The following is a 288,358-nucleotide window of genomic DNA, read 5'->3' on the forward strand; positions in this document are numbered from 1 at the left end:
CTTGGTATTGCAGTATTGCTATTTAATACAGACAAATTCCACAAATGTTAAGTACTCATCTTCAGTACATTTAATTGTCATTATTTGATAGAAAATAACATCAGCAAATGACTCTTAAACACAAAAAATAAATTCAAATGGACATTCAAAATGGATGTGATGATCCGTTTCATTTCATTACTTTTTATTATACCATTTAGACAGAGATATCAGAGATAAAAGGGAGAACGAGCGAAAGAGAGATAATTAATTATTTTAAAAGCAGTGTTTGACAATCAAAAGAAATGTTGCACCCTAAGGAGAAAGTTAAACTAGAAAATAATTTTGCAATTACAGTTGAATTACCAAACTAAATCATTAGACCATGGGTTTCAACATGTTTACTGGTAAAACATCTGTCACTTGCTTACCCATCATGCATGTTTTAATATTTCAAACCCATTTGACAATTGAAAATTTTAATTGAAAATGTATCAAAAACAAATATATAAACAGTACTTTTTTTAAAGACAGCTACATGTAAAAGCAATACAATGAAATGGTATTCTTCACTGACCCAACTTTTCATTGGGTCAGTGAAGAGAGAACATTTATATTGGCTAATAATGCAAACAGAGCCTACTTATGCCAGTGGGGGGTCAAATAAAAATGCAACGGTATCTTTGAGCAGTTAATAGGCAGTGTGTAGGTTGGCTCCTCCCTGTGTAGTTATCAACAAAACCAGTGACCCTCTTGGATTGGCTATATTCATTGCTGGAGTGTTCCCTTAATACAGCAAAAGCATAACAGCATCTGCTGTACTGTGACTATTTGGTTGATGTGTGGACATTAATTGGCATGATAAAACATGTTAAAAGCAAACATTTTAACAACCAAAATCCTCAAGTCAAAGACACAAAAATACATGAAAACATTCTCAGAAATACTAGAACACCACCTATGGCCTCAAGTAGAGGATAGAAACCAATATACACAGGCAGTTAGAAAAGCCAAGGCTAGCTTTTTCAAGCAGAAATTTGCTTCCTGCAACACAAACTCAAAAAAGTTCTGGGACACTGTAAAGTCCATGGACAATAAGAACACCTCCTCCCAGCTGCCCACTGCACTGAAGATAGGAAACACTGTCACCACCGATAAATCCACTATAATTGATCATTTCAATAAGCATTTTTCTACGGCTGGCCATGCTTTCCACCTGGCTACCCCTACCCCGGTCAACAGCACTGCACCCCCCACAGCAACTCGCCCAAGCCTTCCCCATTTCTTCTTCTCCCAAATCCAGTCAGCTGATGTTCTGAAAGAGCTGCAAAATCTGGACCCCTACAAATCAGCCGGGCAAGACAAGCTGGACCCTCTATTTCTAAAATGATCTGCCAAAATTGTTGCCACCCCTATTACTAGCCTGTTCAACCTCTCTTTCGTGTCGTCTGAGATTCCCAAAGATTGGAAAGCAGCTGCGGTCATCCCCCTCTTCAAAGGGGGGGACACTCTTGACCCAAACTGCTACAGACCTATATCTATCCTACCCTGCCTTTCTAAGGTCTTCGAATGCCAAGTCAACAAACAGATTACCGACCATTTCGAATCCCACCATACCTTCTCCGCTATGCAATCTGGTTTCCGTGGGTGCACGTCAGCCACGCTCAAGGTCCTAAACGATATCTTAACCGCCATTGATAAGAAATAATACTGTGCAGCCGTATTCATTGACCTGGCCAAGGCCTTCGACTCTGTCAATCACCACATCCTCATCGGCAGACTCGATAGCCTTGGTTTCTCAAATTATTGCCTCACCTGGTTCACCAACTACTTCTCTGATAGAGTTCTGTGTGTCAAATCGGAGGGTCTGTTGTCCGGGCCTCTGGCAGTCTCTATGGGGGTGCCACAGGGTTCAATTCTTGGACCGACTCTCTTCTCTGTATAAATCAATGATGTCGCTCTTGCTGCTGGTGAGTCTCTGATCCACCTCTACGCAGACGATACCATTCTGTATACTTCTGTCCCTTCTTTGGACACTGTGTTAACAACCCTCCAGGCGAGCTTCAATGCCATACAACTCTCCTTCCGTGGCCTCCAATTGCTCTTAAATACAAGTAAAACTAAATGCATGCTCTTCAACCGATCGCTGCCTGCACCTGCCCGCCTGTCCAACATCACTACTCTGGACGGCTCTGACTTAGAATATGTGGACATCTACAAATACCTAGGTGTCTGGTTAGACTGTAAACTCTCCATCCAAACTCACATCAAACATATCCAATCCAAAGTTAAATCTAGAATTGGCTTCCTATTTCGCAACAAAGCATCCTTCACTCATGCTGCCAAACATACCCTCGTAAAACTGACCATCCTACCAATCCTTGACTTCGGCGATGTCATTTACAAAATAGCCTACAATACCCTACTCAATAAATTGGATGCAGTCTATCACAGTGCATTCCGTTATTTCACCAAAGCCCCATATACTACCCACCACTGCAATCTGTACGCTCTCATTGGCTGGCCCTCGCTTCATACTCGTCGCCATACCCACTGGCTCCAGGTCATCTACAAGACCCTGTTAGGTAAAGTCCCCCCTTATCCCCCCGCTGGTCACCATAGCAGCACCCACCTGTAGCATGCTCTCCAGCAGGTATATCACTCTGGTCACCCCCAAAACCAATTCTTCCTTTGGCCGCCTCTCCTTCCAGTTCTCTGCTGCCAATGACTGGAACGAACTACAAAAATCTCTGAAACTGGAAACACTTATCTCCCTCACTAGCTTTAAGCACCAGCTGTCAGAGCAGCTCACAGATTACTGCACCTGTACATAGCCCATCTATAATTTAGCCCAAACAACTACCTCTTTCCCTTCTTGATTTATTTTGCTTCTTTGCACCCCATTATTTCTATCTCTACTTTGCACATTATTCCACTGCAAATCAACCATTCCAGTGTTTAACTTGCTATATTGTATTTACTTTGCCGCCATGGCCTTTTTTTGCCTTTACCTCCCTCACTTGCTCACATTGTATATATACTTATTTTTCTACTGTATTATTGACTGTATGTTTGTTTTCCTCCATGTGTAACTCTGTGTTGTTGCAGGTGTCGAACTGCTTTGCTTTATCTTGGCCAGGTCGCAATTGTAAATGAGAACTTGTTCTCAACTTGCCTACCTGGTTAAATAAAGGTGAAATAAAAATGTAAAAAATTAAACGTGTCTGCAGAGAATTGATAAGGTCCCTGGAACCCTGTGCATTACTGAACTTTGGGCTCTGGCTAAAGCCATTAGGATAATGGAGAGCCACAGTTCTAACAAAAAAAAATATTTTCCTTTTATGACTTATTCTGGGCCCTCACCTTCAGACTCTACATACATCATTGTTTTTCACGTCGAGCCATACCTGTAACTCGAGACCAATTCATAAATAAATAAATAAATAAGACCAACTACATCCCTCCCTTCTTTTCATCAGCAATGCTACCTACGTTCCCATTGACACCAGAACACCTGGTACATATTCCTTCCTACAGTATGTACTCAGATTCAGATTGCTGACACACCACCTCTGCTTGTGCAATCCGATTACTGAAAACCCACTGCAGCAAAGGTCCCTGTCATTCCACTGTAAAACCATTCATAGTAGTTTTACAGGCTCTAAAGCCTTGTTGAGTGTCAACCCCACATTCAGATCCCTGGCCTGCTCTGTTATTGATATTGCCAATAAGGCAGAGTCCATAACAGGGGACAGACATAACCATTACACTATCAATTATTCATGTCCATTCTCCACATAAAAGCACTCAAGAAAAACCTACACATATTCTTAAGCCATTTCAATACACCACAGAATACATCACGATGAACAATCATCTACTCCAAACCAATCCAGCAAAGCATGCACATGATTCAAAACTCAATATGTGAAGGAATTTCATCCAAATATGACACTTTTTACAACCACTAGATGTCACTGAAGACACTTTCCCGAGAGATTGGTTTGTCTATGTATCTATTATACGAATAGATTATAATCCATCTCAAAAAAAGTGGTTATTTTAATTTAGTGTCGTTGAACAATTCTACACTGAGAAACAAACTGATGGTGATGGCAATGACACTCGGATGGGTGTTGTTGTTGGGCACTAACATTCTCAAACCACACTCAAACACACATTTTAAGGCAAAGGGAATTGTCAAGGCATTTCCAACAGCAAAATTGCATAGCTAAGGCAGCATATAACCCCATACAGCAAATATTTACACATGTCATAATTATGTCTTGTTATATACACTATAACCACATCTTTATGCAAGTATACATATACATGTACAGTACCAGTCAAACGTTTGGACACAGCTACTCATTCCAAGGCTTTTCTTTTTTTCTTTAATCTACATTGTAGAATAATAGTGCTGACATCAAAACTATGAAACAACACATATGGAATCATGTAGTAACCAAAAAAGTTGTAAACATATATTTTATATTTGAGATTCTTCAAAGTAGCCACCCTTTGCCTTGATGAGAGCTTTGCACACTCTTGGCATTCTCTCAACCAGCTTCATGATGAATACTATTTCCACAAGTCTTGAAGGACTTCCCACATATGCTGAGCACTTGTTGGCTGCTTTTCCTTCACTCTGCAGTCCAACTCATCCCAAACCATCTCAATTGGATTGAGGTTGGGTGAATATGGAGGCCAGGTCATCTGATGCAGCACTCCATCACTCTCCTTGGTCAAATAGCCCTTACACAGCCTGGAGGTGTGTTTTGGGTCATTGTCCTGTTGAAAGACAAATTATAGTCCCACTAAACGCAAACCAGATGCGGATGGCGTATGGCTGCAGAATGCTGTGGTGACCATGCTGGTAAAGTGTGCCTTGAATTTGAAAATAAATAACCGACAGTGTCACCAGCAAAGCACCCCCACACCATCACACCTCCTCCTCCATGCTTCACGGTGGGAACCACACATGCGGAGATCATCCGTTCATCTACTCTGCGTTTCACAAAGACACGGCGGCCAAAAATCTCAAATTTGGACTCATCAGACCAAAGGACAGATTTCCACCGGTCTAATGTCCATTGCTCGTGTTTCTTGGCCCAAGCAACTCTCTTCTTATTATTGGTGTACTTTAGTAGTGGTTTCTTTGCAGCAATTCAACCATGAAGGCCTGATTCACACAGTCTCCTCTGAACAGTTGATGTTGAGATGTGCCTGTTACTTGAACTCTGAAGCATTTATTTGGGTTGCAATTTCTGACGCTGGTAACTCCTAATGAACTTATCCTGTGCAGCAGAGGTAACTCTGGGTTTTCCTTTCCTGTGGCGGTCCTCATGAGAGCCAGTTTCATCATAGCGCTTGATGGTTTTTGCGACTGCATTTGAAGAAACATTGAAAGTTCTTGACATTTCTGTATGGACTGACCTTCATGTCTTAAAAGAAAGGATGGACTGTCATTTCTCTTTGCTTATTTGAGCTGTTCTTGCCATAATATGGACTTGGTCTTTTACCAAATAGGGCTATCTTCTGTATACCACCCCTACCTTGTCACAACACAACTGATTGGCTCAAACGCATTAAGGAAATAAATTCCACAAATTAACTTTTAACAAGGCACACCTCTTAATTTAAATTAATTCCAGGTGACTACCTCATGAAGCTGGTTGAGAGAAGAGTGTGCAAAGCTGTCATCAAGGCAAAGGGTGACTACTTCAAAGAATTTGAAATATAAAATATATTTTGATTTGTTCAAAACTTTTTTGGTTACTACATGATTCCATATGTGTTATTTCATAGTTTTGATGTCTTCAACATTATTCTACAATGTAGAACACTACGACCACTAAAAAACTAAGAGAAACCCTGGAATGAGTAGGTGTGTCCAAACTTTTAACTGGCACTGTATATACACATGTACATATATAAACACATTCATCCCACTTAACTTACTCTTTTGTACACATATTTTAGTGTTGATTTTCAAGTTGAGATAACTCTTGATCATTGGAAGTATGTTTCAGTGACAATGACATATTATCTTACTCTTGCCCCAGACTGCAGTTAACACACAGAACATAATGTGAAAAATACTACTTTGTATATTTCCACAATAAAAGCTAAAAAAAAAAGAATCAGAAGACATCACTCAATCATGGCCATGTGGATTGGCAGTGAGAAAGTGACATCATACATGTATGACAATGAACAAGTCAGGATGCAGAGGGTTGGTGGGGGAAGGTGAGTAGAAGTGCACATATGGAATACAAAGTCCAAAGGACTGTTAGATGTGAACATTGTACAGTAAATTATTGTAGAGTATTGTATTGATATATAAGTCCAATACAGATTAGATGTGTAAAGATCCACAGAAGGTAACGAGCAGAGGGTGAGTGGCAGTATGGAGAATGAGAGAAAGTATTTGTTACAGCACGCTCTCCACACCAGTATTTTGACAATCAAAGCAGACAGAGATGCTGTGGCATACACTGTCCACTAGAGGGAGCCAGTCCAGTTGACTTGATGATGATGCTTGTGATTCACTGCTCCTGCCTGGGGTTCTTTCCTCCCCCTCAGCCCTGACACTTCTTCAGCGATGCGTATAGCATGGGGCTTTCAAGACAGTGCATGCTTTGTATTAGACACTTTATGATTGAACAAAGCATCCCCATATAATGCCAATAAATCCATTCAACTTAAACAATAGTATTCGATTCGGGATCGATCCTTTGGTAATAAATAATTAGGCTTAGAGTGCAAAGAATATAATTGGATACTGAAACCCTGACCGTTATAGGTAGGAAAGGGCATGACTGCATGACAAAATGAGGGAGTGTGCGACATGCTCTATAAAAAATAGTCTGTAGCCCAGTCTCCAGTCTATTTTAGACAGTAGTCAACAGACTCTTCTATATCAGCATCATCAGGATTAGTTAGTTGTGTGTTACATCCAGGCCTCAGTGTCCAAGCCGCTCTCTGACTCCACAGAGAAGGAGCGGTCCCTGTTGCCCATGGCAGGGGAGCGTGACTGGGGGTGGATCAGGTCGGCAAAGGCCTGGTGCATGGCCTTTCGTGAGGGTGAATGGTCGTTGGAATGGGAGCTCTGAGGGGACTGTGGCGGGGTAGGGGTCTGGAGAGGAGTATGGTTGCCCCTGGCCTGAAGGTCTCTGTAGCTGACTGGGGTGGGGATACGTGACGGGCTGTTCCCTGGCCGGTTGTCTGTACGGGGTCTGATCCTGGGCCTCAGCTTGAGCTTGTAGATGGAGGGCACCCTGTCAGCCTTTTTCCCTGCCCTCTTGGGCCGGAAGACTACACCCCCATCAACTGCATCCCCATTGGCCAGGGGAGGAGGTGGCGGAGAGTACTCTGAGCGTGATTCACTCAGGCTGAAGCACATGGAGGAGCTCTCACTGGAGGAGTCTTCCTGGAAGGAGCAGTCCTCCGAGGGGGGCAGGGGGATGGGCGAGGGACAAGACTCTGGGGGAGGGAGGTCATCGTTGGGGTCTCCACCCTCCAGGTCGTAGGGGAAGCTTGGTTGGTGATCCTCCAGAGGGACGTCTCCCTCAGGCCCTGAGCCCCAGCCCAGCTGACCCTGCTGGCTCTCCATCAGCACCTCTACTAAAGCACCACTGACATGCCCCCCTCCATTCATGCTCCTGCGGTGGAAAGGAAGTTGTGAGGGGGCATGGCTGAGAGATATGCCCAGCTCCGAGTCTCTCCGGCCGGGCAAGGAGGACAGGAGCTCCCCTTCGTCTATGGAACTGGAGATGGCAGGGAGCTTCCTGAGACCTCCACCTCGCCCGCCCCAGCGCTCTGGTTCTGCGTGCCCACCATTGGATAGTCCGCCAGGGCTATGGCCATGCAGTGGGGCCAGGGTATCCTCCAGGCCTCCAGAGGAACGTGGGTTAGTTCTTTTAGACTCCCGGAGGTCAGGCAGAACTCCTACCTTACCCCCCACGTTGAGTGAGGAGTTGGAGGAGTTGGAGGAGGAGTAGGCCGAGTCAGTGACGTTAGGGTCAGCAGAGGCAGGCGTGGGCAGTGTTTGGGGCCCAACCCCCTGCTGTGGGTGTGAAGAGGCAGGAAGCTGAAGGGCCCCCCCCCCTGTGGGTCTACTAGGCCCCCCTCTGCGCTGCCCTGTGTTAGCTAGGAACTCAGCCTCGAAGCTGCGGTACAGGTCCTGCTCTTTCTGGGGGTCCAGGTTGGGCAGGATCTGGAAGTTATAGCCTAGCCCCTCCTCCTCAGGTTCCTGTCGCTCAGAGCTGGCCCACCCCCTGTGGCCATGCCCATTGGAGCGAGGGCCGTGGGAGGTTCGAGGGGAGCGGGGTCCATGCCCATGGTGGTGAGGGGAGCGGGGGGAGGAGGAGTGAGGAGAGCGCCGGCCTGCCTGGGTGACTGTGGGCAGCAGCCTACTCCTCCCCACCGAGGGGGAGCGTGGAGCGGGGGGCCGGGGAGCCACTATAGTCTTCTTACTGAGGCTGCTGCTCTGAAGCCCTTTGATAGGTGAATTAGAGCAGGAGGACGATTGTCTCCTGGAGAAACCTCCATTGATTCTGGGGGAAGCGGGGGGCAGTTGTTTGGTCCTGAGCTCCTCTCGTCTGTCAGAGGATAGGGGTTGCGAGGCCCCGTGACGGGGAGAGGGTCCAGGGCTGGCATCGCTGGTCCGACTCCGGCTGGGCATCTTCCCCTGGCTGTGGGAGCGCAGGGCCTGGAGCCTGCGGGGACTTTCGGGCCCGAGAGAGCGGCCCCTCTCCCCATGGCTGCTCCTGAGCCCGTCAGAGGGGCCCTGTGGAGGGCTGGGTTTGAGGATGGAGGCGGGGGAAGGGCGATCCCGGGAGTGGCTGCGTGTGCGGGGCATTGGGGGGCACAGGGATGGACCCTGTCCGCCTTCTCCAGGCCTCTCGATTATATGCTTCCCCTCCTTCCTGTTAACCAACAGCACCACCTCCTCTCTGGAGCGGCGGGTGCCCCCCAGAGAAAAGCGGCCTCCCCCTGTCCCTCCTCCTCCTCCCTTAGAGGAGGCTGTAGAGGAGTCGCTGTCCCCTGATAGACGGCGGGTCACTGGCAACAATGACGAGTCCTTAGACCTGCAGAACACAGAGGAAGACAGACAAGGAGTTAATTATAGTTGCAGTATCTTTTATTTATTTCTGGCCTGAAATTGTATCATAGGAATAAAATAAATTTAACATTATATATATGTTTTTACATTCATACTAGTTTGAGAAAAACAACTTGCCCAGTGCCCATTCTCCAACCCAGCACACCATAGTGCCTATGCCTCACCCCACTCCTCTGGCCCACAAAGGTTTATAGTAAACACCATCCACCTCCAGTTCATGATGGGATCTGTGACCTCCAGTGATCATGAAGAACCTCCCTGCAGGCTTCTGCTGCTGCCTACCCTGACGGACACACGTAGGGCTGGGTGCTTCTCAGAACATTGGGCTGGATCAGGGATTACAGGGAAGATGAGAGCAAGTGGGGGCAGGATTATAGGCCCTGTGGATTTACTGACCCCACACACAGCCGCAGAGAGCGCTGCCTGCCCTTCTTTCCCAGAGCTCACCACAACACTCCACTGACACGCACCGGTGGGGCCCCTCGGGACAACGTACCATCCAAGACAGGATACAACTAATGACTTACAGCAATATAGAGCATAATCAGTAGAGCTCTGTATCAGTGGCCAAAACAACAACCTGATAGACATGTCTTTCAGAATCATGTGCTCTCTGGCAATATCCTGTAAGAAGAATTAGCTATATCCGCTTTCTTTGCTGACATTCTTTATGTAACCACTTCTATAATGCTCTGAGTAACCAGAACAAACAACCAAGAAAATATTATTGTACACTATATAAACAGGGCAAAATAAATGAGTGACAAGGTTGAAATGTTAATCAAATATTGCCTTTTAAAATAATGACGTAGGCAAACCAATATTGACTTAGGTTGACTGCATTCTGACGGCTTGGCATAAAGAAGCACATGGTGTTTTCCTTCACAGGTTAGCCCAACTGTGACCTACTTCCTAGGGGGAGCAGCAGAGCCTAGGGGTGCAACAGTTGTCAGTCAGATGAACTCTTATCTAGTCTGGTGCATTTGGAGGTGCCAACCTTGAAGGGGTTAACCTGTCCCGAGGCCTGTTGCCGTGACGCCGGGCCTGAGCCATCACTCACTCCGGATACTGAGCCACTCATTGGCCGGGAGCCAAAGTAAACGAGCCCACAGCTCTTAATTGTGTTGAACAATGGCAACTCTGACGTATGAGGGAGGTATGTGAGACCAACTTAACTGGACCTTATGTGGAGAGCTGAGGGAATGCATTCTCTTTACTATCCAGAAAATAGTTTTATAGCCAATGAAAACCAGTCCTCTGACTGTCATGCCACTTCAGTGAGAGACAGCAGAAAAAAGGAGAGACATGTGTTTCCTCTAGTATAGTCAACATGTAGACTAATTCAATCCATCAGCTCCGGGCCTTGGAGAGAGAACAGAAACATCACCAACAGCAACACTTGGATGTTGAATCCCATCCGAATTCAGACAGTCATTAGTGTAATTAACAGAACCAAAGGAGAGGAAGGAGGAGAGGGGGGAGAGGGGGGAGGGGAAGGGAGAGTGAGGGGGAGGGAAGGAGGACAGGGGAAGAGAGGGAGTGAGGCAACAGCAGCAATCAAGGTGTGTGTCCAGTCTAGCCACCAGGAGGCAGAGTGGAACGGCCGGGTCGGCAGGACAGTGTCAGGGCAAGGTCTCATTGGAATGTCACCTGAGATTAGGAAAGTCTCACTCTGCCTTGTATAATCTGTCACTTCCCAGTTGTGTGCGCTGTGCTGTGCGTGTGTGTTTTTGTGTTTGTGTTTTTGTGTGTGTGTGTTTGTGGTGAAAAGTGGATCCGTGCTGGTGATGCAGACAAAGACAAAGTGTCATTAGCACAACACACACACACACTCACTCACCTGACAGGGTTGAAGTGGCGGGGTTCTGAGCGTTCCCGCGGTGGTCGTGGTAACAGGGGGGTGCGTCCTGCGTTTGAGTCGAGCTCTGTAGGGAGGGAGGGGTGGTGGGAGCGGCCAGGCCGGGTGGAGGAGGAGGAGGTACATGATGGAGGCTCCAGGCCCTGGGTGCGTCTGTCAGGGGGCTTATATGGGGCAATGCCCTCGTTACGCCAGTGTGGGCCTGGGCTGGTGGAGCGGGAGGAGTGGGCACTGGAGGACTTGCTGTGGGCACCCTGCCCGCTGGCTTTGGCCTGGTGGTACCGGTGAGCTGCAGGGAATAAGCACAGGAAACCACAATATTAGTAGAGGCATGGGTTATATACCATGGAGAACCAGAACAACTGTGCAGTTGACTCTGGCATCAGACAGACAACAGTCAGTGTAGAAATAGAATAGATCCAGGGTTGATCCAAGGATCAACATAGCAGAGCACACATTGCAACAGCCCCTCACAACTGGTGGCAGTCACAGCGCATATGCATGTCCTATGACTGCAAGAGATGAAGCAACTGATGCAATCAGATGAATGATTTAAAGCATGAGCTTGACATTAGTGTAGGGCTGACATTAGTGTAGGGCTGACATTAGTGAAGGGCTGACATTAGTGTAGGGCTGACATTAGTGTAGGGCTGACATTAGTGTAGGGCTGACATTAGTGTAGGTCTGGCCTACAGCTCATAAAAACCTGGAGACCTGTAAAAACCCTTTCATATGAGTTCATGGGTTAGAAATGCAACACCAAGCATTAATTCAGCCCATGTCAGTTGTCCAGACACAAGGCCACTGACATCATTGGTCTGGCAGCAGTGTGGACTCATGGAGAGTGAAGAGCTATTCTACCCACAGCACAGAGTAACACCAGCCCCAGGCCTGGCTATCACACACAAGGTTAAACATTAACCGATAAGAATGGTTATGGCAGCCGTCATGTCATGTTTATGACAGCGTGATGAGGGCTTTATGAGTGAAGTGTAGTGTTGTCTGAAAGGCCATTGACATGATATTGAATGAGGTAGCACTGGCAATGCACTGTAGTAGCACTACGGTAACACTATGATAGCATTATGGTAGGACTATGATAACACTGTGATAGCACTGTGGCTGCATTGTGTAAGCACTGTTGTAGAACTATGGTAAAACTATTATAGCTGTCACGCCCTGACCATAGTTTACTTTGTATTTTCTATGTTTTGATTGGTCAGGGTGTGATCTGAGTGGGTATTCTATGTTTCATGTCTTGTTTGTCTATTTCTATGTTCAGCCTGATATGGTTCTCAGTCAGAGGCAGGTGTTCGTCATTGTCTCTGATTGGGAACCATATTTAGGTAGCCTGGGTTTCACTGTGTGTTTGTGGGTGATTGTTCCTGTCTATGTGTTTTTCACCAGATAGGCTGTTTTAGGTTTTCGTTACGTTCATCACGTTCTTTATTTTGTAGTGTTTGCATTGATTCGTGTTTTACGTTTGTTCATTAAAACATGGATCGCAATCTACACGCTGCATTTTGGTCCGACTCTCCTTCTCATCAAGAAAACCGTTACAATAGCATTATGGTAGCAATATGAGTACACTGTGGTAGCACTGTGATAGCATTGTGGAAGCACTTTTTTTAATTTCACCTTTATTTAACCAGGTAGGCCAGTTGAGAACAAGTTCTCATTTACAACTGCGACCTGGTCAAGATAAAGCAAAGCAGTGCGACACAAACTACAACACAGAGTTACACATGGAATAAACAAAACATAAAGTCAAAAACAAATTAGGTAAGATAAGGGAGGTAAGGCAATGAATAGACCATAGTGGCGAAATAATTACAATTTAGCAATTAAACACTGGAGTGATAGATGTGCAGAAGATTAATGTGCAAGTAGAGATACTGGGGTGCAAAGGAGTAAAAAAAAATATATATACAATAACAGTATGGGGATAAGGTAGTTGGATGGGCTATTTACAGATGGGCTATGTACAGATGGGCTATGTACAGGTGAAGTGATCTGTGAGCTGCTCTGACAGCTGGTGCTTAAAGTTAGTAAAAATATATATGAGTCTCCAGCCTCAGTGATTTTTGCAATTCGTTCCAGTCATTGGCAGCAAAGAACTGGAAGGAAAGGCGGCCAAAGTAGGAATTGGCTTTGGGGGTGACCAGTGAAATATACCTGCTGGAGCACGTGCTATGGGTGGGAGCTGCTATGGTGACCAGAGAGCTGAGATAAGGCGGGGCTTTACCTAGCAAAGACTTATAGATGACATGGAGCCAGTGGGTTAGGCGACGAATATGAAGCAAGGGCCAGCCAACAAGAGCGTACAGGTTGCAGTGGTGGGTAGTATATAGGGCTTTGGTGACAAAACGGATGGCACTGTGATAGACTGCATCCAATTTGCTGAGTAAAGTGTTGGAGGCTATTTTGTAAATGACATCGCCGAAGTCAAGGATCGATAGGATAGTCAGTTTTACGAGGGTATGTTTGGCAGCATGAGTGAAGGATGCTTTGTTGCAAAATAGGAAGCTGATTCTAGACTTAATTTTGGATTGGATATGTTTGTTGTGAGTCTGGAAGGAGAGTTTACAGTCTAACCAGACACCTAGGTATTTGTAGATGTCCACATATTCTAATTCAGAACTGTCCAGAGTAGTAATGCTGAACGGGTGGGTAGGTGCTGGCAGCAATCGGTTGAAGATCATGCAGTTAGTTTTACTTGCATTTAAGAGCAGTTGGAGGTCACGGAAGGAGAGTTGTATGGCATTGAATCTTGTCTGGAGGTTAGTTAACACAGTGTCCAAAGAAGGGCCAGAAGTATACAGCATGGTATCGTCTGCGTAGAGGTGGATCAGAGAATCACCAGCAGTAAGAGTGACATCATTGATGTATGCAGAGAAAAGAGTCGGCCCGAGAATTGAACCCTGTGGCACCCCCATAGAGACTGCCAGAGGTCCGGACAACAGGCCCTCCGATTTGACACACTGAACTCTGTCAGAGAAGTAGTTGGTGAACCAGGCGAGGCAGTCATTTGAGAACCCAAGGCTGTCGAGTCTGACGATAAGAATGTGGTGATTGACAGAGTCGAAAGCCTTGGCCAGGTCGATGAATAAAGCTGCACAGTATTGTCTCTTGTTGATGGCGGTTATGATATCGTTTAGGACCTTGAGCGTAGCTGAGGTGCACCCATGACCAGCTCGGAAACCAGATTGCATAGAGGAGAAGGTACGGTGGGATTCGAAATGGTCGGTGATCTGTTTGTTAACTTGGCTTTCGAAGACCTTCGAAAGACAGGGTAGGATAGATATAGGTCTGTAGCAGTATGGGTCTAGAGTGTCTCCCCCTTTGAAGGGGGATGACCGCAGCAGCTTTCCAATCTTTGGGGATCTCAAACGACACGAAAGAGAGGTTGAACAGGCTAGTAATAGGGGGTTGCAACAATTTCGGCAGATAATTTTAGAATGAGAGGGTCCAGATTTTGCAGCTCTTTCAGAACATCAGCTATCTGGATTTGGGTGAAGGGGAAATGGATGGCTGGGGTAAGTTGCTGTGGGGGGTGCAGGGCGGTTGACCAGGTTCGGGGTGGCCAGGTGGAAAGCATGGCCAGCCGTAGAAAAATGCTTATTGAAATTCTCGATTATTGTAGATTTATCGGTGGTGACAGTATTTCCTAGCCTCAGTGCAGTGGGCAGCTGGGATGAGGTGCTCTTATTCTCCATGGACTTTACAGTGTCCCAGAACTTTTGGGAGTTTGTGCTGCAGGATGCAAATTTCTGTTTGAAAAAGCTAGCCTTTGTTTTCCTAGCCGCCTGTGTATATTGGTTCCTAACTTCCCTGAAAAGTTGCATATCGTCAATATCCTTCCAGGATACCCGGGCTAGGTCGATTAGAAAGGCCTGCTCGCTGAAGTGCTTTAGGGAGCGTTTGACAGTGATGAGGGGTGGTCGTTTGACCGCAGACCCATTATGGACGCAAGCAATGAGGCAGTGATCGCTGAGATCCTGGTTGAAGACAGCAGAGGTGTATTTAGAGGGCAGGTTGGTTAGGATGATATCTATGAGGGTGCCTGTGTTTACGGATTTGGGGTTGTACCTGTGGTTGCACTAGTTTGTTTACAAGCTTTGGTTACTCGCTAGCTACCTTTTGAGTTTGGATCCCGTGATGCGGTTGGCATCAGTTGCTGGGACCGCTGCTACTTGGTTCCTGCCGACCAAGGGTCTGGTGAGCTGCTTAGCGTAGCAGCTAGCCTAGCTGCCACTGTTAGCTGCCTATCAAGCTAGCAGGATTTCCTTGAGGGCTTGAAAGCAGCCCGTGACACAGTTAGCCCTTGTGGCTGGGACCGCGGATTGTCCCTGGGTTGTGTCTGTCTAGATCCCTGCTGTTTGTTTCTGTTTCCATCTTCCCTGCGACCTGCCCTGTCTGGAACTGCAAGGAGTAACAGCGTAGCCTACATTGCTACCATGACAAAGACCAAGGCTGGTGGGAGTACCGTTGAAGACAATGGTGTCTCTCTATCACAGGTGAAGGATCATTTAAATGAACAAAAATAGTTCTACAAGCAGCTATTACAACAATACAATTGTCCAAATACTGGTGGAATCAACGAATAACAAAAACAGACAACCTGACCAGAGAGGTCCAGGACCTGAAGAACAGTTTGCAGTTCTCCCAGGGTCAGCTCGATAAGTTTAAACAGGAAAACGGCAAGATGACAGCAAACATAATGTTAACTTTCTCTGCTATGCGGATGACACACAGCTGTACATTTCAATGATACATGGTGAAGCCCCAAAATTGCCCTCACTAGAAGCATGTGTTTCAGACATAAGGAAATGGATGGCTGCAAACTTTCTACTTTTAAACTCTGACAATTAATCTTAATGGTTGTACAGTCGTCTCAAATAAAACTGTGAAGGACCTCGGCGTTACTCTGGACCCTGATCTCTCTTTTGAAGAACATATCAAGACTGTTTCAAGGACAGCTTTTTTCCATCTACGTAACATTGCAAAAATCAGAAACTTTCTGTCCAAAAATTATGCAGAAAAATTAATCCATGCTTTTGTCACTTCTAGATTAGACTACTGCAATGCTCTACTTTCCGGCTACCCGGATAAAGCACTAAATAAACTTCAGTTAGTGCTAAATACGGCTGCTAGAATCCTGACTAGAACCAAAACATTTTATCATATTACTCCAGTGCTAGCCTCCCTACACTGGCTTCCTGTCAAGGCAAGGGCTGATTTCAAGGTTTTACTGCTAACCTACAAAGCATTACATGGGCTTGCTCCTACCTATCTCTCTGATTTGGTCCTGCCGTACATACCTACACGTACACTATGGTCACAAGACGCAGGCCTCCTAATTGTCCCTAGAATTTCTAAGCAAACACCTGGAGGCAGGGCTTTCTCCTATAGAGCTCCATTTTTATGGAATGGTCTGCCTACCCATGTGAGAGACGCAAACTCGGTCGCAAACTCGGTCTCAACCTTAAAGTCTTTACTGAAGACTCAATTCCAAATTGTTTGTACATTCAACTTACAGCACTGACACACACACTTACCCCACCAAACAAGCCACCAGGGGTCTTTTCACAGTCACCAAATCCAGAACAAATTCAAGAATCAGTACAGTATTATATAAAGCCATTATTGTATGGAACTCCCTTCCATCTCATATTGCTCAAATGAACAGCAAACCTGGTTTCAAAAACAGCTAATGGGGATCCTAATAATATACCAATACCACTATGGTAGCAATGTGGTAACACTATGCTAGCACTGTTGTAACACTATGGTAGCACTGTTGTAACACTATGGTAGCACTGTTGTAACACAATGTAACACTATGGTAAGACTGTGGTAGTACTGTGGTAACACTGTGGTAGCACTGTTGTAACACTATGGTAGCACTGTTGTAACACTATGGTAGCACTGTTGTAACACTATGGTAGCACTGTTGTAACACAATGTAACACTATGGTAAGACTGTGGTAGTACTGTGGTAACACTGTGGTAGCACTGTTGTAACACTATGGTAGCACTGTTGTAACACTATGGTAGCACTGTTGTAACACTATGCTAGCACTGTTGTAACACTATGCTAGCACTGTTGTAACACAATGTAACACTATGGTAAGACTGTGGTAGTACTGTGGTAACACTGTGGTAGCACTGTTGTAACACTATGGTAGCACTGTTGTAACACTATGGTAGCACTGTTGTAACACTATGCTAGCACTGTTGTAACACTATGCTAGCACTGTTGTAACACAATGTAACACTATGGTAAGACTGTGGTAACACTGTGGTAGCACTGTTGTAACACTATGGTAGCACTGTTGTAACACTATGGTAGCACTGTTGTAACACTATGGTAGCACTGTTGTAACACAATGTAACACTATGGTAAGACTGTGGTAAGACTGTGGTAGTACTGTGGTAACACTGTGGTAACACCATGGTAAGATGATGGTAGCACTGTGGTAAGACTATGTGGTAAGACTGTGGTAGCACTGTGGTAAGACTATGGTAGCACTGTGGTAAGACTGTGGTAACTTTGTGTTAACACTATGGTACCACAGTGTGAGCTGTACAACTCCTGACCTGAGTTGTATCAGATAAGCGGTTCAAATGGATACAATTGTAAAACAATTGTGAACCGTGCAGACTGACCAGAATTAGATACAATACAGTACAATATAATACAATACAACTCAGTGACTATAAAGGGTAAAGGGCTGGTTGTTTTGGTAGAGGTGACCTCACCGAAGGCAGCACAGCGGCAGGGGTCATGCTTGTCCAGATAGTGTTCTAATGTGTCCCATCCCCCACCCACACGCACCATCACATGAGTACGAAGGACCTGAGGAGAGAGAGAGAGAAAGGAGACAAGGTTACAACCCTGACAAACATGGCATCAATTCACAAATTCACTCTCATAATGAAGACTAGCGGGAGACTATATACTATGAAGCTTAGCACACACGTACAAAACCAAACCCTGCGTACACACACAACCGCTCACGCACACACACTGTTTAAAAAAACTAAAGTGATGTTGAAACCCAGTGACACGGTGCGATACCACACAAACTGCAGATCAAGTCAATAGATATATAAATCCGACAAGTGGAGCAGAATGCTGAGTGCTTGGCCTGGAGTCCCTCCCCCTTCCCCAAAACTGACGTAACACTCCCATCAGATGCACCCCTGCCAGTGCCCATGCCTCCGCCTCCTCCCACATGACCCCCCAGCTGCCGCCATTATGAGCACTTTTCATCGCCATGCCAACACACAATTAAAAAGAGAGGGGAGAAGAATAAACACGCACACTGCTATGAAAGACACTCCTTTTCTCTCCCTCTCAGCTGGCGTAACCATGCTTTTAGAGAGGGGGGGGGGGTGAATTAGCATGGTAACAACTCATCCTGCCCCTCCAATCCTACAATTTCAGCTAGAAGAGAGGAGAGGGGGTTGAGCGAGAAGAGAGGGGGAAAGGAGAAGAGAGGAGAGGGGGTTGTTCATTGAGGCAAACAGACCCAGAGTATGAACCCCAGACAGAGTCTTTTTCTCTCTGTCGCTCTCTTTCCCCTGCAGGCAGATGCATTCCTCACAGCAGGGAGAGAGAGGCTGTATATTTAGCTTGATGTGAAAGTCCTGTGGATACAGGCAGCCTCACCAGTCTGCCTCCTCTCTGGGTTGTGTAGTCACTGCTGCCAGCCACATGTTTCATTCAGGGGCTGGGCCCGTGTCTCTGTGGCCAGGCCAGGCAGGACCATGAGGGTGCTCTGGGTGAGCTGGATATTGCGGGGAGCCATTCTGCACTAAATCACGTGGCCATGCAAGGCCTCCCACACTGACTCAGGACATCTACCACCTGTCCTTTGCTGCTCTTCAACATGCTCACCACACCGCCAACACAACACACTGCCTGTCTGCAAAACAGCTGTCCTCTGCCTTCCTTCTTCTTTTCTAGCTCTAGTCCTTTACTGCTGCCACTCTACTCCTGAAACTTTTGGTCTTGTTCCCAGCAGAGAGGCTATGCGATGGTAAACTGTTGGCCTATTGTCTATTGTCTGGTCCACTAGTGGAGTCCCACTATGACTGACCCAGCCTCTGTGCTGTGAGTACCATGATAAGGATTAGTTGATTCCCTGGAACCAGTGATGCTCCAGCCCTCTGCCTCAGCAGCCACTCCATCAGTGATGGGGTATCCCACACTCCACAACTCCACAGAGCCAACCCCTGTTTCTATGTCAACGACGAACAGAGACTCCTTGTAATCACGATGGGGGTGGAGTAAACCAATTCCCTCCCAAATCAGGCTTGAAGTTTTAAGCTCATGGCCAGCTGACACTGTACTACAACCCCAAGCACCCTTCCCTTGAACATGGGCGACCTCCCAGAGTCCCCCCTAGTCACTCTCCTCCATTTATTTATCCCCCTTTTTCCCCTCACTTCCTCCTTCTCTCCTACACCTCATCCTCTAGCCTGCACTCTTAGTCAGGCTTTGGCAGCTGAATGAGGCCTGTTGGCTTTGATGGTGGCAGCCAGCAGGCTAGCTTCCTCCCTGAAGATAAATATGGAAGCGTGTTGGCTGGGCTGCACTAGTGGCTGCTGGGGGATATGTATAATCACTGTCCTCCTCAGTGAGTGGAGGAGAATGCGGAGACAGTGCGGGGGGGGGGGGGGGGTAATCTGCCAGAGAAATGGCTCCTACATACAATCTCCAGACAGGCTTTACACTAAGATGTGTGACATGCTTTGAACACACTGCAACTACTACACTTGAGTTTAACACTTTACCTGCTTCAAAAGCCACTACATTTTAGTTTTAACACTTTATTTGCTTCCAACAAAGCCACGGCACTAAAGTTAATAATTCTACGTTATCTGCTTCCAAAACAGCCACTACACTATAACATACTACACAAGTAAGACCCTACTAAAACTGGCACTCCACTACATACAGTCAAACACACAGTCAGTCATCCAATCTTTAATAAACTTTTAACAGAAACATCTCACTGAAGTGTAAAAGCATACCACAGATCCGAACATACACACTGTGCTTTTAACGGACCTACATGACTAGCCATTTTAAACTCGGGGAAAGTTTGAGCTGCTCAAAAGAAGAGTGGAAATATTGAGGCAGACATCCTGGAAATGGATACGATTTGGACTGGCATCCGTTGAGTCCATTAATTGGGCGGAGGTACATGGGAAGTAAGAAACAGAATCGATCTATCTGGCACGGAGCCTTCCTGCAGGCAGAGGCCCGGAGGGCAAGATAAAGTTTCAGTGGCGACACCAGGCAGAGCCCAGACTGAGGCACACAGCCTAGCAGAAGCAAGCAGCAGAGCAGGACAGATAAGGGCCCATACAGGAAATGACCCAAAACTCTATTTGTGTCACGCTGGGCCAGCGTGTATGGGAGTTGGGAGGTCTGGGCCAGCCAGTAGGGAGGTACCAAGAGGCAGTGCAGTGGACTTGGAATAGGTCAGATCAGTTCAAATTATAAACAATATGCAGCCTGGACTGGGGAGAGTGAGATCACTGCACATACTGTAGTTCAGGGGACATTTATTATATCTACAGAATAGTTGGTTTGTTTGACCCTGTTCTGGTTTTCCTTGCAGCAACAAATTTAGCTAAATATACACACTGCATGCCTCCATTGTAACACTGTGTAAGCAGTCATCACAACAGCAGCATATGAACATTTGACAATCTAATTTCTCCTGGGCATAATATTTGCATTTATCCAAAATATTAACTGTAGCCTACTATTAAACTGCAATGCAATCTAAGTGATATTAGAGTAATCCAAAGTCACGTCCATGAGCTGTGAAAAAGACAAAATAACCTATCTATGGACTCCTGGACTGTGTAAAGGTGCAATGGTTAACCTGTTTGGTTAACCTGGTTACTAATGCATCCACAGGTTTAAGACATACTCACACATGCATGCATGCAGACACACACACTACACTCAAGGCTGATTGTTGACTATTCTTATGGTCTGGTTTAGTGGATGGGGTTGATGTTGATGGTCGGTTCATACCCGTATGAAGATCAGAGCGCTGGAGTCTCCCACTTTGTATTTCCCTTCAGACACCTTGGTCATGGGGAACTGGGCAGGGCAGGAGCAGCGGCCCAGGATCTCCCGCACCTACAGAGACATAACAGAACCCTGGTTACCACCCACAGCCTACGAAACATGACAATCGACATTCACAAATCTACAGAAAGGAACAACAGGCATAAACTGTTCATTCTCTGTTCAACCTACCGTCTTCTTCATTTCATTTCAACTCTTCCTATGACATCATGCTTACTCATATCCATGACAAAATCCCCTCTGGTCCTGAGTTCTCTGTGTGTGTATGTGTGTGTGTGTGTGTGTGTGTGTATGTGTGTGTGTGTGTATGTGTGTGTGTGTGTGTGTGTGTGTGTGTGTGTCAACAGCACAGTGATTATATTACATTAGGGTGAGACATGGCTAGCCCTAGCTGACTGTGTGTGTCTTAGCTTCAAGCAGAGCAGAGGTCCCTCTGAGTACCTGTGTAATGGAGGGCCCATCTCTCCCTGCCTCACCAAATATTGCCTCATCTGCCTGGAACGCTTAGTCCAGCTCATTGCTGCAGTGCAAAAAGTCATAAAAGGCACACAAATAAACATCACAGCACGCACACGCACAAACACACACACACTGCTGTGAAGACCTCCGGACTGCAGCAATAAGGTGAGGCCCTAACTAAAGCCAGAGGGATGACGTTCATCTGAGTCTGTGGTTCCAGATGCGTTTTGGGTTGAGAGAGAGACACTCTCCGGTCCTGTACTGTGCAGTTGGGGGTGCATATTTAGCACATTGGAGTCAGACAGAACTCTAGGGTGGGGCGAGAGAGGCCTGTGTTGTGTGGGCTCTCTCTCTCTCGCCTGGGATTGGCCAGCTTTGATGATATTCTTGGCAGCTCTCTCAGACAAAGGCGTGTGCCCACTTGTCGACCAAGAGAAAGAGAGAAACAACATCACAGAGGACAAAAATAGGCGAGCTGAGCAAGGACAAAGAAACAGGGACTCCTGTACTCCATATGTACTGTATATACAGCAGCAAATCAATTAAATCAAATGTTATTCATCACATGCTTCATAAACAACAGGTGTAGACTACTTACGGGCACAACAATGCAGAGAAAGCACATGTACAGTACAAACACAAACACAGTGAAACAAGGGAAAGGCTCTCAGTAGTCTCCCAAGGAATGAATCACATTAAGAACATAAATCAGATGAAGAGAGATTGAATTAGATCAAAATAGATGAAATGTGAGACTGTCAGGTATCGATTGAAGACAGTTACCATCCATGTACAGTATATATTTAGCTGGAGGTTGTATAAATGTTGCAGGCAATGTTCCCGCTAAACAGTGTTCCCTCTAAACTGTGTGCATGCTTGGGTGTGCAGTAGCCCAGAGACTGCTGCGCAGCTCCCCAGGATTGCCACACAGAGTGCAGAAGAAATATCAGCCCATGGAAAGAAGCAAGAGATTGAACTTCACTCAACTTTCTAGAGTTTTCCCTGTTAGTTAACACTATCAACTTTCTAGAGTTTTCCCTGTTAGTTAACACTATCAACGTTTCCCTTTACTGTGGCAATTGTGATCGAATCAACTCAATATTAGCCACTTTCAATGCAACATACCGAAACAAAAAAAACTACGGAAGAGATTTTGTTGTAGGCAGAACGTATGATATCTCTCCTGCTCCAGCCCTGTGGTCGTAGCTAGGCTCACCCAAAATCATTTTGTGGGTGCTGTACAGCTCCCACCAGACTGTTGTAGCTCTCTACCTTTACTGTGTATTGTGGTAGCTGTTCTTTACAGTCTCCGGTTACTATTATATTAGTTCATTTGATGAATCCGTAATTAGCATAATAAATATTTTATATTTATTTGTTTTATACATTTTCTTCACATTCTGAGCTGAGACAACAGCGCATCACCATGATGCTGGGCATGCATGGCTTCTCCTCTTGTGAAGCTGAACTACAAGTCATGGTCATGACCTGTGCCCCCACTGCCTAGGTGTTGGCCACCTGCGTGAGGCCCTTTCTGACCCCTGCATTAACTGCGCCATCCTGCCTGTGAAGGTGAGGGAAGCGCGGCTAGCCAGAGTTGAGGGCCTGGTTTTCAAATATAATTTACCAGTGTCAGACGTTGTTGCCAGGACCCACCCAGGTCCACTGAAAGAGGGAAAACCCACAAAGCTGATGGCGCCACCCTGGTAAAAACATAAGAGCTTCACTCGTGAAGGTCGATTCCTTATCCTCTGAGATAGAGCAGCTAAAAACGCTTTTGTGTTCCTTCAAGCCCTGAGTCGGGGCTCTCTAGCACTTCCTTCATACATGGGGGACGCAACAGAGGACTCAGATAGCCGTGATGATGACCTGCTACTCACTCAGGCAGCCAACTGGCACTTTAGTGACCAGGATGATGACACACCCAACATGAAGGAGGTGCCAACCAGTGTTGTGGACCCATTCAGTCTGAACACTGAAGATGGGTCAGAGGAGTAATTCCGTGGCTCTGATCACACAGAGTCAGAAGAAAGCTCTGCCTCACTACGTGCTTTCCTACGTGCGGCCTTTGCTAGGCTAGAGCTTGATGACCCTCAAGCCACAGCCCCTGCAGCTAACCCGTTCTTTAAGAAGGCCCCAGCAGCTAACCCGTTCTTTAAGAAGGCCCCAGCAGCTAACCCGTTCTTTAAGAAGGCCCCTGCAGCTAACCCGTTCTTTAAGAAGGCCCCAGCAGCTAACCCGTTCTTTAAGAAGGCCCCAGCAGCTAACCCGTTCTTTAAGAAGGCCCCAGCAGCTAACCCGTTCTTTAAGAAGGCCCCTGCAGCTAACCCGTTCTTTAAGAAGGCCCCTGCACCTAACCCGTTCTTTAAGAAGACCCCGGCAGCTAACCCGTTCTTTAAGAAGGCCCCAGCAGCTAACCCGTTCTTTAAGAAGGCCCCAGCAGCTAACCCGTTCTTTAAGAAGGCCCCAGCAGCTAACCCGTTCTTTAAGAAGGCCCCAGCAGCTAACCCGTTCTTTAAGAAGGCCCCAGCAGCTAACCCATTCTTTAAGAAGGCCCCTGCAGCTAACCCGTTCTTTAAGAAGTCCCCTGCAGCTAACCCGTTCTTTAAGAAGGCCCCAGCAGCTAACCCGTTCTTTAAGGCGGCCCCTGCTGCTAACCCGTTCTTTAAGGTGGCCCCGGCAGCTAGCCCGTTTTTTAAGGTGGCCCCTGCAGCTAACCCATTCTTTAAGAAGGCCCCTGCACCTAACCCATTCTTTAAGAAGGCCCCTGCACCTAACCCGTTCTTTAAGAAGGCCCCTGCACCTAACCCGTTCATACCTTTAAGAAGGCCCCGGCAGCTACACTGTTCATTGTACCGGCTTTTCTTACAGAGCTTCAGAGATGCTGGGCCGACCCGCAGGCTCTAGCCCACCATGGCAAGGACAATGGGACGATATCTGCCATGCGCGAAGCAAAACAATACGGGCTGAACAATATGCCTAAGGTAGATGAATTCATAGCAGAGCCGATGCTCTCCCCAGATGAATCCCTGAAGGATGATGCCCGCTGCCCCAGACCTCAGATGTGCTACTGTCATGGGCCTACGACACAGCAGCCGGCATAGGGAACTCTCTCTCAGTGCTCATGCTAGCACAGAACAGGATGCTCCAGCCGGACCACTCAGACCTGGACTTCTGCAACCTGACTGACTCATTACCAGAGAGCTAGGCAGACTGATGTCCACCCTTGTTGTGACTCGTCGAAAGGTCTGGCTCGCCAAACCCCAATGTCTGATGACTCCAGACGGACGCTGAGAAAGCTCCCAGTGGTCCCTGGGCTGCTCTTCGCCCACCTGGCTGAGCGGGCTCATCAAACGTAGAAAACAGCTGAGTCAGGCTACACCGCTGTGGAACCCAAAGCCCAGAAACCAGGCATCAAAGAGTCGTGGAAGAGGGAGGCCTAACACGCGTGAACCTCGCCGCTCTCACTCGGCCCTGCCCTACACACGCCCTTGGTCCTACCACCAGCCTAACACAGGTGCTCGCCAGCCCCAGACGGCAATGCAGCCACCCCCCAAATACCCAAAAGGCCGGGGCCGTGGTCATGGTCATGGTCAGTCCCCCCCCCCCCCCCCCCATTGGCCAGTTTACCCAGCAGCACCTGACCTACTGGGAATCCAACTCCTCAGACCCATGGGTGGTGATGACCCGCTCACAATGGTACAGACTGCAGTTCCGATGTCGGGCACAATCACGAGTAAAAGCATCAGAACAGCAAGATGGCTTTTACTCAACCTATTTCCTGGTTCAGAAGAAAGACGGATGCTTTTGTCCAGTTCTGGATTTAAAATGGTTCAATGTTTTCTTAAAAGTTTGCCCCTTTCACTTGTTGCAGACGGTTGACGTTCTCCAGACAGTAACCGCAGGGGAATGGTTCATGTACAGGATGCTTTCTTTCAGGAGTTTTCTACGGTTCGCCTTCCAGGGCCAGGCATACCAGTTTGCGGTATCTCACTGGATCCTTGCGTCTTCACAAGATGCGTCAGCGCAGCCCTGAGCTCCTTCCACCTACAGGGGATCAAGATCCTTCCTTACCTCGGTGACTGGCTCATCTGCACCCCCTCTTGCGAGTGTGCGGCCGAGAGCACAGTGCTGACACTGACCCATGTCACCGCAGTGGGTCTTCCCGTGAACAATGAAAAGAGCAACTACAAACCAACCAAAAAGTCACCTTTATTGGCATGGCTCTGAACTCCCGCACTATGAGGGCACATATAACACCTCTGCACGTTGACAGTATTCTTCTTCTGCAAAAATTCCAGTTGAATGAATTGGTGAAGGTACGAATGTTCCAACAACTGATGGGCGGCTCGCGGCGGCCTACACGGTGATACCATTAGGTCTGCAGTCTTTAAGGCCATTCCAAGTGTGGTTCAACGACCTCCGCTTGGACCCCAAGCAGGACAGAAACACCAAAATACAGGTGACAAGGGTGTGCTACTCTCCTCTGCGGCCGTGGAGGAAGACGGACGCCTTAGCCCACACATGGTCAGAGGGCTTACTGTATGCTTTCCCTCCGACCCCCCTGATCTTAGCAACGCTGCAAAGGGTCTCTCAGGCTCAGCACAAGCTGCTGCTTGTAGCCCCCAGATGGCCAGCGAGACCCTGGTTTCCAACCCTCCTCAGTCTTCTGGAGGGAGAGCCATGGCAGCTCCCTAACAGACAGGATCTGCTCTCACAGTTGTACGGTAGGATATGGCATCCCAGCCCAGACTAACTACAGCTATAGGTGTGGCCTCAGAAGGAGCGATCCTGCTATTATTGAGACGTTACAGAACGCCAGAGCCCCATCAACCAGGATAATGAATGCTGGTCGCTGGAAGCTGTTTACCGAATGGTGCTCTACCAGGGCAGAGGAACCGGTGTCCTGCTTTGTACCTGTTATACTGAGCATCCTTCAGAAACTATTGGACTCTGGTCGCTCTGCCTCTACCTTGAAGGTGTATGCCTCAGCCATATTGGCTAACCATTTATGCATCGTTGGAAAATCGTCAGGGGCCCACTACCTCATCTGCCAATTCTTACAAGGTGTCCGCCGGCTGCATTCCCCTAGGGCCGTCTGCGCGGCATCCTGCCACTAGTATTGGAGGCTTTGACAAAATCTCCTTTCGAGCATACAGAGGAGCCAGACATAAAATGGTTCTCTCTGAAAACGGCTTTCCTCTTAGCTACAAAACGTGTGAGTGAGCTCCACGTGCTCTCTATGAGCCCTGTCTGACTACAATTGAAGGCAGACAACCTAGACGAGACTTTATGGCCCAATCCAGCCTTTTTGCCTAAGATTTCATCACACCTTCACATCAATCAAGCCATCGAACTGGCGGCCTACTGTCCCCCTCCTTTCCAGAATACGGAGAAAGAGCGAGAAAATCTCCTGTGCCCAGTCCATGCCCTCAAACGCTATATGCAAAACTCGGAAGTTGGCACAGAAACAGCTGGTCTTCGGTGGGAAGTCAAAAGGCCTTGCATTGTCCAAGCAGAGGCTTTCACACTAGGTTGTGGATGTCATCACTCAGACCTACAAGGGTGTATGGCTCCCTGTCCCAGAAGGTGTGATATGTCACTCCACCAGAAGTGTTGCCACATCCTGGGCTACGCTGAGTGACGTCCCCCTGAACGAGATATGCGCAGCTGCTACCTGGTCATGGACCCGCACGTTCTCAAGATTTTACAAGTTCAACGTCGCATCCTGACACACCATGGGCTCTGCCATTTTTCCAGTGGCACTGTTGCATTAGTCAGAGGTTAGTAGTGCTATTCCTCGTGACCTTGTTGGTATGAGTCATCCATATTTTCAACCGTACTGACGGTCTGAAAGGTATGAAGTAGAATGGAAGTTACGACTGTAACTATGGTTCTACGAATACCTGGATGAGCGCCAGTACTTTCCTGTCACTCGGAGTTTTCTGGGCGATAAGATTCTCAGAGACAGTGGGTGGTCTAACGTACGATTTAATATGAACCGCAGGGGCACGTTCTCACACTCTGTCACATCACTGGCATGATTTTGTTGCTGTTATTACTCGACCTGCGCGGGGGCACAGGTATTCGGAACTTCAGACGCACTTGTTTTCAGATCAAAGCAACAGCTGCATGTAGCCACGTCTGCACATTTTGTTCATATCTTTTGCTAGTTAGTGAGTTATTAGCCTAGTTATAGATCATTTGTAGTTGGCAGTTGATTCCTACAAGAGCACAAAATGTTTACATTTCTAAATACCTTTGAAAAGCTAGTCTGTTAAAGAGCTTTTATTGTCTTAAAAAGGGGCAGTGATGTATTTTGAGACAGGCTTGAATAAGTTAACTAGCCAATAGGCAGAGGGTAGCATCATTTGTCTGATTCTTTGTAATAATGGTATAGGAATAATAATGCATTTTATTTTGTAAAGTCGTGTCTTGCATCAAACAAGACAAGGACATGTTCAGTCACTTTCAGTCTTGTGGATAAAGTGGATAAACAGTTATGTCAAGCCCTGCATGTTTTTTTCAAATGTCTCATGGAATGTAGGCCTACATTGAACACCACACATTAGTTGCTTCTGTAGGCTGAATGATAGAACAGCTATTTCCATGTTAAAATATTATGGGATGCATTTTCTCCATTGTTTTTGATGGTAGGCCACCCTGGCAGGCCTACATTATGATCAAATAGCCACAGTAGCCTACTTGGCCACTGTTAAAACTGTAACTGTTGACAGTAAACGCATGCTGGAAGTTACACAGAATTTTCACAATGTTCAAATTTGCGTTCAGCAGACCTGAAATTTGCTCTGTGCCAAAAAACATTAGAGGGAATATTGGTTGCAGGTTATAACTGGCCACCGGTGGGGCTGTGCTCAGTGCTGAAAGTGGTGAATGGCTCATTTTCCAGATTATGGTTTATTCAGGAGATTAGGGAGATTTTTTTTCTTCCTAAAAAATATATCTTTATTCCCCATACTAATTAAAGTGATGGTGGAATCAGTGCTAAGTCTACACATCTCACCTGCCTCCAAAGGAATACATGCTAAATCATTATCATTAGTCTACCACAGTCTTCCCGCTCTCTCTACTGTCGTCTCTTTCCTGTTTTCGTTCTCCCACTCTCCTTCTCCATTTGCCAGTCTATCAGTCCCTCTTCATCTCATTCTATCATTCGTCCTTAGTCTTTTCCCGGGTCTCTTTCTTTCTGAAAGTCATTTTTCACTAGGTAGACAAGCCCTCTTTGGAAAACCCCCATCCAGTGAGTTAATAGAAACATCAACCTGGTTACAGACACACACAGCCTTACAGTTTGTTTTCTTTTTTCTTTATTTTGTACAGCCTTAGTACAGCCTTTCAACTGTCTCTCCTTGCTGCCCCAGACAACACCTCCCATAACCCCTTTGGGCTTGTTTGCCTCCAGAGAAGGAGAAGAGGTTAGTGAGTTGAGAGTTGTACATATACAGAGAACATAACAACCTTGTTACAAAAAGATCATTCAAAGACACATGGTCTAAGACATTCCTCACTGTACTTGTTAACCCAATCAATGACACCATTGAGCTTTTTTGGTTAAATATTAGTTAACATAATTTAATATACATTTCTGTGACAGCTGTGTTTTAGCAAAATCAAAAACAAACCTTGTACAACACAACAAGCTCAAAGATTCACTAAAACACACACACTGTGCACACACATATGTGTGGGGCCACAAGGTCACACAGGAAGCATGTGGAAATGGAACTGGAGTGATGTGTGAGAGCTAGTGGATGAATTATGGAGATGAATTATGGAAAGAGAGAGAGAGAAAAAGGGAGAAAACCAATGCCCTACATCTGCAGCAAGAATCAGACAGCCCCACAGAACACCCCTATACTTTGAAGGAATTCTGTAATCATCTCAAGCTGGAGAATGTTCATGTATCTGGAGGAATGTTACGTAAACACCATCTGCTTTGTTCAGTCATGAACAACTAGAGAAAGTGTTGTGAAATGAATTAGTGTTCCCTGGTTTGCCTTCGAACAGGGAGTATTTGCAGGATATATTTCCCTCCTTTGATAATTGAGTCCACACACCATATCTGTGGTTTCTGATACTCCACCTCCAACAGAGATTGAGGTAATCAACTCTTTATTGCCTTCCTTCCTGTCCTACATAGGGACGGAGGAAAGCACAAGGTAGGCCATGGAGGAGATAAGGTGAGGGGTGAGGCTCGTCCAACCCCCGGAGACACACCATAGACATATGTCATTGGGAAACAGAGGAAATGGGAGTGGGGGTGAGAGAGTGATTTGTGTATGTCAAAGTTCACTCTTCAGGTAATATTTTCAACAGTTTGGAATGTAGCAGTTATTGGCATGTGAAAGGAAATTTGACAGTTAATGACTGTCTAGCTGAGTTTTAAAAGAGTAATTGATTGTTCCTTTAGCCACAAAGCTTTGCAGTAGTTTGGTACATTGTGATTGACCACAGACGTGCTAATCTGATTTTGCTTGTTTTTATGTTCAATAAAGGGATGACTGTGATGACTGTGTCCCAGCCTCAACAACAATCCAACTGAGTGATGTAACACCTTACACCAAAGGGGATTTTACGTTTCAGGCATTTTCAGGGTTTGATTTCTGGCCCAGAAAGATAAAATCCTTGTGGAAATGGGAGAGAGTGAATAGATTATCTACCATAATGAGCAGCTCTCTAATAAATGACATAAAAAAGAAGAACAGGAGGGACATTGAGTTAATCTGCTTCCTGCTGGGGGTCTCTAGAAATGACTGGACGCGTCCCAACCCAAACCATACAATCAGATGAGTAATGGAATCTTCTTCGAGTTGAATCTAGGCCACAGGGGGTTCTTGGCAGGGAGGAGCATATTTGGAATTTCAGGGAGGATTACTCTTTTAGCCTCTCACGTAACTCTGGACTAAAAACACTGGACACAGAAACCATATCTTCTTATGCAATCCCCTTTTCTCAAAAGACAAACAGTTTTGGGTACAATCAAGGTACATTTAATTGGCCTTCTCAGCCAGCCATTTTTCTCCAATTGAGCCTAATTTATGCTGGACAGGTTAAGAAAAAATGTGTTCATCTAAATAGAAAGGAATAACCAAATGTTTGTGTTTACGGTGACGAAAGTGTGCTGTTGAACCAATACCCTGAGGAAAGCAGCATTGTTGGAGTGATCATGTACACCAAAAGGCTTCTACCCTCAAGCCATAAGACTGCTGAACAATTCATAAAATCGCCACTGGACAATTGACATTGATCCCCCCCTCCCGTTTGTAAACTGCTGTTACTCGCTGTTTGTTTGTTACCTATGCATACTCACTTTGCCCCCACCTACATGTGCAGATTACCTCAACTAGCCTTTACCCCTGCACACTGACTCGGTACCGGTGCCCCCTGTATATAGCCTCGATATTGTTATTCTAATTGTGTTACTTTTTATTTTAGTCTAATTGGTAAATATTTTCTTCTTCTTGAACTGCACTGTTGGTTAAGGGCTTTTAAGTAAGCATTTCACGGTAAAGTACTTGTTGTACTCGGCGCATGTGACAAATAAAGTTTGATTTAATGTGGGTAGTTGTAAGAACACTATTCCCTACTGTATGCTACACCAACAGACTAGACCAGCTGAGGATGGTGAGAACAGGGACTAAAAATGTCAACTAAAACCAAGAACATTTAGTTTGGGACTATGGAAAGAATGGCGACGCTGTTACTTAGAAATGAAGTGTACAATTATAATTGGTTCTTGGTTGATGCTGCAACCTCTATAAAAGTGATCAATCACAACAATAAACAGCTCTGTATTTTAATAAGGTGAATTGTATTAGTAACGTTGCTTAAAGGGGACGGCCTACCTAGAATTTAAAGATAGGTTTCCCAAAAAAAACTACATGCCAGCCCTTCTGCTTAGAGCTGTGTGACAAAATAAAAAACAAGTGTCTGGGGGAGGGGTTGAAACCAGCCGTGATGACAACACTGCACTGCCTCCATCTTAACACATCACATTGCCATGCAGAGGACACAGTGACAGACCTAGTATTACTGTATGTAACTGGACTCTTTACAATTCAAACAGAAAAATGTTTATTCCTTGTGCAGAAATAGGAATGTGTATCTGACTTTAGGAGAAACTAACAATTTCAGAAACAGGGTTGGAGTAATTTCCAGTTCAAAATCAAATAAAGGAGGGATGCTTGAACTGGTTAGTTGTTCTGATCGCCATTGAGGAGCCAGACCACTCTAATCTCAGTCCATAGCTTACTATGGAACAGTGCTTTACTATTTTATCATCAGACTAGACTGCTGTCTGTTGTCAGCCAATGTTATACGAGTGACTGGCAATAGACAGTGATTCGTGATTCTGCCAGTCTACACCTGAGACTCCAGGCAAGGCTCAGCTGGGGGAGGTGCATCAAAACAAGACTACTCACCCAAACAAAAACACACATGAATGTTAAGCACATGCACAAGTACACAGTCTCAACTGTCAATGTAGCTAGACACTACAATATTGACATATAACCAACACCAATCTGTGAAGTCAGCCCTTTGGTCTGTGTCCTGTCACATGATGGAGAGCAGAAGAGACAGAGGTCTGTTCTGTATCAGAGTCAGCTGAACTAATAAATCACCATAAAATGATAAAACACTTCGGGCCCAGTCAGTCTGCACACTGATCTCATGTAGAATATTATCCCAAGAAGTGTGTGTGTGTGTGTGACGCTGCAAACAGAAACAGAGACATGCTCTCCCAGCAAAGCCCATGAGCCTGACACACTGCAAGCCATGATGACCTACTTTTCCTCTCTTTCTCACCCTCCCTCTATCTTTCCCTGTGTGTAAAATTCATTAGTCGGGTGTAGCAGAGTGTACAGTAAAGACACTCCAGGCATACTATCTGTTGTTGTGTTTCTCCTTGTTTTCTGAATGCATGAACTGTACCATAAGTGGTCATACAGCAGCCCCCTCCCCCCAGTGCCTGCTCCTCTTCCTGTGTCTACTCCCAGACCATCAGGGCCCATCAGACCATCTCAGTGTGAGATGACCGCCATAGATTACAGCGTTGGCATCACTGGCAGTCTCTTCCCTTCTCCTCTCTCCTGCCACCAACAAATCATACTTTCTTTGTTGCCTTATCGTCTCCAAGGGAAGAAGTTGGGGGATGGGGGCTGTGGGGGGTAGTTGTACGTTTATGAAATAAACCAGAGGCCGAGTATTTAAGCCTGAGGGTGAGGAGTAGACACAAACAATTTTGCGGAAACAACGAGAGAGAGAGAGAGAGAGAGAGAGAGAGAGAGAGAGACAGAGAGAGAGAGAGAGAGAGAGATGGAGGGAGAAAGAATCAAAAAGGCATCCTTTTTGAACGCAGGCAGAGCTCCCAGCGTCAGCCATTATTGTCCTTGAGTGCATGCTGTCCAGCAAAATGTATGTGTCGGTATGTGTGTGTAAAACCTGAATGTAGTAAGTGAATGTGCACCCCTAAGGTGTAAGGGCACTAAACTACTTCCATATATACTCTCATATTTTTCTTTACTGGTACTGGGCTACCTTCAGATGAGTCTTGTGGTTGTCCGAGAACAAAAAAAATTACATGTAGCCGACTATCGATGGTGGCTCATATTAGTGTGTACCCCAAACTGTTTGGATGCTGCAGACAGAAGTTGGCAGATCGGCTGTACCGACTTCAGTCTCATGATGCTTATGGGGGTCGAAGAGCAAAACACCATCATGTTGGTGATGTTTCCATAGAGGAGGTCATATTAGTTTGTAAGCTAAACCGTTGGGAAGCTACCAACGTTTTCATGAGAAGACCAATTTTCAGGATGTCTCATGGTCTGACAAACATCGATGTAGCTCTGCCACCTTCCACCGCAGATGCGGAAGGCTGACATCAGCGCATGTGGTGGATTGAGATGCAGCCCATGCAAAAAAACATATTTTTATATTCAGATTTTGACAGTCATGTTTTTATTATGCTAATTTGATTTAAGCAGAGACAGTTTTAATGGCTGTGTAAGTACATCAGTGGCCAAGTATGTTATGTATGTGTTATTGTATATGAGCCTGTATTAGAGTTCTATGTAGGCCACTAACTCCAGGGCCTGAGTGCTTTCCAAGCCCACAGCTGAGAGAACAACACACTGCAGGTAGGCCTGTGACAGTAATTGAATAACTGTGTCACTGACAGTTCTGAAAATAAAATAACTGTCAAAACCGTTTAAAATAGGCCTACATTCATTTTAGGATTTTTATTTAATTAACTTTCTTTTCATGTAGATTAAATGTACCTATTAGTGGGAGTGTTTACTAAATGATTATAAGACATTTTTAAGCTAACTTAAACTGTCTGTTGAGGTTAAACGTTCTACATCTCTTCTTCAAAGTGGCGGCCGCGTAGCCTAGTGGTTAGAGCATTGGACCGAAAGGTTGCAAGATCAAATCTCCGAGCTGACAAGGTACAAATCTGCCGTTCTGCCCCTGAACAAGGCAGTTAACCCACTGTTCCTAGGCCATCATTGAAAATAAGAATTTGTTCTTAACTGACTTGCCTTGTTAAATAAAGGTAAAATATTTTTTTTAAGTGTTCTTTGATGCAGGAGCAGCTAATCTGCTAGATATACAGGGGTGTAGAGCACTATAGGCTATGGCACTTCAGCAAAAAATTAATGAGTGAACTACCTATCCCGGATCCGGGAGAATTGTCATCAACTACACTAATTAGCATAGCGCAACGGTCAAAAAATATTACTAGAAAATATTCATATTCATGAAATCACAAGTGAAATATAGTGAAACACAGCTTAGCCTTTTGTTAATCACCCTGTCATCTCATCTTGAAATTATGCTTTACAGCCTAAGCAAGACAAGCGTTTGTGTAAGTTTATCAATAGCCTAGCATAGCATTATATCCAGCTAGCAGTAGGAAGCTTGGTCACGAAAATCAGAAAAGCAATCAAATTATTTGTTTACCTTTGATGAGCTTCGGTTGTTTTCACTCACGAGACTCCCAGTTAGACAGCAAATGTTCCTTTTGTTCCATAAAGATTATTTTTATACCCAAAATACCTCCATTTGTTGGTCACCTTATGTTGAGAAATCCACCGGAAATAGCGGTCACGACAAATCCAAATTATATCCATAATATCGACAGAAACATGGCAAACGTTTTTTATAATCAATCCTCAAGGTGTTTTTCAAATATCTATTTGATAATATATCAACCAGGACAATTGGCTTTTCAGTAGGAGCGAGAGGAAAAATGACTACCTCTGTCTTTTACGCAAGAATCACTCGTGAGAGCCCTTAGCTGGCCACTTACGCAATGTAGTCGTTTACGCTCATTCTTCAACATAAAGGCATGAAACTACATCAAAATGCTGTAGACACCTTAGGGAATACGTAGAAAAAGGAATCTGGTTGATATCCCTTTCATTGGCCAATAGGGGTGCAAAGGAACACAACGGTTTCAAAACATGAGTCACTTCCTGATTGGATTTTTCTTAGGCTTTCGCCTGCAATATCAGTTATGCTATACTCACAGACAATATTTTGACAGTTTTGGAAACTGTGTTTTCTATCCTAAGCTGTCAATTATATGCATATTCTAGCATCTGGTCCTGAGAAATAGGCGGTTTACTTTGGGAACGTTATTTTTCCAAAAATAAAAATTGTGCCCCTAGTTTCAAGAGGTGAACTTTCATTTATACAAATGTACATTTTCATTGTTTGCTAGTAAATAAATAAATAGGTATTTAAAAAAAGTTTGGACTATTCATTAATTATTCAACAGCAGTCGACAAGGTTGTTATGGCTCTGAGGCTAATGTTGTGTCAAATGGACAATGCCCCAATCCTCTCCAACCTGGCATGGTATAACTTGATACAGAATCTTTTCTTAATTTATAGACTAATCAACACTGATCAGGACCTGTCCTGGTCGATATGCCACCCTAGGCAAGACAGCAAAAAAAATGCCATCCTCCTATCCCTGCAAAGTAGAATGAATAGCCTACGCTATACTGTCAGCCCACAATGCAATTTTATGAATGCCCATGTGGTAGCCTACCTTTTGAATAACAGGCTATTTACCGTGAATACCTTCCATTTGGTTACATTCATTTCTGTTAATGCATGTATTAAAGTGGATATAGCCTCTACCATCCGTTCAATTGGCGAATGTGCAATCACTGGAGAATTAACTGGATGAGCTCTGTTCGAGACTATCCAATCAACGTGATCTGAAAAACTGTAACATCCTGTTTCTCAGTCGTTGCTTAAATATAACTCCGTTTTTACTATATATTCGGCAGGCAGGACAAAACCGCAGCGTCAGGGAAGCTCAGGGGAGGGGGTGTGTGTCTCTTTGTTAACAACAGTTGGTGCGTAATCGCTAATATTAAGCAAATCTTGAGGTTCTGCTCGCCTGAGTTAGAATACCTCATGATTCTATACTAATTTACCAAGAGCGTTCATCTATATTTTTCGTAGCTGTCTGTTTACCACCAGAAACCGATATTGGCAGTAAAACCGCACTCTCTCCTCCTCCTCACAGCTCTCTGTTTCTCAGAGTTGGCCTCGTTCCATCTCTCTGCCTCCATCTACCTCTGGTCTGGTGTCAGCCGGCTGTCCGTCAGCCCCACTCCCACCGGGGCCTAGCCTGGATCATGAAAAACAGCCCCAGACCATTCTTCCTTATCCACCAAACTTGACAGTTGGCACTATGCATTCGGGCAGGTAGCATTCTCCTGGCATTCGCCAAAACCTGATTAGTCCGTTGGACTGCCAGATGGTGAAGCCTGAATAATCACTCCAGAGAATGCTTTTCCACTGCTCAAGAGTTCATTGGTGGTGAGCTTTACACCACCCCAGCCGACGCTTGGCATTACGCATGGTGGTCTTAGGCTTGTGTATGGCTGCTTGGCAAAGGAAACTAATTTCATGAAGCTCCCGACAAACAGTTATTGTGCTGACGTTGCTTCCAGAGGCACTTTTGTATGTACAGCACCAGTCAAAAGTTTGGAGACACCTACTCATTCAAGGGTTTTTCTTTATTTTTTACTATTTTCTACATTGTAGAATAATAGTTAAGACATCAACATTATGAAATAACACACATGGAATCATGTAGTAACAAAAAAGTGTCAAACAAATCAAAATATATTTATATTTGAGATTCTTCAAAGTAGCCACTCTTTCCCTTGATGAAAACTTTGCAGTCTCTCAACCAGCTTCATGAGGTAGTCACATGGAATACTTTTCCAACAGTCTTGAAGGAGTTACCACACATGCTGAGCACTTGTTGGCTGCTTTTCCTTCACTCTGTTTTTCCAACTCATCCCAAACAGTCTCAATTGGGTTCCTCTCTAGGTTTCTTCCTAGTTTTTCCTAGCCACCGTGCTTCTACACCTGCATTGCTTGCTGTTTGGGGTTTTATTAGGCTGGGTTTCTGTACAGCACTTTGAAATATCAACTGATGTAAGAAGGGCTATATAAATAAATTTGATTTTGGTGTCCTTTAGTAGTGGTTTCTTTGCAGAAATTTGACCATGAAGGCCGGATTCACGCAGTCTCTTCTGAACAGTTGATGTTGAGATGTGTCATTTACTTGAACTCTGTGAGGTGCAATCTGAGGTGCAGTTAATTGCCGATTTCTAAGGCTAGTAACTCTAATTTGTATTTTTTATTTTATTTAACTAGGCAAGTCAGTTAAGAACAAATTCTTATTTACAATGACGGCCTACCTCCGGCCAAACCCGGGCCACGCTGGGCCAATTGTGCGCCGCCCTATGGGACTCCCAATCACGGCCAGATGTGACAGACAGGATTCGAACCAGGAACTGTAGTGACACCACTTGCAAGGAGATGCAGTGCCTTAGACCGCTGTGCCACTCAATGAACTTATCCTCTGCAGCAGAGGTAACTCTGGGTCTTCCTTTCCAGTGGCGGCCCTATGAGAGCCAGTTTCATCACAGCACTTGATGGTTTTTGCCACTGTACTTGGAGAAACTTTCAAAGTTCTTACAATTTTCCGGATTGACTGACCTTCATGTCTTAAAGTAATGATGGACTGTCGTTTCTCTTTGCTTATTTAAGCTGTTCTTGCCATTATATATATTATTATATATATTTTTTTTACCAAATAGGGCAATCTTCTGTATTCTACCCATACATTGTCACAACACAACTGACTGGCTCAAACGCATTAAGAAGGAAAGAAATTCCACAAGGCACACCTGTTAATTGAAATGCATTCCCGGTGACTACCTCATGAAGCTGGTTGAGAGAATGCCAAGGGTATGCAAAGCTGTCAGCAAGGCAAAGGGTGGCTACAAATATAAAACGTATTTTGATTTGTTTAACACTTTTTTGGTTACTACATGATTCCATGTGTTATTTCATAGTTGTGATGTCTTCACTATTATTCTACAATGTAAAAAAAAATAGTCTAAATAAAGAAAAACCTTGGAATGAGTAGGTGTGTCCAAACTTTTGACTGGTACTGTATAGTGCATTTTTATTTTGACCCATTAATGTTGTGTCAATACGAAAATGCGACAGATCCTCTCCAATTTGGCCTTTCTTCATATGTTGATTAGGTAATAACCTGAATGATAATTAAATGCCATGATAATAAGGAAGTGTAATGGCTCGTTTCAAATAGGTTTAATTAAGAAGCATATTCATGTAAACAAGTGTACAAACAGAATGCGCCACTCGGGAGGCCCAGTACTGATATTTTAACACTCCCAAAGCCTAGGACCAAGAGGCATGGAGAGGCAGCCATTTAGTTATTATGCCCCAAACCTCTGGAATAGCCTGCCAGAGAACCTGAGGGGGGCCTAAACTTTCTCTTAAAAAAAGAGATCTTCAAACATATTTGTAGCTTTGCATTTCCTTAGGGGGCTTTTTAGTCATTCAGTTGTCATTCTTTTTTAAAACCTTGTTTGTTGTGTAGTAAATATTTCAGCTTTTATTTTCATATTTTTTCCTGTAAAGCACATTGCGTTGCATTCCATGTCTGAAATGTGCTGTAAAAAATAAAGCTTGATTTGATGTGAGAAAGATGCAGAAATGATTTGGTTTAGCTAACGTTACCTAGCTATGTAGCCAGAAATACTTTTCGTTTTTTTTTTTTTTTACGTCCAATGTTTATGTTTCCCGTACGTCATCACGCGTTGCGTTCTGGGTGATTCTTGGACAAGGAGAGCGCTCCTTCAACGAATGAATGTAAGTCAATTGGGTGCTAGCCCAAAAACCCAACATCAGCATAAATGTTGTTAAGAAGTACAACATTACAAAACTTTTCAGAGTTGTGAGATAATTAACTTCTCAGTAATATCGTATAACTTTGGAATCGTGACATTATGTTCTTTAAAGGAAAATAGACAGGTTTATCAACTCATATTCCCGGAGTTTGAGAAGGGATTGCGTGATGATTAGCTTAGCAACCGCGTGACAACGCAACTGGTCAACAGTGCTGGGTGGGCGGTTATACGTTTCAACATTCATTGCCCAATGTGATTCCTAGCATCTCCTTTCTCTAACATCTCTGGTGTCGACTAGCTAGCTATATTATAATATGAATGATACTGCATGATAACGTTACTGTACTTTTATTCGTATGGGAGTGGTAAACGTTCATTATTGGTATTCTAACGTAAGCATGTTGTTAGCAGGAGTTAGCTGTATATTGTGCTGAGGTCTATAAAGCACTAAAGGTAATAGACACTAAAAAGTCTGCAGATCCAGACAACTTGGATCCCTACCTCCTACAGATAGCAGCTGGTATTCTTACTGAACCTGTGGTTCACATTTTCAACTTGAGTCTCTTGGCCAATTCCATACCCAGTATTTGGAAATCAGCTTATGTTCTCCCACTGCTAAAGGTTGGAGATCCCTCAGATGCTAATAACTATCGTCCCACTATCGTCCCCTGGCCAAAGTCTATGAATCCATAGGGAACTCACAGTTAGAAAACATCTTAACTGAAAAGAACATACTGGCTTTAGATTGGGACACAGCACCACAACTGCAGCTATGGCAGTGGAAAATTACATAAATGCACTTGATGAAAAGCAACATTGTGCTGCTCTTGTAACAGTATAACTTTGGACCGTCCCCTCGCCCATACCCGGGCGCGAACTAGGGACCTTCTGCACACATCAACAGTCACCCTCGAAGCATCGTTACCCATCGCTCCACAAAAGCCGCGGCCCTTGCAGAGCAAGGGGAACTACTACTTCAAGGTCTCAGAGCAAGTGACGTCACTGATTGAAACGCTATTTAGCGCCCACGCTAACTAAGCTAGCCGTTTCACATCCGTTACACTCACCCCCCTTTTGACCTTCCTCCTTTTTCCGCAGCAACCAGTAATCCGGGTCAACAGCATCAATGTAACAGTATAATTTTAGACCGTCCCCTCGCCCATACCCGGGCGCGAACTAGGGACCTTCTGCACACATCAACAGTCACCCTCGAAGCATCGTTACCCATCGCTCCACAAAAGCCACGGCCCTTGCAGAGCAAGGGGAACTACTACTTCAAGGTCTCAGAGCAAGTGACGTCACTGATTGAAACGCTATTTAGCGCCCACGCTAACTAAGCTAGCCGTTTCACATCCGTTACACTCTGTTAGTTGATTTATCAAAGGCAATTGATTCAGTTGACCATAAATTGTTGCTAACATTGGTCTCAGTGAAGGGGCAGTAAATATGTTTAGGAACTATCTTTCTGACAGAACCCAATGTGTATATACTGACAATCACAAGTCTAGCTTTCTTAAGATGAATAGAGGTGTGCCCCAGGGTTCCATTTTAGCTCCTTTGTTGTTCTCAATGTGTATTAATGATTTGGGAAATGGGATGCAACCAGTAAAGCTGCATCTATATGCAGATGATAGTCATATATTCATGTGCACCTTCTCTGGTTCAGGCTGTTGAAGAGCTCCAGACTGCTTTTCAGTCACTATAGGCCTCCCTTTGTGGTCTCAAACTGGTATTGAATGTACAAAAAACTAAATTCATGACCTTTACCAGAGCTAGCACTCAGCCAGAGAAGGTTAGCATTGTCATATCTAGCAGCTTATCCATTGAAGTGTCATCCTACAAATACCTAGATATATGGTTGGATGACAAGTCCTTTAAAGTTCATATGGATAATCTTGTGAGGAAGCCTAAATTGAAATTGGGATTTTATTTTTGTAATAAGGCTTGCTTCCCGCTTATGGCTAGAAAGAAGCTGGCTGTTCAGGACACTTTTCTCTCTGTAATTGAATATGGTGACTTGTTGTATATGCATGCAGCCTCCTACGGACTCTGTTTATCATGCATCCTTGCACTTTATTACAAATGTCAAGTCACTCACCCACCATTGTACCTTGTACCAAATTACCTCACTTTATATGCGTATAAAAGCTACATTGTATGTGTCCAAACACACTAAGACAGTTGTGTAGAAGGCACGAGAATGCCTCTTCCCCCTCAGGAGACTGAAAAGATCCTCAACAGCTGCACCATCGAGCGCATCCTGACTGGTAATGGCAACTGCTCAGCCTCCGACCGCAAGCCACTACAGAGGGTAGTGCGTATGGCCCAGAACATCACTGGGGCCAAGCTTCCTGCCATCCAGGACCTCTATACCAGGCAGTGTCAGAGGAAGGCCCTAAAAATTGTCAGACTCCAGTCACCCTAGTCATGGACTGCACAGCAAGCGGTACCGGAGCGCTAAGTCTAGGTCCAAAAAGCTTCTAAACAGCTTCTACCCCCAGCCATAAGATTTCTGAACAGCTAATCACAGGGCTTGGCTACCCAGACCCCTCTTTTACGCTGCTGCTACTCTATTTATAATCTATGCATAGTCACTAACTCTATATATTACCTAAATTAACCGGTGCCCCCGCACATTGACTGTACCGGTACCCCCTTGTATATAGACTTACTTATTATTTTAATGCTGCGGTTTAATTATTAGTTACTTTTATTTTCCTGTTGTATTCGGTGCATGTGACCAATACAATTTGATTTGATTCAATTCACCTACAAAGCCCTTTTGGTTAAACTCCCTCTTTACCTCTCTAGTCTGGTCTCCTTCACCACCAGCAGTTACCATACCCGGTCTGCTAGGTGATTGCTAGGAAATGTACAGTATTAGACAAGACTGCCTTCTCGTCTTGTGCACAAGAGGCATGGAATAGTCTACAATCCATGCCTCATCTAGATATATTAGTGCCACTGAATGCATTTAAAATATTGATGGGAGACTAACAGAGTGTAAATGCTTTTTTTTAGGCTGGATCATGTTGTATGTTTTGATTCTGTAATATATTGATTGTTGCTGCCTTCTTGACCAGGTCTCAATGGGCTTTTCCTGGTTAAATAAAAACATTTAAAATTGTCTGCTAATTTAATGTGTATGTACAAGACATACTGCACATACTGGTGAATTGTTGTGTTATTCAAGAGTGTAATATATTTTAGAAGAGAAGTTGCTTGGATTGATAAATAGTTTAATGTAATGGATGACAGTAAGAACATTCTGTTATCCACAATTTGACAGAATGGCATCATAGGAGAGATCAGAAAACTATCCCTGAGCCAGACTCCTGCTGGCACTTCAACAGTTTAGGCCTAAGTCAGTTAACCCATAGAGCAAAGCTGATCACCAGGTTAGTGAACTTCTGTCCTTAGCCGTCTGGTGGTTAATTAATAGAGCAAATTGAGTGTCATTGATTGATAATTGCTCATATGATAACCCTTTGAATCATTGTCATCAAGACAGACATTTTGCCAATAAAGTTAGTGTGAAGGAGGCTATCGGTTGTCATTAGTTACCACAGCGATAATTATGGCTAAACCCACCTATTTCTACAATATCTTAATCCGATTTTAAACCTAACCACACCTATATCCTTATGCCTAACCCTAACCTTGTTTTTCTAAAATTATCATTTTTGTTTTAATGAATTTTTACAATAGACATTTTTGATTTTGTGGCTGTGGTAACTAGTGACTAACTATCACTGATTTGCCAAAATACACTATTCAAACCCAGGGGCTTAGAGCTTTAAATGAAAATTCCCTTTATTCAAAGGAAAGACTTGCGAGAGGGCCAACCTCCTGACACGCCACAAGGCCAGCACAATGCAAGAAAACAGCCGTGGCTGCATGACTGACTGCTCTGCACACTGGAAACACGGCTGGTGACACAGCTGTGGACCAATGATAATATCACTAAGCCCTTCAACTTACTTTCTCTCCCTCCCCATCTAGCTCTCATGACGTTTCCAGTAATTACACAGAGACCAATCTCCTGGGAAGCATCTATATTGGAAATACAAGAGTATGGGAAGGCCGAGGCAAGTGCAATGCCGAGAATACCGGTGACTAAGGTTGTGGATGACCCATAATGCCTTGCGGGTTAGTGGATATTCAGTGGCTGGCTTTGTTGACTGTTGGATCAAAACCCCTCCAGTTGTACAAAAGTAGGATTTCAGTTAATTTACTGCTGGTCCATTTAGTCCAGATATGGGCCAGCATTGACTGGCCTGCCTCAATGCCACTATGATCCAGACAAGGTCAGTTCCAAAAGAGAAATCAAATACTGTATGAGCAGATCTATAGACCAAAAGGGATTTCAAAGAGCTGCATTAACTGGAACAGGATGCTTTAGCACATTTACAGGAACACAGTGCAGTATAGTAATGCTATATTCTTGTACTATGCAGGACTGTAACTAATAATGCTGCTTTGGTGTGTTCCCCTTTCTGTGCCATCCTGGTTTCTTACTGTGAGAGCCTCATGTTGCTGATGCAGGCAGTTTTCCTCCAGCATCCAGGCACTTTATTCAGGTAGACAGAAAGACTTTCAGGGTAGCTGAATCATAGCTGAGTTCACTCAGCGTGCACGGTGAGTCATACTGCCCCTTAGAAAAAGGACATGCACTTGACTTGCTGTGTCCCCTCACTATCCCTTAGTGGTGTGGGTGGGTGATGAGGTAAGACACCATGTCTCACCCCCTTGCCCTCACATTCTCATAGGAACATCAGCAGTCAACCAAGATTAAAGTTTCTAATAGTAATATCAGTGTATCCAGTTATGGTAGTGAGTGTATGTGGGCACTAGTACTAGGTCAGGGGTTGGGTGCATAGTACCTCTCTCTGTACGCCCTCAGAAGCAAGTGTTCATGATTGTGATCAAGCAATTAGTGCTTGGCCATGTGAGAAGGACTACAGAGGGCCAAGTGGGCATGAGTATTGACTGCTGACTGGCTCTCGCTCTCTCTGTCTACCTCCCCTTCCTATCTGTGGTGTGAAAGGATGGCATTGTCCTCACTCTGCTCATCTGCACCAAAATATGAATTCCTCTCCACTCGTAACCTAAGCACGCGTTCCAGCAGCTAACCCCTGTCTGCCTGCTAGTTTCTCTGTCTTTAACAATGCCTCTCTCATGCTCACACACACAGTGGGACTGGATGTTGAGGTGTATAAGACTGCTTTAAGACAGCCCAGGGGGAACACACTACACCCCATCTGCATGCAAATGGAAGCATCAAGTTATAAAGGGATAACAGACTGTGTATAACACTGATGTCAGAATGTGTCCAGCTACCATAATACTTACCATACAGCTGCACTGTTCCACATGAACAAATAAGAAGCACATGAACAAATAAGAAGGAGCAGTAGTTCCCCTGATTGCCAACCACCTCGTAGGGGCAGGGCTGAAGTGACATTTCCCTAGAGGAATCCTTAAAATGTCACCAGCTACCTACCTACACAGCCTTTTAGAGCCTGTGTGTGAGTGAATGTGTGGATTAGGAGGCAAACACACAGTAAGGCAGCATGCACTCTAAACACACACAGGAGAGCAGGGAGTTAACATATCAGGGAGATTCGTTTTTACGAAAGGGACCTCACTTCTGGCACAGTAATGTTTTTAACTCTGGGAGAGCATTCCTATAGGTCAGGACTGAATTCAACTGTTCCATGGGTTGCTTTTGCACCATGAAACAACATTGAATGTGTTTTTCTCTTGGACAAGGGCTGGGGATGTGTTGTTTTAGGAAATCTTATAAATTGTTATTTTTGTTCAATATGGGAGAATGTACACTACTCCAAAAAATAAAGGGAACACTAAAATAACACATCCTAGATCTGAATTAATGAAATATTCTTATTAAATACTTTTTTCTTTACATAGTTGAATGTGCTGACAACAAAAGCACACAAAAATGATCAATGGAAATCAAATTTATCAGCCCATGGAGGTCTGGATTTGGAGTCACACTCAAAATTAAAGTGGAAAACCACACTACAGGCTGATCCAACTTTGATGTAATGTCCTTAAAACAAGTCAAAATGAGGCTCAGAAGTGTGTGTGGCCTCCACGTGCCTGTATGACCTCCCTACAACGCCTGGGCATGCTCCTGATGAGGTGGCGGATGGTCTCCTGAGGGATCTCCTCCCAGACCTCGAGACATGGTGTCACAGATGTGCTCAATTGGATTCAGGTCTGGGGAACGGGCGGGCCAGTCCATAGCATCAATGCCTTCCTCTTGCAGGAACTGCTGACACACTCCAGCCACATGAGGTCTAGCATTGTCTTGCATTAGGAGGAACCCAGGGCCAACCGCACCAGCATATGTTCTCACAAGGGGTCTGAGGATCTCATCTCGGTACCTAATGGCAGTCAGGCTACCTCTGGCGAGCACATGGAGGGCTGTGCGGCCCCCCAAAGAAATGCCACCCCACACCATGACTGACCCACCGCCAAACCGGTCATGCTGGAGGATGTTGCAGGCAGCAGAACGTTCTCCACAGCGTCTCCAGACTGTCACATGTGCTCAGTGTGAACCTGCTTTCGCCAGTGGCAAATCTGCCAATCTTGGTGTTCTCTGGCAAATGCCAATCGTCCTGCACGGTGTTGGGCTGTAAGCACAACCTCCACCTGTGGACGTCGGGCCCTCATACCACCCTCATGGAGTCTGTTTCTGACCGTTTGAGCACACACATGCACATTTGTGGCCTGCTGGAGGTCATTTTGCAGGGCTCTGGCAGTGCTCCTCCTGCTCCTCCTTGCACAAAGGCGGACGTAGCGGTCCTGCTGCTGGGTTGTTGCCCTCCTACGGCCTCCTCCACGTCTCCTGATGTACTGGCCTGTCTCCTGGTAGCGCCTCCATGCTCTGGACACTACGCTGACAGACACAGCAAACCTTCTTGCCACAGCTCGCATTGTTGTGCCATCCTGGACGAGCTGCACTACCTGAGCCACTTGTGTGGGTTGTAGACTCCGTCTCATGCTACCACTAGAGTGAAAGCACCGCCAGCATTCAAAAGTGAACAAAGCATCAGCCAGGAAGCATAGGAACTGAGAAGTGGTCTGTGGTCACCACCTGCAGAACCACTCCTTTATTGGGGGTGTCTTGCTAATTGCCTATAATTTCCACCTGTTGTCTATTCCATTTGCACAACAGCATGTGCAATTTATTGTCAATCAGTGTTGCTTCCTAAGTGGACAGTTTGATTTCACAGAAGTGTGATTGACTTGGAGTTACATTGTGATGTTTAAGTGTTCCCTTTATTTTTTTGAGCAGTGTATTTAAGAACGGTCTGCATCCTACATTTGAAATTTTAGTCATTTAGCAGACACTTATCAAGAGTGACTTAAAGGATCAATTAGGGTTAAGTGCCTTGCTCAAGTGCACGTCAGATTGTTCCCCTAGTCAGCTCTGAGATTTGAACCAGCGACCTTTCGGTTACTGGCCCAATGCTCTTAACAGCTAGGCATACTAAACACTTATGGAGATGTAATAGGAGGGCATTCTGTCCAGTCATTTTTCCTTTCCTTTTCCCAAACTCAATTGTAGGTATATCAGTGAAACAATACACGTGAGAGGTGTTACTTACCAACTCATCTAAGTTTCTCATGTCACACAGCACCCTCTGTTTCTGTTGCCAATGTGCATAGGGGGCAGGCTCGGGTTCATCCACCACACTCTCTTTCCGAACGAAAGCCCTGCTTATTGGAAGCAGGCTTGGGCTGGGCTCCCCCAGGTTCTCCTGGTCCCGGATCTCCTCCTCGATCTCCTCCTCCAACTGGATCAGCATCGGGGCCAGCATGCCGAACTTGGCGCCACGCCTCGCCACCTCCAGCAGGCACAGCACAAAGTTCTTCTCGTTGCATTTCTCCACTATGTCGTTGGTCTCGAACATGAGAACATCCTTGATCCACAGTTCCTGACGACACCAGCCGATGAAATTGGACACGTTGTCCCGAGCCAAAAACGAGCCAGGAACCACGTTTCTTGACTGAAAGACCACATCCTTGGTTGGCATCCTCAATGACTGTGCAGCCTCTGGGTACTCCAGTTGAAAGTCCAGCGCTGCGCGATTCACGTTGTTGGCATGCCGACAGAGGGCACAGCCAGTCTCCAGCCCTTCCATAAAGGTGTCCGCCGTTATATCCAGGTCATACAGCGTGTTAAACCACTCGGCCAAGTCCTCTTTCATAGCATACAGGTATTCCTCGCTGGACTTGAATGGCCGGATGCTTTTGGAAGCAGCAGACTGGATGTTACTCTGATCAGCCATATTGTCGGAATATGTATCAATGCAGGCTATTTAATCATTCCAGATTGGATCATTCCATAAACACAGTCCAAAACCGTATGGAGCAGAGCAAATTAACCGCGTAGACGCACCCATGACAAACGCGCATATACGGCATCTCAATCGAGGTCCTTGAATGAATCCTTTGTATTGTTAAAGCATATTGACATCATGCTAGAAAACCGTGGCGCATGGATGCGTTTCCGGATGTCTGCGTGATAGCATCGCCTATAATGATAGCATCGCTATTTCTCACCGAACTCCAACTGCGGGAGAGAGAGAAACCGGTATGGTTAGCTACAGATGGATACACACCCAATGCATAAAGCTTCCCGGTGCCCTAGATCCTACCCCGGTGAATATACAATGCGTTGCGATAGTCATGTTGCTGGTTTGCCTGGATGGTCCAAATCACTTCTTCGCAGTCTCCCTCAATATAAAGACTCCACACTGACCAGTGGCAGGCTTCACAGTTCCCTTGCCGAGTAACATCGTCCCCCGCTCATTAATTGCTCGGCCCATATTGCACCGCCTCCTGCTATAAGCATGCTGACCGGCTCTAGCTTAGACAAGAGACAGGCAGAGCGATTCAGTGGCATATCCCATTATGAGGGATAAGCGCCGGTAGAAGGGGAAAAAAACTTAACCCTGTATCCACCGCTTGACAATAATATAGCATAGCCTAGGGTTTATACCACTGAAAAACGGTAGCCATTCTCTTTGAATGAAACACACCTATTGCGTAGGATATAGCCTTCAATTGCAGAGTTGACAATTGACAACCTGTCACACTGTACCATGCAGATGCCCATTAATACGTTGGATTTGGCACATGAGCTGTGGGCATTTAAGATCAAGTAGGTTGTTAGGCTACAAAGGCCTACATTATTACCTGCAGTAGCCTATAATAATGTAATATCAGGTCGTGAAGTCAGTGTACTGATAAAGGGGTGGAACTCATGTTTACATTAGGCTACAGCTATCATAAGAAGATAAAGAACATAAGTGTTCACATGGTGAGAAAAAACATGACATCGAGAATTAACGGACCACGGGTAAGCGACCACCGTCTTTAAATGCACATCATAAGCCGTCAAAGAAAATACCATCATTATACTATCTTGACAATATTTCAAATGACGCAATGACCTCACTGTGTGGTTAATGTACATGACCAAGATTTACTAAATTATACAACTTCATTCTCATGAAAAACATTTTCATTCTTTACATACCTTTGACCTGTCTACATTTTCTGTCAAGGACGACGTTTGTCGAAAGAAACAAATCGAAACCATCCCCCAGAACAAGAGCTGTAATATTGCCTACACTTTGAACGAGTTCAAAAGTGTAGAATTAATGACACCCTAGTCGTTTTAAAAAAGACACCCTCACCATCTGTCCTTACACTTGTTTATATCATTGCTAAAACACCAAATCACTTTCAACACCAGGACACGGGGCAAGAAAAAAAGAGAGGGAGGCGAGTCTATTTCCTCCGGCTTGAAAAGGCAGACAAAACCTGCCAAGGAAACATTAGCAGGTCATCAGGCAGCCTACGTCCGAAGACTGCATCAAATTCAGGCATGCCCATTTTACTACAGGACAAATTGGTCCAAATTAGTATCCAGATTATTCCAAATGAAGCAGAAATTAATATTACAATGTAACGACCAAGAAAAGTCTACAGTCTTCAAAGATTATCAACACACTAACTCCACTTTAGTTTTGCTGTGCCTTAGAGATCTTTGGCGGGAGGCGAAAGTAATTCTATTTAGGCAGATTGTGTTGGGCTAATTATTTTTAGCTGTGGTTCATTATGTAGAATTGAAAGCTGAATGTAAAACCGGGTGAGGAGGAGAAAACAGTATAAGGGAAGTCCTCTCTACCAGTGATGTAATTCGTCCCTCAGACGAGCATGTGCATTAAGCATTCTGGGGAAATCAGTGAGATATATATCTATTACACACACACACACACACACACACACACACACACACACACACACACACACACACACACACACACACACACAGACACCCATTCAAATGAGTGGATTTGGCTATTTTAAACACACCCGTTGCTGACAAGTGTATACAATCGAGCACACAGCCATGAAATCTCTATAGACAAACATTGTCAGTTGAATGGCCTTACTGAAGAGCTCATTGACTTTCAACGTGGCACAGTCATAGGATGTCACCTTTCCATCAAGTCAGGTCATCAAATTTCTGCCATGCTAGAGCTCCCCCTGTCAACTGTAAGTGGTTTTATTATGAAGTTGAAACCTCTAGGAGAAACAACAGCTCAGCCTCGAAGTGGTAGGCCACATAAGTTCACAGAACGGGGCCGCCGAGTGAGTAAAAATCGTCTGTCCTCGGTTGCAACACTCACTACCGAGTTCAAAACTGCCTCTGGAAGCAACATCAGCACAATAACTGTTCGTTGGGAGCTTCATGAAATGGGTTTCCATGGCCAAGCAGCCACACACAAGCCTAAGATCACCATGCGCAATGCCAAGCACTGACTGAAGTGGTGTAAAGCTCGTCGTCATTGGACTCCGGAGCAGTGGAAACTCATTCTCTGGAGTGATGAATCACGCTTCACCATCTCGGAGTCCGACGGAGTAATTTGTGTTTGGGAGATGCGAGAACACCACTACCTGCCCCAATGCATAGTGCCAACTGTAAAGTTTGGTGGAGGAGGAATAATGGTCTGGGGCTGTTTTTCATGGTTTGGTCTAGGCCCCTTAGTTCCAGTGAAGGGAAATCAACACTAGAGCATACAATGACATTATAGATAATTCTGTGCTTCCAACTTTGTGACAATAGTTTGACAATGCCCCTGTGCACAAAGCGAGATCCATACAGAAATGGTTTATCGAGATTGGTGTGGAAGAACTTGACTGGCCTGCACAGAGCCTTGACCTCAACCCCATTGAGCACTTTTGGGATGAATTGGAACGCCGACTGCGAACCAGGCCTAATCAACCAACATCCGTGCCCGACCTCGATTAATGCTTGTGGCTGAATGGAAGCAAGTTCCTGCAGCAATGTTCCAACATCTAGTGGCAAGCCTTCCCAGAAGAGTGGAGGCTGTTATAGCAGGAAGTAAACTCCATAATAATGCCCATAATTTTGGAATGAGATGTTTGTCGAGCAGGTATCCACATACACATCCATCAGACGAAGTGTCAGGGCAGGGGGAAAAAAGTTCCTTCCCAAGTTGCATCTCAATATAGAAGACATATAGTATTGGTCGCTCTGTGTCAATATGAAATAACCCTAGTAGTTACACTTTGATACCTAGCCTGTTTATATTCAAACTTCATTTTGGATTCCCACTGCTATTCCAGTTCACAGGCAGAGCCAGACAAGCACTGTCTGAAACAACAGCTGCACCATTCTTGTCTCTGCACATGCTGCTCTGCTGTTATGTGATGATTTGAATTTCAGTATGGAAAAAGGAGGGCCTTGTTTTGATTTGAAAAATACAGTTGTTTCTTTAAGAGAGAGAGGGTGGTGGAGGGAGAGAAAGAGAGACTGGTGGGATGACATCATTTTCAGGGCCGGGATGAATCAGCTTTTCTGTGACACAGACAACTCACACACCGTGCTCAGTTCCCCAGCATGAGCAACTGGCTCCCAGTCATCAGAGAGAACTCTCATCGGCTGTGACCGGACTTCACCCGCACACAAAACACTGGGCTTTGCTCTTTAACTGGAAATTAGACATTTGAGAAGTTAGGGCTGGAGCATTTAGAACGTTCATATTTCATTTGATAACCAGGACACCGTACAACAAAGTACAATGAATGCACCCTGTCTGTGATGTCAAAAGTGATTACAGGTATACAAACAGACTGGATTATAAAAGCAGACCCAACTGTTAAATTTAAACAAAGCTCAATTCATTCTCATTGGGAAGTGAAGAGTGATTATCAAAAGTGCTCTGAGAATGTCTGGACATATGCTGAACAGATGCATTAAGAAATGTGGTATAAGTCACAGCCAGGGGAGGCTGACATCTGGTTAATAACATCCATTTTCTCTTGATATGATTGAGAGGTTTCTCAAACAACGAAAATAACTTGCAAAGATGTCATCGCAATTCTGTAAAAAAGCCTGAAGGCAGCCGATGTCTATTCTCACCAGCAAATGTACAATTTAGTTCAGTCATTTTTGACCTAGTACCTCTTCATTCACTAGTCATTATACAGTTAATTCGGGAAGTAGTCAGACCTCGACTTTTACCACATTGTTAAAAATGAGGCTAATGTAACAATGTGTAAATAGTTTTTCCTCAATCTACACACAATACTCCATAATGACAAAGCAAAAATATTTAGAAATGTTTGGGAATGTATACATTTTTTACATTTTAATTTTAGATGTCATAAGTATTCAGACCCTTTACTCAGTACTTTGTTGAAACACCTTTGGCAGTGATTACAGCCTCAAGTCCTCTTGTATGAATTTACAAGCTGGGCGTACCTGTATTTGGGGAGTTTCTCCTATTCTTCTCTGCAAATCCTCTCAAGCGGTCAGGTTGGATGGGGAGCGTCGCTGCACTTCTATTTTCAGGTCTCTCCAGAGATGGTCGATCAGGTTCAAGTCCGGACTCAGGCTGGCCCACTCAAGGACATTGAGACTTGTCCCAAAGACACTCCTGCGTTGCCTCGGCTGTGTGCTTAGGGTCGTTGTCCAGTCTAAGGTCCTGAGCACTCAGGAGCAGGTTTTAATCAAAGATGTCTCTACTTTTTTCCATTCATCTTTCCCTCGATCCTGGCTAGTCTCCCAGTCCCTGCCTCTGAAAAACATCCCCACAGAATGATGCTGCCTTCACCGTAGGGATGGTGCCAGGTTTCCTCCAGATGGAACGCTTGGCATTCAGGCCAGAGTTCAATCTTGGTTTCATCAGACCAGAGAATCATGTTTCTCATGGTCTGAGTTCTTTAGGTGGCTTTTGGCAAACTCCAAGCAGGCTGTCATGTGCCTTTTACTGAGGAGTGGCTTGCATCTGGCCACTCTACCATAAAGGCCTGATTGATGGAGTGCTGCAGAGATGGGAGAACCTTCCAAAAGGACAATCATCTCCGCAGAAGAACTCTGGCGCTCTGTCATTGACCATCAGGTTCTTGGTCACCTCCCTGACCAAGGCACTTCTCCCCCGATTGCTCAGTTTGGCTGGGTTGCCAGCTCTTTTTGTGGTTCCAAACTTCTTCCATTTAAGAACGATGGAGGCCACTGTGTTCTTGGGGACCTTCAATGCTGCAGATATTTTTTGGTACCTTTCCCCAGACCTGTGCCTCAACACAATCCTGTCTGAGGTCTACGGACAATTCCTTGGACCTAACGGCTTGGTTTTTGCTCTGACAAGCTGCCAAAGGTGGGACCTTACACAGACAGGTGTGTGCTTTTTCAAATCATGTCCAATTTACCACAGATGGGACTCCAATCAAGTTTTAGAAACACCAAGGATAATCAATGGAAACAGGACAAACCTGATCCCAATTTCAAGTCCCATACCAACGGATCAGAGTACTTATCTAAATAAGGCTTTGTTTATTTGTAATACTTTAACATTTTCTACAAACCTTTTCGCTTTGTCATTATGGGGTATTGGTATTCTGTGTAGATATTTTTATTTATTTAATCCATTTTAGAATAAGGCTGTAATGTCATCAAAATATGGAGAAAGGGGTCCAAATACTTTCCGAATGCACTGTATATGATTACAAATGCAACATGAAGTGTCACAGACCAGTTATATATCCTCTGTGGCTTAGAGAAGTCCTCTGACAGCCACTATGTTCTTGGGAAAATGGATGCATCTATCATGCTGGTATTGTTGCAAAGCTGCAGACTACATAGTGCCTCCTTGTGGACAATTCATTAAGAGAAACCTGCTGAAGGAGCAGAGCTGTCAAATAGTGTATAATTCCTACCACTCTAGTAGAACAGTTGAAAATGTAAATGCAAACAGTCAACCAATCACGATGCCTCATAACAGCAATGGATCAGAACTTCTCTTAGCATCAAATAGGAGTGGAAATTTTATTTTCAAAATTGTTCATTACACAACTGTGGGAAGGAAAAGCAATTACAATTAAAAAAGAAACGTGTCATGTTTTACAATACACTGTCCAAAAAAATCAGTCTGTACATCTAAGAAATGCAAAAATAAACGTGCACAAGTCAAAATAACTGAACCAAGGGTAAACAAAAAACATTTAACTAGGAGTTGAATGAAACTGCAGAGTATTTCAAAAGCAGTTATATAACCATTTATAATATGGAATCATAAATTAAAATTTATTTTAAAAATCTAATCCTGCGTCAGATGGAACATTTTAATTGCTTTCTTTTAGTAGGGTCGGTCTCTGCGTTCCTGGCGATGGTCCCTATGAGAGGAAAAAACAATTTAGTGTCTAACAAACATGCATTAAGTAAGCAAATAATATTTGAGAATGATGACAGCAGCCCAAAATATCCCCTTACCTCATATCCATCTTGCCTGGGGGCCCGCCCATTCCTCCTCTCCCCATTCCTCTTCCTCTGTCCATCGGTGGTCCTCCCCTGCTACCCCCTCGGAATCCCCCTCGGTCCATTCCACCACGCCCTCTGAAGCCACCGCCACGGTCACCTCCCCATCCTCCACGGAAGCCGCCAGGACCACCGGGCCCTCCTGGTCCGCCACGGTCCATCCCTCTGCCCCCACGCATCCCCATGCCACCCCTGCCTCGCTCACCACCTGAACAAAACCACACAAGGCCCAGTTTAGCTTGCCACCACAGACTATTGTAGACATATTGTATGCTACACAGTGTAGATTGCTGTTGATATAATTTGGGCTGCTGGTAATGATAGTACCAGAAAATTCCAAACGTCCAAAGACAACTGAACTTCATATCATGGAGTACTTCACAGGGAGGGAACTATGACTACTAAACATAAGTGGCATTCCAAGTGAACACAGAACAAGTCCTCCAATGCCAAAGCGTTTCATTACAGTGAGCTGACTGCTGCACAGATGATTTCATGTTTCCCTAGAGTTGAAACGAATCAAGTACAACTGCTAAGCATGGACCCGAAGTCAAGGTGATAAACCGGTTTGATTTGTCTGTTTACATTTCAAGCATTAAGATATGAAATAGGAATCAGCCCGTGTTGCTCAAATAACACTTATAATGATTCCTGTCTAGTTATGAATCAGGCCCTGACAATAGTGCTGCTGTGCCGGTGAGAGCCGTACCTGAAGGGGGCCCAAAGCCCTCTGGTTTGGGAGCTTTGCACTGGTTACACTCCATCCTCCAGGAAAAGTTCTGGTTGCCACAGCCCCTGAGAAAGACAACCACTCAGTCAGTACACGTTATACACAAACTGTACATTTAAAAAAGGGGAAAGGGAAAATACATTTTTCTTGCGGTACTTACTGGCTGGGACACTCCCAGTCTCCAGCTCTCTGCTGTATGTTGCCACCCGGGCCCCCTGGCCCACCTCTGCCCATGCCACGTGGTCCTCCTCGTGGGACAAAACCTCCACGCTCCCCTCCACGGCCCATCATGCCTAACACCACACACCAGAGGTCATTTCAGTATTTCACTTAATGGTCATGGCAACGTGGGACAATACCTTTCTGTTCAAAACTGAAAATGTAAGTCCCACAAAAGAAAGTTGGACATTTACCTCCAGGTCCTCCACGGCCCATCATGTCACCCCTCATGGGCATGCCCCCTCTCATCCCACCCATCATGGGCTTACGGCGAGCCATGGACACCTTCAGCCTCTTTCCCTGGTACTCTTTCCCTGTGGAGATCATGAACAGAAGGAAACAGGAATAAATAGAAAATGGAGACAGGCTTGGGTTACTGGTCCTTTCTTGTATTCTACAGTACATTTATGCATTAATCTGGACAGTTCACGGGTAACATCAGAGAATAGGCTGATGTAGGTTTAACAGGGCCAGTGAGACTAACCATCGAAGTACTCCACAGCAGCTTTGGCACAGAGGGGCTCCTCGTAGGACAGAGTGGCGTCTCCCTTAGGCTTCCCTGAATCATTGTCTGTGTAGATGTTGATGGCAGGCTTGCCCAACCTCCGGTTCATCTGAACATTAACAGAGGAATGAATCACTCAAGTCAAACTACCACACCATTGACAACTATCTGCAGTTGTATTTCTTTTTTATAGCATTTCTAAAACTGTTCAATCCTCCAATTAAAATGAGAACAATACAGGAGATTAGCAGTGGCCATTTATAAAAGCATTCTTTGGGAAAGACTAAAGGAATGCCGTGTTTCCCCTATTTATTAATGCCCTGGCGGCAACAGTTGTGAAAGGGGGAGGGCACAACTTGAATCTGTCTGGAATTGGCAGCCGAGAGCAAAATGTGCCTTTTCTTAGACAATTTCCTGCAGTTCTATACATTTCTCCATGGAGCTGAGAATTCTGTAGTGTGAAAGATAATTTCCTACAATTCTATGCATTTTGCTTAAATATTATTAAACATCCAATGGGGACCCCAATCGGGGCCCCCGGGCATGTACCTTGCGTCAGTAATCGTAATTTACACTATTTTTCCATCCCAAATTATACTTTTTTTAAATAAAAAAAAAAAAGTGTGGTTTTAATTTATTAGGATCCATTTGCGACATCTTGTCTTACTGGGGTCTGAACACATAACGAAAAGACATTAGACAGAAGAATTTACATACACTACATGTTAATGTTTTTAAAATGTATGTGTACATACACACAACAAGTATGGGAGAGAGGCATTGTGCTGTGAGGTGTTCCTCTATCTGTTTTTTGAAACCAGGTTCTGTTCACTTGTGTTATATGATAGTAGGGAGTTGCATGCACTCATGGCTCTCTATAATACTATACGTTTCATTGAATTTGTTCTGGACCTGGGGACTGTGAAAAGACCCCTGGTGACATGTCTGGTGGGGTAAGTGTGTGTGTAAGTTGACTGTGAACAATTTTAAGTTTTAAAGAGACATTTTTGTGGCAACAATTTAGCAGTTGAGGTATACCGATGCTAGATGAATACAGGGGAACAAATGGAATGTATGAGACCTATTACAGGTTTAAATTGAAATGATTTAGTTTCAGAGCATATCCTCACCCTTATAGGTCCAGGGTGTTTGAAGAAAACAGCCATCTCCTCCAGAGTTGCGCTTTCCGTGAGTCCTGTGATGTAGATGGTGCTGTTCTCAGAGTCATCCTGCTCCTCAGGGCGCCCTGAACAGACAGAACTACTGTTTAAAACAAGCCTGAACACACTGCCACTATACTGTCCTTCATGTCAGATTCATAGCATACGCCATTAGGCAAAGCCACTTCAAGATGAACGCAACAAAGACTTTCAGGTGTATGCAATACTGCCAAATCAGTAAGATAAACACTGAAAGTTTGATGGTCAGTTGGTGTCTACTTACCCATGTCACGCTCTGCCCCGTTGTTCATGGGTCCTGTTGTCCACCAGGCAAGGTAGAGAAAAAGGCAAAGAAAAGTCAGTTTGTGCCACTCAAGTCCACTGCTGAAGAGAATTTGAAGTGACAACCCAGACACACTCCTCCAAAAACACAGGTGTCAGACATTTGGGAAAATTGAAAATGGTACTGTGGTAAACCATGTTCCCCTCTTAAGTGGAAGACTCAGTAACCAGTATATTAGGAGTCCACCCCATTCACAAAAATGGTTTGCTCCTACAAGACAGTGAGTCACGTGGCCGTAGCTTGCTATATAAAGCAAAGAGGAATTCAGATACTGCTCGGTTGAACGTTAGAAATGTGCAAAACGAGTGACCGTGGTATGATCATAGGTGTCAGGTGCACCGGTTCCGGTACCTCAGAAATGGCCGGCATATTGGGCTTTTCACGCACGAGTGTCTAGGGTTTACCGAAATTGGTATGACAACTAAACAAACATTGGCGGCAGTCACGTGAGCAAAAACAGCTCGTTGAGGTCGAAGGAGAATGGCAAGAATCATGCAAGCTGACAGGCATGCCACAAACAGGCAAATAACCCAGTACAACAGTGGTTTGCAGAACAGCATCTTGAAACACACAACTAGTGAGTCCTTGTCACGGCTGGGCTATAGCAGGAGACGACCACACATTGCCAGGTCTGACCAAACCCAGTTCCTGTTGAATCATGCTAATGGCAGTCAGGATTTTGTGTAAATCAACATGAGTCCATGGCCCCAGCCTGCCCGCCGTCAAGAGTACATGCTTGTGCCAGTTGTCGTGAATGTTTTCCTGGCACATTAGGTCCCTTGATACTGAGCAACGTTTCCCTGGCCCGAAGAATACAGGCATTTCTGGAGGCAAAGGGGCATACTAGATGGGCGTACCTAATAAACTGGCAACTGAGTGTATATTAATAATGATGTAAAATAAAACCTCAGACCCTTCCGTATAAAAATGTGAGCCATAAGAAAAGTTCTTATGCCACCACAGTCCCAAAAAAATACCAGGAGTTTGCTCCATGAAATTGTAAATGCAAAACCATTTTTCCAAACCCGACACATTTCTTAGCAGCAGGCATTTGTCATTAACTTGTCATTGTAAAATAAGTACCTTGCTTTTCAAGGTTACCTTAAGCAGTGAGTGATAAACCAAAATGAGTTAAAAGTACCCCTTTCCAAACAGATGTCTCAGACATTTTAAACTGGATCCCTCTCTATTTCCATCCATCCTAATAGCCACCTATATAGATATTTGGCTACCCAAAAAACGCTGCGCACACACACACACACACACACACACGTAATGTAAGGGCTTAGGTAAATGCTCAGAGCGTACATGCTCTAGTAGGTAAAGGTCTGGAGTGGACTAGCCAGTGTAATACTCGTTAACTTACCACCAGGCTTATTGAAGCCACCTCTGTCTCCGGCGACGCTATGGGGGAATAAATGGAGATATGAAGGCGATTTCCCTTTTATCAGCCACTTCCATGTCTGGAGCCTCGTGGCTCGTTTGGGGAGGTTGACGGACACAGTTCTGACTAGCTCATTTAACAACCCCCCCAACATGCCTATACAGTCTATGCAATCCAGTTAATTGGGAATTAAGGTATTAACAGCAACTACGTGGCATGACTCCTTTACTAAATGGCTTCTTAATGACAGCATTCAATAGCAGATACTGGATAGTTTGGAGGTAGCCATGGGGTGCTAAATCTGTTACGTTTGGGAAATATGGGACAGAATCCCAGGTATTTGTTACAGAGGAAAACGATTTCAGATGCATTTCATATGTAGACAAGTAAAGGCTAAATATCTAGCCTGGAGATAATACAATGCTTAGAAGATCACATATTTAACTGTAAATGTAAGTTGATTATGCATTATGTCCACTTTACAGTTGAAGCAACCAGCTAAAAAAACATTTCTTTATTTAAGTGGTCAAATGCAATGGATCTGAAATATTACAAACAGGTGATAGCCACCTTGGGGAGGAAAAAAATAAAATAAATCCATGTACATTTTTACAAAGATGATTTGAAGTTACACAATTCTAATACAGAATTTAATTTGACCAAGTTACAATGTTATGCTGTAAAAGTAATAAGTTACATTTGAATAGTATAATTTGAGTTTCCCAGCACGCTTTAGACAGCACCATCCTCATCTCTTGGATTTAAGGCAGAACCCAAATCTCTGTTGTTTAACCCCTTTGTTGTTTAAGATGCTGGCTCTTTAGTGAGTACAGGCACTTTATAGAATAAAGCTGGGTTTACATGGCTCTCACTGTGTTACCTGTAGCGTAAATGTGACAAAGCATGTTAAAAAAGGTGTTCATTTGATTAAACAAAACATTTGTAATCCAAAACACATTTCAAAAACACACATAAGGGGGTGGTTTTCCAGACAGATTAAGCCTAGTCCAAAGGCTAAAAAGCATTCTCAGCATTCTTTTCAGGAGACTAGACTGAATCTGAGTCTGGGAAACCGGACCCAAAACATTTTGAACAAAAAAACTATCCTGTATGAAAGTAAATGAATGAGTAACATATGGATGAGAAGCTACATTTCTAGACTACTTTAACCAATGTCAGCTGAGAGCTAGGGTTGTGAAAACAGGGCTAATTCAATAACATTATCTAATTGAGGTAAAAAAAAATGTGACATGTAATTAATCAAATATTGTGCTGTTGGCAGAGCAGTATTATTCACTTTGATTATCCTTTTAGGGCACACACACAGCCATGTACTGAATAACCTATTACTGTGATATAAGCCTAGGGCAAAACACAATTGAACACCATAGGAGTCTGGTGTGACCTAGTGAACATGTGATCCGTTTTTTCTTATTACAGGAATATTACCTTGAGCCGTCTGATACTCAATGGAATCAACATCGACTCAAACTCTCGAGGTCCTATCATAATGCCGTGAAAGCTTTAACTAAACATGAAAGGCTACAGGTGGCAAGTACAGTACCAACAACCTATAAGGGGGATAACTTTGGTTCTGCATGGATGTGCCCTGAAGAAATGTATTTTATCGGTTTTCCCAACAAACAAAAAACCTCAAATGTGCATTGACCTCAACTTGATATGCAAAAAATGTATTAGAATAAGTAATCAATGCATCTTGCTTATTAAACAAAAAGTTATTTTAAAAGACCTTCCTCACGGGTCATGAGCCAAAAATGGTCCCTTAAATGGCCAGAAATGTTGTCCAGAAATTACCTCATTGGACAGAAAGGGGCACACCTCCCACCATCAATGTGAAAAAATATTGTATTTTATTGCAAAGGTTTGCTAGCTTAAAGATAAGAACTTTGTGGTTTGAAGAAGCAAGACATATATTAATGTGAAATAATACCTTTATATAAACAATAGTCAACACAAGCCAAAACCTAAAATTATCAGTTAATTTAACTAAACTTCCATAGTGCATACTCTCAAATACTGTACCTTCTGGATCAGCTTTTTAAAAGGAAAACCAGAGGATGGAATAAATACCCATGAGAATGATACGTTCTTAAACCATCTTAAAATGTATTTAACATCAAAGCAATCATTTTAGAAGGTGAGGTGTGCCCACAGCAGTGACCCTGTGAAGCCTTGTGAATAGAGTTACCATAATCAATGCTATGGATGATATGCTGCGGTACAGCAACAAAGGATATCCGATTGAATAGTTTACGAGTCCAGCTCTCTGTTCACACGTCAGTCCCAACTCTTTGATTCATGAAAACATATTCCCTTCTTACCTTTGGCCACTATGGCAGGGTTGAGAGTTAGTACTCATTTATGGAGGGTCCCTTCATCTAACTTTCTGTATGCATTATATCTTTAATTTTACACAAAAGTGAACAGTTTGACTTCCCCCACTAATAAATTTGTTGTCCGTCATCAATTTATAGGGTTATATCTCGGGGGCCCACTTACGTTTTAGGGAAACTTCAGACTCAGCCCTGCTCTGCCTTGACGAAGCACTTGTAAGAGTGGATGGAGGGTAAGTTAAGCAATAAGGAGTCTCACTTACCCCATGCCTCCACGGCCCATGCCTCCACGGCCCCGGCCACCGTGCATCATGCCGCCCCTGTCATAGCCATCCCTGGGAGGCCCACGGCTCTCCCCTGACCCTGGGAACCCAGCAGGCTCAGAGCCAGAGTAGCCAGAGCTGCCTCTGCCCTCCTGCCCATAGTTATCTACAGAATAGCATAACAACAAGGTTAGGGGAAAAGGAGGGAAAAATCACATGACTTTGACAATATATAGCAGGTAGGCATGGGTGTTGAAATAGCAGGAGACTGATGCTCTTACTATAATGGCTTGACTGGTTGTAACCACTTTGAGGCCCGCTCTGTTGTCCATACTGGCTGGCTGCAGGCTGCCCATAGGAGCCCGAGGCCTGAGGGGGATAGCCCGCAGCAGGAGCCTGTTGCTGCGGTGGGGGCTGCTGCTGGTATCCACTCTGCTGCTGCCCATAGCCTCCCTGCTGGGCCTGGTACCCACTCTGCGGTGCGGCATATCCCCCTGGCTGAGAGTAGCTGCTCTGGCTGTAGCCAGCGGGCTGGCTGCTGGCACTGTAACTAAAGTGATTAGGGACAGGCAGGGATTGAACAGGTCAAAGAGCGCTACATAACTATCTCTCCCGGGTGGCGCAGTGGTCTAAGGCACTGCATCGCAGTGCTAGCTGTGCCACGAAAAATTCTGGGTTCGAGCTCAGGCTCTGTCGCAGCCGGCCGCAACCAGGAGGCCCATGGGGCGACGCACAATTGGCCTAGCGCCGCCCAGGTTAGGGAGGGTTTGGCCGGCAGGGATATCCTTGTCTCATCGCGCACTAGCGCCTCCTGTGGCGGGCCAGGCGCAGTGCACGCTGACCAGGTTGCCAGGTGTACGGTGTTTCCTCTGACACATTGGTGCGGCTGGCTTCCGGGTTGGATGTCCGTTGTGTCAAGAAGCAGTGCGGCTTGGTTGGGTTGTGTTTCAGAGGACGCGTGGCTCTTGACCTACGCCTCTCCCGAGTCTGTACTGGAGTTGCAGCGATGAGACAAGACTAACTACTACCAATTGGCTACCACGAAATTGGGGAGAAAAAAAAACACTACACAGTAGATGGTTCTTATAAGTTGCCAGCTGCAACTTGTCTTCTAATGTGAACAATCATTAACAAAATATTGTGTAACTAACTGCACAATGACACCCAGATGGATTTACTACAAAGCAGAATCAATTAGTTAAGCAACCAGAAATAACTACTGATTTTATGATGAATTAAAATAGCTAAACTTAGATGTTCTAATTGATTGAACAAACTAATAGACATGTCCATTTCAAACAACTTTATATAAAATAAAAAAGTTATGAATATTTTGGCAAGTTAGATGGCCAACTCCTTGATCCTGCTTTGTAATATTCCCTTAGGTCTTAATGTAACACTAGTTAGCCTACCTCTGAGGTGCAGTGGAGGCAGGCTGCTGACTGTAGCCAGCGTAGGCAGACTGGGCTGCATAGCCTGGCTGGGATGCATAGGTTGGCTGAGAGGCAGCGGGGGCAGCAGCAGCAGCGCTCTCATATCCACTGGCTCCATAGCCCGCGGCGGGCTGGGAGTAGGCATGGGCACTGGGCTGGGCAGCAGGGTACCCAGCTGTGGACAAAGAGGAGATGGTTTAACTAAAACGCTTTAGATGGATAATTCCAGGCACACACTGTTGGGATTTTAGACCAGAGGCTGAACTACCCAAATTAATGAAGCAATCTGTTGCTTATTTGGATCACTCTATACCCAGGACTTCAAAAACAACGAGGAGAACTGATGAAGAATATTATGGCACAGAATACCATTGTGTGATTAAGAGTATTAGAATAAGTGTTAGATAAATAATATTATGAAGGGACTATCGTCTTGTATCACTAACATGTCTGTTACAATTATGATTCAGGATGAGTACATACAATGTCAAAGAAATCTAGCATGTCCAGCGTTCATCCAGTCTACTAACAATACTATAGTCTACTACATATGATTCTAAATACAGTATATAATATATGGATCACTCCATCAAGGCATTCAAGACTTGAAATGGATGGAGATGCATGAAAGGGAATCTGTGCCAAACCTGTTTTACTCCCAGCTGGAACGTGATAGCAATAGAGGAGAAAATGTTCACATTACATGAGGTCTATAGTTAGAGTCATTTGATGGACAATTCTCACTCCCGCCCCCCCCAAAATACAGTTGACCAAACATTTTGGTCTCTCTGGAACTGACCTGATGCTGGTTGCCCATAGGAGGAACCATACTGCTGCTGTGTATAGCCACCAGCAGAGGGTGCTGCCTGAGGGTAACCGGTCTCAGCTGCAGCTGGTTGGGCATAGGACCCATATGCTTGCTGGCTATAACCCTGTTGAAATACAAAAGGCCATAAGCTATTAGTCTATAGAAGAATAAGTCTGCTTTCCCAAGGTACAAGTTTTCCTGTGCTTTAGTTCAAGCTGTATGCAAACATGTCATGAGATCTGGGCATAATGTGGGTCATTGACCATTATTCCAGTTTGAATCATTTCTAAATTACTTCTAATAAAACTCACCTGGGCAGATTGTCCATAGGCCTGTGAGGGCTGAGCAGCATAGGATCCATACCTGCAGGCACACAATAGCATTCAAACATACAGTACCCATCTCTGATGTTGGCGTCTTAGTAAATCATAATGAATTTACCTAATTACACAAAACACCCATCCCACTGCATTGATTTGAATAGTCTGGTAGCACAATACCCATGTAGAAAGACTTACCCCTGCTGGGCACTGGCCTGGTTGTAGGAACTGTAATCTTTAAAAGAAAATAACAAAATAAATGACTACCCTAGGCTTAACTTTCAGCAACAGTCCTAGTATCAAATTCAGTTTGGGACTCGTGAGATGGAACTGCTCGACAATAATACCGTGTAAACCTTTTGCATTGTCAACAACGGCACACAATAGAACGTATTTCAAGTTCAACAGACCTTGAAAATTGACTAAGCACAACTGCAATTCCCTCTAAGCAAGGTCCGACTAGAGGCCGTTTTCCGGCGTTGTGTAGTGGAGGACATCCCGCCTTTGCTTGCATAACTACCGTAGCTAACGTTAGCAAACGTTTTTTTTTTTTTAACTAGCCACACGTTTCAATTTGCAGACAAAGAAACGACGTGCGGCTAGATTAGCAAGGCCGCATGACCAACGGAATTGCACAGGCACGAATTAACAAAGCAGATAAACGTGTGTGGTCAATTTGCACCATCGCCCGGCATCGTGGCTAGTTAGGGCCTACTGCCCTAGATTCTAGCTAAGCTAGCTACAGTAGTAAACTGGTCAATTCACCAAACTGGTCAATTTGGCTGGCTAACTACTAACGTTAGCTAGCTTAATAGCTAGCTACCGACTACTGTACATATTTAAACGTTCGCATTAGATTTGAATGTTGGATAATAAAATTGATGTAACTATGCAGAATTACATATAACTTTATTTTGATATGCAACAATAAGTAATGTATTCGTGCAAAATCAGATAATAAAAGACCGTTAACGAAACCCACCAGGAGCTGACGCCATCTTCGTTTCTTCGTTTAGTCAGAGAATGGCGCATGCGCGTACAAGTAGACGAGCCTCTGGCAAAGATGTTCGGTAAGCGCTATCCTGGATACTAGGGATGTCCCTACCCTAAACCCTAACCTTAACTATAACCGTTACCTAGCCCTAACCTTAACCGTTACTTTAAAAACGCACTATGTAGTAACCGCTCCGGCATTTCCTGGTTGCTAAAATTCTATTAGTTCGCGCTCAACGTGATCAAGACAAAGGAGATGATCGTGGACTACATGAAAAGGGCTCCTGAGTGGCACAGCGGTCTAAGGCACTGCATCTCAGTGCAAGAGGGGTCAATGTCGTCCTTGATTCGAATTTAGGCTGCATCACATATGGCCGTGATTGGGTGTCGTATAGGGCGATGCACAATTGGCCCAGCGTCCTCCAGGTTTGGCCGGGGTAGGCCGTCATTGTAAATAAGAATATATTCTTAACTGACTTGCCTAGTTTAAATAAAGGTCAAATTTAAATTAAAACTTAAAAAGTTTGACTTTAAATAAGTAAAAGTTAAGTTAAGTAAAAAAAAAATGAAAATAAAAGTAACAAATAATTAAACAGTAGCAGTAAAATAACAATAGCGAGGCTATATAAAGGGGGTACAGGTACAGAGTCAATGTGCGGGGGCACCGGTTAGTCAAGGTAATTGAGGTAACATGTAGGTAAAGTTAAAGTGACTATGCACAGATATTAAACAGAGAGTAGCAGAAGCGTAAAAGAGGGGTCTGGGTAGCCCTTTGATTAGCTGTTCAGGAGTCTTATGGCTGGGGGTAGAAGCTGTAAGAAGCCTTTTGGACCTAGATTCTGGTACCAATTGCCGTGCGGTAGCAGAGGGAGCAGTCCATGACTAGGGTGACTGGAGTCTTTGGCAATTTTTAGGGCCTTCCTCTGAAACCCCCTGGTATAGAGGTCTTTGATGGCAGGAAGCTTGGCCCCAGTGATAACCTGGGCCGTATGCACTACCCTCTGTAGTACCTTGCGTTCGGAGGCCGAGCAGTTGCCATACTAGGCAGTGATGCAACCAGTCACAATGCTCCCAATGGCGCAGCTGTAGAACCTTTTGAGGATCTGAGGACCCATGCCAAATATTTTCAGTCTCCTGAGGGGGAATAGGCTTTGTTGTGCCCTCTTCACGACTGTCATAGTGTGTTTGGACAATGACAGTTTGATGGTGATGTGGACACCAAGGAACTTGAAGCTCTCAACCTGCTCCATTTCAGCCCCGTCGATGAGAATGGCCCTCTGCTTGGTCCTCCTTTTCCCGTAGTCCACAATTATCTCTTTTGTCTTGATCACGTTGAGCAAGGGGTTGTTGTCCTGGCACCACATGGCCAGGTCTTTGACCTCCTCCATATAGGCTGTCTCATCGTTGTTGGTGATCAGGCCTACCACTGTTGTATCATCGGCAAACTTGATGATGGTGTTGGAGTGGTGCCTGGCCGTGCAGTCATGAATGAACAGAGAGTACAGGAGGGGACTGAGCATGCACCCCTGAGGGGCCCCCGTGTTGAGGATCAGCGTGGTGGATGTGTTGTTACCTACCCTTACCACCTGAAGGTGGCCCGTCAGGAAGTCCAGGATCCTGTTGCAGAGGGATGTGTTTAGTCCCAGGGTCCTTAACTGAGTGATGAGCTTTGAGGGCACTATGGTGTTGAACGTTGAGCTGTAGTCAATGAATAGCATTCTCACATAGGTTTTCTTTTGTCCATGTGGGAAAGGGCAGTTTTGAGTGCAATAAAGAATGCATCAACTGTGGATCTGTTGGGGTGGTATGCAAATTGGAATGGGTCTAGGGTTTCTGGGATAATTGTGTTGATGTGAGCCATGACCAGCCTTTCAAAGCACTTCATGGCTACAGACGTGAGGGCTACGGGTCGGTAGTCATTTAGGCCGGTTACCTTTGTGTTCTTGGGCACAGGGACTGTGGTGGTCTGCTTGAAACACAATGGTATTACATACTGAGTCAGGGAGAGGTTTAAAATGTCAGTGAAGACACTTCCCAGTTGGTCAGCGCATGCTCGGAGTACACGTCCTGGTAATCCGTCTGGCCTTGCGGCCTTGTGAATGTTGACCTGTTTAAAGGTCTTACTCACATCGGCTACGGAGAGCGTGATCACACACTCATCTGGAACAGTTGATGCTCTCATGCATGTTTCAGTGTTACTTGCCTCGAAGCGAGCATATAAGTAATTTAGCTCGTCTGGTAGGCTCATGTCACTGGGCAGCTCGCAGCTGTGCATCCCTTTGTAGTCTGTAATAGTTTGCAAGCCTTGCCACATCCGAAGATCATCGGAGCTGGTGTAGTACAATTCAATCTTAGTCCTATTTTGATGCTTTGCCTGTTTGATGGTTCATCGGAGAGCATAGCGGGATTTCTTATAAGCTTCAGGGTTAGAGTCCCGCTCCTTGAAAGCGGCAGCTCTACCCTTTAGCTCGGTGAGGATGTTGCCTGTAATCCATGGCTCCTGACTAATGTGTACCCCCGCACATTGATTCGGGGCCCCCTGTATATAGCCTCGTTATTGTTATTTTATATTTACCTTTAAAAAATGTTTACTTCAGTTTATTTAGTAAATATTTTCTTAACTCTTGTTTTTCTTAAAACCTTATTGTTGGTTAAGGGCTTGTCAGTAAGCATTTCACAGTAAGGTCTACTACACCTGTTGTATTTGGCGCATGTGACCAATACAAATGTCAGTTTATGTGTGAAAATAAGCAAGTGTAGTGTAGAGAATCATTGTACCATCTAAATCACAGGAAGTTGGTGGCACCTTATTTTGGGAGGACGGGCTAGTGCAAATGGCTGGAGCGGAATCGGCAGAATGGTATCAAATACATCAAACACAAGGTTTGATGCCATTACATTCACTCTGTTCCAGACATTATGAAAAGCTATCCTCCCCTCAGCAGCCTCTATAAATCTAAACCAAAGTTAAATATATTTTCCATATTAAAAAAAATGTATTTTCAGTTGTTTGAAGCTGGTGTACAAAACAAAAAGTAAAAGACAATAAAACTACACTTTTCTGCATAATGCTGCGCTCAAAACAACTGATAAACTTAAATTATGTATTAAAACATTCTTTATGTATTTTGGTGGAACAATAAGAATCATCATGCATTATTATCATTATTAATATTATTATGATGATCATACTTGATTATAATTATATGATGTAGCCTATATGTAATTATATAGCTTTTAAATAAAACAAAATTAACTCAATCTTGGCCTATCAGCTCAACATTCTCAATAATACACTCTAATGGACATTTTGTAGAATGAAACCAGAAACACCTTACCCCTCAACAATTTCAATGACTGTTTTATTGTCACCAGAGTCAAATAAGGCAAAATCAACCCAAATCAAATCTAAATGTATTTGTCACATGCGCCGAATACAACAGGTAACCTTACTGTGAAATGTTTACTTACAAGCCCTTAACCTACAATGCAGTTTTAATGAAAATAAGAGTTAAGAAAATGTTTACTATATAAACTAGTAAAACTTTAAAATACAAAAAGTAACAAATTAAAATAACAATAATGACTCTATATACACGGGGTAACAGTACTTAGTCAATGTGCTTGGGTACAAGTTAGGAATATGGCTAGTTTTAATTGTTTATGTTGGTGAGGTAATATGTTGGTGAGTAAAATGCAGCTGTGCTAGCTTTTTCTATCTAGCAAGCTAGCTGATTGCAGATTTTAGGAATATGAAATTTAACATTTTATCCTATTTAGAAAATGGATTTCTGTTAAGAGAACATTTATTTAATAATTCCCCCAAATATTTTTGCTGCATTAAAATTGCCCAGGGGAGTGTTCCAGTTTGACAGTAACAGGCTGTCCCAGTTTGACAGTAACTTTAGGCTACACTCTCAAAATGTAAATATTCTAAAAAGGTGAGAGTAGTAAGAAAACCACGTACAGTCATTTTGATTTACAATTACATCCCATTACAAATATGTTTGTAATGATGCACTGAATATCCTTTGTTCGTTTTGTATAACCTTAACATTATTTACATCAGTACCCTATAGAGACACGTGTCTTTACACGGGATACCACGCCCACAGTGATGACGTCACATCTATTGTGAACCCTTTCCTTTTTGTATACTTCCTACAAATATTGTATACCAAACAAATGTCAGGAAGTGCACTTTAAAATTGTACATATGATAGATCCATGTAATTCTATGTTGTCCAAATATGTGGGTATTGATGATATCTGCATTATCTGTTAAAAAAGAAAGTGAGAATCTGAGTCACTTGTTCCGTGAATGTAAATTTGTGTCAGTATTTGGGGAAAACCTTGCAGAATACTTATTTACCATTATGAACACTACCCATGTTTTTTGACATGAAGGATATAATATGTTACTACTGCAATGATAACAAGACCATTGAAATTGTGAATTTTTAGAATTCTTGTTGCCAAATACTTTATATACAAACAAACATTTCAGAATTCTATACCAAAATTACACATATTTTTTATTTAATTTAATCATCTTGTTAAGACATTATTCCTCGTGAATAATAACAAGAATAACATCTTCCTGAATCATAATAATGAGATTTTTTCAGAGTGAATACAATTGCACGAGAAATGTTTATTTTTTGCTATTTTTTGCTATTTTTATAGCTTAATTTTTTTTTTTTTTGTATTTTCTTGTTAATACCTGTGTTTTGTTTTGTTTGACATGTTTGATGTAGCAATGTAAGTTGTTGATTTTTGTATTACGAAAAATTAAAATAATAATAATATCACATACTTCCTTACTGTCACGTTCTGACCTCTATTTCCGTTGTTTTGTATTTATTTAGTATGGTCAGGGCGTGAGTTGGGTGGGCAGTCTATGTTTGTTTTTCTATGTTTTGGGGCATTTCTATGTTTTCGGCCTAGTATGGTTCTCAATCAGAGGCAGGTGTCATTAGTTGTCTCTGATTGAAAATCATACTTAGGTAGCCTGGGTTGCACTGTTTGTTTGTGGGTGATTGTCTATGTTGATGGCTTGTTTCAGCACAGTCCATATGATTAGCTTCACGGTTGTTATTTTGTTTACTGGTTTTGTGTAGTTTTCAGTGTTCACTACTTTCTTTATTAAAGATTGACCATGGACACTTACCACGCCGCATATTGGTCCTCTGATCCTTTTCGCCTCTCCTCTTCAGATGAAGAGGAGGACGGCCGTGACACTTACTAACATACAGGCATTGATTGGTGGCTGTGTTATTGTACACATTCAAAGCTATTCATTACAAAGCTTAAGTATCCCTCTTAACCAATACTCACCCTACATTTAGTTTTATGTTATAAACTTTTTCAGCAAACGTAACGTTTTGTGAATTGTGGTGTGATTTTTAGTTTTAAAAAATGCACATAAAGGCTTCATAATTCATAAAGGGAATGTTAACTGACTGATATTATCTCATAGAACAAAACATATAAGATTTTATTTATTATATTTCACCTTTATTTAACCAGGTAGGCAAGTTGAGAACAAGTTCTCATTTACAATTGCGACCTGGCCAAGATAAAGCAAAGCAGTTGGACACATACAACAACACAGAGTTACACATGGAATTAACAAACATACAGTCAATAATACAGTAGAAAAATACGTCTATATACAATGTGAGCAAATGAGGTGAGATAAGAGGTAAAAAGAGAGGCAAAAAAAAGGCCATGGCGGCGAAGTAAATACAAAATATCAAGTAAAACACTGGAATGGTAGATTTGCAGTGGAAGAATGTGCAAAGTAGAGATATAAATATTGGGGTGCAAAGGAGCTAAATAAATAAATAAATACAGTAGGGGAGAGGTAGTGGTTTGGGCTAAATTATAGATGGGCTATGTACAGGTGCCATACTCTGTGAGCTGCTCTGACAGCTGGTGCTTAAAGCTAGTGTGGGAGATAAGTGTTTCCAATTTCAGAGATTTTTGTAGTTCGTTCCAGTCATTGGCAGCAGAGAACTGGAAGGAGAGGCGACCAAAGGAATAATTGGTTTTGGGGGTGACCAGAGAGATATACCTGCTGGAGCGCATGCTACAGGTAGGTGCTGCTATGGTGACCAGCGAGCTGAGATAAGGGGGGACTTTACCTAGCAGGGTCTTGTAGTTGACCTGGAGCCAGTGGGTTTGGCAACGAGTATGAAGCGAGGGCCAGCCAACGAGAGCGTACAGGTTGCAGTGGTGGGTAGTATATGGGGCTTTGGTGACAAAACGGATGGCACTGTGATAGACTACATCCAATTTATTGAGTACGGTATTGGAGGCTATTTTGTAAATGACATCGCCGAAGTCGAGGATCGGTAGGATGGTCAGTTTTACAAGGGTATGTTTGGCAGCATGAGTGAAGGATGCTTTGTTGCGAAATAGGAAGCCAATTATAGATTTAACTTTGGATTGGAGATGTTTGATGTGAGTCTGGAAGGAGAGTTTATAGTCTAACCAGACACCTAGGTATTTTTAGTTGTCCACATATTCTAAGTCAGAACCGTCCAGAGTAGTGATGTTGGACGGGCGGGCAGGTGCAGGCAGGGATCGGTTGAAGAGCGTGCATTTAGTTTTACTTGTATTTAAGAGCAGTTGGAGGCCACGGAAGGAGAGTTGTATGGCATTGAAGCTAATCTGGAGGGTTGTTAACAAGTGTCCAAAGAAGGGCCAGAAGTATACAGAATGGTGTCATCTGCGTAGAGGTGGATCAGAGACTCACCAGCAGCAAGATCATTGAACATCATTCACAGCAAGATCACAGCAACATCATTGATGTATACAGAGAAGAGAGTCGGTCCAGGAATTGAACCCTGTGGCACCCCCATAGAGACTGACAGAGGCCCTATCAGAGAAGTAGTTGGTGAACCAGGCGAGGCAATCATTTGAGAAACCAAGGCTATTGAGTCTGCCGATGAGGATATGGTGATTGACAGAGTCGAAAGCCTTGGCCAGGTCAATGAATACGGCTGCACAGTATTGTTTCTTATCGATGGCGGTTAAGATGTCGTTTAGGACCTTGAGCGTGGCTGAGGTGCACCCATGACCAGCTCTGAAACCAGATGGCATAGCGGAGAAGGTATGGTGGGATTCAGAATGGTCGGTAATCTGTTTGTTGACTTGGCTTTCGAAGACCTTAGAAAGGCAGGGTAGGATAGATATAGGTCTGTAGCAGTTTAGGTCAAGAGTGTCCCCCCCTTTGAAGAGGGGGATGACTGCAGCTGCTTTCCAATCTTTGGGAATCTCAGACGACACGAAAGAGAGGTTGAACAGGCTAGTAATAGGGGTTGCAACAATTTTGGCAGATAATTTTAGAAAGAAAGGGTCCAGATTGTCTAGCCCGGCTGATTTGTATGGTCCAGATTTTGCAGCTCTTTCAGAACATCAGCTGACTGGATTTGGGACAGGGAGAAATGGGGAAGGCTTGGGCGAGTGCAGTGCTGTTGACCGGGGTAGGGGTAGCCAGGTGGAAAGCATGGCCAGCCATAGAAAAATGCTTATTAAAATTCTAAATTATAGTGGATTTATCGGTGGTGACAGTGTTTCCTATCCTCAGTGCAGTGGGCAGCTGGGAGGAGGTGTTCTTATTGTCCATGGACTTTACAGTGTCCCAGAACTTTTTTGAGTTTGTGTTGCAGGAAGCAAATTTCTGCTTGAAAAAGCTAGCCTTGGCTTTTCTAACTGCCTGTGTATATTGGTTTCTATCCTCTACTTGAGGCCATAGGTGGTGTTCTACTATTTCTGAGAATGTTTTCATGTATTTTTGTGTCTTTGACTTGAGGATTTTGGTTGTTAAAATGTTTGCTTTTAACATGTTTTATCATGCCATCAAGCTTAGATTGTAGGATGGCTGGGGGGTGTTACAGTTTTTTTCGATTGCTAAATGACAGTGGACACAACTGGAGTCACGTGCAAAACTCTAACTACAGTCTGCACAGCAGCAGTTCATGTGGACCAAACTCTTGTTCGTTTTTCATTGCTTGAACACAGTTTTCAAAACTCTACACACTTATCCCATGACTTTAACCACAACCTGCACAACACTGTGGATTTACAGCACTTTGTTCAAATGCTAACACACTGCTGTCAAAACTGTGAACCACACATTCAAAACGAAATCGATTTCAGCCTTGTGCCTTTCAAACACTGCTGATTGCAATTTCAGCTGAAAGGCTAAGAAGGTGTCTTGTTTTAGACTTGTTAGTGAACACACACACATATTACAGTATATATAGGTAGAGCTCAGAAAGACTCATTTTGGAAATGGAACAAGGAAGATGGGTTCGTGGAGGGAGAAGGGTGGCAGGGAGAGGGCGGATGCGTGGAGGAAGACAAAGAAGACAAAGAGCTGTTATTTCAGATGAAATAAGGGCTACACTTATAGACCGTGTCGTGAACCATGGTCTCTCATTGAGAGGCAGGGTTGAGGGTGCAACCCAATCTGCAAAGATCCACAGTGGCATCTGTAATGAGAATTTCCATCATGCAAACAGGTGAGAGTTACATCCTTACAGTAAATGAAAACATTACAGGAATCTATTTTGTATTGCAATTATAGAATATTTACACAGATATATATTACAGTAAGTTTGACTGTAAAATGTATTTTTACAACAGGACCCAAAGGCTGCCCCCAACAGGGGGAAGAGGAAAAATATTTTCAGATGCGCAGGAAAATGCTATTGTTGACATGGTTGTTGTCAACAATGCAATAAAACTGCGGGAGATTCAAGATAGAGTGCTGGCTGATAATGATATATTTGAAAATGTTAATTCTGTCAGCACAACAACTATTGCTCGAGTCCTAAAGAAACACCAAGTTACAATGAAACAGTTATACACTGTACCGTTCGAGAGAAACAGTGAACGGGTAAAAGAGCAAAGATACCAATATGTCCAGGTAAGACGTCTGAGGTTACGTACACAGTTATACAAAATATTTACAGTAAAAAAAAACACTAGCATTTCTACAGTAAAACTGTGCACTTACTGTTTTTCAGAGAGTAATGGAGGTGGAAGCACTGGAAAGACCACATTCATTTGTATTTATCGATGAAGCTGGATTTAACCTTGCCAAAACACGGCGCAGAGGAAGGAATGTTATAGGTCAGAAGGTTCTTCCCCAGGTGCATGGCAAGAGAAAACATTAGATGTGATGTTGAAGAAAACCTGTGGCCTGATGCTAGAGAGAGGCAGGATTAGCCCCTCAATTATTTGTTTGAATTACAGTATGTACTTTTAGTTTCTACCTTTTTTTTCTCATTACTGTAATTCCGTAAATTACTACAGACTATTGAAGCAAACTGCTAATTTTCATTTACCTTAAAGAATTGTTATGTTCTAAAAAATTTAATAAATCATGTGAAAGAATGTCACTCTTTTCTTTGAAGAAAATATTACTTTGTATGAAGTCACTGAAATTGTTCAAACTGTAAAGATGAAAAGTTTGTATTTTCTGTATTGGTGTTTGATGCTAGTGTTTTTACTCTCAGTGTGTTCTGAGTGACAGTGTGTGTTATCTCAGTGAGGGTTGTGCATAGTGTTTGGCTGCACTGAGCGTGTTTTGAGCCATGTGTTAAGAGTTGTGTTGCTTGGAATGAGTTTTGCAGGTGATGTGAACTGTTTAGCTCAGGTGACTGTTGGTAGTGCTGTTGATGATTAACTTACAGGAGAGTGAGACCAAATCATGGATGCTGGACAGAGTGGATTTCAGTTGTAACAAAAAGGCAGTTTATTGAGTCAAAAGATATCTTGTCCTACAGTTTTAACGTGCACGGACCTGATTCATATAGCTCAAAATGGAGTTAGCTGAAAAAGGGGCCTAAACAAAGGTTACAACAGTTTTTATACATAGAATAATGTAGGTGATGTCTTGTCGTGGTGGTCTTCTGACTGGTCCCGAAGAGTTGGAGGCGGACCTGCTCTAGCCAGAGCAGGAGCCCCATTGGTGCGCAGCAGAGTTCTTCTGCTCTGGGCACCCGACCAGTAGAGGGGGGATGAAGTGTGTGTGTTTATGCAAGAAGGTATTTGTGTGTCCTGGGGTCGTAAGATAAGAGAACTGAGAGGGGCAGTTTATGGCTGGGGGTAGGGTACTTCCTGTTTGGACAGGGGTGCGTGCAATGACTTGAGTCAGGCGGCTTAATATATGTGCTTGATAAATGAGCTATGTATATGAATATGTGTATATATGACAGTGCAGACTGTAGTTAGAGTTTTGCACATGTGACTCCAGTTGTGCCCACTGTCAGGTTTAGCAATCGAAAAAAGCTGTAAGCATGTTCCAGTTTAGGTTGCCTAGCAGCACGAGCTCTGAAGGTGGATGGGGGGCAATCAGTTCACATATGGTGTCCAGAGCACAGCTGGGGGCAGAGGGTGGTCTATAGCAGGCGGCAACGGTGAGAGACTTGTTTTTAGAGAGGTGTGCAAGTTCAAATTGTTTGGGTACAGACCTGGATAGTAGGACAGAACTCTGCAGGCTATCTTTGCAGTAGATTGCAACACCGCTCCCTTTGGCCGTTATATCTTGTGTGAAAATGTTGTAGTTCAGAATTTTTGGTGGTCTTCCTAAAGGATTCAGACACGGCTAGAACATCCGGGATGGCAGAGTGTGCTAAAGCAGTGAATAAAACAAACTTAGGGAAGAGGCTTCTAATGTTAACATGCATGAAACCAAGGCTATTACGGTTAAATAAGTAATCAAAAGAGAGCGCCTGGGGAATAGGAGTGGAGCTAGGCACTGCATAGATATCCTATATTCAAGATATCCTAAACCTGTGTTAACCTCAGACCTTATTTTCGGCGTTTATGCCAAAACCCTACTTTGCAACCCAACCGATTATTTCCCAATTCATTTTCCCCATAGGAATGACTGAACGAATCGTTTCGTTTGGTTTTTTAGACCGACTAGAAGGGTTTCACTTGGTTTTCACTAGTTACCACAGTCACAAAGTAAAAATGGTCTATATCGAAAAAAATTAATGAAAACAAAAACTTTTTTTCCCTTAATTTAAGGTTAGGCATACGTTTAGCAGTGTGGTCAGGGCTAGGTTTGAAATCTGATTTTAATCAAATACATTGTAGAAATAAGGGGGTATGACTTTGTGGCTGTGGTAATCCACTGAGATATGGCGCAATCTGTGTCTCTGGCATACACCATATTTCAGTGGGTACCAACACATTTACAAAATCAGGGTGCAGAAACATTTCATGAATCAAATAATTACAGAAACACCCCACACATATTTTCCGTATGTAGTCAATTATAATAACTCGATTTAATAGGAGGTTTTACGTTAAGGTAGTCGTGAATGAACTCGTCCAAGAACGTAAACAGGAAGTGTTGATACATTGCAAAGTGGCACATTTTCTATCGGCTAAGGAAATACTTGAGTGTTCATGATTTATGAATTTTAACACGAAAAACTAAATACTGAATGTCATTGAAGTAACTTACACTTATTGTACATCTTTCGACCCTTGGACAAACACACTTGGACAAGTAGGAATCCTCTCGCTGCTATCATGCTCGCTTTCTGATACGTCGTGCAATCTTATTTTGAATATTGTCAGTCAGTTAATGAAGCGAATGTTGTCAGTTATAAAGCGAAGATGGCGTTGTCATATTTAGAAATATTCAAGTCAAATATGTGCTATTGTCTTTATTGGACATAAAACATATACGAACTTCGTGTGTCCTGAATATCGTTTGAATGGGGAAAGTGTTTGATTAGAAAGCTTACTACAGTGCTTCTACGACAAGCACTAGTAAGTCCGCTACAATGGTTGACCGTATTTGCTCAATATGGTTTTGGTTTGGCTCGAATCGTCCGGGATTCTTTCTTGGAACAACGTTTCTGTTAACTCTGATGGGGCTGATGTGGCTTGGTGGTATTCCAGCCAGTCTGAGTTTAGGCCCAGGTGGACAGTACCCAGGGTGCCGAGGTAGGTAATCTGCCAGACACACCTAGAGTAAAGCAGGTATGGAATTTGATTTGTTACCCCTGAATAGAAAATAGAAAGTAACCTTCCCTCTCTCACACACAGATCTGTCACTCTATGCCTTTAGTCATGAGGAGCTGCCCTCTCTTCTCTACAACGCAATTCTCCTGCTGTTGCTTGGACCATGCCAGGAGCGACGCTGGGGCACAGTGGCTTTTCTTGCCCTCTCACTCCTCTCCATAGCTCTCCTTCCTCCACTGTATGCCATCCTACTCTTCATCAGTGGGGATGAGGCTAGTCGTGTTTGTGGTTCCTCTGCCACTCAACTGGCTCTGTTTACAGCCCAGTGTCGTCAGGTGACCCAAAGGAAGCTGCTCAGATGTGTACCAGTTTGGTTCCTGCCCTGGCTTCTCTTACTCCTCAATTTGGTGTTGCTTCCAAGCACACCGGGCCTGCTCCACTTCTGTGCCATACTGATAGGACACAACTGTATCCTTCTCTGCCAAAAAATACAACGAATTATTGGAAAGTGTTTTTGTCCCCATTGTCTCTGCCATATCTTTTACATTCTGTGATTATGAACCTTAACTTTGTTTAAAGATCGCCCATCCTTTATTGGGGTTTTGCAGAAAATAGAGAATATAGGGATTTTCAACTTCCTCCCTGATTGGGCCTATGTTCCTTACTACTCCAGGCTAAGGCTTCCCACCTATAACACCTCACAGAGGTGAGAACAACTCATGAGTTACAGTAGCTTGTTGAAGCCTGATTTACTACTACCTATTCTGGGAATGGAGTTGGTGGCATGAGTGAGATGAGAGAATTTAATAGTCACATGTGCAGGGTTGTACAGTGAATGCAGGACAAAGTGAAATGAAACAATGAGACTTTGTTTATTACAGATCTGGGCCATTCCCTCAGGTATCTCCCTCTAACAGAACCCCCATGGAGGACTTTCCACCCGTGAACCCACAGCCTTGGTTAGCGTCTGTTCCTCATTGGCTGCTGGACGGGTCTGCAGCAGTGTCAGAGGCCCAGTTATTGGAGGAGCAGATGCTGAGGGCGGGGATATTGGCCTCCTTACAGGATGCTCCTGAGGAACCAGGGACCAAAGTTGAGGTGTCAAAGTCCTCAGTGTCCTTTCTGAGGTCAGTCAGGTTTATTCTGACATTTACTAGTATAGAAGAGCACATTTGTGGCAGCCTATACACTGTGTACAAAGTGTACAAAACATTAGGAACACATTTCTAATATTGAGCTGCACAACCTTTTGCCCACAGAACAGCTTCAATTTGTCAGGGCATGGACTCTACAAGGTGTTGAAAGCATTCCACAGGGATGTTGGCCCATGATGACTCCCATGCTTCACACAGTTGTGTCAAGTTGGCTGGATTCTTGATGCACATGGGAAACTGTTGAGCATGAAAAACCCAGCAGTGTTACAGTTCTTGACACACTCAAACCGGTTTGCCTGTCACCTACTATCATAACCCTTTCAAAGGCACTTATCATAACCCTTCCCTAACCTGGGCGACGCTGGGACAATTGTGCGCCGCCTCATGGGTCTCCCGGTCGCGTCCGGCTGCAACACAGCCTGGGATTGAACCCGGGTCTGTGGTGACGCCTCAAGCAATGCGATGTAGTGCCTTAGACCTCTGCGCCACTCGAGAGGCCTAAAGAGCAATGTTTTATACACTCAGTGTATGTACTATATTTTTTTAAGAATCATTTTTGTAGTTTGTCATATAATGCTTAACTTTGATTCCGGCCAAATGCAAGCTGTGATTAAATATATCATCAAAAAAAATACATTCTGAGCAAAACATACAGTACCAGTCTAAAGTTTGGACACACATACTCATTCAAGGGTTTTTCTTTATTTTTTTTACTATTTTCTACAGAAATAATAGTGAAGACATTAACACTATGAAATAACTCATATGGAATCATGTAGTAACCAAAAAAGTTTAAAACATATTTTATATTTGTGATTCTTCAAAGTAGCCACCCTTTGCCTTGATGACAGCTTTGCACACTTGGTATTCTCACAACCAGCTTCACCTGGAATGCTTTTACAACCGTCTTGAAGGAGTTCCCACCTATGCTGAGTACTTGTTGGCTGCTTTTCCTTCACTCTGCGGTCCAACTCATCCCAAACCATCTCAATTGGTTTGAGGTCGGGTGATTGTGGAGGCCAGGTCATCTGATGCCGCACTCCATCAGTCTCTTTATTGGTTAAATAGCGCTTACACAGCCTGGAGGTGTGTTTTGGATCATTGTCCTGTTGAAAAACAAATGATAGTACCACTAAGCGCAAACCAGATGGGATGCCGTATTGCTGTAGAATGCTGTGGTAGCCATGGTGGTTAAGTGTGCCTTGAATTCTAAATAAATCACAGACAGTGTCACCAGCAAAGCACCATCACACCACCTCCTCCATGCTTCACAGTAGGAACCACACATGCTGAGTTCATCCGTTCACCAACTCTGCGTCTCACAAAGACACGGCAGTTGGAACTAAAAATCTCAAATTTGGACTCATCAGCCTGAGGACAGATGTCCATTGCTTGTGTTTCTTCGCCCAATCAAGTCTCTTCTTCTTATTGGTGTCCTTTAGTAGTGGTTTCTTTGCAGCAATTCGACCACGAAGGCCTGATTCACGCAGTCTCCTCTGTACAGTTGATGTTGAGATGTGTCTGTTACTTGAACTCTGTGAATAATTAGTTTGGGTTGCAATCTGAGGTGCTGATTTCTGAGGCTGGTAACTCTAATGAACTTATCCTCTGCAGCAGAGGTAACTCTGGGTCTTCTTTTCCTGTGGCAGTCCTCATGAGAGCCAGTTTCATCATAGCGCTTGATGGTTATTGTGACTGCACTTGAAGAAACATTCATAGTTCTTGAAATTTTCTGGGTTGACTGACCTTCATGTCTTAAAGTAATGATGGACTGTCGTTTCTCTTTTCTTATTTGAGCAGTTTTTTCCATAATATGGTCCAAATAGGGCTATCTTCTGTATACCCCCCTACCTTGTCACAACACAACTGATTGGGTCAAATGCATTAAGAAGGAAAGAAATTCCACAAATAAATGTTTAACAAGGCACACCTGTTAATTGAGAAAATGCCAAGAGCCAAAAGCTGTCAAGGCAAAGGGTGGGTATTTTGAAGAATCAAAAATATAAGATATTTGTTTAACACTTCTTTGGTAGCTACATGATTCCAGATGTGTTGTTTAATCGTTTTGATGGCTTCACTATTATTCTACAATGTAGAAAATAGTAAAAATAAAGAAAAACCCTTGAATGAGTAGGTGTGTTAACTTTTGACTGGTACGGTATATGTATTTTTATTTCTTTACATTATTTTCCCCTCTCAGGCTTCAGCAACTGGAGAAGATGGGGTTTCCTACAGATAAAGCTGTGGTGGCACTGGCTGCAACTAGACAGCTAGATGGCGCCATCTCCCTGCTCATTGATGACAGAGTTGGGGAGGAGGCTGTGATGACATCCAAAGGGAAGATCCCCCTGCCACCAAGAAATACCTGAGGCCTGTCAGATCAGCATATGGTGACCAACTGGACCTTGGAACAGAAGGTGTGATTTAGCATGATGATATTGATATTTTGTTGAGTTTTGCTGAGCTGAATGTACCTTGTGGGCTAAAAGGAAAAGACGAGTACCCAAATTAATGCCATTATGAAAAAAATGACTATTGGCCTGTTAAAAAAGCAAAACAATTATTTATTATAAAAACCATCTAGAAGATTATTTTAGCACAATAACACATTAGCAAGCAATATCAAATATGCCCAAAATGGAAAATACATATGATGTTACATACTGTATATCAGCATACAAAACAATAAGCTTCTATTTATCTTTTTATTAAATAATTCACAAAATGTGTATTATAAGATAAAGAAACAAATTATCAAAGAATACGTTTTTTTTTTTTTACTGTGACAGAGAAATCAGTCTAAGTGTAAGAATGTAGTAGTGGTACAAAGTTACACAAAAATGTATTCAAGTTGCATCAACAGGTCCTGTACTACTGTGTGGTGTGTGTGCGTAGGACTGAAGCTGTTGTAGGAGAAAGATACACCTGTCCCATGAGTGGGGGTTCTTAGAGATATCATTGCTTTAGCTTGTGGGTTTAAAATAAGTCAACTACTGCCAGTTTATGCAGGAGCTGCAGTTTGGGGTTTGAAATAAATGCAGGAATTTGATCACATATCAGTTTTGGTAAAGGAGATACTTAGCTATATGGGTATGAGTTTTGTATTCCAGCACTGCTGTTGAGAACAAATACTGTCTAAGAGTGTAGAAAAACATAACTGCATTTTTTTGTGCACTAACAAATCTACAATAAAATGTGAATAAAATAAATACATTAAATCTCTTGTTGGATTTGTTTGATTTAAAGGGATGGTTATCAGACACCAAGACAAATGCTGTGCACTGATAAGCAATGCTTTCCATAACGGTACTACTAACTGACATCTCAATAGGAAAGGTGTGCCATGTCTTCATCTTTATAGTGCACTACATAGCAAGGACTAACACAATATTATAGAAACAAAACAAAAGGAATATAAGAGGAAGAGTTTTTTTTGTGTACGTGTGCCTTGCAGTCTGTACATGCTCAATATATTTAAATAAGTAAACCTCAGATTCCCAACATTGTTACAGTCCAAACAAATTCTCAGAGCCAGTCTTTTCTTTTACACTTAATTCCTCCTTTAATTTACCGCAATTTATACTATCCTGCAATGACCCTTATAGTCCAGAATTGTTTTCAGATGATTGAGCACCATTTAACATATCAAGCTTTTTAATGTTTGCATGTTTTCCAGAGGCCTATAGGATATTTTCTTGAAATATTTTCTAGCTGTAGCCACATTGGTGGGACACAGGGGGAACAGGGATGGGACACAGCGGGAGCCATGGGTCTACGAGGAGGTGTATGTTGGGGTAAAGGTGGCTGGTACTGGTTCCCAATGGAGGTGGGCAGACTCCGGAGCACCAGTGGAGCTTCCCTGAGGTGTCCCCCACCTTTCGTCTGATGGTACAGCCCACAGAGGGTATCAGATAAGGTCTGGATCAGTAGAGTGCCAGAGAGACCTAAGGGAGGGGGTAGTTAAACCCAGCCTGTGATCCTCAGAGATGCAGCAGGGAACAATGCTACTTCCCCTGAACCTTTGTGTCTGTGGACAGAGGAGGGGAGACGAGCCGATAGGGTTTGGCTCCTGCTCGCTTATCCCTGTAGAAACCACCTGGGGATGCAGTCCCGTATTGACCATCTCCAGACCCTAGATCAGGCTCTGTTGAAGAAACAAAGAATTGGGGCCATGCTACCCTATGCATACATATGAGACATAAATATAAAATAGTTAGTTAATAGAGCACGTTATTACATATGATAAAGCATTTAAACTCAGCAAAAAAATAAATGTCCTATCACTGTCAACTGTGTTTATTTTCAGCAAACTTAACATGTGTAAATATTTGTATGAACATAACAAGATGCAACAACTGAGACATAAACTGAACAATTCCACAGACATGTGACTAACAGAAATGGAATAATGTGTCCCTTAACAAAGGGGGGGTCAAAATCAAAAGTAACAGTATCTGGTGTGGCCACCATCTGCATTAAGTCCTGCAGTGCATCTCCTCCTCATGGACTGCACCAGATTTGCCAGTTTTTGCTGTGAAATGTTACCCCACATCCACCAAGGCACCTGCAAGTTCCCGGACATTTCTGGGCGGAATGGCCTTAGCCCTCAACCTCCGATCCAACAGGTCCCAGACGTGCTCAATGGGATTGAGATCCAGGCTCTTCGCTGGCCATGGCAGAACACTGACATTCCTGTCTTGCAGGAAATCACACACAGAATGAGCAGTATGGCTGGTGGCATTATCATGCTGGAGGGTCATGTCAGGATGAGCCTGCAGGAAGGGTACCACATGAGGGAGGAGGATGTCTTCCCTGTAATGCACAGAGTTGAGAATGCCTGCAAAGACAACATGCTCAGTCCAATGATGCTGTGACACACTGCCCCAGACCATGACAGACCCTCCACCTCCAAATCGATCCCGCTCCAGAGTACAGGCCTCAGTGTAACACTCATTCCTTCGACGATAAATGCAAATCTGATCATCACCCCTGGTGAGACAAAACCGCAACTCGTCAGTGAAGAGCACTTTTTGCCACTCCTGTCTGGTCCAGCGAAGGTGGGTTTATGCCCATAGGCAACATTGTTGCCGGTGATGTCTGGTGAGGACCTGCCTTACAACAGGCCTACAAGCCCTCAGTCCAGCCTCTCAGCCTATTGCGGACAGTCTGAGCACTGATGGAGGGATTGTACGTTCCTGGTGTAACTCGGGCCGTTGTTGTTTCCATCCTGTACCTGTCTCGCAGGTGTGATGTTTGGATGTACCGATTCTGTGCAGGTGTTTTTACATGTGGTCTGCCTCTGCGAGGACGATCAGCTGTCCGTCCTGTCTCCCTGTAGTGCTGTCTTAGGCGTCTCACAGTATGGACATTGCAATTTATTGCCCTGGCCACATCTGCAGTCCTCATGCCTCCTTGCAGCATGCCTAAGGCACATTCACGCAGATGAGCAGGGACCCTGGGCATCTTTCTTTTGGTGTTTTTCCAGTCAGTAGAAAGGCCTCTTTAGTGTCCTAAGTTTTCATAACTGTGACCTTAATTGCCTACCGTCTGTAAGCTGTCCGTGTCTTAACGACTGTTCCACAGGTGTATGTTCATTAGCTGTTTATGGTTCATTGAACAAGCATGGGAAACATTGTTTAAACCCTTTACAATGAAGATCTGTGAAGTTATTTGGATTTTTACGAATTATCTTTGAAGGACAGGGTCCTGAAAAAGGGACGTTTCTTTTTTGCTGAGTTTATATGATGTTGCCATACAGTGCATTTGGAAAGTATTGAGACCTTGACTTTTTCCACATTTTGTTACATTACAGCCCTATTCTAAAATTGATTAAATACATTTTCTCCTCAAGCTACGCAGATACCCCATAATGACAAAGCGAAAATAGGTTTAGAAATGTTTGCAAATGTATAAAACATAAATACCTTATTTACATACATTTTGCTATGACATTGAGCTCAGGTGCATCCTGTTTCCATTGATTATCCTTGATGTTTCTACAACTTGATTGGAGTCCACCTGTGGTAAATTCAATTGATTGGACATGATTTGGAAAGGGACACAACAGTCTATATAACGTCCCACAGTTGACAGTGCATGTCAGGGCAAAAACCAAGCCATGAGGTTGAAGGAATTGTTCGTAGAGCTCTGAGACAGGATTGTGTTGAGTCACAGATCTGGGGAGGGTTTACTGAAAAAATTCTGCAGCATTGAAGGTCCCCAAGAACACAGTGGTCTCCATTATTCTTAAATGGAATAAGCTTGGAACAACCAAGACTCTTCCTAGAACTGAGCAATCGAGGAGAAGGGCCTTGGTCAGGGAGGTGACCAAGAACCGATGGTCACCCTGACAGAGATCCAGAGTTCCTCTGTGGAGATTGGAGAAACTTCCAGAAGGACAACCACCTCTGCAGTACTCCACTAATCAGGCCTTAATGGTAGAGTGGGCAGACGGAAGCCACTCCTCAGTAAAAGGCACATTACAGCCCGCTTGGAGTCATCAGACAACATTCTCTGGTCTGATGAAACCAGGATTGAACTCTTTGGCTTGAATGCCAAGTGTCATGCCTGGAGGAAACCTGGCACCAACCCGACGCTGATACATGGTGGCAGCAGTATCATACTGTGGGGATGTTTTTCAGCGGCAGGGACTGGGAGACCAGTCAGGATCGAGGGAAAGATAAACGGAGCAAAGTACAGAGAGATCCTTGATGAAAACCTGCTCCAGAGCACTCAGGACTTCAGACTGGGACGAAGGTTCACCTTCCAACAGGACAATGACCCTAAGCATGTAGCCAAGACAACACAGGAGTGGCTTTAGGACAAGTCTTTGAATGCCCTTGGGTGGCCCAGCCAGAGCTCAATCGAACATCTCTGGAGAGACCTGAAAATAGCTGTGCAGCGACACTCCAAATCCAACCTGACAGAGCTTGAAAGGATCTGCAGAGAAGATGGGAGAAACTCTCCAAATACAGGTGTGCCAAGCTTGTAGCATCATACCCAAGATGACTCGAGCAGGTAATCACTGCCAAAGGTGCTTCAACAAAGTACTGAGAAAAGGGTCTGAATACTTATGTAAATGTAATATTTCAGTTTTTTATTTTTAATACATTTGCAAACATTACTAAAAACCCGTTTTTGCTTTGTCATTATGAGATATGGGTGTAGATTGATGAGGATTTGTTTTTCAATTTTAGAGTAAAGCTGTAATGTAACAACCGTTTGAAAAAGTCAAGGTGTCTGAATACTTTCAGAATGCACTGTATCCATCATTATGATGTGCCTAACTATGAAAGTGATCTAGACAAGTCTAAATCTTTGAGTAACATCAGCTATTTAGTGAATTAATAAGATTGTACTAGTAGGTAGGTGCCCACTAATGCGAGTCCAGTTACACAAACAACTTAAATCAAAACACACATAAAATATATATTGTTCATATGGTTCTTGCATGCCTAATGCAGTAGATAATGTACTAGTGTGACCTGGGGGTGAGGATGGTTACCAGCGTTACCTGGCCAGATGATAGCCTCCAGCAGCGTCACCCTGCGAGCCAGAAGCTCCAGGTCTGCCTGCAAGTCTTGGAACATCTTCAAACTAATGTCCTATCAGAGAACAGTGACAAGGGGACTGGGTGAGGGGTGGGGAGTGGACACACCAGGCCTGGTCCTGGGGCTGTCTGACTCTGGCCATACCCACTGTCTCACGGCCCAGGAGTGGAGGGTGGGGTGACACCCAGCCTCGTCTGACCCCTGCCTAAAGCTGACCCTGCTGCCTCAGGCCTCCTACTCACCATGAATACCGATCATAGTCTCGAGGATTAAAACCCTCTCAGCTAAGATCTTCAGCGCTTCTCTGATCTGATGTATCCCGTCCCCCTGTGAAGATAGATATAGCCGTCAAGGTAAGGAGCACAAGCCAAACATATTGCTCGCCAAGGTGCAAGTAATTTTCTCTATCAAACTAATACAGCAGTTAGAAGGTTAAAACTAGTCCACGCACCCACCCCGCAACCTTTACAGATGTAGGATCTTCATTTGTGTAACGTGTACGCTACTAATCGGGAGCAAGTACCGGGAGTGAATTTAATAAATAAACGAACATGTAACAAAACAAGAATCACGAGTAGCGTACAGACATAACACAGGATCAATAGCGCCTGGGGAAAGAACCCAAGGGAGTTACAGATATAGGGGAGGTAATCAGGATGGTGATGGAGTCCAGGTGAGTCTCATGAGGCGCTGGTGCGCGTAACGATGGTGGCAGGTATGCGTAATAATGAATAAACTGTCAACAATGAGTGCCAGAGAGGGGGAGCGGTAGTAGACGTGACCAGAGGGACGGTCCCGAGGACCAGGCGCGGGAACCTGTAGAGCCGGCTGAGGCATGGGAGCCTGACGAGCCAACCTAGGTTTGAGAACCTGTAGAGCCAGCTGAGGCATGGAAGCCTGACGAGCCGCCCGAGGCATGGGAACCTGACAAGCCGGCCGAGGCATGGGAGCCTGACAAGCCGGCCGAGGCATGGGAGCCTGACGATCCCGACCGAGGCATGGGAGCCTGAGGAGCCGACCGAGGCTTGAGAACCTGTCAAGCCAGCTGAGGCATGGAAGCCTGACGAGCTGGCTGAGGCATCCCCGGGTTGCGTCAGCAGCCGCCCTTGGACCAAACGTCACCAGTAAAAATAAAAATCGAGCCGTTATTCTCCAACGAGTAAGCTAATAATCGGGAAGCAAGTACAGGGAGTGAATTTAATAAATAAACAAACATGGAACAAAACAAGAACCACGAGTAGCGTACAGACATATAACACAGGAACATAATCAATAACGCCTAGGGAAAGAACCAAAGGGAGTGACAAATATAGGGGAGGTAATCAGGCAGGTGATGGAGTCCAGGTGAGTCTCATGAGGCGCAGGTGCGCATAACGATGGTGGCAGGTGTGTGTAATAATGAATAAACTGATGACAATGAGTGCCAGAGAGGTGGAGCGGGAGTAGACCTGACAATTTGAGAGACTTTGCTACAGCAGGAAAACATTTTCCTGCAGCAACAGGAAATGTGTGTATTATTATGTGAATTAACATTTTTTTGTAGTGATTGATACATTTTCCGTTAGGGCAAATCAAGTCTGACATTTTAAAGTGGAAATTACAAACTTTAGAAGCCTTTTTAAACCTTGAATACACTAAGTTTGCATTTCCTGCGGTGCAGGAAGATTCTCAGCCACAAAATAGTGATCAAATTAAGATCCTACATCTGTACCTTATCCCTCCCCTGTATCTCTCTGTCTCCCTCATTCTCTGGCCATGCTGCCATACCAGGCCAGTCTTTGCCATGCTGTGCAAAAACAGCATGCACATCACAGGACATTCCCATGTTGTTGACATAACAGAAGTGGAGGAGACGGTCCAGGGCTTCAGGTTTGACCATGCCATCTGCATTCCTTCTGGACTTGATCAAGATGAGCAGCTATTCAGCCAGGCAAGTTTCTGTTGCATTTCAGAGGGATTTTCTAAAACGGTTGAAAATAAACTTCTGAAGTCTCAGTATACTGTATCTACATAACGGTTATTAGAGCTGAGTTCACAATAGCTGCCCATCCATCACTCACTGTATTAAACATGCTCACCAAATAAAGCCAGTAAACCTTTACTATTTTTATTGAGTCTGTTTAAAATGAGAAACAGATCAATATCTACTTGTCAAGAAAGACCCACTGGCTTTATGAGTCAACCCCTAATAAATAAATATGAAACATTGAAAAAAATAAACAGAAAGAAAACAGACAAAAGCAATCATGTCAGTGACAGTTGATAAAGAATGCATGCACAATATGACGTTAGTATGGATGCCTGAGTATTTTTCTCTTGGGTCAAGAAATAAACTGATTAACGAGCAAAGGACAAACCTCTACGGAACAACAGGCAAGATTTCATTAAGCTATATCAATAAATCATATCAAAGACTAATGTCCAGTGTGTTTTTGTTTGTCCAGTTTGTACGTTTCCACAATAACAAGATCCTCTGAGTCATGGTTGATTGATGAGGAGCAGATTAGAGCTGAAAGGATAACGGGGCTATTGTGAGACCATTGAGGAGATAAGAAATATATTTTTGGTTTGAGATACAATTTAGAGTGACCTTGCCTGGTTCCTGTGTTATTGATGAATTGTTACACTAAGTTAAAACGTTTACATATGAGTTTGGCAAGCAAGAGATAGATGGAAAACAGTGCAGTAACTAAGGATGGGACCATGCAGCCATGCATTGTGGGACACTGGAGGATAGCTGTATCCACTCACATCTCCAACCCCAGTCCACCCAGCACTAACCCACCACCACGGTTCCCACAATAACTCTATATGGAGTGATTTGGCATATACATTCCACACATACCAACGTTAATTTATACAATGTATAAACAGTACGTACTGTACACAAGTTGACTTGACATATGAACATGTCATCCTTGGCATCATTTATATCATTGGTAGAAGTGTTTGTAAAAGCATGGCATGACCAAATATTGATCCTCAATACAATGCTGTATTACATGACACTCAACAGATTCTTTTAGATTCTATTTTCTTTCCCTCAATCAGCAAATGCCTTAGTATGCGTGATGTAGGAACAGCAGGTGTGTATGTGTGTGTGTGTGTGTGTGTGTATATGCCAACGTCAGATGCTCAGAATGTGACTGTGAAAGGTAACCATGGAGACAGTAGCTTGCAGAGGGAGTCAGGCAGCTTTAGGGTCAGACAGGAGTAGGACAGTGTTTTCAACAAGGGGCAGCACCCCACAGCACACCCCGAGGACCAAAAAAACACAATAATCCCAACATCATAACAGAGCCCACACAAACAACAAAAACCACAATCCCACATGCCGCAAACTGACATACTATGGGTAATTGAGTACTTTTTAAAACAAGTGCAGGACGATTTGCAGAACAACACCAATAACAATATAGATAAGTGGAAAGTAAACTTGATAAAAATAATAAATATGTAAATGTGGTGATTGGACATGGATCATAAAAAGGACCAAGCGGTGACTTGGTTCATAAATCCCTTACATTTAGATTGTTCTTGTAAAATGAGATAGAGGCAAAGGAAAATAAGTGATTAGACAGACACAGAATAATTGTCTACACAGCATACAGTGGGGAAATTGACTACTTCTCAATGTGTTTTTCTCAATTGCTGGCATCCTCTTTCCTCGCATCCTTATCAAACCCCATTGGAGGAGAAGACCCAAGGTTCCTCCCCTCAGACATTCTCCTCCTATGAGTTTTGAGAAGGACGCAAGGATAGAAGACACAAGGAATCAAGGAAAGACATTGGGAATCGGCCACTATTTCCCCTCCTGGCTCCTGGTCCTATACAGCCCAGTGAGAGTCAGTGAGGCACAGGGTGAGCTACGGCCCCATCTCTGGTGGTCTTACCGGCAGGCCTTTCTGTCCTGGCTCTCCCTTGGCTCCTGCTACTCCCTGTATAGAAACATTGAGTCAAGAGTAATGGCACACTAGTGATAACTAGTTATCACTGGCATGAAAGTACTGTCTATGAGGGGTTGGGTTAAATGCAGAAGACACATTTCAGTTGAATGCATTCAGTTGTACAACTGACTAGGTATCTCCCTTTCCCTTTCTTTTGGTGAAATAGCAGCAGTAAAACCCATTCTCCGAGTTTGTGAGATCACTGGTTTGTATAGTTGACCATGGTGTAATCAGGTGTGACGTGTTGGTTTTTGCCACACTCATTAGGGCCACAGCTAGACAGGAAGTAGGTGGCTTACCGGCTCTCCTCTGAAACCTCTCTCTCCTGGATAACCCAGAGGACCCTAGGAAGCCAGAGGCAAGTTAGAAGGAGTTTTGTCTCTCTATCTAGGTGATGGAAAGAATGGGGAGGAAACATTAGGTGTGGTTGGGCCCTGGCCTGTGCATGGTACTCACTCTCTCCCCACGTTCTCCTTCTGGCCCCACCGGGCCCTGTAACCCGGGGGCACCTGACTTCCCCTGTAGAGAGACAGGAGAAAAGGTTCAAACAGACACATACACATTTGTTAAAGTGGACAGTAAGTGGATCTAATCTCACTCATATGATTATTATTTCCATTGCTCCATTACACACTGCCCACTATAATCCTAAGGCAAAATCTTACGTTCTGTCCTGCTGGGCCAGGGGGTCCCACGGGGCCTTTGGGGCCTGGAGGACCTGTATACATAAGGACTGTGAGCATCAACCTAATAGGCAGCCTTTCGGTCAGGTTGCCTTTATAGGCCAAGATAGGTTCTTCTCAGACACACAAGGCAAATTGAGAATGAAAAGAGAGACAAAATAAAGGAGGAAAAAATGATGAATTATGGATGAACGATAGGAAAGGGTTTCATGTTACATGTGTGTTGAGGAACAGATGCAGGGTTAAGACAATCAGATTATGCAAAGGTATTTGGACTATGACATAAACCACTATAAACAAAGTAAGAAAATATCCAGAAATCTCAGATGAATACTAACAACTGTGTCCACATTGTCTTTCTATTCTTACCCTCACCATAGGTGTGTATAGAATTACTGGCCATGGCAAACCATTACAAATATGGACATGCTTGTTATAATGTTATAATGAACACTCTTAAATCTTCCTTGTTTGGTCATGATAGAAGTGATGCTGGATAAGTCTTATCCAAAATCCGATCAATAGTAGGAGCTGGCCGAAGCTCACTGACAGTTCACTTTAAAAATGAGAATGGAAAAGGCTCATCTTGACAAATGATTTGATGGAACACTGTTGATGCAAACTGAGGCAAGAGGGACAGGCAAACAACAAATCAATCCAACATTTGAGAGACTGGGAGCAAATCCAACTTCCTCTAAAGAGGAAGTCAGGCATCTCCAGATGAGAGTTGAGGACAGGGGAGTTGTGTTTCAGTGAATCTGACAGAGAATGGAGACTTTTAAGTATTAACCCAAATTAATACTGAATTTAATCACTACACTGACAGGATAATGAAACCAATATGTTACTGGCTAGTGGCTAGCGACCAGGAGAGAAAAACAGACATACTGACCAGCAGGTCCAGCAGGGCCTTGTGGGCCTTGGACAGGCATCCCTCGTGGGTCAGGGAAGGTGTTGGAGAGGAGCAGCTCCTTGCCCTGACCTGGAATACAGAAGATTGAGTGGTTAATAAAAAGGACAAACGAGGGCTGAACCACATACCTGAAAAGTACCTACAGGGGGCGATGTTCTCGCACAAATGTTCAGGCTTCTTTCAGCCCCATAAAGTATCAAACCTTTACACTGTCCATCTTTCATAAAGGTAAATGTAATATATATATATATATATATATATATATATATATATATGGCTGAATATCATAATTATCACATTGTTTGCACTCATTTGTATGTGTACTTCATGTCCTACAGGTACACATGGTACAGTACTTATTAAGAAAGACTTGTGTCACCTCCATTGACATTGTGCTGACAGAGCACTTCTGAGCTGACCTATATCTATCTGTAGGGAAAGAGAGAGGGAGAAGGGTAGGAAATGTCCAGTGAAAGGTGGAAGTGTGTGGTTTTAAAGGGTTGTCTCAGGCTGACAGGTAGCACTGTGCTGATGGAGTACCACAGTGAGGGGAAGGACTGTCAACGAGACACATCCTCCAGCTGCCAGACTGACTCTGATCCCTGTTCCAGCCCCACATAACCTTGCTAACAATAGCCCAGGAAAAGAGGTGTCCGTCTGTCTGTCTGCCTGCCTACCTGTCTGCTTGTCCGTCCACCTGCCTGTCTGTCTCTATTGAAACATGATTTTATCTTCATCTCCAGCTCTTGTACTTCAACACCCTCTCTGATAGTGAGTCTCTGTCCATGTCCTTTCCAACCCCACAGTGTTCTACAATGTAATGCATATGATCTTCTAAGATGGCTGGGTTCCTACATCCCCTTATCCTCCTCTTCTCTACCTGTGACCCTGTCCCAGCTTAAAGTTGGAGGGTTCAGTCCAATTCTGCTGCAGGAGATTCCAGCCTCCAGATCCAGACGGGACAGCCAATAAGCCAGGGTTTTCCAAAGGAAGCCTAGCACATAACCCCTGCATCTGCTGCTTTCACTTTGGTGTGAAAGAAACAGTTCACAGTCTCAGAATTCTCAATGCCAACCTTAAGTTACCCACAGCTAGAATTATTCTGTCAACCTACACATCTGTGCACCGTTCAACACATTTCCTCCTCTCAGTCCTCATCCCTTCTCACTGCCTGGGCTCCACTGTTCAACACATTTCCTACTCTCAGTCCTCATCCCTTCTCACTGCCTGGGCTCCACTGTTCAACACATTTCCTACTCTCAGTCCTCATTCCCTCTCACTGCCTGGGCTCCACTGTTCAACACATTTCCTACTCTCAGTCCTCATCCCTTCTCACTGCCTGGGCTCCACTGTTCAACACATTTCCTCCTCTCAGTCCTCATCCCTTCTCACTGCCTGGGCTCCACTGTTCAACACATTTCCTACTCTCTGTCCTCATCCCTTCTCACTGCCTGGGCTCCACTGTTCAACACATTTCCTCCTCTCAGTCCTCATCCCTTCTCACTGCCTGGGCTCCACTGTTCAACACATTTCCTACTCTCAGTCCTCATTCCCTCTCACTGCCTGGGCTCCACTGTTCAACACATTTCCTACTCTCAGTCCTCATCCCTTCTCACTGACTGGGCTCCACTGTTCAAAACATTTCCTACTCTCAGTCCTCATCCCTTCTCACTGCCTGGGCTCCACTGTTCAACACATTTCCTCCTCTCAGTCCTCATCCCTTCTCACTGCCTGGGCTCCACTGTTCAACACATTTCCTACTCTCTGTCCTCATCCCTTCTCACTGCCTGGGCTCCACTGTTCAACACATTTCCTCCTCTCAGTCCTCATCCCTTCTCACTGCCTGGGCTCCACTGTTCAACACATTTCCTACTCTCAGTCCTCATTCCCTCTCACTGCCTGGGCTCCACTGTTCAACACATTTCATACTCTCAGTCCTCATCCCTTCTCACTGCCTGGGCTCCAACCCTTAAGTGAGGCAGTGACTCTAATGACTCTATGTAATGTAATAGACATTGGGAACATGTTGATTTTCAGTGGAAATAAACAGTATCACCTATTTAAAGATCTAAGCAAGGTAGAATCCTCAGCCCACACCTCTCACGAAAACTACTGTCTCTGCAGCTCCAATCATTTTGGAATTGATTATGTGCGGATTGAGGTCACTTCCTCCAGTTTGGCCCAGAAAAAGACCACCTATTGTGAGAAGGGGAGGGGTGAGGGTGGTTGTCTGACAGGGGCTGACTATCCATCCGTTTTTTTTCTTCTGGGACATCTCCAAGTCCATAATACTGGGGTGTGAAAACTCATGAGCTGCACTAGAATGGTCTACCATATTCACACATACCCACTGAATGGAAAATTGTACCCAGATGGGCATGAGCGAGGGTGGTATGGAGCACTTAGGGCTGCAAGGCAAGCACATTGGCCTACCCATGGACAGTGGCTACCTGTCATTCAGGGCAGGTGGGGCATGCCTGTTTTGCATGTTATTTTGGCATTAATACGTGTAACATATCAGTGGGCAAACAATGTAAAAAAAAGTTAATTAAGCTGCATAGAAACGTTGTCTCTTTCTGGCTTTCTTGAGTAAGGTAGCTCCAAAATGCAGGTGTTTCAGCCTAGCTCGGTGCTTTCTGTTGTGGTGGGGTAGCCAGTGGAAAATATGGAGCGTAGGGGTTGGTAATGTTCTCTAGTTGTGCCGTTATTGGCTCAGTGTTCTGTCAGTCATGGGGACAATACGTTACCACCAAATCTAAGAGTAGAGCTCAAAAATTCAAGCCTCTTGGGCGCTGCCATAGAGTTACATTAGAAGTGCCCATCCTATAAGGCTCAAGGTCATTGGCCACAGATAAAATGTCAAATCATCTTATATCTACAGCAGCTTTGATTGGACTGATCATCTCGACATCATACTTTCAAACTCTTAGGTAGGAATCTAGTTGTCTTTATCATGAATCTAGTTGACAATCTACTGGCAAATCCTTTTTAATCGTTGTCATATGAAGAGAAATAATGTAATATAAATTATAGATAAAACGTATTGGTGCTCATCGGCCATTGGACATTACACAACATGTTGGAATTCGCAAATTCAACAATGAGTGATTTTGAAGGAATCAGTGGCTAACTGCAAGCATTGCAAAGCAATCACTAGCCTGCTATTCAGTGGAGTGGGTGTGTGGGTCTCTTTTCCAAACTTAAAAGGATAAACATTCAACATTGGCCATGCTGTCAATCCAGCATGACTTCTGCCGCGGTCAAAACAACTGGAAACTCAGAACAGGGAAATCTGACTTCAGTGAGTTCAAGACAACTGGGAACGATCTCCTACTGGGAAAATATGTTTTGAACGGTCATCCAACTCGGAATTCCAAGTCGGGAACTTGGGCTTCTTTCTAGAGCTCCAACCTGAAGATCACTGACGTCATCATGATTGGACCTTTTTCAGAGATCTGAGTTGTCTTGAAAATATAATAAATCCAGAGAATAACTTTGATGACAAAGTTTGATGACAAAATGTGCCCCACGAAGAACTGCCGCCCCACCTTCCTGTTCAAGTGAGCACAGCACAACAAGGTGAGTCCAAAAATGTATTGTATGCCAGGGAGATATGTATACTGTAGCTAAGAAAGTAATAATAAGTGTATGTTGTGTAATAAGCTGTTAGTAGCCCATGCATGAAAAATAAAAACAATATTTTGCCCCACCAAGATTATATTTATAAACAAATGATTTGAGTGGTCCATAACACAACTGTTAATCTGATTGTGTGTGGTGATGGATATGTCTTTAGGGTATAGTGGTGCTTCTCTTACCCCGGTCTGGCTCTGGGATGCGGGCGCTGGCTGGGGCCGGGGGTCCAGGGGGTCCAGGAGGTCCAGGAAGCCCAGGTAGACCCCTCTCTCCTGGAAGACCTGATGGACCTTTGGGTCCTGGGGGAGGGGAGATACACCGCACTGTTTCACTGAGGGACAGCATTGGCATGACAACAATGGAAAGCGTAGGAAAAAACTCCATGACAAAAGCAAGAATCAGCATTGGGACAGCATTCAAATCAAATCAAGCTTTAGGATAAAAAACTAAGAATACCAATACAAACTGAATAAGACTAAAAAGCACCCCAAGGAAAAGCAAAGCTAAAAAGGTGTGTTTTAAAATGTCTTTTGAATATGTCCACAGTTTCGGCCTCCTCAGGTTCTCTGGCAGGCTGTTCCAGAGGCTGGGGGCATAGTAACTAAAGGCTGTCTCTCCATGCCTCTTGGTCCTAGGCTTTAAAAGGCCAGTGCCAGATGACCTGAGGACCCACTGGGTACATAACTTAAGAGCATGTCTGACATGTATTGGGGTGCACAATCGTTGGTTGATTTAAAAACCAATAGAATTATCTTAAAATTAATTCTAAAACTCACAGGCAGCCAGTGCAGAGACCTTAAAACCAGTGTAATGTGTTCTCTCCGTCTGGTCGGTACCCGTGCTGCAGAATTCTGTATGTTTTACAGTACAGAGACCTTAAAACCACCTGTGTTTTCTGTTTGTCTGTTGCCAGTTTGTCTTGTCTTGTCAGGTCTTACCAGCATGCTTTTCCGGTTTCCTGTTTCTCAAGTGTTTGTTTCCTAGTTTTCCCAACTCTGACCATTTTGCTTGCCCTGACCCCGAGCCTGCCTGCTGTCCTGTACCTGCCTGACTCTGACCTGATTACGAACCTCTGCCTGCCCTCGACCTGCCCTTTGCCCTGTGTTATAATAAATGATTGAGAACTGTACTATCCGCATCCTGTGTCTGCATCTGGGTCATATCCTGAGTCATGATATGCTGTGCTTTCTTACAAGGCTGCCAAGGGTTAACATATGTAAACTGAGCAGTACCGCACCCAAAATCGGAACCTTGTGGAACGCCACATGTGATATGCATTTTCTCTGAGTTATCTTCACCAACGGTTACAAAAAAACTCTTGACCGGTTAAATAGGTTCTAAACCAATTTAGAGCTGGACCAGAGGCCAACCCACCTCTCCAGTCTGTCCAGAAGGACACCACCATTAGATAATGTACCACTTTAACTAAGGCTGTGCTGTGGTGGGCACAAAAACTACAAAAAAACAGATTGGAATTTAAAAAAGATACAGTTGGCACTTTAAAAATGATTTAGTTGTATGAAAACCAATTTCTCCAGAATTTTGCTTAAAAATGGAAGGTATTTTGGCCGGAAATTGCTAAGAGCTGAAGAATCTAGATTACTTTTCTTCAGAAGTTTCTTCAGTTTTTAGTGCAGTGGGGAAAGTGCCCGGTGTCCGGAGAGAAACTTTTATTCTCTTTTGGTATATCATTAGATTTTTCATTGAGTATTTTCATCATTTCAAAGGGCACCAGATAGGTGAACCCACGATGAAGAGGTTTCACCCTGTGTTGCCTTTCCTGGCATGCCGCACAATGGCAGGGGAGGCCTGGTGAACCTAGACAAATTGGTAGGGTACAGACAGGGCTGTATAGATGTATAGTAGAGAATGTGAAGGGAGAGAGGAAGTGAGCGATGCATGGTGTATTAGGTTTCCGTGCTTGGTGGTTAACATCAGCAGCAGGCAAGGAGAGGAGAGAGCGGGCTGAGCGACTGACTGCTGTTCAGCTTTAATTAACAGGCTCTTAATGTCTGTGTGGGAGCTCAAAGGAGGACCTGGGAAAACTCAAATAAACACTATTAAATGTTGGAGCATATTAGCGGCACTGGTGCGCAATAAATTAAATGCTGTCTGCATCTGCATGAGCCGGAGTGTGAGAGCGCTCACGGTTGTGTGTGTGTGCACAACCAGTCCCAACAAGCCAGCTCGTGAAAGTGTTTCTCTCTCCCTCCCACATCGGTTTCTCCTTTTGTTGAAAAAAGGTGAGAAAGAAACGCTGAGATGTGACTTGTCCCTGTGGCCCAGCTGGATTGGCCTGCTCCATCCACAAACCCAAACAAAGTGCCTCACCTCCCCACCACAACAACATCTGACATCATTGTTCGCACTTTCCTGAGGTAATGCTTTGCACACACACACACACACACACACACACACACACACACACACACACACACACACACACACACACACACACACACACACACACACACACACACACACACACACACACACACACACACACACACACACACACACACACACACACACACACACACACACACACACACACACACACACACACACACACACACACACACCCTCTATCTCCTATCTCTTTGCCTTGTGAACCCGAATAATGCTCTGGAGGGTGATGCAACTGACAACAGCTATCATTGATTGTATTATCAACTATGAATAACTTGGCATAGAAGAGGGTCATTTGTAATGTGTTATTACAGCTCTAATTGGATTTGACACCTCGCTGATTCATTTTCACTTTGCTTTAGTAAACATTAATGCAAAGACTGACTGTGTTGTGGTTCTGCACACACTCAATTCCACCTGAAGGACCATAACCCATGGTCAGCAGCACAGTGGCACAGCTGGGTAGTCAAAGTGGCTCCATCTCCAGAGTCTGTGTGTTAGCATGACGTTAAGGCAAACTAGGCTCTATTTTTCCAGCAGGATAATGGGGCCCTGGAGCAGCTGTGGGCTGCAGTGTCAAGGTGTGAGTAAAATTGTGTGTGTGCATATGTGTGTGTGTGTGTGTGTGTGTGTGTGCGTGTGTGTGTGTGTGTGTGTGTCTGGGTGCCTGTGTGCGTGCATGCGTGTAAGGAAATCGTAGTTCTTCTGTACAGGAAACACATGTCCTGTCTTTGCGCTGATTCAGGGAAAAACAACCCAAAATACATCAGTGCACGGCTCCACACACCTCAACCCTAACTCCAACCTCACACTGCTTCCCTCCCTGCGGAAGTCCCTGAGTGTGACAACAGTCTCCCCTTGACTCTTTATGAATCTGTCTGAACCACTTTTACACCACTGCTGAGATCATTCATTTCCCTTCCTCCTAAACTCTTGCTACCAAACATGCTCTCATAAGGCTCAGGGTTTCAGTAACATCAAACACATTTTTGTCAATGTTATCATTTCTACTATGTGCAATGTACAGGAAGAATTCAGCATATAGGGGAGCAAATTGTTTGTAATAGAAACCCTATAAACAAGGCAACAATAAACACGTCGTCCCCCACCACTGATGCACCTTGTGACTAACACATTTCTGTGAATTACTACAGCTCCCACCTTGGGCCAATCAGTACAATTTTGTAAATGCCGGATCTCTATGGCAAGACACATTTGTCTAGTTGTCTAGTTACACCCAAGTTTAGTCAAAATCAGCCCAGTGCTGTCTGAGATATCGCATGTGACTAACGTATGAACGAATGTACGAACGAATGTACGTACGGATGGAGACAGATCCACAGTTCCCTCCCCGATTTCATCATGGGGGACAACAATAACACCGCAGACATATGGAAGACATAAGGAGACAGGATTTATACACATAGCTCATGTTCATTTCAGATTGGATTCACATGGTGTTTCTCAAAAAGTGGGTTTGTAGCTTAACTTTTGCTCTACATCTCATTTCTACCAAGCAGCAGCAGGCAGAGAGCAGGGGTCATATGTCCCTCAGAGAGGGAGGGGTACACTGTCTGCTTGTTCCATACAGAGAGGAACCAGAACCACAGCCACCAGCTCCAACATTCTACGTTTACATTTGAGTAATTTAGCAGACGCAACTTACAGGAGCACATGTATGACAAACTTATATTACTATGTATTTTATTGTCATTAAACTCATAGCTGCTCAGGAATGTCTAGGGATTTCTTGTTTTCGGACTGTTATTTCTTATTTGTCTGTAACCATTTACCCTCGAATATAAGCAACAGATTTATGCTTTTCTTTATGTTGCTGAACGAATCGAATCTGGTTAGTCAGCAGGCAGGAACAACAGCGAGTATTGCGAGCCATAGGGGAGTTTTGTGTAGTCTGAAGAGAAATATTTTTGGCGGGCTGCTGGAAACCATGCTGAATCAGCGAACTTTGCATTTAGTAAGTCTTATGGTTGAAAAGTCTGTAAGTTATCACCATGTTGTCCGCAGAGGAACTGCTGTGTTTTTTATGGACTACACATGGCTTTGTGGAATGGCAGAGTGGTTTCACAGAAAGACAAACACTCTGATGCAGGATGTCATGATGCAATTTGTTGAGATCTGAGTGACTTTTCCACAATTGTTTCAGGCCTTAAGTCAACAGGTTCTTGTCTGCCCTGGCAGACAGAGAGTACTGTCATAGTTGTCTTGGAGACAATGGGTTAAGTGGGTGGGTACACACACAATCCCCCTGTCCCTACACTGATCTTCACCATCTTTACCACAAGCGTATTTATTGACAAACAGTGTCAATGTCTTGTAAGACAAGAAGCATTTGTTTGACATCAGTGCACCCTGCTTAATCAACTGGAAATCTGGAATTTATCTATTATTCATGAAACAAACATCTACTGAGTACAGTCTGTTATTATCATATTTCAGCCAAAAGGAATGACTGTCACACATTTGTAGGTTTACACAATTTTACAGTGAAATCAGTGGTTGTTATAAATCATACACTCTGTCATTGTCTAGTTACAGTAAGTATCTTACCCACTAGTCCTGGGGTCCCAGAAGGGCCTCTCATCCCAGCCTCGCCCCTGGGGCCACTGGGGCCCGGCAGTCCCCGAGACCCTAGCTTCCCTGAGCAAAGACAGTGGACAGACACTAGTAACCATTGAGCCATACTGATACAGCCACAAATAAGAGTTTGTGTTACAAAGCAATGACTGACTTGACACCTCAAACCTACCATCTTGTCCAGGGGTACCGTCTCTGCCTCTATCGCCCTGTGGACCTGTGTGTTTGGGAAGAAATAGACAGGCGTCAGAGAGCAGACAAGGGTCCAGGGAAAGAGGGAGAGAAAGGGGTTCCATTGCCTTGTGTGGAAAAATGGACTAGACGTTGAGCGATTCCTGAGGTGAAGGGTTACCAGATGGAGGTGGCAGAGCAGCTGAGCCGTGGACTGGATTAGATAGACTGGCTGAAAGACTAAGCACTGAGATGTTAATTAGGGCCACAGAGGTGCCAGAGAGGAACAAACCCCTTAGCTAGTCATGGGAGACTAAAACCCAAGAGTCCCACACAGGGCAGCAGATTCTGCGAAATTAAAGCTCCTATATTGTACTGAAACTCAAAACGTACAGTACCATTCAAAAGTTTGAAGGGATTTTCATTTGTTTTTACGATTTCTACATTGTAGAATAATAGTGAATAGATCAAAACTATGAAATAACACATGAAATCATGTAGTAACCCCAAAAAGCGTTAAACAAATCAAAATATAATATAATAATATAATATATACTTCTTCAAAGTAGCCACCCTTTGCCTTGATGACAGCTTTGCACACTCTTGGCATTCTCTCAACCAGCTTCATGAGGTAGTCACCTGGAATGCATTTCAATTAACCTTGTTTAAAGTTAATTTGTGGATTTTTTTCCCTTCCTAATGCAGTTGAGGCTATCCGTTGAGTTGTGACAGGGTAGGGGGAGGTATACAGAATATAGACCTATTGTCACGCCCTGGCCTTAGTTATCTTTGTTTTCTTTATTATTTTGGTTAGGCCAGGGTGTGACATGGGTGACTTATTGTGTTCGTCTTGTCTAGGGGTTTATTAGATTTATGGGGTTGTGTTCAGTTTAGTTGTCCAGGTAAGTCTATGGTTGCCTAGAGTGGTTCTCAATCAGAGGCAGGTGTTTATCGTTGTCTCTGATTGGGAACCATATTTAGGCAGCCATATTCTTTGGGTATTTTGTGGGTGATTGTTTCCTGTCTTTGTGTTTACTGCACCAGTTTTTACTGCATCAGTTTTCACGTTTCTTGTTTTGTAGTTGTGTTCATGTTTGAGTTTTCTTATTAAAAAACCATGAACTATAACCACGCTGCGTTTTGGTCCGCCTCTCCTTCCCAGGAAGAAAGCCGTGACACCTATTTGGTAAAAGACCAAGTCCATATTACAGCAAGAACAACTCAAATAAGCAAAGAGAAATTACCTTGAAAGTTTCTTCAAATCAAATCAACTCAGATGATTTTAGCAGATGTTAATGTGAGTGTAGTGAGATGCTTGTGCCACTAGTTCCAACAGTGCAGTAATATCTAACAAGTTATCTAACAATTTCCCAACACACAAATCTAAAGGGGTGAATGAGAATATGTCTACAGTATATAAATATATGGATGGGCGATGGCCGAGCCGGCATAGGCAAGGTGCAATAGAGTATATACATATCATATGAGTAATGTAAGATATGTAAACATTATTGAAGTGGCATTATTTAAAGTGGCATTGTTTAAAGTGACTAGTGGGATGGTAACGGTGTGAACAGGCAGTGGCTCGGGTGGTTGTTGTCTTTTTGGCCTTCCTGTGACATCGGGTGCTGTAGGTGTCATGGAGGGCAGGTAGTTTGCCCCCGGTGATGTGTTGTGCAGACCGCACCACCCTCTGGAGAGCCTTGCGCTTGAGGGCGGAGCAGTTGCCGTGCCAGGCTGTGATACAGCCCGGCAGGATGCTCTCGATTGTGCATCTGTAAAAGTTTGTTAGAGTTTTGGGTGACAAGCCAAATTTCTTCAGCCTCCTGAGGTTGAAGAGGTGCTGTTGCACCTTCTTCACCACACTGTCTGTGTGGGTGGACTATTTAAGTTTGTCTGTGATGTGCACGCCAATGAACTTAAAACTGTCCACCATCTCCAGTGCTGTCGCTTCGATGTGGATAGGGGGGTGCTCCCTCTGCTGTTTCCTGAAGTCCACGATCATCTCCTTTGTTTTGTTGATGTTGAGTGAGAGGTTATTTTCCTGACAGCACACTCTGAGTGCCCTCACCTCCTCCCTGTAGGCTGTCTCGTCATTGTTGGTAATCAAGCCCACTACTGTTGTGTCATCTGCAAACTTGATGATTGAGTTGGAGGCGTGCGTGGCCACGCAGTCGTGGGTGAACAGGGAGTACAGGAGGGGGCTGAGCACGCACCCTTGGAGAGGCCCCAGTGTTGAGGGTCAGCGAAGTGGAGATGTTGTTTCCTACCTTCACCACCTGGGGGCGGCCCGCCAGAAAGCCCAGGACCCAATTGTACAGGGCGGGGTTGAGACCCAGGGTCTCCAGCTTGATGATGAGTTTGGAGGGTACTATGGTGTTGAATGCTGAGCTGTAGTCAATTAACAGCATTCTTACATAGGTATTCCTCTTGTCCAGATGGGATAGAGCAGTGTGCAGTGTGATGGCGATTGCATTGTCTGTGGACCTGTTGGGGGGGTATGCAAACTGAAGTGGGTCTAGGTTGGCCGGTAAGGTGGAGGTGATATGATCCTTGATTAGTCTCTCAAAGCACTTCATGATGACAGAAGTGAGTGCTACGGGACGGTAGTCATTTAGTTCAGTTATCTTTGCCTACTTAGGTACAGGAACAATGGTGGTCATCTTGAAACATGTGGGGACAGCAGACTGGTATAGGGAGCGATTGAATATGTCTGTAAACACACCAGCCAGCTGGTCTGCGCATGCTCTGAGGACACGGCTAAGGATGCCGTCTGGGCCAGCAGTCTTGCGAGGGTTAACACGTTTAAATGTTTTACTCACGTCAGCCACAGAGAAGGAGAGAGGGGGAGGGTGCAGTTTTTGTTAGCGGGCCGTGACGGTGGCACTGGATTATCCTCGAAGCGGGCAAAGAAGGTGTTTACTTTATCTGGAAGCGTGACGTCGGTGTCCGTGACGTGGCTGGTTTTCTTTTCGTAGTCCGTGATTTCCTGCAGACCCTGCCACATAGGTCTCGTGTCTGAGCCGTTGAATTCCGACTCCACTTTGTCCCTGTACCGGCATTTCGCTTGTTTGATTGCCTTGTGGAGGGAATAACTATATTGTTTATATTCAGCCATATTCCCAGACCTCTTTCCATGGTTAAATGCGGTGGTTCGCGCTTCCAGTTTTGCGCTGATGCCTTCATCCATCCACGGATTCTGGTTAGGGTAGGTTTAATAGTCACAGTGGGTACAACATCTCCAATGCATTCTTTATAAACTCACTCACCGAGTCAGTGTATAGATCGATGTTGTTCTCTGAGGCTGACCAGAACATATCCCAGTCCACGTGATCAAAACAATCTTGAAGCGTAGATTCCGATTGGTCAGACCAGCGTTGAATGGTTCTAGTACATCCTGTTTGAGTTTCTGCATATAAGACAGTAGGAGCAAGATGGAGTTGTAGTCGGATTTGCTGAAGAGAGGCTGGGGGAGGGATTTGTATGCATCGCGGAAGTTAGAGTAGCAGTGATCGAGTGTATTACTCCTCGTGTAGTGCAATTAATATACTGATCGAATTTAGATAGCCTTGTTCTTAGATTTGCTTTGTTAAAATCCCCAGCTACAATAAATGCAGCTTCAGGATATATGGTTTCCAGTTTACATAGAATCCAGTGGAGTTCCTTGAGGTCCATCTTGGTGTCTGCTTGAGGGGCAATGTACACAGCTATGATGATACCTGACGAGAATTCTCTAGGGAGGTAATATGACCAGCATTTGGTTGTAAGGAATTCTAGGTTGGGTGAGCAGAATGACTTGAGTTCCTGTATGTTGTTATGATTATACCATGAGTCGTTAATCATGAAGCAACAACATATCCAGAGAGAGCCATGAAACAGAGAATGTTACAATCTCTGATGTCTCTCTGGACGGCAAACCTTGCTCGAATTTCATCAACCTTGTTGTCAAGAGACTGGACATTGGTGAGTAGTACACTTGGGAGCGGTAGGCGATGTGCACGTCTACGGAGCCTGACCAGGAGACCGCTCCGTCTGCCCCTTCTGCGGCGCTGTTGTTTTGGGTCAGCCTAAGGACTCGAAGTGAGCCGACCATCTCTATCGGCGCCATCTTGCTAAAAAAAAAGTTGCAAAATGCATCAAGCGCTATGATGAAACTGGCTCTCATGAGGACTGCCACGGGAAAGGATTACCCAGAGTTACCTCTGCTGCAGAGGATACGTTCATTAGAGTTACCAGCCTCAGAAATTGCAGCCCAAATAAATGCTTCACAGAGTTCAAGTAACAGACACATCTCAACATCAACTTTTCAGGGGAGACTGAGTGAATTAGGCCTTCATGGTCGAGTTGCTGCAAAGAAACCACTGCCAAAGGGCTCCCAAGTGGCGCAGTGGTCTAAGGCACTGCATCCCAGTGCAAGAGGCGACACTATAGTCCCTGGTTTGAATCCAGGCCGTATCACATCCAGCCGTGATTGGGAGTCCTATAGGGCGGTGCACAAGTGGCCCAGCGTCGTCCGGGTTTGGCAGGGGGAGGACATCATTGTAAATTATGTGGCTTGCTTAGTTGAATAAAGGTAAAATATATACAAAAAATAAAGGACACCAATAATAATAAGAAGAAACTTGCTTGGGCCAAGAAAGATGAGCAATGGACATTAGACTGGTGAAAATCTGTTCTTTGGTCTGATGAGTCCCAATTCTAGATTTTTGGTTCCAACCGCTGGGTCTTTGTGAGAGGCAGAACAGGTGAACGAATAATATCTGCATGTGTGGTTGCCTCTGTGAAGCATAGAGGAGGATGTGTGCTGGTGTGGGGGTGCTTTGCTGGTGACACTGTCAGTTATTTACTTAGATTTCAAAGCACACTTAACCAACATGGCTACCACAGCATGCTGCAGAGATACGCCATCCCATCTGGTTTGTGCTTAGTGGAACTATCATTTGTTTTTCAACATGACAATAACCCAACACATCTCCAGGCTCTGTAAGGGCTATTTGACCAAGACGGAAAGTGATGGAGTGCTGCATCAGATGACCTGGCCTCCACAATCACGCAATTGAGATGGTTTGGGATGAGTTTGGACCGCATAATGAAGGAAAAGCAGCCAACAAGTACTCAGCATATGTGGGATCTCCTTCAAGACTGTTGAAAAAGCAATCCGGGTGAAGCTGGTTTAGAGAATGCCAAGAGTGTGCAAAGCTGTCATCAAAGCAAAGGGTGGCTACTTTGAAGAATCTCAAATATAAATATATTTAACACTATTTTGGTTACTACATGATTCCATATGTGTTATTTCATAGTTTTGATGTCTTCACTATGATTCTATAATGTAGAAATGGTAAAATAAAGAAAAACCCTTGAATGAGTATGTGTGTCAGAACTTTTGACTGGTACTGTATACACGGAGCAGATAATTCTCTCTCTCTCAAAACTACTAAGACTGACCCACAAACATTGTCTGTGTGGCAGGACAAACATAATGGTGCATTTACATTCTTCTACAGGCCTCAGAAGGCCAGTGAGGATCTTAACCTGAGAGAGCCTTTGGCTAAAACAGATTTGAATGTAATTGGATGGAAGTTGATACACTATTGAAAAGCCTTTTGAAAGTGCACCAGCAGAACACTCTATCTTTCTAGCTGCAGCCAACGCTGGGCTGAGCTCCAGGGAAGGAGAGGGCTTTCATGCCCTGAAGTGTTCACTTTCCACACAACAGAACCCTGAAAGAGAGCAGCGCAGACAACTGGAAATTAGTGTGTGTGTGTGTGTGTGTGTGTGTGTGTGTGTGTGTGTGTGTGTGTGTGTGTGTGTGTGTGTGTGTGTGTGTGTGTGCATGCGTGTGTGCACGTCTCTCTTATAGCGACAGAAGAAATATGATATTGGGGAGGAGAGCTGTTTGAGATGCAATGGAGAACGAATTACAGCACACGAAGAGAGCCGTGCAGAGTGATTTTCTAAGAAATTATCAAACATAACCCACTTCACTCAAATCAGTAGGAATACATGGTTGTTCCTAAAACCTGCCCATACATGTGTATAGGAGACTTGTACGTACCTACGGATCCCTGCTCGCCAGGGGCTCCTTTGGTTTGTGGAGCCCCTGTCTGTGAGGAAGACTCCGGTGCCGTTCCTTCTTCACCCTGTAGGTGGCGGTGAGAAGTGGAGCCAGGAGAGGACAGCACTTGGACCTATTGGATAAAATAGGAAAGAGAGAAATTTGAAGAGACGTTTTAATTTACATTTTCATTAGGATCCCCATTATCCGACACCAGTGCCGACAGCTAGTCTTACTGGGGTCCGACACATAACGAAAAAGACAATACAGATAAAATACTTCGAATTTATTGTAGTGTGCATGTGTGTTTTCATTTATCAGAGAAATGCCAATGCCTTTCAAATGGACTCATGATCAGAGACTGTAGCCTCTCGCTGCAGCACAGTTTTCAGTAGAGGAGTCCATGACTGTACCTTTTCCTCCAGTGAGCGGAGTCTGTCTGTCAGGGCTGTGAATCGACTACAGTTGAGGCAATCTGGAGAACAGACAAAGAAAAAAATACTATACGTGGACAAGTGTCGATATCTGCAAAAAGCACTTCCAAAAATGTACTTCAATGAATATGAGAAACATGGGTGTTAAAGCAAAACATTGTAAAGGAGATAAATTGGATCCCAGGTGTTCTGAATCTGATGATATTTAAAAGAGAAATATGGTTCCAGGTGTCATAGTACAGTATGAGAGAGTGTTAGGGTCCTGGTTCTTACTGGTGGAGAGCTGCTCCCCTGTTCCTGCTTCTGTGCGGGCAGAGGCAGGAGGTCGGCGGAGAGTGGACGGCTTCCTCACCGCCTCCTGAGCCACCAGCTGGTTTCCTGACTCTGTAGCAGAAGAGGAAGGGGAGGTTGAAGAGGAGTCATTTCAGTAGACCACACAGTGAGTTCATACAGTCGTCATTCCGTTATGATGCACTAAGTCAGTCATGCAAATGGCCCTTATAAGCAGTGAGGCTTCCAGACAACAGCACAATCAGTCCACATCAACAAGAAAATACCAACCCTCCCACAAAGTATTTTCACTCAATTTCAGAATGTTCAGTTCCATTGTCAATTCAGTAGTCTTTTTTTATTCCATTATTTTTCTTCACATGATTTGTCATTCTGATTATGATGAAGCACAGTGGCAGGCTAGTTGGACTGCATGAGAGAGTTCTGCTCTGAAAGCCCTGGACAAAAACTATCTAGCGTCCTGTGACTGCAAGGAGACAGGGAGCTTCTCTCTACCAGGTGACCTCACCAACACCACTGTCAGGGTGGGCTAGCAGGTGAGGAACACAAGGGAGAGGGATGGACGGATGGAGGAATGGATAGAAAGAGGGATGATAATGCTAGAGCAGGCATGACTTTTATCTAATAAAATACCAATTACCATACTGTAAACATCCTACAGAAGTAGGATCTTAATTTGAGCCAGTTTGCTACAGCAAGGAAATAATCCTGCAACAACAGGAAATGTGAATTATTATGTGGATTATAATTAATGGATACATTTTTCTTAGGGCAAATCAAGTCTGGCATTTTAAAGGGAAAATTACAAACTTTAGAAGCCTTTTTATACCTTGAATACACTACAAGTTTGCATTTCCTGCTGTGTAGAAAGATTCTCAGCAACAAAAGAGTGATCAAATGATTTGTACACTGCAATTGTATCATATTCACACACAACAAAAGCTACACTTGGCCAAACTGCTTTCATGTTGGTATGATTTGATTGAATATAAAAACAGTTTCAGCTCTGAGTGCTCTGTTCTATCTCGCCTGTGGGAGTTTGTGTTCCTGCGGGTTGGGGATGTTTTAAATGGGCAGACCTTTGAGGAGTTCCACACTGTCTCCTCTGTGTGTGTTACTGTTGTTGTGTCTGTATGACCCAGGTTCTGCGGACACAAACAAGAGTCTGGGTTCAGCACCTCGTTAGACGCCAGCCAACACCTCTTCTCAGAGTCAGCTGGAGCCAAACACACTGCAAACCACTGGCCAACACTGCCTGAGCACTGCCTGAGCTCACTCAATCTCTCTCTGTCATTCACACAGTCAGCCACACTTACTGTAATATATATTATGTGCTACTGATGCTCGTCAGTGACAGCACAGACAGAAATACAGTACAATGAGTTCATGTTCTGTTCAGAGTTCAGTGGGAGAAAGCAAAAGAGGACAAAAGAGAGCACAACAGAAAGAGTTAGTGCCCATAAAGAGAGAGAAGGAGAAAGGGAAATTAACAGTGTAAATGGGTCCTGCTCCAGACACTTGCCCTCAATCTTTGTGGATTTGATTTTCTATGTTTTGGGTTGAAAGGCTTTCTCAGTGGGCTACTACTAGCACATGTGGAAATGAAACAAGGTTCAAGCTGAGACTGTAAATCAATGGTATGTTCTGAGAAATGTGTAAAGATGTACTGCTAAAAGCCCTACCTTCCATTTCAGTAAGAATGCAAAATTAGCGGCGAACTTCGAGTGGGGAAATAACACAGTCTTCATTCTGCTCCATGTCCGTCTGTCTGCCTGTCTATGTGAGGGTGTGTGTGTGCGTATGGTAGGGGTGGGGTGGGGCGGGACTCAATGGAGATGTCCTATGGAGACCAGGTAATATTGATGACAGTGTCCGATTTCAAATAGGCTCGGAATTGATAATATACCCCTGCTCTAGAACGCACTGGGCACCTCTAACCCAGACTCCCTTTCCGACAGACAGCACTTCTTTTCTCTTTAGATTATAGACCATTCACGTGCCAAGATCCACCCTCCCACACTTAAACACATTGTATAAAACGTTCAGCTAGCTCTGGCACTCAGACAACCATCCCCCACACACCCCAACTTCCATTCTCTAACTCTCTCTTTCATTCACTCTGCCTGTCCATGTCTCAAGTTTGAGAAATCACAGGATAACAAGTCAACTTATTTCCTATATTCCCATAGACAGTGTCTGTGAAGCAGTGTGTGTTGACTTGGATGTGCTGAGTGTGATCTATTCATCTGGGCCAAGAGTAACAATGTCGGGGCTTGTGACTGGTCTCTCTCTCTCTCTCTCTCTCTCTCTCTCTCTCTCTCTCTCTCTCTCGGCTAAAGGGGGGGGGGGGGGGGGGTCAGAGAGACTTGCCTGAGTGCATTTGACCCTTGACCCTGTGATGCTCTGGGCCCTAATCAAGGTTTGAATCAGAGCTCTTCATTAGAAGAGACCCCTGTGGAGAGAGGAGAGGTTGTCCTGACATCAGCTCTGTGTCTGGTTCCAGGCTCTGTGGCTGACAGGACAGGACAGGACACAGAGCACAGCACAAGGGGGAGTTTTCCACTGTTTACAAACACTGACAAGTCATTTCCTCCCCACTGGCCTGGCCTGCCTGGTGAAACTCTCTCAGGAGACAGAAGGAGAAGGGTGAAGGTCACACCACTGCTGTGTCAGGGTTAATTAAAATCTCATTAGTGTTATACAATTATCCACAGCTCTGAGTGTGTGTGTCACAGGAGGTTGGTGGCACCTTTATTGGGGAGAACAGGCTCGTGGTAATGACTGGAGTGGAATCATTGGAACAGTATAAATACACCAAACACATGGTTTCCAGGTGTTTGATGCCATTCCATTTGCTCCGTTCCGGCCATTATGAGCCATCCTCCCCTCAACAGCCTCCACTGGCGTATATACAGTGCCTTGCGAAAGTATTCGGCCCCCTTGAACTTTGCGACCTTTTGCCACATTTCAGGCTTCAAACATAAAGATATAAAACTGTATTTTTTTGTGAAGAATCAACAACAAGTGGGACACAATCATGAAGTGGAACGACATTTATTGGATATTTCAAACTTTTTTAACAAATCAAAAACTGAAAAATTGGGCGTGCAAAATTATTCAGCCCCTTTACTTTCAGTGCAGCAAACTCTCTCCACAAGTTCAGTGAGGATCTCTGAATGATCCAATGTTGACCTAAATGACTAATGATGATAAATACAATCCACCTGTGTGTAATCAAGTCTCCGTATAAATGCACCTGCACTGTGATAGTCTCAGAGGTCCGTTAAAAGCGCAGAGAGCATCATGAAAAACAAGGAACACACCAGGCAGGTCCGAGATACTGTTGTGAAGAAGTTTAAAGCCGGATTTGGATACAAAAAGATTTCCCAAGCTTTAAACATCCCAAGGAGCACTGTGCAAGCGATAATATTGAAATGGAAGGAGTATCAGACCACTGCAAATCTACCAAGACCTGGCCGTCCCTCTAAACTTTCAGCTCATACAAGGAGAAGACTGATCAGAGATGCAGCCAAGAGGCCCATGATCACTCTGGATGAACTGCAGAGATCTACAGCTGAGGTGGGAGACTCTGTCCATAGGACAACAATCAGTCGTATATTGCACAAATCTGGCCTTTATGGAAGAGTGGCAAGAAGAAAGCCATTTCTTAAAGATATCCATAAAACGTGTCGTTTAAAGTTTGCCACAAGCCACCTGGGAGACACACCAAACATGTGGAAGAAGGTGCTCTGGTCAGATGAAACCAAAATTGAACTTTTTGGCAACAATGCAAAACGTTATGTTTGGCGTAAAAGCAACACAGCTGAACACACCATCCCCACTGTCAAACATGGCGGTGGCAGCATCATGGTTTGGGCCTGCTTTTCTTCAGCAGGGACAGGGAAGATGGTTAAAATTGATGGGAAGATGGATGGAGCCAAATACAGGACCATTCTGGAAGAAAACCTGATGGAGTCTGCAAAAGACCTGAGACTGGGACGGAGATTTGTCTTCCAACAAGACAATTATCCAAAACATAAAGCAAAATCTACAATGGAATGGTTCAAAAATAAACATATCCAGGTGTTAGAATGGCCAAGTCAAAGTCCAGACCTGAATCCAATCGAGAATCTGTGGAAAGAACTGAAAACTGCTGTTCACAAATGCTCACCATCCAACCTCACTGAGCTCGAGCTGTTTTGCAAGGAGGAATGGGAAAACATTTCAGTCTCTCGATGTGCAAAACTGATAGAGACATACCCCAAGCGACTTACAGCTGTAATCGCAGCAAAAGGTGGCGCTACAAAGTATTAACTTAAGGGGGCTGAATAATTTTGCACGCCCAATTTTTCAGTTTTTGATTTGTTAAAAAAGTTTGAAATATCCAATAAATGTCGTTCCACTTCATAATTGTGTCCCACTTGTTGTTGATTCTTCACAAAAAAAGACAGTTTTATATCTTTATGTTTGAAGCCTGAAATGTGGCAAAAGGTCACAAAGTTCAAGGGGGCCGAATACTTTCGCAAGGCACTGTGTGTGTGTGTGTGTGTGTGTGTGTATGTGTCAGTACTGGCAGTAGGAGCATAACGCCTTCCCCCCCTGTGACGGTGGTTACCAAAATAACCCCCTCCAACACCCTTTAAGCATCCCCTGATGGCCCTCCATGGCAGTCCGGGGGAGGCCCCTGACAGCACACAGTCACAGGGAGAGGGGGCTGGGAGCCATCTCACCAACCAGCAGGCTTGTGTGTGTGTGTGTGTGTGTGTGTGTGTGTGTGTGTGTGTGTGTGTGTGTGTGTGTGTGTGTGTGTGTGTGTGTGTGTGTGTGTGTGTGTGTGTGTGTGTGTGTCATATTAAATCAATGTTTATTGGTCGTGTACACAGATTTGCACATGTTATCGCAGGTGTAGTGAAATGTAGTAATACCTAGCAATATAAAAAAACGATACACACATAATCCAGAAAAAGTCTGAAATATAAATATACATATACACTACCATTCAAAAGTTTGGGGTCACTTAGAAATGTCCTTGTTTTTGAAAGAAAAGCAAATGTTTTGTCCATTAAAATAACATCAAATTAATCCGAAATACAGTGTAGACATTGATAGGGACTTGTGAGGCGTCTGTTTCTCAAACTAGACACTCTAATGTACTTGTCCTCTTGCTCAGTTGTGCACCGAGACCTTCCACTCCTCTTTCTATTCTGGTTAGAACCAGTTTGCTCTGTTCTGTGAAGGGAGTAGTACACAGCGTTATACGAGATCTTCAGTTTCTTGGCAATTTTTTCGCATGGAATAGCCTTCATTTCTCAGAACAAGAATAGACTGATGAGTTTCAGAAGAAAGTTTTGAGCCTGTAATCGAACCCACAAATGCTGATGCTCCAGACACTCAACTAGTCTAAAGAAGGCCAGTTTTTTTGCTTCTTTAATCAGGACAACAGTTTTAAGCTGTGCTTACAAAAGGGTTTTCTAATGATCAATTAGCCTTTTAAAATTATTAACTTTTGGCCTCCCGAGTGGCGCAGTGATCTAAGGGACTACATCGCAGTGCTAGCTGTGCCACTAGAGATTCTGGTTTGAGTCCAGGCTCTGTCACAGCCGGCCGCGACCGGGAGGCCCACGGGGCGGTGCACAATTGGCCCAGCATCGTCTGGGTTAGGGAGGGTCTGGCCGGCAGGGATATCCTTGTCTCATCGTGCACTAGCGACTCCTGTGGCGGGCCAGGCGCAGTGCACACTGACACGGTCTTCAGTTGTATGGTGTTTCCTCCGACACATTGGTGCGGCTGGCTTCCGGGTTGGATGGGCATTGTGTCAAGAAGCAGTGCGGCTTGGTTGGGTTGTGTTTCAGAGGACACATGGCTCTTGACCTTTGCCTCTCCCGAGTCCATAATGGAGTTGCAGCGATGAGACAAGACTGTAACTACTACCAATTGGATACTATGAAAATTGGGGAGAAAAAGGGGGTGAAAAATGAATAAATAAATAAATAATAACAATAAACTTGGATTAGCTAACACAACGTGCCAAAGAGAACACAGGAGTGATGGTTGCTGATAATGGGCCTCTGTACGCCTATGTAGATATTCCAATCAAAATCAGCAGTTTCCAGCTACAATAGTAATTTACAACATTAACAATGTCTACACTGTATTTCTGATCAATTTGATGTTATTTTAATGGACAAAAAACAAGTTTTTCTTTCAAAAACAAGGACATCTCTAAATGACCCCGCTCTTTTGAACGCTAGTGTACATTAAGGGTTAAGGTTAAGGTTAGGGGTTAGGGAATACATGTTTTGGTCCCCTTAATTACAGTACAACAAACGTGTGTGTGTGTGTGTGTGTGTGTGTGTGTGTGTGTGTGTGTGTGTGTGTGTGTGTGTGTGTGTGTGTGTGTGTGTGTGTGTGTGTGTGTGTGTGTGTGTGTGTGTATTTGTGTGTATTTGTGTGTGTATTTGTGTTTAATGGTCCAAGTTCAGTCCTCCAGTGTTACTTTCCCAGTGAAAATAAACCAGACCATTCTGCAGCCAGCCCAGCCAGCCTAGCCTGCCCAGAGAGCACATTTCCTCCTTCTTTTCTTTACAGAGCCCATTAACGCTCCAACTCACTCTAGGCTCCCTCTCCTTAGCTCATTATTTGCCCTGGTTTATTTATTCTCTCTTTGATATGCAAAAGACGTAGCCATGTGCAGACAGACAGCCCTCGTGCTAGGAAGGCCTGTCTTCTGGAGGTATTTCTATGGCTAAAATGTCTCTTTGTTTCTCAATACATATGGTCAGTAATGGTGGGAGGATGATTATATGCAAGCTCACACACATCTCGTCTCAGTGGTGGCCTTGATGGAGTTTAATCAACAACGAGGTGTACATTGAAACTATGTGATTTTACCACAGCACAGGTCAGAACCTGAGAATGAACTCTTGTCAGAGGGGACTGGGGCTCTGTCTACACCTTCTCCTCCTCCTCCTTTAGCTTGAGTTTCATAAGACTGGTTTAGCTCAGAGCCAGAGGTTCCCAGAAGGAGGTATGGGGTCTGAGGGAGCGGCGAGCAGCTGTGGACACAGACCATCCAGTCAACACAGGGCTGGGCCGGGCTGAGGAGGGGAGGAATCGTCCTGATCTGATCCATCTCTGTCTGCTCAGAGAGTGACCGGGTGCTGCTGACCAGCCAGGCCAGGGAGTTTTTATCTGTCACGCTGCTGTTGAAGCCTTCATGAAGACTAAAGACCACTGGTGCATGTGGACAAAGATTTGGATGCATCTGTAGATGCATTCCTCTTAGACAAAATTATGATCCTGCAAATATTCCTTACAGAGTGGCTGGCTACCCTTTGTCTATGAGTTCTGACCCAGCAAGTTCACTGGTTTATTAGTGTGACTAAAAAAGGCATGTGATAACAAATTTGGGTGATGCTCCTCCAGTTCTCTCTGTCTCTCTGCCTCCTCTCATTCGCTCTCTCTCTCTCTCTCTCTCTCTCTCTCTCTCTCTCTCTCGCTCTCTCTCTCTCTCGCTCTCTCTCTACACATGGCTTCCATCTCCCAAATTGCGTTGGGACCATGGTATCGTCACTGTGACCAACCCGAGACTCATCTTCAGTGGGCCAACCCCAAACTGCCCTGCACCCCAGCGTTTATAGTGCTTTCCCAGGATTCCAGCTTTGCTTTTATTAGGTGATTGGCTGAGAGGGAGGGGTGGCCTACATCATGAACTGCCACTCTCCAGTGACCCCCCACCTCAGCCTGCAGTGGTGAGGCCCACAATTTCTTCTCACACTGCAGTGCCCGCTGGGTTCCTGTGGGACTCTGTAATTAGGGGCAGTTGTATGGGGAAGGGGAAGGGGGGGTCCTTGGGCCAACATGGACTATCTCCAGAATTCACTATAAGGGTAGGTTAAGCTCAGAGAGTCTTTCCACGGACACTCACACATATTTGGCTACACACACAAACACACACTGCTAAGGCTGTTGTTGTGAGCAGACCTGCTGCAGAGGTGTTGGGCCAGCCAAACTGCAACTGAAACCAGACGTGGCCTTTAGGACCCTGAGGTGAGGGGTGGAGTGGTGGGGGGGTCAGGGAGGGGCTCTCGCCTCCTACAGACACATCTCACTTCATCAGTCAACACCAGCAGGCCGGCAGGCAGACCAGACAGTCAGACAGGAGATCCCTGGCCTCCAGACCCCCCCCCCCCCCTCCACCTCCACTAGTCTAGACCTTCATAACTCCATCGCTAATGGGTCTGAGAACAGACTAAGACTGCCTGGGATCTTTAACAAACACTTCGCCTGGCCACTCAATGGAGTGTTGGTACTTGTGTGGTTGCAGTTACTGACTTCATTCTAATGCTTTCCTCTTGTTCTAGAACACACCTGTGTGTTCTGATTCCAGTTAAGATGATAAAGGTAGACTCAGCTAAATTACATTGCCACGAGTACCACTGCAGAAATTGCGATAAGTGAGATGCAAGACTTCACTCCCACACTGTCACACACAGTGTCTGCGCATGTGTATGGGTTCACTTCGATGCTGTTAGAGCGTGGTAGGTGCGGGACTAATCTCGGTCACCCAGAAGTAGAAAATCTTGAAAAGTTGTCACTTTCCATTTACACATGAATCTGTCCACAAGAGATTAGTACGGGACCAAAACAGTGGGGAGTTTAGCCTCGCACTTCAACACTCTTAGTTGTTGCAGAAATTGCCCCACTATGCTGTTTACTTTATGCACCTACGTCATATCGCTGAGTTTACCTTCACCTGGCCTCTACAGAGTAGACAGACAGACTCAGGGTGGCACTAACCCTAAAGCAGCCCATGCCCAAGCTGTCCCATAATATGGAGCACAGCCAAACACACAAACACACACACGCATCCATACACGCGCACAAGCTCCCGTGCACACGCACATACACACAAGTTCCTACAGGAGTGTAGTGCTGGTCTGTCAGCCCTGTCAGCTCATCTATTCCATCCAGATGTGCACGCAGACGGACCTCTAATCTCCCGCCTCCTCTTCCCAGACAGGGGCTGCTCTTTCTGCCCCCTCTCTTCCTCTCTCCTGCCCCCTCTCCCTCTCCCTCCCTCTCTCTCCCATACCTGTGGTGAGGCTGATGGCAGGGGCAGGGTCCCAGACGGCTCTGTGGAGCCTGGTTGCCCCACCAACCTTCTCCCTGGCAGGCAGCAGTCTACAACTACAGAGTAGAGCCTGGCCTGGCTGTATGCTGCACTGGTGTCTATCTGCCTGCCTGCCTATTTGTCTGTTCATCTGTCTGTCTAGAACATTTACATCTGCTCCTACTGGGACCCTGTCCGACTGACTGGTTGCTATGGACAGCCTTTAACTTAATTTCGCTCCCCTCCCACTTCTCCTTCCACTCCTCTCTGACCCTCTGGTTATTATTTCCCAACTGCCTGGTCTGTGGTTACCTACACTGGAGTGCAGTCCTCTGGCCCCCCTGACAGTTTTCACTGCTGAGAATCGCTCCAAGGCGCGCTCATAAATAATAATGACTATAATAGTGAATACAGAAACCATGAGCTGTTTCATAATCTCTCTCTCCCCTCACTTTCCCTCTGACCTTTGAGTATACTAACTACAGTACCTCCCTCTCTTGCTGCCTGACCACTTTATTTCTCTCTCCAAAATATCCCTTTCTTTTTTTTCTCTTATCTGCTTCAGCACTCTGTCAGTCCTCTCAGTAAGTTTCATCTTACCAACATGATGTCTGGATGCCCACAACAACAACAACTGGGTGTGTTCACAGAGCAAGCCACAGGAAATACAACTATTCTGGAATCGTATATTCCAACAAACAGATGTGAAAATGCAAGGCTAAACATGGTTTAAAAAAGTGGAGTTTAAAAGTAGAAACATAATAAGACAATGCTCTCCCCTTCATCCCCCAAAACATAGGGATTGTTAGTGTACGGCACAATGGAAACAATTATCTTGGTGCCGCGAAAACAAACAACGCTGTGGTCTGTGTAAAGTGGCAAACATTAGCAGCAGGCACATCTGGGGAAATGAAGCATGCTGCGTTTGAGACGGTGTGCGGTTGGGATGGGCTGCACCACAAATTCGCTCTACGCTTTTTAAACATTTCCTCCGCTTGAAAGTAACAGATGTCCAATAAATACGTGAGGCAAAGGCTGACGTTACCAAATCCCAACATCACTTTTTATTAAGACAGACACAAAAACATTGGAAAACTATAAAATCTCCTTCCTTTCATGCCCCCGTCTCGTGACCCCAGCTGACCTGCATGCAGACGCCTCCCTCATCACCCTCTCCCTCCTCTCTCAATTAAATTCAAAAAGATATATTGGCATAGGACACATATGTTAAATCAACAATAAAAACTATTAACAGTAACATTACACTCACAAAAGTTTCAGAGGAATAGAGAGATTTCAAATGTCATATTATGGCTATGTACAGTGTTATAACAATGTGGAAATAGTAAAAGTACAAAAGGGAAAATAAATAAACATAATTATGGGTTGTATTTACAATGGTGTTTGTTGTTGCCCTTTTCTTGTGGCAAAAGGTCACAAATCTTGCTGCTGTGATGACACATTGTGATATTTCACAATGGGAATTGTGGGAATTTATCAAAATTCTTTGTTTTCAAATTATTTGTGGGTCTTTGTAATCTGAGGGAAATATGTGTCTCTAATATGTTCATACATTTTGTGAGCAGTGTGCACATAGCCTGTCTTCTCTTGAGAACCAGTCCGTAGTCAAAGCTTTCCTTAATTTTGGGTCAGTCACAGTGGTCAGGTATTTTGCCACTGTGTACTCTCTATTTAGGGCCAAATAACATTCCAGTTTGCTCTGTTTTTTGGTAAATTCTATCCAATGTGTCAAGTAATTATATATTTGTCTTCTCATGACTTGGTTGGGTCTGCTTGTGTTGCTGTTGCTCTCCTGGGGCTCTGTGGGGTCTGTTAGTGTTTGTGAACAGAGCCCCAGGACCAGCTTGTTTAGGGGACTCTTTTCTAGGTTAATCTCTCTGTAGATGATGGGTTTGTAATGGAAGGTTTGGGAATTGCTTCCTTTTAGGTGGTTGTAGAATTTAATGGCTCTTTTCTGGATGTTGATATATTTTTGATATTTGAGGATGTTTTTGCAGAATTCTGCATGTAGTGTCTCAATTTGGTTTGTCCCATTTTGTGAATTCTTGGTTGGTGAGCGGACCTCAGACCTCGCAGCCATAAAGGATAATGGGTTCTATAACTGATTCAAGTATTTTTAGCCAGATCCTAATTGGGATGTCGAATTGTCTCTCCTTGTCTCTCAGATCGTTCACAGCCATGTGAAAGTTACCTGTGGTGCTGATGTTTAGGCCGAAGTATGTATCATTTTAGTCTGCTCTATGGCAACGGTGTCTACATGGAATTTGTATTAGTGGTCCTGGCAACTGGACCTTTTTTGGAACACCATTATTTTTTGTCTTACTGAGATTTACTGTCAGGGCCCAGGTCTGAATTAATCTGTGCAGAAGATCTAGGTGCTGCTGTATGCCTTCCTTGGTCAAGGACAGAAGCACAAGATCATCAGCAAACAGTAGACATTTGACTTCAGATTCTAGTAGGGTGAGGCCGGGTGCTGCAGCCTGTTCTAGTTCTAATTTGCCAATTCGTTGATATATACGTTGAAGAGGGTGGGGCTGAAGCTGCATCCCTGTCTCACCCGATGGCCTTATGGAAAGAAATGTGTTTTTTGCCAATTTTAAACGCACACTTGTTGTTTGTGTACATGGATTTATAATGTTGTATGTTTTCCCACCAACACCGCTTTCCATCAATTTGTATAGCAGACCCTCATGGCAAATTGAGTCAAAATCTTTTTTGAAATCAACAAAGCATGACAAGATTTTGCCTTTGTTTTGGTTTGTTTGTTTGTCAAATTAGGGTGTGCAGGATGAATATGCGGTTTGTTGTACGATATGTTAGTAAAATGCCAATTTGACATTTGCTCTGAGGAAATGTACATCTCTCTCTGAGGAAATGTCTCTCTCTCTCTCTCTCTGAACCCAAGAAGAGTATTGTCCTGTGATGTGTCTTAGCATTCCCTCCCTCCCTCCTCCTCCCCCTCTCCTCATTCCCCTTGAATGGTCACCAGGGAGACCATTAAAACCAGGAGCATTGTACTACTGACAGTGCCTGGGTGAAACCACACTATCCTCTGTTGTGTGTTTAGAGTGACAGGGAGGGACCGTCTGTGACATCCTCCCTTCTTGTCCTGACACAGCACAGCAATTAAAACCCCGTCCTCTCAGCCAACACACAGCCACAAACGGCTCAACAAACAAGTGTTCCAAAAATAACTGGGTCCAGAAATCGGCCTGCCTAATCATTTCCATACACACACCATCTCCATAGCCACAGATATAACCACAGACACAGATATATATATTTTAAAATATATAAATATATATAACTTTTATTTAACCAGGTAGGCCAGTTGAGAACAAGTTCTCATTTACAACTGCGACCTGGCCAAGATAGAGCAAAGCAGTGCGACACGAACAACAACACAGAGTTACACATGGGATAAGCAAACGTACAGTCAATAACACAACAGAAAAGTCTATATACAGTGTGTGCAAATGTAGTAAGATTAGGGAGGTAAGCCAATAAATAGGCCATAGTGGCGAAATAATTACAATTTAACAATTAAACACTGGAGTGATAGATGTGCAGATGATGAATGTGCAAGTAGAGATATTGGGGTGCAAAGGAGCAAAAAACAAAAAACAATATGGGTTGAGGTAGTTGGGTGGGCTATTTACAGATGGGCTATGTACAGGTGCAATGATCGGTAAGCTGCTCTGACAGCTGGTGCTTAAAGTTAGTGAGGGAGATACAAGTGATTTTTGCAATTTGTTCCAGTCATTGGCAGCAGAGAACTGGAAGGAAAGGCAGCCAAAGGAGGAGTGGCTTTGGGGGTGACCAGTGAAATATACCTGCTGGAGCGCGTGCTACGGATGTTGCTGCTATGGTGACCAGTGAGCTGAAATATAACCACAGATATAACCACAGACACAGCCACAGCTATAACCACAGACACAGCCACATATATAACCACAGATATAACCACAGATATAACCACAGACACAGCCGTTGATATAACCACAGACACAGCCACAGCCACACATATAACCACAGATGTAACCACTGACACAGCCACAGATATAACCACATACATGGCCACAGATAAAACCACATACACAGACACATATAACCACAGCCTTTCCCTGCTCACTGAGGTTGGACACAGCAAGTACAGAGCAGCTCCGATCCTGTGCATTACTATGCATTACTATGTATTAATACTTCGCAATGAGATATTGTCACAACTTCCGCCCGAAGTCGGCTCCTCTCCTTGTTCGAGCGGCGTTCGGAGGTCGACATCACCAGCTTTCTAGCCATCGCCGCTCCATTTTTCATGTATCCATTTGTTTTGTCTTGTTCCCTTCACACCTGGTTTTCATTCCCCAATCAATCCGTATGTATTTATTCCTCTGTTCCCCATCATGTCTTTGTGTAAGATTGTTTGTGTTACGTGTATTTTGGAATTGTGGATATTGTTACGCGCATTACTTTTTGTCTATGTTCTGTGTTTGGGCACATTTTATGATACTTTGTGCTGTGATTTTGAACCGGAATAAATAGTGCGCCTGTTCACTACACTCTGCTCTCCTGCACCTGACTTTGCCTCCAATACACACTCCTAACAGATATGAAATCCATGCTCACGATGCATAAATTCTAAAACAAAATCACACTCACTGAGGAATTGATTAGCTAAATTTGACAATACATAGTAAATATACACACAGTTATTAGAAGTGCCTTAAGAGGCATGTAGTGTATTGCACTCTTGGCTTGAACATTTTTGAAAACTGTGAGAAAAGGAAAGTTTGTAGCTATTATTCTAAGAACCCTGATCTTAAACCCAGGTAAGAACACTGATCTTAAACCCAGGTAAGAACTCTGATCTTAAACCCAGGTAAGAACACTGATCTTAAACCCAGGTAAGAACCCTGATCTTAACCCCAGGTAAGAACACTGATCTTAAACCCAGGTAAGAACTCTGATCTTAAACCCAGGTAAGAACACTGATCTTAAACCCAGGTAAGAACCCTGATCTTAAACCCAGGTAAGAACCCTGATCTTAACCCCAGGTAAGAACTCTGATCTTAAACCCAGGTAAGAACACTGATCTTAAACCCAGGTAAGAACTCTGATCTTAAACCCAGGTAAGAACTCTGATCTTAAACCCAGGTAAGAACACTGATCTTAAACCCAGGTAAGAACACTGATCTTAACCCTAGGTAAGAACACTGATCTTAACCCCAGGTAAGAACACTGATCTTAACCCCAGGTAAGAACACTGATCTTAAACCCAGGTAAAAACACTGATCTTAAACCCAGGTAAAAACACTGATCTTAACCCCAGGTAAGAACACTGATCTTAACCCCAGGTAAGAACCCTGATCTTAAACCCAGTTAAGAACACTGATCTTAACCCCAGGTAAGAACACTGATCTTAAACCCAGGTAAGAACACTGATCTTAAACCCAGGTAAAAACACTGATCTTAAACCCAGGTAAGAACCCTGATCTTAACCCCAGGTAAGAACACTGATCTTAAACCCAGGTAAGAACACTGATCTTAAACCCAGGTAAGAACCCTGATCTTGGCCAGTGAATTCTGTACTCTGGCCTTGCTCATTCCCCTGGGGGTGACATAGGCTAAGTCCCAAATGGCACCCTATTCCCTATTTAGTACACTACTTTGACCAGGGCCCCTATGTAATGCACTACTTTTGACCAAAATTAGTGCACTATATAGGGAATAGGGTGCCATTTGGGACACATTCAAATGAGCCCACTCTGCCCACAACGCCAGTCAAGCATAAAGCAGCCCAGTCCAGCCATGCAGCTAAACATCCTGCCCCATGTCTAATGCTATATACAGAAGGTTCTGTGGGAGTACACGCTGTGGCCTAAATGTTTGAAGGACAAGCCGACTCCAACACACATAGTTTATATGCCACAGTAAAACCCAGATCACTTGTTATAGCTCTGGGGCCTGGTGTTGCTCCATCAGCCCATAGCACTGTGTTTTCCTTACAGAGAGAGCTGATCTGTCCGTGAGAGCAGATGAGGGCAAGGCTTATTAATAAAAGGCTTAAAACACTTCCAGCTTCCCCTCCCGTCACCACCCACCCAAATAACCAGCAAAAATCAAGAGCCCCCTATGACAACAGCGCAACTGTATCCATGGCAACGAAAAACAAAGGTTTTGCTTTAATGCATTGACTGACTATATGAGAGTGACTGCACAGCTCCCCAAGCCAGGCTGCGGTTGCCAGACGTAGCTATTCCAACTCCCCTCTCTGTGATATTCTGCTCCAAAAGCAAACCATAAACCTTCCTTACTGCTACCATGTTGTTGTTATGTTGTGTTTCTGCCTTGCTATGTTGTTGTCTTAGTTCTCTCTTTATGTAGTGTTGTCTCTCTTGTAGATATGTGTGTTTTGTCCTATATTTATGTGGTATATTTTTAATCCCTGGCCCCCATCCCCGCTGCAGGGGCTTTTGTCTTTTCAATTTGTTCTTAATAACTGACCTACCTAGTTAAACAAAGGTTAAATAACAGGCGCGGTGAGGGGGGGCCAAGCAGCAGGGACAGGCGCAGTGAGGGGTGGCCAAGCAGCAGAGACAGGCGCGTTGAGGGGGGCCAAGCAGCAGAGACAGGCGCGGTGAGGGGGGGGCCAAGCAGCAGGGACAGGCGCAGTGAGGGGGGGCCAAGCAGCAGAGACAGGCGCGTTGAGGGGGGGGCCAAGCAGCAGGGACAGGCACGGTGAGGGGGGGCCAAGCAGCAGAGACAGGCGCGGTGAGGGGGGGCAAGCAGCAGGGACAGGCACGGTGAGGGGGGGCCAAGCACCAGGGACAGGCGCGGTGAGGAGTGGCCAAGCAGCAGGGACAGGCGCAGTGAGGGGGGGCCAAGCAGCAGAGACAGGCGCGTTGAGAGGGGGCCAAGCAGCAGGGACAGGCACATTGAGGGGGGCCAAGCAGCAGGGACAGGCACATTGAGGGGGGCCAAGCAGCAGGGACAGGCACATTGAGGGGGGCCAAGCAGCAGAGACATGAACATTGAAGGGGGCCAAGCAGCAGAGACAGGCACAGTAAGGGGGGGCCAAGCAGCAGAGACAGGCATGGTGAGGGGGGCCAAGCAGCAGAGACAGGCACGGTGAGGTGGGGCCAAGCAGCAGGGACAGGCACATTGAGGGGGGCCAAGCAGCAGAGACAGGCACATTGAGGGGGGCCAAGCAGCAGAGACAGGCACGGTGAGGTGGGGCCAAGCAGCAGGGACAGGCACATTGAGGGGGGCCAAGCAGCAAGAGACAGGCACATTGAGGGGGGCCAAGCAGCAGAGACAGGCACGGTGAGGTGGGGCCAAGCACCAGGGACAGGCACATTGAGGGGGGCCAAGCAGCAGGGACAGGCACATTGAGGGGGGCCAAGCAGCAAAAACAGGCACATTGAGGGGGGCCAAGCAGCAGAGACAGGCACGGCGAGGGGGGGCCAAGCAGCAGAAACAGGCACATTGAGGGGGGCCAAGCAGCAGAGACAGGCACATTGAGGGGGGCCAAGCAGCAGAGACAGGCACATTGAGGGGGGCCAAGCAGCAGAGACAGGCACGGTGAGGTGGGGTCAAGCACCAGGGACAGGCACATTGAGGGGGGCCAAGCAGCAGAGACAGGCACAATGGGGGGAGTAAGTGTTTTGTGTTTTGTTTTGTTCCACACGGAACTGTTTCGGTTTAGTTTTTTTCACGTGGTCGTTTATTGTTTTGTTCAGTGTTCATTATTCTTATTAAAAAAACTAAGATGAACAGTTACCACGCTGCGTATTGGTCCGATCCTTGCTACTCCTCCTCAGAAGAGGAAGAGGAAAGCCGTTACACTTGTACAGAGCAGAGGGAGAGTGCCCGGAAAGAGTGCTAGGTACACAGTACTTCCTGGTTTATATTCATTGTGTTATTGTAAATTCAGTGCTATGCATCAGTAGTTCCAGACATAATGCTGATGTATAAGTCTCCCAAGTATTCAGGCAGAGATGGCACCACACTGACATGTACAATAGCACTTATGGTCCATCTGTGTATACAGCTCTGCACTCTGGGTCCTCTGGTTTCCTAGCAGAGGTTGTGGCTATGGAAGACAGACATGGAAGACTGGATGGTTACAGTGTCTGCGGGCCAGGCAGCCAGGCAGTAAGGCAGCCAGTAATTATGTTAACAGTAGAAGATCTTTGTTGTGGTCCTGACTCACAGAGACACAGACTACAGCGGACAGATAGCTGGGTCTCAGAGGCCTTGATTTAGATAGCCTATTTATTCTTCACATATAAAAACGTCACAGTCGGTTTGGGCCGACTGTAAAACCTTAGTGCATAATAGCTACATCTAAAAGAACAGTATGTCTCTTCCACTAGATAATATGAAGAATAGCAGGAGCTGATGGTGGGTTACAGGAGATAGAGGGGAGAGCACACCCCCATCCACATCCACAGGGATGTAGTGGAGCCCATGGCCTCCACATCACTAAGGACATAACATGGTCCACACACATCTGCACAGTCGTAAAGAGGGCACGACAGTGCCACTTCCCCCTCAGGAGGCTGAAAAGATTTAGCATTGGCCCTCAGATCCTTAAATAGTTATACAGCTGCACCATCGAGAGCATCTTGACTGGCTAAATCATCGCTTGGTATGGCAAATGCACCACCCTCAACCACAAAGTGCTACAGGGGGTGGCGCGGACAGCCCAGTACATCACTGGGGCCGAGTTCCCTGCCATTCAGGACTTCTATATCAGGCGGTGTCAGGCCCGAAAAATTGCCAAAGACTCCAGCCACCCAAGCCATAGACTGTTCCCTCTGCCCCCGTCCGGCACACGACTCCGGAGCATCGGCTCTCAGACCAACAGGCTCTGAGAGAGCTTCTACTCTCAAGCCAGAAGACTGATAAATAGCCATAAGAACGCTAAATAGTTCATTAAATGGTTACCCAGACTATCTGCACGAATCGTATCTTGCACTGACTATGCACACTCACAGGACTACACATCCTTTGCTCTCAGAAAAGCCTCAATTTGTCGGGGCATGGACTCTGCAAGGTGTCGAAAGGGTTGACTCCAATACTTCCTACAGTTGTCAAGTTGGCTGAATGTCCCTTTTATTTATTATTTATTTAACCTTTATTTAACTATACAAGTCAGTTAAGAACAATTTAGAACAAATTCTTATTCACAATAACGGTCTACCTCGGCTAAACCTTCCCCTAACCCGGATGACGCTGGACTAGTTGTGCGCCGCCCTATGGGACTCCTGATCACGACCGGTTGTGATACAGCCTGGGATCGAACCAGGGTCTCTAGTGCCGCCTCTAGCACTGAAATGCAATGCCTTAGACCGCTGTGCCACTTTGGGTGGTGGACCATTGATACACATGTGAAACTGTTGATCGTGATTAAACGAGCAGCATTGCAGTTCTTGACACAAACCAGTGTGCCTGGCACCGGTTACCATACCCTGTTCAAAGGCACTTAAATCTCTTAAATCTCATGTCTTGCCCATTCACCCTCTGAATGACACACATATACAATGCATGTCTCAGTTGTTTCAAAGCTTAAAAATCCTTTGTGAACCTGTCTGCTCCCCTCCATCTACACTGATTGAAGTGGATTTAACAGGTGACATCAATAAGGGATAATAGCTTAACCTGGATTCACCTGGTCAGTTTGTCATTGAAAGATGTTTTGTACACTCAGAGTATGTATAATAATGGCTGGAATGGAGTCAATGGAATGGTATCAACCACATTGAAACCAGCAGCCTCCACTGATAAATATCCACCACCCAAAGGACATCCAGCCAACTTGACACCACTGTGGGAACCATTGGAGTCAACATGGGCCAGCATCCCTATGGAACACTTTCGAAATATATATGGTATATTATGCATAGGAATATTTTTGGAACAGATTTCCAAAATTAAAATCACTTAGAGCTGATTTTTTGCTCAGGAAACTTGGGGGGCCAAATAAAATCATCCGCGTGCCAAATCTGGCCCGACAGTTGGGAAACCGTGATATACACACTCACTTCACTGACAGTCTCGCACAAAACCCTTTTTATTATCCTGATGCCTAGTCACTTTACCCTGCCTTCATGTACATATATACCTCAAAAACCTCATACCCCTGCACAGTGATCTGGTACTGGCACTCATATACTGAACATAAATATAAATGCAACATGACAATAAAAGGCCACTCTAAAATGTGCAGTTTTGTCACACAGCACAATGCCACTGATGTCTCATGTTGTAAGGGAGTGCGCAAAAGGCATGCTAACTGCACAAATGTCCACCAGAGCTGTTGCCAGAGAATTTTGCAGTACGTCCAACTGGCCTCACAACCGCAGACCACGTGTATGGCGTTGTGTGGGTCGAGTGGTTCGCTGATGTCAACATTGTGAACAGAGTGCCCCATGGTGGCGGTGGGGTTATGTTATGGGCAGGCATAAGCTACGGACAATGAACACAATTACATTTTATCGATGGCAACTTGAATGCACAGATATACAGTGATGAGATCCTGAGGTCCATTGTCGTGCCATTCAGCCGCCGCCATCACCTCATGTTTCAGCATGATGATGCACAGCCCGATATCAAAACGATCTGTACACATGTCCCAGTTCTTCCATGGCCTGCATACTCATCATGTTTTGGATCGACGTGTACTACAGCGTGTTCCAGTTCCCGACAATATCCAGCATCTTCACCAGCCATTGAAGAGGAGAAGAATAACATTCCACAGGCCACAATCAACAGCCTGATCAACTGTATGCGAAAGAGATGTGTCGCGCTTCATGAGGTGGTCACATCAGATACTGACTGGTTTTGTGATCCATGCCCCTACCTTCTTTAAAGGTATCTGTGACCAAAATATGCATATCTGTATTCCCAGTCATGTGAAATCCATAGATTAGAGCCTAATGAATTTATTTCAATTGACTGATTTCCTTATATTTTTTTTAATTAATTAATTTAACCTTTATATAACTAGGCAAGTCAGTTAAGAACAAATTGTTATTTACAATGACGGCCTACCCCAGCCAAACCTGGACAACGCCAATTATGCGCCACCTTATGGGACTCCCAATCAAGGCCGGTTGTGTTACAGCCTGGAATTGTCACGTCGTGACCTTCGTTCCTTTTTTATGTCTCTATTTTAGTTTGGTCAGGGCGTGAGTTGGGGTGGGCATTCTATGTTTTGTGTTCTATGTTTTCTATTTCTTTGTGTTTGGCCTGGTATGGTTCCCAATCAGAGGCAGCTGGCAATCGTTGTCTCTGATTGAGAACCATACTTAGGAAGCCTGTTCTCCCACTATGGGTTGTGGGTAGTTATTTTCTGTTTAGTGTTTTTGTTGCACCTTACAGAACTGTTTGTTTGTCAGGTTGTTGTCTTTGTTCAGTATTCATCTTTATTAAAATGATTATGAATACGTACCACGCTGCACTTTCGTCCGATCCATCCTATTCCTCATCAGAAGAGGAAGACAGTTGTTACAGGAATCGAAGCAGGGCCTGTAGTGACGCCTCTTGCACTGAGATACAGTGCCTTAGACTGGAGTCCCATTCATGTGAATGGTAACTCAGTAAAATATTTAAAATGTTGCATGTTGCATTTATATTTTTCTTCAGTATATACATGTACGCACGCACGCACGCACAGACACGCACGCACAGCGGGGTAATGGTCGCATGAGACTGAGCTGCTTTCTGTGAAATCCCTGCTTGAATGGTCTCCTGTGTGCCAGGCATTCCTCTGTGTTTTATAGGGCTCTCTGGGGATTAGAACCCATTTACTTCCAGAGGCAGTGGGGCGGGATCAAAGCTGATTGGGCTGTGGCCTCCAGGGTGGTGGTGTGAGGAACTCTGAGCCCATACTCACCTGAGACTGACAGGGGGACATGGAAACCTGACACCACGGCAAAGACATGAGACACTAACACAGATCACACACACCCGGTGGGGGTCAAATCTGACCTAATTCGTGTCACTGCTAACCTGAGCTGTGATGACTGACAGATTGGCCCTGGGTCTGGGTTTACACAAATTATTCGAGACCTCCGTTACTGGAGGTTACACAAACAAGGAACACAAATTAGAAATGATTTTGATTTTAATCTAGAATTCTTTAATCGATCAATCAATCACATTTATTTATATAGCTTTTTTTTACATCAGCAGATGTCACAATGTGCTTATACAGAAACCTAGAAGAAAAAGAAACGCACACCTATTAAGACAAGGTGCTGGCTAGCGGAGTAGAAAACTTGAAAATAAAAGAGAGCCGCACACTCTAGGAGCTCAGGTGCAATACTTTAATTACCAACGTTTCGACAGCCAAGCTGTCTTCATCAGGGTATAATCACAAACACTGCGGGATGACTCGTTTAGCACTCGTATAGTGTCAAAAGACACAGGTGTCTGTAATCATGGCCAAGAGTGGCCTAATATCATTGGTTAATAATCAAATATTAAACTGTCATACAAAGAACAGCATACAAACAAATGGATAACATACAATCATAGATTAATTTGACTACACAAGCTTACAAACAATTACAATGGCAAAGTCACAATAATCACAAGAATGACTTCAGATCAAAGTCTACGTTGAGACCGAAGGGCGCAAGGGTCTTTCAATTAAAGATCCAGGCAGCCTCTCGTTTTAACAATAAATTATCAAGGTGACCCCCTCTCCTAGGGAGGGTGACATGTTCGATGCCAATATAACGCAGAGACGAAATCGAGTGGCCTGCCTCCAAGAAGTGGGCCGCAACCGGATAAGTAAAGTTTTTACACCTAATGGTGCTACGATGCTCTGAGATACGTACTTTTAATTCGCGTTTGTTTTACCTACATAATTTTTACGGACAAGTTATAAAATAAATAACTGCCTTAGTGGAGCACGTAATAACACCTTTGATTGGGATCGATTTCCCTGTTTGTGGGTGTTTGAAGGATCTACATTTATAAGTGCCATTGCATTGAGCACAGCCATTACATTTGTAATTTCCATCCAGTAGGGGCGCAAATAGACGTTGTTCAGGAATATCTTGGGGTGGTAAATCAGTGTATCAATTGGTCTCTGAGATTTCTGCCCAGTGAGAATACGACCAAGGGAAGGTCCGAAAACACATTACCGAGACTATCATCGGATTTTAGGATGTGCCAATGTTTGTGAACGATTCCCTTAATTTGTTCAGAGCACTTTGAATAGCGGGTAGTTAGAACGCAAGAATGCTTGTTTTTGAAAGGTCATGTCTCGTTTCGTTTTGAATTTTCTCAATGGCAATATTAATCTGATCATTTTTGTAGCCCCTCTCCTTGAACTTTCTTTGCATCTCAGCCATATTTCTGTTGAAATCTGATTGTTTTTTGCAAATTCTTTTGATTCGACAGAATTAGCTTTAGGGCAAACTATTTTTCAAGGGAAGTGGGTGACAACTATCACCCCTTAACAAACTGTTACGATCAGTAGGCTTCCTGTAAAGATCCGTGTATAGAACATTATCTTCATCAGAAGATCAAGAAAACTGATTTTGACGTGTATCAGATTTCATAGTAAATCTCAGATGCTCAGAACAGGAGTTAAGAAAAGCATGGAACGCCTGGAGCTGTTTTGCATCACCCCTCCACAGAACACAAATATCATCAACATACCATTTCCAAATAATGATGTGAGGCAAGAAAATATTTTTGAGAGGATTGAAAATAGACTGTTTCTCCATGTAACCCACATACAAATTAGCATAGTTAGGAGCCATGGGGGATCCCATAGCAGTACCTTTCGTCTGAATAAATAAATAATTTAGATTTGGTAATTAAATTAAACGTTGGAAATTACATTTTTGCATCTGAGCTCCTAGAGTGTGCAGCTCTCTTTTATTTTCAACTTATACAGAAACCTACCTTAAAACCCAAACAGCAAGCAATGTAGATGTAAAAGCATGTTGGCTAGGGAAAAAGTCCCTAGAAAGGCAGGAATCTAGGAAGAAACCTAGAGAGGAACCAGGCTCTGAGGGGTGGCCAGTCCTCTTCTGGTTGTGCCGGGTAGAGATTATAAGAGCAAGCTGGCTCTAACCAGAATAGAAAGAGGATTGGGAGGCCCCGGTGCACAACTGAGCAAGAGGACAAGTACATTAGAGTGTCTAGTTCGCAAAATAGACGCCTCACAAGTCCTCAACTGGCAGCTTCATTAAATAGAACCCGTAAAACACCTGTCTCAACGTCAACAGCGAAGAGGCGACTCTGGGATGCTGGCCTTCAAGGCAAAGTTCTTCTGTCCAGTGCCTGTGTTCTTTTGCCCATCTTAATCTTTTCTGTTTATTTGCCAGTCTGAGATATGTCTTTTTCTTTGCAACTCTGAATTCAAGGCACACTTTACCAGCATGGCTAACACAGCATTCTGCAGCAATACACCATCCCATCTGGTTTGCGCTTAGTGGGACTATCATTTGTTTTTCAAGAGGACAATGACTCAAAACATACCTCCAGGCTGTGTAAGGGCTATTTGACCAAGACGGAGAGTGATGGAGTGCTGCATCAGCTGACCTGGGCTCCACAATCACCCGACCTCAACCCAATTGAGATGGTTTGAGATGAGTTGGACCAAAGGAAGGAAAAGCAGCCAACAAGTGCTCAGCATATGTGGGAACTCCTTCAAGACTGTTGGAAAAGCATCCCAGGTAAAGCTGTTGAGAAAATGCCAAGAGTGTTCAAAGCTGTCATCAACACAAAGGGTGGCTACTTTGAAGAATCTCAAATATAAAATATATTTTGATTTGTTTAACACTTTTTTGGTTACTACATGTGTTATGTCATAGTCTTGATGTCTTCACTATTATTATGCAATGTAGAAAATAGTAAAAATAAAGAAAAACCCTTGAATGAGTAGGTTTGACTGTTACTGTAAATACAGTGCATTCGGAAAATATTCAGAACTCCTGACTTTTTCCACATTTTGTTACGTTACAGCCTTATTCTAAAATGGATTAAATATTTTTTTCCCCTCATCAATCTACAAACAATACCCCATAATGACAACAAAAATACCATATTTACGTTTCAGTCCTATTCTAAAATGTAGTAAATATTTGTTTTCTTCTCATCAATCTGCACACACACTACCCCATAATGACAAAGCGAAAACAGGTTTTTAGACATTTTTATTTACATAAGTATTCAGACCAGTTGCTATGAAACTCGAAATTGAGCTCAGGTGCATCCTGTTTCCACTTGAGATGTGTCTACAACTTGATTGGAGTCCACCTATGATAAATTCAATTGATTGGACACAATTTGGAAAGGCACACAGCTGTCTATATAAGGTCCCACAGTTGACAACATATGTTAGAGCATAAACCAAGCCATGAGGTCCAAGGAATTGTCCGTAGAGCTCCAAGACAGGATTGTGTCGAAACACAGATCTGGGGAAAGGTACCAAAAAATGTCTGCAGCATTGAAGGTCCTCAAGAACACAGTGTCCTCCATCATTTTTAAATGACAGAAGTTTGGAACCACCGAGACTCTTCCTAAAGATGGCCGCCCGGCCAAACTGAGTAATCGGGGGAGAAGTGCCTTGGTCAGGGAGGTGACAAAGAACCCAATGGTCACTGACAGAGGTCCAGAGCTCCTCTTTGGAGATGGGAGAACCTTCCAGAAGGACAACCATCTCTGCAGCACTCCACCAATCAAGCATTTATGGTAGAGTGGCCAGACGGAAGCCACTCCTCAGTAAAAGGCACATGACAGCCCACTTGGTGTTTGCCAAAACGCACCTAAAGGACTCTCAGACCATGAGAAACAAGATTCTCTGGTCTTATGAAACCAAGATTGAACTCTTTGGTCTGAATGCCAAGCGTGAGGGATGGTGGTGGAAGCATCATGCTGTGGGGATGTTTATCAGCAGGAGGGACTGGGTGACTAGTCAGGATCGAGGGAAAGATGAACGGAGCAAAGTACAGAGAGTTCCTTGATGAAAACCTTCTCCAGAGCACTCAGGACCTCAGACTGGGGCGAAGGTTCACCTTCCAACATAATAACTATCCTAAGCACACAGCCAAGACAACACAGGAGTGGCTTCGGGACAAGCCTCTGAATGTCCTTGAGTGGCCCAGCCAGAGCCAGGACTTGAACCCTATCGAACATCTCTGGAGAGACTTGAAAATAGCTGTACAGCGACGCTCCCCATCCAACCTGACAGAGCTCGAGAGGATCTTCAGAGAAGAATGGGAGAAACTCTACAAATGCAGGTGTGCTATGCTTGTAGCGTCATACCCAAGAAGACTCGATGCTATAATTGTTGCTAAAGGTGCTTTAACAAAGTACTGAGTAAAGGGTCTGAAAACTGTGATGTGATATGTGTTATTTAAGTTGTTTACAAATTTTGCAAACATTTCATATTTGTGTTTGCTTTATCATTATGTGGTATTGTGTGTAGATTGACAAGAAAAAGCAAACAATTTAATACATTTTAGAATAAGGCTGTAACGGAAATGACAACATTTCTCCCAAATTCCAAATAAATATATTGTCATTTAGAGCATTTATTTGCAGAAAATGACAACTGGTCAAAATAACAAAAAAAGATGCAGTGTTGTCAGACCTCGAATAATGCAATGAAAATAAACACAATACTGATGTTTTAAATTAGGAAGAGTTCAGAAAGCAATATTTGGTGGAATAACTCTGATTTTCAAACACAGCTTCCATGTGTCTTGGCATGCTCTCCACCAGTCTTTCACATTGATGTTGGCTGATTTTATGCCACTCCTGGCACAAACATTCAAGCAGCTCGGCTTTGTTTAATGGCTTGTGACCATCCATCTTCCTCTTGATCACATTCCAGAGGTTTCCAACGGGGTTCAGGTCTGGAGATTGGGCTGGCCATGACAGCGTCTTGATCTGGTGGTCCTCCATCCACACCTTGATTGTGTGGAATGGAGCATTGTCCTGCTGGAAAAACCAATCCTCAGAATTGGGGAGCATTGTCAGAGCAGAAGGAAGCAAGTTTTCTACGTGGCTTGATTCATGCGGCCTTCACAAAGACAAATCTGCCCGATACCAGCCTTGCTGAAGCACCCCCAAATCATCACCAATCCGCCACCAAATTTCATGAATGAAAGCTGTGATTGAAAATCAGGGTTATTCCACTAAATATTGATTTCTGAACTTTTCCTAAGTTAAAACATCAGTATTGTGTTGTTTATTTTCTTTGCATTATTCAAGGTCTGACAAAACTGCATATTTTTTGTTATTTTGATCAGTTGTCATTTTCTGCAAATAAATGCTCTTAATGACAATATTTTTATTTGGAATTTGGGAGAAATGTTGTCAATAGTTTATAGAATAAAACAAAAATGTTAAAACCAGAGAAACTGATCATTTTGCAGTGGTCTCAATGTTTTCCAGATCTGTATATTTTTTATATACCCTCAACTATTTTTTATCAATCAATGTATTTTCAACATAGAGTTATTAGCAGCGCAATTTAGCGGATTTTTATTGATTTTGTGGTCTCAAACCAAAATGGAATTATTGACAATGAAAAAGGTGTTGTTCCCTTGTCATATAATTGGTACATTTACTATCAATATAGCATTAAACATAGTTTTCCAGACTGCATTTTGGCACATAAATATTGGATCGCCACTGAGACAACCTGGTTCAATTTGGGTCCAGAGGAAAAAACAGTTGTGAACCACTGTCATAGAAGGGCATTACTTTAGACCAGGGGTGTCAAACTCATTCCACGGAGGGCCAAGTGTCTGCTGGTTTTTGTTTTTTCCTTTCAATTGAGACCTAGACAACCAGGTGTGGGGAGTTCCTTACTCATTAATGACCTTAATTCATCAATCAAGTACAAGGTTGGAGCAAAAACCAGCAGACACTCCGTGGAATTGTTCCCGGGTGGCACAGCGGTCTAAGGCACTGCATCTCATCTCAGGCATCACTACAGTTCCTGGTTCGAATCCAGGCTGAATCACATCCGGCCGTGATTGGGAATCCCCTAGGGCGGCGCACAATTGGCCCAGCGTTGTCCAGGTTTGGCTGGGGTAGGCCGTCATTGTAAATAAGAATTTGTTCTTAACTGACTTGCCTAGTTAAATAAAGGTTAAATACTCTCAGAGGGACACAGAGAGAGAAAGAGCAGATTTCTCAATAGTATGTCTAACTGAAGGGTTTTCCTCTGTTCTGCAATGACAAGTCTTTATCATCAAAATAGACTGTGTAAAAGTCAGGAAGTGAAGCAGCTCAAGTAGAGGTGGAGTTGGCAGAGATCCTAGCACTCTGTCTGTCTCTCTTCCCTCTGGCCGGGAACACATGGAGATAAACAAGAGGAAGATTAGCATGGCTTTATGAGGCCCCCCTGGGCACACTCTGGAAATAAACCTGCTTCTACTGCGCCTACAGGCCACTTCACCAACACATGATACATGGCAGTTCAGTGTGTCCACATGCGCACACACACACAGAGGGAAAACACCCACACACAAGCACACACACACATTCACAACCTTGTTCTTTGCGTGCAGGAATTTCAATGGATTATCCACGTATAGCCTTAGATATTCGGTGCATCTCAAACCTCAACCTAAATATAGCACAACAATGTGACAGACTTCAACACACACACATGCCCACGCATGAGTGCACGAACACACCCCCACTTGCTCTACGACAACAAACAGATTGGAGAGATAATAGGAGTCATTCAAATAGTTGGCACATTGGCATATGGACACAAATGAACCATACAATAGACTGGGAGGTCTGTGCAGAACACACTTTAATAATAAGCACAACACATTCTGCTGTTTTGGTGGGTAACATGTGGGCACTGAATAAATGTAACAAGACTATTGTAATAAGATAAATACATATGTTATTTCATAAGTGTAAATATGCTAGTTGAACTAAATCCAATGGCTTTGTGAGAAGAATGAATAGCAGTTAATTGACCTTTAAAGGACCTGAGCATTCAGCACCAGGTGAGCTCGACCAGGCAGGCGGGCAGGCAGGCGGGCAGGCGGGAGCTGGCACAACTCCCCCTCCCTGGCATTTAATGAATGGGTAAGCCAAGACAAATACTGAGAATGTGTGTGTGTGTGTGTGGATGGTTGTATAGTGTTATCTTATTTCTCTGTGTGTGCTGTTCTTGTCTCACTGATATCAGCCCAGATGGAAGCCCTCTCATCTCATTTAATCTCCACACTGGTCCTTTGTGCTACAGATCTATGCATCTACACCTTTTATCTCATCCCGATCTGAACCAGCCACCCCAGCCCCCCTCTCCTGAACAGTGTTAGAGAGGCGCGTGGGTCTGTCTCTCATCTGATTTCCATGACAGACAGAAATAGAGAGAGCCCTCTGGCCCGCAAGCTGTTTGTGTTTTGCACCATTGGAGATAAGTGTGCATGCTCTGTGTAGAGCACAAAGGGATGATAAGGGAAGGACAGGCATCCAAAACATGACAGAGGAAGGGATGGAGCAGGGCTGGGGAGAGATCAGGGCTGGGGAGAGAGCAGGGCTGGGGAGAGAGCAGGGCTGGGGTTGGAGCAGGGCTGGGGAGAGAGCGGGGCTGGGGAGAGAGCGGGGCTGGGGATGGAGCAGGGCTGGGGAAAGAGCAGGGCTGGGGATGGAGCAGGGTTGGGGAGGGAGCAGGGCTGGAGAGAGAGCAGGGCTGGGGAGAGAGCAGGGCTGGGGATGGAGCAGGGCTGGGGAGTGAGCAGGGCTGGGGAGAGAGCAGGGCTGGGAGAGAGCAGGGCTGGGGAGAGAGCAGGGCTGGGGAGAGAACAGGGCTGGGGAGAGAACAGGGCTGGGGATGGAGCAGGGATGGGGAGAGAGCAGGGCTGGAGAGAGAGCAGGGCTGGAGAGAGAGAGCAGGGCTGGGGAGAGAGCAGGGCTGGGGAGAGAGCAGGGCTGGGGATGGAGCAGGGCTGGGGAGAGAGCAGGGCTGGACATGGAGCAGGGCTGGGGAGACAGCAGGGCTGGGGAGAGAGCAGGGCTGGGGAGGGAGCAGGGCTGGGGATGGAGCAGGGCTGGGGAGAGAGCAGGGCTGGGGATGGAGCAGGGCTGGGGAGAGAGCAGGGCTGGGGAGAGAGCAGGGCTGGGGATGGAGCAGGGCTGGGGAGAGAGCAGGGCTGGGGGAGAGAGCAGGGCTGGGGAGAGAGCAGGGCTGGGAGAGAGCAGGGCTGGGGATGGAGCAGGGCTGGGGAGAGAGCAGGGCTGGGGATGGAGCAGGGCTGGGGAGAGAGCAGGGCTGGGGAGAGAGCAGGGCTGGAGATGGAGCAGGGCTGGGGAGAGAGCAGGGCTGGGGGCTGGGGAGAGAGCAGGGCTGGGGAGAGAGCAGGGCTCTGGGGAGAGAGCAGGGCTCTGGGGAGAGAGCAGGGCTCTGGGGAGAGAGCAGGGCTGGGAAGAGAGAGCAGGGCTGGGGAGAGAGCAGGGCTGGGGAGGGAGAGCAGGGCTGGGAAGAGAGAGCAGGGCTGGGGAGAGAGCGCAGGGCTGGGGAGAGAGCAGGGCTGGGGAAGAGAGCAGGGCTGGGGTGATAGCAGGGCTGGGGGAGAGAGCAAGGCTGGGGAGAGAGCAGGGCTGGGGAGGGAGAGAAGAGCTGGGGGAGAAGGGGTCAGCGGGGGCCAGTGGATCAGGAGAGAGGACTGGGGATGGCTACTTGGTTCAACATGGGGCCTTTCTCAGAGTTAAGTGTCCAAATGAGTGTTTACTCAGTGGCAGACTGCAATGTAGACACTTAAGTAACTGGAGAGAAAAGTGCCAGAGCAGTGTGTGTGCATGTGTGTGTGTGTGTGTGTGTGTGTTAAATGACTAAAATGTAAATGAAAGCATGAATAAAACAAGGTGTAGGCACCAGTAAAATTTCACCAGTCACACCAACACACACACACACACACACATACACACACACACACACACACACACACACACACACACACAAAATGCCCTCGTCGCATGCACCCCTCCCAGTCATTATTGTTTTACTGTGGCTAAAAGAGGGAGTTGTTTATTTTAAAGGTCGAATTTATTAAGCGTGTGATGAGTGCTCTCAGAGTCTTATAGCAGACGTGGGGGCTTGGGCTTTCTCAGCGTCTTGGCTGAAATACACCAAGGCCAGTAGAGGACTCCGAGAGAGGCCCATAGAGACGGCTGCTCTCTCTCCCCTTCTCTCTGTTTCTCCCTCTCTCTCCCTTTCCCTCTTGCTGTCTCTCTCTCTCTCTCTCTCTCTCTCTCTCCTCTCTCCTCTCTCTCTCTTCTTCCAACTCCCTTCCATCTATCAGCCTGAGCTGTTGAGATGCTGCTGCAGTGATAAAGTGATCTAGCCTTCCTCTGACATTCATTCTCAGCCCAAGCGCCAGCCAGGCAACAATACAGCTGAGGCTGGGGTTCAATAACAGCATGACGGAGACACATGCCTGCTCTCTCAATACACTGGACCACCTCAACACTACACGTCAACCACAGGAAGAGACAGAGAGAAATTGAGGCAGGGAAACTGAATGAGAGTGAAAGAAGGACAGGAGTAAGAGAGAGAATGCGGGAGGATTCTATTCATGGTGTCTTCGCCCCCTTCTTGTTCCCTCCTTTTCCCAGCAGGCAGAATGATGAGGGTCTTATCTTATCTCTGAAAAGCACATTAACACAATATGCCTTCAGACAGAGCTGTGTATGTGAAGACATGCAGGGATAAAGGACACACACTCAAACGCGTGCGCCATGAACGCACACACGCACGCACAGAGCGGAGGTTCCTATGCAGGATTGTGGAAGAGGATTAGAGGATCAGGAGAGAGGGACAATAGAGGAGGCAGATCTAAACGGAAAAGGAACAAAAAATAGAATTATCACTGGCTTTACTGTAGAGAAAACGACAACGAAGGGAAATAATGAATATATATATATATATATATATATATATATATATATATCCAGAGCCATCCATCTGTGGAAAGCTGTTCTCTCGTCAGCTAATAAAACAGGGTCTGTTTGATCACAACTCAGGGTCAACATGGGTCAGCTCACCCTCAGGGGCCCAGCAAGGGAATACGTGTGGGACGGGGCCCTTATCTCAGCACACTGGTTCAAAAGAACACATGCTCCCCCACTCTAAGCCCTTAACCACTAAGTACTACATTCCCTCCCACACACATCAGCCTTGGTGGAAGGGTGAACCAATGTGAATGACCCATTGATGTTAGCCATATGCTTTCATGTAGCGGGGGGGGGGGCATAATAAAGAAACACTAACAAATTGGAACATGGTGTAATATTATCAAATCATTGATATCTAGTAGAGTAGGGGACTGGGTATAATTTCATTACCTGATTTTATTGGACGCAAACATGGTCACCAGAGAAAATCTCCTGCATTTACGAGTTATTAGAGACTTGCAGTTAAAGTAGTGTTTTCTGGCTGCTAACTGTAACTGTTTATAAGGTCTAAATCATGTGCAGGCAGGACCCCCCATGGTTACTGGGGTCGGGGTGATTTATTGGAGTGGTCCCAGTCCCTCTAAGCCGTCACAATGGAAACCTGCCCAGCTCAGCTCCACGCTCCAGAGACTAGCACTCTTCACTCAGCCAGACGCAGTGCTGTGACACACGTACAGAGACTTTATAAAACATCCAGCCATAACATTCTCTGTCTGCTCCACTGTATCTCTCCTCTGTGTGTGTGTGTCCTCCTGATGTGTCTGGCAGTGTGTGTTGTGTTCTGGAGGAGGCCCAGAGGTCTTGGCTGGGAGAGACCTAGGTCCCTAGGCGTATGGCAGTGTAATGTAGTAAAGCCGAATGGATATATAGTATACTGTCTCTCACACTCCTGGCCCAGGAACTGGTGAGACAAGAAACATAAATCAAACATAGTGGCATCCAGGTACAGACAGAGAGAGTGTGTGCGTGTTCATGTGTCTCTGAGTGAGAGAATGTGACAGCGTATGTTTGGTACTGTAAGCAGGACAGGGTGTGTGGATGTGGATAAGTGAGAGTGTGTGAGTATGTGTCTACATGGTGAGCGTAGCTTTGAGTGATGGGGTGATCCTGGATCCAGCTGTCATACAAACCGTTGGACAGTAACTCTAATCTAAACGATGCAACAGTGGGAAGAGGAAGAAGACTAGTGAAGAGTCCACACACGCATCCTGTCTTTCCCTTTCTCCTTCTCCATCCTCAACTCTTTGTTGGGACTTAATGGGTTTATGAAGGTATAAGTCCTTTTTCAGGGAGTATGAAATGTTTTGATATATTTGGTAGAGTTTAATAAGAACAAGGTCCTTGACTTAGCAGACTATCTATGTTTTATCAGCAGCCTGTTAAACTACTCATGAAATCTGTAAAAATCACAAGTGACAATTTAGGGCAATCATGTTAAAATAAGTATTTTAAAGTCATTATACTCCCATCTATATCAAAATGGTCGTTACACAAAGCCGCCGTAAAAAGTATTTAATTTAAAATCTTTATAAAAGATTTGTAATTATAAATGACATCACTTGGTGGTGAGATGAGATGCTAAAGTAATTTACAGCAATTTCAGCACTAAAGCATTTTACCATATTTCTGTGGGTGGATGAGGGTGGAAAGGGGGGCGAGGCTGCATGTTGTGATAGAACCCTCAGGCTCCTTGGCTGCTTCCATAGCAACACTATAGATCTATTTCGAACACAAAGGAACACCATGGAGCTCTAAGGAACACTATGGAACACTATAGAGCTCTATGGTACACTATAGATCTATATTGAACAGAAATGAACATTTAAGAGCTCTATGGAACTCTAATGAGCTCTATGGAACACTATAGATCTATATTGAACACAATGGAACACTATGCAGCTCTAAGGAACACTATGGAGCTCTATGGAACACTATAGATCTATATAAATCAAATCAAATTTTATTTGTCACATACACATGGTTAGCAGATGTTAATGCGAGTGTAGCGAAATGCTTGTGCTTCTAGTTCCGACAATGCAGTAATAACCAACAAGTAATCTAACTAACAATTCCAAAACTACTGTCTTATACACAGTGTAAGGGGATAAAGAATATGTATATAAGGATATATGAATGAGTGATGGTACAGAGCAGCATAGGCAGGATACAGTAGATGGTATCGAGTACAGTATATACATGAGGTGAGTATGTAAACAAAGTGGCATAGTTAAAGTGGCTAGTGATACATGTATTACATAAGGATGCAGTCGATGATATAGAGTACAGTATATACGTATGCATATGAGATGAATAATGTAGGGTAAGTAACATTATATAAGGTAGCATTGTTTAAAGTGGCTAGTGATATATTTACATCATTTTGCATCAATTCCAATTATTAAAGTGGCTGGAGTTGAGTCAGTGTCAGTGTCAATGTGTTGGCAGCAGCCACTCAACGTTAGTGGTGGCTGTTTAACAGTCAGTCTGATGGCCTTGAGATAGAAGCTGTTTTTCTGTCTCTCGGTCCCAGCTTTGATGCACCTGTACTGACCTCGCCTTCTGGATGATAGCGGGGTGAACAGGCAGTGGCTCGGGTGGTTGATGTCCTTGATGATCTTTATGGCCTTCCTGTAACATCGGGTGGTGTAGGTGTCCTGGAGGGCAGGTAGTTTGCCCCTGGTGATGCGTTGTGCAGACCTCACTACCCTCTGGAGAGCCTTACGGTTGTGGGCGGAGCAGTTGCCGTACCAGGCGGTGATACAGCCCGCCAGGATGCTCTCGATTGTGCATCTGTAGAAGTTTGTGAGTGCTTTTGGTGACAAACCAAATTTCTTCAGCCTCCTGAGGTTGAAGAGGCGCTGCTATGCCTTCTTCACGATGCTGTCTGTGTGAGTGGACCAATTCAGTTTGTCTGTGATGTGTATGCCGAGGAACTTAAAACTTGCTACCCTCTCCACTACTGTTCCATCGATGTGGATAGGGGGGTGTTCCCTCTGCTGTTTCCTGAAGTCCACAATCATCTCCTTAGTTTTGTTGACGTTGAGTGTGAGGTTATTTTCCTGACACCACACTCCGAGGGCCCTCACCTCCTCCCTGTAGGCCGTCTCGTCGTTGTTGGTAATCAAGCCTACCACTGTTGTGTCGTCCGCAAACTTGATGATTGAGTTGGAGGCGTGCGTGGCCACGCAGTCGTGGGTGAACAGGGAGTACAGGAGAGGGCTCAGAACGCACCCTTGTGGGGCCCCAGTGTTGAGGATCAGCGGGGTGGAGATGTTGTTGCCTACCCTCACCACCTGGGGGCGGCCCGTCAGGAAGTCCAGTACTCAGTTGCACAGGGGGCGGGGTCGAGACCCAGGGTCTCGAGCTTGATGACGAGCTTGGAGGGTACTATGGTGTTGAATGCCGAGCTGTAGTCGATGAACAGCATTCTCACATAGGTATTCCTCTTGTCCAGATGGGTTAGGGCAGTGTGCAGTGTGGTTGAGATTGCATTGTCTGTGGACCTATTTGGGCGGTAAGCAAATTGGAGTGGGTCTAGGGTGTCAGGTAGGGTGGAGGTGATATGGTCCTTGACTAGTCTCTCAAAGCACTTCATGATGACGGAAGTGAGTGCTACGGGGCGGTAGTCGTTTAGCTCAGTTACCTTAGCTTTCTTGGGAACAGGAACAATGGTGGCCCTCTTGAAGCATGTGGGAACAGCAGACTGGTATAGGGATTGATTGAATATGTCCGTAAACACACCGGCCAGCTGGTCTGCGCATGCTCTGAGGGCGCGGCTGGGGATGCTGTCTGGGCCTGCAGTCTTGCGAGGGTTAACACGTTTAAATGTCTTACTCACCTCGGCTGCAGTGAAGGAGAGTCCGCATGTTTTCGTTGCAGGCCGTGTCAGTGGCGCTGTATTGTTCTCAAAGCGGGCAAAAAAGTTATTTAGTCTGCCTGGGAGCAGGACATCCTGGTCCGTGACTGGGCTGGATTTCTTCTTGTAGTCCATGATTGACTGTAGACCCTGCCACATGCCTCTTGTGTCTGAGCCGTTGAATTGAGATTCTACTTTGTCTCTGTACTGACGCTTAGCTTGTTTGATAGCCTTACGGAGGGAATAGCTGCACTGTTTGTATTCGGTCATGTTACCAATCACCTTGCCCTGATTAAAAGCAGTGGTTTGCGCTTTCAGTTTCACGCGAATGCTGCCATCAATCCACGGTTTCTGGTTAGGGAATGTTTTAATCGTTGCTATGGGAACGACATCTTCAACGCACGTTCTAATGAACTCGCACACCGAATCAGCATATTCGTCAATATTGTTATCTGACGCAATACGAAACATGTCCCAGTCCACGTGATGGAAGCAGTCTTGGAGTGTGGAATCAGATTGGTCGGACCAGCGTTGAACAGACCTCAGTGTGGGAGCTTCTTGTTTTAGTTTCTGTCTGTAGGCAGGGATCAACAAAATGGAGTCGTGGTCAGCTTTTCCGAAAGGAGGGCGGGGCAGGGCCTTATATGCGTCGCGGAAGTTTGAGTAACAATGATCCAAGGTTTTTCCACCCCATGTTGCGAATCGATATGCTGATAAAATTTGGGGAGTCTTGTTTTCAGATTAGCTTTGTTAAAATCCCCAGCTACAATGAATGCAGCCTCCGGATAAATGGATTCCAGTTTGCAAAGAGTCAAATAAAGTTCGTTCAGAGCCATCAATGTGTCTGCTTGGGGGGGGATATATACGGCTGTGATTATAATCGAAGAGAATTCTCTTGGTAGATAATGCGGTCTACATTTGATTGTGAGGAATTCTAAATCAGGTGAACAGAAGGATTTGAGTTCCTGTATGTTTCTTTCATCACACCATGTCTCGTTAGCCATAAGGCATACGCCCCCGCCCCTCTTCTTACCAGAAAGATGTTTGTTTCTGTCGGCGCGATGCGTGGAGAAACCCGCTGGCTGCACCGCCTCCGATAGCGTCTCTCCAGTGAGCCATGTTTCCGTGAAGCAAAGAACGTTACAGTCTCTGATGTCCCTCTGGAATGCTACCCTTGCTCGGATTTCATCAACCTTGTTGTCAAGAGACTGGACATTGGCGAGAAGAATGCTAGGGAGTGGTGCACGATGTGCCCGTCTCCGGAGTCTGACCAGAAGACCGCCTTGTTTCCCTCTTTTTCGGAGTCGTTTTTTTGGGTCGCTGCATGGGATCCATTCCGTTGTCCTGGGTGAAAGGCAGAACACAGGATCCGCGTCGCGAAAAACATATTCTTGGTCGTACTGATGGTGAGTTGACGCTGATCTTATATTCAGTAGTTATTCTCGACTGTATGTAATGAATCCTAAGATGACCTGGGGTACTAATGTAATAAATAACACGTAAAAAAACAAAACACTGCATAGTTTCCTAGGAACGCAATGGAACACTGTGGAGCTCTAAGGAACACTATGGAACACTATGGCACACTATATATCTATATTGAACACAAAGGAACACTATAGAGCTCTATGGAACACTATGGAACACTATGCAGCTCTAAGGAACACTATAGAGCTCTATGGAACACTATAGATCTACATTGAACACAAAGGAACACTATAGAGCTCTATGGAAGACTATGGAACACTATAGATCTATATTGAACACAAAGGACCACTATAGAGCTCTATGGAACACTATGGAACACTATGGAACACTATAGATCAATATTGAACACAAATGAACACTATAGAGCTCTATGGAACACTATGGAGCTCTAATGAGCTCTATGGAACACTATAGATCTATATTGAACACAATGGAACACTATGCAGCTCTAAGGAACACTATGGAGCTCTATGGAACACTATAGATCTATATTGAACACAATGGAACACTGTGGAGCTCTAAGGAACACTATAGATCTATATTGAACACAAAGGAACCCTATAGAGCACCATGGAACACTATAGATCTATATTGAACACAAAGGACCACTATAGAGCTCTATGGAACACTATGGAACACTATAGATCTATATTGAACACAAAGGAACACTATAGAGCACCATGGAACACTATAGATCTATATTGAACACAAAGGACCACTATAGAGCTCTATGGAACACTATGGAACACTATGGCACACTATAGATCTATATTGAACACAAAGGAACACTATAGAGCTTTATGGAACACTCTGGAACACTAAGGAGCTATATTGAACACAATGGAACACTATTGAGCTCTTTGGAACACAATGGAACACTATGGAGCTCTATGGAACACTATGGAACACTATGGAACACTAAGGAGCTATATTGAACACAATGGAGCTATATTGAACACAATGGAACACTATGGAGCTCTATGGAACACTACGGAACACCGCAGCTTTATGAAACCTGCTGTACTGTTAGGAGTGGGTCAGGTTTCTGTTCTGTCAGGTGCAGTCAGGAGAAAGGAATCACAGTTTGCCAAAATAGCTCCTCTCTCTCTCCATCTACAACTGGGGTGAATAGACTATTACCTGTCTGAGAGAAAGGGAGAAAGAGAAGAGGAGAGAGATGAGAGGAGGATCTAAACTGAGCTTGGACTTTCAGTCCTTCTCAACAGTCTCTGAACCCATCTGGCTACCGTTTCAGTAACACAGTCTGAATGTGTCTCTGTTTACACCAGCAGCTAGATTTACACAGCCAAAGTGGAGGTTTCATACAAAACGCATTAGCTGGGAATAAGGTTTCAGTTCATTTCTAAATAGGATGTAATGAAGGATTTATGTCCATGGAGGAATGATAATCTTTAAGGAGACTAAGACAGAGAGAGATTTGTGTACAGTCTGATGATCATCTCAGAGATGATTGAGAACCAGGGCATTATTTCATTTCATTCATTAGGTGAGAGGCAGGTATCTATCTCCAGAATAAGCAGTTATTTGACTGACCGTCCCATTGTCTCTCAGACCCAGATAGTGCAGTCCCTGTCAGGTGAACCCTTCAGACAGACAACATGGAGGTGAGCCAACATAAATAATACAGCCACCCTACCTCACTACAACGACAGCAGCAGATAGACAGGGCTGTGATGGGAGGCCCTGCTGTGCTCCCACCCAGTAGCACTGAGACTATACTATGTCTAGACCTCATCTCTCTCTCTATCTCTCTCTGCTTATCTGCCTCTCTCTGCTTCTCTGCCTCTCCCTATCTGCCTCTATCTATCTCTCTCTCTCTCCCTCTCTCTCTCTCTCACACACACACACACACACACACACACACACACACACACACACACACACACACACACACACACACACACACACACACACACACACACAGAGGAGCGTTTCCCTCTGCAGGGTTTACTCTGTGTTAATAGAGCGTGTAAGACATGCATCATTTAAGAAAGAGCTCATATCTCCTCTGTCCTGACTCCTTCACTGTCACACCTCAGAGTCTCCATCATACTGTCCTTACACATGCACACGCGCACCCACCCACCCACACACACACACACCCACATATGCACACACACCACACACACACACACATACACAAACCACACACGCATGTATCCACACGCACACACGCAAGCGCGCACACACACACACGCACATATATTCTCTCCTTCAAGCCCAGAATGGAGGGGCGGGGACTTTGGCAGAACCAAACTTAGGCACTGTCTTTTGCCTTCTGCCTCACTAGAGAATAGAAATTTGTTGGTGAAGAGGATTAGATCTGTGGTACAGAGATTTCCAAGTGATGGTCAGGGAGTGTGTTGTACTCCCAGGTCATGTGTTCAGGGCTGGAGAAAGAGAAGGATGGTGTGACTGTGTTACGTCAGAGCAGTGTGCCCGTGATACGTCAGAGCAGTGTGCCCGTGTTACGTCAGAGCAGTGTGCCCGTGATACGTCAGAGCAGCCAGGTCACCCGTGATACGTCAGAGCAGCCAGGTCACCCGTGATACGTCAGAGCAGTGTGCCCGTGATACGTCAGAGCAGTGTGCCCATGATACGTCAGAGCAGCCAGGTCACCCGTGATACGTCAGAGCAGCCAGGTCACCCGTGATACGTCAGAGCAGCCAGGTCACCCGTGATACGTCAGAGCAGCCAGGTCACCCGTGATACGTCAGAGTAGCCAGGTCACCCGTGATACGTCAGAGCAGCCAGGTCACCCGTGATACGTCAGAGCAGCCAGGTCACCCGTGATACGTCAGAGCAGCCAGGTCACCCGTGATACGTCAGAGCAGCCAGGTCACCCGTGATACGTCAGAGTAGCCAGGTCACCCGTGATACGTCAGAGCAGCCAGGTCACCCGTGATACGTCAGAGCAGTGTGCCCGTGATAAGTCAGAGCAGTGTGCCCGTGATAAATCAAATCAAATCAAATCAAATTTTATTTGTCACATACACATGGTTAGCAGATGTTAATGCGAGTGTAGCGAAATGCTTGTGCTTCTAGTTCCGACAATGCAGTAATAACCAACAAGTAATCTAACTAACAATTCCAAAACTACTGTCTTATACACAGTGTAAGGGGATAAAGAATATGTACATAAGGATATATGAATGAGTGATGGTACAGAACAGCATAGGCAGGATACAGTAGATGGTATCGAGTACAGTATATACATGAGGTGAGTATGTAAACAAAGTGGCATAGTTAAAGTGGCTAGTGATATATGTATTACATAAGGATGCAGTCGATGATATAGAGTACAGTATATACGTATGCATATGAGATGAATAATGTAGGGTAAGTAACATTATATAAGGTAGCATTGTTTAAAGTGGCTACTGATATATTTACATCATTTCCCATTATTAAAGTGGCTGGAGTTGAGTCAGTGTCAGTGTCAATGTGTTGGCAGCAGCGACTCAATGTTAGTGGTGGCTGTTTAACAGTCTGATGGCCTTGAGATAGAAGCTGTTTTTCAGTCTCTCGGTCCCAGCTTTGATGCACCTGTACTGACCTCGCCTTCTGGATGATAGCGGGGTGAACAGGCAGTGGCTCGGGTGGTTGATGTCCTTGATGATCTTTATGGCCTTCCTGTAACATCGGGTGGTGTAGGTGTCCTGGAGGGCAGGTAGTTTGCCCCCGGTGATGCGTTGTGCAGACCTCACTACCCTCTGGAGAGCCTTACGGTTGTGGGCGGAGCAGTTGCCGTACCAGGCGGTGATACAGCCTGCCAGGATGCTCTCGATTGTGCATCTGTAGAAGTTTGTGAGTGCTTTTGGTGACAAACCAAATTTCTTCAGCCTCCTGAGGTTGAAGAGGCGCTGCTACGCCTTCTTCACGATGCTGTCTGTGTGAGTGGACCAATTCAGTTTGTCTGTGATGTGTATGCCGAGGAACTTAAAACTTGCTACCCTCTCCATCACTGTTCCATCGATGTGGATAGGGGGGTGTTCCCTCTGCTGTTTCCTGAAGTCCACAATCATCTCCTTAGTTTTGTTGACGTTGAGTGTGAGGTTATTTTCCTGACACCACACTCCGAGGGCCCTCACCTCCTCCCTGTAGGCCGTCTCGTCGTTGTTGGTAATCAAGCCTACCACTGTTGTGTCGTCCGCAAACTTGATGATTGAGTTGGAGGCGTGCGTGACCACGCAGTCGTGGGTGAACAGGGAGTACAGGAGAGGGCTCAGAATGCACCCTTGTGGGGCCCCAGTGTTGAGGATCAGCGGGGTGGAGATGTTGTTGCCTACCCTCACCACCTGGGGGCGGCCCGTCAGGAAGTCCAGTACCCAGTTGCACAGGGCGGGGTCGAGACCCAGGGTCTCGAGCTTGATGACGAGCTTGGAGGGTACTATGGTGTTGAATGCCGAGCTGTAGTCGATGAACAGCATTCTCACATAGGTATTCCTCTTGTCCAGATGGGTTAGGGCAGTGTGCAGTGTGGTTGAGATTGCATCGTCTGTGGACCTATTTGGGCGGTAAGCAAATTGGAGTGGGTCTAGGGTGTCGGGTAGGGTGGAGGTGAGGTCACACCTCCACCCTGTCAGCCAGGTCACACGTGGTACGTCAGAGCAGTGTGTCCGTGATACGTCAGAGCAGTGTGACTGTGATACGTCAGAGCAGTGTGTCCGTGATACGTCAGAGCAGCCAGGTCACCCGTGATACGTCAGAGCACTGTGCCCGTGATATGTCAGAGCAGTGTGTCCATGATACGTCAGAGCAGTGTGCCCGTGATACGTCAGAGCAGTGTGTCCATGATATGTCAGAGCAGTGTGTCCGTGATACGTCAGAGCAGTGTGTCCGTGATACGTCAGAGCAGTGTGTCTATGATACGTCAGAGCAGTGTGACTGTGATATGTCAGAGCAGTGTGTCCGTGATACGTCAGAGCAGTGTGACTGTGATACGTCAGAGTAGTGTGCCCGTGATACGTCAGAGCAGTGTGCCCGTGATACGTCAGAGTAGCCAGGTCACCCGTGATACGTCAGAGCAGCCAGGTCACACGTGATACGTCAGAGCAGTGTGTCTGTGATACGTCAGAGCAGCCAGGTCACCGTGATACGTCAGAGCAGTGTGTCCGTGATACGTCAGAGCAGCCAGGTCACACGTGATACGTCAGAGCAGTGTGTCCGTGATACGTCAGAGCAGCCAGGTCACACGTGATACGTCAGAGCAGCCAGGTCACACGTGATACGTCAGAGCAGTGTGTCCGTGATACGTCAGAGCAGTGTGACTGTGATACGTCAGAGCAGTGTGACTGTGATACGTCAGAGCAGTGTGACTGTGATATGTCACAGCAGTGTGTCCGTGATACGTCAGAGCAGTGTGTCCGTGATACGTCAGAGCAGTGTGTCCATGATACGTCAGAGCAGTGTGTCCATGATACGTCAGAGCAGTGTGTCCATGATACATCAGAGCAGTGTGTCCGTGATACGTCAGAGCAGTGTGTCCGTGATACGTCAGAGCAGTGTGACTGTGATACGTCAGAGTAGTGTGACTGTGATACGTCAGAGTAGTGTGACTGTGATACGTCAGAGCAGTGTGTCCGTGATACGTCAGAGTAGTGTGACTGTGATACGTCAGAGTAGTGTGCCCGTGATACGTCAGAGTAGTGTGACTGTGATACGTCAGAGTAGTGTGACTGTGATACGTCAGAGTAGTGTGACTGTGATACGTCAGAGTAGTGTGACTGTGATACGTCAGAGCAGTGTGTCCGTGATACGTCAGAGTAGTGTGACTGTGATACGTCAGAGTAGTGTGCCCGTGATACGTCAGAGTAGTGTCTCCGTGATATGTCAGAGCAGCCAGGTCACCCGTGATACGTCAGAGCAGCCAGGTCACCCGTGATACGTCAGAGCAGTGTGACTGTGATACGTCAGAGCAGTGTGCCCGTGATATGTCAGAGTAGTGTGCCCGTGATACGTCAGAGTAGTGTGCCCGTGATACGTCAGAGCAGTGTGCCCGTGATACGTCAGAGCAGTGTGCCCGTGATACGTCAGAGAAGTGTGCCCGTGATACGTCAGAGAAGTGTGCCCGTGATACGTCAGAGCAGCCAGGTCACCCGTGATACGTCAGAGCAGCCAGGTCACCCGTGATACGTCAGAGCAGTGTGCCCGTGATACGTCAGAGCAGCCAGGTCACCCGTGATACGTCAGAGCAGCCAGGTCACCCGTGATACGTCAGAGCAGCCAGGTCACCCGTGATACGTCAGAGCAGTATGCCCGTGATACGTCAGAGCAGTGTGCCCGTGATACGTCAGAGCAGCCAGGTCACCCGTGATACGTCAGAGCAGTGTGCCCATGATACGTCAGAGCAGCCAGGTCACCCGTGATACGTCAGAGCAGTGTGCCCGTGATACGTCAGAGCAGCCAGGTCACCCGTGATACGTCAGAGCAGTATGCCCGTGATACGTCAGAGCAGCCAGGTCACCCGTGATACGTCAGAGCAGCCAGGTCACCTGTGATACGTCAGAGCAGCCAGGTCACCCGGGATACGTCAGAGCAGCCAGGTCACCCGTGATACGTCAGAGCAGTGTGCCCATGATACGTCAGAGCAGCCAGGTCACCCGTGATACGTCAGAGCAGTGTGCCCGTGATACGTCAGAGCAGCCAGGTCACCCGTGACACGTCAGAGCAGTATGCCCGTGATACGTCAGAGCAGCCAGGTCACCCGTGATACGTCAGAGCAGCCAGGTCACCTGTGATACGTCAGAGCAGCCAGGTCACCCGGGATACGTCAGAGCAGCCAGGTCACCCGTGATACGTCAGAGCAGTGTGCCCGTGATACGTCAGAGCAGCCAGGTCACCCGTGATACGTCAGAGCAGCCAGGTCACCCGTGATACGTCAGAGCAGCCAGGTCACCCGTGATACGTCAGAGCAGTGTGCCCGTGATACGTCAGAGCAGCCAGGTCACCCGTGATACGTCAGAGCAGTGTGCCCGTGATACGTCAGAGCAGCCAGGTCACCCGTGATACGTCAGAGCAGTGTGCCCGTGATACGTCAGAGTAGCCACGTCACCCGTGATACGTCAGAGCAGTGTGCCCGTGATACGTCAGACCAGTCAGGTCACCCGTGATACTTCAGAGCAGCCAGGTCACCCGTGATATGTCAGAGTAGCCAGGTCACCCGTGATACGTCAGAGCAGTGTGCCCGTGATACGTCAGAGCAGCCAGGTCACCCGTGAAACGTCAGAGCAGCCAGGTCACCCGTTATACGTCAGAGCAGTGTGCCCGTGATACGTCAGAGCAGCTAGGTCACCCGTGATACGTCAGAGCAGCCAGGTCACCCGTGATACGTCAGAGCAGCCAGGTCACCCGTGATACGTCAGAGCAGCCAGGTCACCCGGGATACGTCAGAGCAGCCAGGTCACCCGTGATACGTCAGAGCAGTGTGCCCGTGATACGTCAGAGCAGCCAGGTCACCCGTGATACGTCAGAGTAGCCAGGTCACCCGTGATACGTCAGAGTAGCCAGGTCACCCGTGATACGTCAGAGCAGTGTGCCCGTGATACGTCAGAGCAGTGTTCCCGTGATACGTCAGAGCAGCCAGGTCACCCGTGATACGTCAGAGCAGCCAGGTCACCCGTGATACGTCAGAGCAGTGTGCCCGTGATACGTCAGAGCAGCCAGGTGACCCGTGATACGTCAGAGCAGCCATGTCACCCGTGATACGTCAGAGCAGCCAGGTCCCCCGTGATACAAGTCAGTATTCGATGCCCATCCGTGTCTGAGGACGTCAGGAGTTGACATGGAAACCAGCCACTAGGGGCAACAGTGAGCGCTGTTACCTTCAAGTAGGTTTCAGTTTTGCTAGGGCGTTGTGGACAGGGATGGCGGATGGGGGTAAGCATAGCATCTGCCTCTGGTGCAAAAGGTTGCAAGTTTGAATCCAGCCATAGAAAGTTGTTGACACGGTCGTGCGGAGAGACGGACCAAGGCACAGCGGGATTGGAGTTACACATCTTTATTTTAGTGAAACTTAAACAAACCAAGAAACAAACAACGACCAGTACTGAAGTGCTACATGCACTCACTCAAAACAATATCCCACAAAGCAGGTGGGAGAAAGGGCTTCCTAAATATGATCCCCAATTAGAGGCAACGATTACCAGCTGCCTCTAATTGGGAACCATACAAACCAGACACATAGAAAATAAATGACTAGAACACCCCCCTAGTCAAGCTCTCTATGGTCAGAGTGTGACAGTTGTTTTTGACCCTTACCTTATGATTACCGAGTTAATGCCTAAACTTAACCTTAAAAACACTTTGAATTTCGACGTTTGGGACAACTTAGAAATTTGACGTTTGAGAAACATGGATGAACGTCTAATTCTGAAGTGAAACTGTGAGAACTTATTGGCCAGAGAGTCTCTGCAGGGTGAGATCATTAACAAGAGGACGTACCCCTGAACCTCCAATCCCAGGCCTGCATTCCGCCTGCCCCGCCCTGCTACCCTCTGGGACTCATCCAGAATGGGTTAATGGCCCTGTGTTATGGTTGGACCCCCGCCTGCCTTCCACGGCCATGCAGAGCCAACAGTGGACTCCCCCGCTCCACTCTGGTCAGGAACATAATACAGCCTAATGAGAGAGCTGTGTGTTCCTGCCTCCTCAGGTGTTTATGATCCTCTCACTCATTCACACTGAGCTCACAGCCAGGGCCTGACAACACACACACACACAGTCTTGTATAACTAACCTTGTGGGGACACACAATTCAGTCACATTCAAAATCCTATTTTCCCTAACCCCTAACCCTAACATTAACTCTAAAACTAACTCTACGTCCGAACCCTAACCCTAAGCTTAATTCTAACCCTAACACTGATTAGTTGCCATACTTCCGAGAACCCACATCTTTTCATAGCGAGCTAGCGAGGGATGGAAAGAGAGGTGAGGGGTTAGCTCTTCCTCTCTGTTTTATTGAAATTACACAACTTTACCCAATGACTTTATAGCATATTGTCGGCTAGGGAGTTTTCTTAACGTTAAAGATGCCCTAGACGTTAAAGATGCAGAAATCGCCATTTCCTGGTTTCAAAAATGTGAATAGTTCACCTAATTTCAGTTTATGTGACAAAACAAGCAAGTATAGCGTAGAGAATCATTGAACCATCTAAACCTCTGTGAAATAGAGTTCCCATTAAAAAAGTATTATATTTTCAGCTGTTTGAAGCTGGTGAACAAAACAGAAAGTAAAAGATGTAAAAAACTAAACTTAAGAACAAGAAGCATAGAAATATTGCCATTAGAGCATATCTACCGCTTCTTAGACTTGGGAGGACGGCTCATAATAATGGCTGGAATGGAGTTTACTGGATGGAATGGAGTAAATGGAATGGAGTTTACTGGATGGAATGGAGTAAATGGAATGGAGTTTACTGGATGGAATGGAGTAAATGGAATGGAGTTTACTGGATGGAATGGAGTAAATGGAATGGAGTTTACTGGATGGAATGGAGTAAATGGAATGGAGTTTATTGGATGGAATGGAGTAAATGGAATGGTATCAAACAAATGAAAACTATGTTTTTCATACCATTCCATTTACTCCATACCAGCCATTAATATGTGTCGTTCTCCCCTGAGCAGCCTCCACTGATTTCTATGTGAATTTGGTCAGGTCGCCCAGAAAGTTACATATTGCAGCTTTAAGGATCCCAACTTCATTTAAACGTTTAAATGTTCACACCCCTAATTTGGCCTCATACTGTATTCCAGTAATCGGATCGTTAGAGACACTCCTATACCTTCCACTGTTCCCTGTTCCAGCCTATGAGGTGAAGTCATTTTCCCCCAGTCAAGGCGATTGGTTCCACAGAGGCCAGAGGGAAGTATTGTGCTTTGTAGTCTCTGGTTGCTGCTCACAGAACCAGGCTTGTCTCTAATTAGCCTGTGTGCAAGTGCAGCTCATCCAAAACCCCTTCTCCAGCTCCAACCCATAATGAATCACTAACATCACCAAACCTCTCTCTTTCTGACTCAGCACCACCTCACTCCACCACATACGCAGACGAGAGGAGAGGAACCGTAAATAGTGTTCACAAAGGGCAGAGTGGGGATAGCAATGTGACTGCAACCTGAGTCTACCTATTTATCCAGTGGCTGCAGGTTTGAAGGATTGGGTTGTAGAGGAACAGCAAGACGATGGGTTTTGGGAGGTCCCTGAAATGATCCTTGAACACCACCCATCCATCCACCGCAGCCCAATGCTTTGTTGTGGTTGTCTGTCTGTCTGTGGTTTGGGATAGGGGAGTGTAGTAGTGGTAGGCATGGTTTGGTTTAGATAGCTGCTTTCTCAATCCACACCAATTGGACCACAATTCTTTGAGTCCCTTTCATGTGGCGTCGTATATGTTTATGAACTCATGTAAAGATGACGAATGTGCAATCAGACAATTAAGACTTCTGGGAGTATGCAAAACCTCAAACAAATACTGCATATACACTATGATACACAGCACCAGCATAGCAACTGCTAGCATAGTTTCCATGCTGGTTTCATACTAAACATTTTGCTTTGCAGCATCTGGACAACTGCAGGAGGGAGGGAGGAAAGAGGAGAGGAGGAGGGAGGGGCATAATTCGATTTAATTTGGATTAATATCTGCAGCTGCCCAGGGCTGTAATAAAATAATAAAGGGATCAGTCAGAGAGAGAGAGTTGGCAGTGTGGAGGATTGAGAGGCAGCCAGGACTGACGCACTGCACAGCGAGAGGGAAGAGAAGTAGAGATAAGAGAGGAACAGGCGAAAGGATAAGAGGAAAGAGGAGAGGCGAGGAATGAGGATGCAAGAAGACAGGAGAGAAGAAGTGAGTGGAGAGACTGACAGGGTAAGGTGAGGAGAGAGGTAGAAGATAGATTGAGAAAAGAGAAACGATAGTTTAGGTTTAATTTATTTAACTAGGCAAGTCAGTTAAGAACATATTCGTATTTACAATGACGGCCTACCCTGGCAAAACCCTAACCCGGACGATGCTGTGCCAATTGTGCGCCGCCCCAACTTGAGGGAATGAGTGGAGGTCCTTCCGTGAAAGAGATCCACAGACGAAGGGAGGGCAATCCCATTGGGAGCCAGCGCTGGGCTAGGTGAACTCATCAGGGATGCACAGCACATTACCACCAGCACCCTGAGAGCACAGGCCAGTCCCATTAATGCTGCGATTGTCTCAGCCTCAACGATGTCAAAACATTTAGAAATATACCTCCCGGCCTTGTCATAATCCATCAAAGCTACAGTAAAGGTAATAGGTTTAGACTCATCAGACAGACCTAGCGCACCTCTGATGACATCACTCAGTCAGGATGTAGAGCAGAGACAGTCGAGGGCTGCAGCACAATTCCACACCATGGCTGACCTTCCTTACACCACAAGCTTCTCCTGAGAACTGAGGCTAACACAGGGAGATCAGGGTGAGGTCATTAGCAGCACTGACCCAAAACAAAAAGAATAGGATATCTGACGGGTTCTCTTTTAGATGTTTAAACCCAATTTATGTTTGTTCCCCAACTCTCCCCCCGCCTCTCCTCCTTTCTGCACATTTTCATTGATAGTCCTTTGCTTGTGGGTCACTCATACAGCAGCACATAGGTCATGTTAAACTGCAGGGTAAGAGGTAATGCCTCTCATTTATTGGGTACAGAGGAGCGCATAGTGGCTGCCATTGGGCTAGGGCAGGAGTGTGTGTGTGTGTGTGTGTGTGTGTGTGTGTGTGTGTGTGTGTGTGTGTGTGTGTGTGTGTGTGTGTGTGTGTGTGTGTGTGTGTGTGTGTGTGTGTGTGTGTGTGTGTGTGTGTGTGTGTGTGTGTGTGTGTGTGTGTGTGTGTGTGTGTGTGTGTGTGTGTGGTGGAGAGGGCAGGCATGCACACAGTTCTATCTCTGCCTGCTGGGTCCATTTCCCCAGAAGAAGAAGCATGATTTTCAATAATCCACGATGCCTTGGGACTCCAGGGAAGCCAGGGAAACCATAAATAAACTGACCTGCAGCACAGGGAATCTCAACCTTCATCTGACCTGTGGCAATAGTTGGTTTCCTCTAAGATATACTTTGAAATAGTCTAAAACAACTCTTTCCATCTTAACAAATGAGCACAAACACACAACAACAGAGTAGCGCGCAAAACAGACAGAGAGAGAAAAATAGCTTCCTTTCCCCTGTTTGCTTTAGTTAATTGATGGCTGGTCCCACTAATAAATCGGCTGGTGTCGTATGGTAATGAATGACTGTTGTGACTAATCCCCTCTGAGTGGAGAAGCGAGGTGCCAGGGGCTGGACTCTCTCGTCTCTAATCTCATCTGGGACCCTTTGCTCTCCTCCCCTTGCCTTGCCTGGCTTCAGCTGCTTCCAATTTGGGCTCAGCACTTGTGCTGCTGTCGCTTGCCATTTACACAACCATGAATCTCCGCAGCACAGGCCTGTCTGCATACGGCTGGGAGCATGCCTGTCTGTGTGGATGTATAGGATGCCTTCATGGCTATGTGTGTCTGTGCAAATAGTGTTTTGTGGCTGACGGTGAGTGTGTGTTCGTGTACGTGCAGGAGTATGTGTGTGCATCTGAAAGTGCTTATGTGTGTAATTCGTGACGTGTGTGTCTATGTTTCCTTCTAAATAAATCAGTGTGTATGTGTGAGTGTGTTTGCGTGTATGTGTGAGTGTGTTTGGGTGTATGTGTATGTGTATGTGTGAGTGTGTTTGGGTGTATGTGTATGTGTGAGTGTGTTTGGGTGTATGTGTATGTGTAAGTGTGTTTTGGTATATGTGTATGTGTGAGTGTGTTTGGGTTTATGTGTATGTGTGAGTGTGTTTGGGTGTATGTGTATGTGTATGTGTATGTGTGAGTGTGTTTGGGTGTATGTGTATGTGTGAGTGTGTTTGGGTGTATGTGTATGTGTGAGTGTGTTTGGGTGTATGTGTATGTATGAGTGTGTTTGGGTGTATGTGTATGTGTATGTCCCGTGTCAGTGTTCCAGTGGTTTTAAAACCTGTTTAATGCAAACAAGGCGACTGTGGGACCAGGGGGGTGGTTGAGAGGAGAGAGAAGGGCCACTTCAGAGACAGCTCTGGAAAGTGGTGGCTTTATGTTGGGTCATAATATGTTGTTTTTGACAGTGTTCCTTTGTGTGATCCAAGAGGAGTGGGAGTGGTCAGCACTCAGAGAGAGAGAGGAACTGGTCTCGTGCGGCTCCCACACCCGTGACCTCACACTGGGGTCTTTCCACTTACAGCTACTAAAAACTACAGTCATTAAAACGGCTAATCACGCTTAACAGCTGCATCCTTCATCATACAAATGCTCAACACCTCGCTCTCCCACCCACACATATACACTCATGTATACATACGCACACACGCACGCAGGCACACACACACACACACACACACACACACACACCCTGAACACACCAGCCCCCACGTACTCTCACACTCCCCTTGCTAATGGCAAGCTGCAGCCCAGCGATGTTTAAAGTGAGGGGCTTAGAGTGTAGGCCTCTGATAAGCCGAGCTGAGCTGTGAAAACACAGATTACATTTTTGCGGCTTATTAAAGATGCGGAGCCTCTGCCTCTCGGCCACGCCGTAATTGCAGCCCAGAAACCGCAGCCTCCGCTTGGCTGAGAAACATGGCTTGATGGGGCTCTTTCAGCCGCACTAATTCAGCAAAACCTCCTCCCTTTACAGGAGGTTGGTTATGGCTGGAGCTCCTGGTAATGGCTTAAGTGGAATGGTATCAAATATGTCAAACACATGGGTTCCATGTGTTTGATGCTATTCCATTAACTCATTTCCAGACATTATTATGTGTCTCAGCAGCCTCCACTGCCTCCCTAATGTCTCAATGTGCTGCCTGCGGCCCCCTCCTGAGGTAAGCTGCCCGGTGTTGTGTTGTTTCACGTGTCTGTCTTTATAAATCATGTTCAGTCTGTGATATCAACTGGAACCTCCCATTGTCATCCTCTCTTTCTCACACTCTATCCTCACATAACTCAGTCACAGCAGGGGAAAAGGGCAGGAGGCCAACTAACACACCTGACCTGAGGGAAACAGGAATACTATCACAGCGTATATGTCAGGGAGACAGGAATAGTATCACAGCGTATATGCCAGGGAGACAGAAATACTATCACAGCGTATATGCCAGGGAGACAGGAATACTATCACAGCGTATATGTCAGGGAGACAGGAATACTATCACAGCGCATATGCGTATACAGCTGGTAGCAGCAGCTGTGATGTGTGCTAAGATGCGAAGAATCAGAGCAGGTTCAAGTGTTCAGCAGTCTGATGGCTTGTAGATAGAAACTGTCTCTGAGCCTGTTGGTATCAGACCTCCAATACTTTCTGCCCAATGGTAAAGAAGTGAACAGCTTGTGGCTGGGGTGTGGGGTCCTTGATGATGCTGCGGCCTTCTTCGGGCACCATTTCCAGTAGATTTCCTGGATGGGTGGAAGCACGATCCCAGGGGTGTGCTAGGCCGTCTTCACCACCCGCTGGAGGGTCTTGTTTTCGTGGACAGAGCAAGTCCCATACCAGGCTGTGATGCAACCGGTCAGGACGCTCTCGATGATGCAGCCGTAGTATTTTGAGAGGACCCGGGGCAGAATGCCGTATTTCTTCAGCCGCCATAGGAAGTAGAGACGCTGTTGCGCCTTGACAAGGGAGGTGGTGATGTTGGTCCATGAAAGTCCTCGGTGATGTGGACGCCGAACAATTTAAAACTCGTGACTCTCTCTACTACAGTCCCATTGATGTGGATTGGGGTATGTTCCCTTCTATGCTTCCTGAAGTCAACCATAAACTCCAATGTCATAATCAAATATAAGGAACACAGAATATGTTTGATATTCTGTTGTAATAAAATGGGGTCTCATTTTGATAGTGTTATTTTATGTATTGTAACTTGGGATATCCCCAGTGAAAACAAGAGTTGTGTTGCTTGGAAGGGTGATGCGATCCAGGCATACATTATATCCATGTTCTCTGGCAGTTTATAAAAGTGCCTCCATCTGCAAATACTTAGATGTTTTTTCAAGCTCAATCAGAGATAAAGACCATTGTAATGCAGGTCCAGCAGTAAGACAATATCTCCCCAACCTCATAGAAAACAATTACGATGAGGTAATTACACCACTGGTTTGGAATTTCAGCCAAGGCTTGAGATTTGGTTGGGGGCTTGAGAAACAGAGAGAAATATGAGGGGTGGCTGTCTTAATACAGTGGTATCTTACTCCACATAGACTCTCTCTGACTCAGTGGGTTTGTCTGTTATCAGCCTGTGTGTGATGTAATGTTTTGTTTTTGGAGCCCATGGGCTGGATGTGGTGGAGCCAACGGGCCACAGATCCCACGGGATCCTCTGATTGGAGTGACTTGAGTGACTTGAACCCATCCAATAGTATTCACTCACTCATCCTGGGTCTGGGCACTCTGCACCCGGGCCATTGGGACTGGGGGAAACACTTCAAGAGGTTCTAAACTAAAACAGAGACGTGTTATCTCTAGGTCAGACACACCAGACAGACTGGACCCTAGTCAGCCACTCTGACAGCAGGCAGGGGACCAAACTCCAAAGCACCTAACAAGGTCAGTGAGTACATGCATTTAAGGGAAAGAACTCAGCTAAGTGAGTGATGGAACAAAAGTGAAAACAACCCCCAACAATCAACGCTACGATTACAGCGCCCTCACCGCTCTGGCTTTCCTGAATGAGGAGGATTGTCATCATTCAGTCTCACCTTAACTCTCACCCTCCCAGTGAGAATCCCAGTCCCAGTCCCAGTCCCAGTCTCCAGTCCCCAGTCCCAGTCCCAGTCCCAGTCCCAGTCCCAGTCCCAGTTTGCAGCTGGCCTGTCTGCTGTGGTGGTGGCTGCAGTAATTCAGACCAGCCCTGGGAGGGGGGTCAGTCAGGGTAGTGGTACAGTACAGAGAAGTTAGGGGAGGTAAAGTAAATCAAAGGATCATGCACATTTTCCACAGTCTGTGAGAGGCAGACAGCAGACAGGCAACAGAGGGAGTGTGTAGATGGAAGGAAGGGGGGAACACCTAAGACTACTCTTAACTGGAACTTTGAATGGGTCATAGATCAAGAGAACAGGACATCACATTAGTTCAACTTCAGACCAAAGATATATCCCGTATGTCCACTTCAACGAATAATGAATAACATACATCTATGTTATGTGTCTAAAACACACAAATACATTCTCTAGGCCATGTATCCGTAAAGCTAGAGGCTAACAATCACAACAACGTCACACACAGCTCATCTTTGACCTCGCACTCGAATGCTGCATCAACTGAGAATGCTGCACTAACTTCCCTTGGCAACACAATGGCAACAATTTGTACATGTGCTGTCTCATCTCCAGTCATCCAGTGTCGCTGGTTTGTATTTGTCCTTACGGTAGTTGAAGAGGGGGCTGAGAGGAGGGGTATCAGGTTGGGTGCTGGCAGGGGCCTCTCCTACACAGTCCCGGCGGCGGTCCTGGATGCTATCCACCCACTGCATAGTAGGGCTCTCTGAATAGGAGCTGACACTTCCACTCAGTGCTGCTTGTGATCTGAGACACCCGGAACGGCGCTCTCATAAGTGTCTAATCTCAGCATCCCTGTCCCTGTCTCAACCCCCCCAGACAAACCCCCACCATGGCCCTCTAGTACTACTTAACTGGATAATTCTAGGTCTTTTGACAGTGTGTGTGTGTGTGTGTGTGTGTGTGTGTGTGTGTGTGTGTGTGTGTGTGTGTGTGTGTGTGTGTGTGTGTGTGTGTGTGTGTCTGTGCGTGCGTGCGTGCGTGCGTGTGTTGTGTGTGTATCTCGGTAGTCTGTCCATGCGTGTGTGGGAGTTTTTGAGTGTCTCATACGCTGTATCAGAGGGCTTCTGACATATGTACACCTCAGTGGTGGTCAGTGACATTTAAGATGTATTTTTTCATGAGAATGGCCTATATTTATAGCATATTGGATGACTGTCAATCATATCCCATTCACCCAGTTCAATGTAACAGCGAGAGGTTTAGGCTACTACATGATACTAAAAATGTCCCTATAGTCATCACGAGGTTGCTACAACCTAGCCTATGAATGAAATTTTACAAAGTAGGTACACACAGGTCGAGAGATACATTTAAGGTGAAAGACAGTGACACATGGACAGACAGTGACACATTAAATACAGCCTTGCACAGTCTTGCCTGCATCTAGCTGATATAAGGTGTAATCATTAGTCCAACAGTTGCAAACGAGAGTTTCTATTCGACAAATGTAGGTACGTCTATCCCCATTTTGTTCCGTTTGCTTCCGTTTAAGAAACTCTTTTCAACAGAATCGGCAGAATGAATACACCTCTGATCACATTTCACAGTTCACTTTCATAGCAGAGTTGTATTCCTTCTCTCCTCCTATCACCTTGTCCCTTTGCTTGTAGACTTCAATGCACAACACATCAGCTGTATGTGATCAAGCGAAAAAAACTTTCCAAGCCAAACCATATCATAACCACTACACACAGCCTACATCATTGTCACCATATTACCTAAAGTAACGTCATAGTCAACATAGCTAAAAGATGTTACAGTAACGTTACAGTCTACAGTCAGTAAGCAGTTTAGCTCTTACACCGGCAGGCCCGGTAGCAATAAATTAGTAAAACCAAAAGCTTACCTTGATTTTGAGAGTTCTCGTGTTTTGTTGGATAGTCATCGCCAGCTAGCTAACATAGCATCCTTATTTTTTAGCAGGGTGTTTGAGTAGGTTAAACAAGCTAGCCGCATTTGCTAGCTAAGTAAGTGAAACTGAAAGTTAAAAAATAAATGATGTATCTATCTTTCACTTGCTTCTCCTTCATTTTGGAAGAAATGGATTTGTTCAAAACTGTTCAACTTTTGTCTTTCACTCTCTTTGAATCTTTGAAACTACTTACCACATTGTATGCACTGCACTGCAGTGCTAGCTAGCTGTAGCTTATGCTTTCAGTACTATATTAATTCTCTGATCCTTTGATTGGGTGGACAACATGTTCATGATGCAAGAACTCTGATAGATTGGAGGACCTCCTCTGGAAGTTGTCATAATTACTGTGTACGTCTATGGAAGGGGGTGAGAATCATGAGCCTCCTAGGTTTTGTACTGAGGCAAAGTACCCAGAGCAGGACGGAAGCTAGTTGTCCTCCGGCTACACCATGGTGCTACCCTGCAGAGTGTTGTTAAGGCTACTGTAGACGTTCATTGCCAAATAGTGTGTTTTAATCAATTATTTGGTGACGTGATTCTATTTAGTATAGTTTTATCTAAAAAGTATAACTTTTTCAATGTTTTAAAAATTTTGTTTTTATGAAATTTACCGAGGATGGCCCTCTCCTTCCTCCTCTGAGGAGCCTCCACCGGTACACCTTGTACCATGTGTAGGCACATGTAGGGCAGTTGCGGTGACCATGTTACCGCCACACCGGCTGTGACGACTCATGAAGGCAGTCACGGTAATTAGGCTTCTCCAAGCTCTGATGCTGCTGATGGTGATTAATAGCCTACCAATCTTGCTAACTGCCTGGTACTCAGCACTCTATTGTCCCTTTAATAACTCTGACATCAATGCAAATGTAATCAAAAATCGATTCAAACACTTCATAAGAGCCCATGACCTCATGTTGTGCAACATTTCTGTAGGCTATGCAATTGTACGAGAAAACAGAGGGATGGCCTCTACTAAAAAGAGGAGGCTCCCATCAGCTTTCTATAGGCTAGGCCTACTATTTTTATTTCTCAACTTTCCTAATATTAAGCACATTGCTTATCTTTACAACAGGAATACAGGCTACCTGGCTGGCATGAAAATAAACCATGGGAAAAGCATCCTCCATTCGCTATTTAAGTGCATAGAGGGCATGTATTTCAAGACAGGTGCATAATAATGGTCCATTCTAAATCAAAACAAATTTCACACATATATTATTTAGTATATGTAAAGACAAGATTCAATCTAGAATGAATGATGCCTAGCATAAGAAACAATGCCTTTTTTTGCAACTTTTTCTAATCATAGTGGCACACCTCATGTAGAGTGTAGGGCTATATTTTTTGATAAGGTTTGTATCACAACTAAAGTGGCCAAAAAACTTCTTAAAATTAAGCACATTAATCTGCTTTACAATACAAGGGGTGTACAGTAGAGCCTAACTGGTGTGTGTGTGTATATACAGTATACAGTGCCTTGCGAAAGTATTCGGCCCCCTTGAACTTTGCGACCTTTTGCCACATTTTAGGCTTCAAACATAAAGATATAAAACTGTATTTTTTTGTGAAGAATCAACAACAAGTGGGACACAATCATGAAGTGGAACGACATTTATTGGATATTTCAAACTTTTTTAACAAATCAAAAACTGAAAAATTGGGCGTGCAAAATTATTCAGCCCCCTTAAGTTAATACTTTGTAGCGCCACCTTTTGCTGCGATTACAGCTGTAAGTCGCTTGGGGTATGTCTCTATCAGTTTTGCACATCGAGAGACTGACATTTTTTCCCATTCCTCCTTGCAAAACAGCTCGAGCTCAGTGAGGTTGGATGGAGAGCATTTGTGAACAGCAGTTTTCAGTTCTTTCCACAGATTCTCGATTGGATTCAGGTCTGGACTTTGACTTGGCCATTCTAACACCTGGATATGTTTATTTTTGAACCATTCCATTGTAGATTTTGCTTTATGTTTTGGATCATTGTCTTGTTGGAAGACAAATCTCCGTCCCAGTCTCAGGTCTTTTGCAGACTCCATCAGGTTTTCTTCCAGAATGGTCCTGTATTTGGCTCCATCCATCTTCCCATCAATTTTAACCATCTTCCCTGTCCCTGCTGAAGAAAAGCAGGCCCAAACCATGATGCTGCCACCACCATGTTTGACAGTGGGGATGGTGTGTTCAGGGTGATGAGCTGTGTTGCTTTTACGCCAAACATAACGTTTTGCATTGTTGCCAAAAAGTTCAATTTTGGTTTCATCTGACCAGAGCACCTTCTTCCACATGTTTGGTGTGTCTCCCAGGTGGCTTGCGGCAAACTTTAAACTACACTTTTTATGGATATCTTTAAGAAATGGCTTTCTTCTTGCCACTCTTCCATAAAGGCCAGATTTGTGCAATATACGACTGATTGTTGTCCTATGGACAGAGTCTCCCACCTCAGCTGTAGATCTCTGCAGTTCATCCAGAGTGATCATGGGCCTCTTGGCTGCATCTCTGATCAGTCTTCTCCTTGTATGAGCTGAAAGTTTAGAGGGACGGCCAGGTCTTGGTAGATTTGCAGTGGTCTGATACTCCTTCCCTTTCAATATTATCGCTTGCACAGTGCTCCTTAGGATGTTTAAAGCTTGGGAAATATTTTTGTATCCAAATCCGGCTTTAAACTTCTTCACAACAGTATCTCGGACCTGCCTGGTGTGTTCCTTGTTCTTCATGATGCTCTCTGCGCTTTTAACGGACCTCTGAGACGATCACAGTGCAGGTGCATTTATACGGAGACTTGATTACACGCAGGTGGATTGTATTTATCATCATTAGTCATTTAGGTCAACATTGGATCATTCAGAGATCCTCACTGAACTTCTGGAGAGAGTTTGCTGCACTGAAAGTAAAGGGGCTGAATAATTTTGCACGCCCAATTTTTCAGTTTTTGATTTGTTAAAAAAGTTTGAAATATCCAATAAATGTCGTTCCACTTCATGATTGTGTCCCACTTGTTGTTGATTCTTCACAAAAAATACAGTTTTATATCTTTATGTTTGAAGCCTGAAATGTGGCAAAAGGTCGCAAAGTTCAAGGGGGCCGAATACTTTCGCAAGGCACTGTATAAGCAGCACTTGAGTTTCAAGTTTGGAGAAGATCATTTTCACAATAAAAATGCACCTTTATAATAAAAGCATTATATGCATAATCACATTTGTGGTCACTTTTGATAATAGTGTTTTCCCGCTAATGGAACATTTGCGCTTATAGCCTTCTGCCATGTACGCATTGCTGCGCTTATAATGTGAAGAAATAGTTTATCAACATTTCAAGCTAAACGTTCTGATATTGTGTCAGCCACATTGCGTAAAAAAGTTTTTTTGATGCTAGTGGTATTCATTTGGGATCCATCGCATCCCACAACTGTCCCAGACTATGTTTGGAATTTTTATTTCTCGCACAGAAAATAATGGGTCGACTTTTGTACTTTGGGGGATAGTAGATTGACATAGGCTAGTGCTTTTGCTGTTCATTAGGCCTACTTATCTTGTCGGCTGACGAAAAGTAAATGTGGACAGTTCTTCCAATATCTTCAATATGCACCTCGGAATTGGATAAGGACGCATGCAGTTGCATCCCTGATGTGCCTGTCTTCACTTGTAGCCTGTGAGAAAGACGGATGGAGAGCCATGTGAGTGAGAGGTGCTTCAGAGCGTGCAGCACTCAGGGAGAAGGGCACAATGCAGCACTCCGGGCCCAGGCACCGCAGCCATTGGCCTTAAAAAAGCATGGATTTTTGTAGGGTGCATTACATCCACACATAAGGGATGCCGCTGTGAAATCCGAGGCATTATCAAGTGCTTGCCAAATTGTGAATGAGAGACTGAGTCTGTACAGCCTGCGCATAAAAACAAAGCAGAGCACATGCCCTTCAAGCAACTTTTTTCAAATAATCATTAGAGTCGCATCACGCAGCATTACAGTGTATTGAAAATCAAAACATATAGCCCAACGTATGTAGAACAACTAAAATTACACGAATAACTAAAAATTAAGCATATAGAAGTACGTATATCTTCGTTAACCACTCAACCCAGAATAGCTGCATGTGCGCACTCCCTCAAATCTTTTGGAGAAAATATCCTTTATATCTTATTCAGCTTTGTTCAATTGTATTCTTCATGCTATAAAATAATATAAAATAATGCCACAAGATTCTAAGCAAATCTTGTCTGCTAAATGAACTAGTGCAGCCCACAGCCGTTTGGCATAGCCAGATCAGGACCTAACATAAGGACATCTCAGAGTATGCTATTCTGTTCTTCTGAAATACATGACATTTTCTTCATGTTTCTTTAGATCTGTCTAAAATAGATAATGGACTTATTGTGAAGGTGTAGGCTATATTATATGGATTTATTAGACTTTTCAAAATGTAGATGTTCCAAAGGTCTGCTTCAGTGGCTTGTAGGCCACTGTGTGGAAGCCAGGAGATGCTAAATGTGTTATGTTAATTAACGGTCAATTACCGTGAGACTGACAGTTATTTGCTTGACAATCACCAGCTGACTATATTTCGTGACCAGCACAGCCCTAGGCACATGTGTAAAGGGGTTGCTGGTGGGATGGGAAAAGTGGGGTAATTTCTCCCAAATGAGGCCCTATTAAAGCACCCTTCAGCAGGTAGTGGGCCCCTGTGAGCCCCCCAGAGAGACTGTTAGCTCACCTGGGAGGAGTGGGCTGGCTGGTGAGGGAAACAGTAGTCCCATGTCAACACCACTGAGAACTCAACATGTTATCACAGTAAAGGGTTATTGTAATCAGCCCTGGGTCCTGGGACAAACAGTCACTCCACCCTCTACACCAGACAGGGGGCCAGCCAGCGCCAAGGGAAATTATTAGGCTCTGTTCTGGGTGAGTGGTGTGAGGAGAAGTGTGTGGAGTGTAGGCAGGGGGAGTTACTGGAGTTGAAAGGATCAGAATAGCAATAACAGAGTGTTGGCATTTTAAGGGGATGAAACCATACTTGCAGATGGACCATGAAATGCAAAACCATACAAAATAATTGACCTTATGCAATTCAATAACAGTCAAGTTGGACACTTAAAAAACCTAAAAGATGAATAAACTGGAGGCTGTTGGCTCTGCCCTAAAATGCTGATGTGAGGTTTCTCTAGACCACTGGCGAGTGAGTGTATTGATATGCAGGCAAACAGAGGGATATCCTAGTGTTTATCCATGTTACTCATTTATTAGTTTTGAGGAACCCCTAAGAGGCTAACAGTGAGGAACTAGGGATACTGGATAACACAGAGGAAAATAGAGATAGAGAGATATGTTGAAATGGGGAATGGAACGAAGACAAAGATACATTATTGAACTTGAGATAAGTGAGAAAAGATAACTTACAGACAGGAAGAAAGGGATGACAAAAAAAGAGAGAAATGAGAGAGATATCAAACTTGAGAGTGAGAAAGTGAACCATACGAGAGAGAGTGAGAAGGGGAAGTGAGAGTGGAAAGAAGGAGGAAGTGGGGGAGAGCTAAGGCAGTCCTGGCAGCCGTCTGGTCTTCATGGTTTCTCCGACCACAACATGGCTGATGGGCTGGCCCCCGCTCAGAGCTGCGTCAGAACCAGGCTCCAGGACTACATATCACATGCCTAGGATTCACTACCTCAGCCCTTAATTACCATCACCTCCTCTGGTCTCTCTCTCGCCTCGCACCAAAATCTCATGTCCTCATTGTTCTGTTCACATTCATGTGTTTTCAGTTGTGAGCATTGAGGGGGGAGGGAGATGCAGAGAGAGGAGAGAAAGGCACTACAGGGACCAGAAACTAGAGAAGTACAGAGATTTACAGAGAAGTACAGAGATGTACAGAGATGTACAGAGAAGTACAGAGATGTACAGAGATGTACAGAGAAGTACAGAGAAGCACAGAGATGTACAGAGAAGTACAGAGAAGTACAGAGATGTACAGAGAAGTACAGAGAAGTACAGAGATGTACAGAGATGTACAGAGAAGTACAGAGATGTACAGAGAAGTACAGAGAAGTACAGAGATGTACAGAGATGTACAGAGAAGTACAGAGAAGTACAGAGATGTACAGAGATGTACAGAGAAGTACAGAGAAGTACAGAGAAGTACAGAGAAGTACAGAGATGTACAGAGATGTACAGAGATGTGCTCAGCTGGAGAAGAACAGAGAAATCTGTAAGTGCATAAATCCCAGAAGATGTTGACCTCTGTTGCCCTCTTACCTTCTTCACAGGCCGTGCCGCTGTAGCCTGGACAGCACTTCCACTCCAGAGAGTTGATGGTACGGTACACCACCTTATAGGAGGGTCTGACCACTGTCCGGTAGCTGGGGAACACACACAGGCCAACATCACAAACAGTGTAAGGAGGAAACAGTTCCTCTGATCTTGTGGCTCATTCATCAAGGTGTAGATGTCGGGTGTGTTTGGTGAGGTTTTGACATGCAGTGTTTTGGATAAGAGGTCCCAGACTCACCTTCCCCCTGTGCATCCCTGTGGCCAGCGACATGTCTGGTAGACACGCTGCAGGGTTGTCCCATTCTGCACCTGGCATGTCACCGTCTTAGTGACCGTATGGGGACACCAGTTCCTGAGAGAGAGGAAAGAGGAAGAGAGAGAGAAAGAGAGGGAGAGAGAGGGAGAAAGTGGGACACAGAGCAGGTTTAGCATGCACACTCAAATTCAACAAGACAAAGGGTAAGAGAAACACACTATTGGCTCCACACCTGTACAAAAAAAAATACAAGCCACAGGTGGTCATATCATTATCTGATAAAAACACACACACCCTGCAATCTCTCTCTCCCTCTCTCAAACACACACACAGACACACACACACACACAGACAGACACACAGACACACACACACATACACACACACACACACACACACACACACACACACACACACACACACACACACACACACACACACACACACACACACACACACACACACACAAAGGGAAATTAGCCGTGCCCTCGCACTCAGTAAGCCATCTACTCTGGGATTTGAATCTCTTTTCTCATTCTCTGCCCTCTTTCTTTTCAAAGTCCTTATGGTGTTTACATGAGTTCAATCAGCCGTGACACTTGCGGGAGTGCATTGTAGGCTGTGTTTATATTGCGGTCTTTCCCCTATCAATACACATCCGCTGGCTTTTTCCCGCCTGGGTCTCAGAAGAGGCAGAGTCACTGAGGGGGACCAGAGGGGGCAGGGTCTCACACAGAGAATAGAGTGAGTTTTCAAACACAGGCTAATAGTAGGTCATAGGCCCACTCCTTTTCCAAGACGACTCCTTTCGTAATACGTTATCAGGAATTGCTTTGCACAGCTGGAAAGGCTGGGAGCGGGATGACCTGCCAGGAAAACAGCTTACCCAGAGGTCACAGGTCAACACCAGATGCTGGAGCCCTCATTAGTCAAAATGTGTCTTTTAAGAATAAGTTATACACATTTACCTCAAGTTTTTATATAGTCTCTATAAAGGCTTTGTATACTTACTCTCACTACTTATGAAGCTCTCACTACTAGCGAAGCTCTTGGTTTTCGGACCTCTTTTGAACCATATGCAGCCAAGGACAAAGAAGAGGGAGTCAGTGCAGTAGTGTATCAGTTAGCCTGGACCAGCTCTTGTCCATGTTAGTCAACCAGGACTAGATCTGTTTCCCTGGGCTGTGCCGTGTAGAATAGATATCTGAGTCGGATTAGGAGAGGAGCTATGGGATGGTTTCAATCACTGCATTATTGGTCGGAAGAAAATGCTAACAAGGGAAACAATACTCAGAAATAAAGGGGAAAACCTCTCCATGGTATTCGTTAAACATGTCCTACAGTGCATTCGGAAAGGATTCAGAACCCTTCACTTTTTCCAGATTTTGTTACGTTACAGCCTTAATCTAAAATGGATTAAATCATATTTTTTTCCTCATCAGCCATCCCAACAACCATAAATCAAGGAAACATGGAGCGGCATGTAATGTATGAGGAACGTACGGAGGCTATTCCACGAAACATGTGTTAGCAGTCTTTTATTAACAATGAAGTGCACAAATACCCTGATTACCCTCATATGGCTAGGGCTGAATAGAAGTGACACAGTAACACTGGAGTCACAATGTTTCAACCAATGACTGTACTGAATGTGTGTGAGACTGTGTGTGTGTGTACACTGCTGGGCAATGCCAACACCTCACAGTAACAATCCACACATGCTGTGGTGTCCGTACACAAGCCCCTACTAGGGCTGTATGATATAGGGAACCAGTTTGAACTATTTGAGCAATTTCCAAGGGCATAAAATCCTAAATGCAACTTCCTTATCTGCGTTAGAAGACAGAGGAGGGGAGGTGGGATGCAGCAGGACACTGTTGGCAGCTCCTAGTGGCCATGCGTGAGCACAGGTCTTCCTCCCACCTACACACTTAATATGCGTAATTGTGCAAACACAATGATCTCTTTCATGGTGAATTAGCACAAGCAGAACAATGAAGTCTTTCTTTACATGTTTTTCATCTAACTAACATACTTCTGGATGCTAGTGCTAAACTCTTGCTTCTTATTCATCCACCCAGAGGTTTCCCAATATGCTTTAAGCAGAGTCAGTGGCGCACCATCTACTGTGTAGCTATAGAGACGTATGCCCCAGGAAAACGCCCACCCCTGCTAACTCTGCCACCGCTGCTGAAAAAAATCCTAGGGGAAACACTGATCCACCTGACACAGACCACGACAACAGCTACTGTCACTTTTCCCTATTTAATACTGTTAGAGCCTCCACCTTCCCGAAGCCAGGTGAAGTCACACAGTAGTACCATTCAGTCTCGACAGAGCTGTGGTCAGGTAGGGTTAAAGGTCCAATGCAAATCAAATCAAATCAAAGTTTATTGGTCACGTGCGCCGAATACAGCAGGTAAAACAGTGAAATGCTTACTTACAGGCCCTAACCAACAGTGCAATTTCTAAGTAAAAAATAGGTATTAGGTGAACAATAGACAAGTAAAGAAATAAAAAACCAGAGTAAAAAGATATAACAGTGGCGAGGCTATATACAGTAGCGAGGCTCTATACAGGCACTAGTGAGTCAGGCCAATTGTAGGTATGGTTAAAGTGACAATGCATATATGATAAAGAGAGAGTAGCAGTAGCGTCAAAGAGGGGTGGCGGGACACAATGCAGATAGTCCGGGTAGCCAATGTGTCTAGTCGGGCTAATTGAGGTAGTATGTACATGAATGCATAGTTAAAGTGACTATGCATATATGATAAACAGAGAGTAGCAACAACGTAAAAGAGGGGTTGGGGGGCACACAATACAAATAGTCTGGGTAACCGTTTGATTACCTGTTCAGGAGTCTTATGGCTTGGGGGTTGAGCTGTTGAGAAGCCTTAGATTTGTCCTAGATTTGGCGCTCCGGTACCGCTTGCTCTTGCGGTCAGAGGCCGAGCAGTTGCCGTACCAGGCAGTGATGCAACCATGCTCTCGATGTTGCAGCTGTAAAACCTTTTGAGGATCTGAGGACCCATGCCAAATATTTTTTGTTTCCTGAGGGTGAATAGGCTTTGTTGTGCCCTCTTCATGACTGTCTTGGTGTGTTTGGATCAATCTAGTTTGTTGGTAATGTGGATACCAAGGAACTTGAAGCTCTCAACCTGCTCCACTACAGCCCCGTCGATGAGAATGGGGGCGATGCTCGGTCCTCCTTTTCCTGTAGTCCATAATCATCTCCTTAGTCTTGATTACGTTGAGGGATATGTTGTTATCCTGGCACAACCCGGCCAGGTCTCTGACCTCCTCCCTATAGGTTGTCTCATCGTTGTCAGTGATCAGGCCTACCACTGTTGTGTCGTCTGCAAACTTAATGATGGTGTTGGAGTCGTGCCTGGCCGTGCAGTCATGGGTGAACAGGGAGTACAGGAGGGGACTAAGCATGCACCCCTGAGGGGCACCAGTGTTTAGGATCAACGTGACAGATGTGTTGCTACCTACCCTCACCACCTGGGGGTGGCCCGTCAGGAAGTCTAGGATCCAGTTGCAGAGGGAGGTGTTTAGTCCTAGGTTCCTTAGCTTAGTGATGAGCTTTGAGGGTACTATGGTGTTGAACACTGAGCTGAAGTCAATGAATAGCACTCTCACATAGGTGTTCCTTATGTCCAGGTGGGAAAGGGCAGTGTGGAGTGGAACAGAGATTGCGTCATGTTGAAAATGTCAGTGAAGACACCTGCCAGTTGGTCTGCACATGCCTGGAGCACACGTCCTGGTAATCCGTCTGACCTCGCGGCCTTGTGAATGTTGACCTGTTTAAAGGTCTTACTCACTTCGGCTTCGGCTACAGAGAGCGTGATCACACAGTCGTCCTGAACAGCTGATGCTTTCATGCATGCTTCTGTGTTGCTTGCCTCAAAGCAAGCATAGAAGTGATTTAGCTCGTCTGGTAGGCTCGTGTCACTGGGCAGCTCACAACTGTGCTTCCCATTTGTAGTGTGCAATAGTTTGCAAGCACTGCCACATAAGACGAGCATCGGAGCCGGTGTTGTACAATTCAATCTTAGCCCTGTATTGGTGCTTTGCCTGTTTGATGGTTCATCGGAGGGCATAGCAGGATTTCTTATAAGCTTCCGGGTTAGAGTCCCGCATCTTGAAAGCGGCAGCTCTAGCCTTTAGCTCAGGGCGAATGTTGCCTGTAATCCATGGCTTCTGGTTGGGGTAGGTACGTACAGTCACTGTGAGGATGATGTCCTCGATGCACTTATTGATAAAGCCAGTGACTGATGTGGTGTACTCCTCAATGCAATCGGAAGAATCCCAGAACATATTCCATTCTGTGATAGCAAAACAGTCCTGTAGTCTAGCATCTGCTTCATCTGACCACTTTTTTATAGACTGTGGTGCTTTCTGCTTTAATTTTTGCTGGTAAGCAGGAATCAGGAGGATAGAATTGTGGTCAGATTTATCAAATGGAGGGCGAGGGAGAGCTTTGTACGTGTCTCTGTGTGTGGAGTACAGGTAATCTAGAATTTTTTCCCCTCTTTTTGCGCATTTAACATGTTGATAGAGATTAGGTAAAACTGATTTAAGTTTCCCTGTATTAAAGCCTCCGGCCACTGGGAACGCCGCCTCTGGGTGAGTGGTTTCCTATTTGCTTATTTCCTTATACAGCTGACTGAGTGCGGTCTTAGTGCCAAAATCCATCTGTGGTGGTAAATAGACAGCCACGAAAAGTATAGATGAAAACTCTCTTGGCAAATAGTGTGGTCTACAGTTCATCATAAGACATTCTACTTCAGGCGAGTAAATCTAGAGACTTCCTTAGATTTCGTGCAGCAAGTATGTGGACATCCCTTCAAATTAGTGGATTCGGCTATTTCAGCCACACCCATTGCTGACAGGTGTATAAAACCGAGCACACAGCCATGCAATCTCCATAGACAAACATTGGCAGTAGAATGGCCCGTACTGAAGAGCACAGGGACTTTCAACATGGCACAGTCTTAGGATGCCACCTTTCCAACAAGTCAGTTCGTCAAAGTTCTGCCATGCTAGAGATGCCCCGGTCAACTGTAAGTGCTGTTATTGTGAAGTGGAAACGTCTAGGAAACGTGGCCTGTGGAATGTTGTCCCACTCCTCTTCAATGGCTGTGCAAAGTTGCTGGATATTGGTGGGAACTGGAAACGCTGTCGTACACGTCGATCCAGAGCATCCCAAACATGCTCAATGGTTGGCATGTCTGATGAGTATGCAGGCCATGGAAGAAATGGGACATTTTCAGCTTCCAGGAATCATGTACAGATCCTTGCAACATCGGGACATGCATTATAATGCTGAAACATGAGGCAATTGTGGTGGACTAATGGCATAACAATGGGCCTCAACATCTCACAGTATCTCTGTGCATTCCAATTGCCTTTGATAAAATGTCATTGTTTTCGTTGTACGTAGCTCATGCCTGCTCATACCCTAACCCCACCGCCACCATGGAGCACCAAGTTCACAACATTGACATCGGCAAACTGCTTGCCCACACAATGCCATACACGGTGTCTGCCATCTGCCTGGTACAGTTGAAACTGGGATTCATTCATGAGGAGGACACTTCTCCAGCGTGCCAGGGGCCATTTGCCAACTGAAGTAGGTTACAACGCCGAACTGCAGTCAGATCAAGACCCTGGTGAGGACATCAAGCACACAGATGAGCTTCTCTGAGACCGTTTCTGACAGTTTGTGCAGAAATTCTTCAGATGTGCAAACCCACAGTTTCATTAGCTGTCTGGGTGGCTGGTCTCAGACGATCCCACAGGTGAAGAAGCCGGATGTGGAGGTCCTGGGCTGGCGTGGTTACACGTGGTCACACGTGGTCTGCGGTTGTGAGGCCGATTGGACACACTGCCAAATTCTCTAAAACGGCCTCCCAACTGGCGCAGCGGTCTAAGGCACTGTATTGTACTGCTGAGGCGTCACTACAGCCTCAGGTTCGATACCAGACTCTGTCACAACCAACCATTACTGGGAGCCCCTTGGGTGGCGTATGCTTGGCCCAGTGTCATCCGAGTTAGGGGAGGGTTTGGCCGGTGGGATTTTCTTGGCTCATCATTCTCTAGCGACTCCTTGTGAAAGGTTGGGTGCCTGCAACCTGACTTCGGTTGTCAGTTGGACAGTGTTTCCTCCGACACATTGGTGCAGCTGGCTTTCGGGTTAAGCGAGCAATGTGTTAAGACGCAGCGCGGCTTGGCATGTTTCCGGAGGACGCATGACTCTCGACTTTCGCCTCTCCCGAGTCCGTTGGGGAGTTGCAGCGATGAGACAAGTTCGTAACTACCAATTGGATATCACACGCTTACGGTAGCGTAATGAACATAACATTCTCTGGCAACAGCTCTGGTGGACATTTCTGCCGTCAGGATGCCAATTGCCCTCTCCCTCAAAACTTGTGGCATTGGGTTGTGTGACCAAACTACACATTCTAGTGGACTTTTATTGTCCCCAGCACAAGGTACACGTGTCTAATGCCATTTTCTTTGTTCATGTTATGTTCATGTTATGTTGCCGCAATATAACAGAATTACTGGTAGTCCTGGGGCTACTCGCACTCAAAACCATAAAAAGGAAAAACCAAAGAGGGCGAGATGCAAAACTTAATTTAATGCTGCAATATAATAACTTGCTTGTATGACTTGACTTAGGTCTACTTTTGGTATTACACTAATAAAGTTAAGAAACTTTTGTGAAGGTTTGGTGTGGTGTAGCTATTATTAGGTTTGACTACTGCAGGCTTATGAAGGCAATGCGCACCAGTGTTTCAACTGACTCCGACAGTTGAACTTGAGCTGAGGAAGAAGGTTTTAGACCTACCAGACTTTAATCTAACAATAATGCTTATCCTTCTGTACGCCTATATCTCTATAGCAATAGTAGCCTATCTGACAAGTATAAATGCATGTTGGTGTCAGGAACATGGCGCCGGCATATGTCTATATTTCTCTTGATCTCTCTAGGACTAGGCCTAAGCATTATATTTATAATATATATAAATATACTGTAGAGTAGAGCCGCCTAAGCATTATATTTATAATATATATATAAATATACTGTAGAGTAGAGATGCCTAAGCATTATATTTATAAAATATATAAATATACTGTAGAGTGGAGACGTATTATATAAGTATTATATATATATCAGATATATATATATATATTAGACGTATTATATAAGTATTATATTTATAAAATCTATAAATATACTGTAGTGTGGAGACGCCTAAGCATTATATTTATAAAATATATAAATATACTGTAGAGTGGAGACGCCTAAGCATTATATTTATCAAATATATAAATATACTGTAGAGTGGAGATGCCTAAGCCTATAGGCCTATCTGTATGTAGTGCCCTGATGCATTTAGTGCTCAAATCTCTGACAGCTGAACCGTGAGGTGAACAATTATTGTTTTAGGAAAGTAAAAATGAATAAAACAATAGGCTATAAAGTTTTGAATATCCTACACAACGAAACACAACAAATATTTTTTTGTAATGTGTTTTAGGCAGGTTTTAAGGACAAGTAACTGTGGATCATTTGGCCATTTTCAGTCATTTGATGGCACTGGCAGCGCCCGGTGGGAGATTTCTTTCTCTCTTTCTTTCTACTCTCAGAAATGAATGGGTATTTGGTATTTCTAAGGATCCCCATCAGCCGCTACTCTTCCTGGAGTCCACATGAAACATGACACAATACATAGTACAGAATAGTATTAGTCCAGGACTGAAATACATACATTTAAAACATCAAACATAGCCTACATATCAATACATACACACAATATGTAGTCAAAATGTATTCCGATACCAACGTTTAGCAATTTACCATCCAGGTGTCGGTACCAGGTGGTTTGTACTTATTTATAGACAGCAGCAATGTTTTCACCTCTTCGACACCCACTTTGTGGAACTTAAAACTACAGCGCTTGTCTTTCATTATTTGGTCCTTTATGCATGAATATGAACACTCAGAATTTGTTGTTTACATGTCATACCTAAGTTTACTAATCTTGTCAGCAAAAATGTTACTAGTTTGGTAATATCAAAGACTTTTGTTATGAACAAGACATCTACCTCCATGAAGGATGGAGCCAAGCTCTTTTTTTGCCTAGAATTTCATTTAAAGTACTCCATATATTTTTACTATCATTCTTTATGTCATTTATTTTTGTTCCATAGTATAGTTTCTTCTTCTTTTTGTTTAGTTTAGTTAGGTGATTTCTCAATTTACTGTGTGTTTTCCAGTCTGCTGTGTTGTCAGACTTATTTGCTATTCCCTTTGCCTCATCCCTCTCAGCCATTGTAACAATCGTCGTATGAAGGAGTGGACCAAAACGCAGCGTGGTAAGTGTTCATGATAAATGTAATACTAAAAACGCTCAAACAAAATAACAAAGAGGGAAAACTGAAACAGTCCTGTCAGGTGCAGACTCTTAACAGAAAACAACTACCCACAAAACCCAAACGAAAAAGGACAACTTATATATGATCCCCAATCAGAGACAACGATAGACAGCTGCCTTTGATTGGGAACCACACCAACATAGAAATAAAGAAACTAGAATGCCCACCCTAGTCACACCCTGGCCTAACCAAAATAGAGAATAGAAACCTCTCTATGGCCAGGGTGTGACAGCCATACAGTTTTTCAATTCATCATCTATCCATGGGGATTTGGCAGTTCTAAAAGTCAGTTTCTTGATGGATGCATGCCTATCAGTAACCGGAAGAAGCAGTTTAATAAATGCTTCAAGTGATGCCTTCGATGTAGGAATCATTGAAAAATCTCTTGTTTGATTGTTTATACACAATTTTAGGTCCAGTCTTCGGGAACTTTGGTTTTTCTAGACATGGCTATTATATTAGGATCACTACATCCAATGTGGATACTGCTCTCTTGGATCCGAACCGGCACGTGTCTGTTTGGGTCTGTTTTTCCAATGGGCCTTTTTCGGAACGGGTCTATGTTTAAAAATATATACAGTATATTTATGCACATTAGGTCGGGTGGGAAAGCTACAGATCTATTTCGAAACAGGTCCAACTTTTTGGACCCGTGAAGACCTCTAGTGCAAACCTTCTACAGCGTTGAGCTGTTCCCATGGGTACAAGGTGTGAAACCCAACAGCACGGCTGTGTTTAACTGGCACTGGCACTAGGCAGGCAGGCAGGCCCACAGTGGGTATCAGGTCTCTCTGCAAACACCCCACACTCCCTCCCTTCCTGCCAGCTTCCCTCCCTGCCTCCCTCCTTTACTCCTGATGCTGGGCCAAAACCATGTAAATCACAAAGCACCATGAGCACTCAAACAGATCACAGCCAATGTTTAGAAGGAGAAAGAAAATAGAAATCCATAAGGGAGAAAGATCTCGCCAAGACAGTAAAATAGAGGGGGGAGCGTGATGCTGATGACAAGATTCTACTCTTCAAAAAGAGATGTGCTGCTGTTGTCCCCTCACTGCAGTGTGGCTGGGGACTGTTAACACAAGAAGGCTCCTTCAAGACCATATATAGTTAGCTAATAACACTTTAAGCTTTAAGAGAGACATTGGAAAGAGATGAACAACAACAGAGAGAGTGAGAGAGATAAAGAGAGGAACAACCCCAGAGCCAAGCCCTCAGATGCAAAGAGAAAGAAAAAGTAGTTGAGGCAGGCAGGCTCACAGAGTACAGAAGAAGGCCAGGTTAGGGTGAATAACGTCCAGGTGCGTTCCCCACTGAGCTTCCTGTTTCAGTCCCTCTCCCTCTCAATAACGCTCTGTCTTTAGGACAGAGTTTAAGACTCCCAGCCCCCCTTATTCCCCTCTTTCTCCACCCCTATGCTGTGTGAGGAGGGTAGAATGCAAAACAATATGAAATTTAGTATGATAAAAAATCTCACAGATTTTCTCTAGATTTCTGGCTGTGGGAAAAGCGCTTGTGGAGAACAAATGACAATAGACAGATTTGGCAGACAGCCAGACGAGAGGAGAGGAGAGGAGAGGAGGAGGAGAGGAGGAGGCAGAGGTCATTTTACCATAGAGTTCACAAAGGAAGCCCCCAGTAGGAGAGACAAGGGGTTAGAGGATGGACCAATTAGGATGCACTGTGGGTCCAAAGGCACAGGTAAGTGGGAAATCTGAGGTTTGTAGGTTTTCAACTCATTGCCTATCAAATATACAGTGTAAATGGGGTCAACAGATATCAACAGTCTTTAGAACCTTGTTTCAGGCTTCTAGTGTGAAGGAGGAGAGAATAAGAGCTGATTGAGTAAGAGGTCTGGCAGAGTGCCCTGAGCTCAGTCTCGCGTGCGCCAGTGAGAGGTAGGTGCGTTCCTTTTCCTTTCTAAAGACAAAGGAATTCTCCGGTTGAAACATTATTGAAGATTTATGTTAAAAACATCCTAAAGATTGATTCTATACATTGTTTGACATGTTTCTACGACGTGTAATGTAACTTTTTGGACTTTTCGTCTGAACTTTCGCCTGGACTTGCCCGCGCCTTGTGAGTTTGTGAACTAAACGCGCTAACATAAATGAGGTATTTGGACATAAATGATGGACTTTATCGAACAAAACAAACATTGATTGTGGAACTGGGATTCCTATGAGTGCATTCTGATGAAGATCATCAAAGGTAAGTTAATATTTATAATGCTATTTCTGACTTCTGTTGACTCCACAACATGGCGGGTATCTGTATGGCTTGTTTTTGTGTCTGAGCACCGTACTCAGATTATTGCATGGAGTGCTTTTTTCGTAAAGCTTTTGAATTTCGCGCTCTGCCTTTTCAGCGGATGTTGTCGAGGAACCCCTAGCCTTATTAACAGTGGTGTAAAATACTTAAGTAAAAATACTTGAAAGTACTACTTAAGTTGATTTTGGGGGTATCTGTACTTTCTATTTATATTTCGGACAACTTTTACTTTTACTTCACTACATTCCTAAAGAAATTAATGTATATTTATTCCATACATTTTCCCTTACACCCAAAGGTACGCACAAATACTTAGCAGGACATTGATAATGGTCTAATTCACACACTTATCAAAAGAACATACCTGGTCATCCCTGCAGCCTCTTATCTGATGGACTCACTAAACACATTTGTAAATTATATCTGAGTGCTGGAGCGTGCACCTGGCTATCCGTAAATAAATAAAAAACAAGAAAAATATGCTGTCTGGTTTGCTTAATATAAGGAATTTTAAATTATTTTCACTTTTACTTTTGATACTTTTGATACTGGAGAGAACGAGCTAGAAAGAATGAGAGCGAGCTTCTAGACTATCTAGTCGACAAATGAAATACATTATTCTGCACAAAGCTAGAGGGAAAGTTAGAAGGACTGATTTTTTATCAAGGATATCAGAGAATACAACACAGAGTTAGATAAGAAGGGTATTTTCTTTTAGAAAACCACACTAATAGAGATAGAGAAACGCAAAAGAGATCAACAGAAAAAAGATAACGCCAAAGAAAAGTAAAGATGATATAAGTAATACTAACATAGAGAGTTTCATGGTCTTCACGGCACTGCTCTGTGGATTGAAATACTGCAGAGGTGTAGAGGAGGTGTTGAATGAGAGAGTTTAATTGGGGACATTAGGGGTGGCCTATTGTGCTGCTGGTTCAATCAGGTTCAAAGGACATGTCAGGGGCCAGGTGAATGAGAGGAGGGGGCCAAGCAGAGCTGGCAAAAGGGCTTTCCATACTGGATAAACGTCCCTGCCCTGGGTCAGTGAACGGCCAATGAAAACACCTAGACACCATCAAAGTACCAGAGCGAGGCCTTGAAGGGGTTTTGGAAGACAAGTGGGTATCACACAGCAGTCTGACACAGTGAGCCTGAATGGACCCATCCTCATCCAGCCCAGCTGTGGCCAAGACAACAGGTTGGAGTTCACCTGTGATGTGTGTGTGTGTATGTGTGTGTGTGTGTGTGTGTGTGTGTGTGTGTGTGTGTGTGTGTGTGTGTGTGTGTGTGTGTGTGACTGTCAGCTCCTCTGTTGGGGGTAGTTCAGGAGAATGCGTGGTGAGGTTGAGTGGAGGTGGTGATGGGTCAGGTTCTAAAGGTCCCACAGGGAGTAGGCTGTCTGGCAGTCAGACCATGACTTCCCCTCCTCAGGCAGCACAGGAAATAGCTGCTGTCTTAACCCTTCCCTCTGCTTGGCTCCAATAGCCCTCATTAAGGCCACGGTTGAAAAACTGCTGCATTGGGCTGGCTACTCAACAGAGGGACGGTACAAGTCAAGAGCTCACTCAAGTACAGTTAACCCCTTCCATTTGCATAGGTGGTACTATTTCTATTGAACAGGTTGTTGGGGCATGCAGTTGTTTCTAGTTATTATCCAATGTCAAAAGTTGCATTGCCTTATTGTAAGAAAGCATAGTTGTTTAGTACGATTATTTTTGATACTGTATTGGCTTTAATACTTTAGTGTTTCTATTTGCCACTGGCTGTCACTAGTCAGCATGCCTCTATTGTAAGAATGCATAGTGGTTTACTTAAAAATATTTTGGAAAAATGTAATAGCCATGTGATTTTTTGCAAGCTCTGATGCTTGACGTATTGCACTCTGATATTTTTCTGGCTTGTGTCGTGTACATGTTATTTACTGACGTGCTGCTTATTGCATTGATGTAATTTTTGCCTGATTGTATGTCATGTATGTCCTGTTTGTGTGATACTGATGTGCAGTGGTGGAAAAAGTACCCAATAGTCCTACTTGAGTACAAGTAAAGATACCTTAATAGAAAATGATTCATGTAAATGTGAAAGTCACCTAGTAAAATACTACTTGAGTAAAGGTCAAAAAGTATTTTGTTTTAAATATACTTATGTATCAAAAGTAAAAGAAACAGTACGAATCATTTAAAAATCCTTATATTGAGAATTTTTTTAATTTATGGATAGCCAGGGGCACACTCCAACACTCAGACATAATTTATAAACAAAGCATTTGTGTTTAGTGAGTCTGCCAGATCAGAGGCAGTTTGGATGACATGGGATGTTCTCTTGATAAGTGCGTGAAATCGACCATTTTACTGTCCTGTTAAGCATTCAAAATGTAACAAGTACTTTTGGCTGTTAGGGAAAATGTATGGAGTAAAAAGTACATCATTTTCTTTAGGAATGTAGTGAAGTAAAAGTTGTAAAAAATATAAATAGTAAAATAAAGTACTGCTCCCAAAAAAACGACTGAAGCAGTACTTTAAAGTATTTTTACTTATGTGCTTTACACAACTGCTGACGTGTTCATGATGCGGTCTTGGTCCAGGTCTCTCTTTATTTTGATTCCTTTTTATGCCGTTCTGGTTGCTGGTCTGAATCTAGCACTAGGTAGGTATGACTGGAGACTTCTTTCAGTCATTGTTATCTCTTGACCAATACTCATTATCTCTTGACCACCCTTCCCTTGTTGAAATCAACTTTTATCTCTCTCAGTACCTCTGTTGTCAATACATTGTTCAATGCCTTGTATGTGGACAAAGGACTTGGGCCTTTAGGAATGTTACAGTGCTCCTACTATGGCCATGTGAGCGGAGAGGACAGCCCTCTGTCCTACACAGAGCTAATGGTAATGCCCCCAACTGGTCTTGTTGACACACACCATAAACATGCCTGTCTACATAAAGCAGCCTAGACAGACAGCAGGTGGAGGGAGATTAGTTATGCAGCTCCTCTAATGTCATGTCAAACCCACTGATCCCATCCTCAGACCAGGGCTGACTCACTAGAATACCCCCCTCTCCACCCTCCATGCGCCCTCCCTCCCTTCCCCACTAGCCCAAGTAACCTTCAAAAAGCAGCCGAGTAAACTGTACACTTCACCTCTTCCAAGTCCAGATGCATTAGGCCTGCAGCTGAATGTACTTAGCAAACATGTCCACCAACCACGGCACATGAATGACAGAGAGAGGCTCAGGGTGGGGTAGTGAACACAGCACCAGCGGACCAAAACCAGGATCTCTCTGCACCATCTGGACACTTCCCAGGGACACTTCACCCATCAGGAGGATCCTCCACCCACTGCCCCCCACCACTCAGAACCTGAGAGCGTAAATATTAGTGTGATGGGGAACTTAATCACATCCACATTGGCTGTCTGGGCTCTGTGAAAAACGTGTTCTAAAGGGAAGCTGGTGTTTTCCCCCTCTGTGTTTAGTCTGAGGGCTTTGCTCACAGAACCACCCTCATCAACAACCCTGCTGTCATGTGGAACACTCACCTCTGAGGATCACAGGGGAGGAACACACAAAGGGTGAAATACAAAACACTGACAGAGAGAGTACTAAACAGAGATCTTATCAGTTCACACAAAATATTTGTATATTTGTGCAAAGAATGATAAATAGTACCTTTATTCAGCAGATCCACTTTATTATAACATAAAACAGACCAGGGTTGTCCATTCACTACCCATTCCCATTGTAGAACTCCCCAGATGAGAGTGTTGAGTTTGTGGTTTGTGCCTGTCGTTAAGGATGTGTATGGGGCTTAGTGGAAGAGCCTCAAAGGACTGAGGACTGAGCCTGGTCAGATGTGAGGAGGTTCATGACAGCTGAGCGGCAGCAGATGTTGGAGAGAAGAGAGAGGTGCTGCTGGACAGACTAGAGCACAGTTTAGAGACAGCGCTTCTCTCACAGGACAGGAGCCAATAGGCCACCCAGAGCGACAGTGGGCAGGCCAGGCAGGAACGCAGAGACAATGAGGATGGGACAGTGTGCTGCTTGGACAGGAAAAAGGAAAGCCCAGTGTGAAGAAGACAATGAGACCTGCTAGATGGATAGGATAGGGATGGGGAAGCTCTGTCATTGTTGGTTGTATAAACAGGCAGAAAAGGGGACTTTGAGGAGATGGATGGAATTGATAACAATAGAAGGTTAATTATAAGTATATTGGAAAATAAATAATAGCATTTTAGTCAACTAAAACGAGTTGTGGATAGAGTATTTATTGAGGGACATTAAATGTAGCACAGTCTATGAATGTGTCACATTGTGAAAATGCATTAAGAATGGTACGCACACTAAAGCAGGTAGTTCATCTGAACGGATGCTTGAAGGACACAGAACCTTTGAGTGAGACTTTGACACGTTTGTTTTATTATGCCTTATGATGATCTAGCCTACTTACAGTATCATCAACATTTCCATGAAATGTTATAATTAGCCTCTAATACACGAAATTAGAAGATAAACAACAATAAATGATCATGCATGTATCCATACCTTTTTTGATAAATAGAGGTTTGAGACGCTGCGGACGACTCTCTGTTGAGTTGGGTCCCAGCTGAATATTTGTAAAGCCCCGTCCTCCAGGTGGCATGAGCTGCAGAGGTCAGCCACAGCAGCAGCACAATCCAACGGAAACTTTTTCGGCAAAGCGCGGACACAACGTCCCGTTGACACGCTCCCATTTCCGCGGCCTCAAAAAAGCACAGGCAGAAAAGTTCCTAAAAAACTCAGGCTGACTGGAAAGCAGAGCTAGTGAGTGAAATATTTATATGCCTTAAAGTCCAGGTTTTTGCGTCACCGAGAGGGAGCGCATCCCATCATCAACCAAATACATAAAATGTAAATATATAATTTACACGTACCGTTATAATAGCAAAAAATTAAGTGGATGCCTTGTAAATGCCACGAAAAGAAAGGTGACAATGACACCCCGTGATGTCGCACAAAAACCAAAATCACGGACTTAGCCGAAAGTTCCCCACATGCCCAAATCTATCAGCAGTGTTCCGAAGCAACCAGACGAAGTGAACTTGGAATTGTGACTGGTCTCTTTTCTTTTCAATATCAACTCTCCCTCCCCCCGTCTGTGCGTAATGTAGCCTGTCTCGTGTCGAGCGTCTCACAATGGGCAAGAAACTATAGTTTTATACTCTACGTGAGTCTTTTAAAAGCAGAGCCTGCAGTCTTTTACCCTGCCCATTCCCCGTTTCAACCTTTCACCGCGGACAAGGCATGCCTACAACAACACGGATTCGCTTTACGCATCTGTCATCACGTCATTACACTAAACACTGAACTACCCCAGAGTGACTGATATTCCTCAGTAATCATTTAGTTTAGAAAGTCTACTATGGTACAAGTGGGAATCATGTGCACATGATTGTGAAATAAAGAAGTGAATAGGATGATAATAAAGTGATGATAATAAACATGAATACATACACAAACTGTAGTTTAATATTATGGTGGTGTTGATGACCTTAAATTAAAGTCTTTGTTATTGATTGTCATTGAGTGTCATATAAATTAGCATGCTTTACTGTAGGACAAAAGACCCATATGCCAGACACACTTTTGCATTGTGTCATCTGGTTTATATTGACCGGGGTTGGGGTCAATTCCATTTCAATTCCAGGCAATTCAGAAAGTAAACCAAATTCCAATTACACATTTTCCTAATTGAAAAGCATTGACTTTAATTGGAATTGGAATGTCAGCGTACTTCATGAATTGACTGGAATTGAAATTAAATTGACCCCAACCCTTTTAGAGACATGCTATTTGTTCTCGCTTTTCTCTGTATCCTTCTTCCTCCCACTTCCTCCCAATCTTGGCCTTTGTCCAGCCTTGAGCTATGTGGTTGCCATTGGCATCATAACTCAGCAGCCCGTGCGGGCAAACACCAATGTTTGGGCATGGTCCAGGCAGACAGAGCCAGACAGCAGGGGAGGTTAGCTCTCTGTAACCTCTTTCCCGTACCCAGTGGAGGTGGAACTTGGAGGGTTTCTGTCCAAACAGCCACTAACCACAGGGCTGTGGGACGGCTCCAAGCTAAACACCTGGCAGCCTGGAAACCAGTAATCTATATCTGTGGTCAGAGTGACTACACTTCTCAGGTCTCCCAATGGGCAGCACAGTAGCGTTCACCACTGCAGGCAGGCATGACGCCAAGTAGGAAGAGAGGCCATCTAAGAGCATGATTCATACCAGCACACAGTTACACCACAACACAGGACAGACATCTTGGCATCCTGTCCTCCTGAGGGCACACATTATGTTGTGTGGTGGTTCACTCTTGCATTGGTGATGATGTGATTAGGTAGCACTTACACACATTAGATGGCCACTGGCCAAGCTTCCCTAATGTAGTGTCTGTAGTTGTGGCTGTAACAGGGTGGGTGCAGACTCAGAGACACCCTGGCACAGATGGGCATGGTTTAGGACTGGCGCAGGACTCTCCTCGCAGCACAGTGGGAGCTCTGGTCTACTCTCTCCTAGGCTCACCTGCTCCCAATCACACCGGGGAGCGGGGGGGCTAGTGATGTGTCTGTATTTTTAGATTCAGGGCACTGGTGGCATATTATAAGGCAGCAGGCCGGTGCAGAGCGGTGCCAAGAAGGAACTGGAAGAGTTTAGGGTTAATGTAAATCCCTCCAGTCCCTCACAGCTGAAAATAATCTTGGCCTCTGAAGGGGGAGGTGGGAGTCGTTTTCATTGAGTTTTTTTCCTACCCTTTTTTCTTCTCTCCACTGTGCAATCAAACATAAAGAGTTCCTTTACCTATTGTCTCCCTAAGGTTGAATTACTGAAGTTCCTTTGACTAATTTGCTGTGCACATATACTAAAAGGTAGACCTTTCCCACTCCCTATTCTATGGAATGGCAACACAGACTTTTTACTGCCCCCCCCCCCCCCCCCCTCCCTTCCTGAGTAGGCTAATAAAAGTGTTTCTTGCTCCGCTCCTGTCCACAGTGCTGTCTGCTTTATGACAGCGTACCAGTGAAACCAGTGAGTGCTCTCTGGCCTGGCTCCCACTCTCTTACCATTGCCCCACACTGTCAGGAGGACTAAAGTCACATTGCTCACTGATCACTGATGTGGGATTATACAGTACAGAGCTTGAGCTGGGTGAATTAGCCAATTCATTCCAGACAGAACTGCCTGTACATGTGCTGTATGTTGATGTCATGGTCACCCTGGAGCCCCTCTGTGACCCAGACTGCTGTCTCACCTCACTACCTGAGATTAGTCAATATCATAAAGTCTATTTGCTCACTCTGAATAGCTTTAAGGGAGAGAACAAAGGCAAAGATTATAGCCAGAGCTTAGTCAAATAATGAAAAAGGATAAGAATATAGGAGGTCTAGGATAAGTTTGTGGAAAAGTTTCACAGTGCGCACTTTGGTCAATGTTTCACTCAGATACACATTTTCCAGACTCCTGGTTTTCCCAATGCGACAGCTATAATCCATTAATCTTTAAACATTGACTGAATTCCTTTTGAGACATTTTGGATTATGTATGAAAAAAATGACATGTTTCTAAGAACTCAAGTACAAACATATGGAGACAGCACGTTCACATCTGACCTGTACGATCAGTTTCAGACCTAAATCTACATTTAATCTGTGGGGATATATATTTTAAAACGTCTCCCTTCAGTCTGAATCAGAATTGAGGGCCTCCTCCCCCAATACGCCAGATCTATGTAGTCAGGGAAAAGGAGGAGGGAGAATGAAATATAACCTGGAGAAATAATGTTAAGATTTTAATTAAAACGAATACAAAGCAGACTTTCTTCTCCTTGTGGATTTATCTCCCCCGTCAGTTGGTCAGGGTGACCTGAGCACAGATGCTGGGCGTTAGAAATGTCACACGGAATAAAGCAGACAGAGGACTTAATAAAGAAATCTGTCTTCAGAGATTAAAAATAGCAGGGGTTCGGGTTAGAGGCTCTGATATCCACTGGCACCTCTCCAGAGGACTGACTGGAGACAGGAGTTCTGCTGTGGGGCTCTACTACACTACCCTGAGAGGACCAGGGACTGGGGTGGGCTGACACCTAGTGTTAGAGCGATAATAAGAACACCTGTGGAGTAATCCATTTTCTGAAAGATTTTTATTTAAGTAATAGTAAGTTTATAAGCATGTCATCAAATGCGATATGTGATAGTTTCCCAAACATTTATTTGTGTTGTAGTGATATAATGAAATCAGCATTTAAATGATCTACATATAAATATAAAACAAAAACAGAAACAGTCGACATTGATGCACAGACAGACTCCCAGCAGCACCCAGTGGGAGATGTGCTTGGTGGTGAAGAGGTCTGCCTCAAACACAAGCCTCAGACCCAAAACATTCGTCCTCATGAACGTGGTGTACACTGGAGTCCTTCGAGTGTTCTAAGAGACATATACACTGACATCATGGACACAGTTAGAAAATGGCAAAAGAGACATTTGCTAGAGAGGACAGCAGCTAGAGAGGACAGCAGCTAGAGAGGACAGTAGCTAGAGAGGACAGCAGCTAGAGAGGACAGTAGCTAGAGAGGACAGTAGCTAGAGAGGACAGCAGCTAGAGAGGACAGCAGCTAGAGAGGACAGTAGCTAGAGAGGACAGTAGCTAGAGAGGACAGTAGCTAGAGAGGACAGTAGCTAGAGAGTACAGCAGCTAGAGAGGACAGCAGCTAGAGAGGACAGCAGCTAGAGAGGACAGTAGCTAGAGAGGACAGTAGCTAGAGAGGACAGCAGCTAGAGAGGACAGCAGCTAGAGAGGACAGTAGCTAGAGAGGACAGTAGCTAGAGAGGACAGCAGCTAGAGAGGACAGTAGCTTGAGAGGACAGTAGCTTGAGAGGACAGTAGCTCAGCCAGATATCCCAGATATCCAGATTCTAAACAGATAAGGTGGTGCTTCCCCCTAACTGTAGTTTGAGGTGATGTGCCTCTATGGGGATGACCTTGAGGATGGTTTTTCTCCTGACCAGACAACCCCTCTCTATGTCCCAGTCTGCTCCCTCCAGATACAGGCGTGACACAAAGCAGCCTGGGGGAACACAAACAGCACCCTCAGTATCAAAGCATCACTGTGTGTGTGTGTAACGGCTGTTGGAAGGAGTGGAACAAAGCGCAGCGTGGTACGTGTTCATCTTTGTTATTTGAACACTGATTAACAAAAACAACAAGAGAATAAATGAAACCGAAACAGTTCTGTCTGGTGCAGACACAAAAACAGAAAACAACTACCCACAAAACACAGGTGGGAAAAGGCTACCTAAGTATGGTTCTCAATCAGAGACAACGATAGACAGCTGCCTCTGATTGAGAACCTGTTAGGTGAGAATTATCGGTTAATTGAATGATTAGAATATTCTGCCCTGAAACATATAATTGTATGGAAGTGATTAGAATGTATAACATCATAATCAATAAATGTGTAGTCTAGTCAGAATTAGGGTAAAGACAATATGTCTTTGTGGTATTATAAACACAGACTGTCTGAGCTTGGTGCCGACCTGACTAGAGATTTGGGAGAAGGACAGGGAGTATGTCTGAAGGACAAGGTCACTAATCTCTGGCGGCTGGGGAGCAGGACATGTGTGTGCATCTGTTTGTATGCATGTGTGTGTGTGTGTGTGTGTGTGCGTATGGTTGTGTGAATGTGTGGTCGTGAGAAGTCAGTATAAAATGAATTGTTTTGTATTCCTGACTTTAGTATGTTCCTGTGAATAAACCTTTTTGACTATCTATTGTAGCTGGGCCTCCGTCTGTTTCATTCAACCAGGATCTTACAAATTCTGGTTTGCAGACGGAGTAATATAATTAAATTGGGTTATGTACCTGGAGAACAAAATTCTCTTATCAGAACCACACCCGGCCAAACAACAAAGAAATACAAAACATAAATAAGGAACATAGAATGCCCACCCTAGTCACACCCTGGCCTAACGAAAATAGAGAATAAAAGCCTCTCTATGGCCAGGGCGTGACAGTGTGTGTGTGTGTGTGTCTGTTAAAGGATTCTCACCCTGTCCAGGTCTCTCGTTGACCTCCTCCTCAGTGCTGTACTGGGTGACCTGTGTATAGAGTGTGGAGCAGTCTAGCTGTTCCTCCTGCAGGTGGCCTGAACCAGAGCAGTCAGGTAGGACTCTGGGACCTGCAACCCAGATAACCACATCCCATTGGGCCTCCACTTCATCCACCTGGAAGGAAGAACCATTCAGTACAACATAACTACACACACAGTACATACACAACGTGCATGCACATACTGTATACACAGTGTTGTATTTTGTATCTGTTTATGACGAGACGTGCATATTCATGGCTGCTTTGATACTGAGACAGTGCAACTTTTAATAATATACACTGACTATACCAAACATTAGGAACACCTTCCTAATATTGAGTTGCACCCGTTTTCGCTCTTAGAACAGCCTTAATTCGTTGGGGCATGGACTCTACAAGGGATGGTGGCCCATGTTGACTCCAATACTTCCCACAGTTGTGCAAAGTTGGCTGGATGCTCTTTAGGTGATGGACCATTCTTGATACACACAGGAAACTGTTGAGCGTGAAAAACCCAGCAGCGTTGGAGTTCTTGACACACTCAAACCGGTGCACTTGGCACCTACTACTATACCCTGTTCAAAGGGTATTTACAATATTTTGTCTTGGCCATTTACCCTCTAAATGGCACACGTACACAATCCATGTCTCAATTATCTAAAGGTTTAAAATCCTTCTTTAACCTGTCTCCTCCCTATCATCTACATTGATTGAAGTGGATTTAACAAGTGACATCAATAAGGGATCATAGCTTTCACCTGGATTCACCTGGTCAGTCTATGTCATGGAAAGAGCAGGTGTTCCTAATGCTTTGTACACTCATTGCACATTCTATGAGATGTGTGTTAGAAAGAACGTATGAGATCAAGAATCTCTGTAGTATTGGCCAGTGGCAGGGTCTCAGTCTCCCCAGTGACACAAAACAAGTCAATCAGAGAACATGGAAGATGATGACAAGTTAATAACAACAATGGTCGTGCAGCAGAGCTCGTGTGTAAAAAGCTACATTTGTCGTCTGCATATCAGATCAGTGATGAACTTAATCCACTGACCAACATAATTTTCCTTGGGCCCGTCAGGAGGGATCTTGTAGTCCATCTCCTTGTTGTGGAAGAAGTGGAAGGGCTGGAAGATACAGAAAAGGTAGTCAGAAAATGGAACATATCAACATGATCCTCAGCCTTTCAACTGTCTGTAAGCCATGCTGTCTTCTCTGTGTGTGAATATATCCACTCCACTTGTTCTCTGAGCCCAGGCCTGAGATGAGTTTGTCAGCAGCGATCAGCCTCCTCTCCATGACCTCAGCCTCTTTGTGCAGCAACTGCATCTCCCCATGGCAGTATTGTACTTGTCCCCCAGCGCCCCCGGCTCCCTATGGATGGTTCTGAATACGCTCCAGCTCACGCTTGCTCTGGAAGATGTTCTTCTCTGGGCACCTCACCTGCAACAGACAGCCAGGGGGAGTGAAAAACCACTAACTAACACAACACTGCTAATTCTCATTGGCTGGTGCCATATAACTGCCATGGGCCATGTGCAGGCTAGTGTTATGCCTACGTAAACAGAAGAGATTCATAACTATGGAAGGTCCCCAATGCCGGTCAAAGTAATGTACACTGTTTATACTATCTCGATCATATTGCCTGGGTCATGTAACCTTCTCTCTCTTGGGCTTGATCTCCCTGGCGACGTCACAGTAGCCCATGACAGCCTCCACAAACTTGAACATCCCAGAACCAGCCTTACTGATAGTCTGCATTTCTTCAAAGCTGGTGTTCAGGTTCTCCAAGAGTTTGGCCAAGGGGAAACACATGGCGAATAGAGTGAACATATGTCAGACTAATGTAAAATGGTATATTTGCTATTTTATGGCTCATGTTAAAGTTGCAATGTGGATTTTGTTAGACCTATTGTTGTCCTGTTTGGTGTGAACACCACAGAACAGAAGTGACCTACCTCTGACAGTCTTGACCTGGCTGGTGTTGATGGCATCCCAGTACATTTCCATCATGCTCTTGGCTGACTTCCAGCTGATCTCCTGGCCTCGCATAACCAGGATGCACTCACACACCACCTGGACCTGATTGGGTCACTTGACAAACGATTTGCACAGCGGTGGCGTGCCAGACGAGTAAACAGAAGCACAACTAGAGAGACAAGACAGGAAAACAACAATCAATGGACATGAATGGAGCTCTAAGGCAATTTGGATCAGGTTAAACAGTGCCACTGTTTCGCCATAGCACATTTGTCATTATTTTGTTTTGCTGATGAAATGGAGGAGAGGAAAGTCCGGCATCATGGTAAAAAAAAATCACAGTACATACTCTGCTGTTCTATTGCGTAAGCAATGATGTCTGAGGGGAAAAACAGTGTTCGTTGTTTGAAGAATGAAAAAATAATAATAATATTTAACCTGGCAAGTCAGTTAAGAACAAATTCTTATTTACAATGACAGCCTACCCTGGCCAAAACTGGCCAACGCTGGGCGCCGCCCTATGGGACTCCCAATCATGGCCTGATGTGATACAGCCTGGATTCGAACCAGGGACTGTAGTGACGCCTCTTGCACTGAGATGCAGTGACTTAGACCTCTGCGCCACTCGGGAGTAACTTCTTTGTTGTTATAATAGGTTGTTATAATATCCCAAACGGACGTGGCAGTTTCACCAAGCATGGATTCCAGCTTTAAAGGAGTCAAGCAGGAAAACGATCTACCATCATTTAAGTGTACAATGAATAGGATTTGCAAATCCTACACCCCCCCAAGGGAGGAATATACAGCCTCTAAACACAACAATGCAATCTGTAAAACAGGATTTATGTTCTTTGGAGCACTGTTGAAATGGAGTTTTCAACGAATTAGGATAAGGATAACGGAAAAAAGCATAGGTCACACTAGGTTCGTACTTACATCCTCCTTCAACAGATGGCATAAAAACAAAACGTATTCCCAGCTAATGTTTTTAATGTGTGGGAATGACATGCATTTGATTTGTGTTTAATTATAATATGTTTTCATTGATTTGTGTCTAACCACAGTTGCCTCCTCTATCTAGGAGGTTAGGGGTCTGAACCATGTGTGTTTAGTTCAGTTCAGTCCTGCTCCTGGAGGTCTGCTATGCTTTGTGTAAGTTAAAGCCACTGAGCAACTTGTTCCATTAATCAACATCAGACATTTCCCCAAATCATCTGTAATTTTCCTATGACACAATTTTCCTATTTTCCTGAGGACCAAGAGCCGGGGAACGGGCCAGATGACAACGTAACACTTCATCAGGACTAGACTGCAGACTCCGGGCCCGGCTATCTGATATGAGTGTCACCAGTACATCATGGGTGCCTCCCAAATGACACTCTATTCCCTATATAGTGTACAGTCTAAAGTAGTGCACCATAGGGTGCCATTTGGAATTCAGCCTGTGTGGGGGGGGGGGGGGGGGGGGGGGGGGGCTGCCCAGGGCAGGCAGGCAGGGCCTCAGCCAATGAGCTCTCAGCAAGTCAGCATCCCTCTTCCCCACAGCAATCACCTTGTTCTGCTCCTCGATATCCTTGGCTTTGTCCTCCACAGGTGCTCCACGGCGTCATCAAACAGAACCAGGTTCATTCTGGACTTGTTCTCAATGTACTCCTCCAGGATCTCCTACAGAACAGTGACAGGGGCAGGTCAGCACTGACACAAAGACAAGGATCCAGACTGGACACACATGAAGTTCTGACATCTGACGGTGCTGTTTAATTGTGGCAAGTACAGATGGGGGAAAGCTGGGGACTATAAGGTTCTATCTATTTTGTCAAAATGTAGTTATTGACATAGCCTTGTGCTGTTCAATGTTCTCTACCTACAGCATACAGTGCATTTTGGAAAGTATTCAGACTCAAATCAAATCAAATGTATTTATATAGCCCTTCTTACATCAGCTGATATCTCAAAGTGCTGTACAGAAACCCAGCCTAAAACCCCAAACAGCAAGCAATGCAGGTGTTGAAGCACGGTGGCCAGGAAAAACTCCCTAGAAAGGCCAAAACCTAGGAAGAAACCTAGAGAGGAACCAGGCTTTGAGGGGTGGCCAGTCCTCTTCTGGCTGTGCCGGATGGAGATTATAACAGAACATGGCCAAGATGTTCAAATGTTCATAAATTACCAGCATGGTCAAATAATAGGTCCGGGACAGGTAGCACGTCCAGTGAACAGGTCAGGATTCCATAGCCACAGGCAGAAAAGTTGAAACTGGAGCAGCAGCACGGCCAGGTGGACTGGGACAGCAAGGAGTCATCATGCCAGGTAGTCCCGAGGCATGGTCCTAGGGCTCAGGTCCTCTGAGAGAGAGAAAGAAAGAGAGAAAAAGAGAATTAGAGAGCATACTTAAATTCACACAGGACACCGGATAAGACAGGAGAAGTACTCCAGATATAACAAACTGACCTTAGCCCCCCGACACATAAACTACTGCAGCACAAATACTGGAGGCTGAGACAGGAGGGGTCAGGAGACACTGTGGCCCCATCCGATGATACCCCCGGATAAGGCCAAACAAGAAGGATATAACCCCACCCACTTTGCCAAAGCACAACCCCCACACCACTAGAGGGGCATCTTCAACCACCAACTTACCATCGAGAGACAAGGCCGAGTATAGCCCACAAAGATCTCCGCCATGGCACAACCCAAGGGGGGGCGCCAACCCAGACAGGAAGATCACATCAGTGAGTCAACCCACTCAAGTGACGCACCCCTCCTAGGGACAGCATGAAAGAGCACCAGTAAGCCAGTGACTCAGCCCCTGTAATAGGGTTAGAGGCAGAGAATCACAGTGGAAAGAGGGGAACCGGCCAGGCAGAGACAGCAAGGGCGGGTTCGTTGCTCCAGAGCCTTTCCGTTCACCTTCACACTCCTGGGCCAGACTACACTCAATCATATGACCCACTGAAGAGATGAGTCTTCAGTAAAGACTTAAAGGTTGAGACCGAGTTTGCGTCTCTCACATGGGTAGGCAGACCATTCCATAAAAATGGAGCTCTATAGGAGAAAGCCCTGCCTCCAGCTGTTTGCTTAGAAATTCTAGGGACAATTAGGAGGCCTGCGTCTTGTGACCGTAGCGTACATGTAGGTATGTGCGGCAGGACCAAATCAGAGCGATAGGTAGGAGCAAGTAATGCTTTGTAGGTTAGCAGTAAAACCTTGAAATCAGCCCTTGCCTTGACAGGAAGCCAGTGTAGGGAGGCTAGCACTGGACGAATATGATATTTTTTTTTGGTTCTAGTCAGGATTCTAGCAGCCGTATTTAGCACTAACTGAAGTTTATTTAGTGCTTTATCCGGGTAGCCGGAAAGTATAGCATTGCAGTAGTGTAACCTAGAAGTAACAAAAGCATGGATATATTTTTCTGCATAATTTTTGGACAGAAAGTTTCTGATTTTTGCAATGTTACGTAGATGGAAAAAAGCTGTCCTTGAAACAGTCTTGATATCTTCGTCAAAAGAGAGAACAGGGTCCAGAGTAACGCCGAGGTCCTTCAAAGTTTTATTTGAGACGACTGTCTGTTCAACGCTGGTCCGACCAATCTGAATCCACGCTTCAAGATTGCTTCGATCACGTGGACTGGGATATGTTCCGCATAGTCTTCGGACAATAACATTGATGAATACGCTGATTCGGTGAGCGAGTTTATTAGCAAGTGCATCGGTGATGTTGTACCCACAGCAACTATTAAAACCTTCCCCAACCAGAAACCGTGAATTGATGGCAGCATTCGTGCAAAACTGAAAGTGCGAACCACTGCTTTTAATCAGGGCAATGTGACCAGAAACATGAACGAATACAAACAGTGTAGTTATTCCCTCCGCAAGGCAAACAAACAAGCTAGGCATCAGTATAGAGACAAAGTAGAGTCAATTCAACGGCTCAGACACGAGAGGTATGTGGCCGGGTCTACAGTCAATCAAGGACTACAAAAAGAAAACCAGCCCTGTCGCGGACCACGATGTCTTGCTCCCAGACAAACTAAACAACTTCTTTGCTCGCTTTGAGGACAATACAGTGACAACGACACAGCCCGCTACCAAAACCTGCGGGCTCTCCTTCACCGCAGCCAACGTGAGTAAAGCATTTAAACGTCTTAACCCTCGCAAAGCTGCCAGCCCGGACAGCATCCCCAGCCGCGTCCTCAGAGCAAGCACAGACCAGCTGGCTGGTGTGTTTACGGACATATTCAATCTATCCTTATCCCAGTCTGCTGTTCCCACATGCTTCAAGATGGCCACCATTGTTCCAGTTCCCAAGAAAGCAAAGGTAACTGAGCTAAATGACTATCGCCACATAGCACTCACCTCCGTCATCATGAAGTGCTTTGAGAGACTAGTCAAGGATCATATCACCTCCACCCTACTTGACACCCACTCCAATTTGCTTACCGCCCCAATAGGTCCACAGACAATGCAATCACAATCACACTGCACACTGCCCAAACCCATCTGGACAAGAGGAATACCTATGTGAGAATGCTGTTCATCGACTACAGCTCAGCATTCAACACCATAGTACCCTCCAAACTCTTCATTAAGCTCGGTGACCCAGGGTCTCAACCCCGCACTGTGCAACTGGGTCCTGGACTTCCTGACGGACCGCCCCCAGGTGGTGAGGGTAGGAAACAACATCTCCACCCCGCTGATCCTTAACACTGGGGCCCCACAAGGGTGTGTTCTCAGCCCTCTCCTGTACTCCCTGTTCACCCATGACTGCGTGGTCACGCATGCCTCCAACTCAATCATCAAGTTTGCGGACGACACAACAGTGGTAGGCTTGATTACCAACAACGATGAGACGGCCTACAGGGAGGAGGTGAGGGCTCTCGGAGTGTGGTGTCAGGAAAATAGCCTCACACTCAACGTTAACAAAACAAAGGAGATGGTCGTGGAATTCAGGAAACAGCAGAGGGAGCACCCCCCTATCCACATCGACGGGACAGTAGTGGAGAAGGTGGAAAGTTTTAAGTTCCTCGGCGTACACATCACAGACAAACTGAAATGGTCCACCCACACAGACAGCGTGGTGAAGAAGGCGCAACAGCGCCTCTTCAACCTCAGGAGGCTGAAGAAATTCAGCTTGTCACCAAAAGCACTCACAAACCTTTACAGATGCACAAACGAGAGCATCCTGTCGGGCTGTATCCCCTCCTTGGTACAGCAACTGCTCCACCCACAACTGTAAGGCTCTCCAGAGGGTAGTGACAACTGCACAACGCATCACCGGGGGCAAACTACCTGCTCTCCAGGACACCTACACCACCCGATGTCACAGGAAGGCCAAAAAGATCATCAAGGACAACAACCACCCGAGCCACTGCCTGTTCACCCCGCTATCATCCAGAAGGCGAGGTCAGTACAGGTGCATCAAAGCTGGGACCGAGAGACTGAAAAACAGCTTCTATCTCAAGACCATCAGACTATTAAACAGCCATCACTAACATTGAGTGGCTGCTGCCAACATACTGACTCAATCTCTAGCCACTTTAATAATAAAAAATTGGATGTAATAAGGATGTAATAAAAATTGGATGTATCACTAGTCACTTAAAACTATGCCACTTTATATGATGCTTACATAACCTACACTACTCATCTCATATGTACAGTGCCTTGCGAAAGTATTCGGCCCCCTTGAACTTTGCGACCTTTTGCCACATTTCAGGCTTCAAACATAAAGATATAAAACTGTATTTTTTTGTGAAGAATCAACAACAAGTGGGACACAATCATGAAGTGGAACGACATTTATTGGATATTTCAAACTTTTTTAACAAATCAAAAACTGAAAAATTGGGCGTGCAAAATTATTCAGCCCCTTTACTTTCAGTGCAGCAAACTCTCTCCAGAAGTTCAGTGAGGATCTCTGAATGATCCAATGTTGACCTAAATGACTAATGATGATAAATACAATCCACCTGTGTGTAATCAAGTCTCCATATAAATACACCTGCACTGTGATAGTCTCAGAGGTCCATTAAAAGCGCAAAGAGCATCATGAAGAACAAGGAACACACCAGGCAGGTCCGAGATACTGTTGTGAAGAAGTTTAAAGCCGGATTTGGATACAAAAAGATTTCCCAAGCTTTAAACATCCCAAGGAGCACTGTGCAAGCGATAATATTGAAATGGAAGGAGTATCAGACCACTGCAAATCTACCAAGACCTGGCCGTCCCTCTAAACTTTCAGCTCATACAAGGAGAAGACTGATCAGAGATGCAGCCAAGAGGCCCATGATCACTCTGGATGAACTGCAGAGATATACAGCTGAGGTGGGAGACTCTGTCCATAGGACAACAATCAGTCGTATATTGCACAAATCTGGCCTTTATGGAAGAGTGGCAAGAAGAAAGCCATTTCTTAAAGATATCTATAAAAAGTGTTGTTTAAAGTTTGCCACAAGCCACCTGGGAGACACACCAAACATGTGGAAGAAGGTGCTCTGGTCAGATGAAACCAAAATTGAAATTTTTGGCAACAATGCAAAACGTTATGTTTGGCGTAAAAGCAACACAGCTGAACACACCATCCCCACTGTCAAACATGGTGGTGGCAGCATCATGGTTTGGGCCTGCTTTTCTTCAGCAGGGACAGGGAAGATGGTTCAAATTGATGGGAAGATGGATGGAGCCAAATACAGGACCATTCTGGAAGAAAACCTGATGGAGTCTGCAAAAGACCTGAGACTGGGACGGAGATTTGTCTTCCAACAAGACAATGATCCAAAACATAAAGCAAAATCTACAATGGAATGGTTCAAAAATAAACATATCCAGGTGTTAGAATGGCCAAGTCAAAGTCCAGACCTGAATCCAATCGAGAATCTGTGGAAAGAACTGAAAACTGCTGTTCACAAATGCTCTCCATCCAACCTCACTGAGCTCGAGCTGTTTTGCAAGGAGGAATGGGAAAAATGTTCAGTCTCTCGATGTGCAAAACTGATAGAGACATACCCCAAGCGACTTACAGCCATAATCGCAGCAAAAGGTGGCGCTACAAAGTATTAACTTAAGGGGGCTGAATAATTTTGCACGCCCAATTTTTCAGTTTTTGATTTGTTAAAAAAGTTTGAAATATCCAATAAATGTCGTTCCACTTCATGATTGTGTCCCACTTGTTGTTGATTCTTCACAAAAAACTACAGTTTTATATCTTTATGTTTGAAGCCTGAAATGTGGCAAAAGGTCGCAAAGTTCAAGGGGGCCGAATACTTTCGCAAGGCACTGTACATCCTGTACTCTATACCATCTACTGCATATTTCCTATGACATTCGGCCATCGCTCATCCATATATATTTTTATGTACATATACTTATTCATTCCTTTACACTTGTGTGTATAAGGTGCTTGTTGTGAAATTGTTAGATTACTTGTTAGATATTACTGCATGGTCGGAACTAGAAGAACAAGCATTTCGCTACACTCGCATTAACATCTGCTAACCATGTGTATGTGACAAATACATTTTGATTTGATTTGATGCTGCCACCACCATGCTTCACTGTAGGGATGGTGCCAGGTTTCCTTCAGGTTTGACGCTTGGCATTTGGGCCAAAGAGTTCAATCTTGGTTTCATCAGACCAGATAATCTTGTTTCTCATGATCTGAGAGTCCTTTAGGTGCCTTTTGGCAAACTCCAATTGGGCTGTCATTTGCCTTTTACTGATAATGGGCCTCTTGTACGCCTATGTAGATATTCCGTAGATATTCCGATCAGCCTTTTCCAGCTACAATAGTCATTTACAATATTAACAATGTCTACACTGTATTTCTGATCAATTTGATCTTATTTTAATGTACAAAAAAAATGATTTTCTTTCAAAAACAAGGACATTTCTAAGTGACCCCAAACTTTTGAACGGTAGTGTATGTAAATAAGGTATTTCTGTTTTCCCAAAATCTGTTTTCGCTTTGTCATTATGGTGTATTGTGTGTAGATTGACAAGGAAAATATTAATTTAATCAATTTTAGAATACGGCTGTAACGTAACAAAATGTGGAAAAAGTCAAGGGGTCTGAATACTTTCCAAATGCACTGTATACACTGAACAAAAATATAAAACACAACATGCAACAATTTCAAAGATTTTACTAAGTTACAGTTCATATGAGGAAATAAGTCAATTTAAATAAATTCATTAGGCCCTAATCAATCAATGAATTTCACTTGACTGGGAATACAGATATGCATCTGTTGGTCACAGATACAATAAGAAAATGGGCCTCAGGATCTCATTACGGTATTTCTGTGTATTCAAATTGCCATCGCTAAAATGTAATTGTGTTTGTTAACTGTAGCTTATGCCTGTCCATACCATAACCCCAAAGCCACCATGGGGAACTCTGTTCACAACATTGACATAAGCAAACCACTCGCCCACACAACGCCATACACGTGGTCTGTGGTTGTGAGCCCAGTTGGAAGTACTGCCAAATTCGCTAAAACGTTGAAGGAGGCAAATAGTAGAGAACAGAACATTAAATTCTCTGACAACAACTCTGGTGGACATTCCTGCAGTCAGCATGTTATTGCACGCTCCCTCAAAACTTGAGACATCTGTGGTATTGTGTTGTGTGACAAAACTGTACATTAGAGTGACCCTCAGCACAAGGTGTCCCCAGCACAAGGTGCACTTGTGCAATGATCATGCTGTTTAATCAGTTTTTTGATATGCCACACCTGTCAGGTGGATGGATTATCTTGGCAAAGGAGAAAAGCTCATTAACAGGGATGTAAACCAACACAACATGTTACAGAATTAAGCTTTTTTTGCAGAAGGCACATTTCTGGGATATTTTATTTCAGCTCATGAAACATGGGACCAACTACCTATTTTGTTTATATTTTTGTTCAGTGTCGTCTAAATACCTCAATTCATGTTGTTACAAGAATACAATATTAAAAACACCATTCAAACCAATGAGGGTTCGGAACTTTAAAGCCATTTTTCTCAGAATCATCTTTTTGTAGATAGAACCTTATAGTTCGAAGCTCTCAAATTATAAAAGGTACAAATCAAACATGTTTGAAAGTAATCATTCTGACTTCTGAGTACCTGGGACAAGGCTTTGAAAGCATCATATTCCTGTATGTCCTCATAGACTCGTGGCTCAGACTTGTTGAGAGCGAGAATTTAATCTAACTTTTGAAGTCACTTTCAATATTAAGCAGAACAGAACCATGCAGATTAATTTACCAGAGCTTTGTCAATTTAATTGATGAGTCTGTCAAGGAACACCCTCAGGCACTCGTTCCTCCACACACGCACAAACTGGGTGACCGTCAGAAACCTGCAGTATGAACATGTATACACTCACTCATTACTGTAAGTCGTGCTAAATGACTAAAATGTAAATGTAGGCGAGAAACGTTCAGAGACAGAGACTTAACATGACACAACACTTAACATGAGCTTGTTGGTGTTAGTAACATCTTCTTAGTTCATGTGTGGTAATGCTGTTTTTGGTGGTAACAGCTGTATTTTAAAAGCTGTGACAGTCTCACCCTGGTGGATGGAGGAGTAGATGAGATGGAAGTACTCCTCTGGAAAGGGGATGTTGAAGACACTGAAGAGGGAAATTAAGTGAGTGCCCACCTCGTTCCTCCTTCAGCAGGGCAATGTGCTGCTGCGTCCCATTCTCATCCACCTCATAGGACACAGATAAAGTTATACACCAACATACAAACAACCAAACAAACATGTTAACCTACATCAATTCAGACACATGCAAAGGATGAAGAAAGTTGAGGAATGGAAGAGAGGGTGATGGTGTGCCAGAACAGGCAGGTACCTACCCTGGGCTTGTTGAGATCAGCAGTCTCTTGCCCATGGAAGGGTCGTATATCTCCTTTGTGCTCTTCTCCACGCCGACCTCAATGTTCCTCTGGCGGTCCATGGATGTGGTCTGCGATGAGAAGTTGATGATCAGCATCATCTGGAGGCTGAAGGAAGCAACATTAAACATAGTTCATACACATGCTGTGTGTCCTAAATGGGCCCTGGTCAAAAGTAATGCACTATATGGAATGCAGTAGGTTGCTATTTCAGAGCCTTGGGCTCTGTCTGTGTCTCTGTGACATCCTATGATGTAAACTCACAGTAGTGTCCATGTTGAGATTCTTCAGGAAGTTCTGGGTGGTGGCTGTCTTGGAGATGCCATACTCTCCCACCAGAACTACAGGCCTCTTGATTTTCACCATCTGTTCCATTAGCCAGCTGGCTTGTGTGGTGTCCACGGTAGGGACTGTAAGAGAGAGAGAAATGAAGAGAGAAAGGGATGGAGAGAGAGGAGGGAGAGAGAAAGAGAGGGATGGAAGAGGGAAGAGAAAAATGATGGTGAGGGAGAAAAAAGTGAGGTTTGAAAAAAGAGTACATTTGCTATTTGTAGGAATCCAGTGGATGGCTTATTTATTTGTTTTCTGCTGAGCACACATACAGTTGAAGTCGGAAGTTTACATACACCTTAGCCAAATACATGTAAACTCAGTTTTTCACTATTCCTGACATTTAATCCAAGTAAAAATTCCCTGTCTTTGGTCAGTTAGGATCACCACTTTTTTTTAAAGATTGTGAAATGTCAGAATAATAGAAGAGAGAATGATTTATTTAAACTTTTTTTTCTTTCATTACATTCCCACTGGGTCAGAAGTTTACATGCACTCAATTAGTATTTGGTAGCATTGCCTTTAAATTATTTAACTTGGGTCAAACATTTCGGGTAGCCTTCCACAAGCTTCCCACAATAAGTTGGGTGAATTCTGGTCCATTCCTCCTGACAGAGCTGGTGTAACTGAGTCAGGTTTGTAGGCCTCCTTGCTCGCACATGCTTTTTCAGTTCTGTCCACAAATGTTCTATAGGTTTTAGGTCAGGGCTTTGTGATGGCCACTCCAATACCTTAACTTTGTTGTCCTTAAGCCATTTTGCCACAACTTTGGAAGCATGCTTGGGGTCATTGTCCATTTGAAAGACCCATTTGCATCCAAGCTTTAATTTCCTGACTGATGTCTTGAGATGTTGCTTCAATATATCCACATAATTTTCCTTTCTCATGATGCCATCTATTTTGTGAAGTGCACCAGTCCCTCCTGCAGCAAAGCACCCCCACAACATGATGCTGCCACCTCCGTGCTTCACTGCTGGGATGGTGTTCTTCGGCTTCCTCCAAACATAACGATGGTCGTTATGGCCAAACATTTCTATTTTTGTTTCATCAGATCAGAAGACATTTCTCAAAAAAGTATGATCTTTGTCCCCATGTGCAGTTGCAAACCATAGTCTGGCTTTTTTTTATGTCAGATTTGGAGCAGTGGCTACTTCCTTGTTGAGCGGCCTTTCAGGTTATGTCGATATAAGACTCTTTTTACTGTGGATATAGATACTTTTGTTCCTGTTTCCTCCAGCATCTTCACAAGGTCCTTTGCTGTTGTTCTGGGATTGTTTTGCACTTTTCGCAACAAAGTAAGTTCATCACTAGGAGACATCACTCCTTCCTGAGTGATATGACGGCTGCGTGGTCCCGTGGTGTTTATACTTGCGTACTATTGTTTGTACAGATGAACGTAGTACCTTCGGGTGTTTGTAAATTGCTTCCAAGGATGAACCAGACTTGTGGAGGTCTCCAATTATATTTTGATTTTCCCATGTAGTCAAGTAAAGAGGCACTGAGTTTGAAGGTAGGCATTGAAACACATCCACAGGTACACCTCCAATTGACTCAAATGATGTCAATTAGCGTATCCGAAGCCTCTAAAGCCATGACATAATTTTCTGGATTTTTCCAAGCTGTTTAACGGCACAGTCAACTTGTATGTAAACTTGTGATCCACTAGAATTGTTATACGGTGAAAAATAAGTGAAATAATCTGTAAACAATTGTTGGAAAAATTACTTGTGTCATGCACAAAGTAGATGTCCTAACCGACTTGCCAAAAGTATAGTTTGTTAACAAGAAATTTGTGGAGTGGTTGAAAAATGAGTTTTTATGATTCCAACCTAAGTGTATGTAAACTTCCGACTTCAACTGTACATCAATGCTTTAGACAGACAGACAGACAGACAGACAGACAGACAGACAGACAGACAGACAGACAGACAGACAGACAGACAGACAGACAGACAGACAGACAGACAGACAGACAGACAGACGTTATGGACAGGCATGAAAATGGACTATGGAAGTAGAAATGTAGGGTAAGAAATTTGCTGGATCCAACCTTAGGTGCGTGATACAGCAACTGATTTTGTTGCAGGAAATATGAGATTCAATTTGGGAAAAACCTCTGCCTTAAGATATTCTTATCATTAGCAACGTGTTATAACACTTGAGAAGGCCAGGCTGTACTAACCATGTGATCTGTCTGAGGGATGATGGACTTCAGTTTCTCTACCTGTTTGCCATCAACAATACCCTCCACTATCAGGTCAATAGTGTTGGGCACTGTCACGTTCTGACCATAGTTCTTTTGTATTTTCTTTGTTTTATTGTTGGTCAGGACGTGAGCTGAGTGGGCATTCTATGTTGTGTGTTTAGTTTTCCCATTTCTATGTTTGGACTGATATGGTTCTCAATCAGACAACTGTGCAAATAAAGTTTGGTCTGAAGAGACCATAGTGATCATATACTGACAAACCTCAAAGCGCATAGCACAGTGGTTCTGCAGACGGATCCTCTCTCGATTGGCCAGGGTGAGCAGTTTGTTGTCGTTCATTCCTGAGTTCATGTTCTCCACCCACAGAGCATCTCCTTCCCCATCAAACAGAATGTACCTGTAGGTTATGGCCATGTCTCAACAAGATATGTATATATACAGCATTGGATACTATGCACTAACAAAATACCAAGAAGCTTGATACAGTGGAGTCGAGTTAGGTTCTACAAGGGGATGGCAGTGACAAGGGTTGAAACCCAAATTACACCCTATTTCCTTTAAAGACCAATACTTTTGACAAGATCCCTATGGGCCCTGGTCACAAGTAGTGAACTATAAAGAGAATAGGGTGCCAACTGGGATGCAGTCAGACATGATCTTTACCTCCTCTCCTTTCTGTCGGTGGGCTTGTTGATGTCTCTGAAGATGTTGGACAGGATCCCATCAGTCCAGTCTCTGGTGACAGGGTCCAGAATGCCGTACACCTTGATGACACTCATGGCTTTAGGGTTCAGGGAGTACAGCTTGGTCACCAAGCCTAACCTGTAGGCATGAAAACAACCACAATTATGAGGGCTACTATCCCCCAAAACACTCTCTTTTGAATGCTTTGAGAAGCCAAGCTGTTGGGAAGCCAGCTGTCCCAGTGGTCTGATGACCACTGGCCTGGTCTGGGCCTGGCACAGAGTGCTGATGACCACTGACCTGGTCTGGGCCTGGCACAGAGTGCTGATGACCTGGTCTGGGCCCGGCACAGAGTGCTGAAGACCACTGACCTGGTCTGGGCCTGGCACAGAGTGCTGATGACCTGGTCTGGGCCTGGCACAGAGTGCTGATGACCACTGACTTGCCTCCACCTGTGGGGCCCACCAGCATAGCGGTGTGTCTGGTCATCATGGTCTCGTACATCTTCACCACCTTGTCCACCTGAACACCACAGACACACCACAGCATTAGGATAGGGACTTAACATCTCCAGTTTCATGTGTTGAAATAATAACAGAATTTGTCATCTTTCAATTGTATAATGCTAATGGTCATTTTCACAAAGTTTCCTATGCCCTGAGATTTAATGTTGAGACAGAGAAGGGTCTGCTCTGCAGCATCGTTGAATCTGGGGTAGCGCACACAGGGTTAGTCAAGCCCCGGGAACAGGTCTGAGATCAGCCCCAGGAACAGAGGCACGTCCTCAAACACAAACTTAGGCAGGTCCATGTCACACAGGGCACGCATCAACACTAAAATCCTGAGAGAGAAACAGTGAGAGAGAGAGGGGGAGAAGGAGTTGGGGAAGGAGAAGGGGAAAGATCATTTTAAAAAAGGGGGGAGAGAAATAGAACAATTGTCTAAGACATCTTCAAGGGCATAGAAATTAAACCACCCACAATTTCCAGAAAATCATGAATGCTCTCTTTGTCTACTTACTGTAAATAAAATACAGAGGAATCGGATGGATCACAGTGGACTTTCACAGGTCTTCATTGAGATCTGGTGAGCCTCTCTTCAGTTCTCCCGCCATCACTAACACACATTTCAGAGCCTGCAGTCCAAAGTCATAGCAGAACTGCTTAGACAGCTGCTCCCTGGCCAGCTTGTACAGCACTGTCATCTTCTTGGCCAGAATCTGCATTCAAATGAAGATCACTAACTGAGTAATGTGACTGTCTAACAATGTCAGATACAACATTTATCTATAACAGTGTATGTGTCTGTGCATGTGAGTGCATGCGTGTGTGTGTGTGTGTGCGTGCGTGCGTGTGTGTGTGTGTGTGTGTGTGTGTGTGTTGATGAGAGGATATGCTGCTCATTTTGGCCAAGAGGAATCCCCCTGAGAAGAGCATGGTTTCACTGATCTGCTGCAGGTCAGGCACCATGACCACCACAGGTCTGAACAGGGCTTTGATTGACTCAGGCAGCTCTGTGCATCCAGCTCTGTGAGTCCAGCTCTGTGAGTCCAGCGTAGCCAGGGTGCATAGTGCTGAAGATTCCCATGCGGTCGTCCATGCTGATCTCCAGGCCCTGAAAACTGACACCCACAACAAAACTGAGTTCAAAGCCTCCTGAAACAATGTCACCAACAGTCTTTAGGGAAAACGTCTCAAAATTGTTATTACCTTGCAATAAGTACATCATTGATGTTCTGTAGCAATTGTTTCTAGCTACTTACTCAAATTGCAATGTTTTTGTAACAGCCTCTCCCAATCCAGAACTGTCCTGGCAGTCTCCAGACATCAAAGAAATGACTGTGTGCCATAATAACCCACATGGAAGCACTTTGAGGTGCAGGATGAGAGCATTGTGGATGGTCTGGATCTGGGAGTAGATGACAGACAGCAAGAGTCATCGATGAGGTTGAATTCATCAAAGCAGCCCCAGGCAACACACTGGGCCAGGCCAAACAAAATCTTACCCACAGCCTGGACACAGAGGGGGAAGACAGAGGAGAGGAGAAATATGAGAAATTAATACATAAGATAAATAAAGAAACCATTAATATGGACTACAATTGCCGTTATAACCATACCTGCAACAGCGCTAATAATGTAAAAGCTTGGCAAGGTCCTTGGTAGACTGTCTTCCCTGTTCCAGCCAGCCCTGCAGGGGCTCCACCCAGCTACATGGACAGGGCCTGAGGCAAGCACAAACACAGTGGTAGCTAAGTTAGACAAAATCTTTGTTGAGGTTCAGGTATTGGACCTGTGTGAGGGTGAGGTAGATGCGGTCAGTCAGCTGGGTGATGACCAGATGACCATTCAGCCCCATGTATTCATAATCATAGCAGAAAGCTGGTGCACAAACAGAGCACGTGGACATTGATGATATGAGCCACACACACAGACAGCTCCCAGGCAATGCGCTCCGTGAAGGGCTCCATGTGTTTGTCCTTGTTGTAGTAGCTGGAGATGATCCACACCATGAACAGACAGTTCATCATCAGAGGGATGGTGTCCAGAATCACAGCAAAGTCTGCCCCGGTGGCCAGATTCTGGAACACACAACACAAATGCTTAGTCTCTGGGCATGGAGAAGAGCCTACAACTTAGCCTCAGGGATAGAAGGACAACATATCAAAAGAGCATGTCAGCAGCAGAAAAGTCAGACCTACAGTACCAGCCAAAAGTTTGGACACACCTACTCATTCAAAGGCTTTTCTTAATGTTTTACTATTTTCTACAGTGTAGTGAAAACATCAAAATGATAAAATAATACATATTGTAACCAAAAAATTGTTAAACAAATCAAAATATATTTGAGATTTTTGATTCTTCAAAGTAGCCAACCTTTGCCATGATGACAGCTTTGCACACTCTTGGCATTCTCTCAACCAGCTTCATGACGAATGCTTTTCCAACAGTCCTGGAGGAGTTTCCACATATGCTGAGCACTTGTTGGCTGCTTTTCCTTCACTCTGCGGTTCAACTCTTCCCAAACCATCTCAATTGGGTTGAGGTCAGGTGATTGTGGAGGCCAGGTCATCTGATGCAGCACTCCATCCCTCTCCTTCTTGGTCAAATAGCCCTTACACAGCCTGGAGGTATGTTTTGGGTCATTGTCCTGTTGAAAAGCAAATTATAGTCCCACTAAGCGCAAACCAGATTTGATGGCGGATCGCTGCAGAATACTGTGGTAACCATGTTGGTTAAGTGTGCCTTGAATTCTAAATAAATCATTGACAGTGTCACCAGCAAAGCACCCCCACACCATCACGCCTTCTCCTCCATGCTTCACGGTGGGAACTACACATGCGGAGATCATCTGTTCACCTAGGCTGAGTCTCACAAAGACACAGCGGTTGGAACCAAAAATCTCAAATTTGGACTCAAATTTCCACTGGTCTAATGTCCATTGCTCGTGTTTCTTGGCCCAAGCAAGTCTCTTCTTATTATTGGTGTCCTTTAGTAGTGGTTTCTTTGCAGCAATTTGACAACAAAAGCCTGATTCACACATTCTCCTCTGAACAGTTTATGTTGAGATGTTACTTGAACACTGTGAAGAATTTATTTAGGCTGCAATTTCTGGGGCTGGTAACTCAAATGAATGTATCCTCTGCAGCAGAGTTAACTCCGGGTCTTCCTTTCCTGTGGCGGTCCTCGTGAGAGCCAGTTCCATCATAGCGCTTGATGGTTTTTACGAATGCACTTGAAGAAACTTTCAAAGTTCTTGACATTTTTCGGATTGATTGACCTTCATGTCTTAAAGTAATTAAGGACTGTAGTTTCTCTTTGCTTATTTTTACACCACTGCTACTCTCTTTTTATCATATATGCATAGTCACTTTAACTATTCATGTACATGTACTATTCATGTACTATTCATTTTCATGTACATACTACCTCAATTGGGCCGACCAACCAGTGCTCCCACACATTGGCTAACCGGGCTATCTGCATTGTGTCCCACCCACAACCCACCAACCCCTCTTTTACACTACTGCTACTCTCTGTTCATCATATATGCATAGTCACTTTATCCATATTGTTGTTTTATTTCTTTACCTACCTATTGTTCACGTAATAACTTGTTTGCACTATTGGTTAGAGCCTGTTAGTAAGCATTTCACTGTAAGGTCTACTCCTGTTGTATTTGGCGCACGTGTCACGCTCTGACCTTAGAGAGACGTTTTATTTCTCTATTTGGTTAGGTCAGGGTGTGAGTTGGGGTGGGTATTCTATATTGTCTATATATTTTTTGGGGCCGAGTTTTGTTCCCAATCAGAGGCAGCTGTCTATCATTGTCTCTGATTGGGAATCATACTTAGGCAGCCCTTTTTCCCACTTTCTGTTGTGGGACCTTGTTTTTGTTAGTTGCTGGTTTAGCGCTACAATTCTTTACGTGTCGTTTATCTTGTTTTTTTGTTGGTGATCATTTAATACATTAAAAATGTATGCCTACCACGCTGCACCTTGGTCTCATTCCGACAGCCATAACAGCACGTGACAAATAAACTTTGATTTGATTTATTTGAGCTGTTCTTGCCATAATATGGACTTGGTCTTTTACAAAATAGGGCTTTATTCTGTATAATACCCTTACCTTGTCACAACACAACTGATTGGCTCAAACTTATTAAGATGGAAAGAAATTCCACAAATCAACTTTTAACAAGGCACACCTCTTAAATGAAATGCATTCCAGGTGACTACCTCATGAAGATGGTTGAGAGAATGCCACGTGCGCAAAGCTGTCAAGGCAAAGGGTGGCTACTTTGAAGAATTTCAAATATAAAATATATTTTGATTTGTTGAATCCTTTTTTGTTTACTACATGATTCCATATGTGTTATTTCTTAGTTTTGATGTCTTCACTATTATTCTACAATATAGAAAATATAAAAAATAAAGAAAAACCCTTGAATGAGTAAGAGTTTCCAAACATTTGACTGGTAATTTACATATTTCAATAACACATGGAATGTTTCTACAGGGCCTGTTCCTCAGGACTATAAGCCCACCTTGAAGTGTCTCTCCAGTGTGCTAAGGAAGCGCACAATCCCCACATGGAGATTGCTTAGCTCGGTCATGGACAGGTCCAGGTTTCTATGTCTGCTATGGGGCCTGGTGCCTGGGAATGTATAAAACAACCAGTAATAGTACTAACCAGCCATTTCTACTCAATTAATTTTCATTTGAAATCATAAAAGGTCTGAATGAATAGTATGGATCCAAAAAGCTATTCCCTCTCTCGCCTGTGGTTTCTTCTTCTGCTGCTCCTCAACGACAATGGTGATCTGAGTCTGCTAGTTCAACACACACTGCTCCATCTTCTCCATCACCTCTGGAGTGGTCAGCAGCACATCCACCTCCAGATCCAGTTCCAGTTCAGGGATGTGAAACTTAATCTCACCTGCAATGGAGAGGCCACGGCATTATCATTCACCACATAAACATTCACTACAAAAACATTCAGATACAGTGTAAAACACCAATGAAAAACAGTGCACTTGTTACGTGATGTATGCATGCATTCACGCACATCACGTAGATTGGTTGATGAACTACGTCCTGACCCTGTTGATGGTTGGGTGGGTCCTGTCTGTGAGGAGGGACAATTTTTTATTTTACTAGGGACGTCAGTTAAGAACAAATTCTTATTTACAATGACGGCCTACACCGGTCAAACCCAGACGTTGCTGGGCCAATTGTGCGCCACCTATGGGATTCCCAATCACAGCCAGTTATGATACAGCCTGGATTCAAACCAGGGTGTCTGTAGTGATGCCTCAAGATACAGTGCCTTAGACCGCTGCGCCACTCAAGAGCCCATGGTAGCTATGATCCACAAACACAGACACACACACCTTCCAGCTGCTGGAGAATCCTGTCGATGTGACCCAGGAACTTGTGACAGCTCTTGAGTAACTCATCACAAATCATTAGGTAACCAATTTGACTCCACAGGTTTCTCATCCTTGTCCCCGTTCCCATCACCACTGGTCTCCTTATTCTAGGAGGCTGCTGCCCCCTGCTGGTAGCCTCCATCAGTCAGCTTCAGCTGGTTGACAGACTGACAGTATTGCGATATTCATATGAGAGCACCAAAAAGTCAAGAGTGTAGTGTAATGAAGGCTAGAAGGAGACAACAAAAACAACCAAGAACAAAAAGCAGTGGAGGGACTATTGTGGAGGTCTAATAGGACACTTGCATGAAAAGTGCATAGTGTGCATGTGTATATATACAGTACCGGTCAAAAGTTTGGACACACCTACTCATTCAAGGGTTTTTCTTTAGTTTTACTATTTTCTATATTGTAGAATAATAGTGAAGACATCAAAACTAAGAAATAACACAAATGGAATCATGTAGTAAACAAAAAAGGGTTAAACAAATCCAACTATAGTTTATATTTGAGATTCTTTAAAGTAGCCACCCTTTGCCTTGATGACAGCTTTGCACACTCTTGGCATTCTCTCAACCAGCTTCATGAGGTAGTCACCTGGAATTTCTAATTCCTAATGCGCTTGGGCCAATAAGTTCTGTTGTGACAAGGTAGGGGTGGTATACAGAAGATAGCTCTATTTGGTAAAAGACCAAGTCCATATTATGACAAGGACAGCTCAAATAAGCAATGAGAAACGACAGTCAATCATTACTTAAAAACATGAAGGTCAGTCAATCCGGAAAATGTGAAAGTTTCCTCAAGTGCAGTCGTAAAAACCATCAAGCACAATGATGAAACTGGCTCGCATGAGAACCGCCACAGGAAAGGAAGACCCGGAGTTATCTCTGGAAGACCCGGAATATACCACCCCTACCTTGCAGAGGACAAGTTCATTAGAGTTAACTGCACCTCAGTTTGCAGCCCAAATAAATGCATCACAGAGTTCTAGTAACAGACACATTTCAACATCAACTATTCAGAGCAGACTGAGGGATTCAGGCCTTCATGGTCAAATTGCTGCAAAGAAACCACTACTACTACTAAAGGACACCAATAATAAGAAGAGACTTGCTTGGGCCAAGAAACACGAGCAATGGACATTAGACCAGTGGAAATCTGTCCTTTGGTCTAATGAGTCCAAATTTGAGTGTCTTTGTGAGACTCAGCCTAGGTGAACGGATGATCTCTGCATGTGTGGTTCCCACCGTGAAGCATAGAGGAGGAGGTGTATGGTGTTGGGGTGCTTTGCTGGTGACACTGTTTGTGATTTATTTAGAATTCAAGGCACACTTAACCAGCATGGCTACCACAGCATTCTGATTAAATAAAACAAATTCCTCATCAATCTACACACAATACCCCATAACGACAAAGGAAAAACAGGTTTTTAGAAATTCGGCACATTTATAACATTTTTCAAGCAGAAATATTCTGTATTAAGTATTCAGACCCTTCGCTATGAGTCTCAAAATTGAGCTCAGGTGCATCCTGTTTCTGCTGATCATCCTTGAGAAGTTTCTACAACTTGATTGGAGTACACCTGTGGTAAATTCAACTGATTGGACAAGATTTGGAATGGGACACACATGTCTATATAATGTCCCACAGTTGACAGTGCACAGATCTGGGAAGGGTACCAAAAAAAATATTCAGCATTGAAGGTCCCCGAGAACACAGTGGTCTCTATCATTCTTAAATGTAAGAATACTTCCGGCGCCGACAGAGATGGCCGCCTCGCTTCGCGTTCTTAGGAAACTATGCAGTATTTTGTTTTTTTACGTGTTATTTTTTACATTGGTACCCCAGGCAATCTTAGGTTTTATTACATACAGTCGGGAGGAATTACTGGACATAAGAGCAACGTCAACTCACCATCATTACGACCAGGAATACGACTTTCCCGAAGCGGATCCTCTGTTTTGCCAACCACCCAGGACAATGTTTCGGATCCCAGCCGGTGAAGCAAAACAACATTGCTGTAAAAGGGGCAGACGAAGCGGCCTTCTGGTCAGGCTCTGGAGACAGGCACATCGCGCACCGCTCCTGAGCATACTACTCGCCAATGTCCAGTCTCTTGACAACAAGGTTGATGAAACCTGAGCAAGGGTAACATTCCAGAGAGACATAAGAGACTGTAACGTTCTTTGCTTCACGGAAACATGGCTCACTCGAGATACGCTATCGGAGTCGGTACAGCCAGCTGGTTTCTTCACGCATCGCGCCGACAGAAACAAGCATCTTTCTGGTAAGAAGAGGGGTGGGGGGGTATGCCTTATGATTAACGAGACGTGGTGAGATCATAACAACATACAGGAACTCCTTATGTTCACCTGACTTAAAATTCCTCACAATCAAATGTCGACCGCATTATCTACCAAGAGAATTCTCTTCGATTATAATCACAGCTGCATATATTCCCCCCAAGCAGACACGTCGATGGCCCTGAACGAACTTTATTTGACTTTGTAAACTGGAAACCACATATCCTGAGGCTGCATTCATTGTAGCTGGGGATTTTAACAAGGCTAATCTGAAAACAAGACTCCCTAAATTCTAAATTCAATTGTGCTACCAGGGCTGGTAAAACCCTGGATCATTGTTATTCCAACTTCCACGACGCGTACCCTGGGGTGGCAGGGTACGCGTTGGACTAGTAACCAGAAGGTTGCAAGTTCAAACCCCCGAGCTGACAAGGTACAAATCTGTCGTTCTGCCCCTGAACAGGCAGTTAACCCACTGTTCCTAGGCCGTCATTGAACATAAGAATTTGTTCTTAACTTACTTGCATAGTTAAATAAAGGTTAAATAAAAAATATAAGGCCCTCCCCCACCCTCCTTTCGGAAAAGCTGACCACGACTCCATTTTGTTGCTCCCTGTCTATAGACAGAGACTAAAACAGGAAGCTCCCGCGCTCAGGTCTGTTCAACGCTGGTCCGACCAATCTGATTCCACGATTCAAGATTGCTTCGATCACGTGGATTGGGATATGTTCCGCATTGCGTCAGACAACAACATTGACGAATAAACTGATTCGGTGAGCGAGTTTATTAGCAAGTGCATCGGCGATGTCGTACCCACAGCAACTATTAAAACATTCCCAAACCAGAAACCATGGATTGATGGCAGTATTCGCGTCAAACTGAAAGCGTGAACCACTGCTTTAACCAGGGCAAGGTGACCGGAAACATGACCGAATACAAACAGTGTAGCTATTCCCTCCGCAAGGCAATCAAACAAGCTAAGCGTCAGTATAGAGACAAAGTAGAGTCGCAATTCAACGGCTCAGACACAAGAGGTATGTGGCAGGGTCTACAGTCAATCACGGATTACAAAAAGAAAACCAGCCCCGTCGCGGACCAGGATGTCTTGCTTCCAGACAGACCAAACAACTTCTTTGCTCGCTTTGAGGACAATACAGTGCCACTGACACGGCCCACTACCAAAACCTGCGGACTCTCCTTCACTGCATCCGACATGAGTAAAACATTTAAAAGTGTTAACCCTCACAAGGCTGCAGGCCCAGACGGCATCCCCAGCCGCGTCCTCAGAGCATGCGCAGACCAGCTGGCTGGTGTGTTTACGGACATATTCAATCTATCCTTATCCCAGTCTGCTGTTCCCACATGCTTCAAGAGGGCCACCATTGTTCCTGTTCCCAAGAAAGCTAAGGTAACTGAGCTAAACCACTACTGCCCCGTAGCACTCACTTCCGTCATCATGAAGTGCTTTGAGAGACTAGTCAAGGACCATATCACCTCCACCGCAATCGCAACCACACTGCCCTAACCCATCTGGACAAGAGGAATACCTATGTGAGAATGATGTTCATCGACTACAGCTCAGCATTTAACACCACAGTACCCTTCAAACTCGTCATCAAGCTTGAGACCCTGGGTCTCGACCCCGCCCTGTACAACTGGGTCCTGGACTTCCTGACGTGCTACCCCCAGGTGGTGAGGGTAGGTAACAACATCTCCACCCCGCTGATCCTTAACACTGGGGCCCCACAACGGTGTGTTCTGAGCCCTCTCCTGTACTCCCTGTTCACCCACGACTGCGTGGCCATGCACGCTTCCAACTCTATCATCAAGTTTGCGGACAACACTACAGTGGTAGGCTTGATTACCAACAACGACGAGACGGCCTACAGGGAGGAGGTGAGGGCCCTCGGAGTGTGGTGTCAGGAAAATAACCTCACACTCAATGTCAACAAAACAAAGGAGATGATCGTGGACTTCAGGAAACAGCAGAGGGAGCACCCACCTATCCACATCGAGGGGACAGTAGTGGAGAGGGTAGTAACTTTTAAGTTCCTCGGCGTACACATCACGGACAAACTGAATTGGTCCATCCACACAGACAGTGTGGTGAAGAAGGCGCAGCAGCGCCTCTTCAACCTCAGGAGGCTGAAAAAATTTGGCTTGTCACCAAAAGCACTCACAAACCTTTACAGATGCACAATCGAGAGCATCCTGTCGGGCTGTATCCCCGCCTGGTATGGCAACTGCTCCGCCCACATCCGTAAGGCTCTCCAGAGGGTAGTGAGGTCTGCACAACGCATCACCGGGGGCATACTACCTGCTCTCCAGGACACCTACACCACCCGATGTCAGAGGAAGGCCATAAAGATCATCAAGGACAACAACCACCCAAGCCACTGCCACCCCGCTATCATCCAAAAGGCGAGGTCAGTACGGGTGCATCAAAGCAGGGACCGAGAGACTGAAAACAGCTTCTATCTCAAGGCCATCAGACTGTTAAACAGCCAACACTAACATTGAGTGGCTGCTGCCAACATACTGACTCAACTCCAGCCACTTTAATAATGTAAAAATGTATGTAAAACATTTATCACTAGCCACTTTAAACAATGCCACTTAATATAATGTTTACATACCCTACATTACTCATCTCATATGTACAGTGGGGCAAAAAAGTATTTAGTCAGCCACCAATTGTGCAAGTTCTCCCACTTAAAAAGATGAGAGAGGCCTGTCATTTTCATAATAGGTACACTTCAACTATGACAGACAAAATTAGAAAAAAAATCCAGAAAATGACATTGTAGGATTTTAAATGAATTTATTTGCAAATTATGGTGGAAAATAAGTATTTGGTCAATAACAAAAGTTTATCTCAATACTTTGTTATATACCCTTTGTTGACAATGACAGAGGTCAAAGCTTTCTGTAAGTCTTCACAAGTTTTTCACACACTGTTGCTGGTATTTTGGCCCATCCCTCCATGCAGATCTCCTCTAGAGCAGTGATGTTTTGGGGCTGTTGCTGGGCAACACGGACTTTCAACTCCCTCCAAAGATTTTCTATGGGGTTGAGATCTGGAGACTGGCTGGGCCCCTCCAGGACCTTGACATGCTTCTTACGAAGCCACTCCTTCGTTGCCTGGGCGGTGTGTTTGGGATCATTGTCATGCTGAAAGTCCCAGCCACGTTTCATCTTCAATGCTCTTGCTGATGGAAGGAGGTTTTCACTCAAAATCTCACGATACATGGTCCCGTTCATTCTTTCCTTTACACGGATCAGTCGTCCTGGTCCCTTTGCAGAAAAACAGCCCCAAAGCATGATGTTTCCACCCCCATGCTTCACAGTAAGTATGGTGTTCTTTGGATGCAACTCAGCATTCTTTGTCCTCCAAACACGACGAGTTGAGTTTTTACCAAAAAGTTATATTTTGGTTTCATCTGACCATATGACATTCTCCCAATCTTCTTCTGGATCATCCAAATGCACTCTAGCAAACTTCAGACGGGCCTGGACATGTACTGGCTTAAGCAGGGGGACATGTCTGGCACTGCAGGATTTGAATCCCTTTCCTAATAATTGCTCCCACAGTTGATTTCTTCAAACCAAGCCTATTCCAGCCTGGTGCAGGTCTACAATTTTGTTTCTGGTGTCTTTTGACAGCTCTTTGGTTTTGGCCATAGTGGAGTTTGGAGTGCGACTGTTTGAGGTTGTGGACAGGTATCTTTTATACTGATAACAAGTTCAAACAGGTGCCATTAATACAGGTAACGAGTGGAGGACAGAGGAGCCTCTTAAATAAGAAGTTTGTAGGTGACCAAATACTTATTTTCCACCATAATTTGCAAATAAATTCATTAAAAATCCTACAATGTGATTTATTTTCTCATTTTGTCTGTCATAGTTGAAGTGTACCTATGTATGATGAAAATGACAGGACTCTCTCATCTTTTTAAGTGGGAGAACTTGCACAATTGGTGGCTGACTAAATACTTTTTTGCCCCACTGTATATAGTGCACTCTAAACCATCTACTGCATCTTGCCATCTTTATGTAATACATGTATCACTAGACACTTTAAACAATGCCACTTTTATATGTTTACATACCCTACATTACTCATCTCATATGTATATACTGTACTCGATACCATCTACTGCATCTTGCCTATGACATTCTGTACCATCACTAATTCATATATCTTTATGTACATATTCTTCATCCCTTTACACTTGTATGTATAAGGTATTTGTTGTGAAATTGTTAGGTTAGATTAGTCGTTGGTTATTACTGCATTGTCAGAACTAGAAGCACAAGCATTTCGCTACACTCGCATTAACATCTGCTATCCATGTGTATGTGACAAATAAAATTTGATTTGAAGTTTGTAACCCCCAAGACTCTTCCCAGAGCTGGCTCCCTGACCAAACTGAGCAATCGGGCTGGAAGGGCCTTGGTCAGGAAGGTGACCAAGAACCTGTTGGTCACTCTGACAGAGCTCCAGAGTTCCTCTGTGGAGATGGGAGAAGCTTCCAGAAGGACAACCATCTCTGCAGCACTTCACCAATCAGACCTTTAAGTAAGTGTCCAGACGGAAGCCACTCCTCAGTAAACAGCACTTAAAAGCCCGCTTGGAGTTTGCCAAAAGGGACCTAAAGGACTCTCAGACCATGAGAAACAAGATTTTCTGGTCTGATGAAACAAAAATGTAACTCTTTGGCCTGAATGCCAAGCTTCATGTCTGGAGGAAACCTGGCACCATCCCTACCGTAAAGCATGTTGGGGGCAGCAACGTGCTGTGGGGATGTTTTTCAGCGACAGGGACTTGGAGACTAGCCAAGATCAAGGGAAAGATGAACTGAGCAAAGTACAGAGGGATCCGACTTGAGAATGGCGCCGAAGAAGATGGCTGCCGTTTTACTATCCCGTAACCAATTGTGCTATAGTGTGTTTTTTCACGTAATTTGTAATTTATTTTGTACATAATGTTTCTGCCATCGTGTCTTATGACCGAACAGAGCTTCTAGATATCAGGACAGCGATTACTTACCCCGTACTGGAGGAATACTTTTTCTTCAACGAGTCACACAGGAAGGATTTACTTCAGATGCCCAACAAGGGCCTCATCCACATCATTCGCAGGAGAAAGAGACAGGATCCGTCGACAAGAGGGTAATCTACCTTTACCATCGATCCTATTAGCCAACGTACAATCAACCGAGTGAATAGACAAACTACGATTACGTATAACCTACCAACGGGACATTAAAAACTGTAATATCTTATGTGTCACCGAGTCGTGGCTGAATGACGACATGAAAAACATACAGCTGGCAGGTTTTAAGCTTTTTCGGCAGGATAGAACAGCGGCCTCTGGTAAGACAAGGGGTGGGGTCTATGTATATTTGTAAACAACAGCTGGTGCATGAAATCTAAGGAAGTCTCAAGGTTTCGCTCACCCGAGGTAGAGTATTATGTGATAAGCTGTAGACTTCCCTATTTACCAAGAGAGTTTTCATCTGTATTTTTCGTAACTGTCTATATACCACCACAAACTGATGTTGGCACTAATACCACACTCAATGAGCTGTATACAGCCATAAACAAACAGGAAAACGGTAATCCAGAGGTGGTGCACCTAGTGTCCGAGGACTTTAATGCAGGGAAACTCAAATCCGTTTGACCTAATTTCTACCAGCATGTTAAATGTGCAACCAGAGGGGAAAAAAACTCTAGACCACCACACACAGAAACGCATACAGAGCTCTCCCTCGGCCTACATTTGACAAATCTGACCATTATTTTATCCTCCTGGTTCCCGCTTACAAGCGAAAACTAAAGCAGGAAGCACCAGTGACTCGATCAATGAGAAAGTGGTCAGATGAAGCAGATGCTAAGCTACAGGACTGTTTTGCTAGCACAGACTGGAATATGTTCCGGGATCCCTCCGATTGCATTGAGGAGTACAGCACATCAGTCACTGGCTTCATCAATAAGTGCATCAATGACGTTGTCCCCACAGTGACTGAATGTACATACCCCAACCAGAAGCCATGGATTACAGGCAACATCCTCACTGAGCTAAATGATAGAGCTGCAGCTTTCAAGGAGAGGGACACTAACCCGGAAGCTTATAAGAAATCCCGATATGCCCTCAAACGAACCATTAAAGAGAAGCGTCAATACTGGACTAAGATTGAATTGTACTACACCAGCTCCGACGCTCGTTGGATGGGGCAGGGCTTGCAAACTATTACAGACTACAAAGGGAAGCACAGCCGCGAGCTGCCCAGTGATACGAGCCTACCAGATGAGCTAAACTACTTCTATGCTCGCTTCGAGGTAAGTAACACTGAAGCATGCATGAGCGCATCAGCTGTTCCGGATGACTGTGTTATCACGCTCTCCATAGCTGATGTAAGTAAGACCTTTAAAGGTCAACATTCACAAGGCTGCAGGGCCAGACGGATTACCACAACGTGTACTCCGAGCATGCTCTACACTTTGTAGATGTGGACCCTGGTCTTGTGACTTGCATGCAATGTCAACTGGGTTTGGATTTGGATTTTTGTTCAAAGTCTCACCACTAACATGCTGAAGAGGTCAGAGACCTGGCCGGGTGGTGCCAGGGCAACAACGTCTCCCTCAACGTGATCAAGACAAAGGAGATGATTTTGGACTACAGGAAAAGGAGGACTGAGCACGCCCCCATTCTCATCAACGGGGCTGTAGTGGAGCAGGTTGAGAGCTTCAAGTTCCTTGGTGTCCACATCATACTGCTGTGGGCTCGGTGGCTTCTGACGTTTTCTCATCACTCTGTTGAAGGATAAAGTCTGCCTGCCATAGAGTAGTAGAAGACTGTGGGCAGGAAAATTCTCTTCATACCGTTCGCATTTGATCCAACAATTTCAAAAGCAGCTGAACCTGTATGCTTCAAGTAAATGGTGGATGTTAGAATCTTAGAATCTTTCTGGCTTCAATCAACTTTGCTGGGGAAGCAATTGACGGATTTTATCAGTATATTTCTGACTTTCTTGGTGGCCTTTATCTGAAACTCTTCACTTGACCCTTCACTCGAGATCTTTTCAATGACTGAGGCTGAAGTAAAACGTACTCCCTCCAACGATGAGGAACTGAATGTAAACCATATGCCATAGCTGTCTCAGTCACCAGACTGAACACTTACGGGAGATTCTGCAGTGGCACCTGAGACAGCTTTTTCTACCACCACCACCAACCAAACGATGGAATTTCTCATGGAACAATGGTGTTGTATCACTCCAATAGAGTTCCAGACACTAGTAGAATCTATGCCAATTGAAGCAGCTCTGGCTCGTGGTGGCCTAACGACACTTTATGTTGGTGTTTCCTATATTTTGGCAGTTTCTTGTATGTGAGGCTAGAGCAAAACATGCAGGCCTAACATACCTATCAGTCAGATTGCACAGGAATGAGATGAGAATTGGGTAGCAGTATTCCATCTCATCCTTGTTGCCTGGACTGAATGCAGCCTTAACAGCCTTCTTCTCCAGGAGCTAATCCTCTGTCCAGGTGTTTATTACTCAATCCCAAAGACGAGCGCCAAAGCAAAAAAAACTGAGAAATCAAAACCTTCATCTCTTATTACTATACTCACAAGAATTGTTACGATAGGCCTATTTGAATAAAACTATCCATGCAACCTTTCTTACTTACTCCAGTTTGACTCGTTAGACCTAACCAGCACATCACAGATATGCATAGAGAACCAACATACAAGAGGTAAATCTCTGACCAGCAGTTGTATCGGTGCCCTGCTCCCCTGGCTTTTTGGAACTATTTTCCTCTTTGCCTTAGATGGAATAGAACAGATTCCAGATCACAAATAATGGAGGTTACATTAGGTCAATGCAGCTGTGACAATTGAATGTTACTAGTCTAGTAGTTGCCAGGTCACTCCTGACATCTTACTCCTCAGCACACTCGAAAAGCATGTCCTTGTCTGTGTTGGCTAATTTCAAGTCGAGTTATGATTGAAAGCAATTTTTGCTTTCAAAAACAGTGTGCGTGTCCAAATTCAGTCAGGAACGCTAGGCCTCTATACTTTTTCAATCAAATCATCAGGTTTATTCACAAGTGACATGTCATATTTTGACATGTTCACCATTATAAAAAAGAAAATAATTATGCAAAGCCAAAACAGAGGAATGTATGGATACCCCTAAGTATGGACTTTTTAATGGCGCAAAGTAATCAAGTAATTACATTACTCTTTAAAATAAATATGATTACATCTAGACCAGGAACAGACATTTACAGCAACCCTTCAACAAACCACACAGATTGTGTTATCAAGGATTAGATGACAAGAAGCTAATGACATACTACACCTCTCTAAGAATTAGTGGTGATCATAGTTGTAGAAGTCTTTCTAGCCACTATTTTGACATTACCTAGTCTCAACTTCACAGCAGCATTTCCCATAGAATCCTGCTTTAGGAGCATATTTAAGCATCAATAACATACAGCTCATTGAGGTTTGATAACACAGAAAATCAGTTTACAATGAAATGGTGCAAGCTCCCCATAAAGTTCTGTTACATGGTAATCACAATTAAATCAATTAGCTCCTCTTCAAAGGGTTTAATACCATTTAGACAAATACAAAATATATACAGTAGCAGTCAAAAGTTGACACCTTCTCATTCAAGGGTTTTCTTTATTTTGACTGTTTTCTACATTGTAGAGTAATCGTGAAGACATCAAAACTATTAAAGAAAACATATGGAATCATGCAGTAAACAAAAAAGTGTTAATCACAATATTCATTATATTTGAGATTCTTCAGAGTAGCCACCCTTTGCCTCGATGACAGCTTCGCACACTCTTGGCATTCTGTCAACCAGCTTCATGAGGTAATCACCTGGAATGCATTTCAATTAACAGGTGTGCCTTGTTAAAAGTTAATTTGTGACATTTCTTTGCTTCCTAATGCATTGGAGCGAATTAGTTGTGTTGTATACAGAAGATGGTATTTTACCAAATAGGGCTACATCCATATTATGGCAAGAACAGCTCAAATAAGCAGAGATAAATGACAATCCATCATTACTTTAAGACATGGTCAGTCAATCTGGAAAATGTAGTGGCAAAAACCATCAAATGGTATGATGAAATGGGCTTTTATGAGGACTGCCACAGGAAAGGAAGACAGAGGTACCTCTGCTGTAGAGGATAAGTTCATTATAGTTAACGGATTGCAGCCCAAATAAATGCTTCAGAGTTCAAGTAACAGACACATCTCAACATCAACAGTTCAGAGACCACGTGAATCAGGTCTTCATGGTCAAATTGCAGCAAAGAAACCACTACTACTACTACTAAAGGACACCAATAATAAGAGGTGCTTGGGCCAAGAAACACGAGCAACGGACATTAGACCGGTGGAAATCTGTCCATTGGTCTGATGAGTTCAAATGTGAGATTTTTGGTCCCAACCACCGTGTCTTTGTGAGACACAAAGTAGGTAAATGGATGATCTCTGCATGTGTGGTTCCCACCATGAAGCATGATGGTGCTTTGGCTACCACAGCATTCTGCAGCGATACACCATGCCATCTGGTTTACGCTTAGTGGGACTATCATTTGTTTTTTTAACAGGACAATGACCCAAAAGACACCTCCACGTTGTGTAAGGGCTATTTGACCACAAAGGGTAGCTACTTCGAAGAATCTCAAATATAAAATATATTTGGATTTTTTTAACACTTTTTTGGTTACTACATGATTCCATGTGTTATTTTCATAGTTGCGATGTCTTCACTATTATTCCACAATGTAGAAAATAGTACAAATAAAAACCCTAACTTTTGACTGGTACTATATATATATATATATAAAATAAATTATACCCCTTCTCTTTTCATCTTTAAAGGTACAATGCCATTATCCAACAACAAAAACGACATTCTCCTGCTATGATGCTACAGGATGGGAATATAGGAAAAGGCTTCAGCAAGAATTGATCGCTGCACTGGTCCAGTACCTGCTTTTCTTGCTTTATTCCTAATCGGGGATTGTTGGTGTCATTAAAACGGCTCTTGACCAGCAGAACTATCTCTGTGAATGATGTCTTGAGCTATACATTCAATTTCCATCGATGGAATGTACAGTTTTAAGAGTAGTCTCCCACAAAGCGATGGAGGCATAGGCAACATGTGTTAGGACATTTTGCTAACATTTAGCACAACAGTATGCATACATTTTCTCTTGAATGTATGCACCACTATAGTTAAGCATGTGGTAGTCTTTCAAATGCTAAACTCTCATTCCAACTTTATTTTTATAAAATAAAATGTACATCCCGCTCCTACATTCATCTAAAAATACTTCTCATTTTCAACCAAGACTGAATGAGGCTTTTCTTTGCAAAGTTTTGGTAACCCAGAATATCATTCAATTGAAAATAGAGCATGATATGTTGACATTTGTTTGTACATATGTAAGGCAGTCAGTACAACAAATAGTATTAAAAAACACTATGAAATTGAACTGTACATCGATGAGGCTCAATAGTAGTTAGGGTACCAATTGTTTTGTGCCATCACATGTCGCGGGCAGAGAAGGCCAGCCACTTGTAGATGATCATGTTTGGCATGAAAAGGAGTGGCATGATGGCACAAAGAGACTGGTACGCAGGCTAGCTCAATAGCACTGGATCCTGCTGGTACATTGTGGCAGTTTGCCTCAGAGGGCGGGAGCATTGTGTCCCATTCACAGCAAGCCATCATGTTCAAAGCTAGAGGGCAGGAGGGAGAAGGCAAAGGGAACAAACTTGATTCCGGTCCCACTGTAGAACTTATTTTGGAACTCCACCCTATGGAGAGAGAACAGAGATCACTGAATATAGAGTACGAATTAATCAAAGCATTATAAAGGCGTGATGTGTTGCATTTTTACACAGATTTCCTGTACTACACTGTCAATTCTGCAAGTTTCGTAAGTAACCAACCAGTGCAGCCTGAGAGCATGGAGGAAGGCAGACAGTCCCTCCATAACCAGGAGGATAGACACAGTGAGCACAGCGAATATCCCAAACACTGGCACCAGAAACATGATGCCCAGACTGGTGTCCATCCGCAGGCCCACCCGCATCACCATGGACCACAGCACCTCTGACAGCTCTGGGGGAGCAAGGACAAATAAACATCACATCAGTCTCTGATTTAATTAAATGTATTTGTTAACTAAAAAGAAGGCTTCAAGTCAGAGACCAAAAAAAAATATATGTTTGTAATAAGTTAACACAAGGCTTATTTCCAATGTGTTCCACTCTCACAATAAAATAAACTTTAAATGCTCATCCATCAGAAAGATGAGTTTACCAAACTGTTTAGGTGCGGTGATACTCACGGGCATGTGCCAGACTCAGAGCCCAGAGGCGCAGGTAGGAGGCTGTGTTGGAGATGCAGCCCAGGCAGTACTCTATGGTGTGAATAGACTGGTGCAGGAACACATCCCCAAAGTCAAACTGAAAAAAAAAAATGATTGCGCCGTTATCTAATACATATGGGCTTTTGCACATTACACACAAAAGAAAAACAAAAGCCCATAGATGTAGCTAAGCTATATGCTCTTGTCATGACTGTCCTCTGATGATCAGAATGGGTCACATCAGACAGTAACCAGGCCTCTTTCTCTCTCCCAAAGAGGGAAGATGGGGGGGAGCTGTTGGATGGACAACCGTTCACACGGTTGGAAATTAAGCAGTTGGATGGACGACCGTTTACACGGTTGGAAATTAAGCAGTTGGATGGACGACCGTTTACACGGTTGGAAATTAAGCAGTTGGATGGACGACCGTTTACACGGTTGGAAATTAAGTAGTTGGATGGACGACCGTTTACACGGTTGGAAATTAAGCAGTTGGATGGACGACCGTTTAAACGGTTGGAAATTAAGCAGTTGGATGGACGACCGTTTACACGGTTGGAAATTAAGCAGTTGGATGGACGACCGTTTACACGGTTGGAAATTAAGCAGTTGGATGGACAACCGTTCACACGGTTGGAAATTAAGCAGTTGGATGGACGACCGTTTACACGGTTGGAAATTAAGCAGTTGGATGGACGACCGTTTACACGGTTGGAAATTAAGCAGTTGGATGGACGACCGTTCACACGGTTGGAAATTAAGCAGGAGGGTACTCTTTACCCTTTAGTATCAACTAAAGCATTGGTAACCAACCTTTGAGTCAAGAAAACTTTCGCATTCAAAAAGCAAGCTGAGATCTACTGCTCAGATAAAAAATATCTATATATTTTATATTTTACATGAACTCACATAAACAGTTTTGTAAGAATGAGGTTTGGGCAGTAGGCCTAATACATTATCACAGCATAATGGCTATATGATTGGCCTGCCAATATTGTTAGTCAGACCATTTTATATTTCAAAACTCAAGCTTTTTCGCAAAACACAATAGATCAGTTGGTTTAGCACTTGTGAGGCACTGTGGAGCATGAATACAAATAGTTAGCTTTTTTATATTACAGGACTGATGGTACCTGCATCTGATGGTCAACGAGATTAAATCACTACCTCAATGAGCTTCAGGTCGAAAAGTCAGAGCTCTAGAAAGATGCCCGAGTTGGATGACCGTTCAAAACTATTTTTTCCCCAACCTCCTCTCACGGTCCCTGCTCTCTCCTTCCCTTCCTCCGGTGAGACTGCCCAAAGAGAGGGGACAGCGTCTTCCACCTGCTCTCTCCTTACCTTCCTCCGGTGAGACTGCCCAAAGAGAGGGGACAGCGTCTTCCACCTGCTCTCTCCTTCCCTTCCTCCGGTGAGACTGCCCAAAGAGAGGGGACAGCGTCTTCCACCTGCTCTCTCCTTACCTTCCTCCGGTGAGACTGCCCAAAGAGAGGGGACAGCGTCTTCCACCTGCTCTCTCCTTCCCTTCCTCCGGTGAGACTGCCCAAAGAGAGGGGACAGCGTCTTCCACCTGCTCTCTCCTTCCCTTCCTCCGGTGAGACTGCCCAAAGAGAGGGGACAGCGTCTTCCACCTGCTCTCTCCTTCCCTTCCTCCGGTGAGACTGCCCAAAGAGAGGGGACAGCGTCTTCCACCTGCTCTCTCCTTCCCTTCCTCCGGTGAGACTGCCCAAAGAGAGGGGACAGAGTCTTCCACCTGCTCTCTCCTTCCCTTCCTCCGGTGAGACTGCCCAAAGAGAGGGGACAGTCTTCCACCTGCTCTCTCCTTCCCTTCCTCCGGTGAGACTGCCCAAAGAGAGGGGACAGCGTCTTCCACCTGCTCCCTCCTTCCCTTCCTCCGGTGAGACTGCCCAAAGAGAGGGGACAGTGTCTTCCACCTGCTCTCTCCTTCCCTTCCTCCGGTGAGACTGCCCAAAGAGAGGGGACACAGTCTTCCACCTGATGGCAAAACTCGAGTCGCACCGCATCTGCCTCATGCACAAATTCATGTTGTTCCTATGACCAGAGAAAGTTAAATATTCCTTAATATTATAAAATCGACACGACGAGCTGCTAATAATAAAACGCAGGGCTATCAATACTTGGCAACTCATTCATTGCAGCTGCAGCCAGAGCGGAAGTACGGAGAAGAGCGTTCGTAATAGTGTTGAATAAAGTGACAGTGCTGAATATAAACTTAAACTCAAATCAGAAAAACAGCAGTGCTTTGCTGTAATCGTTGACAGTCTCTCGGTGGTCATGGTTTTAAAAGTGATTAAATCTTACGTAGGTTAGTAGCCTATTAAACTTAGCTGTGGCCAGGGTCATGGAAGCTCTGTAGCAACGGTGATTTGAGCTAGCCGATTGGGCAGCAGAGCAGGAGCACTCGATTTAGATTTTCCGGTTCGCCGGGTAGGCGGAGTTTGTCTCATGGGAACACTTTGTTTACCCGGTGCGCAATACTTTTGAATCAAGTGCACCTACCGGCAACAGCTCAACACGATTTTTTAAAAAGGAACGCAAGCCTTTATTGTTCGTTGGCTTTTCTACAGAAATATTTGGTGATCGACTAGGAATGCCTTGAAGATCACGATCGACCGGTTGGCGACCACTGAACTAAAGGAATGTACTTTAGTCCCCAGAGACTTTTGCCCATCCAAAACACTACCGTCCCAAAAGTGGAGAATGGAACAATTCTAACAAAGAATTTGGGGAATGGTCAGTGGGGAGATGTAGAAAACTAATGTAATATTGTTTTTCATTGTGTGATGTTATTAAAAACTGTATAGACCAAATACTGTAACTTGGAATGGATGCCCCTTATATCTGTTAAGTTTTCATCCAATATGAATTGTTTTTGTTAAGATAGGAATGTGATTTTAGTGTCTCCCCCTTTGAAGAGGGGGATGACCGCAAGAGACCAGGAGACACTCTAGACAAACTGCTACAGACCTATCTCTTACCCTGCCTTTCTAAGGTCTTCGAAAGCCAAATTAACAAACAGATCACCGACCATTTCGAAATCCACCATACCTTCTCCGCTATGCAATCTGGTGAGATTGCAGAGCGCCAAACTCAAATACAGAAATACTCATGATAAAAATTCAGAAAAAATACAACTATTTTACATAGGTTTAAAGATGAACTTCTTGTGAATCCAACCACGGTGTCAGATTTCAAAAATGCTTTACCGCGAAAGCATACCTTACAATTATTTGAAAACATAGCCCAGGAGACAAATCATTACAAACAGTAACCAGCCAAGCAGAAGAGTTACACAAGTCAGAAATAGAGATACCTTTGATGATCTTCATATGTTTGCACTCAGAAGACATTCATTTATTCAATAAAATGTTCCTTTTGTTCGATAAAGTCTCTCTGTATATCCGAAAACCTCAGTTTTGTTCGCGCGTTTTCTTCAGTAATCCACAGGCTCAAACGCAGTCACAACAGGCAGACAAAAAAATCCAAATTGTATCCGTAAAGTTCATAGAAACATGTCGAACAATGTTTATATTCAATCCGCAGGTTGTTTTTAGCCTAAATAAATCGATAATATTTCACCTGGACAATAACGTCATCAATATAAAATGTAAACAAGAAAGGCACTCTCGGTCACGCGCATGAAAAATCTCTGACACTGCAGGGTCCACTCATTCAGACTGCTCTTACTCCCTCATTTTTCAGAATACAAGCCTGAAACAATTTCTAAAGACGGTTGACATCTAGTGGAATGCATAGGAACTGCAATTTGAGTCCTAAGTCAATGGATACTGTAATGGCATTGAATAGAAAACTACAACAACAAAAATCCTACTTCCTGAATGGATTTCTCTCAGGTTTTCACCTGCCAAATCAGTTCTGTTATACTCACAGACATTATTTTTAACAGTTTTGGAAACTTTAGAGTGTTTTCTATCCAAATCTACTAATTATATGCATCTCCTATCTTCTGGGCCTGAGTAGAAGGCCGTTTAATTTGGGCATGCTTTTCATCCAAAATTCCAAATGCTGCCCCCTACCCTAGAGAAGTTAACTAACCTCCAGACGAGCTTCAATGCCATACAACTTTCCTTCCGTGGCCTCCAACTGCTTTTAAATGCGAGTAAAACTAAATGCATGCTCTTCAACCGATTGCTGTCCACACCTGCCCGCCCGCCCAGCATCACTACTCTGGACGGTTTTACTTAGGTATTTGTAGTTGTCCACATATTCTAGTTGTCTGGTTAGACTGTAAACTCTCCTTCCAGACTGACATTAAGCATCACGAATCCAAAATTAAATCTAGAATCAGCTTCCTATTTCACAACAAAGCATCCTTCACTCATGCTGCCAAACATACCCTCGTAAAACTGACTATCCTACCGATCCTTGACTTCGGCGATGTCATTTACAAAATAGCCTCCAACACTCTACTCAGAATGCATCCAATTTGCTATCACAGTGCCACCCGTTTTGTCACCGAAGCCCCATATACTACCCACCACTGCGACCTGTATGCGCTCGTTGGCTGGCCCTCGCTTCATATTGGTCGCCAAACCACTGGCTCCAGGTCATCAATAAGTCTTTGCTCGGTAAAGCCCCACCTTATCTCAGCTCACTGCTCACCATAGCAGCAGCCACCCGTAGCACGTACTACAGCAGGTATATTTCACTGGTCACCCACCCCCAAAACCAATTCCTGCTTGGGCCGCCTTTCCTTCCAGTTCTCTGCTGCCAATTACTGGATCAAACTGCAAAAATCACTGAAGCTGGAGACTCATATCTCCCTCACTAGCTTTAAGCACCAGCTGTCAGAGCAGCTCACAGATCACTGCACATAGCCTATCTGTAAATAGCCCATCCAACTACCTCATCCCCATACTTTTATCTATTTTATTTATTTTTGCTCCTTTGCACCCCAGTATCTCTAGTTGTACACATCTACCACTCCAGTGTTTAATTGCTAAATTGTAATTATTTGGCCACTATGGCCTATTTATTGCCTTACCTCCGTCATCCTACCTCATTTTCACACACTGTATATATAGACTTTCTGTACTGTATTATTGACTGAATGTTTGTTTATTCCATGTGTAACTCTGTGTTGCACTGCTTTGCTTTATCTTGGCCAGGTCGCAGTTGTAAATGAGAACATGCTCATAAAAAAATCGGTCTGAATAAATAACTGCTATAGCCTACCGCCATTACGCGTTCGCTCTTCTTTCAAAATACCTGTGAGTTCTATTGGTTGCTGTATTTAACATTCAGCAAAACAGAGCTTGCATCCCTCTTCAGTATAAGAAGTGCAAAAAAAAAAAAAAAGGAATGTCCAGCAAGCTATTGTAACAGTATAGCTTCCATCCCTCTCCTCGCCCCTACCTTGGTTCATACCAGGGAACCTCTGCACACATCGACAACAGCCACCCTCGAAGCATCGTTATCCATCACTCCACAAAAGCCGCGGCCCTTACAGAGCAAGGGGAACAACTAATTCAAGGTCTCAGAGCGAGTGATGTCACCGATTGAAACACTATTAGTGAGCACCCCGCTAACTAGCTAGCCATTTCACATCGGTTACACTAATCTAGTCTAGTTTTCCTGCATGGGACTCCAAGAGAAAGGCCAGCGGAGCACAGGTGGTTACGTACTACGCAAGAGAAAGAGAGAGGCTATAAGTTAAGCTTATTATGCATAACCCATTATTAATGCGGTAAATACAAGGCTAATATTGCATTGAATTGATTACCTGAAAGGGGTAGGCTAGGACATCTATATATCAATCTAGAACAGGATGATACATTGTGGATGCAATTTGAATGGAGTTGATGGCGAGAGAGAACGACAGAGTGCTCATGGGTGCATGGATTTAAAGCAACGATATTCGAGTGATAAGCTGTTTTAAAACACAGCAGCTGCAATTATTATTATTATTTTTTAATCTTCATGATTAAAAAAAGGTGACCCGCAAAAGCCAGATAGAGATGGGTAAATTAGACACGTATTAAGTCTCTATATTACTGTGGAATATGCTGCAACAAATATAGGTCTACGTGTCACAAGAAAAAAGTTACCATGATGAGATTATACTTCAAGTAGGTCTGCATGCATTGTGAACTACACTAAACATACTGAGATGGGCTGTCTGTTCCCACCCTGAGCGTTGATCCATCATGAGGCCGTAGAAAATATTTAGACATTGCATACAATTTACTGGTTTCTCAGTTATTTACCCCGGGGAAAGGGAGTGGTTTTGGGCAGTAACTGGGTTCCTGCCATTCAACCCTAGTACCCATACTGTAATGTACTGATGCCTAAATGAGAGGCTAGTGGGAGGTGGTGATGGTGTTGTCATCAGCTAACCTCCTCTTTCTGCTGATCTCTGCTAGTGGAGAGGTCATTGTGGACACTGCCCTCCTCCATGTCATGAGCCCTCATCAGGGAAAGCTCTTCCTCGCTGTGCCGCCGCACACGCTCATAACCCTGGGGAGGGACACACAAACACCACACTGTTACAACCAGAACACACTCCTATAAACAGACTACACACCAGCATACTGTTACAACCAGAACACAGACCCATATGGACAAACTACACACACGCCCATGACTCTTGAGGTCAGAAACAGACACACACACAAACCCTCACCCTGTACATTCCCATGAGGTTGGCTCCTCCATTGTGCAGCAAGTAGAGGTAAACTGGTTTCCCCAGCAGTAAGACAGGCACTGATAGTAGAGCAATTACCACCAGGAACACCTGCAGCCCAACCTATCGTAGCAGAGGGACACAACAGACAGGTCTGTTAGTCTCACCGAAGTAACTTTGGAGCGGGTTGGGCTTGTATACATGTCTTCACACCCACTGGGAAAACCACTCCCTTTTCCCAGTGGGTGCGTCAGAAATGCCACACTATTCCCTATATAGTACACTACTTTTGACCAGGGCTCTATAGTAGTGCACTATATAGGGAATAGGATGCCATTTGGGACGCAGACACTGTGCGATCCACCATCTTTATACCTGTCCTGGGAAGAGGGGCGGCACCCCGTCCCCCTGCATGAGGAACATGTTGATGAAGTGGATGAGGATGCTGGGGGCCATCTGGGAGTCACGGGCAGAGAAGGCCAGCCACTTGTAGATGATCATGAAGACCAGGTAGCCAAATAGACACAGCAGGAACAGCAGCTCCGGGAGGAATACTAAGTACAGGTTGAACCTCTTTCTGAAGTGTCTGCACAGACAGACAACAGGGCTTTAAAGTGTCTGCACAGGCACAAACAGGGCTTTAAAGTGTCTGCACAGGCACAAACAGGGCTTTAAAGTGCCTGCATGGATAAACAGAGCTTTTAGGATTCAGAGCAGAACATTCTGTATCTTTAAATTGGCCATAATCTTATATAGTTCTTAGCATTCCAGTGCTGATATTGTGGGGAATGTGTGTGCTGTAACTCACAAGTGGTTGAAGACACCTAGGATGACCCCGAAGCTCATGTGAATGATACCCACAATCACAGACATCTTCATCTTGTAGGAGTTCAGAAAGGTCAGACGATTTAACGCCAAGTTCCAAATCTACATAGTGGAAGGAATTCGGAAAACCCTGTCAGGTTGAGGTATGGACAGACTACATCACAGTCAGATTGATGGGATTGTTAACAAATATTGTTATAAGAACATTAAAATGAGTAATGATCCATGATTTACTTTATTGGCTCTGGTTGGTGAGAGGCAAGAGGCAAGTGTGTATGGTTATGAAGGGACAGGGAATAACGTGTGTGTGAGTGTAGTGAACATGGAGACAAGACAATGCTGTTTATGACCATGGATCATAAAGCCATGTACTTACCGGGTCAATGCCCAAAGGGTAGGGTCCATTGAAAACCCCAGGGACAATGGGATCAAGGGTCAGAAAGGCATTGGTGCGGAGCGTGGAATCCCTTTTAAAAAAAATACCAAAGTCAACAATTATAATAAAGAGCAAACTATCAGGTGATTTAATGTTTAATGTCACATGCATTGTTATTTATATTTGTAAACTTTATTTTACATTTAATTCATATGTAATAAAAAAAAAAAGTGTTCAATCAGCGATAAGGAAAAGCTTCTTCAGGAGATCAATGATCATATCAATGAATGAACGACAAATCTCTTGCACATCATCATAAACCTGACTTTTTTAAAGAGAATTTTCTATGTACTCCATATCATTAGGAAAACAGTGCTTTTACACAATGTAGACACCTAATATTCCACAAATGACTAATTTCAATGACAGGTATTTGTATGTATTTTCAGTGTTACATTAGTTTATGGGACACAAAGTGCTTCAAAAGTAGATAGAATTCATTAAAGGGCTGTATCTCAATCCATTTTAAAAATAGTCTTTTCTGGTGATCTTAAATTAATGTGGTGCTCCTAACTTTTTAAAATTGGGAGCACCAGTTCGACCAATGAAAAATGTTCATTGAGAGCCCTGGGTACATTACAGAACAGATTATAGTATAGTACTAACCAAGTCCAATTTCCAGATTTAAACATGGCTTTGACACTCCAGCCAGAGCCAAAGATGTTGAGAGACTTGGAAAAGCAGTCGTTGTAGATGAGGCCGGTATAGACCGAGAACAAGCCCATCATCAGGATGATGTAACGGCCCTCGAAGAACGTGTTCCAGATCTGAGCATACAAACACACCAATATCAATGTCGGCGAAATAATCTAGCTAACCAGATTTCCTGTTAACTTATTAATATGGGCCCTGGTCAAACCTAGTGCACTACATAGGGAATAAGGTGTCATTTGAGTGGCACCCCCAAGAGCCTCTCCCTGGCCCTCTCACCTCGTTTCTTGTGCGCTTCAGTTTGCGGTTGTCCTCATACAGCACCATCCAGAGAGCAAACAGAGCCATGATCATACCATGGCCCAGGTCTCCAAACATCACAGCAAACAGGAAGGGGAAGGTGATGACTGTGTAAGGAGCTGTTAGACAGACAAAACAAGACATCATATTCCATATACACATTTAACTATCCCTCAAGTTCATTGTCCATTCTTGTTAGGAGTGGAAATGTGTCTTTGGCTACAGGCATGTAGCTCATACACATAGCAAACAAACAGAAAAGCAGTAGGGCTAAAGACAGCTTCCTAAATATACTCATCAGTAGTCATTGACTGATGAGGTCTACTGTACCTGGGTTAACCTCTCTATAGTTTCCCACTCCATAGGCCTCCACTATGCTCTGGAAGCCTGAGGTGAACTTGTTGGTCCTTATCAGGGTGGGCGGAGTGTCGTTGCTGGGGATACGGTTGACAAAAGAAGGCACTGTGGCTCCACTTTTCCTCTGTGAAGGCAAGTCAATAATGTCAGACAGACCAGGATTATTGCAATGTTATTAGTCTAAAAGTTGCATAGAGGTTTTTTGAGGGCAAGCCAATAACTTGACATAAAAATGTATATTTTCCAGAGGGTAAGACAGAAACCTAAGAGCTTATCAAATAGCTAGTAAGTTCAAATACTTAAAGGCCATTCAAATACATTTTGACCATTCAAGCCTCGTTTTTGGAAACCCCTGGCAGAACACTGACATGGGCTACTGCCATTGAACTGACTGTGACCTTAATTATGCACATTAGCCAGTGCAATTAATGAATGGACAGAAGCCCTGATAGCCATCAATTGGGACCCAAAAGGACCTATACATGACTAGTTTATTAAATATGGCTTAAACCATCCGACGTGGTCAAGATAAGATCAATGCCACTTCCCTCTTTCTACAACAACCATGACCCCATTACTAAAGCAGGGCATGCTGACTAGGTGTGTGACTGTTGGTTTAGCCAAATACTGAACTTAGAAGGGGGAGGTCACAAACATTGACATTTCAATCCAAAACGCAAAGAGTTAAGCCCAACAATGACATTACACAGGTAGCCATGGTAACAACGAGCTGACTGACCGATCCTTCCTCTAGCGCCCGCCGCAGGGTCGGCAGGTCGTTGACAGGGCACCACACCTCAGCTATCAGACACTTGTTAGTGACGTCAAAGCTGCACAGGTTGAGGATGTAGTAGATGGACTTCATCTTCTTGACCTGGATGACCCAGGTGTAGACAGACTCAGAGGCCTTGTTCAACACCTGTCTCAGGTAGTCTTCTGTCCTATGGAGAACCTGGGGACAGCCAGCATGGGGAGAGGAATAGTATTACATTTTAACAATGGGAGGGTTTCCCATCCATTTAGAATATCAAGAGGGTGTGGGCAAATGATGAATGACTGTTTAAGAATGTTCTGTGCATGAGAGAATCTTCCAATACACATGCTAGGGATGGAATTTGAGTGTGCATGCTGGTAGTTTTAGTGTGAGTGTGTGTTAATGTTAGCATGAACGAGAAAGAAAAAAACAAAGAGTGAGCCTTCAGCTAAGTCCTCATGGAGATCATATGCTGGGACCAGAGGTTAATGCAATTATTTTTTCCCTCCGGGGGTAGAACATCCAAAAGGATTGATCTGAAAAGTCTACCAGACAGCAAGGAACAGGCTAAGTCATTTGACCCCACAGTGGTCATGACAGAAAACGCGCTCTGGCGCCTGAGTGAGAGCTCTCCCTTTCTCTCGCGCCTGAGAAATATACCCCTCAAAGCTAATTTCCTGCAATTCTAATTGCCGCTTTTAAATACATTTAGGGGAAACACTAACTTATAAATGCCTCATGAGCTTAGTTCAACTCTCGTACCCCATCAATTTGTAAACATTGTAAATGTAAACAAACACTAAAGCCCCAAAAAATGCTTAAAACTATCATTTTTATATCTTGGATGGTCAGTCCTTGCATCCAGAGCTCCATATATACATTTGAGAGTGGTTACATTTCTCCAGGCCCTGCCTCAGCTTTTTACCAAAACAGAGACGGGGAGGGCTCTTCATTATTATTTCAACTGCAGATTTTCCCTTTAAAAACAAATTATTAATAAATAACACATCAACCACTATCTTGTTGCTGACAAGGCTTTTTTATTTATTTAAAATGTTACCCCCTTTTTTGTGATATCCAATTGTTAGTAGCTACTATCTTGTCTCATCGCTACAACTCCCGTACGGGCTTGGGAGAGACGAAGGTTGAAAATCATGCGTCCTCCGATACACAACCCAACCAAGCAGCACTGCTTCTTAACACAGCGCGCATCCAACCCGGAAGCCAGCCGCACCAATGTGTCGGAGGAAACACCGTGCACCCGGCAACCTTGGTTAGCGCGCACTGCCCCCGGCCCGCCACGGGGTCGCTGGTGCGCAATGAGACAAGGATATCCCTACCGGCCAAACCCTCCCTAACCCGGACGACGCTATGCCAATTGTGCGTCGCCCCACAATCCTCCCGGTCGCGCCCGGCTGACAAGGCTTTTATAGAGCTTACAGTGTGCAGGTCCTGGATGCGAGTCCTGAGTCCCTCCACAACGTCATTCCTCTCCTCATTGCTGTTAGGGTATGGATACACATGACAGTGGTAGCTGAGGGGCAAAAAGAGGAGATGATGTTATTTTCGCACAGGTTAAAGTCACCGTCTTCAGAGCTTGTTGGGGACAACATATTAGGCCTAATGGTTTGACAGAGAATGACCTCGAGCTGAAAGTGGAACAGGAGGTCATTGGGAGAGGAGGTTTAATTACCAGTCACAGATCTTCTTGACTTTCTGTCCGATCTGCTCACCCCAATAAGAGATGAGGAACACCACACTCTTGGTTGGCTCACCCTGCAATAACCATAGAACAGGAAGTAGTTTAGAATAGACACACATTACTGCAGAGGTGAGAGGTTCTAATTCTCATAGGCCCAACACAGGTGCTGTTATATTTAGCTATGTGATAAACAGCCTCTTATTCTTTTATCTTTGATTTCACTTTCACACTCAAGCACTTACTGTAGAAAATGGTTAACAATATATTTTACGCAGAACAAGATTGACCCACCGTGTCAGGGTCCTCCAAATACTCATCAATCTCAGAGTAGCTAAGAATGGTGTAGCCCTTACACACTCTCCACAGCATGCGCTCAAAGGCCTCTATCTTCACCCTCTGAATCAGCCCTGATATAAACCTGCAGGGGGAGGGGAGAGAAACAGGGTGCTACAGTAAACAGGCACACATGTGTGTATAAATCTATGTCTGCTAATAGCCCCTTACCCTAGTTTGGCTCCTAGCCGCTGCATGCTAGTGTACTCCATCATGGAGTCCTCTAGGAAGGAGAACTCCTCATGCTGTGCGTGCAGGGGCTCACGCTGGGAAGAAAAAAAAAATTCCCAGCGTAAGAACACACATACCAAAATACATACCCCAAATTCACACCAGGAGAGAAAAACACATTGCTAGAATAAAGGCTACATTTTGCCCTTGCATGAATAATCTAAGATGTATCCCCAAAACCTCCTATATAGAGGGGAGGAAAGAGCAAAGATATTGTCACAATGGAAGCAGCCAAGACAAATCATGTGATTTAAACTATTTAGTGTCTCCTCCTCAAGCATACCAAAGCAAGTGCTCTGAAGTCAAACAGTGGGGCAGAGCACTTGGTCAGTAGTGGGATCTTGCATTGTGGAGGAGCTGTTGGACTTACTTCAGTGTTGCGGTGCACAAAGTTGCGTGTGATACGCAGCATGTGTGTGTACTCGGTCAGCTCCAGGAGGTTCTTCTGTAGCTTCTCCTTATTCCTGGTCACCTCGCTCAGCTCCACCTCCAGCCTCTGCAACTGCTCCTGGAGACAGCCATACAGTGTCAATTAGCAATAATAATATGGGATGTCCCAAATGGCACCCTATTCTCCATATAGTAAATAAACTGAACAAAATTATAAACGCAACATGGAACAATTTCAAGGATTTTACTGAGTTACAGTTTGAATAAGGGAATCAGTAAATTTCAATAAATTCATTTAGGCCCTAATCTATGGATTTCACAGATATGCATCCTGTTGGTCACACATACTTTTAAAAAAACAGTATCTGGTGTGACCACCATTTGCCTCACGCAGAAAGACACGTCTCCTTCACATAGAGTTGATCAGGTTGCTAATTTTGGCCTGTGGAATGTTGTCCAAATGGATGTGCAAAGTTGCTGGATATTGGCAGGAAATGGAACGCGCTGTCGTACACGTCGATCCAAAGCATCCCAAACATGCTCAATGGGTGACATGTATGGAGAGTATGCAGGCCATGGAAGAACTGGGACATTTTCAGCTTCCAGGAATTGTGAACAGATCCTTGTGACATGGAGCAGTGCATTACTATGCTGAATGGAGGCGGATGTCTGGCACGACAATGGGCCTCAGGATCTCGTCACGGTATCTCGGAGTGTTCAAAATTGCCATCCAAATTAGCTTATGCCTGCCCATACCCCCACCATGGGGCACTCGGCTTACAATGTTGACGTCAGCAAACCGCTCGCCCACACGATACCATACAGACGCTGTCTGCCCGGTACAGGTGAAACCGGGATTCATCCGTGAAGGGCACACCAATGGCCAGCGTGCCAGTGGCCATCGAAGGTGAATATTTGCCCTCTGAAGTCAGTTACGACACCGAACTGCAGTCAGGTCAAGACCCTGGTGTAAACAACGAGCACGCAGATGAGCTTCCCTGGGATGGTTTCTGACAGTTTTTGCTGAAATTCTTTGGTTGGTCAAACCCACAGTTTCATCAGCTTATGCTGGAGAAATTAACATTCAATTCTCTGGCAACAGCTCTGGTGGAGATTCTTGCAGTCAACATTCCAATTGCACACTCCCTCAAAACTTGAGATCTGTGGCATTGTGATGTGTGACAAAACTGCACATTTTAGAGTGGCCTTTTATTGTCCCCAGAACAAGGTGCTTCTTGATATGCCACAACTGTCAGGTGGATGGATTATCTTGGCAAAAGGAGAAATGTTAACAGGGATGTCAACAGCGAACCAACATTTAACATGTTCTGTTTATATTTTTGTTCAGTGTATATGGTGCAATTTGGGACAAATAAAATACTTCATTCTTATGAAAAAAAGGATTCATAACATTTTAGAGAATGAGAGACAGGTAGAGTGTGCTAACCATTATAACCAGGACATGCTTGGGCTGGGGTGCAATCGGGTTCACTTCTCCCTCTGGAAGTGGGATGTCTGCTCTCTTGATTTCCCTTAGAAGGTACCCTGTCAAAGACGCAGTGAAGTCTTAGTACACAACACACAGTCACTGAATCTATTTGTTTAAAATACTACATCTTTAGCAATAAGCTTAATCTGTTTTCATTTAATAACTCTACAGTGTTTTTCATTGAATCTTAGTCTCTATTCTGCCGCACGCTAACTCTCTCGCTCTTCTCTGAGAAACCTACCTCAACACTCCTTGTACTTTCCTTTTTTGGGGGCCTAAATTTAATCTCCAAGCGTCTGCCTCCAATTAAGCCGGAATTTAGATTCCTTTAAATGAGACTCATTGGCCAGGGCACAGTGTATCTCAGAACTGTACAGTGGTCATGTAATGGAGAGTGGGATTTGTTCAGCAACTGTGTGAAAGTTAATGAGTTATTCCAGAGCGCATCAATGCCCATCACTTTTAAACAATGGTGAAAGTAAACCTATACGGTCCAGTACAGCATCTCAGCAAAATAAAAAGTGGGGGTACACCGTACCGTTAAAACATGAGCCTATCACAATAATTAACACAAAATGCCAAGAATACTATAGGCTATCACACCATTATTTAACCTCACTGTATGTCAGTCGCATGAACATTTAGCGAATTGACTTGAAACCGGGTTGTATAAGCTCCAAATTGCGTTGTGGTTTGACGAGAACACTTACATTTTGCCAAGGCGGAGATGAGTGGCCAAGACCGAGACACGTGTGGACAGCAGTGGACGCATCAATTTGGGCTACAAGTGTAGGCCTAATGGCAGAATGTGATTATGTAACGGATGTGAAACAGCTAGCTAGTTAGCAGTGGTGCGCGCTAAATAGCGTTTCAATCGGTGACGTCACTTGCTCTGAGACCTTGAAGCAGTGGTTCCCCTTGCTCTGCAAGGGTCGCGGCTTTTGTGGAGTGATGGGTAACGATGCTTCGTGGGTGACTGTTGTTGATGTTTGCAGAGGGTCCCTGGTTCGTGCCCGGGTATGGGCGAGGGGACGGTCTAAAGTTATACTGTTACAGTTACAATACACATGCGGGTGCACAGTTTGGATGCTGGAATTATTTTGTGAGTGGAAGAACATACGCGGGGAGCCTACAGGAGCACCTGTTTGAAGTGATTGACAACCAGATGAACACATCATGGCTGGTTGTGTTCATTCCACAATTAAAATGTAATACATGTTAGAAGTTCTATGACAATACTTTACTAAGCCCACAGATCATATGAAATTATTAGAGATTCTATATGCAATTCTATGATTACACCTAGGCTATAAAAAAAATTGAAGTGCACGCACACACATAGGGAGTCCCGTACCATAAGAAATGACTTGTACTTTCACTCCTGCTTTTAAGTTAGGAACAAACCAACCTGTTTTATCCTTACCTAGAATTCTCTCCATTTCCTCACATCGTTTTATCTCAGTGACAAACTTCCGCTGGAATAGGTTTACGCTGGGGTTGAGCTGAAACAGTAGGAGCAGAGCCACATTGTTACGGTCACCACGAACACACACCTGTCTAAGCTGATATTGAATGGATTTTGCAAATAAACCAACATTCCACATTCTCTCTGATACACAACCCTACAGGGCAAGTTGCAACATTTTGAGATGTCACCATGAAATCAAACTGGTCCACAGACTTCTCACGATCCTATTAAAAGTGTCAGTAAACAAGCATATCCATAATCTACTGTACTCGGTAAGGTTAGATATAGTCTGGTTAATCAGGCTGTAATATACAATTAATTGGCATCTATAGACAAACATTTGTGCAAAATTGTGTAAATGTTGCTTACAAGCCAGAATGTTGAAAGAAATGACATTGGAACTTACTCCACCGGTTGTCTATGCGGTATGTCCTTCAGCTGCTCGAAATTTGAGACAAAAATATCCACAGGAAAGTATTGCTTAGGCAACTTTTTAGAAAGCTGGTAGTTCGGTTTGGAACCAAGGTAAATTTAGTATTGTGTTGGATATTCAGTTTTCTATCGTCAAACATTGAACCAAGCACGCCATGACAATGAACATTGTATATTCTGAATCAGGGGACGTTGGAGAACAATTCACTTTTTTTTTGTATTTGTCTTTCAATTAAATTTTGGGGGTTGGAATATTCTCCATCCTCACCTGATTCAGAATATACAATTTTCATGTATTGTTTGGTTCAATAGCTATTGACAAGAGAAAACTGAATATCCAATATAAAACCATATGGCTCTCTAAAAAGTCTGGTCAACAATACATTCCACTGGAAATTTGTCTACAATTTTGAGCAGCTGAAGGACAAACCGCACAGACAACCGGTAGAGTAAATTCAAATCTAATTGTATTCAACATTCTGGCTTGTATGAAAAATTTACACGATTTTGCACACAAATGTTTCAGGTTGTATATACACCAATAAATTGTGTATTACAGCCTGATTCATCAGGCTTATCTAAACCAGTGTTTCCAAACTCCACTCCTCAAGTACCCACAACAATGAGTTGAATCAGGTGTTTTTGTCCAGGGCTACAACAAAAATGTGTGCTGTTGGGGGTACTCGAGGACCAGAGTTGGGAAACACTGATCTAAGCTATTTTATCAAGTCTTGTGTTAGGAACGCTCTAGCTCTCAAACTCTAGGCGGCATTCTGCCTTCTCCCTACAGTTCTCAGACATCATTAGCTTCGCCCATGACTGCCTCATGTGAACTACAATCCCCACGCTGTGTTTTAACATTTAGAAACGTCAATAATCATTGCTTGCGATACAAATTTCGGAATATATGCATCTTATCTTTCATCGGCGAGAAAGAATCCTTAAAATAAAAAATATACACTTACTGTAGCAGCTTCGCACAGATCCATAAACTACGGGTGCCTCCATCTGACTAAACTAAACCAAGTTACCGCTTACACACAGGTGTTCAGAGCATGCTAGATAGCACAGGTAAACAAGCGCTGTAACATGGAGATGTGGCCATGTGGGAACACTAACCCATTCAAGGTGTGTATAAATGTTATCTTAAAAATAATGTATATTTACATAAAATACGTTCCTTATGCTTCCAAACCCGTAACGCAAATGGTGCATGTTAATGTTCAGGCTGAGCGTCAGGGATCTTAACAAAACTCCCCCCTACAAAAGACGCCTTCGTCCAATAACTCGTGTAATGTAATGAACTGAGAGTCATGATCAAGGGCTAGGATCGGGCAACATTCTACCTACCTGATCATGTCTGACAGCTCACAATGCAACTGGACCATCAGAGATAGTAACTTCGACAGCTGCGCTAGTTACATGAGACTGTTTATTTGGGAAGAAATCAGTAAGTTACTTACGTCTCTGAATTCCACCAGACCCATTTCTCCCAGTTCGCTAATGCAGTCGTATGCCGATCCAGACTGCAGAAACATCTGGGCCAAACACATCTCTTCACTTCGGAACAACGAACCCATCTTGACAGCTTGCTCTTGTCCTTACAATACAACCAGCTAGTTAGCTTCAACTACAGCTAACTAACGTTAGTCTCGAGCGCAAACCACTTAACTGGGTAGGCTTATAAATACGGGCTCCGGCGTCGTTGGAAGTAGCTACCTAGCATGCTAGCTAACAAACTACTGATGAGCATTCGCTTCAACACCGTGTCAATCATTGGCTAATCAGTGACACGTCTCGAGTCCAGTCAAGACGTTCCCGTCGAAGTGGTTGTTGAAGTCATCTTGTTGTAGCCATATAACGTAGCTATCGATAGAGAACCAGAAGATCCTCGCTAGTAGGAGCTCTGTCACTTGGGCTAGCTAGCTCTGCTTCCGTGAACTCTTCTCAATTTAGTTGTCGTAGTTAGCAGAAGCTACTGTTAGCTAACTGACACTAGAAACAATCATGTTTTGTAGCAAACTATGACTATAAGCACATTTAAACTTGAAACTTCAATAAAGACTACAGTAGCTCGTTTTATTAAATACTCTCGAAATCATGCGCACTTTGATATCGCGCTTGTAAGCAAGTTACAAATTCCACGTCATTTCATACAACTCTTGTGCGTGCGTGCTTTGGGGGCGTATTCTCATTACGCAAATGATGTTGCAAAACGTTTATTTAACAGAACGAAATGGGGCGGGACCTACCTCAATTTGTCCAGTAGAAACTCTCGTTTTAGTTTTGCAACTGTTCAGACTAATGATTGCCTTCTCGGACGTCTGAAGCGAGAGGTTTTACTCCGCCCACAATCTGTCGACGAAATAAAACACAGAAGTGGTGAATTTTTAGATGGAGGTTAATGAGAGGGTGTCAAATTTGATCAACAAAAAAATGTAATTGCTAATTTGCTACGGAAAGCTTATTTGATCAACTATAGGTTAGGTTGTTACGAGTGCACTGATATAAGTTATGGATAAGTGGACCTATGTGGCAATTCGGCAACTTTTAAAGAAAAAATACAATTGTGCCTAATTATTGTTTAAGCCTTTATTTTATCAGGGAGTCATACTGAGACCAAGGTTTCTTTTTTTATACAGATGAGCCCTGAATTACAGAAATTACAGAAAATACACACATCAAAATATAAATACAACATGCAGAGAGTAAAACAACGGTCATAAATGTCTATGTCTTAAAAATATGCTGTTCTGCCCTTGAATAAGGCAGTTAACACACTGTTCCCTGGTAGGCTGTCATTGTAAATAAGAATTTGTTCTTAACTGACTTGCCTTGTTAAATAAAGGTTAAATGAGATAAATAAAAATTTAAAAAAAACATTCATCAGTAATAAGGTCCCCAATCAGCTTTCTGAAATGCCCTGGAGGCACCAGAACATAAAATGTGGCACCAGAACATAAAATGTGAGAACATTTTGAAGATTGTTTCACAAATAAGGTGCAAGAAAGCTAAAAGCTGATTTACCTAACTCAGTAGATATCAAAGGAATTTCCAGAGTTTGCAATCCTTGAGACCGGGTGTGGTAACTCCTATGTCTAAAGATTAGTAATGATGTTAGGTACAGTAGGACTTTTTTGTAAAAGGGCTTAATAAATGAAAGCATAGCAATATATCAACATACATGACATCAAAGAAGGCCAACCAACTATATGGTAGAGAATGCAGTGATTTGTACAAAAATTGTCGCCCGTAATAAAGCACAGTGCGCCATGGTAAACTGCATTTAACGGTTTTAATCAAGTGGCAGCTGTGTTCATATAGATGATGTCGACAAAGTCTAGGACCGATAGGAACATCAACTGAATAATCTACCTTCTAGTATTAAGCGAGAGGCAGGACCTATTTCTATAAAATAAACCCATTTTCATTCTCAGCTTCTTAACTAACTCATCCATGTGCTTTTTAAAAGACAGCTTTTCATCTAACAGATGCCCAGATATTTGTAAGCATGGATACGATCAATATGGATACCATCCAAAGTACATATGCTTTAATCATGGGACTTGTTTCTATACGCTCTAGAGAACAACATCATCACGGATATAACCTGTTTTAGCATGGACATTGCCATTGAAGGGTTCCACCATTTTGAAGTAGTCAACTGTGTGGGGATTCCTATTAGTTGGGAACAATCAGCTATAGAAGACGAAGAACATATAAACTCAGAAAAAAAAAAGAAACGTCCTCTCACTGTCAACTGCATTTATTTTCAGCAAACTTAACATGTGTAAATATTTGTATGAACATAGCAAGATTCAACAACTGAGACATAAACTGAACAAGTTCCACGGACATGTGACTAACAGAAATTGAATAATGTGTCCCTGAACAAAGGGGGGAGGGTAAAAATTAAAAGTAACAGTCAGTATCTGGTGTGGCCAACAGCTGCATTAAGTACTGCAGTGTATCTCCTCCTCATGGACTGCACCAGATTTGCCAGTTCTTGCTGTGAGATGTTACCCCACTCTTCCACCAAGGCACCTGCAAGTTCCCGGACATTTCTGGGGGGAATGGCCCTAGCCCTCACCCTCCAATCCAACAGGTCCCAGACGTGCTCAATGGGATTGAGATCCGGGATCTTCGCTGGCCATGGCAGAACACTGACATTCCTGTCTCCAGGAAATCACGCACAGAACGAACAGTATGGCTGGTGGCATTGTCATGCCAGGATGAGCCTGCAGGAAGAGTACCACATGAGGGAGGTGGATGGCTTCCCTGTAAAGCACAGTGTTGAGATTGCCTGTAATGACAACAAGCTCAGTCCGATGATGCTGTGACACACCACCCCAGACCATGACGGACCCTCCACCTCCAAATCGATCCCGCTCCAGAGTGCAGGCCTCGGTGTAATGCTCATTCCTTCGACGATAAACGCAAATCCGACCCATCACCCCTGGTGAGACAAAACCGTGACTCGTCAGTGAAGAGCACTTTTTGCCACTCCTGTCTGGTCCAGCGACGGTGGGTTTGTGCCCATAGGTGACATTGTTGCCCGTGATGTCTGGTGAGGACCTGCCTTACAACAGGCCTAAAAGCCCTCAGTCCAGCCTCTCTCAGCCTATTGAGGACAGTCTGAGCACTGATGGAGGGATTGTGCGTTCCTGGTGTAACTCGGGCAGTTGTTGTTGCCATCATGTACCTGTCCCGCAGGTGTGATGTTCGGATGTACCGATCCTGTGCAGTTGTTGTTACACGTGGTCTGCCACTGCGAGGACGATCAGCTGTCCGTCCTGTCTCCCTGTAGCGCTGTCTTAGGTGTCTCACAGTACGGACATTGCAATTTATTGTCCTCGGCCACATCTGCAGTCCTCATGCCTTCTTGCAGCATGCCTAAGGCACGTTCACGCAGATGAGCAGGGACCCTGGGCATCTTTCTTTTGGTGTTTTTCAGAGTCAGTAGAAAGGCCTCTTTAGTGTCCTAAGTTTTCATAACTGTGACCTTAATTGCCTACCGTCTGTAAGCTGTTAGTGTCTTAACGACCATTCCACAGGTCAAATCAAATCAAATCAAATTTATTTATATAGCCCTTCGTACATCAGCTGATATCTCAAAGTGCTGTACAGAAACCCAGCCTAAAACCCCAAACAGCAAGCAATGCAGGTGTAGAAGCATGGTGGCTAGGAAAAACTCCCTAGAAAGGCCAAAACCTAGGAAGAAACCTAGAGAGGAACCAGGCTATGTGGGGTGGCCAGTCCTCTTCTGGCTGTGCCGGGTGGAGATTATAACAGAACATGGCCAAGATGTTCAAATGTTCATAAATGACCAGCATGGTCGAATAATAATAAGGCAGAACAGTTGAAACTGGAGCAGCAGCACGGTCAGGTGGACTGGGGACAGCAAGGAGTCATCATGTCAGGTAGTCCTGGGGTATGGTCCTAGGGCTCAGGTCAGTTGAAACTGGAGCAGCAGCACGGCCAGGTGGACTGGGGACAGCAAGGAGTCATCATGTCAGGTAGTCCTGGGGCATGGTCCTAGGGCTCAGGTCCTCCGAGAGAGAGAAAGAAAGAGAGAAGGAGAGAATTAGAGAACGCACACTTGCATGTTCATTAATTGTTTATGGTTCATTGAACAAGCATGGGAAACAGTGTTTAAACCCTTTACAATGAAGATCTGTGAAGTTATTTGGATTTTTACAAAAAAGTGACATTTCTTTTTTTTGCTGAGTTTAGTACTTTAAAATGGAGATCATCACCTGCAAAACACCAGTCTCAACGTCAACAGTGAAGAGGCGAGTCCGGGATGCTGGTTTTCTAGGCAGAGTTGCAAAGAAAAAGCCATATCTCAGACTGGCCAATACAATTAAAAGATTAAGATGGGCAAAATAACACAGACACTGGACAGAGGAACAGAGGAACTGCCTACAAGGCCAGCATCATGGAGTCGCCGCTTCATTGTTGACGTTGAGACTGGTGTTTTGCGGGTACTATTTAATGCAGCTGCCAGTTGAGGACTTGTGAGGCATCTGTTTCTCAAACTAGACTCTCTAATGTACTTGTCCTCTTGCTCAGTTGTGCACTGGGGCCTCCCGCTCCTCTTTCTATTCTGGTTAGAGCCAGTTTGCGCTGTTCTGTGAAGGGAGTATTACACAGCGTTGTACGAGATCTTCAGTTTCTTGGCAGTTTCTCGCATGGAATAGCCTTAATTTCTTAGAACAAGAATAGACTGATGAGTTTCAGAAGAAAGTTAATTGATTCTGGCCATTTTAAGCCTGTAATCAAACCCACAAATGCTGATGCTCCAGATACTCAACTAGTCTAAAGAAGGCCAGTTTTTTTGCTTCTTTAATCAGCACAACAGTTTTCAGCTGTGCTTACATAATTGCAAAAGGGTTTTCTAATGGTCAATTAGCCGTATTAAATGATAATAGTCATTTACGACTACAACAATAGTCATTTACGACATTAACAATGTCTACACTGTATTTCTGATCAACTTTGATGTTATTTTAATGGACAAAAAATGTGCTTTTCTTTAAAAAACAAGGACATTTCTAAGTGACCCAAAACTTTTGAATGGACGTGTATGTGTATATAAAATACAGTACCAGTCAAAAGTTTGGACACACCTACTCATTCAAGGGTTTTTCTTTATTTTTTACTATTTTCTTCATCGTAGAATAATAGTGATGACATCACAACTATGTAATAACACATGGAATCATGTAGTAAACAAAAAAGTGTTAAACAAATAAAACATATTTTATATATGAGATTCTTCAAAGTAGCCACCCTTTGCCTTGATGACAGCTTTGCACACTTGGCATTCTCTCAACCAGCTTCATGGGGAATGCTTTTCCAACAGTCTTGAAGGAGTTCCCACATATGCTGAGCACTTGTTGGCTGCTTTTCCTTCACTCTGCGGTCTAACTCATCCCAAACCATTTCAATTGGTTTGAGGACGGGTGATTGTGGAGGCCAGGTCTGATGCAGCTCTCCATCCCTCTCCTTCTTGGTCAAATATTCCTTACACAGCCTGGAGATGTGTTTTGGGTCATTGTTCTGTTGAAAAACAATAGCCGCATTAAGCGCAAACTTGTGGTAGCCATGCTGATTATTGTGCCTTGACTTCTAAATAAATCACTGATAGTCTCACCAGCAAAGCACCCCCACAACATCACACCTCCTCCATGCTTCACGGTGGGAACCACACATACAGAGGACATCCGTTCACCTACTCTGCGTCTCAGAAAGACACGGTGGTTGGACTCAAATTTGGACTCGTCAGACCAAAGGACAGATTTCCACCAGTCTAATGTCCATTGCTTGTGTTTCTTGGTCCAATCAAGTCTCTTCTTATTGGTGTACTTTAGTAGTGGTTTCTTTGCAGCAATTTGACCATGAAGGCCTGATTCACGCATTCTCCTCTGAACAGTTAATGTTGAGAGGTGTCTGTTACTTGAACTCTGCGAATAATTTATTTGGGCTGCAATCTGAGGTGCAGTTAACTCTAATGAACTTATCCTCTGCAGCAGGTAACTCTGGGTCTTCCTTTCCTGTGGCAGTCCTCCTGAGAGCCAGTTTCATCATAGAGCTTGATGGGTTTTGCAACTGCACTTGAAGAAACATTAACGTTTCTGGATTGACTGACCTTCATGTCATAAAGTAATGATGGACTGTCATTTTTCTTTGCTGATTTGAGCTGTTCTTGCCATAATATGGACTTGGTCTTTTGCCAAATAGAGCTATCTTCTGTATACCACCCCTACCTAGTCACAACACAACTTATTGGCTCAAACGCATTAGGAAGGATATCAATTCCACAAATGAACATTTAACAAGGCACACCTGTTAATTGAAATGCATTCCAGGTGACTACCTCGTGAAGCTGGTTGAGAGAATGCCAAGAGTGTACAAAGCTGTCATCAAGGCAAAAGGTGGTTACTTTGAAGAATCTGAAGTATAGTACATGATTCCATGTGATATTTCACAGTTTTGATGTTTTTATACTATTTTCAACATTGGAGAAAAATGTAAAATAAATTAAAACCCTTGAATGTTTTTTAAAAAGGTGTGTCCAAACTTTTGACTCGAGATTATTTCATTTTCAAATAACCAAAAGTGAGAGGTTGTGATCTGAAGAAAGGGAAAAAGGCCATTCTTGAACATGCGGTGAGAAATTCTTACTAATCTGCTAGAGAACCAGTTCAGATTTAAGTATAACTTTTGTATGACTAAGCCTTTAGTGAGCGATTTAATGCTTTAATATTTAATAATTTCTGCCCTCCGAATTCATATTCATTTTTAAATAGGCCCATTTAGTTTTGTGTTGCTTGCAGTTCCAAATACAATTGAATATTTTTTTGCTGCTCATATAATGACGTAAAATAAGATGCTAGGTGTAAGCAAGGCCATAAGCATATAGGTAAACTTGGATAGGACTAATATGTTAAATCAGGGTGATTTTTCAACAAATAGACAGATATTTTCCTTTCCATGGTTGCAAGAGCTTATCTCTTTTAGTTAACTTTCTATTAAAATGTATTGTAGTGAGATAATTTCTTTCGGGATATGAATATTGAGTATGTTCACTTCACCATCATACCATTTTATTTGAAAAACTACACAGGAATGTAAAAGTTGTATTTTTTTAATGATCTAGTTGTAACGGTTTTCCTCCTCTTCTGAGGAGGAGTAGGAAGGATCGGACCAATATGCAGCATGGTACGTGTCCATGTTAATATTTATTTAGACTGAACACAAAATAACAAGAGCATGACCAAAAACTAAACAGTTCTGTCTGGTGCAGAGACAGAAAACAATCACCCACACTCAAAACGGGAAAACAGGCTACCTAAGTATGGCTCTCAATCAGAGACAACGATAGACAGCTGCCTCTGATTGAGAACCATACCAGGCCAAACACATAGAAATACAGAAACATAGAACAACACATAGAATGCCCAAAAAGGAACTAAAGTCAGGACGTGACACTAGTACGTAACATAGTACACTTATCAGAATTTTGTTGTAATCCAGAAAGGTTTGAATAGTTGTCTAGATCGTCTATGAGGATGTGGAGGGACATTTGCCTCAATGCTGTCATATCCATGGCTTATTGCTAGTGTGGCTTTCAGTTAGTTACTTTTGGCAACCTACCCTGTGAGAGGGAATATCATCATATATTTCATCAAATCTGACTAACACTGCTTGCTATGAATTCTATTGGAGGGTGTTTGCATGTTTATGTAAAAATACACACCCCTGACTCTCACACAAAACCTATACACATTCCCATACAGTGCAATCGGGAAAGTATTCTGACCCCTTGACCTTTTCCACATTTTGTTACATTACAGCCTTATTCTAAAATGCATTAAATAAGAATTTCCTCAATCTACACAACAATGACAAAGTGAAAACAGGTTTTTAGAAATGTTTGCAAATGTTTTAAAAATATTTACCTAAGTATTCAGACCCTTTGCTATGTTAATCAAAATTGAGCTCAGGTGCATCCTGTTTGCATTGATCAACCTTGAGATGTTTCTACAAATTGGAGTCCACCTGTCGTAAATTAAATTGATTGGACATGATTTGTAAAAAGCACACACCTGTCTATATAAAGGTCCTACAGTTGACAGTGCATGTCAGAGCAAAAAAACAAGCCATGAGGTCAAAGAAATTGTCCGTAGAGCACCGAGACAGGATTGTGTCGAGCCACATATCTGGGAAAAGGTACCAAAACATTTCTGCAGCATTGAAGGTCCCCAAGAACACAGTGGCCTCCGTCATTCTTAAATGGAAGACATTTGGAACCACCAAGACTTTTCCTAGAGCTGGCCGCCCGGCCAAACCAAGCAATCGGGGGAGAAGGTCCTTGGTCAGGGAGATGGCCAAGAACCCGATGGTCACTCTGACGGAGCTCCAGAGTTCCTCTGTGGAGATGGGAGAACCTTCCAGAAGAACAACCATCTCTCCTTTATTCCACCAATCAGGCCTTTATGGTAGAGTGGCGAGACGGAAGCCACTCTCAGTAAAAGGCACATGACCACCCACTTGGAGTTTGCCAAAAAGGCACCTAAAGGACCATGAAAACCAAGATTGAACACTTTGGCCTGAATGCCAATCGTCACATTTGGAGGAAACCAGGCACAGCTCATCACCTGGCCAATACCATCCCTACGGTGAAGCATGATGGTGGCAGCATCATGCTGTGGGGATGTTTTTCAGTGGCAGGGACTGGGAGACTAGTCAGGATCGAGGGAAAGGTGAATGGAGCAAAGTACAGAGAGATCCTTGATGAAAACCTGCTGCAGAGCGCTCAGGACCTCAGACTGGGGCTAAGGTTCATCTTCCAACAGGACAATGACCCTAAGCACACAGCCAAGACAACGCAGGAGTGGCTTCGGGACAAGTCTCTGAATGTCCTTGAGTGGCCCAGCCAGAGTCTGGACTTGAACCCGATTGAACATCTCTGGAGACCTGAATATAGCTGTGCAAAGTTGCTCCCCATCAACCTGACAGAGCTTGAGGATCTGCAGAGAAGAATGGAAGAAACTCCCCAAATACAGATGTGCCAAGCATGTAGCGTCATACCCAAGAAGACTAGAGGCTGTAATTGCTGCCAAAGGTGCTTCAACAAAGTACTGAGTAAAAAGAGTCTGAATAATTATGAAAATTTGATATTTCAAAAACCTGTTTTTGCTTTGTCATTGAGGTATTGTGTGTAGATTGATGAGGAGAAAAAACAATTTAATCAATTTTAGAATAAGGCTGAAACGTAACAAAATGTGGAAAAAGTGAAGAGGTCTGAATACTTCCAAATGCACTGTACACTGCATATACACCTACACAAACACACACACACACACACACTTCTGCAGTCATCATATACTGCTGCTACTCTGTTCTTTATTTTACTCTTTATCATCTATCCTGATGCCTAGTCACTTTACCCTGCCTTCATTTGCATATCTACCTGAAATACTGTACCTCATACCCCTGCACATTGATCTGGTACTGGTATTCCCTGTCTGTATATTGCTCCATTCTTGTGTATTTTACTCCTCGAGTTACCATTTTTTACTATAATTTTTTTTTTTACTCTGCATCGTTGGGAAGGGCTCGTAAGCAAGCATTTCACAGTAAAGTCTACACCCATTGAAAATCGACGTATGTGACAAATAAGAATGTGATTTGATTTATCCCAGGCCAGATTCACATTTCAAGCCTAAATCAAAAATGAACATTTCCAAAAGGTAACAAAAATATCAAAATACAGTCAACTTGATAATTTACATTCTTACCAACCATGAAAGAAACCTGCTAAACATGTTTGAATTTACCACCTGAAAATTACTTACTTACTGGCTGTTTACTAGCTCAATAACAACATGTTCATCCATTATCTTTCAGCAGGATCAAGAAAATTTAAGCCATTAGACAGTCATGGTCAAGGTGGGTAGCCCACGTCAAGAACTAGGGCATGTCAGTATGTCTACTATTGCTCTCTTTCTCAGATTCATTGGTTTAGAGAGAAGCACTTCTCCATGCCTGTCGGATCTGTTTCCATGGAGTCCCGAGAATGGAGGCAGTGATGAAGAAAAACACCAAGATGAGGCCCTTGGCCAGAGACAGGGAGTACGACTCACCTGGAGATAGAGGGGTGTAGGGAAAGAGTTAATCCTACTGTCATCATCCATTTAGCATATTTAATTAGTCACATTTTGGGACAGCAGAGTCTCACCTGTATAATACCTGGTGAGGGGGAAGGCAAGCTGGGGCCAGCACACATCGTTCCTGTCGCAGTCATACTCAGTAAAGTTAATCTGAAACCTGAAGGAGACCAGGGCAGAACCACATCAGAGTTTTATTCACTGCACTTACCAACTGTTCAACATCGTCAGGAAATCTTATACTGAGGCTATATTTAAATTCTCAGGCCTTTAGCCTTTCAGACTCACCTGGTTTTGGGTGGTCCTGTGTTGATGGAGATATCAGTGAAGGTGATGGAAGAGGTGACAGGGAAAGTCTGAATCCCAGTCGGCTCCAGACAGGGGTCACCCCCTCCACACTCAAACTTCCAAGTGGACACATGGTCACTGTGGAGAGGCAACACTCACATCAGAGACAGTGGAGTAAACAAGGAGGACTTTATTCAATCACACATCCAATCAATGCATTGTAATGGGCCCGTCCTGAGTATGAACAGAAGGTCAGCACAGACAGAAAGGAAAGATGTTTGTGATGGCAATGGACAGTGTTGTAGGCTGTTACCACATACCTGACTTCCACTGCTTGTATCTCCCGCTGAGGCAACCCCCCCACCACCTCTGTCACAATGCTCCTAACGTGGATGTGCCGGTGGGAGGGAATCCCAGAACATATTCCAATACCACCACCCACAGGCTGGTTGGAGTTCAGTTCTACAACTGTTGGTTATTCAGTGTGTTGGATACAGAAGTGCAATTGAAGCAAGCAACAAAGCCAAAATAATGAATTAATAGGGTGAATATTTTGGCTAATATTTAGATGAATTTAACAGTTAAAGTTTGAAAGGTTTCTACTCACAGCTAATGTTCAACCAGTCAGTCAGGTTCAGAACATCTGGGTCTCCATTCCTCGCTATGTGTGTTGCTGTGCTCAGTGCCCTCTGAAGAGAGGCCACATTCTGACTAGCAGAGGTAAAAAAAAGAAAAAAAAGGAGGTCAAACATTTTACAGGAGACATGGATCCTTTCCATTTGCAGGCATGCAGCTGTAATTTGATCAACTCCAGAAATGCTATTTATCTGTGTGTGTGTGTTTCAAGTTTCTAAGTTGTATTATCGCATGCACAGTATGTGTAAAACAGTACGGGACACACTCTTTTTACACGACTTCGATACAAAGATTTTCGTAGCAGGTTAGGAGAGCATTTTCGCTAACCCTAACCCTTTTCTTAACCTTAACCTCAGTCTCCTAACCTGCTACGAAAAAGTCGGTGTCGAAGTGGCGTGAAAATAGTTTTTTTGTGTATCCAGTGACTCACCTAAGCAGGCTACATTGGGTCAGGTTCTGTAGGCTCACAGGTAACAGACATCCTGCAGTTGAATTCTCCCCAAATAGTACTATTCTCCCCTCAGAGGCACACAGTCCACTGCTTACTGAAAACAGAAATAGAAAAACATGAATACACATACACTAACAGGCCACAAGCCATCCAACAGCTGTAACTGCTGGTTCTCACAATAGTCTAATCAAAGTGCCTAAGCTAAAATATGTAATATATTTTTGATGTGTAGAGTTAAATAATTGAGACCTTTCAAAGCCGTTGATTTTTCAGTGCACTATCCATGGTACAAATACGACCGTTACCTGGCTTCCAAAGATTGACTGGGGTCCTCTGTATGACTGTTCCATTCCCCAAGGTGTCCACAATCCCACCAATCACAGGCCTGCCCACCTGGTAACCTGAGAGATTACACAAGGCTTTGTCTGTAAATCAGTGAAACTAGTCTCATCTTTTTATGTTGCACATTAAGATCCCCATTATGAAACGCTTAGAAAAAGTGTATTAGGTTGCACAAACCTGGGTTCCCCGAGTTGGGCTGAGCCAAAGCATCTCCATTCAGAAACACAACTGAATAGCTGGCTGTCAAACCCACTGTGAGAAACACATAAAAGCAGGACAATTATCTGTTAAATCATTAACAAACACAACGTCAGCGTTGATAAGGATAATTAATGATACTACAAATACCCAGTAATGCCCAGCATGTAAAAACTAAACAAAAGAGGCCCTTACCACTAGCAGAAAGGACATTCCCAAGTATGCGGGTTAGTGTGATATTTGTGAGACCATTCCCTTTCCAGAAGAATTTGTAATTTAAGGCCAAGGTCACATTTTCACACAGCAGTCTGCCATCTTCAGCCACAGGACTCGCGACAAAGGGCCTCAGATCAACAGCCATTTTATCTGTGACATCCACTGTGACCACACCTGAAATGTTTCCCCAATGACCACACAAAGCAAATCAAATCAATCAGAAAAAGTTGAAAAAGTAAGTAATTGTTCTGATCATAGAGAGAGAGAGAGAGTACCCCCTTGGCCATCCCTGACTTGCACCCTCAGCTCAGTTGGTGTCGTCTGTAAGGGGGGTCCAGTTGGGCAGGAAAGGAGACGGGTCACACACTGCGCTTGGAAGTTTTTCAAAAATGCCACAGGGGCATTATCTACACACTGGCCAACCAGGGAGTTCTGAGGAATTAAGACATAAATTAGACATATCAGATGGCATAGACGACAAAACACTTTGCTTTGAGCCACAGAGACTTCTGACTGTACATTTACAAACACACAGTTTAAACACAGAGAGAGAGAGAGAGAGAGAGAGAGAGAGAGAGATTCAGACACACAAGTCTAACCTGAGGAATGGTGAAATACTGATCACTTATGGTGAAAATGGGATCCCCCTGCTGGTAGATATGTGTGGGCAGTGGAGCTGACAGCACTGGCTTTTGGAAAGATGGCCTGGGCTTTGGTGTGCTGGAGCACATATAGAAGAAGGCATAACACATATTAGGTTGATGCAGTAAAGGAGATATAGCAAAAACAAAAACTATATCAATTAAGATTGAAGTCTATGTTTATCAAGACAAAACTGTCTTAAGGAAATAGACGGCGCCTCACATTGTGTCCCCTTCATAAAAGAGTCCAAGGAAGGGATTGTTTTCAGGCAGGGAGATGACACAGAGAAATGGAAACCAATCAGGGGCATTTTCAGCAGACTGTGCAATGCACAGGTAATCAGGAACTGGAGAAACTTCCCCTCCAAAGGGCCCCGAAAGACACTGGCCCTGAAACAGCTTCAGGGCTTCAGGGGAACAGTCCTGGGGGAGACACATGACAGAAACACCATTACCTGATGGACAGACAAACATAATCAAAATGTCTACTCTAGCCACAGAGCAAGCAGATTAGTACGTGTAAAGATGGATGTAAATACCTTGTCACAGCAGCATCGCACATCACAGGCTCCCACAGTGAGGTCGCAGGAACAGGAGCCCAGGGGCCGGTACACTTGGTTGGGAATTACTGTTTTGTTGTCTGACAAAAATAAAAAAGCACTATTAATAAAGGGGGACAACCAGACAAACAAAATATCTCTTGGATTGATTAAAGATACCTACTTTAAAAAGAGCCAGACTTACCAGACACAGGTTCAGTGGGAAACACCTGGGCATAGATTCTAGCCTGGATTAGCAGTGAAGCCTGCGATGTGTTCCCCAGACAGGCAGACACACGTAGAGTCTCCAGCACACACAGTGGCTCAGGACAGCAGTCTGTGTCATTATTATTACCACACAGGAGCAGGCTGCGGTTCAGACTCAGCTGCACTCGCACTGTAGTCTGACACACAGGGAAAGAGAGAGGTTGCAGGGAGACAGCAATTAAGTGGCAAGAGTAATTTCCATGAAGAAAGTTCTGAATGGTGTCAATCATTTGGTGTCTTTGTGTGCAGACAAGACTATTTGGTTGCTAACAAAATATTTTATGTAAACTTAAACCATGAAAAATCAGCCCACTTGTGTGGTATGTGGTGCTGCTAAAAGGCCCGGTAGAGGTAGCAGTCATTTTTGGTAGCAGTGGTCAGGGGGGAGGGACTCACAGTGCCATCCGTTTTGTCACTAAAGCACCTTATACCACCCACCACTGCGACTTGTATGCTCTAGTCGGCTGGCCCTCGCTACATATTCGTCGCCAGACCCACTGGCTCCAGGTCATCTACAAGTCCATGCTAGGTAAAGCTCCGCCTTATCTCAGCTCACTGGTCACGATGGCAACACCCATCCGTAGCACTCGCTCCAGCAGGTGTATCTCACTGATCATCCCTAAAGCCAACACCTCATTTGGCCGCCTTTCGTTCCAGTACTCTGCTGCCTGTGACTGGAACGAATTGCAAAAATCGCTGAAGTTGGAGACTTTTATCTCCCTCACCAACTTCAAACATCAGCTATCTGAGCAGCTAACCGATCGCTGCAGCTGTACATAGTCTATTGGTAAATAGCCCACCCATTTTCACCTACCTCATCCCCATACTGTTTTTATTTATTTATTTTTCTGCTCTTTTGCACACCAATATCTCTACCTGTACATGACCATCTGATCATTTATCACTCCAGTGTTAATCTGCAAAATTTTAATTATTCGCCTACCTCATGCCTTTTGCACACATTGTATATAGACTCCCCCCTTTGTTTTTCTACTGTGTTATTGACTTGTTAATTGTTTACTCCATGTGTAACTCTGTGTTGTCTGCTCATACTGCTATGCTTTATCTTGGCCAGGTCGCAGTTGCAAATGAGAACTTGTTCTCAACTAGCCTACCTGGTTAAATAAAGGTGAAATAAAAATAAAATAAATAAATAAACTCTGTCGTGCTAAAAAAACAGCTCCTGATAAGAGCAGTATGTCACACACTTACCTTGCCCACCAACTCCTGTGTGAGAACCCACTGTGTCAGATCTTCTGAGCATGATGGGGGTGGAAGGCGACCTGTCAAAATGAATCCACAAAATGCATGTCATTGCTTACAAAACCCATGCCATGGACAATGACAAGTGCTCACTGACAACACCATACAAGTAGCTTATTTACCTGGGGGATTGGAGCGCGATAGAGAGCTCAGGGTCAGGGATATGCCAGATGTGTTTCCAAGCAAGAAAGCAGCCAATCTAGGTCCAGATGTGACGAGATACGACGGCTGAAAAACTAGAAAAGGGATTGCTGCTTGATGTTAGCCAGGTAACGTTAGCTAGCTAAAGTTAGCTAGCCTTAGTTCCACACATCATGTTAGTTGATTGATTGATGGAAAAAGTATGAGAGTTGAATGACTTACCGACATTGCTCTTTGCATCCGTAATCAAAACAATCAGAAGAATGTATGCACATCGACATAGAACACGCGCAGAAAGTATATTAGCCATCGCAGATAATATCGGTTCACCAGGGAGTCGCCATTTTTACGAAGTGTTGTAGAGATGTCTAGCTATGGCAACGACATATCAACCAATCACAGCTTATACGATGACTTATTCTCTCGTGCTCCATAGAGGCCATGCCACTGTTCAGACAGTCAACAGCGACGCTTGTGGAGCCGAGTGTGTACTATATAAACAGACAAATAATCATGCAACTGTTAAAGAACGCTAACTTCTTGAAACCAACATGCAACATTATATATAATCTCTGCATGCACTCGAATTAATTTGCAACACAACATGAAAACAAAAGCATAATGTTGCAAAGATGATCTGCTGAGCCAATGTATAATCCTATACACTAGATGGCGGCAATTCATCAGCTCCAATAGTATAGTTAAAATTACAAGGAAAAACACGAGAAAGGAAGCAAAAGCCTTAGGAATTAGCAAACAATGGTGCCTGTTGGATCAGTCGAAGATCAAATGAAAGCTGTACTAGACTGTCTGGTCACTGAGGATAAAATACCCATAGATGCCAGCACTACTTTGAACCTCTTCATAAACAACCTTGACGAGTGCTCAAGGTAAATCTGGTTGGGAAGTGCCTAATGTGAATAAAAAATATAAAAAATAAGTGCCTAATGTGTTTTCTCTGGCAGTTGTAGGGAAGAGCATGTGTAGCCTCACCTGTATTTGAATGATGTACTACTGCTTCTGCCAAAATATCTGGGATTTTGTGGCACAGGCAGTATGTGGTAGTGCAATGACTGGAACGAACTGCAAAAATCACTGAAGCTGGAGACTCATATCTCCCTCACTAACTTTAAGCACCAGCTGTCAGAGCAGCTCACAGATCACTGCACCTGTACATAGCCCATCTGTAAACAGCCCATCCAACTACCTCATCCCCATACTGTATTTATTTATCTTGCTCCTTTGCACCCCAGTATCTCTACTTGCACATTAATCTTCTGCACATCTATCACTCCAGTGTTTAATTGCTATATTGTAATTATTTCGCCACCATGGCCTATTTATTGCCTTACCTCCCTTATCTTACCTCATTTGCACACACTGTATACATACTTTTTCTATTGTATTATTGACTGTATGTTTGTTAATTCCATGTGTAACTCTGTTGTTGTACGTGTCCAACTGTTTTGCTTTATCTTGGCCAGGTCGCAGTTGTAAATGAGAACTTGTTCTCAACTAGCCTACCTGGTTAAATAAAGGTCAAATAAAATAAATACATTTTTACCCCTTAACCACAAGGTTGCTGCTTCAAGCTCTGCAATGACTGTTCTCATTCAATCACTACGTTGGTGGCAGCAGTGGTATATTCTCTGCGGTCTCTGAGTGACTGGTTCAAGCCCACCACTGACTGTTCCTACCATCTTGTTACACATACATTGTTTGCCGTTTGTGTCACTGTCTCTTGATGGCATCACATATTGTCCCCACACCAGATACAAACATACACAGACACACACAAACAACGACTACATCTCATCTGCCCAGTCCTGCATTCTCACACCCCCATCCCTAGTGCCTGCATTATTATTATATATTTTTCTACCTTTATTTAACTAGGCAATTATTGATTTTCACATGGCCTTAAATTGTACCAATTTGTTTTTCTCGGTCGCCCATGCTATTTCAATAATAAATCATTTGAGTTTCCATGGTGATGTTTTCAATGATCAGTATTAACTCATTTGCTATCCTGAATATGTGTTTGATCATGTCATTACAGATGTTTCAACATCTGGCGAAAGTCAACCACCTTTTGGTTCTTAGAGAGATCCAACCCTGTTTGTCCACTATAGTGGAAAATTACAACTCTTATTGTTCTAAAAAATAATCCATGGTTAGAAGTAGTCTTTAGCAATGCAGTAATGTTTCAGCAGCTTTCCTTTTCAGACTTCCACAGAGGTCATCATTTTTGTCTTCTGTTTGAGTGTGAGTGGCATTGTCAATATGAACAGTGATCTTGTTGGCCTCGTTTTAAGTTCCATGTTATATCATACCCGCAAGACATGCTAACCTCTCACTATTACAATAACAGGGGAGGTTAGCATTTTTGGGGGGGATATGATATTTATGTCTGTGTAACTCTCTCACTCATTATAATTATTTACGATTCATTCAGGATTATCTGTAATAATGGTAGCATCCACATTAATGTAAAAGTGTTTAGAAATATTCTTATTTACAATAAAAGTGACTCCAAAATGACACAATACATTATGTACTATTCATTTCTATTGGGCACAAAATAATCTGAAATATAACCTAAACAAACAGCAAATGCATCCAACAAGTTTGTAGTCACAAGTTTGATGTAGTCATTGCGTGCTATGAATATGGGACCAAATGCTTAACTTTTGACTACTTTAATACACATACAGTTGAAGTCAGAAGTTTACATACACTTTAGCCAAATATATTTCAACTCAGTTTTTCACAATTCCTGACATTTGATCCCAGTAAAAATGTACTGTTTTAGGTCAGTTAGGATCACCACTTTATTGTAAGAAAGTGAAATGTCAAAATAATAGTGGAGAGAAGGATTTATTTCAGCTTTTATTTCTTTCATCACATTCCCAGTAGGTCAGAGGTTTACATAGACTCAATTAATATTTGGTAGCATTGCCTTTAAATTGTTTTAACTTGGGTCAAATGTTTCGGGTAGCCTTCCACAAGTTTCCCACAATAAGTTGGATGAATTTTGGCCCATACCTCCTGACAGAGCTGGTGTGGGCCTCCTGTTTTAGGCCTCCTTGCTCGCACATGCTTTATTAGTTCTGCCCACACATTTTCTATAGGTTTGAGGTCAGGGCTTTGTGATGGCCACTCCAATACCTTGACTTTGTTGTCCTTAAGCCATTTTGCCACAACTTTGGAAGTATGCTTGGGGTCATTGTCCATTTGGAAAACCCATTTGCATCCAAGCTTTAACTTCCTGCCTGATGTCTTAGATGTTGCTTCAGTAAATGCACATAATTTTCCTTCCTCATGAAGCCATCTATTTTGTGAAGTGCACCAGTCCCTCCTGCAGCAAACCACCCCCACAACATGATGCTGCCACCCCCGTGCTTCACGGTTGGGATGGTGTTCTTCGGCTTACAAGCCTCACAATTTTTCCTCCGGACATAACAATGTATGGGATGTACAGCATCATTCTCTGACAATTCATATCTAATTTACATTCAACAATCATGTTGCGTGCATATTTAGTTAGTATGGTTAAACCGTGTGTGTGCTAAACTGCTAACTGGTTTTCTCTCCAGGGCATAGAGGTGTTGCAGTCTCGCTGTACGTCAATGACCCGGCAGGCGGCAGGACTGCCAATGCTCATCCTGTGAGTGGTGTCAGCAGAGGAGGCCAGTAAGGCTCTGTCCCTCCTGGCCCACAGCATACACACCCTTCTGGGCACAGCCAGAGCCCCTCTGCCCCAGGACTGGGACAAGACACTGGTCCTGCCACAGGTAACACACATCATCAATGCACCAAACATAAGTTAGCCAGATATACAGTGCCTTCAGAAAGTATTCATACCTCTTGACTTATTCCACATCTTGTTATGTTACTGCCTCAATTCAAAATGGATAGAATTTTTTTTTTACCAATCTACACACCCTTACCAATGTACTTGCAATTATTCTCGAATGAGCGGCAGTTCATGTGCGAAGGATTAGCATTTCAAAGTATATGATTATAGACTGTGTAATGAATCCATTTTGTCTATCCCGCTCTCTCTCAGTCCACACCCCCTTCCCTTTGTCCACCTAGCCGTCATATCGGTTTAGCCCACTAGGGAATCTTCCCTATCATTGTTAGTAACCAATATCTACTGTTTGTTTGTTTATGTGTTTCTGTGATTATTTAGTTAGTTAGTAAATAAATGATTAAGCCAATTGGTGTATAGAGGATTTATAGTAAAAGCTGGGTTCGTGCAGATAACCAATAATTTACAACGTTCAGATGAGACTGACGTGAGGTAAAGAATAATTAATTAATAGAAGACTAATTAATCAGATATTAAAATATCTGAACAGTTATATTCAGAAAAGTATAACTTTGTAATCTGAAGATTTTCCGTGGTGCCCCGACTTTCTAGTTAATTAAATGTACATGATTAGTTTAATCACGTAATAATAATTAGAGAATTGATTTGATAAAAAGTCTTCATCTTTAATGATGCCAAAGACATGACACCACTATGCTCAAAGGGTTATTATTTTTACCTGTCTATCAATAGGTGCCCTTTGTGAGCTATTGGAAAATCTTCCTGGTCTTTGGGGTTGAATCTGTGTTTAAAATTCACTGCTCGACTGAGGGACCTTATAGATACTTTTATGTGTGGGGAACAGAGATGAGGTAGTCATTAAAAAATGCTGTTAAACACTATTATTGGACACAGATTGAGTCCGTGCAACGTATTATGTCACTTGTTTGCATATTTTTACTTTTTAACTTATTTTGGCTAATCGTAACAAAGGAGTTGAATACTTATTCACTCAAGGCTTTTCATTTTTTATTAATTAGTAAAAAATAAAAATAAAACATCATTCCAGTTTGACATTATGGGATATTGCGTGTAGGCCAGTGACAAAATATCTAAATTTAATACATTGTAAATTCAGGCGGCAACACAAAATGTGGAAAAAATCAAGAGGGTATGAATACTTTCTGAAGGCACTGTACCTGCACGTTACCTACCACCAACACAGATGAGATGCACAGCCATAGGGATACTCAAGTACAGCATTCTGTCTAATGTTGGCTTTCCCCCTCCTCTCCCCCAGGTGTGTGCAGTCAACACCCTACAGGCCCTGGTACGGGGCTCTGGGCTGAGGGTAGTTGTGCTGCAGTTTACCCAGGCTGTGGCAATGCTGTCCCTGACCCTTCTCAGCTCCCACTGCTGGACCATGAGGAATGCTGCGCTACTGTAAGACCTCCTCTCCTCTCACAACTGTAATGCACACACACAGAGTAAAATCTCACATTTCAGTGTAATTTGTATTGTCTTAAACTGACCAAATCAAAAATGTAATTATATAGACCGGGCAAAAATCTATTAGGCCCACTTGAGTGGTCTGCTCCAATTTGTTTCATGTAGCTGTCAGACATGCATGTTAAATTATTGATTTGTTATTGTGCGCCCTCTGACTGAACTCTTTCCCATGCACAGGCGCTCTGTGCTCCAAGATGCTGGGTCAGTGCTCTGGGGGTGAGGAGGACTCCACCCAGCATGTCATGTCTCCCCTCCTGCCTTCTTCACCCAGTACCCTGCCTTGCAGCCCTTCCTCCTGGGGGAGTTGAGGGGGGCGGCAGGGAACTTACACGGCCCCTAGAGGAGGCCTGGCTCCGCCTGTACCCCTCCCTCTACCCTGAGAGGGGTCCGAGACCAAACAGGGTGATTACTGTTTTCATGTCATTATTACATTTCCTCAAAGAGACAAGCAAAATGATCCCTACTCAATGAAACAGGTGATTATGTACACTACTGTTCAAAAGTTTGGGGTCACTTATAAATGTCATTGTTTTTGAAAGAAAATCCATTTTTTGTCCATTACAATAACATCAAATTGATCAGAAATACAGTGTAGACGTTGTTAATGTTGTAAATGACTATTGTAGCTGGAAACGGCAGATAAACTGACGAGTTTCAGAAGATAGTTCTTTGTTTCTGGCCATTTTGAGCCTGTAATCGAACCCACAAATGCTGATGCTCCAGATACTCAACTAGTCTAAAGAAGGCCAGTTGTATTGCTTCTTTAATCAGCACAACAGTTTTCAGCTGTGCTAACATAATTGCAAAAGGGTTTTCTAATGATCAATTAGCCTTTTAAAATGATAAACTTGGATTAGCCAACACAACGTGCCATTGGAACACAGGAGTGATGGTTGCTGATAATGGGCCTCTGTACGCCTATGTAGATATTCCATTAAAAATCAGCCGTTTCCAGCTACAATAGTCATTTACAAAATTAACAATGTCTACACTGTATTTCTGATCAATTTGATATTTTAATGGACAAAAAATCTTTCAAAAACAAACTTTTGTCATCCTGTTAAAGGATGACAAACCTGTATGTTCAGTTAGGCACATAATCATTTACAGTGTTCTGTGCGTCCATGAGTACCCTGCTCCATTTGACAGGAGACTGGCAAGGTCCCAGGACCACTGTGCTCACAAACGTCTGCATGGATAGCTACTGCAGATCAGAGCCATCCTGGACTGAGCTCTATGCACACACAGCTGAGGGTTTACAGAACAGAATAAAAGGGAAAGATTCCATTGAGGTCATAGAGATCCTTTAATTCATGTTATTTTAAATTCAGTGATTGTCAGGTTTTATAATCTGTTTTCTATTTCCCCGGCCCTCTCCCTGATGTGATGTGGCGGGCCATGTAGAGTCCAGACTATGGCTGGTGATGGAGGTTCAACATTTCCCACTGGTGCAGGGGGCCTACCTGGGAGTGACAGGCATGCTGTGGGGGCGCTGCTCACAGGGGTTCCTCAACCAGCTGAGTAATGTACTCCAGGCAGAGCTGCACTCACCACAGGCTCCAAGTATCTCTCTCGCTTTCTCTCTCTCTCTCACTCACTCACTCACTCACTCACTCACTCAATCACTCACACTTTTCCAGAAACAAAGTTCAGTCATGATGTGCTAACTAACCACATTGTATTTGTGTTAACCATCCCACCATACAGAAGGTTTATGACATGATTTGTGAACCTTACAGGTTGGGTGCACCTCCTTCCGGCTCTATCGACTTCTTGTGTGCAGAGCCCAAGTGGGTTTGGGTGTGTTTATCCTCTGAGAGCTCCGACCTGAGGCTGCCATTGGTCAGTTGGGCGGCGATGGTTTTGGACCAGCATGCAACAGGTGCTGCAGATGGCACTGCAGGTGAGACATGAATGCCGGTATGGACTTGAGCATGCTGGGAAAGTTACCCTGCCCAAAACCTACTGACAGTTTTCATGGACTAGTTTTCAACGCACAATATGAGGAAACCAAGGCATTAAAGATATGTTTGACTTAAAACACACTGCTGCATGGGGCTGAAATCAAGCTGAGAATCTTTTATTTTCTCCTGAAATGGGTGTGTATCAGCTCACAGCTATTATATACTAACTTATCAGGCAGACCTGAACAAGACCAGTCAAGGATATCCGTCCTTTTTCTCTGTTGTGTCAAAGTCATTATGGGTTCGCTGAGATTGTTTTATTAAAGAAAACTAAGTCAACACTGCACTACATTCTCTCCATAACCCATTGGTGACCAAATAGTGTTCTGCCTTTCAGTCCGCAAATGTTTCCTGTAGCATAGTCTGATAAGAGCTCTTGATCCTTCCTCTATATAAAGAAAACATTATTTTGCCTTTGATAAAAGCCCCATAGGTCCAATCAATGTGCTTGTGTCAGTGCCCGTGTTACACCTCCTTCAGTTTCTGGAAAGCTAAGTGTCCCCACCTATTGGCTGCCCTTTTAGTCCCTTTAATGACTCCACATTCCTGAATTGACAATGCTGACCTGACCTTGCTGTGTGTTATGTTGAATGGTGTTTAACATTGCACTCTGCTCCGTCCTGAAGGAGGCGCTGTTAGACCAGAGTGTGGAGTACAGCAGGATATACTGTATCTGACAGCCCTAGTGGCAGTGATGACTCTGTCCCAGGACCCATCTCCTTCTCCCACACTGGATGGTCCAGTCCTGCTGGAGTGTGTGGAGCTGCTGCTGGTGGCCCTGGCGGGCAACAGAAGGGGGTACAGAGTTCCTCTCCCAGACCCTGTGGGATGCAAGCCTGCTGCTCTCCCAAAGGTCAGGATACAGATTCAGCACACCACACTCTTCTCTGTTTTTGCCATGATTTATTACACTGTACAATAACATGTCATTATGGTGTCAGAGACAAAAAACATGCAGAAACCTTCAGAGTATTTTTCTTCTCCTTCTATCTCAATCTTCAGACATCTCTGTTTCCTCGCTGGTGCAGTCTGTTGGAGGTCCACCTGGCCCCGAAGGCCCCTGAGTGTCTCAGGATTGCCTGGGGCCTGTCTGGCTGGGACCCCCTCACTGAGCACGGCCCTGAGGGACCACACTCCTCTCCCTGTCTTCAGCACCAGGTAGAGATCTAGAGCAGGGTCGCAGATTAAAAAGTACAGTATACTATACCTACTGACCTTCTCAAAATCTGCTGTCGTTTATCTCATCTCATCATGATAATATCCTCTACTTGTGCTTCCTATGCATGTTGATCAACACAGTTACCTGCTGCAGGATGAGAGTAGGCCAGGAGAGGAGGAGGGAAGAGGAGCTTGTACCTGATGCAGGTCAATCAGGCTCTGCCCTTCCTGCTGGAGCTGCTGCTGGAGGAATACTGGGATAATGCTGGTACCCTGGAAGTGTTGCTGTGTCACCTTCCCCAGTCTGACCTGAGACCTGTACTGAGGGAGGCCAGGGACACTGGGTGAGTTACCGCACTCACAGGCAATTAACAAGCTCATGTAAACAGAATATTAGCGGTGAGCAATTTAGTGTTTTTTGAGGTTGGTTCAATTATTCTTTTTAAATATCACGGTTTCGGCTTCTATTCTTTTTCTATTCTTCTTTTTCTATTCTTCTTTTTTTATTTTTTTTACATTAAATGCAATATGCATTATGTGAGTTGAATGCTGTAACAACACAGAATAAAACAATTCATAATGTATTATTTAATTCCAAGTCATCATCTCATCTGTCTGACAAAAATCACTATTTTAGTAGTTCTTCAAAGTAAGTAAGGCATACATTTGACTGCTGAATACCAATACCTCATGAAGCAACTGCTCTCTATGCCATGATTTATAACTTATAAGAGCCCTGATAATTAACTACATTGACCCTGATCTATTGCATGGCTATTTGTCCTGTCTGTGTTTATTTTACGCCTGCTAGATAAGAGACAGAAGCAATGGAGTATGGTCATTGTAGTTAATTATCAGGTTTTCTGTGCTAAACTATGCAGAACATTGGTCTGTTGGAAACTACAACTCCTTACTACATTGCACAGTTCGGGCTTGATCTGATTTATCTCTAGAGAAACTGCAGCATAATGTGCACATTGAGCCCGTTGAAAAAAAACGAACCAAATGGAATTTAAATAATTGAACCGATGTCTGCCAATTACTTGTTTAAAAAACGAAAAATAGCCGACATTTCGGTTAATCGCTCATCACTACAGAATATGTATTTTGTCATTCAGTCTTATGTTCTTTTTTTGTTGTTCATCGTTCACTCTGTGTTTCACAGGTGTGCTAGTCTCTATGAGCAGGATGAGGCCAACTTGTTTGCAGAACCATCTGTGATGTCAGCATCTCGGGTTCCATACCTGCTTCAGCTCGCTGAAAAGATGTGTCAGTGGTGGCAGAGCGCGTGGGTGTGTGCGCCAGGGAGAATGTTACAGACCTGCTGGAGAACCTTGGGGTCTGCAAAGACCTCCAGCCAGGTAACACAGAGGCCAAGGGCCACATATTTACCGATCGTGTCTAACTGTTCTTCCATTCTAGGTGAGCCTCGGCCCGGCCTGGTTGGCTCTTCTCGTGGATTTTGGTTTCCATGGTGGCCTGTTGGCCAGGCCAGTATTCCTCCTGTGGCTGCTGGAAATGTCTGACCTACGGCCCCCTCTGTGATCCTAAGAGTTTATGTAAGAACGTCCAGGAAATTACCTGAATGCTCAGCCAGAACGGTATCCAGTTGCCTGCTACCTTTACTGCAGCTATGACTGGAGACCTGCCTGGATGATACAGTAGTCTGGTTTATTTATTGCCTTAGGACCTCCTCTTTGATGATTTAAGTCCAGAATAAATACATCCATGGATGCTGTATGAATGCCTACGGAAGTTACAAACTATGTGGACTTTGAATGGACACTCTGCAGCTGCTTAATTCCTATGTTCCTATCCCACACTACAGTACAGTACAATGCAGTAGCATTTGGCAGGCAGGCTCTCAGATGAGTAATGTACGAGAGCTGACTGACTACAGCCAGATGAATGGCAATGATCAGATTACTCACTGCTGCTGATGAGAGGCCTGCTAAGTTTTGAACAGCTATAACCTATGGAGAGCCTCTCCTTACACCTACAATGCCTGAGCTGAGTGTCTATACTGACTCATCCAAAGAGCCTCATTTCAGTTGATGCTATTGTTTGTTTTATTAACATTGTGTTCGTGCATTTGCATGTCTGTGTAATAATAATGCAACCGTGATGCAAGTAATATTTTGCATTGTTTTAAAAGTTATGTTTTTAATGTCATAGATTAAATAATCTATTCAAGTGGGATTGTCCTCTCTTTCCTATAGCCTTTCATGTTTAGATGTGTTTTATCTGTAGCCCAACGTTAAAGAGCTTGCAGGGATTTGTAATCTTGCCTGATGTTTACTTTGATTCTAATTCACATTTTCTAATCTGCGCGTAAATAGTGCTTAATATATTGATAAAAGTCACCTTGTCCTGGAGAGATTTACATGGTTATCAAAACATCACACCAGGATAAACCTACATGAAACACAGCCCTTATGTTAAGTGTTTCTAAAAGTCCCTATGGGAATAATAAATGGTGGAAAAATGATTGGAACCATTTTCCTGTTTGACCGCTAGGTTTTATTGGTATTATGACACCTCCACTGTGGGGTTCTATTACAGAAAAAAATAGTTGTTTGTTTCATAAAATAAGCTAATTAGTAAAGTTCCATTTCCTATTAAACTACTCTGGACAGGTACATCTCCCTGGTCTCGCATACACCTAATACATACAACAATCAATGTCTTATACATACACAAGACAATCACAATATGATACACCAAAGGCAGACCATATGCTACCCTGGGTATTTTCTTCTCACCCACGTACTGTAGTCTTACGACTCACTTCTTCTTTCTATATTAGCTACGTCTTATTGGGTTTCATCTGCAGCAGAGAGACTCAGACGGTGACGTAATGCCAGCAGTAGGCCGGCAGCAGTAGAGACAGACAGACAGCATGGGAATACAAGGCTTTATGCTCCGTTAGTGGTCGGCCTTCTTCCTGGATAAGTGTCCATTGTCAGACCGCCTGCCTCCCTCCGTCAGATGAAGATGATTGACTGTACTGTAGAGCTGCTGGTTTCCCTGCAACACCCTACACACTGGAACAGCCTTACATCATAATCATTACAGCAGTCCACTCCTTTTGTTGGAGATGTGCATCTATCAGTGCAGGCAAATATTTGATAAGAGGCTACAGCTACTGTGCTGTCCACCCTCTTTGGAAGCATTTGTGTGTACATTGGGTCTGAATGACCTTTTCTAATATGTCCTTGATGTGCTTGGAGGAGGTCAGTGTGATCATGTGTGATGTAGTGTCATTGAGGCGAGGAGCGTATACACCAGATGTGATCAACAGTCAGACAAATAATACAATTCTGCCTTCTTGGCCTTGGAGGAAATAATAGTGTGGTTCCAGGATGTGGAGGGCAGCACACAAAGGGGGTAGTGATAACTTAAGAAAACAAGAGTCTATTATCTGAACGTTTGATTCTGAAAAATGAGAGACAGAGATATAAACGGGGTGTATAATCTTACAGGATTTAAATAGGTCTAAGAGCAGGTACAATACTATAGCACTAACATAATCTACTGATTTACCCATTGTGATACCAACACTGTGTTCTTTGAAAACAAACAGTACAAATGTTTCTATGTGAACTCTGTGCTACTTACAGACAGACAAATGACGTTGTGATTTCGGTCCTTGTCTGAACACTGAACTAATGCATGTCTGAACACTGAACTAAAAAATACATTATGAAATGAATAAGGGAAATAACTTGTGTAATCTTATACACAACATTTGAGTATTTTCTTGCTCCTTTCACTTCAGTGTTGTTTCCTTGTCTGGCTCACTCTAACTATGACCTACTTAACTGTCCAAATGTTTTTCCATGGGAAACTTTCCATAGATAATTAAGAAAATTAAAGTTGGGCATTTTCCAGAGTGTGTGTGTCGGTGTGTGTGTGTGTGTGTGTGTGTGTGTGTGTGTGTGTGTCGGTGTGTGTGTTTCCTGCACTCTGGCTAGGGTTTAATAGGAACCTGGAGGCAGACCATCTGGCCTTGTTAGAGCCTTTGTTACCATTCCCTGAGACTGCAGGGTTACCTGGATACAGTCTCAGAGGTTTTCATTAAGTCTGTGTCTATGTAATGAAATGATTAGCCACGGCAGACAGGAACAAGGCCAAGTAAGCATCAAGGCTTTTATGAGCTGTGTGTTCCATTTAAGGTCACAAGGAATCTGCTTTTCCACTCACTGACATATCACTGCCAGTCTTCTGTTCTGGTTAAGAAAACAATAAGAGGGAACATTCACACTTTACTCAGCATCAACACAACATTATTTTAGGTCAACTCAATGTAAAGAGCTAATCAAATATATGAAGTCAGTTTGAATAAGATTGGTTTTAAGTTCCTCTTACACTGCTATCAGCAGCAGTGGGTATTTGTGTTTACATGAGAGAAAAAGAGAGTGTGAGAGAGTATTTGTGTTAGCTTGGGAAGAAAGAACGAGTGACTGTAGAATGGGATAGAGAGTTTGAGAGAGAGAGGGAGAATGTTTGTATTGGTAATTGACAAAGCAGGGTGACATTTGTGTGAAAAGCCGCTGCTGAGTGAACGCTGACTGAGTCATGCTCTGTTAGTGGCCTGTGGCTCTCTCCTTCTGCTGGGGTCAGCCAACAATGACAGGGGCCTCTCTCCTTTAAGCACCCAGCTGCCTGCACAAGGAGAGGAGATAGCATTTAACATTGGCCTCCTTCGGTCCCCATGCCCTTATGAAGTCTTGGCCTGTCAGTGACATCAACATGGGTCAGTGACTGAGGCTGAGGGAGAATACAGTAGGGTTGAGAGAGAGGGGCTGTGTGGGGGGATGGAAGGGTCTGTCTGGGATAAAGTGTTGAATGTAATGTCTATTGCCAGCATTATTTTATAGGGTGTGTCTGATAATAATTCAAGTAACTCTGACACTAAAGTAACATAGTCCTTCAAATATTGTGAATATTTTTGGTAAAAGTTTCTCTGGGATTAGACCTCCTGTAAGTAAAAAGCCACAGGGAAGTTGAAATCTCTGTCAACAAAATTTGCAGAAAGTATTGTATTTAGAATGAAGGCAAATAAATCATTAGAGTGGTTTGTTCACATAAAAAAGTGTTTTATTTTAGTGTTAAAAGCAGGAATGTCTGAATAGTAAACTAATCCAGTATGTGTTGGCAGAGTGTGAGTTTTTTGGGAAAATCTTTGGACAGCTCAGGAAGGCAGAGATTTGAGATATACAATGGAACAGTGTCTGGACTCTGAACAGTCTCTAAAGTGATGTTTTGGAAGCTTGCAAAGTAGGGCAGTGGGGCAAATTATTTATGAGTACTGTAATGTGCTCTATTTGGCCTAGTGGGCCAGCAGGATAAATGGTGAACAAACAAGGGAGACGGGTTTCAATGCTGCTACTGTACAGGGAGATTGTTCCTTTTTTCTTTCGCTGCATTTATTTGTTCTTTCCATGTATCCTGCAGCCTATAATCTGATTGGCAGGGCAGTTCTATGCTGCCAAAGGAGGAGATCAAGTCTTACCACCATAAAAAAAAGATTGGAAAAAACTGATCAGTGATCAGTATAACAAGGCCCTTGGTGACCAAGTCTAGAGTAACAACTTCATGGTTCTTCCTCTGTTTCATTTAACACAGGGTTCAGATCAGAAGATCCAAAAAGAACCAGATATATTATTTACCAATCAAAACATTTATTAAGCTACTCAAATATCAGGAGAAACCATAAGTTATTCAAATCAAACTGCGTTGTATGACCCTCACTATAACTTAATTAAAATGAGTAGCATTCAGTGCCAAATAGGCCTGATCTATTTGAGCATGTACACCTTTAGAAAAAGTTTTTTTTGGCTGTCCATAAGAGAAACGTTTTTGGTTCCATGTAGGACTCTCAGTGGAACTGGGTGGTGTCACACTTGTCCCCCATCCCTAGAAAACACAGCTGATTAAAGTAATTGCATTCTAAACTGAAGATCATGATTAGTTGATTATTGGAGTCAGGTGTGTTAGCTGGGACTGGGGCAAAAGTGTGACACCACACAGGTTCGAAGGACTGGAGTTGCCATTCCCTGGATTAGAACAGGGACACAAAGGCCATTTATTAGACTACTAATTGAGTTTTGGGATTAGTAATCAGTTAAATTACCTGCAGCAGGCTCATATTGTTGTACAGAGACAACATTGATTCATTCATTTGCAGTGTCACGCAACAGGTGCTCAAACTTGGTCCCAATGGATAAAGCTTGTTTTCTGCAGTGGTGGAAAAAATACAAAATGGTCATACTTGAGTAAAAGTAAAGATACCTTAATAGACAATGACAAGTGAAAGTTTAAATATACTTAAGTATCAAAAGTAAATGTAATTGCTAAAATGTACTTAAGTTTCAAAAGTAAAAGTATAAATCATTTCAAATTCCTTATATTAAGCAAAGCAGGTGGCACCATTTTTAAAATTGTTTTATTTAATGGATAGCCAGGGGCACACTCAGACAATTTACAAACGAAGCATTTGCCAGATCAGAGTCAGTCGGGATGACCAGGGATGTTCTCTTGATAAGTATGTGAATCAGACCATTTTACTGTCTTGCTAAGCATTCAAAATATAAGGAGTACTTTTGGGTGCCAGGGAAAATGTATGGAGTAAAAAGTACATAATTTTCTTTAGGAATGTAGTAAAAGTTGTCAAAAATATAAATAGTAAAGTACAGATAGCAACAAAAACACTGTACACACCTGTTTTTATGCATGGAGCTAGGTTGGCTCTAGGACCTTGAAGATGCTGGCGCAGCCGCACGATACTGCAAATGGGATTTCCTTGTCCAAGAGAGGCTGTTTACGAAGAAAGCTCTACTCCCTTCGACAAGAAAGGGCTGATCTGCAGATGGGAGCAGTTTGTCTGAATTATTCAGCATAGGCTTCCACACAAAGTTATTTTTGGGGTTGAGAAATAGCCTATCAATTTAATTTTCGTGCATATTGTTTTCGTTTGAATTAATCCTATAAATTCTACAGTATGTTTTTGTCGTTGCACTTTGTTTTGCTGAGCGTCGCTTTTGTGGACAGCGCATCCATTGTGGAAGGTAACATTCATATGACTGAAAATCAATGCCTTTGTTCACATTAGTCCACATTATCCGATAGAATGTGTGCATTTGTTACTTAATTAATGTGCAATGCTTTGTTGAAAAAGTTATCATCCTATTTTCAGTTTAAAATGTGGATTTTATAGTTCCGTCATTGTATAGGATCTGAGAAATGTCTAAGCAGTTGCAAAATAAGTTAGAAAATGTATTTGTTTACAACAAGAAGATTCAATAATACATGTTTTGTTGATTTATTATTAAGCATAATTGCGACACTTCAATGGGAATTCCTTTTTGAATGTATGGCATTGTGGAAACATCAGACATTCCACATTTAGTATGTTTTATTTGCTGGTAATTTATCCTCTTAATTTTCAATAACATTTTTCCATAAATCACTGAATGTGTCCCCAGACTGCATCAGATTCAATGGTGTGGAGTACAGAGGGGAGCAACAGAGCTCTTCCGCAGGACAAACCTGTCTAAACTGGACCAACACAACCCGGGACTATGATGTAATGGCATATACCGATTCACAAATGGGTAAATTACATTACACAATCACACATGTAATATGCCATCAAATTTATGTTTCATTGATTTGACACAAGTTTATCATCTGCTACCATTGCTGTGGTGTTCACTACAAGTGCCATGATTTAAATGTCACTCACATTTGTTTTAATGGTACACAGTTTGTTTGGTTATAGATGTTATTTAGAGAGTATAACTGCAGGCTCTAGTCTCTCTGTGTGGGTTATAGTTCAAACCTGACCTTGCTAATATCTGAATCTTGTTGGCAAAATACCTACCCAGAGTATGCATTTCAGTAGTACAGTATATCAAAGATGTCACATGCATATACACACACACGTTTGTTTTTACTATCCTTTTGGGGACCAAACAGTTGATTCCCATTAAAAATCCTATTTTCCCTAATGCTAAACCTAACTTTAACCCCTAGTCCTAACCTTAATTGTAACCCTGAACTTAAGCCTAAAATAGCCTTTTCCTTGTGGGGACCAGCAACATGTCCCCACTTGTCAGAATGTTCCTTGTTTTACTATCCTTGTGAGGACTTGGTTGATGTGTCCTTTTCTTTATGCTCTGTAGGCGTTGGGGACCATAACTACTGCCGTAACCCAGACTCCTCTGAGAAGCCCTGGTGCTACGTGACTGGCCTAGACGCACAGGCCCAGAGACAATCATGTGCCATTGACACCTGCAAAGGTATTTAGCTAGGTTTCCATCCAACTGGCAACATGATTTCATGTGACTATTCTAAAAGCTGCATAAAGAAAATATGCACTTTTTCTCACCAGTGGCAGGTTTCCACCAAACTGACTTGTTGCAGATAAAAATCAGTTCGTGATGACATAGTGCACACACAATGTACTGTGCACACACACAATGTACTTTTTCACTTAAGTTTTCATGTGCCAAATAAAAATCTAAAGTTCAATGCGTTTCCAGCGCATTTTCAATGCTACTGATAGTTTTGTCATGTCACCAGAATAAGACCCTCAATATTTATTGGAAAGGAGCATCAAGATCACTGTGCACTTTCACCACCCTGTGAAGTTCATCATTAATTTAATCTGTAGCCTAATAAACTGCATTGTTCAAGTTTACTTTGATATGATGGTTGTTATATCAATTTTTGGTGTTTCCACTGCCATTATTCACAATTTTTTTTGGACAAATATCGCACAATGTCGAACGAACGATCTGTCGGCATTTATAAAATTGTACCGAAACTTCCTGTTTCCATCACAGCTGTCACAAACGTGGTTACTGAAATGCATACAGTGCACAGGTGAACGGACTACATTGGGAAAATGTATGTAAAATGCTGTTTAAACATAGCTGCGACGGAGTGAATAAATATTGTGCAGACATTGAAATGTAGGTCAAGGCTGGGCAAAATGCATTACTGGATAGGAAAAAGACTGTCGCCTCAGCCCTTCCCTAAATTGAGTCTCGATGCAGTTCTTGGAAAAGGGTGTCACTGTATTTGGGGAATGTCTGTCTTTAAAGAGATCAAATGTAAATGTTTTTCTGAGGCTCTTTCTAACCCTGTGAATGTTATTATTAAATCCAAAGTGAGAGTCGAAGTGGTATGGTGGGACTCCTCCCCCCCCAGAGTGGGCCGTGAGAACAAAGAAAACACATGGCTCCCCTCAGTTTCTTTCTTGGGAACCTAGAGTGTATTTATTCTCATGAGGAAGCTAGAGCACTTTTTCCGTAATTTTTTGACGGTATATTATTTTATAGTTATTCAACAATTTATACAAGAACTGCTGCAAAATTGTTGAGATCCTATTAAAGTATTCTAATTCCTAATTCTTTGTGCACAATGTTCAAATAAGACAGCTAATTAGGCACCTCTAGAGAAATATCTTATCCCTGTGGGAGAAGAAAAGACTAGGCCAGTTTGTCAGTTAATCCACTTTGAGGATGTTTCCTGGGGTTTGACCTTTGCTCTCACATTGTCTGGGAAGGCGGTGCATGTCAAGCAATAACAAGGGCCCTGTCCGTACTGAGCCTGTAGAGCCATAACTTGTTAGGCAGATGGCTGCCTCAGGGTAGGTGTAAGCCCCACCCTATTCCTCAAACCATTGGTGGAAAGTTATACTTTTACCATGGAGACAGTAGGTAATTGGCTACTGCTGGTTATGACCTCAGGCTCTTCAACTCCAGCAGAGTTGATAAACAACTTTTTCTGGAGGGGTAGGGCCTGACTCAGTGGAGCTCAAGAGCAGATGTTGACACTAGCAGCTTCCTTTCCTCCGAGACGTGTAGTGCACTTCTCCCCCATTTTGCTGTGAAATGGCTGTCCCTTTTTAATTATTTAATTTCTTAATAGAACTGTTTCCAAAGTGAAAAAATGAGACAAATCCAGTAGCTCTCCTCGTCCTACTGAGTCCATGCAGCAACGTTTTTAATGTCAAACAATGCAGTGATTTTAGAAACCATGCTGTCTGATTTCTTAAAATGGGACAAAGTGGAAATTATTCACATTTATTCTACAATAAAAGCACTTTTAGTGAAATTAAACAATACAGTTAAATTGAATCCCCTACTACTATCATGTGTTCAAGTATGCAAAGGCAACATCAGTAAACCTAGAAAGCAAACATGGTGTTCGGGCGGTGTATGGGGATTGGCTGTTGATCTTATCTGCTTTTCTCATATTGTCCACAGACGAAGCCCCTACAGAGGCAGGCCCCCATACCACAGCACAGAGCGAGGTCTTTGAGCTGACCAAGTCTGGGTCAGCCCAGGGAGGGGGTGCTGCGGTCCAGCCAGTCATTGGCATCAGCCAGCGGATACGCACAGGACCCAAGAAGAAGGACCTGGGCACTCTCGGTATGTCCTGATCTCACTGCTGAAGCAGAGGGATTAGCATGTGATAGGGCCATAACGTGAGCCTCAAGGGATACTCTTAAAAAGAGTGGTCCAGCTTGATGCAGCTCGGCTTAGTACAATAGAATGAGATGGATATAAATGAGTTATAAAGGACTCACAATATTATCATAGGGATAAAATGTGAGGTGCACTGATATGCACATTTTCAAATGCAGACTGTATATAAACCTTTGAATTCAGTTTGGTAACCATAGAGCCTGTGTGTCCTGTCTCTCTCAGGCTATGTGGTTGGCATCCTCATGATGGCCATCATCATCCTCATGGGGGTGGGCATCACCTTCGGCTACTTCTACAAGAGGTCAGTATCAGCCACTATGCTACACTAGGTGCTCCGACTGGAGACACAGAGCATTAAAACCCGAGTTATTGTCCACTACTTTGTTAGGTTGCATCATGTGGCATGTCTGAGTGACATAAGAAGTGGAACCCAGGAACCACTACACCAAATGGTGCTTCAGAGAGTAGGGACACACAATGTTACATTGATTTGCAACAAATGCTTATTTTTATAGCGCAGAGAGACCGAAATAGAACATGAACAACATTTTCCACTATATTGGTGATTCAGAACTCTGATGCAGCGTTGCACAGCTAGACTTGTGTCCATGACACAGGCAGCAGTTAAAGGCTTGGAACCTCTCAGGCAGAATGTCAGTGGGGTGAGGGAGGGCTTGTGTGGGCAGTTGGCACAGAATGTTACCAGGATGTGGAGCAGAGGCCACAGGCTGCCTCCCCCTCTACCCATCCTGTTGCCTCCCTCCACTACCCATCCTGATAGCGGTCTCTCTCCAATGTGATGAGGCCTGTTCAGAAGCCACAACAACATGAAAGCGGAAGGGAGAAAAAAAAGAGAGCGCCTGTAGCCTGGCTATTTTAAGCACCCGTGTTTGATGTTTCTGAAGTAGTGGAGAGCATGCAGGAGTCCTGGGGGAGATGGAGAATCTACTGCAGTGGTGCAGCAGGCAGAGAGAAGGACCCAGTTCTGCAGATGGGGGATTCTGACTGATGGCCTCTGGCACAGAACTAAATGTTCTGGAGCTCCAAGTTTGGCTGTCCAATCTGATTATGTGACTGTCAGCGTTATCTATTCTAAGAAGCTGGGGGGGGGGGGGGGTGGTGTGTTTCAAGTAGCTTGATTTAAATCGGTCAAGGAAATTGATTTCTTTCTCACGCAGTAATATCAGTTTTAAGAAAAAAGTGTAGTCTCTGCAGCCCGTGCTTATCAAGTCAACAAGATTTGGAAGGATGGCCCCACAAGACTAGAAAAAATGTGAATAGTCAGTCGGGTTAGGAGGATTTGCTGATTCCTAAAATTACACTATGCAAACCCAATGCATAGGAATCAGTGCTGTAGTGGAGCAGAGCACAGTTGCGTAACGTGTCGCATAGAAGCAGTCAAGCAGGAAAAGGCGCCAGTCCAAAAGTATGGCATGTTCCCTGTGTTGGATGGGGTTCAGCAGATCTCACACCCTCAGAATGTACCCCAAATGACACCCTATTCCCTCCATAGTGCACTACTTTTGAGAAGAGCTCTAGGAAGTAGGGTGCCATTTAACACTCTGCCCCAGTCAGCTGCCTGGACTGGCTTATGTCATACTGCAGGATGCCTCACCTAGCCCCCGGTCCCATCAAAACATTCCCTGTGCCAGACCAGATACCGTAGCCTCATCCCAGTGATATGAGACTCAGTATGGGATGTTGCCTCTCGTTCTGGTCATAAATAGAAATCGTGACCTAGCTGTCTCTGTATTTCGAAAGATGATTCAGGTCATTGGAAGTTGCCGAGGCATGCTATGATGAAACTCTGATTCATAGCAGTGTTTTTTTTTCAGGTTAAAGACATTAGTCCTGTAAACTGTTATTGTAAACAACCCCCATGCGCCTACATAATCTGCTCTGATGATCAGTACCACCGTCATCCTAACCTCTTGTCTGTGCTGTTTGTTGCAGGGGTCGGGACCTGAAGAAGCAGCATGAGGAGCGAGTGTATGAGCGGGAGATGCAGAGGATTACCCTGCCCCTGTCGGCCTTTTCCAACCCAACCTGTGAGCTGGTGGATGAGAACTCCATCGTCATCATGGCCCAGGAGCAGACCCCCACCCAGGAGGGCATGGAGGGGGGAGACCCCCTGATGGGCCAGCAGGCTGGTACCCCAGGAGCCTGAGCACTGACCACCCCACTGGACTGGGAATGAACAAGGACATTCGAACCTCAGAGGATCCAAATACTCCCCTCAGCCCCCAAATCAACCCCCCCCCCCCCCCCTTTTTTTGAAGGCCTATGAGGAGAAGGGGAGCAGGGCTGAGCTCCAAAGACTAAATTGTGTCCTTATTGCCCTGGTTTTAACACAAGTGTCACCAACAGGGGAAAAGATGACAACAGGTGGCGCTGAAGGACTAATTTCACTCCACGTGGAGACCAATCGGGGAAGGTTGTGTACAAAAGTGCATGTCAGGGATGCTCATTAAGAAACCGTGCATTTCATATCCAAGAAAACATGATCACGGGCTGACGCTCTGCTATAGCAGTATGATTGTCTTGTGAATGGGATGTGCATCAATCAACATTAATGATGGAGGGTGATGTTATAATCTTTGGATGAAGAGGAGACAGTGTTTGGAAAGGGGGAATTCATAGCCTTGACTTTTTATATTGAGGTGTTCGGCAGTTTGGTGTTATGGGCTTACCTGAGAAAACAATGCTACACTTCCCCTGGCCCTTTTGGCTGTGCTAGGGCGGGTCTGGGGAGGGCATCTAGTATAGGAATAGGATAGCCCTGTTAAACATCTGCATTAGACATCTTAAAGGCCGTTGGAACAGATGTGGAGTAATAATTAGCATGAGGGAACATTTATGTCAGATCTGCAAAAGAAAAGGAAACATCTCCTGCTCTCTGAAGCTGTGACGTTGCCTTAGCATAATGAATGTATTTGTACATGGTGACCCTTCTGTTTAACTCATAAGGCTGGGTGATAGAAACCAATGTGCAGTAACTAGAAACATCAGGCATCGGTGGCTTTACATGAGAGAACAGGCTGTATGGTTCCTTAGGTTAGAGACTGACAGGAAAAGGGAGACGTCTTTGTAAATCGGGGAGTCTGTTCTCAGGAGGAAATGCCGCAGCACAGCTGTGAAACAGAATACAGCTGAGTCTGAGGTCTGGCTAGAACCGGACAGAGGCTGTCTGAATGACGCTTGGGCAGACCAGAAGTCGGTTTAAAAGTTGAAGCCTGGGGCATTAGATTTGAATTCGTCCCAAACGTCAGGGCAAGCAGACGAGCAAAGTAAAAGGGTAAACAGGATATGAGTCCAAAACTGAGGTAACCTACCATATTTGATATGTACAGGATGGAATAATTGCATAATAAGCAGCCTGTTGCGAAACAGGATGCTGAAAGTAATGCCACAGTTGGTTAGAAAATGTAATATGTTATTGACCAACAATCTCTTGTTGGGATTAAATGTAATATCTTTCTGCTTTACATGATTGCTCTATTTTGCTAATGCAATATCTTGCATCACTCCAAATGGTTGTCTTTTGTGATTTAGACATCTTTGAAATGGTTGTCATTCTGCATCACTGGATTACTCTTCAATCATTGTGGTTCCTTAGTTTTGGTGCAATGCTGATTTAAAAAAAAAAAGTTTCTTCACTGTTGCTAATCATTGGAAATGAGTATTTGTAAGTTTGGCAGATTTCAATAAAATGTACTTAAAAGCATAACTGCATCACCTTTTAAATTAATACAAATGAGTTCCTTAATTTAGCTGAAACCTGCTAAAAGTGAGTGACTCATGCTCACTGGGAATTCAATAAGACTATCAGGTTTAAGATTCACCCATCCCATGAGCAAAGTTATACACTACCACCCTCTAGTGGTCATCTAGTATTCAATCAACATCATGGTGCTAAGTGATTACAATGAGTACCTTAGATTATGCTAGCATACAAAACCATGTTTATTTTAATCTCCATATTCTACAAATATTGTTCATGTCTAAACAAAATCTACAAACCCTTGATTCCCTTAGGCATATATACATTTCTTACAGCCAACTTAAATATATAAATCCAGTTTTATTTAACTACAATTCACTTTGTCAGGGTTTACAAAAGCAGCCCAATTTAGACATTTCACTAATTTGTCCTTTGATCAATCAGATCTGAAAAATATAAATTTAGCAGAGCAATTAGGGTTAAATGCCTTGCTCAAGGGCACAGACAGATTTTGCCTAGTCAGCTCGGGGATTTGAACCAGATGTCTTACTGGTCCAACGCTCTTAACCGATAGGCTACCTGATGTGATTGGTCAAGACGAATGTGGGAAAAATATCATAATTGGGTTGCCTGTGTAAACAGAGCCTTTTTAGTAAGTTGTACAATGCCTTTGAGAGCAGAGCTCCATTAAGTACACACCAGGTTCATGCTGTCCAATCAGAGTTGAGTGGTCCTTATCAACAAGCACCAGGTACCAGTCTGGTTCTAAAGGTGTGCTGCATGTAAAAACACTATTCATCCTATAACAAACTCCAAATCTGTCAACAGCTCCAAATTCCCAAATCATAATACAATTTTAAATCTGTCCATGTGCACATGGACAAAACAAATTCAGAGTTAATTTAGTGGATTAAAAACATTTAGTTAATTGTAAGAAAATCTATACACTACCATGTCCACCCTCTACAGTAACTTTACATTAGTAGATGCCCCACAAACCACATGACAATAAGACTAAAGGATGATTACTGTTAACAGTTGTAGAGTGAATCTGATGCCATCAGTGAAGCTGGGAGGTTCTCTAAAATCAAGGTCACATTTCAAGTTGAATCACCGTTTGACGAGAATTTTCCTGGTCAGTGAGCTCATGACATTCCTTTGACACAGCTCCACATATTTCTCTGACTGGTGTGACAGTGTGTGGCCTCCTCAGAGAGTGCTTGTTTGGTCCCTGCTGTGCTTTTCACGCCAAAGGGGTATCCTACAAAGCAAGCTAAATCTATTTAGCGTTTTCTAAAACTAACTAGTTTCAGTTAGCTTCACATTCCAGCTCAGGCTTCATCCGTACTATGATGGTGGATATTGCTTGTCTGTCTGCCACTAACTCTAGCAGGCTTGTAACTGCGAGTGCATGTTGCACATGGCTAGTTGAATGCCGAACTCGTCATTGCGACAATGCTAAAACTTCGATCCATGGGCAAGTCAGTGCCCCATTTTCATTTGTGCTGAAGTCAAACTAAAATAAAAGTTATCTTGCAAATTCAGCGGGTTGTGGTATATTTATTACTTATCGTTAATGCAGACTTTGGTGTGCTTATCAATGCACAACCGTCTTTCTTTCCCCACTCTTATCGATAAAAAACTGCATTAGGTCTGCATTAAGTGGTCCTGTGCTGGAAAATGTAAATGCATTCCGTCAATAATAAATGTGTAATGTGATCGTAATCGTATGATCGTAATCGTCTTCCTCCAATTGAAAGGGATGACGATGCAGTCCTCAACTCGTGGCTCAGTCATTTCACGGTAAGCAGAGTTAACTGAATTAGCCTGACCCGGAAAAGGTTAGTTCTGAAGGATTCATTGTCATAGAAATTTACCTGGATAAAAGGTGAATCACCTTCGTACGACCGGTTATTCCGAGTTGACCAAAGTAACCTTGCTAACTACTCAAATCTGCTGCGTAGGATACCCCTCTGTCCTCCTGTTGGTAAACAAACTTCACTCCAAATGCTCTGCCCTGGGTTAACTCCGTCAATCAGCTAGTCTGTCACATCTCGATTTTCACTGCTGTTGCCTGCTGAGCGAGTCTTCTCTCCACAATCCACACTACAACTTAAGACCCACCCGACGAGATAAAAACAGTCAGTGAAAAACACAACAGCTTTCACATGAGGATTGATATTAAATGCTGTGGAGAGATTGTCTCGATAAAATAAGGAATCATATTGAGAGAGCAGAGAACCAACCACATAACAGGATCTGATAGCATGCCAAACAGATGTGTAAAACCCTGCATGTCCTGGTGTGTGCAAAAAAAAAAAGGATTTAAAAAATGTAACAGGACAAAAATAAATACCAAACACCTCTAGTCTTCTCATTGAAATGTGTCTCCTCCCTTGTCTCCAGTCTACACACACTGCAGTTCCTTGGTGCTCTCAGAGCTGTATGGTCACTCATACACATCCACTATAGACCATATCAACATAACACACAGAGAGAGGAGCTTGGTCCAGCTAGCTCAGGTTATCCAGTTCCCAGATGGCATGAGTTAGGTTTGTCTTCCCCACTCCTCCTCCAGCTGTGTTAGTGCAGTCCAGGCTGTGGTCTTGGAGGGAGGGCTTGGGGATCCAGAGGGGCAGGCGTCTGCTAGGTGCCATTGTCAGCCAGGCTGGACTCCTCTGGAGGGGCTGGTGTTGGGACTGTGCTCTGGGGAGCTGGGAGCGAGGAGCTTTCTTTTGGAGGGTGGAGTCGACACAGTTTCTGGTGCAGCTCTTCCAGTTCGGCTGGCAGACGGATGCCCATCTCCTGGTTAAGGAACAGGGCCTCGAAACAGTCCTCCAGCTTCTGGAAGGCAGGCCTGGGGAGGGAGTGGGGGGAGATACAGGGGGGTGAGAGGTTACAACCAGGAAGGAAGGTCATGGTGTAGAGAGAACATGAGGGAGCAATCTGCCTTCTGAGACGGAGATGCTATCTGGTTCTGAAGAGTGTTCGGTTTTTCCACTTGCTTCTGTGGCTCTAGAGGGCAGAGAATAGCCTGGATAACGTCTCATGGGGAGGCAGGGGAAAACTTTCCCACATGTGGCCGTTCAGCTCAGTTACAAACACTGTGCTTTCTGTTCTATGTGCTACCCCTCACCCCCTCTCTGTTATCTCCCTCCCTGGTCTCTCTCTACCTTTGTTTTCGCTGTTACTTTGAGCCTTCAATTACAATGTTTTGTATACATGCCTACTACAGCTATGTTGTCACTACACTGACTTTGTGTATCAAAGTAATACATTCAACTGAAATATATTACTCAGCATCTTAAGCCATCAGCCACTGTATAAAACAATTGTCTCAACTCACCTGTTTTCAGGGATGAGGTCACAACAAGCCACAGCCAATGGGAAGAAAGCTGGAGGGCAGTTGTCAGGGAGAAACTTCTCCATGAACTTGTCTACATTCAGGCCAAAGTCATAGGTCCTGGGAAGGCACTCTGGGTCTGCATTCACCTGCCCAATAATCTACAATAAGAGAGAGAGTTAAAAATGGATATACACTCCAGATTGCAGTATCTGACCAACACTGTGGACAAATCAAACAAAATAAATGATACAGAAGCAACATTAGCGCAATTTCCAAACACAACAAGTATTCTCCATTTCAACATACAGCCCATAGCCTAATTCTGTGAGTACATATAAAAAGCAGGCCTTTAAAATGGTATTCTTACCTCACAAAGCACAATCCCAAAGGAGAAAATGTCCACCTTTTCATCATAGCGTTTACCTGAGGATGACAAAATGTTAATTAACAGGCCAGCATACAATGAATGAAGAAGTGTTAAAGTGAATGATACGTGTGATCCACAGCTCCAAGCTAGGTCCTCCTGCTCTGCTCACCATTCAGCATCTCTGGAGCCATCCAGTAGGGGTTCCCCACCACCGTGTAGCGCTTCTTACGGTCAATGCGCCTGAAAACCCTCTTCTTATTGACCAGTTTCTCAGGGGGAGGTTGCTTGACCTCCTCCACCATGAGCCGGGATAGGCCGAAGTCTGCCACCACCACTGTGTTGTCCTGAGGGAGGTCAGGGGTTAGAGGTCAACAGAATACGACGTCGCAATGTAACAGTGCCAGGTGTTTTCTTCAGTCAAGGAGCATATTACTTAACATACCTCAATCAATATGGGTCAAATAACAAACAAAAGATAAGATTGTTTCCAAGAGTTGTTGCTTTTGTGTAAAGTCAATGACCAATAAAATAAAATAAATCACAATAAAGTATGACCAGATGGGTATATCAACTGTAAACAATGTGTGTTGTCTTCCTACACACACACACACACACACACACACACACACACACACACACACATATATATATATATATATATATATATATATATGACACTGAACTGAGACAGGTATACAGTTATACATAGGTCACTACATGTAAATCAATTAATCTGTCTGTGGAAATAACAGACAAGACTCATTACACCTCATGGAGGGTTGCCATACAGTGAAAGCTCTGTGAAGACCTATATAAGCCTGTACTTTATTACTTACACAATATGTTGTTGTGAGTTGTGTTCTGCTGCTAGAATAGAACTTAGCTCTACCTGGCCTGTTCCAACAAGACTACTCTGTCCCAATCAAAGACTTCTGTCACAACAACAAAACATGTTCTAGAACACCCTGCCTCCAGGTTAATCTAAAACAAGAAGCTACACTACCCACGGTACATCAATCTTTAACAGTTTAGAAGCCAAACACACATTTTGGTATAGGAGAGAAACAATGACTGATTAACAAGAGATATTGAAGCAGGAGTGGTATCTGCACGTGTTTCTGTAAATGGATCAGGAAAACAAATGGATCTCTGCTCTTCTATATTCTCCTCTACCCGTCTATCTTTGAGTTAGCGTGCCATATACAATTCAGGATAGGTCACCTACCAGTTTCACCAGGCAGTTGTGAGAGTTAAGATCTCTGTGGATGATGCTCATTGAATGCAAGTAAGCCTGAAATAAGGAAAAATTTGTCAAACAAACTAATCATCCACAAGTGGAAGCATATTAAAGACAGAAATAGTGCTTTATGCTGCATAGAAAACAACAAAGCTTTAAAACGTCTCCCACTAAGCCTGGCTGATAGAAACGTCATCATTTGACAACGTCTTAAGGGAACAAATAAATGATTTTGTTGCCCTACATACTTGTGTTTCTGTGGAGGGACTGTGGGTTGTAAGGAAAGGGAATCAGAGAATAAGGAACTGTCAGTATTGAAGTGGTCTCCAGGGAAATTGGAAGGCCTGCCACTCTGTTGGCTAAGACGGACATTAAGGTATGTGGAACATATGGCTACCCCTAGGTCACTGCAAAGCCCCACACTCCAGTATGACCCATTGGCAAGAGCAATCCCTGCCTCAAGTAATCTGATCTCAGTTCATAGAGTCAGAGTCAACCTGAAACCAAGTACCGTACCTTTAAAATGCATTGTGTTTAACTACCACCATACTTATTGGAAGCTGGTCCAGCTGAACAAAAAGCAGCCAGTGTCTACATAGACAGTATTTAACCTCCAACAGTAAATATCCCTGGAAGGGGCCAACTCACCATTCCAGAAGCAATGCCTTTGGCGAAACTAACCCTCTGCTCCCATGGAAACTGGTCCTGTAGCAACCCATGGGAAAATAAACAACGAGAAATGAATAGGTGGGCCCCTGAGTAGCCTTTATGGCTACACAGAATATTGTGGGAGTTCTAAGGAAAGTTACACCAAATCATATAGTGTAACCCACCACTGAAAATCTATAATCAAATCATTAAAACTCCAGTTCCCTCTGATTGCTGTTGACCATATGTTTTGTTGGACTGCGGTGTAAATGATCCAATCTGGGAAGTAAAGGTGGTAATAAACTCCTTTGAATTTTCACCTGGGAACACTTGCTCTATTTACCCCCATTCCACATCTCTGCTGGTTGACATGCCAGCCAGCCCACCACTGAGCCAACAGCCTTTATCTGAGCAGAGTTTACCTCCGGTCAAGTCAGTCCCAGTCCCACACAGCACAGGCCCTTAAAGGGATACTTTGGGATTGGCAATGAGGCCCTGTATCTACTTTCCCAGAGTCCGATGAACTCGTGGATAGCATTTTTCGTCTCTGTATATAGGTAGTTTTGTAAGCCAACTTACCTCTAACTTCCTTCATACTTGCCAGACATAAAAATGGTATCCACAAGTTCATATGACATATAAGTAGATTGCCAAAATCCCAAAGTATACCTTTTTTTGGTTGTTGAATTTTTCTCCCCAATTTTGTGGTATCCAATTGTTAGTAGCTACTATCTTGTCTCATCGCTACAACTCCTCGGGAGAGACGAAGGTTGAAAGTCATGCGTCCTCCGATACACAACCCAACCAAGCCGCACTGCTTCTTAACACAGCGTGCATCCAACCCGGAAGCCAGCCGCACCAATGTGCCGGAGGAAACACTGTGCACCTGGCCACTTTGGTTAGCGCGCACTGCGCCCGGGCCGCCAAAGGAGTCTCTGGTGCGCAATGAGACAGGGACACCCCTACCGACCAAGCCCTCCCTAACCCGGACGACGCTATGCCAATTGTGCGTCGCCCCACGGACCTCCCGGTCGCGGCCGGTTACGACAGAGCCTAGGCACGAACCCAGGGACTCTGATGGCACAGCTGGCGCTGCAGTACAGCGCCCTTAACCACTGCGCTACCCGGGAGGCCCTCAAAGTATACCTTTAAGGAAAACAGTAACAGCTATTTATTTATAAACTATATTTTGGTGCAGTGGGAGAGAAGAGAGAGGGTTAAGTGAATTAATTAGCTGAAACGCACCATGTCTCCAATGAAATCCTTCAGTGTGCCTCCCTCAATAAACTCGGTTATTAAATTCAGCCTCTTGTCCTTGTATAGCACACCGATGAACTTCAACACGTGGGGATGTTCCAGACTCCTCATCACTTTGACCTGGAGAGAGAGATACACTTAAAGCTGCAATCCTTAATGGTGAACCAGCCACGTCCTGTAAACAACCAACACAGTATTTTCTACCTCGGACATCATTGCACGCGCAATAGAAGACCACAATATGTACTGAACTTTGTTTTACCATGCTGCGTGACTCTCCTCAACTCGAAAAAAAACCCAATAACAACGGTGGTGGGCAGCCAGTGGCGCCATTTCCCCTTACTGCAGATTCCATCTTTAAAAGCTCACCTTTATGCTTTCGATCTGAACTTTAACACCACAGCAAACAATTTCCACATGTTATCTTTGAAAAAAATCTGAAGCTTATTTTTCCCACTGAAGGATTCCCAAATCCGTAAGGATGAGTGGACTAGACTACTGACCTCCTTTAGAAAGGTCTTCTGCGTCTCCTCATCACAGCGAATCAACTCCTTCATCACCATCACCTCACCAGTGGCTTTGTGGGTTACCTATCAATGAGGAGAAAAACAAAACACTGACGCCTGTGTGAAGGCATGTGAAGGCATGGAGTAGATGTGAGAGATTGAGATGTGTGTGGAAAAAGAGGTTGATTGTTGGGTGAGAAGCTGACCTTGATAGCCTGGCCGAAGAAGCCCTTGCCCAGCACTTCTCCGTGGATGAGGTCACAGGGGCGGAAGATGCGATGGGAGCAGCTGCTGGAGGAGCGCAGGGATTCGGAGCGCCCAATGTCCCGGGTCAGGATAGGGTGTTCCTTAGGGGAGGTTGGCCCAGGGGACTTACAGATGCTGTTGCTACGCCTTCCATTTACAGAGAGGGACACATGTAAATTAGACATACGTAGATCAAGATATACTGGAACAAACTATAAATAACTTTGTATCTCTCCATTTCTGCCCCCAATGATTAGACTCTCTCCTAAGGTCAGCTGGTTCAGCTGTACCTTAGAGACCTCCTCTTTAGGGTGCCGTCATCCACCACATCTGTCCTCTCCAGAACACTGTTAGAGGGCGAAGACAGGCGCATGCGGGAGGTGGCGGGGACCCCCAAGCGGTTTTGCGAGGACCCCAGTCTGAGCCTGTCCAACCGCTGCCTGACTGGATCATACTCCATGAGCAGCTGCAGTGTCTGACTGGTCCGATGGATGAGGTCCTCCACCTGAAAACACCAATGAAAATACATAATCTTCTTGGACAAAGTCCTCTCTGACATAGTAAGATGAGCACGCAACACTAATGACAGAGGTATTGGTATAAGGCCCATAGAACACGGGATGTAATTAGAAGAACTAGGCAGGGTTCCAATGAGAACAGGTTCCTGATTCCTGACCACCCGAAGGGCTATCAAATTGACTTATACAACATGACTTGAATGGAGCCAAAGAATTTTAATTTGAACGCACCTTGTGGCAAACAGGAAAGGTGGGAACTAAAATTAAATCAGTGAATGCACCATTGGAATGCACATGGTTTGGTAAGGTGGTGTGGTGAGATTGTGTTGAGTCCTTCCAGATGCCATCCTCCCCAACTAAAGAATGTTTAAATTAAGGCAGAATGGACAGAATGCAATTTATAGAGTCTAAAAGTCAAGTAAACAAGTGTAAGTGTATATGTAGCCTATTTCATTCACGTTCGCTAATGTTAGCTAGACCTACTAGTAGTTCTGTTGTGATAATTACGTTAGTGGTGTTGTTTAAGAGTTAAGGGCCATCCACCAAGCCAATAACGATAACTATAATGAGAAACTATAGGCTACATAACTATAAAATGTTGGTGAGCCTGTACAGGAAAGTTTATCATTCTATAGTCCTGCACCTGTTAATCAACTGATCAACGCATCCTACTGCACACTGCCTATTAATAAGGGGATAACACAAAACCATTCATGAGGTCTCTTAACGCACAGATACTGGTTCACACCATTCAGTGCTGTCAAGGTGTGTTTTGTCAGTGACAACTGCAAATAATACTTCACTGTACATGTAGGCCTAACAAAAAATAATATAACCTGTATTTAAATGTAGCAATCGACAACAAACGCCATTTATCCTGAGCATCTTTTATAGCATGTCATTAACTCATTGCTCAAGTGGTTTGCAAGTGATTTAGGTTTTTCTAACGGTTGTCAATTCCTTTGGGTCTTCTTTTTCACTGTGCTCAACTAGGCTATGCCTGTGCAACTACACTATATATACACGAAAGTATGTGGGCACCCCTTCAAATTAGTGGATTTGGCTATTTCAGCCACACCCATTGCTGACAGGTGTATAACATTTAGCACACCACCATGCAATCTCCATAGACAAACATTGGCAGTAGAATGGCCTTACTAAACAGCTCAGTGACTTTCAACATAACACCGTCATTAAATGCCACCTTTCCAACAAGTCAGTTCGTCAAATGTCTGCCTAGCCCCAGTCAACTGTAAGTCCTGTTATTGTGAAGTGGAAACGTCTAGGAGCAACAATGTCTTAGCTGCAAAGTGGTAGGTCACAAAAGCTCACAGAACGGGACCGCCGTTCTGTGAAAATCTGTGGTTCTGCCCCTGAAGAAGGCAGTTAACCCACCGTTCCTAGGCCGTCATTGAAAATAAGAATGTGTTCTTAACTGACTTGCCTAGTTAAATAAAGGTATAAAAAATATATATATATTAAAAGAAAATCTGCAAAATCAGCGCCCAAAAATACCGATTTCCGATTGTTGTGAAAACTTGAAATTGGCCCTAATTAATCGGCCATTCCGATTAATCGGTCGACCTCTAAATGAGATGTTCAACTTTTGGTCATGTAGTGTATTTACAATGCTTCAGTGCAACAATGTTATCATTACCGGCCCAAAACGACTACACTAATGCACTTTCTCTCCTCAACTTTCCCCGAAATGCATGTGCTGTACGCCTGTTTTACGTTCAGCAATTAGTAAAAGCAAGCCTGCTTCTTTACCCTAATCGGTTATTGGGCTTAGTATTAAAAAGTGTTTTAAAAAATGTCCTATAGCTTTTGTAGCTTTCCTGGGATTTCACGAGAAGAGGAATGGCCTATTGTTCCACTATTGATTAGGCATAGGCCTACATTTTTAAGACAAGACAATTATTGTACCCGGGCTACAACAACACAGTGCAAGAAGAAATGTATTGTCATTCTCAAGTGAATATACAATTATTATCCATTGGTTGTAAACTGCAGTGATGTTGGCAAATTTGAATAACCGCTTAAACATCCTGTTTTGTTTCGTGCCCAAATAACTGCATAGACCTACAGCCTAGGCCTGATTATGAAACAATATGGATCAGTTTGGGTCTATTCTCCAAAGTTTAGAAGGACAAGAAAGGTACATTAGCAGGCCGCTCATATGGTATATTTTGTCAGGTTGTAGCCTATCGATGTTAAGATAGGCCTACTATAAGAAAATATGTGATTCTCCTTTCAAACTCCCTGACCGCTAATGCTGTAGCCTATTTTACATTCAGCAAGCAAGAGCAAGCGCGCATCTCTCCTCCTATAGGCTATAAGTAGGCAAAAAAAGACAAAATAAGTGTCCAACAACATTTTGTAGTCTGCTTTTTCCTGGGACTTCACAAGATGTAAGAGGAATAGCCATGGCAGTGGAGAGGCCAGGTGCGTAATTGTGCAACAGAACAAAGACAGAGGCCAGAAATGTAGCCCATAGCATAAGTAGAAGCGTATGCATATTATACCATAATTCATGAGC

At 44.1% G+C, this 288,358-nt stretch overlaps 8 protein-coding genes and 1 pseudogene across 17 annotated transcripts in view; 2 read left to right on the plus strand and 7 right to left on the minus strand.

Annotated features, from left to right (window-relative positions):
• Positions 1–5,744: 5,744 nt before the first annotated feature.
• gas2l1 (growth arrest-specific 2 like 1) lies at positions 5,745–48,864 on the minus strand. The gene is made up of 6 exons (XM_021621645.2): positions 48,390–48,864; positions 46,453–47,420; positions 21,025–21,132; positions 17,727–17,823; positions 10,947–11,253; positions 5,745–9,071 (listed from the first exon to the last, which is right to left on the minus strand). The coding sequence occupies exons 2-6, from the start codon at positions 47,134–47,136 to the stop codon at positions 6,932–6,934; spliced, it is 3,336 nt and encodes a 1,111-aa protein (XP_021477320.1). The 5' UTR covers positions 47,137–47,420; positions 48,390–48,864; the 3' UTR covers positions 5,745–6,931.
• A 4,321-nt stretch (positions 48,865–53,185) lies between these two features.
• On the minus strand, positions 53,186–64,410 carry LOC110536095 (RNA-binding protein EWS). Of its 3 annotated transcripts, none has more exons than XM_021621647.2 (17): positions 64,201–64,410; positions 63,417–63,453; positions 63,210–63,261; positions 62,890–63,022; positions 62,738–62,752; positions 62,070–62,265; positions 60,939–61,201; positions 60,658–60,823; positions 58,023–58,060; positions 56,597–56,629; positions 56,284–56,399; positions 55,133–55,262; positions 54,843–54,962; positions 54,590–54,722; positions 54,409–54,494; positions 53,655–53,907; positions 53,186–53,557 (listed from the first exon to the last, which is right to left on the minus strand). In XM_021621647.2, exons 1-17 carry the CDS (start codon positions 64,214–64,216, stop codon positions 53,521–53,523), a joined length of 1,824 nt encoding a protein of 607 aa, XP_021477322.2. In that variant the 5' UTR covers positions 64,217–64,410; the 3' UTR covers positions 53,186–53,520. The 3 variants fall into 3 exon arrangements, with proteins under 3 accessions (XP_021477322.2, XP_021477321.2, XP_021477323.2); XM_021621646.2 differs by having other exon boundaries at positions 60,939–61,207; XM_021621648.2 differs by lacking the exon at positions 62,738–62,752 and having other exon boundaries at positions 60,939–61,207; positions 64,201–64,406.
• Positions 64,411–75,408: 10,998 nt separating this feature from the next.
• rhbdd3 (rhomboid domain containing 3) lies at positions 75,409–80,580 on the plus strand. The gene is made up of 5 exons (XM_021621650.2): positions 75,409–76,190; positions 76,293–76,676; positions 76,788–76,914; positions 77,090–77,335; positions 79,563–80,580. Exons 1-5 carry the CDS (start codon positions 76,028–76,030, stop codon positions 79,729–79,731), a joined length of 1,089 nt encoding a protein of 362 aa, XP_021477325.1. The 5' UTR covers positions 75,409–76,027; the 3' UTR covers positions 79,732–80,580.
• LOC110535075 (EMI domain-containing protein 1) lies at positions 79,911–182,799 on the minus strand. Of its 5 annotated transcripts, XM_036935958.1 has the most exons (19): positions 182,406–182,797; positions 182,038–182,234; positions 166,763–166,876; positions 166,510–166,613; positions 107,126–107,191; positions 106,029–106,139; positions 105,735–105,796; positions 105,322–105,454; positions 99,268–99,312; positions 99,069–99,158; positions 94,274–94,390; positions 90,435–90,524; positions 89,525–89,577; positions 89,316–89,378; positions 89,159–89,203; positions 88,806–88,850; positions 88,437–88,448; positions 85,155–85,239; positions 79,911–81,506 (listed from the first exon to the last, which is right to left on the minus strand). In XM_036935958.1, exons 2-19 carry the CDS (start codon positions 182,223–182,225, stop codon positions 81,367–81,369), a joined length of 1,563 nt encoding a protein of 520 aa, XP_036791853.1. In that variant the 5' UTR covers positions 182,226–182,234; positions 182,406–182,797; the 3' UTR covers positions 79,911–81,366. The 5 variants fall into 5 exon arrangements, with proteins under 5 accessions (XP_036791853.1, XP_036791852.1, XP_036791854.1 ...); XM_036935957.1 differs by having other exon boundaries at positions 182,038–182,797; XM_036935959.1 differs by lacking the exons at positions 85,155–85,239; positions 88,437–88,448 and adding an exon at positions 84,876–84,966 and having other exon boundaries at positions 182,038–182,799.
• A 5,883-nt stretch (positions 182,800–188,682) lies between these two features.
• LOC118937391 lies at positions 188,683–208,661 on the minus strand (annotated as a pseudogene).
• Positions 208,662–221,219: 12,558 nt separating this feature from the next.
• Positions 221,220–240,557, minus strand: LOC110536098 (V-type proton ATPase 116 kDa subunit a2). The gene is made up of 20 exons (XM_021621652.2): positions 239,836–240,557; positions 237,896–237,974; positions 236,431–236,528; positions 234,964–235,101; positions 234,534–234,628; positions 234,321–234,447; positions 234,021–234,103; positions 233,768–233,861; positions 232,313–232,525; positions 231,547–231,697; positions 231,196–231,335; positions 230,872–231,032; positions 230,206–230,296; positions 229,813–229,931; positions 229,380–229,590; positions 229,005–229,127; positions 228,719–228,838; positions 222,320–222,437; positions 221,919–222,090; positions 221,220–221,783 (listed from the first exon to the last, which is right to left on the minus strand). The coding sequence occupies exons 1-20, from the start codon at positions 239,950–239,952 to the stop codon at positions 221,681–221,683; spliced, it is 2,553 nt and encodes an 850-aa protein (XP_021477327.2). The 5' UTR covers positions 239,953–240,557; the 3' UTR covers positions 221,220–221,680.
• An 8,693-nt stretch (positions 240,558–249,250) lies between these two features.
• tctn2 (tectonic family member 2) lies at positions 249,251–255,406 on the minus strand. Of its 2 annotated transcripts, none has more exons than XM_021621656.2 (17): positions 255,252–255,406; positions 255,011–255,124; positions 254,838–254,908; positions 253,564–253,762; positions 253,359–253,459; positions 253,043–253,242; positions 252,778–252,898; positions 252,454–252,610; positions 252,158–252,352; positions 251,942–252,016; positions 251,728–251,823; positions 251,402–251,516; positions 250,943–251,046; positions 250,656–250,803; positions 250,336–250,473; positions 250,119–250,207; positions 249,251–250,023 (listed from the first exon to the last, which is right to left on the minus strand). In XM_021621656.2, the coding sequence occupies exons 1-17, from the start codon at positions 255,337–255,339 to the stop codon at positions 249,902–249,904; spliced, it is 2,133 nt and encodes a 710-aa protein (XP_021477331.2). In that variant the 5' UTR covers positions 255,340–255,406; the 3' UTR covers positions 249,251–249,901. The 2 variants fall into 2 exon arrangements, with proteins under 2 accessions (XP_021477331.2, XP_021477330.2); XM_021621655.2 differs by having other exon boundaries at positions 255,011–255,139.
• Positions 255,407–269,961: 14,555 nt separating this feature from the next.
• On the plus strand, positions 269,962–277,697 carry LOC110536104 (phosphoinositide-3-kinase-interacting protein 1). The gene is made up of 7 exons (XM_021621661.2): positions 269,962–270,021; positions 270,220–270,544; positions 270,962–271,090; positions 271,661–271,777; positions 273,752–273,916; positions 274,196–274,274; positions 275,927–277,697. Exons 2-7 carry the CDS (start codon positions 270,478–270,480, stop codon positions 276,138–276,140), a joined length of 771 nt encoding a protein of 256 aa, XP_021477336.1. The 5' UTR covers positions 269,962–270,021; positions 270,220–270,477; the 3' UTR covers positions 276,141–277,697.
• Positions 277,698–277,917: 220 nt separating this feature from the next.
• The window catches only part of LOC110536102 (LIM domain kinase 2), a 29,946-nt gene continuing 19,505 nt past the window's right edge, over positions 277,918–288,358 (minus strand). For all 3 annotated transcript variants that reach the window (XM_021621658.2, XM_021621660.2, XM_021621659.2), the window contains 10 exons: positions 285,592–285,806; positions 285,262–285,448; positions 285,053–285,139; positions 284,538–284,669; positions 283,293–283,349; positions 282,633–282,698; positions 281,577–281,751; positions 281,408–281,463; positions 281,041–281,198; positions 277,918–280,551 (listed from right to left, as the gene is read on the minus strand). In XM_021621658.2, coding sequence (XP_021477333.2) covers positions 280,341–280,551; positions 281,041–281,198; positions 281,408–281,463; positions 281,577–281,751; positions 282,633–282,698; positions 283,293–283,349; positions 284,538–284,669; positions 285,053–285,139; positions 285,262–285,448; positions 285,592–285,806 — 1,344 coding nt within the window. In that variant the 3' untranslated portion in view covers positions 277,918–280,340. The remainder of the gene's footprint in view (positions 280,552–281,040; positions 281,199–281,407; positions 281,464–281,576; positions 281,752–282,632; positions 282,699–283,292; positions 283,350–284,537; positions 284,670–285,052; positions 285,140–285,261; positions 285,449–285,591; positions 285,807–288,358) is intronic.

This window comes from Oncorhynchus mykiss, chromosome 11, assembly GCF_013265735.2.
Source record: "Oncorhynchus mykiss isolate Arlee chromosome 11, USDA_OmykA_1.1, whole genome shotgun sequence".
Lineage (NCBI taxonomy): Eukaryota > Metazoa > Chordata > Actinopteri > Salmoniformes > Salmonidae > Oncorhynchus > Oncorhynchus mykiss.

Excerpts from the sequence above, each read along its gene's own strand:
- LOC110536104 (XM_021621661.2), top strand. The coding sequence starts at position 270,478 with ATGTTTTTGTCGTTGCACTTTGTTTTGCTGAGCGTCGCTTTTGTGGAC. Across the intron at positions 271,778-273,751 it reads TGCCATTGACACCTGCAAAG|ACGAAGCCCCTACAGAGGCA; the intron begins GTATTTAGCTAG and ends TATTGTCCACAG. Across the intron at positions 274,275-275,926 it reads TTCGGCTACTTCTACAAGAG|GGGTCGGGACCTGAAGAAGC; the intron begins GTCAGTATCAGC and ends TGTTTGTTGCAG.
- tctn2 (XM_021621655.2), bottom strand. The coding sequence starts at position 255,339 with ATGGCTAATATACTTTCTGCGCGTGTTCTATGTCGATGTGCATACATT. Across the intron at positions 251,047-251,401 it reads ACCCAATGTAGCCTGCTTAG|TCAGAATGTGGCCTCTCTTC; the intron begins GTGAGTCACTGG and ends TACCTCTGCTAG. Across the intron at positions 250,474-250,655 it reads ATACAAGCAGTGGAAGTCAG|TGACCATGTGTCCACTTGGA; the intron begins GTATGTGGTAAC and ends GCCTCTCCACAG.
- gas2l1 (XM_021621645.2), bottom strand. The coding sequence starts at position 47,136 with ATGGCTGATCAGAGTAACATCCAGTCTGCTGCTTCCAAAAGCATCCGG. Across the intron at positions 21,133-46,452 it reads TGAGAAACTTAGATGAGTTG|GTGCGGGAGATCCTGGGCCG; the intron begins GTAAGTAACACC and ends ATGTCTCTGTAG. Across the intron at positions 9,072-10,946 it reads CGCCACTTCAACCCTGTCAG|GTCTAAGGACTCGTCATTGT; the intron begins GTGAGTGAGTGT and ends TGTGTTCTGCAG.
- LOC110536098 (XM_021621652.2), bottom strand. The coding sequence starts at position 239,952 with ATGGGTTCGTTGTTCCGAAGTGAAGAGATGTGTTTGGCCCAGATGTTT. Across the intron at positions 231,698-232,312 it reads GGGCGCTAGAGGAAGGATCG|AGGAAAAGTGGAGCCACAGT; the intron begins GTCAGTCAGCTC and ends TTGCCTTCACAG. Across the intron at positions 229,932-230,205 it reads ACCCTTTGGGCATTGACCCG|ATTTGGAACTTGGCGTTAAA; the intron begins GTAAGTACATGG and ends TCCACTATGTAG.
- rhbdd3 (XM_021621650.2), top strand. The coding sequence starts at position 76,028 with ATGGTTGACCGTATTTGCTCAATATGGTTTTGGTTTGGCTCGAATCGT. Across the intron at positions 76,677-76,787 it reads CATACTGATAGGACACAACT|ATCGCCCATCCTTTATTGGG; the intron begins GTATCCTTCTCT and ends CTTTGTTTAAAG. Across the intron at positions 76,915-77,089 it reads ACCTATAACACCTCACAGAG|ATCTGGGCCATTCCCTCAGG; the intron begins GTGAGAACAACT and ends TGTTTATTACAG.
- LOC110536095 (XM_021621646.2), bottom strand. Across the intron at positions 58,061-60,657 it reads ATGGGCCGTGGAGGCATGGG|CGTCGCCGGAGACAGAGGTG; the intron begins GTAAGTGAGACT and ends ATTCCCCCATAG. Across the intron at positions 56,630-58,022 it reads TGGCTTCAATAAGCCTGGTG|GACCCATGAACAACGGGGCA; the intron begins GTAAGTTAACGA and ends GGTGGACAACAG.
- LOC110535075 (XM_036935958.1), bottom strand. The coding sequence starts at position 182,225 with ATGGGAGCGTGTCAACGGGACGTTGTGTCCGCGCTTTGCCGAAAAAGT. Across the intron at positions 89,578-90,434 it reads AGGCCCTGCTGGACCTGCTG|GTCCTCCAGGCCCCAAAGGC; the intron begins GTCAGTATGTCT and ends TTATGTATACAG. Across the intron at positions 89,204-89,315 it reads AAGGAGAACGTGGGGAGAGA|GGTCCTCTGGGTTATCCAGG; the intron begins GTGAGTACCATG and ends CTGGCTTCCTAG.